Source organism: Pseudonaja textilis, chromosome 2 (genome assembly GCF_049901715.1).
Source record: "Pseudonaja textilis isolate UNSWEBS1 chromosome 2, rPseTex1.2, whole genome shotgun sequence".
Lineage (NCBI taxonomy): Eukaryota > Metazoa > Chordata > Lepidosauria > Squamata > Elapidae > Pseudonaja > Pseudonaja textilis.
This window is the reverse complement of record NC_141991.1, coordinates 4,881,132-5,167,327: the sequence shown is the minus strand read 5'-3', so window position 1 is coordinate 5,167,327 and position 286,196 is coordinate 4,881,132. Positions and strand designations below refer to the sequence as shown.

General features: G+C 45.0%; 7 protein-coding genes and 1 non-coding gene across 18 annotated transcripts in view; 2 read left to right on the top strand and 6 right to left on the bottom strand.

Moving 5' to 3' along the window:
* Positions 1-37,851, bottom strand: part of LOC113450211 (uncharacterized) — a 47,082-nt gene extending 9,231 nt beyond the window's left edge. Inside the window, exons 1-10 of one of the 2 annotated variants that reach the window (XM_087927696.1) lie at positions 37,655-37,851; positions 26,520-27,351; positions 24,740-24,812; positions 22,784-22,872; positions 20,370-20,463; positions 17,921-18,022; positions 13,815-14,486; positions 6,659-7,105; positions 5,232-5,600; positions 2,307-2,981 (exon numbers count right to left, since the gene is read on the bottom strand). In XM_087927696.1, the coding sequence (XP_087783822.1) occupies positions 2,307-2,981; positions 5,232-5,600; positions 6,659-7,105; positions 13,815-14,486; positions 17,921-18,022; positions 20,370-20,463; positions 22,784-22,872; positions 24,740-24,812; positions 26,520-27,209 (3,211 nt within the window). In that variant the 5' untranslated portion in view covers positions 27,210-27,351; positions 37,655-37,851. The remainder of the gene's footprint in view (positions 1-2,306; positions 2,982-5,231; positions 5,601-6,658; positions 7,106-13,814; positions 14,487-17,920; positions 18,023-20,369; positions 20,464-22,783; positions 22,873-24,739; positions 24,813-26,519; positions 27,352-37,654) is intronic. The other variant, XM_087927697.1, reaches the window with a different exon arrangement.
* Positions 37,852-47,756: 9,905 nt separating this feature from the next.
* On the top strand, positions 47,757-207,800 carry LOC113450224 (uncharacterized). Of its 6 annotated transcripts, none has more exons than XM_087928216.1 (4): positions 47,757-47,803; positions 50,398-50,443; positions 51,017-51,241; positions 54,629-57,621. In XM_087928216.1, the coding sequence occupies exons 3-4, from the start codon at positions 51,118-51,120 to the stop codon at positions 56,104-56,106; spliced, it is 1,602 nt and encodes a 533-aa protein (XP_087784342.1). In that variant the 5' UTR covers positions 47,757-47,803; positions 50,398-50,443; positions 51,017-51,117; the 3' UTR covers positions 56,107-57,621. The 6 variants fall into 6 exon arrangements, 4 of the variants coding, with proteins under 4 accessions (XP_087784342.1, XP_087784345.1, XP_087784343.1 ...); XM_087928218.1 differs by having other exon boundaries at positions 47,796-48,247; XR_015742451.1 differs by lacking the exon at positions 47,757-47,803 and adding exons at positions 47,838-48,247; positions 207,524-207,800 and having other exon boundaries at positions 50,398-51,241; positions 54,629-57,554.
* Positions 66,350-66,422, bottom strand: TRNAV-CAC (transfer RNA valine (anticodon CAC)). The gene has a single exon. It is a non-coding gene; the product is annotated as a tRNA-Val (tRNA).
* Positions 72,515-102,654, bottom strand: LOC113450227 (uncharacterized). Of its 3 annotated transcripts, none has more exons than XM_087927973.1 (10): positions 101,887-102,654; positions 93,625-93,705; positions 91,203-91,403; positions 88,965-88,987; positions 87,543-87,658; positions 86,533-86,583; positions 83,251-83,339; positions 79,447-79,570; positions 77,803-77,919; positions 72,515-76,732 (listed from the first exon to the last, which is right to left on the bottom strand). In XM_087927973.1, the coding sequence occupies exons 2-10, from the start codon at positions 93,661-93,663 to the stop codon at positions 75,417-75,419; spliced, it is 2,076 nt and encodes a 691-aa protein (XP_087784099.1). In that variant the 5' UTR covers positions 93,664-93,705; positions 101,887-102,654; the 3' UTR covers positions 72,515-75,416. The 3 variants fall into 3 exon arrangements, with proteins under 3 accessions (XP_087784099.1, XP_087784101.1, XP_087784100.1); XM_087927975.1 differs by having other exon boundaries at positions 87,543-87,655; positions 101,887-102,028; XM_087927974.1 differs by lacking the exon at positions 101,887-102,654 and adding an exon at positions 94,298-94,319.
* On the bottom strand, positions 114,834-127,183 carry LOC148126601 (uncharacterized). Its single transcript, XM_087928126.1, has 4 exons — positions 127,057-127,183; positions 124,681-125,544; positions 122,159-122,276; positions 114,834-119,406 (listed from the first exon to the last, which is right to left on the bottom strand). The coding sequence occupies exons 2-4, from the start codon at positions 125,413-125,415 to the stop codon at positions 118,466-118,468; spliced, it is 1,794 nt and encodes a 597-aa protein (XP_087784252.1). The 5' UTR covers positions 125,416-125,544; positions 127,057-127,183; the 3' UTR covers positions 114,834-118,465.
* Positions 130,423-146,921, bottom strand: LOC113450238 (uncharacterized). Its single transcript, XM_087927641.1, has 6 exons — positions 144,854-146,921; positions 138,622-138,755; positions 137,137-137,194; positions 135,216-135,342; positions 132,888-133,548; positions 130,423-132,558 (listed from the first exon to the last, which is right to left on the bottom strand). Exons 1-6 carry the CDS (start codon positions 145,268-145,270, stop codon positions 132,174-132,176), a joined length of 1,782 nt encoding a protein of 593 aa, XP_087783767.1. The 5' UTR covers positions 145,271-146,921; the 3' UTR covers positions 130,423-132,173.
* Positions 184,018-265,783, top strand: LOC113450239 (alpha-2-macroglobulin-like). Its single transcript, XM_087927695.1, has 36 exons — positions 184,018-184,191; positions 193,607-193,790; positions 194,934-195,099; positions 196,027-196,079; positions 197,459-197,479; positions 203,682-203,850; positions 205,114-205,198; positions 205,621-205,744; positions 208,071-208,185; positions 209,789-209,898; positions 211,610-211,771; positions 215,096-215,320; positions 216,042-216,105; positions 216,993-217,129; positions 218,175-218,324; positions 219,902-220,075; positions 222,257-222,326; positions 223,768-223,915; positions 226,259-226,487; positions 230,287-230,413; positions 233,602-233,723; positions 234,306-234,357; positions 235,403-235,486; positions 237,621-237,797; positions 240,758-240,842; positions 242,106-242,262; positions 244,815-244,889; positions 245,754-245,919; positions 249,416-249,678; positions 252,568-252,786; positions 254,397-254,524; positions 257,682-257,772; positions 260,087-260,155; positions 263,887-263,986; positions 264,165-264,206; positions 265,477-265,783. Exons 1-36 carry the CDS (start codon positions 184,100-184,102, stop codon positions 265,494-265,496), a joined length of 4,455 nt encoding a protein of 1,484 aa, XP_087783821.1. The 5' UTR covers positions 184,018-184,099; the 3' UTR covers positions 265,497-265,783.
* Positions 265,784-268,518: 2,735 nt separating this feature from the next.
* Positions 268,519-284,841, bottom strand: LOC113450220 (uncharacterized). Of its 3 annotated transcripts, none has more exons than XM_087928036.1 (6): positions 284,777-284,841; positions 281,670-282,421; positions 279,250-279,334; positions 277,080-277,162; positions 274,229-274,355; positions 268,519-270,098 (listed from the first exon to the last, which is right to left on the bottom strand). In XM_087928036.1, the coding sequence occupies exons 2-6, from the start codon at positions 282,387-282,389 to the stop codon at positions 269,134-269,136; spliced, it is 1,980 nt and encodes a 659-aa protein (XP_087784162.1). In that variant the 5' UTR covers positions 282,390-282,421; positions 284,777-284,841; the 3' UTR covers positions 268,519-269,133. The 3 variants fall into 3 exon arrangements, with proteins under 3 accessions (XP_087784162.1, XP_087784163.1, XP_087784161.1); XM_087928037.1 differs by having other exon boundaries at positions 284,740-284,803; XM_087928035.1 differs by lacking the exon at positions 284,777-284,841 and having other exon boundaries at positions 281,670-284,050.
* Between the last annotated feature and the right edge of the window lie 1,355 nt (positions 284,842-286,196).

Below are 286,196 nucleotides of genomic sequence, written 5' to 3'. Positions count from 1 at the left end.
AATAATGTTACTTGTAGCATTGTAACATCTGAAAGGGGATGTTTTAAATTTCTATTCAACTTTCAAAAATTATACTATACAGTTCAATATGAAGCTTCTTAAATACATTAAAGGGTAATGGTTCCCCTCGCTCATACGTGCGAGTCGTTTCTGGTTCTAGGGGGCAACATTGCTCATCTCCGTTACAAAGCCAAAGTGCCAGTGCTGTCCGAAGACGTCTCCGTGGTCATGTGGCCGGCATGACTAAACACCAAAGGCGCGTGGAACACTGTTACCTTCCCACCAAAGGGGTCCCTAAGTTTTCTACTTGCGTTTTTAACGTGCTTTCGAACTGCTAGGTTGGCAGAAGCTGGGACAAGTAACGGGAGCTCACTCTATCACGGGGTGCTAGGGATTCGAACTGCTGACCTTTCTGATCGACAAGCTCAGCATCTTAGTCACCGAGCCACTGCGTCCCTTCATTAAGTACATTAGTCCTGTGTGATTAGCCCTGTCTATTCTTCATTTCCACCAGCTGTATTTCATGCAGAATATCTATCTATCTGGTCTCTTAATGACCTGATGGCGTGTACAGGTAGTCCTTGACTTATGACCACAACGCGGACCAAAATCATTAAGTGACTCATGTCCAATTTCACACCATTTGCCACAATTGATCAATCACTTTCATTTCCCCCAAAACCAAATTCAGTAAAGTCAAACACCTGTTTTAAACATCTATTGTTATTCATCTAACCAATCTCTACGGCTGCCCAACTCAAACAAGCGGCTCCTTGCAAATTATTTGTATACAGCTGTTAGTATAATTTTTAAATCTGAATTTTCAATTTAAAACAAGGTGGATTATTTTAGGGAGCTTTTTTCTTGTGAAGAAAATTTCAGGCAGTCCTTGACTTACGACCACAATTGAGCCAAAATTTCTGTGGCTCAGTGAAACATCTGCTAAATGAATTCCCCAACCCCCCATTTTATGACTTTTTTTTTACCACGGTTGCTAAGTGAGTCTGGCTTCCCCATTGACTTTGTGTCAAGCCCCAAATTGACATATGCGTAGCCATCGTATTTAGCTCTATCGTATATTCCTTTTCTTTCTTTCTCTTTGCTAGTTACAGGGGGTGGGGGTGAGTGGGCTTGCCACATTCCTAAGGTGGGAGGAGTGGAGATGGTGAGGGTTGTTTAGGCTAGGTGGTTCTTCTTCCCATGGGAACCAAAACTGACCCTGATGAGACCTGGAGGTGGAGATTGATGACACCAGGAAACGTTGATTTACTTCTATTGGGGAATGTGGCTTTTGGGGGCTGTTTCTAACCTCCAATATTGTGTGGTGTAGTTCCGGGCTGTGTCAGATCCGGAATTACAACAGACTTTGCCAATTTATATATTGACTGTTTCCTAGTATGATTGATTGCTTATTGCACCCTATGACTATCATTAAGTGTTGCACCTGATGATTCTTGACTCTTGACAAATGTATCTTTTCTTTTATGTGCACTGAGAGCATTTGCACCAAGACAAATTCCTTGTGGATCCAATCACACTTGGCCAATAAAGAATTCTATTCTATTCTATTCTATTCTATTCTATTCTATTCTATTCTATTCTATTCTATTCTATTCTATTCTATTCTATTCTATTCTATTCTATTCTATTCTACTTTATTGTCTATCTCTATTTATCCATCCGTCTAATCTACCTTCCTATTATCTATATCTATCCATCCATCTAATCTACCCATCATCTACCTATCTCTATCCTATCCTATCTATCCATCCATCCACCCCTCAAATCTACTTACCTACCTACCCATCCAGCTACCTATCTATTCTCTCTCCCTCCATCCCTATTCTGCACTATTGCTATTAACCTTCTCATCACTCCTTATCACCCATCCCCTCCCACTTATGACTGTATGACTGTAACTTTGTCGCTTGCATCCTTATTGACTGTTTCCTAGTATGATGTGACTGCTTTGAATGGTCACTCCACACAAGTAAAGTACCAGCAAAGGAGGGGGAAAAAACTCCAGAGAGGTTCCTGAGACAGGAAGTCTAGTCCTGCCAAGAATGTAATAAGGGTTAACGGAGAGGCAGTTTCTGTAAGCAACACCAGAATGTTTCCTTCCTGCCTTCCTTACAGGATTAGGCCAGTAATTTCTTCTAACAACCGGTTTTCCAAACTGCTTAGAATGTTAACAACAGGTTCTAGCAAATAGGTGTGAACCTGTAGAATCCCACCCCTGTATATAGCTGAGCGAGAACTACGGGTTTACACTTAAATCAACAAAGGGTTCAAAATCAGGCACTCACTTCTGTTTATCTCCTTATCGTGCGTGAAAGAGGGCCGTCGGATCCTAACCTCTTTGTTGTTAAGTCTGTGGCTTCGCTTATGCCTGGAAAGATTGGAGCTCCACTTGAAATCTTTCCCACACTCGTCACATATGTAAGAGGTCTCCCGTTCTCCCGCGTGGGCTCTCATATGGAGGAGGTGAGTGGACAATTTATAGGTTTTGTGTCCGCATTTGGAGCAGGTGTATTTCCTCTCTCCTTGGGGGGCTTTTAGCCTCTTCATGGGTTTCTTCTCCGGCTTGTGTGTTTTCAGGTGAAGTTTGAGGAAGGAAGGTTGGACGAAGATCTTCTCGCAATCTGGGCACTTGTAAGGCTTCCCGTTTGGGTGAGCCCTTTTGTGACGCATGAGATCCGACAGGTAATAGGTACGGTGCCCGCAATCCAGACACAAGTGTTTCTTCTCGAGACCTTCGTACCGGTTTTTTTTCACCTTCTTTCTCTGAGGGATGGCTTGGCCTTTTCCGTTTCGTTCCCTGGAACGGAAGGGAAGCAAGGAGGCCTCCAATCTGGAAGCCGCAGAACTTGGGGGAGCGGCAGATGGGGAGCGTTTGGATGACCTCTTTGGGCCATTCTGCAAGCCCGCTTCTTGCCGTCCTGGAGGCTTCTTCCCTAAGAAATTGATCAACTCCTCATCATCTGTGGAGGGGGGGGGGAACAGAAATAATTCAGATTGTGGAAAATAGTTTTTTGGGGAAAAGAAAGACAAAACCGAGCCCTGTTCCTACTTCAGATTTAATCATTCGTTAAAGCAGCAGCCAGGGATTTTCACGTTCATCTCTGCGGCCAAAATAACCTTAACAAGGAAAGAAATGTATTTTCTCACTCTGCAGTCAGGTCCAGAGTTTGTATTTTACTCCACTGCCCTTGAACTCAAAACCCTTCCTCTTACTTCCCCGTGCAGGCTGGGTTCTAAACTAAAGTTGGCGGCTTTTCTTCTGAAATTTCTAAGAAACAGAGTGAAGTTTGGCTGGATAGAAACTGCATTAAATGGCTCGGAGGATGATTCTAATGTTGAGTTCCCACTGCACACCGCATCCTTATGTGGATGGACAGTTCCCACCAATCGCACCGGTCACAGCCACACCAAGGTATGAAACTCAGTCTAGCCATACATAAACCAAGAGGAGGATGGGTGGCCACTAGGGCGCCTTTACAATCTGTGGTCTTCAACTCCCAGAATTCCTGAGCCAGTTGTAAAAGGGCTGTTATCCTAAAGCTGCTTTTTCAGGAGGCAATTTTGGACTTTCTGGTTTTTCTTTGAAGATGTTTCGCTTCTCATCCAAGAAGCTTCTTCAGCTCTGAGTGGATGGTGGGGAAGGAAAGGATTTTTATATCCCTTGCAGATAGCTGGTCGTTTGCATCCTTTGAAAGAGTCATTGAGGCCACTTGGGGGTTTGTTAATGTCCCCAAGGTCACCCAATTAGTGCAAATAGGTGGGGAGCCTCCTTGGAATTGTTGAAAGGATTGTGTTGTAGACTGGAGATAGGGGATGTCGCCTGCCTCCACCTCGGTGACCCTGAAGACACAGACAAAGTTCCAAGTGGCCTCAGCCAGGGGTCCCCAACCACCAGGCCGCGGACCGGTACCGGTCCATGGAACATTTCCTACCGGGCCGCCGGTTTGCTGGGCACCGCCATCTTGTTTGACGAGAAAGTGCTTCCGGGTGAGCTTTTCCTGTTAGAAAGTGGTGTTTGGGTCCTGAAGGAATCCTTGCGCCTTAGTTTCATCGAGGGGGGGGGGCTTCAAACGAAACTAAGGCGCGAGGATTGTTTCAGCACCCAAGGCAAGGCGAGCTGAGTGACCATCCCAAAGCGGAGCCCATCGACAAAGGTACAAAGGAGGAGTTGAAGGTGGCGGGGAGAAGCGGGGGACGGCTGGCTGGCCGGTCGCTCGGCTCGCCTTGCCTTGTCATGCGTGCTGATGCCGGTACTGGGCCACAGATCATTTTGCGATGCCGGTACCGGGCCGTGGCACAAAAAAGGTTGGCGACTCTCTAAAAAGAATGCAAATGACCAGCTGCCTACAAGGATAATAAATCCATCCATTCTCCACCATCCAGTCAGAGCTGAAGCTTCTTGGATAAGAAGCGAAACGTTCTCACAAAAAAAAAAAAAAACCCTCACAGATGCTACAAATGGCGGAAATGACTTCCGAAGAGAACTAGCCTCCTGAAAAAAAAAATGTACCTTTGGGACTACCATGACCTGGATGACTGAGAATCTCTATAGACAAAAGGGCCATTAGTTGCACACCCATACCCTATGGCAGTGCTGGCTAACCTTTTTTGGGGGCTCCTGTGCCAAAAATGCCACGGCTTATTTTTTGGGCGGTTTGAGGCTTTTTTCAGCCTCCCAGAGGCTTGAGGAAGGTTTCTGCAGGCCGAATACTAGGTCCGTTTTGTCACTTCCAGTATTTCCGGAAAAACAAGAAGTGATGAAACGGGCTTTGAAGGCCGAAAACTAGGCCCGTTTCATCACTTCTGGTATTTCCAGAAAAAAACAGAAAGTGATGAAACAGGCCTAGTTTTCGGCCTGCAAAGCCTGCAGAAGCCTTCCTCAAGCCTCTGGGAGGCCAAAAAAGGCCTCAAACTGGCCGATAATCAGCTGTGAGGCGCACAAATGCGCAGTGAGATAAGTTTGCCAGCAGCTCGCGTGCTGGCACAAATGGCTCTGCGTACCACCTGAGGCACACGTGCCATAGGTTCGCCATCACGGCCCTATGGCTTCCCTTTCCTGGACAAAGGACCCTTTAGCTGATAACCGTTGGAAACAAAATGGTGACTCTCTAAACCGCTTGGAGAGGGCTGTAAAAGCACTGTGAAGCGGAATGTAAGCCTAAGGGCTACTGCTATATTACGTGTAATACGGACCACCAATTTCTACCTACCACTCAGCGTCACATCACATTCGGCAATAACAACGTTGGGCACCGGCGTTTGCTGATGGGTCTGCTGATGTCTCATGAAGGTTGAGGACCATCCAAAGGAGTTCCCGCAGTCCAAGTATCTGTAAGGTTTTTCCTTGTTATGGACCCTGAAATGCTTCAGAATGTCCGACAATTTTTCAGCTTGGTAGCCGCATTTGGTGCAGGCATGCATTGTCGTGTTGCGATGTTTGGAGGCCTCGTTCGCCATTTGTCCTTCCTCCTGAGAGACTGTCGGAAGAAGTTGATCATCGCAAGGGGGATATGCCCCAGCTTCCTCTTCCAATTTGATGCTCTGCTGGAGGGGACCTGTACTCCTCGGCTCTTCTTCCCCTATAAAGGGACAATTAACAATTTTAAGATAGGCAATGCTGTGAATCTTATCAAGCCTAGCTAAAAGCGGCGGATCGGCTTGCTAGTTCAAATCACAGGGAATGTTAGCGCAATGAAGGGAAGGCCATAACAAACCTGGAAATGAATCCAATCTGGAAGCAGCTTTTTACCAATTGTTGCTCAAGGCGAGAAAGAACAAGCGCTCTTTAATTGGAATCGTAGCTCGGAGAGAGTGCATGGGGACTGTTCTCTAATTTATTAACGACACACACACACAAACCTGCCTTTCAGAATAAGGTCTATCCAGCAATTAAAAAGCCAGGAAAAAAAAAAAGACCTTTTGATCAGAAGAAGGAAAAAGGACTTGGCCTTCGTCTACCTGCTTTTGGGGGGAAGAAAAGATTAAAAAACAATTCAGTAGGAAAATATCAATTGTATGTGTTTTGGGTTTTTTTTTGAAAACATAAAAGTGATTGTACATTTCTCTACCTGTCAATATTTATCGTTAAAAGTGTGAATTTCATATCAAAGGTCTAGTAGACCAGAGGTCTCCAAACTTGGCAACTTTAAGGCTTGCGGACTTCAACTCCCAGAATTCCTGAGCTAACATGACTGGAGGAGGAATTCTGGGAGTTGAAGTCCACAATTCTTAAAGTTGCCAAGTTTGGAGGTCTCTGGTCTAGAATCTAGATCATAGTCACTAAGCCCTGAACCCCCAACACTGCCAGAAGTTAATTTATAATGTATTGCAGAGAGGAAGAAAGTACAAGATGAACAATTCTGCTATATAAAGACCAATGGGTTTTCTCGCCACATAACCAACATTTTTACTGGTAAGCTTTGAATTCATAAAGAGGAAAAGAATAATTAATGTTGGCAACAAGATCCTGAAGAGCTATCTCTCTCTCTCTCTGTTGGTGTGGAATGGTAAGAAAATTGCTCAGGGTAGATAGAAAATGTCAGATTCAGTAAAAAAGGCCAACATAATAAAAGACAGAGAGGAGAGAAAAAAAAAAAGAGAGAGAATGATTCATTATTAGCCAGGTCATCACACCTACCTCGACAGGGAATCTTCTCCTCTGCAAAAATAGACTCGAAAATGGGCCTCTTTTTACGATATGCAGTGCCTTTCTCATGTCGACAAAGATGAGATGGCCTGCTGAAGGCTTTCCCACAATCAGAGCAAGCGTAGGACCTCTCCCCTGTACGGATGGTCCTGCGTTCAATGGTTTTGGAAAGCTCGGTAGCTCTACGGTCACAAACATCGGGGCCCTTGGATTTCCCTTTCTGAGGGCTCGGGAGTTTCTTCAGCATCACCTTTAAGGTTTTCAGCCCATACATTTGAGAGAGCTCCACTTCTTGGGACTTCCTCGGAGGCGGCCTGGAAACGGGGTCAGCCTCGCTGACAGCAATCAGCGAAACCGTAGAGAGCTCTCCCAGCAATTCCAGAGGGGACTTTTGCGCCTGCGTAGAATTGCTTTGGCCCTGATTAGAGTCACTGGCACCTACGGGAACAAATAGTACAACCACCTGCATTAGCAATAAGGAGAAGGGAGAGGGGAGAAAGTAGAGGTAATGGAGGAGGAGGAGGAGGAGGAGGAGGAGGAGAAGAAACGACTTCTGGGGAAGAAATGGAGAGCAGAGAGGAGAAGGGTGGCAGAATCAAGAACCAGTGAGTAGACCAGCTATTTGTCATTCCTCTCCAGGCAAGGAGAGAGCTTGAGATGGCCCTCAAGTGCTCTGGACAGCTGTACCGCATGAGGAGATGATAAGACCAGCGGTCACCAGTAGGATTAAAGCAGTGGGAGACGAGAGGTCCCCATCTTTGTCCAAACCACGGTTGGTGCCGTTAAGAGAGGACTGGGTTTGAATGACATCCTCTTTGAGTCATTTTCAGAAATTCCTTGTTCACTGTTGTTCGGATCGTAGGAACCTTCCAAATGGCAAGACTGACTACCTTGGGTGAGATTTCCTTCAATCCTTAGCGAAAGAAGTTTTAAATACAAATAAAAGGACTTAATACTTTGTTTGCGGGGGGGGGGATAAACAGCCATGGGGTGATTAGAACTTTTGATTTTGGAAAGTTACAAACCGACTAAGTTTCCACATGAATTTGAAAAAAAAAAAAAAAGATTCTCAAACCAATTAAATAAGAATCCTTCCTATGGGAAACGGCTGTTGTTTTGAATACTTTTAAAAAAAGAGAGAGAGACAAAAATGGCATTTTAAAAACCGGACACTAGACGGAATCAAGAAGGAACTGAATAGTACAATTAAAGAAGAAAAACCCTTAAAATTTGACTGATTATTATTACAGAATGGAACAATGCTTTTAAACCCTGGACATATTGAAGGATATTTGTGAACAACGGGCCCAGATTTCTTGAGAAATTCATCTTAAGGGTCTGCTTCTATAGACGGACTATATTTAAAAGAGGTTATTTGAAGAGAAAGAAGTTTTACCTGACAAGGTTAAGGCCATCCTTCCAATCAATGAACTCGGAGAAGTCAGGACTCTGATAGTTGGATTAGGTTCAGAAAGTCCTTTATTGAGTATATCATGTTGGCAATTAGGAAGGTGAAGCTAGCTCTAAATCACTTAGGGATAGTTAAAAGAATACGATATTCCCCTCCTCTGTCTCTTTTAAGTCACATGGGCCAATCAGATCAGCCACAGATTCCCGCTCAGCTCCGACAGGTGTCCGCTGACATAGCCTTGGTCCTGTTAGATGTTTTGACTAGCAGTTGAGGGACCACATTCCTAAGTTCCCTCATTCCCGCCCACCCCGCAACCCGGGAATGGCAACCAAGAAACCAAAAAGAATGAAGCCTGAGAAAGAAGGTTTTGCCGGTTGACAATGAAGACTGATCTGAAAATGGATTTTAAAATAACAGGCTGCAGCAACGATGTGGAGAAAGGAGTTATCCTGGATACACAAATGAAACTGGCTGAAGTGTAACACAAAGGAAAAGAATTTGACCTGCATTAATTTTCTTACGTTGGATTTACAAAAGAGACGTTAGAATTTAGAAAACATTCATGAGGAAAGACAAGCAAAAATGACGGAGGTGGGGAAATCAAGCTCTAGGACATTATTTGAGGGGAGGTAAGCGTCAAGATTATTAAAAGTATAAAGTTAAAGGAAATAAAAAGTTCAAGATTGTTAAAAGGAAGGAATGTAAAATTGTTTTATTTAATCAAGGTTAAAATAAATATGGTGTTATTTCCAGTAACCCTTAGTGGACTTTGGCTGACCAAGACTAAAAAATGAAGCTTTATTTTTTTTTAAAAAAAGATAGATGAGATATGGGAAGAAGAGAACATTTATTCTAGTTTAAGAAAAGGTGAGTTACTAAAACTGTTTATACCTATATTACCCCAAGAAAAGGGATTTTTTTAAAAAAAAAAACCCAAATGAATGAAGACAAACATTAAGAAAGTCATCCGGTAACATTAACTGAACAAGTCATGCTGGCTAAGGAATTCCAGGAGTTGAAATCTACCCATCTTAAAACTTGAAAAATCGTGATTTCAGACTCTTCCGGTTTGAAGGGCTTCGGCGACAGACAGAAACCCGCGGTCGTGCGTGGTTTCTGTCTGGGCTCGCCGCTGGAGCGCCCCGAGCTGCCAGGTTTTGGGACTAAGCCACCACATAGAGTTGGTGAAGAGGGGGGAGACCGCCAGCAGGGTTGAGGAGAGCCGCATCTCTCCTCCTCAGCTGGCCATTCCTCCCTTTCCCAAAGGCGGTTGCAGCGGTGGTCAGAAATGGCCACCACAAAGAAGAACTCGACCAGAAAAGAATGTGCAGGAGGAAGATAAGAAGAGAAAGTTTTGGTTGACCGGGTTAAATTGTAAAGGCAACAACTAAGGTACCCTGGAATTTAAACTTACAAAAAATAACATCGCTCCCAAAGAAGAGTCGGAAGGAGCGAAGGAAACTGACAACTAAGAGACTTAAATAAGAAATCGGAAAAATCCGCTTTGACTTCAATAGGCAATTAAGGTGAAAATAAAACAAAATGTCAAAAGGGATAATAAAGATTTCTGGACATCAAAAACTTTCTTTTTCATAAGCAGGAAGGGAGAGAAAAAGAATAAGGGCAGGATCTGGAAGAGGGAGGAGACTGCCTGGAATTAAAAAGAATCTAAAGTAAAACTTCAACAAGACTTCTAAAAGATACATTTTAATTGAAACTTTGCAACTAAATAGTAACCCCAGGAAGAGAAAGTGAACAAAAAAAGAACAAAAAAGAAACAGCTTGCATGTATTTGGATTATTTGGTGATCTTTGGATTTTTGGTTATTATATTTGAATGACTAAAATCAATCGGGTGGTTGTTTAAAAATTTATACAATGGCACCACTTCTGGATGAATTGAAAATGAAACTTAAAAAGTACAAAGAAGATGCACAAGAAGGGAAGGGTTCTTTTGGCCTCGTTTTTCAATTCTTAGAAATGGAGATTTGGAACTATGAGAAACAACAAGAAACAACTGCAAAACAAGAAGACTGGGACAAAGAAGAAGCCATCTTTAATGAACAAATAATTTTATGTGGGGAAGAAAAAGGAAAGGGGGGAAAGAGAATGGAGAATTTAAGACTTAAAAAAACAACCAAAGAAAAGAAAAATAATTTGAAAAATAAGTATAATACTGGAAAGCAACAGAAAGGGGGAATACAGAAGAGAGAAATAGAGGTAGAGAGACAACGGGGTAAAAAGGGGAGAGAAGAAGAGAGGGAAGAAGGAAAGGAAAAGAAGTTACAAAGGACCGGAGCAAGATATAGAGAAACAGGACCTATTTAGAGACAATGGGTGAAAATCTAACTGAAAAAGGGATTCTGTAAAGGTACATAAGATTGTATTGTTATATTAGTAATAGAAATAACTTTAGAAAATTAGAAACAACGTATGATGTAATTTAGTGAAATGTTTGTGAATAAGTGAAATAAAATAAATGAGAAAATTGAATTAGGAAGGAATGGGAACATTTTAATTAGTTAATGTTTTATAAAATATAAGTGAAGGGGGGGAATTAACTATGGAAAGCTTATAATTGTTCCCATAGAAGTATGATATTTAATTGAAAAGTAATGTTAAAGATGTTAAGACTTTAATGAATATTAATATTAATGATGGAATTGAATTGGAATGGAATGTTGTTTTAATGATATACATTTATAATTTTTTTTCTTTTTTTAAGAATACAATGTATTTTAAGAATGTACCAAGCAGAATCCGAATGGAAGTTATGTATTATATTGAATGTTACAACTTTAGGGAAAAGATATAAAGGCGTCATACTCCAATCAGTAACTACAGGAGAAATTTTGTTTAATGAGAAAAGATAATAGATAGTTGAAACAGGACAGACAAAAAATATAAATACAATGATTTGAACTAAGATAATTAAAATAAAATTGAGAAAATTACAAGAGGGGAGAAGCTGTGCAGAAAATGTAAAAATAGTAATAAGATATGGAATAGAATATAAAAATGAGCATGAACCTGAATTTGTGTCTGTTCGAGGAAATGTAACCCGGGATTATGCTGCTTTCAAAGAAGATGTTTTATTTGTATTTTTTTTCTCTTTGTTGAAAACTCAAATAAAATTTACCCAAAAAAGAAAATAAATCGTGATTTGATGTCTTGTAATCCCCATCCCCCTTTTTCTTTATCCCCAGGAAAGGAGACAGACAGACAGACAGGCAGACAGACACAGACCTCTCTAATTTGGAGTGGCCTTCACTGCTTTCCATGAAGAACCTTCCTGGTTCAATCTTCAGCATCTCCAAGTGGCCTTGGGAGACACGTGAATTAAAACTCAGGGGGAAAAATATCGCAAGGCACCGTTGACATGCCTGAAGTAGGTGCTGTTTTTTTTTTTTTCAGGAGGCAATTGGTCTTTCTGGTTTTTTTTTCTTTTGAAGATGTTTCACTTCTCATCCAGGAAGCTTCTTCCGCTCTGACTGGATGGTGGGGAACGGAAGGATTTATATTCCTTGCAGAGACCTGGTCATTTGCATTCTTTTTAGAGAGTCGCTGAGGGCACTTGGAGGTTTGTCTGTGTCCTCAGAGTCACCTGAGTGGTGCAAATGACTGTGGAGCCTCCTTGGAACGGCTGAAAGGACTGTGTTGTAGACTGGAGGTCGATGTCGTATCCCTCCCCCTCTGTGAACCCGGAGGACACAGATAAACCTCCAAGTGGCCTCAACGACCATCCGTTTTGCCATCTTCTTTGCCATCTCTTTCCTTCCAACTATGGCCGCACCCAGTATTCTCTGGGATCTTCCCTAAAGTACCATAATTCAAAAATATCCATACTCTTTTGCCTATCCTGCTTCTGCTTCTTCAAAATCCCACTTGCAGTTCTATAGCATCACGGGTAAAACCGCTGCCTTGCGGGATTTCTCACCTTTCCAAGGGATTAAAACTATTCCAACGTACTCTGCATGGAAACTGCCTTAAAAGACCCCTGCGATGGGTCCAAAATGCCAGCTTTTGACTGCTACTAGTTGTTATAAAACCTTCTGATGTCCACCTGGAAGATCCTGAATTAGCTACCAGTAACCTTTCAGGTGCAATTCAAAAATGCCAGCAGCTTGGCACCCTGGCCTCTGCATTATTTCTCCAGAACAGAGACTGGCTTTCTCTGTGATGGCCTTCCAGAAGTTTTTAAAGACTGACCACTTCCAGAGAAACTTCAGAGAATGACTGTTCACCATTTTTACCCAGGCCTGATTGAGCAACAATGGAAGACGATGCTTGTAGCTCAAGAATTGACAGGAGGGGTCCTTGATCTCTGAGCTTGGTTGGATTCTTGCAGATGTTTCATTACCAAACTAGGTAGCATCATAAATTCTGTACAATATACATTATTTAGCATTCGCCACTAATTCTACTCTAATATGCTGCCAGAAGCCAAAGGTTTGATGGCAGAAGCAAGCAAGCAAGCAAGCAAGCAAGCAAGGAAGGAAGTGAGGAAGTGAGGAAGGAAGGAAGGAAGGAAGGAAGGAAGGAAGGAAGGAAGGAAGGAAGGAAGGGAGTCTCAGCAATGAGTTTTGGGTGGGGAGGGAGCGAGGGAGCAGTGAACAAATAAGCATGCCCAAAGCTGAAATGCCAAATATCAGGACCATCCTACAGAGGTAGCCTGGCTATACAATCGTGAAATTATTAGTCCTCCCCAAAATTCCCAATCTTAGCAACCTTAAGACATGTGGACCTCAACTCCCAGAAGTCAACAAGGGAAACCACTGCTGGAGAAAACCACCTCTTGTGAATTTGGGAGTTGGAAGTCCACGAATCTTAAAAGTTGCCAAGGTTGGGAAACCGTCATAAAGGAACTAAGCGGGGTGCGTGCGTGCGTGCGTGTGTGTGTGAAGAATGCTTTTTTTAAAGTTTGTTTTGTTCGTTAGCTCTCTTAGAAAGAAAAACGTTACGTTTCCTGGCAGTTCAACATTATTGCTCAGTTCTAACATTTGATCAACTTTTGCTTTACGCTCCACTTATTTCCATATTTCTGAGGGCATATCTTTCATGAGAATATTTAAATACAGGTAGTCCTTGACTTACAACACTTCATTTAGTGACCGTTCAAAGTTACAACGGCACTGAAAAAAAGTGCCTTATGACCGGCTTCCACTGTTATGACCTTTGTAGCATCCCCATGATTGTGGGATCAAAAATTCAGGTACTTGGCCACTGGTTCATACATATGACAGTTGCTGAGTCCCAACATGTGACAGTTGCTGTGTGATCAATGTTTGCAAAGCCAAGGGGGAAGCCAGATTCATTTAACAACCAGGAGACTAAATTATCCAACTGTAGTGAGTCACTGAATTACTGTGGCAAGAAAGGCCGCAAAATGGGGAAAAACATTGTTTTTTTTAAAAAAAGGCAATGGCACTTAGACTTCTATACCCGCTTCACAGAACTTTAAGCAGTTTACAGAGCCAGCATGTTACTGTCCCCCAACAATCGGGGTCCTCATTTTACCGACCTCGGAAGGACAGAAGGCTGAGTCAACCTTGAGCCGGTAAGGATCAAACTGCCAAATTTGCTGGCAGTCAGCAGAAGTAGCCTGCAGTACTGCATTCTAACCACTGTGCCCCCCCACGGCTCTTATGACTCACTTAGCAAGAAACTTTAGGCTCAACCGTGGCCGTAAGCTGAGGACCGCCTGCAAAATGCACCAATCCAAGCGTCCCAGACTCACCTCTGCGCATTAACTGTCGCGAGGAAAACCTCCTGTAGGTGTGGAGTCTCCGGTGCCGAGACAAGTTGGATTGCCACTTGAACAACTTGCCACACTCGGAACATTGGTAAGGTCTCTCATCGGTGTGGACTTTCATGTGTTCGGTGAGTCCTGACTGGCTACTTTTAACGATGCCACATTTAAAGCAGGTGTATTCCTCTTTAGTTTGGCCGCCAGACTTTCGCTTCTTGGCTCTTTTCACGCATCTGTTGGTATCATCCAGCGGGAGGTGAATCTTCAGGTGATTCTCAAAATACGACCTGCCTCGGTATGTTTTCCCACATTCAAGGCACTTGAGCAGCTCTTTCGCCGCATGGGTTTTCATGTGCCTTAGCAGATCTGAGTAGAAGTAACTTTTGTGCCCACACTCAGGACAGCTGTGCTTCTTCTCCGTTGGGTAGTATTTGTTTTTTTTATGAAAGGCTCTCCTCCGACGTCGGGTGCATTTCTTCTTCTGCACCTCTCCCTGCTGCCTTGCGCCCAGCCGTTTCTCGGGATCAAGCGGGGAAGACTCCGAACTCAAGGAAGTGGCGCCCGAGGATTCTTCTCCTTGCAGGGTCTCAAAGTCGTCTTCGGCCTCTGAAATGGCCTGTTGAAAAGTCTCTATTTTGATCTCCCCTATGATTCTTCCACCTGGTGCCGAAGGGCAGGAGAAAACGCGAGAAGTCACTTTCGTACACCAGGGACCCGTACCAATGCGAGTTTTGTTTCAGCCGAACAGTGAGGTGAAATGACGTCAAACAAACTTTGGCCCACAAATTCATTCACACATATGTAGGACAGATGGGGAAGGAAGCGAAGTGTACAAGAACACAAGCGAGCGGTCAGACGAGGAGGCCCCGAACTCATAATCAGTGGTGGGATTCAAATAATTCAACGACCGGTTTCTCTGCCCTAATGACCAGCTAGGTAGGTGTGGCTGGGTGATCATGTGACTAAGTGGACGTGGCCGACTCAACATTACTCATGTCGAGGGGCACTTCGCCTCATCCGGCCTCTCCCTACCGTGCCAACGCTGTAACGGTTGTAAGTATGAAAAAGGGTCATAAGTCACTTTTTTCAGTGCCATTGTTAACTTTGAATGGTCACTAAATGAGCTGTTGTAAGTCAAGGATTACCTGTACAAAAATACAAAAAGCTTCTGGGCTTGCAAAAAGCTGCCCTAAATACCATTCATTTAAGATTAGAAATGGAGGAATACACGCTGAAGATCAGTGACACTGGAAGCTGGAAGGATCCCTAGGGAATACCAGGACCTCACTGAAGTGTTCAGTGAGACTAAGTGCGATGCCTTCCCCCAACCATGCAATGGACCGTGCCATCGAAACCATCCCCGGGGCCAAACTTCCCAAACCCAAATTGTATGCCATGGCACCCCGGGAGATGAAAGAAATGTGCCAATGCATAGACAAAAACCTAGCAAGGGGGTTCATCGAACGGCAAAGCCACAAGTTGCAGCCCCAGTCCTATTCTAAAAAGAGGGACTATGAGATTAGACGTTGACTTTCGTGCAATAAATGGAGTGTGTGCACATAATTTATACCCTCTCCCCCTCATGAAGAGCATGTTGTCCCACTTAGCCAAAGGAAAGGTCTTCATTAAACTAGACCTCAGAGAAGCTTATTACTGGGTCCAAATCAGAGAGGTAGACAAATGGAAAACCACCTTCAACTGCCCCCAGGAAGTTTCCAATTCAAAGTCATGCCTTTCGGGCTGCAGGGGGCCCTGGCAGGGTTTATACAACTGATCAATGAATTGCTGCATGAGCACCTCTAAAGGGAGTCCTCGTCTACCTGAACAACATTCTCATTTTTACCAAGACGTTAGAGGACCACATACCTCTAGTTCGTCAGGTACTTGAAAAGCTTTTGGCGGCTAATCAATATGTCAAGCTGTTAAAATGTGAATTTCACCACTCATGGCTAGACTACCTAGGCTACCAACTGTCAAACGAGGAGATAGAGATGGATCCAGCCAATGTTCAGGCCATCCTAGATTGGCAGCCCCCTCGCGCCCACGGACAGCTACAAAGCTTCCTGGGATTTGCAAACTTCTACAGGCAACTCATCCCCTCCTTTGCGAAAATTGCCAAATCAATGACAGTCCTCCTAAAAACACGGAGCCCCGGGGCAAAGCCCCACCCTTGCCAATCCCTCCAGAGGGACCTCACTTGCCAAGCAGCATTTGGAACACTAAAACAGCTATTTGCAAGAGAACCGGTACTGAAACATCCCGACCGCGAACAACCTTCGTCATCCAAGCCGATGCCATGGTGGGAGCTGTCTTACTCCAAAAAAATTCCCAGAGGAACCTACAGCCCTGTGCCTATACATCCCGTAAACTCACTGACATGGAGACAGTGGGCACTATGGGAAAAGAAGGCTTTTGCAGTGAGATGGGCACTACTAAATTGGTGCCTTCTGGAAGTCTGAACTGATCATAAGAATCTGGGGGCCCTTAGGACACCATGGAAACTATCGCCAAACAGGCCCGCTGGGCTCAATACTTCAACCGATTAAATTTCATGCTAAAACACGAATTTTCAAGGTAGTAAGCGGTATGGACTTTGTCCCACCCAAGAGAACCCCTGCTCCTCAGTCAGTTTGACTGACTGGATGTCAATACTGAAAGCGTCCTGGGAAAACGTCAAGAAAGTGCTAGCTAAGGCGGCTCAGACCTATAAGCAACGGGCGGACAATCACCGTGCCGCAAAACGGCTGTTCCAAGTGGGGGAAAAGATCTACCTTTCCACAAAATATTTAAGGCTAAAGCTTCCCAGCAAGAAGCTGGGACCTAAGTTCATGGGGCCATTCCCCATAGTAAAGATCATCAACCCAGTCACAGTGCAACTGGGGCTGCCCCGGCTACTGGGGAGAATATAATCCGAAGACTGGATTTTTATTGCCAGATGGCTTGAGACCATTAATTGTGTTAAGGCACTGGTCGTAATCCTGATAGCCAAGCTTACATCTTGCCTCTTGGAAGTACACCCAAAAGGACAGTGCCAGGAATCACTAAAGCAGTGTAAAAAGCTTTTAAAAAAAGTCAAGCCCCTAATAAAAGTATCAGCCAAGGGAGAAAAACTCCAGAGAAGCAGCTCTGGCTACTCTGGGCATACTGCCAAGAACCATTAACTGCTGTTTACAGTGTAACAAGGCTTATAACCCAGAGGCAGTTTTGGAAAATTCTTAAAGATAAACAAGATTAGGCTAGAAACAACACAGAAGGCACACCAGAACATCTCCTTCCTGGCTTTCTGACAAGATTAACCCTGTAAAGTGGGAAAAACAAAAGGCTATTGGAAGGAACTGCTCAGAAAGTTAACAAATGGTTCTTCTTAACCGGGGCGAACCAGTTGAATCCAACCACTGAACTCCTCGACAGCCTCACATGGCAATGAACAAGAATACACATTCTATTTTGCAGCTACTAAGATTGTTGGACGAGCAGGCACAAAAACAGCCAGGGAAGTGATTGATGCCTGGGAAATGAGACCCCTCGTCATTCAATTGAGTGCTTATTTACCGTAAGTTTATCAAGTACTTACCAACAATAGCTGGCCATCAACACACCAATCAACAGCTAAAAAGCCCCACGTAACCAGGCACTATATAAATACCACACAGAGAAGAGCCGCACTAGAAAGAAGTTCCCTGTGGATAGGCTCAGAAAGCTTGAAAGACTAAGCCGCTGGTCCCGGTAACCGACCCAGATTGGATCCTGCCATTCATTCATAACCTTAATATTCCCAGGGGTGTATCTGGAATTTATACATTTTTTTTATTGTTTGCAATTTTTTTAACTTGCATCACTGTGGAATAACTCTAGGACAGGACTGCTAAGATCTGGTCCTTGGGGCCGGCCTGGAAATAGCAAAGGATCAGCCAGCGATGCCTCTGCTAGCAAAAACAGGGGGTTGGAGGTTGCTGGTCCAAATTTGGACTGAAGATGGCTGCAGCACCTACAAGATGTTGGCTTGACATCATAAAACAAGACCTTGAGTGATATTTCTCCCACTCTCCATCAAGGTGGTGGTTAAGCAGACATGCACACACATCCACACTTACCAAAGTCAGGAATTTGGTCCCCCTGTACAGGCCTCTCCTGGAAGGTGGCTTGTGGTTGATCAGTTTGAGAGTTGACTTCAGGTGTAGGAACCAGGAGTCCTTCTTGGGTGGCCATATATGAAAAAAAAAACAGACAAAGAGAACAGATGGATAATTGAGAATAATCCGCGTCCCATCTGAAAGGAAATCACTGTCGGCTTTGTAAGCCATATTAAAACCAGACGCTTTCACGTTGGCACATTCTTGAGCCTGGGAAAATGGGAGGGGGGGTTTCTTGGGAGTGTGTGTGGTTAGACATAATAGCATCCTTCTTCTAAGTCAAGGTCATGTTATTTCTGCACCTGGGTGAGAGGACGTCTCAAGTTGGGGCGGATGGTGATTGGGACATGTGATGCGAGGATGGGTGAAGGGGGTGGATTTATAGTTTTTACTTTATTGCAAGGAAACCTGGAACTTTCAGACTCAGAATTTCCCAGATTGCCAGTTTACTATTCAAATAAAACAGAATGTTTGAGAAGATGTCTTGTCTCGGAGTTATTTGTTGGACGTGGAAGTTTTTCTGGAATGCTGACAATCACATTTTCAGACTCCTGGTTTGGGAAAGTACAAGGTAGGTAGGGCTCCTCTAAGTCTCCGGAATGCTAATAGACAACTGATTCTGGAATTAATGACAACAATGGGATTTGGTAGGCGCACCAATCATTGTAAAACACAATACAGGTAGTCCTCGACCTACAATGGTTCGTTTAGTTCATTCAAAATTACAGCACTGAAAAAAGGCACTTATGACCGTTTTTCACAGCTACAACCTTTGCAGCATCCACACGACCATGTGATAAAAATTCAACCGGCTCATATTTACGACTGCTGCTGTGTCCTAAGGTCATATGATCCCCTTTTGCGACCTCCTGACTAGCAAAGTCCATGGGGAAGCCAGATTCACTTGACAAACAAGTTACTATCAATGGCACTGATAGCACTGATAGCGATTTACCTAACTGTGGCTAGCAGGGTCGTAAAATAGGGCAAAACTCACTTCACAAAAATCTCCTTTGATGCTTTGAAACTGGAATGCCCCAAATTCCAAGCTGGCACTAGTTTATCAGAGCCTTTTGATAACGAACAAAGTTGGCTTCCTGCAAAGGCTCATGTCCCTTTGCTCCTTCTTTGTGTCTTATGGGCAGAGCCAATCATCTCCAAGCCTTCCTCCCAAGTTGCCCCTTCTGTCTTAATTGTCCTCGCCTTCTGGCAGCTCTGCGCAAGCGGGCTCCCTCTGTTCCTCTGTCTCACTGATGTCGGATTCTGGAGGCTCCGGAGTCAGCCCATAACTCTCAGATGGCCCTGGCCCCATCTCTGTGTCGGACGCAGACCCCTCGTCCGAGCCTTCCCCAGACTCCAGGACTAGCCCGTGTTCCTCCTGCCAACTCCGCAGGCTGCCGGCAGACCGTAACAGCCAGACGATAATGGTCAGAAAATCTTAAAACCGGGGCCAGAATAAAACGGGACAACTTGCCACGGCCAATTCAGGATAGGACAATCCATTGTGGGACAATTCAACAACTTTAAATAATTTAAAAATTATTTTTAATTTCTATCATTTACATTTCATTTCGTCCCTCCTTTGGCACCCTTTCTTTAATGATTCTATTCCACCATTTCTTCCATATTAGTGTAACCCTTGTCCCCTGTCAAGTTGGCCCACGGCGAGTATGGTTTAATACAGGGGTCCCCAACCACCGGTCCGTGGACCAGTACCGGTCTGTGGAACATTTCCTACCGGGCCGCCGGTTTGATGAGAAAGTGTCTGTTTTGCTGAGAAAGTGCTTCCGGGTGAGCTTTTCCGGTTGGAAAGCGGCGTTTGGGTGCTGAAAGAATCTTGCGCCTTAGTTTCATCGAAGGGGGGGGGGGCTTCGAACGAAACTAAGGCGCAAGGATTCTTTCAGCACCCAAGGCAAGGCTAGCCGAGCGACCGTCCCGAAGCCGTCCCGAAGTGAAGCCCATCAACAAAGGTACAAAGGAGGAGTTGAAGGTGGCGGGGAGAAGCGGGGGATGGCTGGCTGGCCGGTCGCTCGGCTCGCCTTGCCTTGTCATGCGTGCTGATGCCGATACCGGGCCGCGGATCATTTTGTGATACCGGTACTGGGCCGTGGCACAAAAAAGGTTTGGGGCCACTGGTTTAATACACAGTTTCTCAACCACAGTGACTTTAAGAGGGGTGGACTTCAACTCCCAGAAGTCCCCAACTGTGCCTGCTGGGGAATTCTGGGATTCGAAGTCCACACTTCTTAACAGTTACTGAGGTTGAGAAACATTGGCTTAAGGCCACCCCGACACCCTTCGCAACGCATCCAGCCATTTGAAAAAAAAATATATTTGCTCGCTGTCAAGTTGTGTGAAGAAAACAGGAAGAAAACATGGGCTTGCGTATAACAAGATGAGAGATACTCACCCAAAGCAGTGGAGCTGCTCCCACTCCCTCGCATGACTTCCCAGTGAATGGGCTTCTGATCCAGACCTAACTCATCCTTCACATGTACGGGACCCTGGAAAGAGGAATGCCAGGTTCAGTTGTCGTCAAGCTTTTCTTAAAAGACACATTTGGCACAGGATTTTTGTCTTCTGACTAACACGGGACTGACAATTAAGAGAGCAATTTCCATTTCACCCAGAAGCAGAGTCTGTATGTAATACTAATAACAGAGTTGGAAGGGACCTTGGAGATCTGCTAGTCCAACCCCACTGCTCAGGCAGGAAACCTCTACCATTTCAGACAGGTGGTTTGTCCAGTCTCTTCTTAAAAACTACCAGTGTTGGAGCAGGCAAGTCGTTCCACAGATTAATTGTTCTGTCAAGAAAGTTATAGGTTGCTTCGCTCCTTGATTAGTTTCCATCTGTTGCTTCTTGTCCTGTCTTCGGATGCGTTGGAGATCTTTGGGGCAGCCCCTGAGATATTGGACAATTGCTATCTTGTCAACCCTGGTCCTTTTTTTCATTGACCTAGACATACCCAATTTCTGCAACCGTTCTTCATATGTTTTAGCCTCCAGTCCCCTAATCATCCTGGTTGCTCTTCTCTGCACTCTTTCTAGAGTCTCAACATCTTTTTTTATAGTGTGGTGACCAAAACTGGATGTGGTATTCCAAGTGCGGCCTTACCAAGGCATTATAAAGCGGTATTAACACACGTCACGTGATCTTGATACTATCCTTCTTTTAATCCAGCCTAGAACGCTGTTGGCTTTTTTGGCAGCTGCAGCACACTGCTAGCTCATACTTGATTGTCCGCTAGGACGCCAAGATCCCTCTCACAGTTACTACTATTGAGCTGGGTACCACTTATACTATATGTCAGGATTCCAGCAATTGCCCTAATTAAATCATGGTTCTTGAGCCAACCTTCAAAAAACTTCAAAGGATTTATTAGAGGCGACAATAGAGGCGACATTGTCCTGTATGAAGCCGACTCTGGCATATTAATTTACAGTCACCTGTGACCCTGTTCCTCACCCCCACCCCCCAGGTGTCTATCTGTTTTTCTTGGCTAAATGTAGAACCTTACTTTTTTCACCATTGAATTTCATTTTGTTAGAACTTCTAGAACAGGGGTGTCAAACTTGCGTCGTCACAGCGGCATCACGTGTCGCATCGGGACTTTTTTTTTCCTCACTTCACCTCACTTCACTAAACCAGGCATGGGCGTGACACATCTGGCCTGCAAGTTTGACAGGCCTGTTCTAGAATCAGTTTAACATGGCCTTCTTTTTTTAGAGATCCACTTGGCTGCCAGATTGTTTACCAAATGAACTCTAATGAGCTTTAGCAGAACGTGCCAAATGATTTAAAGGTCATTTTCTGCCAGAAAAAGGCACAGCTGGCATATCGAGCAAAACGGACAAGTGATGCTTTTGGTCATTGTTTCAGTCTGGGAGACAAGAGAAATCTGATTTCAGAAGCTTCTTCAAACTTAGTAGCCGCTTTATTTGGAAAGGAGATTACCAAGTTCGGAAGACCTAACCCCTTTCTGCAATGGTGGCTCACCATCGTGAGAACCTCCATTTCATCTGACTTTGTTTTAAGGCAGAGGTGGGGAACGATGGCCCCTGTATGGCTTGTGGACTTCAATTCCCAGAATTCCTGAGCCGGCATGGGGAACGATGGTCCCTTTGACTTGTGGACTTCAATTCCCAGAATTCCTCAGTCGGCATGGGGAACGATGGTCCCTGTATGACTTGTGGACTTCAATTCCCAGAATTCCTGAGCCAATGGCCCCTTTATGAGTTGTGGACTTCAACTCCCAGAATTCCTGAGCCGGCATTGGAAACGATGGCCCCTTTATGACTTGTGGACTAGTTGGCCTCCTGCACCATAGCGGGGTGGGGGGCGTTTTTGCACTCCCCACGCTCTGGAGGCTTTCCTCAAGCCTCTGAGAGGGCGAAAATGGCCTCCCCGGGCTCCAGAGGCTCTCTGGAAGCCAGAAGCGGGCCAGAACTTTCAGGAGGCCCATTTTTCATCTTCCCCAAGCCTTCCGTGTGCACCCTTGCACTCACCTGCATCCAAAATGGGCCTCGTGGGGACTCCTGGGAGTGGCGGGGTGGGGTGAGCCGGGGTAGGATTTGGGGGGCTTCTCCGAACTGCACAGAATCCTGGCTAGGGGCTCTCCCCAAACCCCGGCGAACTCCCAGCAGCCTATCCCTGAGTCTAGGTTCCCTTGTTATTATTAACACTATTAATAATTCTCATTAATTAGCAAATCCATAAATCACCCCTTCAATTTTTTCCAGTTTCAGCCAAAAAGTCCATCTTTTTTTTTTCCCCCAGTCAGTCGATATGGCGGTTGGTCAAATCCATTCTGAGTCTACACACCTCAGGGGTTCCAGTCTCAGCCATTTCCAGTCCAGCGGACGACGATGGGTGGGCTAAGACCGAGTTCCTGGTGGGTGTCATTTCACTGGCTGTGAAACACACAAAAAAAACAGAAGTTGAGAAAGGGATGCAGGATTTAGCTTTGGTTGCCATCTCAGAACGCCAATTCATTAAAACTCTCTGGCTCCTCGGTGCTATCTTAAGAAATTCTAACGTAGGTAAAAGATAAACACTCTAACATATAGGAAAAATTAAATAGGAAAAAAGGATGAAGTGCAAATAACAGGTAAAACAAAATGATATCCAGGTAGGCTTACAACAGTTCATTTCGTGACCGTTCAAAATTACAACGGTGCTGGGGAAAAAAGCGACTTATGATTGTTTTTCACACCTATGACCGTTTCAGCATCCCCATAGTCTCAGGATCAAAATTCAGATGCTTGGCAACTGGTTCATATTTATGACGGTTTCAATGTCCTGGGGGTGGGGGGGTGGGAGGGGTGCGTCACACAATCCCTTTTTACGACCTCCCGACAAGCAAACTCAATGGGGAAAGCCAGATTCCCTTAACAATCAGGTTGCTAACAACTGCAGTGATTCACTTAACAACGCTGGCCAGAAAAGTTGTACGATGCGGCAAAACTCTCTTGACCAGCGTTCCACTTAGCAACATAAATTGCGTGGTCATAACTCAAGGACTGCCTGCAGGGACTTCCAACTCTTTTTTATTGATAGCAGTTACAAACTTCGTATCCCCTCCTCCCTCGTGAAGCTTTTATTTTATTTATTAATTTTTATTCGCCCCTTAATTCACCGTGGGATTGCTCTTGGCTCCCTTCTTCTCCTATCAATACTTTTTAATCAGCAAATCCATAAATCGGCAATTTATTTTTTCCCCCCATTTTCGGATGGATTTGCTCACCGGGATTATCTTCTTTTCAGTCAGTTGGTGTGGGCATATTTTATGTGCAACCGGTTTGTGGTCTGGCCATAAAATCCACCAACAGGCACACCCGCTAGGAAAACAACCCAAGTTGGTAAACAAAGCCACTGACTTTTATGTACGGGTAGCTCTCGACTTAAAATAGTTCATTTAGCAACTGTTCGAAGTTACAACGGCACGGGGGAAAAAAGGGACTTAGGACCATTTTTCAGAGTTACGATTTTCGCAGCATCCTCATGATCACGTGACCCAAATTCAGCTGCTTAGCAACTGTTTCAAACTTATGACCGTTGCTGTGTCCCGGGGTCATGCAATCCCCTTTTGCAATCACCTTCTGAGACAAGCAATGGTTGCCCACTCCCCACTTTGGACAAGCTCAAAACATTCTCAAAGATCCATCTCATCCTGGGCACCCCGTTTTTTGTTCTTTTTGTATTATTACCATCCGGCAGACAGTACAGGATAATAAAAACCAGGACAAAAAGGCTGAAAAACAGCTGCTATCCCAGGGCAGTAGCTCTGTTGAATTCTACTGTATGCTTTAGTTTACTTTATTCTCATTGCACCTTGTACAATGAAATTAAATACCATCTTTAGTGTACATTATGACTGGAGATAAACACCAACACACATCCTTCACAATATTAATTAGTGCAATATTCATGCAATATCAGGGGTTTTCAATTCAACGTATAGAACGTTTGTGTTTATTTTCACAGTCACAATGTACACTGAAGATGGTATTTAACTTCACTGTACAAGGCGCAATGACAATAAAGTAAAGTAAACAAAGTCAAAGTTCACTTAACAACAGTGCTACTCATTTAACAACCATGGGGAGTCATTTAACCACTCTGGCGAGAAAGGTCATAAAATGGGGGCAAAACGCACTGAACAAACATCCTGCTTAGCGAGAGAAATGTCGGGGCCAATTGTGGTCGTAAGTCAAGGACTGCCTGTAATTCCTTCCCTGACCAACCAATTTCCTCCCCTCTCCCCCACTTCCAACTAACCTCCAGGGTGGTAGTGCTGCCTCTGCCTTCCCTCGGGCTCCAAGGAACTAACTGAGGCCTCTGGCAAAGGAACCTAGAAAAGGATAAAGAATAAGCTGTAAAAAACAGGCCCGCCGCATTTTCTGCTTTTTTCAGCAACGGTCAGCAGGGAAAACGTGACATTGGGATTAATATGGACCGGGTGTCAGGATTCCAGCGATCGCCCTAATTAAACAATCATGAGCCTTGAGCCAAACTTCAAAAAGCTTCAAAGAATTCATTAGGAGCGACATCATTGACATGACCTGGATGTAGCCGAGTCTGAGACACGTAATTCACCTGGTTAAGTAATAACCCTGGTTTCCCCCCCACCCCCACCCCGCCTTCTGGGTGTGTCATAATTCATATTCTCCAACGAAACACGTCCATAGCCCAGAGTCATCAATCGGAGTCTCCAATTGGAGTTTTGCTCGGCCAGAAACTCCAGTCGGTTAGTATAATCTTTGCAAGGTACGCATGGAATGTGCTTTCGTTTCCAAACTGCTGCGCTGCTCTTTCAAATTCCTTTCCCCCTCCCCCCCACCCTCGCTTTTATTTTTGTAACGGCAACTATAAAACGTGCATAGAAAATGTTTTATGAGTTGACACCGGGTGCATGCAATGCTTCACTTGGTTACTGAATTAATCTTTGTTCTGTGGGGAGGTCACGCAACGTTACACATGCTAAGCAAGCTTACAGGCTAACGAGACCTAATTTCACTGTGCAAACACAACCAGCCAAGTTCTTCTTCACTCATAAACCTGGATGAAGGTGTGTTCCCGGAGTTTGCGGGTTGGTTTCCAAACGTTTCACTACCAGGCCAGGTAACATCTTCAGCGGATTTTACGGGATGTTAGCGTCTGTTGTCTTCTGCTTATCAGGGCTTTGTGTTGTCAGTAGATCTTGTGATAGGAGGGTCATGTCAGGTGAGGGGGTCTTATGGGTCTAGTGAGGAGTCAGGTACGGGTCACATCAGGTACGGGTCTTTGTGATCATTCAGGTGAGGGTCAGGTGAGGGGTCAGGTGTGCGTTGTGTCAGATGTGGGTCTTGTGAGGGCTCAGGTGTGGGTCACATCAGATGAGGGTTTGGGGAGGGGTCTTGAGGGCTCAGGTATGGGTCACAACAGGTGAGGGTCTTGTGAGATGTCAGGTGTGGGTCGGGTCAGGTGAGGAGTCAGGTGTGTGTTGAGACAGGTGTGGGTCTTGTGAGGGGTCAGGTGTGGGTCATGTCAGGTGAGGGTCTTGGAATGAAGCCTTTTATAAGCAGAAGAACACCAACACTGACAACCTTGTGAGAGCGAACCTCCACCCTCATCCTACACCTGAGCTACAGATATTCCCCACTATCGCATGATTAACTGGGTCCCAGCATATCCTGGGGACCGGCTGCCTCATAAATTTGGCTTATATCTAGAATTCAATCAGTAGAAGAGCCTTCTCCAACTTGGAGAGCCAACCAGATGTGTCCTCCTCCTCCTCCTCCCACCTTCTCTACAGACTGGATGGGAAACGGAAGCATCTACTAGGAGAGGCCTCCAACCGTGGCAGTCTTATGACTGGTGGACTTCAACTCCCAGAATTCCTCAGCCAGGAAGTTGAAGTCCACCAGTCGTAACAGCTGGATGAGGAATTCTGGGAGTTGAAGTGGACCAGTTGCAACACTGCCACAGGTGGACACCCCCTGATCTACAAGCGGCGACTCTTCCTTCTCCCTGCAAAGAGAAACGGAGGGCGCTCAGGTTCCAAATGTCAATTCCTCACCTGCCAGTCGCAGGTCCTGGCTGCGTGACGAGGACCCATCAGGAATTCTTCTGCCAACGCCACCATCTCGACGCAGTCCTTTGGCCCGCATTCCCGCACCCAGTTCTGGGCTTCGGCGGGCAGCATCCCCAGAAGCTGTTCTTGGATGATCATCTCTAGGATCTGCTCCTTGGTGTGGCTCTCGGGTTTCAACCACTGGCGGCAAAGATCCTGGAGTTGACTGTACACCCGGCGGGGGCCTTCCAGCTCCTGGTAGCTGCACTGCCGGAAATGTTGGCGTTTCATTTCCATGCGGAAAGCGTCCGCTCGCAGGATGGCGGCCTTCACCTTCACGTAGTCGGTTCTATCCCGGGCATCCAGTCTGCAGAAGGATTGCTCCATTCCTCCCCGCAAAGCGGGCAGCAGCTGGCGCACCCATTCCTCTCGGGGCCACTGGCAAGCTTCGGCCACTTGTTCGAAGGCCATCAGAAACGCTCGAGCGTCATCCCAGGGTGCCATGTCGGTTAACTGGAGGTTTCCCCAGCCCGTGTGGGCCGGCTGCAGCGTGTTCAGAAATTCCTGCCACTGAGCTTCCCACTGCTGGGTTAAGCCCACTTCTGGTTGTTGGTTCTGCTGCCTTGGCACGCCTTTAAAATACATCACCTGGACAATGCGCGGGACTCTTCCTGGGCCTTCCAAACCCTTTTCCATGGTCTTGCGCCTTGCCCTGAAATGGAAAGGCGGGCTAGGAAGCCCCTGTGCCGTTTTTTTGGAGGTCTTTCGAAGTTTTCAGGGTTTTTCTTTCTTTCTTTCAAAGAACCCCATAAAGGGAAAAGGAGATGTGGAGGAGTTTCTGGAAGACAGATAAGAAAGATAGCCTGTTAGGATGAGAGAAAGAAAGAGGGAGGGAGGGAGGGAGGGAAAGAAAGAGGGTAAGGAGAAAAAGGGAGAGAAGGGGTGTGAGAGAAAGAGGGAGGGAGGGAGAGGAAAGGAGAGAGAAGCGAGGAGGGAAAGATAGGGGGTAAGGGAGAGAGAGGGAGGGAAAGAGAAAAGGGAGAGGGAAGGAGAGAAAGAGGGAGAAAGCAAAGGAGGGAGGGGAGAGGAAGAGGGACGGAGAGGGAGGGGAAGAGAAGGGAGAGGGAAGGAGAGAAAGAGGGAGAAAGCGAGGGAGGGAGAGGGAGAGAGAGGGGAGGAAAGGAGGGAAAGAAAAAGAGGGAGGGAGAGGAAAGGAGAGAAAGGGAGAAAGGGAGGGAGGGAAAAATAGGGGGTAAGAAAAGGGAGAGAGGGAGGGAAAGAAAAAAAGGAGAGGGAAGGAGAGAAAGAGGGAGAAAGTGAGGGAGGGAGGGGAGAGGAAGAGGGAGGGAGAGGGAGGGGAAGAGAAGGGAGAGGGAAGGAGAGAAAGAGGGAGAAAGCAAAGGAGGGAGGGAAGAGGAAAGGAAAGGAGGGAAAGGGAGGGAAAGAGAGAGAGGGAGGGCGAAAAAATTTCTAAAAATAATTTTTTAAACCTTGAGAAAAACAAGAAACTTTTTTATCATGCCTACGTAATGTGACTCCCATTTTCTCAAATCAGTTGAACACATATAACAACTTTAATGTTTAGGTTGTGTGGGAACTGAGATAACCCTATGGTTAGGAAATGGGTAGAGGAAATGGTTAGGGGTGCCTAAGATTCAGAAACTTTTAAAATTCCCTAGGGGGGTGGGGGAGAATATCCATGGAGATTCTCAAGTCATCCAGATCACAGTTGTCCCAAAGGTGCTTTTTTTAAAAAAAGAGGCAACTGGAGTTTTTCTTTGAAGATGTTTCGCTCCTCATCCAAAAAGCTTCTTCAGTTCTGATGGGATTCCATTCCCCACCATCCAGCCAAAGCCGAAGAAGCTTCTTGGATGAGTAGTGAAATGTCTTCAAAGAAAAACAAGAAAGCCCAGTTTCCTCTTTGAAAAAAGCACCTTTGGGACTTTGAATTTCTGCAGCCCGACAATCTCAGTGCCAGAAACACATATAAATTTCCAGCTTTTTTTCATAGTAACAGCAAAGGGAACGCAGCGGTCATCAAACCAACGTGATGGTTAACCAAACCCATTCACTGGAGAGGACGTTTTGTGCTGGTTTTTAAGATTTTAACTGTAGGATTTATGGTATTCAAGAACGCTGTAAAATGTGCAGAACAGCTTATGAGAGGACTGTCTATTTTTAAGAAAGCTGTGATGACCCCGGGCCTGGCACAAAATAGCGAAGTCACAAACGTAGATAAATTCCCTTTAATGTCTCCAACTTGGCCCCCAATGTCGAGTTATCTTCGGCAGGAGATCAAACGCTTTCAAAAAGAAAACAAACCAACACAAATCATGCTGAAGTAATTAACACGACAGACCAGGATAATAACTTGCAACTTCCAAAAAATAATGAGGCACACACAGTTTGGAAGACATCAAAACCCAGATAAGCCTCGACAAAGATTTGCTTCCAGAAAGGTGCTGTGTGCAAATGCCCTTCTTATATCCTGTTCTCCTAGCGGCAACTAATGAAAGGGATCAGGGCCCTTTTCTCTCTTGTAAGCCACGTTGCTCCCTTCTCTGTTCCTCCCTGCGTGCCCTAGGATGAAGAGGGGATGGTCCTGGGTCTTCCTCTGAATGCCCAGCCGGACTGTACCCTTCCTCCGTTTCTTCCACAGCCACCGGAGCCACACTCCCACTCCCTGTCAGCTGCTCAATCTCCTCCTCAGAATCAGACTCCAACAAGGGCATGAGAAAAGCTCTTCTTAGAAGGCAACATTTCTAAGCTACAAAATTTCCCCCTTTCTTTTCTCCTTTTGCCAGACCGCAAGTACAAGTAGCCCTCAACTTACAACAGTTCATTTAGGGATCGTTCAAACTTACAGCGGTGCTGAAAAAAGGGAATTAGGGCCGTTTTTCACACTTACAACTGTGGCAGCATCCCCATGGCCACGTGATTTACATTCAGATGCTTGATAACCGACTCACATGTATGACCGTTGCTGTGTCCCAAGGTCACACAATTCCCTTTTGCGACCTTCCGACAAGCGAAGTCAACGGGGAAGCCAGATTCACTTAACAACCGACATACTCTCTCAAAACTGTAGTGATTCACTTAACAATTGTGACAAGAAAGGTCGTAACACGGGGCAAAACCTGCTGTCTCAGCAAACAAAAATGTTGGTGTCGATTGTGGTTGTTAAGCTGAGGACTACCTTGTATTTTCAGCTTTTCAGCAGTGAGATTTGTTAAAACACAGGCTGTGATGACCCAGGCGTGGCACAAAGGCAACACAGTCAGATAATCAGTAGGAGTCCCCTTTATTAGCTCCAACTTTGTCCCCAATTTCCTGGTTACCTTCTGTCTGGAGAAAAACTCTCCCGTGAACAGCCGTTGGCTGCAGAGAATCAAGTCCAAAACATGGTCAACAAAACTGTAACTATAAGTCCAATCAAGGCAAAATGGGTAATTAGTTCGGCAGGGCAGGAGAAGGAATTCCAGACGTGAAGACATGGCAATAACTCAACACGGTTGGGAAGACGCCAGGAACACAGATAACTAAAGTCAACACAAGATAAACTCATGTTCGCTCCCAGCAGCTGCCACACTCAGCATGCATTTCTTTTAACTCTCCTCCCAGGTGTGACTAATGAAGGGAATCAGGGCCCTTTCTCCTCTGTAAGCCACGCAACCTATGTTGCTTCCTTCTCCGTTCCTCCATGCGTGCCCTAGGATGAAGAAGGGGTGGGTCTGGGTCTTCCTCTAAGCTCCCTCTCTCTTGTTCTACCTCTGCCCAGCCGGACTTTGCCCTTCCCCAGCCTCCTCCACAGCCAACAAGCCACACTCCCACTCCCTGTCAGCTGTTCGTCTTCCTCCTCGGATTCAGACTCCGACAAGAGCCTGACACAGGCCTATCATTTTGTATGTGAATATTTGATACTGAACAAGGACAAAGAGATACAGAGGGCATCCCTGGGGTCTGCCCAAATGACAAGCAACTAAAGATGGAATTATTATATAAAAAATAAAAACTCAAAAAATGACGAGCAACCACTATGTTGCACAAACAAGCAGATCTGCAATGACAACTGTTGTCATCAGCCATTTTTTTTCAGTGCTCACAATGTGCTCTGCAGACATTAACAGGCCAAAAAAGCTTTCAATCCTCATAAGAGATGCATTAGCAATAAACTGACTCGATAGGGCTTCTCTTAACAGACATTATGAATGCTGAGTTGCCATCGACTTATTATTTTTTAAATATGCTTAAGGAGAAAATTTGACTAATCCCTAAAAATATCCAGGCACTGCAGAATATTTGGCCTACTCAGACTGGATACAAGGCTTATGCCCTGTAACCCATGGCAGATACAGAAATTAGTTCCCACAAATAACTCTACTGGTGTGATTCTCAAGTGTAAAAGAAACACATCTTATATAGTGATACTTATAATTTAATGCTAAGTAGACCCCTCAAAAAAACAACTATGGGTAGTCCTTGACGTACAACCAGAATCGAATCAGAACTGTCTTTTCTTTTAAAAAAAATTCACAATTTTATCAAGTAAATCTTTAAAGCCTTGGACATGGTATGGTCGTCCTGATAATCCTGTTTGTCATACATATCATGGCCTAGAATACATGTTTTATATACATTTATACAGTATTTTCTATGTTTAATCATCCATTCTGCCAACCCTACTTTCTTTTGATTCTAGATCCTTCCTTTTTCCCCACCACTGATAGAATTTGTCCCATACTTTATAGTATTCTGTCTCATCTGTCTTTCATTTCTAAAGTTAATTTATCCATCTCAGCGCATGTCCATATCTTTTTTATTACTTCGCTTTCATCAGGAATTTCTTTATCTTTCCACTTTTGAGCAAAGGCTAACCTCGCTGCCTCATAATTACATGTATTATTAAATAGATCTCCTTTTTATTGCATTTTTCAAATCAGAAATCTCTGTTGCTAAGTGAGACATTTCTCAAGTGAGTTTTCCCCCATTTTATGACCTTTCCTTCCACAGCTGCTAAGTGAAACTGGCTTCCTCAGTGACTTTGCTTGTCAGAAAGGTCGCAAAAGGGATCACATGACCACAGGAGATACTGCCACAATCATAAATGTTAGTTGTCAAGCATCTGAACTTTGATCATGTGACCAAGGAGATACTTGCAAGGGTTGAAAATGGTCATAAGTCACTTTTTACGATGTTGTAATTTTGAACAATCACTAAATGTAAGTCGAGGGACTACCTGTACCAGGTGGTATATCTCTTTTCTCCAAGCGGACTACAGGGCCACAGTGACCTGTAATGGTGGTCAGATTTTATCCTGCAACTATGAGAATATAACAGCAAACAATATGCCATAGGGTTGGGTTTTACTAAAAAGTCTCCCTTCTTTTTTTATTTTTTCTTATGTGGATGGTTTCATGTTGTCTTTTGAATTCTTCCCTTATCAATGAAGGAAGAAGGATCTCCTGTCTACAAATTGGTCTAAGGCTGTAAAAAGTCACTTATATATTCCTGTCTTCTATGCATAAAAAGGTAAAGGTTTCCCTGGCACATACGTGCTAGTCATTTCCAGCTCTACAGGGCGCCAGGACTCATCTCCGTTACAAAGCCGAAGAGCCAGCATTGTCCGAAGAGGTCTCTGTGGTCATGTGGCCAGCATGACTAAATGCCGAAGGCGCACAAAGGAACACTGTTACCTTCCCACCAAAGTGGTCCCTATTTTTCTACTTGCATTTTTACGTGCTTTCGAACTGCTAGGCTGGCAGAAGCTGGGACAAGTAACGGGAACTCACTCCATTACGTGGCGCTAGGGATTCGAACCGCTGAACTGCTGACCTTTCTGATCGACAAGCTCAGCGTCTTAGCCACTGAGCCACCGCGTCCCCTTCTTTTAATACTTTCATTTGCAGACACGTCCACCAAAAGTGATGTCCTACTAAATTCTGTAATACAGGTAGTCCTTGACTAATAACAGTTCATTTGTATATACAATGTTTCCCTGAAAATAATAAGACCCTGTCTTATATTTTTTGCCACCAAAAAGGCACCAGATCTTATTTTCGGGGGAATGTCATCCACTGAGTAATCTCACTCGTGCACATTGCCCCGGCCTCCTTTGTGCTGTCAGGAACTTCTGCTTCTGTGGCCGGCAAGGCTTTCCTGAAGGCCTCTGCAGCCGATAACGGAGCTCCGGATCAATAGGGAGCTTTGTTATCAGCTACAGAGGCCTTCAGGAAAACCTTGTCAGCCGCAGAAAAAATAGGCCAGCAAGGCAGGTATCGGAGTGTGCGAGGCCTGGCTACAACTGTCCAAAAATAAGTAATAGGGCAGCTCCAACCCCCCATCCCCACCCTAGCTTAATTTTTAGCCGTGCATTCTGCAGCGAGCGGGATCTTAATTAGAGCTTATTTTGGGGGGGGGGGGGGTAGGGCTTATATTGGGCACCCCTGTAAAAATCAAGCTAGGACTTACTTTCAGGGTAGGTTGTATTTTCAGGGAAACAGGGTACCTGTACTTTTTTTTTCTGGTAAGCATACAGTGCAGTCACCTCTATACATTTCATCTGTACCACAAATACCTTTCTTATTAAATTCCACTCCACTAATATTTCTACCTGGATATCATCTATGACTGAAGCAGCGTGTTAATCAACGGCAGCCATTTGTCAACCCTGGCAACTTTAAGACCTGTGGACTTCAACTCCCAGAATTCTCCTAGCCATCCAAGCTGAAGATACCACAGAGCGATCTTTACATTCTCTATTGTCTCCAGAATGATGATTTATCATTTTTAAAAAATATATCTGTTTATAAAGTATTGTGTAGAAAGCTGAGGACCTCAACCATGTTACTAATTTAATTACTGCAGTAATTCATTTAACAAACATGGGCAAAAAAAAAAAGTCGTAAAATGGGACAAAACTCACTTAACCGGTTTCTCACTTAGCAACATAAATTCTGTGCTCCATTGTGGTCGTAAGTCGAGGACTACTGGTATTAAAGGATGGCCATTGCTTTGACATGATAAAAAAACCCACTGAGATAAAGAATAAAAGCAGCAAGAATACCAAGAATAGTAATAATATGCTGCTTTACCTCAATGAATGCATATTTTATTTATAAAACAAATCCCAACATTTAAGAGTTAAGTACAGTACAAACAATAGAATGACAAAGTACGAACAAGGTTGTATTCAAACTGAAATTGGCTAAAATAAAGACGTCAAAAGAACCTGCAAATACAAGTGGTCCTTCACTAACAACCACAGGTGAGCCCAACATTTCTGTGGTTAAGTGAGACATTTAAGTGACTTTTCTTGCCTCAATTGTTAAGTGAATCGCTGTGGTTGATAACATAGTAACTTGGTCAAGTGTCGCTTTTTTCAGTGCCATTGTTAACTTTGAACAGTCACTAAATAGAATAGAATTGGAGGTCTTCTAGTCTAACCTCCCCCCCTATTCAGGCAGGAAACCCTGTACTATTTCAGACAGATGGCTGTCCCGTCTCTTCTTAAAAGCCTCCACAACTTTTGGAGGCAAGTCGTTCCACTGATCAATTGTTCTCACTGTCAGGAAATTTCCCTTAATTCTAAGTTGCTTCTCTCCTTGATTAGTTTCCATCCATTGCTTCTTGTCCTGCCCTCAGGGGGCTTTGGAGAATAACTTTGATTCCCTCTTCTTCATGGCAACCCTACAGTTATTGGAAGACTGCTATCATGTCACCAACTGGATGCAGTATTCCAAATGTGCTTTTACCAAAGCTAATATAAAGTGGTGTTTGTTTTAAGTTGAGGATTTTACCTGTGGAAGAACAACTGTGGCAAAAGAAGGCAAAAACAGTACCAGTGGTGATAGGCAAAGCACTTTGGGTGCAGTCCCAAAACAACTGGGACTGAACTGGATGCAATGTCGAACGAAACTACTTGGCTACTGTAAGCCCTTGACAAAATCCCAACTGGTCAATTGCCAAAGGCAGCTTAAGTTAGAACAGTTTACATCTTGTGAAGGTACTTTTAACGCCATCAAGCAACAACATCAACCTCTCCCAAGATCTTGGGAAGGACTCAATCGTTGGATAAAAACGCCAACTCCAGACTAAACATCTGGCTGACTGCGCAATCGACAATATGCTGCTTTGTCTAAATCCATGCCTATTTCATTCACAAGCAGTTCGACAGGAGGTAAATACAACTTTGACCCTGGCTTTATACTTCAGTTTAGGCATTTATTCAAACAACTGAAACTCTCTCATACATATAACTCAAAACTCAGCCTTAAGCTTCTCCATCGTTGCTCAGTTTCTTCTGCTGAATTCAAAGGGGTTGACTTCCAAATTTGATTCTAGAGTCACCTTTATCAGTTGTTTGGCTACATAAATTTGAGATAGGCCTGTGGAGATTCTCAGTCATCCAGGTCGTGTTTGTCCCCAAAGTGCCTTTTTTTTTCCAAAAGGAAACTGGACTTTGTTTTTTCCTTGAAGACCTTTCGCTTCTCATCCAAGAAGCTTCTTCAGCTCTGACTGAATAGTGGAGGATGGAAAGATTTATATTGTTTGCAGTCATCTGGATGTTGGCATTTTTTCTTAAGAGTTGTTCAAGCCACTTAGGGGTTTATCTGTGCTCTCGGGGTCACCGAAATCAGGGTGCCAAAGGACTGTGTTGCATATAAATCCTTCCATCTTCCGTTCAGTCAGAACCAAAGAAGCAAAATGTCTTCAAGGAAAAACAAAGAAAGCCCGGTTGCCCTTTTTAAAAAAGCACTTTTGGGATAAATTTGGCAAATATACAGCTATCAAAGACCTTCACCATCTGATTAAATAAATCAACACTGCAGTCAACCTTGACCAAATGACTGGTCCAACCGGTTGCTTAATTGGAGCTTAAAGATTTTGAAGCATTCGCTTTCAAACTTTTTGCTCTCAAACCCTTTCCTGCTTTTAAAACCAACAAGGATCCCCAAAAGGGCTTTGGTTTGTATATGGGTTATCGTGTTCAATGTTTATATTACAAAATTAAAACTGATGCATTCGCCATCACTACGCCTGTCAGATGGGATTTTAATCTATCTTCTCTATCTGTATAAAAGCGAAATACCACTCACACATCATCACAAAATATCCCGAACCGGAAAGCCTACAAACTTGAAATTTGGCATGTATGTTCCTTTTGGCTTCTAGGTGCTCACTAAGAAAGGATTTTTCCAAATGACCATCAGAGCATTAGTACTTCCTATATTATTATTAACATGCTCTGATGCTGAGGAATTCCACACTCAGTCCCCCACCTGAAAAGAAATCTGTTCCAAATGCAAAACACATTTTAGTTTCACAGCACCAAGGAGCTTTAGTACAGAACAGTTGAGCTAAGCCACCTACAGGCTCCTTGCTGTCACCTTCTTGCTCACACACCAAGTACTGTTTCAGTTTCCAAACAGCCCTCAACCCTCTCTGGCCCACTGAAAGGACACTAGGCAGATGAATACCGATGGATGCTGGTAGGCAAAGGCAGAATCTTTTCCCTTTATTTTCCTCCCCCAAAACTAAACCTGGGCATAGTTTCGCAGCGAAACACGGATATCCAGCTTATATATGTTTTTCAACATAAACGGATTTGATGGGATCCAGAGACGGCCTTGGGGGGACCTCCAGGAATCTTAAGTGCACGCTTTGAGAAATACAGCTGGTCCTCGACTTACGGCCACCCTTGAACCCCCAAATTTCTGTGGCTTAAGTGACACATTTGTCAAGTTGAGTTTGGTCCCGTTGAACAACCTCTCTTGCCACCGTGGAAGTGAATCCCCGTCGTCGTTAAATCAGCAGCACGCTTTGTGAAATGAATCCCACTGACTTTTGTGCGGTGGCAAAAGACTGCGACCGTCACCAACGTTGAGTTCATGGGCAAGGATGTTGAATTGGGATCACCTGACCCACGGCAGGGGGGGAGGGGAGAGATATGGGTGGGGGGGAAATGCTGCAACAACGGTCGTTAAGTGTGAAAAAAAGGAAACAAACAGGTGTTTAAGTCCCCTATTTTTCTGTCCTTTGGGAAAACGGTCCCTTAAATGACTTGTCCCTTTTTGAATTCCCGAAATGATATTTAAGCCCAGGTCCAATGGAGGAGCTCAACCCTCGTTTTTTTTTCCTACAGGCAAATTCCTCGACTTACACAACAACTTCGCTTAGTGACCGCTCCGTGGGACAACGGCCCTGAGAAGGAAAAAAATAAATAAAAAAAAGCGAGCCAGGACTGGGGTTTTTTTCACACTTATAACGGCCACTTTCGGTATCCGCCCCCCCCCCCGCCTCACGGTCACGCGACTTCCATTCCAACCGACTCCCATTTATGACCGTTTGAGGCGTCCCGGGGTCACATACACAAACACACAAACACAAACAAACACACACACACACAGCCTCTTTCAGGCCACCTTCCGCCAAGCAAAGTCCAAGAGGGAAAAGGGGGAACCCGATTCGCTTCACAAACCGGGTTGCCCAATTTAACCACCTTGGGGGTGGGTGGGGGGGGGAAGGTGGTTTGATTCGCTGAACAAACCTCGGCGAGGGGGAAAAAAAAAAAAAAGGCCCGCCCGACGCCGCCCTTCACACGACCGACCGTCCCGCTTAGGCACGGAACTGGCGGGGCGCGGGGTGGGGTGGTCGAGGGCGGTCGTAAGTCGAAGCCCCACCCGGCCTCCGAGGTTTTTTTTTAAAACCATCCGGTCCCACAAGGCATTAAAAACCCAGCCAGGAAAGATGGAAGCTCGGCCTCGCCTCCCCTTGAAAAGAAAAACGAGGCGGCCTTAAAAAAAAAAAAAAGAAAGAAAGAAAAAGAAAAGAAAAAGCACGTTTTGGCGCCCCCGCTTCAAAATGGCTGGAAAGACGCCTTGGAAAAGGGATGTCCAAGGCCTCGGGGAGGGGAGGGGAGGGGGGAAACGGAGGCGGCGGCGGCGGAAACCGAAATAATAAATAATTAAAATATTTTTAAAAAAAAAACCTACAGGCACGACTCTTCCAATGGCGGGAAAGACCCTGCCGTGGCGGGGAAGTGGGGGGAGGGAGCGGAGGAAGGAAGATGGATACCTTCCCGGCCTCGCCGGCCCTGCAAGGACCGTGCGTGAGTGTGTGCATGTGTAAAAGCCCGCTCTCACCTTTGCTTTCCTCAAGGTTGCACCCGGCGGCGGAGAGGAAAGCGCTCCCCGGGCTGCTCGCCCCACGGAGCAGCCGAGCCCAAGGGCCTCACTTCTTGCAATGGGAGCATCCAATTCAGCAGGCGACGTCCATAGGGCGCGCACCGGCCTTTCTCTCTCTCTCTCTCTCTCTCTGTGTCTCGTCGCTTCCTTCGCCCAGAGCATGCCGGGAACTGTAGTTTTAGTCAGCGCTCGGCTACGGGAAGACGGAAGGGACAAAAAAAATTTGAAGTCCAGCCCTGCTATTATGTCCTGGAGGGTCATGAATTAATCCCATCACCCTGGAGCTGGAGGTCTTTTGTCTTGTAGATAGGCTGGCTCAGTCCTTCTTTAATGGTCACCAAATATCTTCTGCGGGGACAGGGAGCTGCTTTCTGTCTTTAAAAACATCTTTCTCCTTTTCTCATCCAGGGAAATATAATATTCTGCCTTTTTAATATTTCTCAAAAGGATTTATCATTAAGGATTTAAAAAAAAAGAGGTCTTACAAACTGTTGAAGATGAGAATGTTTTTAATTGTTTTCTATTTTTTCTTTCTATTTTCTATTTCTTTCTATTTTCTTCTGCCTTTTTTCTTTTCTTTTTTTCATTTGTGTATGTGTTGTCGGTTTGTTTTAATTATAAAAGCAATAAAATTATATATATATATATATATATATATATATATATATATATATATATATATATATATATTTGTTTTCTGAGGTTCTCATGGTATTTATGTGTGGATCTTTGGTTGTTCGGGTTTTCTCCCGCGTAAGATTCGAAGTATCTAGGCAACGTTTCGATGAAGTCTCATTCATCATCTTCAGGCTTCTGTCTCCGGCTCTGTGCTTCTCAGAGTGATGTGAGATTGCAGCTGCTTTTTCCTTTTAACTGCTAGTGGGTTTTAACTTTTAACTGCTAGTGCTAGTTTAACTATCGCCAAAACCAAACACTTCAACAGCAGAATAATCAGAGAAGCCATAGAGATAGAAAAACGCCCACACAGCATGAACAAACGAGATGACACCTCCCGCCTTCCAGCCATTTGGAAACCCGCCCTCATGAACAGATGAGTACCTAACATGAAGAAGGACACCAGACCCACACCCATGAGAGCCACACAAGATGCCACCACCACACTTCCATGTAGAAAACAGACTCACACCCACTCAGAAGATGAGACACGACCATGGACCAGAAGCTGCACTGCAGCTGCATCACTACCCACTTCAAACCCCTCCGAGCCATACATGAAGCAAACCGACACCCACTATGAAGATGCAGCACGACCACGAACTCGAAGCCAAAGAGCAAGATCACAGCTCACCAACTCAAATCCCCCAGCAACTAAGACTAACCTGAGCACAACCAAGCCCCCACCTGAACAGAACACACCTCCAACCAATCAGAACACGGCTAACCCCCCAACCAATCAGAACACAGCCAAACCCCCTACCAATGAGAACACACCCCCACCCAATCAGAACACAGCCAAGCCCCCACCCAATCAAGTCCCACCCCACTAGCAGTTAAAGGAAGAAGCAGCTGCAATCTCACATCACTCTGAGAAGCACAGAGCCGGAGACAGAAGCCTGAAGATGATGAATGAGACTTCATCGAAACGTTGCCTAGATACTTGAATCTTACGCGGAGAAAACCCGAACAACCAAAGATCCATATATATATATATATATATATATATATATATATATATATATATATATATATATATATATATATCAAAATATTTCATTCTCCTAGGAGAGGGGTTGGTGCTAACTTTCTATACCATGGTTAATGCATTTACAAATAGCCTGCAGGACAAAACTCAGATCTTAAGGAAGGAGGAACATGAACCTTTACCAAATTTTAAATAATAATGCAAAAACCAACCTCACCTATTAGAGCTTTATTTCGATACGATGCAGAGACAACACAAATTAAAAACTGTTTGATCAAACGGACGCACAATTTTAAAAACAACACCTTAGTGGGAAGAATTAATAGACTTGAGTCTCATAGGACTCACAACAACTCACACCTGAAAGGAAAATTTGTACAAAATGTGGCCCTGGAAAAAACAGTTTGATCCGTGCTAAATTGGAACCGGGGATGACTCGACCTTCTGGGGGTTGGAAGAAGAGACATTCTGAGGGCTTGGTAGGACTTCTAGATTTTTTTATGGGGTGGGGGGGTGACAGTGGGGGTTGGGCCAGGGGTGGAGTTCAAAAATACCAGCAACTGGTTTGCTGCCCAGTTGCTGGGTGGGCGTGGCCATGGTGGGCGTGGCCTACCATAACTTCTGGGAGGGCTGTTTTTCACCTTCCCAAGGGTCCGGAGGCTTCTCTCGAGCCTCTGGGAAGGCGAAAACGGCCTCCCCCGGGCTCTTGAGGGCCTCCAGAAGCCGAAAACAGGTCCGTTTCTGGACTTCTGGAAGGCCTGTTTTTCCACCTCCCAGAGCCTCCATGCCGACCCCACACTTACTGGCATCAAAAATGGGTTGTGTGGAGACTCCTGGGAGGGGAGGGGAAGGATGAGCAGGGCCAGCCAGTCAGTTCAAATACTGGTTCGGCAAACTACATGCAACTTTAACATCCAGTTTGCCTGAACTGATCCAAGCCAGTCGAATCTCACCCCGGTGGTAACAATTTTTGAAACACGCCACTGCCAGACACCCCGCAAGGGGTTATGAGGTCGTTAAAAGATTATTGCAGCCGAAATAAACCTAAACCAAAGTAATCCCCACATCAGGCAGGGAATATGGGAAGTTGTAGCTCGAGGGCAAATGGAAGAGACCCCCTTGGATAAATTACTTGAGGCCTGGGACGAAAGGCAAGTGTCTGTCCTGACTGGAATGCATAAAAAAGAAGCGAAAAGAATTTGCAAAAAGTGGGCTTTATTGCGAGATGACACGTGTAGACAAATTTGGCCTGATAGCGGTACTTTAGATTATAAAACCCTGAAAGCACTTAGAACACGCATTAAACCCAGCCAAATACCCTATTGGTACTGATGGGCTGAGATGGCTAGGACCAAAGACCTGACCGAGGGAAAAACCTGAAACCCATTCCCTGGAAGGAAAGACTGAGGCGCGGATTATGGCTCCCCTTTTAAGCAAACCAGTGCCAGGCAGAAATAGGGGACAATTAGAATACGTTTTAACCCACACTCCCTTCTCTGCCTCTGACTTGGTCATCTGGAAAAAGGATACCCCAGCTTTCAGGGCTGATCCTCCAACAGTAATTCAAACCCTGAAATCTATCATAGACAGCCATAATCCATCCTGGGGTGATATGACCCAGCTGCTACAAGTCTTTCTAACTAAAGATGAACTATTAAAAACATTTGAAAAAAACAGACCAAATAGCTAAACTACCAACTATCCCTGGACAGGCAGCCCCAGCCGGCATCGCATGGTCAGTACATCGCCCTGACTGGGACTACAATGATACCAATCACTGGGGTGAATACACAAGAGCAAAAAATAACTTACTAGAAGCTTTAGAGGAAATAGGTAAAAAGCCTTTAAACTGGTTAGAATTTCAAAAAACAACACAAAGAGAAAAGGAAAACCCTGATGCCTTTTGGGTCCGCCTGTCAGAAGCAGCTATTGCATATGCCCATCTGGACCTGCCTGAAGGACCAAAGGATTTTAGCTTCAGCCTTCGTGGACCAGTCCACCGTGAATATCAAAGAGCATTTCCACCGCTTTGTCTCTAAACTGGCCAACCTTAGAAATAGCAGAGTTGCGCAGGATCGCTAACTTTGTCTACGATCAAAGAGACAAACTGAAAGAGGAAGAGAAAGATAGGAAAAGGAGGATAGAAAAACATGAGGACTTAAAAATGTTTGCTGTAATGCAACATGATGCCAGACAAACGCCAGGTAAAACCCCCTATAATTCAAGGAAATGCTGGCATTGTGATAAAGCAGGATGGCCGCAAGGCAAATGCTAGCATTGCTATAGGTGCGGACAGGAAGGGCATTTCAGCAGGCAATGTTGGCAACATGCCTCCTGCAACCGGTATCACCCACCACCTAGGAACATGAGGCCAGGCAATAATCCAGTCCATTACACTGAACAACAAAGCTTTAATCATCATGCACCACCCAGCGCTCCTTTTCCTCAAATAAATCATAACAATGGACCTCAATGGGAGCAAAGAAGGGAAAATGACCTACCCCTTTCCTGACTAGAACATGAGAATGAAAACACTGAATTCATGGCTACCTTTAACGGGCTGGCTATTTCCCTAAAAAAAAAAAAAAAAAAAGGCCCTGAAGGGGAACCCATTGTCACCATTCTTATAGGAGGAAAAAAATACAATTGCTTAGTTGACACTGGAGCCACCTCCTCATTAATTACTGAACCACCATATAAAGCTTCAGTGGCTGAAGGGGCTTGGGAGGGGGAGTTGGTGGGGTGGGGGGAGTGTGTGTGTGTGTGTGTGTGGGGGGAAATAATCCCTGTAGAATTTGCCCACAACGTAACAGTAGAACTAGGACCTTTCACAGTAGCTCAAGGGGCTGTCCCCTGCTTAAGAGCCGTGGCAGCTACAGTCAAACTTGTGAAACGATCTAAGGATTTAGGACTAGGACATCCACTATTGCTGAAAGTCCCCCATGAAGTTCTTTGCGATTCTCTTAAAGGCTTGAATTCGACCTCCCATGCCCTGGATGCCCTTAACAGAGAACTGAGGGTGGTCAGAGAAGCCACCCTGGGGAATAAGGCAGCAATAGACTTCCTCCTCTTGAAGCATAATTATGGCTGCGAAACAAGTAAGTACGTTGGTGAGAGTGTGTAGTTCGGTTTTTTGGTGTTGTTCATCGGCTACACCCCAAAATACAATTCACCATGGAAACAGAAGCCAACAATCAACTTCCCTTCCTAGATGTCTTGGTATACAAAAGATCCAATGGCTCCCTAGGACACACCATCTACCAGAAGAAAACACATACAAACCGCTATCTACATGCACTCTCACACCACCACCCAGCACAGATCAATTCCGTAGCCAATGCACTCATCTCCAGAACAAAATGCTTAGCCGATGAACAACACCAAAAAACCGAACTACACACTCTCACCAACGTACTTACAGCCAATGGATTCCAAAGAAAGAAGATTACCCACCTAATCCAAAAAGAAACCCCAACCAAAATCCAAGACAGAGAACAAGAAAAGCAGCAAAGCCCTCCTCCCATATATAAAAGGCACTACAGACAAAATCAGCAAGATCCTCCAAAAACACAACATCAAAACAGCATTCTGCACAAACAGAAAAATATCCACCATCCTAAGAAACCCCAAAGACAAAATCGAATTAGAAAACCAAGGAGTATACGAAATCCCCTGCACTGCCTGCCCTACCACATACATTGGACAAACTAACAGAAGAATAAGTGCACGCATTGAAGAACATAAGAACTCAATCAAAAAAGAAGAAATGACCTCTTCCCTGGTCCAACACCTCAAAGCCACAGGACATGAAATTGATTTTAAAAATACCAGAACTATCGCCAAAACCGAACACTTCAACAGCAGAATAATCAGAGAAGCCATAGAGATAGAAAAACGCCCACACAGCATGAACAAACAAGATGACACCTCCCGCCTTCCAGCCATTTGGAAACCCGCCCTCATGAACAGACGAGTACCTAACATGAAGAAGGACACCAGACCCACACCCATGAGAGCCACACAAGATGCCACCACCACACTTCCATGTAGAAAACAAACTCCACCCACTCAGAAGATGAGACACGACCATGGACCAGAAGCTGCACGGCAGCTGCATCACTACCCACTTCAAACCCCTCCGAGCCATACATGAAGCAAACCGACACCCACTATGAAGATGCAGAAGGACCACGAACTCGAAGCCAAACAGCAAGATCACAACTCACCAGCTCAAATCCCCAGCAACTAAGACTAACCTGAGCACAACCAAGCCCCCACCTGAACAGAACACGCCTCCAACCAATCAGAACACGGCTAACCCCCAACCAATCAGAACACAGCCAAACCCCTACCAATGAGAACACACCCCCACCCAATCAGAACACAGCCAAGCCCCCACCCAATCAAGTCCCACCCCCACTGGCAGTTAAAAGGAGGAAACAGCTGCAATCTCACATTACTCTGAGAAGCACAGAGCCGGAGACAGAAGCCTGAAGATGATGAATGAGACTTCATCGAAACGTTGCCTAGATACTTGAATCTTACGCGGGAGAAAACCCGAACAACCAAAGATCCATATATATATATATATATATATATATATATATATATATATATATATATATATTATATATTCTTATATATAATTTGCTGCATTTTATAATGGGCCCTTTATAATGGCCTTTTATAAAATTGGTTCGGCACTCGAACGCAGATCTGATTTTCCATGTGGCCCCTGACATAAATTAATTGCCCACCCCTGTTTTACAGTATCCTGCCCTTGCCACCCACACCAAGCCACGCCATGCCCACCAAGCCACATCCACAGAACCAGTAGTAAAAAAAATTGAATTCCCACCACTGGTTGTCACACTATAAAAAAAGTTGCTGAGACTCTACAAAGAGTATAGAGAAGAGCAACAAAGATGATTAGGAGACTGAAGGCTAAAACATGAAGAACAGTTGCAGGAACTGGGTATGTCTAGTCTAGTGAAAAGAAGGGCTAAGGATGACATGATAGCAGTGTCCCAATATCTCAGGGGCTGCCCCAAAGAAAAGGGAGTCAAGCTATTCCCCAAAGCACCTGAAGGCCGGACAAGGAGCAACTGAGGGAAACTAATCAAGGAGAGAAACAACCTAGAATTAAGGAGAAATTTCCTGACAGAAAAATTAATCAATGCAACCATTTGCCTCCAGAAGGTTTTGAATGCTCCAACACTGGAGGTTTGTAAAGAAGACATTGGACAACCATTTGCCTGAAAATGGTATAGGGTATGTAGGAAGTTAGCACCCACCCCTCTCCTAGAAAATTGAAATAGCCTAGGAAATATTAAAAAGGCAGAATATTTCCTCTAAAAAGAGTAGAAATTCAGAAGCGAAACTCGCCCCAGAAGCAGAATCTCACCCCCACCTCTGTTAATGGGTGGGCCAGAATACTTTACATAACAAGGAACTCCAGGTAAAGCTATAGCAATTGCCAAAAGCCCTTTTAAGGGCATAATCATCAGGCTAGACTGGAACTCAGGACAGCCTACAGAGTTGCCCCTGGGAGTCTGACAACCAATTAGAAAACAAGCTCCAATTCAAATCCCAACGGAGGGTATAAAACCCAGGCACTCTATGCACCTCAAGCCCTTTTTTTCTTGATCTCTTCTCACCTTGAAGCATGTATTCACCCTTCTCTGGAGCTCCAGGCCATGTGATCCTGTCCACCATTAAACCATCTTTCCAAACAGCCTCCATGTTTCCAGTGTCTTTTTCCTCACTTGGAACTGAACCCAGAAGGATATTTCTTTCAACCGGTATATGCCTGAGAAGGGGATTGAACTAGAAGGCCTCCAACTCTGTTATTCTGTTCCTTCATTCTAATTAGCAGGACTCATCCTGCTCTCTTTCATTGCTTTTGAACCAAGCTGTAGCTGGTGGATTTTGGGGGACTCTGGAATAAACCAGGACATCCTCCAGAATTGAGGTGTGGAAAGGGAACTTCATGAGGACAGTGGTGACACCCAAGCAGGAAAAGCCCAAAGGGAACATCAGGCCAGCCATAAAACGAACTTGCATAGGAAAAGAGATTTAATAAAAGGTATTGGAAGAAGCCCCCTAGACAAAAGTCAAGTAAAGAAAGCTAGGGAAACAAGAAAAAGAAATCCCTTACAAACAAAAGGTCATGCCAAATCAGCAAAACAAATAGACAAAAGACACAAAATAAATTCCATAGCAGACAGGAGATTGCCACAAAACAAATATAAGAAAACATTAGGACGAAACTGATAATCCAATCAAACCACCCTGCGGAGTTTACCCTCCGGTGGAAATGAAGACAACCCCCGACAGGATTTAAAACATTAAGAAATACAAACACAAGCACGCACACACAAAAGGAGAAAAAGGTATAAAAATCAGGGGTTTATTATACAAAGATGGCTAGCCCCAGGAACGCAGACTTCTTGCTATCTCTTGCCTTCCTGAAAAATAAACCAGCTTCCAAGCAGTTGTCTGTGTCCTTGCACCGAAGTTCTCCCAGCAGGAAAATCGAGCCCTCAGAAGAAAGGCATTTTCAAGCCTTTCAACAAAACAAACAAAAAAACACTTATAGTTTAACATATATGGTATTCAGCTTTGTTTGGGTATTTTCCCACGTCATTATAGTTGTGCTTTTAAAGTTGTAGCAACGTTTTGGCAGAATCTCATCTGCCATCATCAGGCTTCTGTACTGTGTTCGTCTGTGAGTGAGACTTTTACAGTTGTTTCAGTTTTAAATTTGGGGCTAGCCTACCGCTGTGCCAGAATGTTTTTTTCTTCATCCTGATTTGTTGGGAGTCTTGGTCTGTGTTTATTGGTCTTGGAGTTTGCTGTGTTCTGCTTGATTGGTGTTTCTAATATCTTCTGTCTGTTTTGTGGCTTTTTTTGTGTCTTGATTGGCTGGCAACATTGTGTTCCTGTATTGGAGGCTTTTAGTGCAGCTTGGCTCCTAGTAAATGGACGGCTATCATTTGTTAGGAAGCTAGGTTTCATCTGGGTGCCTGGTTGGGGTGTTTTTGAGCTGGAGATATCAGGGGGGATCTGTTTGTGCCCAGGTGTTTGCCTCCGGCTCAAACACACCCCAACCAGGCACCCAGATAAAACCTAGTTTCCTAACAAATGATAGCCATCCATCTACATATATATATATACATATATGTTCTGTCTCACCTTTCTTCTTTCTCAAAAGATGAAAGAGTACAAACTCACACAAACAGGCAGGCAAGCGGACTCGGGCTTCACAGAGTTAATTCTTTTGAACTGATAATGTCCTTGGCATTCCAACATGCTCTGCCTGCCAAGTCCGAATTGATAACAAGTAAAAAGCTACTCACAGAGAATTACAAGGCAAACTACAAGAATCATTCACAACGAAAAACCTGAAGTAAGATTAAACTTTGTCTCGTACAAAGTTCTAGCCGACAACACACCCACTTTTATCCCCTGTGGGGTGTGGCTCAATGACTCAGCTCACTCTCTGACCCTCCCACGCCTCCTATGTTGCTGCTCACTTTTCTCCCTAGGACGGTGCCTAGGATCAAGCTAACACTCTTCCTCTTTACTCCCTGTCAGTGGCTGCTCCGATATGCCTTCCTCCTGATTAATCTCAGGCTGTTCCTCTCGGTTGTCTGATGGAACCTGAGGCATTATCAGGGAGGAAGGCATTCCCAGTTCCTCCTCCTCATCTTCCAAGTCCTCTTCCTCTAACAGCACAGGCTCGGGAATCGGAGCCACAACATACATACATACATACATACATACATACATACATACATACATGTTATTCAGCTTTGTTCGGGTATTTTCCCATGTCATTGTAGTTGTGCTTTTAAAGTTGTAGAAACATTTCGGCAGAATCTGATCTGCCATCATCAGGCCTCTGTATTGTATTAATAATATAATAAAATAATATAATGTATTGTGATGAACACAATACAGAAGCCTGATGATGGCAGATGAGATTCTGCCAAACGCTACAACTTTAAAAGCACAACTACAATGATGTGGGAAAATACCGAACAAAGCTGAATAACATACATGTAAGTACCCGCGAAAACTTAAGAAAACACACACACACACACACACACACACACACACACACATACACATGCATACATATATACATGTGTATGCATATATATGTATACATGTGTGTGTATGTATACATGTATGTGTATATATGTGTGTGTACATATGTTTGTATATGTGTGTGGTGTGTGTGTGTACACACAATTTAGTTTGTTTGCTGGGGACTTTTTTCTAACATATAGTCACCCTTAAGGGTTAAAGTCACAGAGCGTCGTTTCCTAGAGGGGCATCAGCATTTGAGCGGAACCGGCGGAATCGAAAGAAGGTGGCGGCTTCTGCCTCTTCCGGCTTTTCCCGGGGGGGCGTGGCCAAGCTGCCTGTCGGGGAGGAAGGTGAGCGGAGCCTCCTTCGCCTTTGCACAAAGGGAAAGGTGGAGCCCGCGGGAGGGAAAGAGAGCGAGAGCGAGAGAGAGAGAAGGCGGAGGGGAGAAGCGGCTGGGAAGGCCAAGCCGGGGGTGGTGTGGGGAGGCGTGCGTGGGTCAGAAAGAGTGAGACAGAGCCTAAGATTGGCCAAGGGAGGTGATGGGAGTTGTAGTCCCCCTGGGTTTGGAGGCTTCACACGATCTGGCTGAAGGAATTGCAGCTGGGAAGCGCAGGGAAGGATGTGTGCCTGACACTCTGGGGAACAGGGATGCTCAAACCCTTGGCTGAAGGTGACCCGGGCAAAGAGGATCATGGGAACGGTTCGCCTGGTTCGGAAGCATCCTGGAGATGTTGGTTTGAACATCCCCACGATCTTCCCCCTCTAAACTATGAAAGCAGCTTTTTCCCAAAAGGGTAAGGAACTTGGGACAGCTGAGAGTAGCTGGGTTCACAATAGAATAAGAAAAAAATAGAATTAGAATTAGGGTAGAGTAGAGTAGAGGAGTGTAGAGTATTAGGGTAGAGTAGAAGAGTATTAGGGTAGGATAGTATATTAGGGGTGAGTTGAAGAGTATTAGGGCAGGATAGAGTATTAGGGTTGAGTTGAAGAGAAGAGTATTAGGGTAGGATAGAATATTAGGGTTGAGTTGAGTATTAGGGTAGAATAGAGTATTAGGGTAGAGTAGAAGAGAAGAGTATTAGGGTAGGATAGAATATTAGGGTAGAATAGAAGAGTAGAGTATTAGGGTAGGATAGAGTATTAGGGTAGGATAGAGTATTAGGGTAGAATAGAAGAGTAGGGTAGGATAGAGTATTAGGGTAGAATAGAATAGAGTAATAGAGTAGAGGTAGGAGAAGTGCGAATAGAGTAGCAATAGAATAGAAGATTGGAAGGGACCTTGGAGGTCTTCTAGTCCAACCCCCTGCCCAGGCAGGAAACCCTACACCATTTCAGACAAATGATTGTCCAGTCTCTGCTTAAAAACTTCCAGTGTTGGAGCATTTCCAGCTTCTGGAGGCAAGTTGTCCCTCTGATTAATTCTTCTAACAGTCAGGAAATTTATCCTTAGTTCTAGGTTGCTTCTCTCCTTGATTAGTTTTCACCCATGGCTTCTTGTCCTGCCTTCGGGTGCGTTGGAGAATAGCTTGACTCCCTCTTCTTTGTGGCAGCCCCTGAGATACTGGATCACTGATGTCATGTCACTCCCTAGTCCTTCTTTTCATTAAACTAGACATACCCAATTCCATCAACTTTTCATAGCTCACCATAATATCCTTGGTATGTTTTGCTGTAACTTACTCTGTGTTTGTGGTTGGGTCTACATCAGCCTTGTGAGGGAGTCCAGATAAGAAGCACACCCAGATGACCTAATACTACTTTACAGGTAGTCCTCGACTTACAACAGTTCTTTTCGTGACCAAATTTACAATGGCAGTGAAAAAAGTGATTATGACCATTTTGCACACATGACAGTGCAGCATCCCCATAGTCATGTGATCAAAATTCAAATGCTTGGCAACTAATTCATATTTATGACGGTTGCAGTATCATAGCGACCTTCTGACAAGCAAAGTCAGATTCACTAAACAACTGTGTTGCTAACTTCACAAGTGCCATGATTCACTTAACAACTATGGCAAGAAAAGGTCGTAAAATCGGGCAAAACTCACTTAACAAATGTCTCAGAAATGTTGGACTCCGTTGTGATTCTAAGTTGAGGACTACCTGTATTGTGAAGCTAAATTAACAGATTCTTGCAAGAAAGAAAGTATTTCTCTCTTCAGTTTTTACTCTCCGTAAAACAAATCATTGCCCTGTGTTCCCTCATCTGGAGCCTGAGCTGCCTTTTTGGAGAACATTGCCAGGGCACTGGGTATTTCTCCTGTTCTCCCAGGGCCATTCCCACATATCATAATAAATAAAACTATAAAAAAGATGTTGAGACTCTAGAAAAAGTACAGAGAAGAGAAACCAGGATGATTAGGGGACTGGAGACTAAAACATACAACGAACGGTTACAGGAACTGGGTTTGGCTAGTCTAGGGAAGAGAAGGACCAGGGGAGACATGATAGCGGTCTTCCAATATTTGAGGGGCTGCCACGGAGAGGAAGGGGATCAAGCTATTTTCCAAGGCAACTGTAGGCCAGACAAGGAATAATGGATGGAAACTGAACAAGGAGAGATTTAACCTGGAAACAAGGAGAAACTTTCTGACAGAACAATCAACCTATGGAAGAGAAGTTGCCCTCAGAATTTGTGGGAGCGCCTTCACTTGAGACTTTCAGGAAGAGATTGGACTGCCATTTGTCAGAAATGGTGTAGGGTCTCCCGCTTGGGCAGGGGGTTGGACTAGATGACCTACAAGGTCCCTTCCGACTCTGATTATCTGTTATCTGTTATTTCATTACAGTCCATGTCTTGACATATTGTGAATCCAATCATTACTGATTCATTCCACTCATTGTCATATTTATCCCTCCCTTTTAAAATAATTTATTTTATGTGTATGTTTTCAGTAGCAAACATACCTGATCTTTCTGCTTCCTTGTTTTCACACCACAGCCTGCGAGGTGGATTAAGCTGAGAAAGAACGACTGGCGTGCCTGAGGTGGGACTAGAATTCACCATCTCCTGGTTTTCTGGCCTCAACCACTGCGCCACACTGGTCCTATATCTCCATTAAACTATCCTGTCTCTTGGAGCGTGAATCTAGGCCCTTGTCTTCAAAAATTCAATAACCTTGGAAGAGAAGAGTTTTGAGGGAGATGGGCGGTTCAAAAAATGTGAAAAACAAAATGAAAGACAGGATGTTGATATTGCTCGATATTTAAGCCGTGATTGCTCATTTCAGAAACATTGAACCCAAGAGAGGGAGAGAGAATGGGGACCCATTTGAAAGAGTCTTATATAGCTTCTCTTAACCTGCTTTCTTCAGATATTTGGAGAAAGAACCCCAACTCCCAGAATTCCCAGACAATATGGTGGATGAAATAAGGCTGTGCCTCCACCAATTTCAGCTAACCATCCCTCTTGCAGTTTGTTGTGATTATAACTCCCATTATTCCAACAGTACCGTTATTCCTGCTTTTATCAACCTCCTTTTGGTGAGGGGCAAAGCTTGAGGTGATACTTCTCTCATTATGCCTCTCGTTGATTAGAAATTTTGCCTCTCGTTGATTAGGAAGCCATGCGTGGGAATACAGTCTTCCCAAAGAAGATGAGAACAGGCTGGATAAAAAACTGGTGACCTCTTCCCAAAGAATTTTTCATGAAGATGTCCCGATGTCCAGGATGAGTCAAAAGGAAGATCTGCAGAAGTTGCAGGCCAGCACCCTTCTTTTTGACCCAGATGGCATTAAAAAGGAAGAGGAAGCCGTCCCTTTTGACCAGACACAAGATAATGAAGGTGAGGAAAATTCCATAGTGGATCTTAAGTTAGAGAAGCAAGCAGTGGTTTTTACATTTTCTGTCTTTCTGTTTATTCGTTCAATTTATGCGGCCATCCATTTCAAATACATGACTCTGGGTGGCCTTATATTTTTAGAAAGGTTTCGTTGAATAGTAATAAAAATAACAACCACGACATCATCATGCAGCAAACGGATTAGATGAATAGACCACGGAAATGCAGAGAAGTGCAACTAGGATGATTAAAGGCCTGGAAACTAAAACATATGAACAACGGTTGCAGGAACTGGGCATGGCCAGTCTAGTGAAGAGAAGGACCAGGGGAGACATGATAGCAGTTTTCGAATAGCTCAGGGGCTGCCCCAAAGAAGAGGGAGTCAAGCTATTCTCCCAAGCACCAGAGGGCAGGACAAAAAACAATGGATGGAAACTAATCAAGGAGAGAAGCAACTTAGAACTAAGGAGGAATTTCCTGACAGTGAGGACAATGAACCAGTCGAACAGCTTGCCTCCAGAAATTCTGGGAATCTCGGTGCTTCCTCACTGGAGATTTTTAAGAAGACACTGGACAGCCACATGTCTGAAATGGTATAGGGCCATGATGGTGAACCTATGGCATACATGCCACAGGTAGCACACAGAGTCATTTGTGCCAGCATGCAAGCTGCAGGCAAACTTACCTCACTGCGCATGCTCACGCCTCACAGCTGATTTTGGCTGGTTTGAGGCCTTTTTCGGCCTCCCGGAGGCTTTAGGGAGGCTTCTGCAGGCTTTTCAGACTGAAAACTAGGCCCATTTCATCACTTCCTGTTTTTCCAGAAATACCGGAAGTGACGAAATGGCTGCAGAAGCCTTCTGAAAGCCTCTGGGAGGCCAAAAGGCCGCCAAACTGGCTGAAAATCAGCTGTGAGGCGCACCGCAGATAAGGGGGCAGTGGGGGTGGGTGGGAATTGCACACGCATGCGTAGGGGCGTGGGGTGCGCATCGCCTTCTGGGTGCTGGCATTCAGGCGTGCGCACAATTTTTGGCACAGGAGCCCAAAAAGTGGTATAGGGTGGTATAGGGTCTCCTGGTTGAATAGGGAGTTGGATTAGAAGATCTTCAAGGTTCCTTCCAGCTCTATTATGAAGGAAGGAAGGAAGGAAGGAAGGAAGGAAGGAAGGAAGGAAGGAAGGAAGGAAGGAAGGAAGGAAGGAAGGAAGGAAGGAAGGAAGGAAAGGAAAGGAAAGGAAAGGAAAGGAAAGGAAGAAAAAGAAAGAAAGAAAGAAAGAAAGAAAGAAAGAAAGAAAGAAAGAAAGAAAGAAAGAAAGAAAGAAAGAAAGGAAGGAAGGGAAGGAAGAAAGGGAAGGAAGGAAGGAAGGAAGGAAGGAAGGAAGGAAGGAAGGAAGGAAAGAAAGAAAAAGAAAGAAAGAAAGAAAGAAAGAAAGAAAGAAAGAAAGAAAGAAAGAGAAGGAAGAAAGGGAAGGAAAGAAGGAAGGAAGGAAGGAAGGAAGGAAGGAAGGAAGGAAGGAAAGGAAAGGAAAGGAAAGGAAAGGAAAGGAAAGGAAGAAAAAAGAAAGAAAGAAAGAAAGAAAGAAAGAAAGAAAGGGAAGGAAGAAAGGGAAGGAAGGAAGGAAGGAAGGAAGGAAGGAAGGAAGGAAGGAAGGAAAGGAAAGGAAGGAAGGAAGGAAAGGAAAGGAAAGGAAAGGAAGAAAGAAAGAAAGAAAGAAAGAAAGAAAGAAAGAAAGAAAGAAAGAAAGAAAGAAAGAAAGAAAGAAAGGAAGGAAGAAAGGGAAGGAAGGAAGGAAGGAAAGGAAGGAAGGAAGGAAGGAAGGAAGGAAGGAAAGAAAGAAAAAAAAGAAAGAAAGAAAGAAAGAAAGAAAGAAAGAAAGAAAGAAAGGGAAGGAAGAAAGGAAGGAAAGAAGGAAGGAAGGAAGGAAAGAAGGAAAGGAAGGAAGGAAGGAAGGAAGGAAGGAAGGAAGGAAAGGAAGGAAGGAAGGAAAGGAAAGGAAAGGAAAGGAAAGGAAAGGAAGAAAGAAAAAGAAAGAAAGAAAGAAAGAAAGAAAGGGAAGGAAGAAAGGAAGGAAGGAAGGAAGGAAGGAAGGAAGGAAGGAAAGGAAGGAAGGAAGGAAAGGAAAGGAAAGGAAAGGAAAGGAAAGGAAAGGAAAGGAAAGGAAGAAAAAGAAAGAAAGAAAGAAAGAAAGAAAGAAAGAAAGAAAGAAAGGGAAGGAAGAAAGGGAAGGAAAGAAGGAAGGAAGGAAGGAAGGAAGGAAGGAAGGAAGGAAGGAAGGAAGGAAGGAAGGAAGGGAAGGAAGGAAGGAAAGAAAGAAAAAGAAAGAAAGAAAGAAAGAAAGAAAGAAAGAAAGAAAGGAAGGAAGAAGGAAGGAAGGAAGGAAGGAAGGAAGGAAAGGAAGGAAGGAAGGAAGGAAGGAAGGAAAGGAAAGGAAAGGAAAGGAAAGGAAGAAAAAGAAAGAAAGAAAGAAAGAAAGAAAGAAAGAAAGGGAAGGAAGAAAGGAAGGAAGGAAGGAAGGAAGGAAAGGAAAGGAAGGAAGGAAGGAAAGGAAAGGAAAGGAAAGGAAGAAAAAAGAAAGAAAGAAAGAAAGAAAGAAAGAAAGAAAGGGAAGGAAGGAAGGAAGGAAGGAAGGAAGGAAGGAAGGAAGGAAAGAAAAAGAAAGAAAGAAAGAAAGAAAGAAAGAAAGAAAGGGAAGGAAAGAAGGAAGGAAGGAAGGAAGGAAGGAAGGAAGGAAGGAAGGAAAGAAAGGAAAGGAAAGGAAAGGAAGAAAAAAGAAAGAAAGAAAGAAAGAAAGAAAGAAAGAAAGAAAGAAAGAAAGAAAGAAAGAAAGAAAGAAAGGGAAGGAAGAAAGGGAAGGAAAGAAGGAAGGAATATTGCAGATAGGGTATACTGAGATATCCGTAACGCATTTGATGAAGTTGACCATAGCCATTTCCTTGACAAAATGGAACCATTTGGGATAGTGAATCTAACTGCCAGAGGCATTTGCAGCTGGCTGAGCAACCACATCCATTGTGTGGTTCTTCGTAATGCTAAGACATCTTACGTCAACGTAGGTATGGGGTGCAGGTAGACCTCGACATAAAACCACAATTGCTAAGCAAGGCATCATTGTTAAGTGAATCACACCATCGTTAACCATTGACTTTGCTTGTCGGAAGCCAGCTGGGAAGGTAACAAATGGCGATCACACAGTCCCAGGACAGGACAACAGTCATAAATACCTGCCAGGTGCCAAGGGCCTGAGTTTTGATCACGTGACCATGGGGATGCTGCAGTGGTCGTAAGAGTGAAAAAAGATAATAAGTCATTCCAGTCCCAATTGCTATTGTAAGTTGAGGACCACCTGTATTTTTTTTTAATGGTTTTTTAAATCTCTGCTTATTCTTTCAGGCAAAAGTTATGTGTCTGAGGTAAAAAATGAGGACCGTCAGTGGAAATCTGAGGAAGAGGAAGCGCACAAAGGAGCAGCCGAAGAGAATGTTGTGCGCAGAGAACCCGGGAAAGGTGCCCAAGAACTGTGGAGACATGGCGGGAACTCTCTGGAAAGAAAGATTGCAGCGAACCGCATTTCCTCCTGGGGAAATGAAATCCCCAGCCAGGAGGGACTCCGCAAACGCAAACAGGACAAGAGTCCGCTCCGCGGCTCAGTTCAAGACGAGCCGGCCGTGTACCAGTGCTTGTACTGTAAGAAGTCCTTCAACGCCCACTTTAAATTGATTAGACACCACCGGATCCACACGGGGGAGAAACCGTACAAGTGTTTGGATTGCGGCAAGAGCTTTGACCAAAAGGGCAACCTGATTGCCCACGCGAGAATCCACACGGGGGAAAAACCATTCGGGTGCCCCGATTGCGGGAAAAACTTCAGCCACAAAGGAAGCCTAGTTTTGCACGTCAGAACTCACACGGGAGAGAAACCATACAAATGCCCGGATTGTGGGAAAAGATTCAGCCGTTCTGGGTCCCTGAAAGAACACGAGAAAACCCACACAGGCGAGAGACCGTACACTTGCTTGGATTGCGGGAGGAGTTTCCGAAAGAACTCTGAGCTGGCTATCCATTACAGGTTTCACACGGGCGAGAAGCCGTATAAATGTTCAGGCTGTGAGAAATCCTTCAGCACCAGTTCTAACCTTATTGCCCATCAAAGGACGCACACGGGGGAGAAACCGTACAGATGCTGTGACTGTGGGAAAGGGTTCAGCCAGGCCGGAAACCTGAAGGAACACGAGAGGACTCACACCGGAGAGAAGCCGTATAAATGTCCAGACTGTGGCAAACGCTTCCGGCAAATGTCGTACTTTATGAAGCATCACCAGACTCACCTTCCAGAAGGGAAAATGCCAATGGAGGAGAAACCCTATAAATGCTCGGACTGCGGGAAAGGTTTCGGTGAGAAAGCAAGCCTTGGGAGACACGAAAGAATCCACACTGGAGAGAAACCGTTTAAATGCTCCGATTGCGGGAAAAGCTTCTGCCTCAAATCAAACCTGGTGGTCCACGTGAGAATCCACACCAGAGAGAAACCATACAAATGTTCAGAGTGTGAGAAGAGCTTCAACCAGACGTCAAGTCTTCATAATCACGAGAGGACCCACAAGGGCGAGGAACCGTACAAATGTTCAGAGTGTGGGAAAAGCTTCAACAGGCCGTCGCAGCTGAAGACCCACGAGAGAATCCACACCGGAGAGAAACCCTTTACGTGCTCAGAATGTGGGAAAGGCTTTGTTTACAGTCACCATCTTGTTAGACACCAGAGGAATCACACGGAAGAGAAACCTTACCTATGCTGCCAGTGTGGAAAGGGGTTTAGCCACAAATCCACCCTTATTAGGCATCAGGGCATCCATAAAGAAGGGAAAAAATAGATACGTTTTAGGCTTTGCGTCTGGCGCATGTGTGAAAACTCGTGCAGAAGTCAGAATACAGCCATAAAGAGATCCAGGAGAGCAGTGGCACTTAGATATATATACTGCTGCACAATACTTTACAGCCCTCTCTAAGCGGTTTACAGAGTCGGCCTATTGCTGTCAACAATCTGGGTCCTCGTTTTATCGACTTCAGAAGGATGGAAGGCCGAGTCAACCTTGAGCCGGTCAGAATCGAACTCCTGACACTTGGCAGAATTAGCCTGCAATACTGCAATTCTAACCACTGTGAAACAAGGGCTCATCAAATGGAATGCGCAAAATTTGTTCATGAATTGAAGTGTTAGGGTTCCGGCGATAGCCCTTATGACATCATGAGCCTCGAGCCAAGCTTCAAAAAAAACTCAAAAGATTTATTAGGAGCAACATGCTGGCATTAACCTAAATGAAGCCAACTCTGGCATACGTAATTTACAGTCACCCGTGACCCTGTTTCCCCCCTCCCCCTTGGGTGTATCATAAATCAGATTCTCCAATGACGTTTGTTCATGGGCTGGGTGTCATCAATTACGTTCTCCAATTAAGAAATTTGCAGGCAGACGATTCGGTAGCTTATTTACAATCTTTTTAAGATAATGGTGGAATGTACTTCTGGTTTTAAACTTCCACCCTACCCTACTCCTTCAGATTTCCTTCCCACCCCCCCTTCCTTTGTTTATGGCAGCTCTAAAACAGGCGTAGGAGTTGACGTGAAGGACATTGAAAAAATTTGGGGATCGAACTGCTGAGTTGCTGGCAGCTGGCAGTCAGTGGAAGTAGCCTGCAGTACTGCATTCCAACCACTGTGCCACCACGGCTCTCGGAATGCAGAAAACAACTTTTCTGCACTGACCAGAGAACTGAACTAGACAGATATTTTGTCAGGTCCGAGGTGACCCTTCATAATATTCTTCATCACAGTGGTTAATGATTAAGCTTTGGAGAACTCGAAGGAGCCACCTCAAAAGCCTCCTATGTCCAGCATTTATGCTCAGACACCTCCAAGAGGTGTTTTTCAAAAGACAACTGGACTTTCTTGGGATGGTTCCCCCTTGAAAACATTTCACTTCGCATCCAAGAACCTTTTTCAGTTCTGACTGAATGGCAGAGAACGGAAGGATTTCTATTCTTCGCAGTCATCTGGTCGCTAGCGCTCGGAAGGTTGTACTTTTGAAACCACCGTGACTTGGATGATCAATCCATAGACGTTCAAGCTCGGAGTATCTGAAGGTGCAGATAAAGGTAGCACCACCTAGGTGGAAGGAGGAAGAGGTTAATCTTGGGAGAAGATAACTGAAGAAGTAGAGGAATCTCCTTGGAGAGGAGATCATTGGACAATCCTCACCCTCCCGAAATAGCTGAATGGGAACTAAGCATATTTGGTGATTATTGAAGATGCTAGTGGGAGGGTGTAGACTAGAGAACCGAGCACAGAGAGACAATAAAATGAAGGAAAAACACTGATCAGCATAACTGCTTCAGGTCCCACAGTTTGGTTTTTTATTTCCGATCTTGTTTCTTGAATTTCTCTTCACCAATATGCTTACATATTCCGTGTTTCTGAGCTCCGTTCAGGAAACCTCCGTTCACAAACCACGGTTCTAACTCTGTACTTGACGGTGGATGATGGTTTCAACCCTAACCCTAACCCTCCTGACGGCTCAACCATGGCTGAGCATGATGGGCCCAGAAAACGCTCACCTTTAGAAGGTGCCAAGATTGGGGACGACTGATTTGCAGTTCATTCAGAAGGTTCGGTAGGACGATCGGAACAAAAGAGCCCTTTAAAAGAGAAGAAGTTGCAATAACCGAAGTGTTCCTACGGGAGGGGTCTCCAACCTTGGTAACTATAAGACTTGTGGACTTCAACTCCTAGAATTCCTCAGCCAACTTTGGGATTCCGGGAGTTGAAGTCCACAAGTCTTATAGTTACCAAGGTTGGAGGGCCTCCGTTCTAGAGGGTACCACAGTTGAGCCCAACATTTTGGTTACTAAGCAAGAGAGTTGTTCCATTGAGTTTTGCCTCATTTTACAACCTTTCTGGCCACAGTTGTTGAGTGAGTCACTGCAGTCACTACGTTAGTAACACAGAATCTGGCTTCCCCGTTGACGTTGCCGGTGGGAAGGTCACAAAAGTTGATCACGTGACCCCCGCACATAAATAGGATGAATCAGGTGCCGAGCATCCAAATTTCGATGACCTGACTATGGGGATGCGGCAAAGGTTGTATGTGTGGAAAACGGTCGTAAGTCACTTTTTTTCAGTGCCATTGTAACTTCTAATGGTCATTAAACGAACGGTTATAAGCAAAAAAAAATTTAGCAACGGGTTCTCTGCCTGGTTGCTGGGTGGGCGTGGCCATGGTAAGTGTGGCCTAGTTGGCCTCCTGCACTATGGTGGGGAGGGTGGTGGTTTTGCCCTCCCGGGCTCCGGAGGCTTTCCTTGAGTCTCCAGGAGGGCGAAAACAGACTCCCCAGACTCCCGAGGCTCCCTGGAAGCCGGAAACGGGCCCATTTCTGGCCATCCCGAACTTCCGGGAGGCCCATTTTTCTCCCTCCCCGAGCCTCCACGCACGCCCTAAAGTTACCTGCATCCAAAACTGGCCACATGGGGACTCATGGAAGGGGAGGGGTGGGATGGGCGGAGCCAGCCAGGAGTGGGATTTGGGGGTTCTCCAAACTGCACAGAATCTTACCTAGGGGCTCTCCTGAACCCCTGCGAACTCCCCAGCAACCCACCCTTGGTTGTAAGTCGAGGATTACCTTCAGTGCGGTGCATTCTGACTTAGGGCAGCTTTTCAAGAGACTGGACAATGTCTTAATTATTTTGGTGTCGCTTTTTTCTCGGTGGGCCTATTTGTGTAGTGTGCCTAAGCTTTTGTCGGTCTATTATCTACATGCTTCAGGGGGGTTGTCATCTTTTGTGCATGCTTCTTAACGTGTGAGGCGTGTGTGCATATGCTTCTCTGCACGTGCCTAGTTGTGTGTGTGTGTGTGTGTTAGCATTTTCCAGAGTGCAAATTAAACTGCATATTAAACTAAAATAAAGATTGTGTCATGACCCTGTCGGAATCTGATTTGGAGGGGGAGGCCGAGCAGCTGACAGGGAGCGGGAGTGTGACTCCGTTGGCTGTGGAAGAAACTGGGGAAGGGCAGGGAAGAGGTAGAGCAAGGGAGAGGGAATTCAGAGGAAGACGCAGGCCCACCCCCTCTTCATCCTAGGGCACACAGGGAGGAACGGAGAAGGGAGCAACGTGAGTTGTGTGGCTTACAGGGAAGGAAAAGGCCCTGATTCCCTTCATTAGCTGCAGATGGGAACAGAGTGTATAAAAGAGGAAGGTGCACACAGCAAGTTGTTGGGAGCAAATTGTGAATTATCTGGTATTGTCGAGGCTTATCTGGGTTCCTGGAGTCTTCCCAACTGTGTGAGTTTTGCCGGGCTTTCAAGTCTGCAATTCCTTCTCCTACCCTGTCAAGTTAGTTACTGCAGTGTGGTTTGTTTGGATTTTTAGTTGTACTTTGTATGTACCTTGTTTTCAGACTGAATTTCCTCCACTTAAAGGCTGTTCTTGGGAGAGTTTTTCTCCAGCCGAAGGTAACTGGACATTGAGGGCAAAGTTGGAGGTATTAAAGGGACTTTTCTTATTTATGTGACTGTTGCCTTTGTGCCACGCCCCGGGTCATCACACTGTGTATGATCATCTTTTGGGCATGCTTCTTAACTTTGTGTTTGGGGTGTGCGTCCATATGCTCCTTTGCACGTGCATAGTTGTATGTTGTGTGTGTGTTATCATTTTCCAGAGCGCATATTAAAGCGCATATTAAACTGAAATAAAAATTGTGTTAAATTATGGATCTAAGCCTCTGGGTAATCCAGAAGGCGGTCAAAAATCGATAGCCAAACCAAACTTGTACTTTGTCTATAAGAAGACAGGTAATCCTTGACTTACGACCACAATTGGGCCCCAGATTTATAGTGAGATGTTTGTTAAGTAAGTTTTGCCCCATTTTATGACCTTTCTTGCCACTGTTGTTAAGTGAATCACTGCAGTTGACAAGTTAGGAACCCCGCTCTTAAGCGAATCTGGCTTCCCTCATTGACTTTGCTTGTCAGAAGGTCGTAAAAGGGGATCCCGTGACCCCAGGACACTGCGACCGTCATAAGTATGAACCAATTGTGCCAAACGTCTGAATTTGCCAGATATCACGTGATCATGGGGATGCTACAAAAGTTGGAAGTGTGAAAAATGGTCATCGGTCGCTTTTTTCAGTGCCGTTGTAACTTTGAATGGTCACCAAATGAGCTTTTGTAAGTCGAGGACTACCTGCATACAAATATACTGTGGACTGTTGGTGCTATTTTATCTCTGAATTTCCTGTCTAAGCTCACTATAGTGTCGGATTCTGGCCGTTAACCCCCATTTAAATCATGAGCGTCGAGCCAAACTTCCAAAACCTCGAAAGTATTTATTGGGACTTAACATGCCAGCACTACCTGAGTGGAGCCGACTCTTGAGATATATAATACATTGTCACCCTTGACCCTGGTTTTCCCTCACCCCCTGGGTGTATCATAATTCGTATTCTCCAATGAGACACATCCCTAGCCCAGAGTCATCAATCATGCTCTCCAATTAGAATTTTGCACGGCAGAAACTTCAGTCACCTAGTTACTATCTTTGAAAACCTAACTAGTCTAACCCTAACCCTAACCCTTTCTGTTGGCAACTCTACAGAGAAATATTTTACGAGTTGACACAGGGACTCATTTTGATGGTCTGGAAAGAAGTACAGTACCGTGTGGCAATTCCGCTCTGCAAAGTAACGGCAAGATTTCTGGGATCAGCGCTGATCCAAAACCAGCTACATGGAACTCTCTTTATCTTATTGTATCTCCATTTTGCACAAAGGTCCTTATTAAACCAGTGGGAGGTACTTCTGTAAAAAATATTAGGTCATGCATCAGTTCCAACTTCTCTCCCGCATGCCCCAAACTTTGTAAATACCCCAAAGGGAGGGACTTTGGAGTCCTAGTGGGTGATCGCTTGAGCTAACAGTGGGCGGCAGCAGCCCGCAAAAAATCTAATATAATCTTCGGTTTATCTAAAAGCATAGAATCGAAATCACACAAAGTACTACCCTGTTTCTCCAACAATACGGCCTCCCCCAATAGGAAGTCCCAGCATGTTTTATAGGCATGAAATAAAATTAAGCCCCTCCCCCCAAATTAAGGCCTATATTAAAACATGTGAAATGGGGGGGAATGGTGGGTGGGCTTGCCATTAGGAAGTACTTTTGTTTTAAAAAAAACACCCACCGGTTTTATGATTTACCACAAAAAAAAACATTCATAAACCGATAATCTTGCTTGTGCCTTACAGGCGATAACTATTGCTTTATATCACACTTATGTTTGTCCCATTTCCATATAAAGGCGAATTCCTTTACCCACCATTGTTTCTCCAAGGTCAATCATATTCCCTTAGTCAGCATCAACTTTTTTTTTCCTCTGGCTTGTTTATATATCCCAGTCTCTTAAGATGCAAGGGGAATTAACTCAACACAAACAACTTCTGAAAAGACAGCCTAGCCCTTTTTTTGGGCTCAATTGTATTCACCTTATCAAATATACCTATCCAATTTTTTTACCATTTAAATAATAAGAGCCCCCGTTGCCACTTATTCTTATTATATTTGTAGAAACCACGGTAATGGGACCACCCGAGGTCTTCGCCGCCCTTAAGATCCTTTATAAATCCCCCCCCCCCCCCCCTTAACCCCCGAAAAACACCACCTTTTGGGCTGAAAGACCACACCTAGAATATTGCATCCAAATTTTGCTCATCACATTACAGAAGTTGAGACTTTGTGGGCAGGAGGGGGGAAAAGTGCAAAGAAGAGTAACTAAGATGATTAAAGGCCCGGAGACACAAACTTGAAGAACAGTTGCAGGAAGAGGTTATGGCTAGTCTAGAGATAAGAAAGACTAGAGGGGACGTGTTAGCAATATTCCAGTATTTGAGAGGTGGCCACAAAGAAGAAAATAAGGTTGCCACTTATTTTTCCAAAGCACCAGAAGGCAAGACAAGAAGCAATGAATGGAAACTAATCAAGGAGAGAAGCAACCTGGAATTGAGAAACTTCGTAACTGGGAGGACAATTAACCAGTGGAACTGCTTGCCTCTACAAGTTGTGGGTGCTTCATCACAGGGTGTTTTTAAGAAAAGACCTGTCTGAAACGGTATAGGGCTGTGATGGCAAACCTATGGTACACGTGCCACAGGTGGCACACAAGAGCCATTTGGGCGGGCATGTGAGCCCCAGCCAAACTTAACCTGCACTGCGCATACGCGCACCTCCCAGCTGATTTTCGGCCTGTTTGAGGCGGTTTTTGTCCTCCTGGAGGCTTGAGGGAAGACTCTGCAGCCTCAGGAGGCCGAAATATGGGCCTTCTGGAAGTGCTGAAAAGGGCCTGTTTTCAGCCTCCTGAGGCTGCAGAGGCTTCCCTCGAGCCTCCAGGAGGGTGAAAACAGCCTCCCCCCCAGGCTCCAGAGGCCCTCCAGAGGCTGAAAACAGGCACTTCCTGTATTTCCGGAAGGCCCATTTTTCGGCCTCCCAAGGCTGCAGAGGCCTTCTTCAAGCCTCCAGGAGGGCCAAAATGGCCTCAGACGGGCTAAAAATCAGCTGGGAGGCACACACATGCGCAGTGCAGGTAAGGAGACAAGGTGGGGGTGTTGTGTGCGCATGCACAGGGGGTGGGGTGCATTGTATTGTGGGTGCCGGCACACACGCATGCACTATCGCACGCACTTTCAGCACACCACAACAAAAACGTCCGCCATCACTCGTATAGGGTCCCCTGCTTGAGAAGAGGGCTAGACTAGAAGCCCTCCAAAGTCCCTTCCAGCTCTATTCTGATGCTCTGATTTTCTAATATCCCAAACATTGGATTGGGCTGAGGCAGATGGCCAATAAATTTAAATGTTGGTGCCAAGAGAAGTGCCTATTTTGAGGCACCAGAACTTTTGTGAGTAGATTTTTAAATGGTTTTCTTTCTGCAAGTCACCTATAGTACAACAAAGTGAGTGGCTGTGTGAACTTTAAATAAATAAAGGAATTCTTCACTTTCTGCAGTCGTTCTCTTTCCTCAGAATTTTCCTGGTCTTCCCTGCGTTTTCTCACCCTGCCTTCTTTTGTTGGCGTTCCTGGTCTTGTGGGTTATCTTGGCATTTTTGTACAATGGGAAAGGTGTGGTGTGAGGGGTAGACAGAAAATTGTGAGCTTGCTCTGGTAGTTTTGTGTTGCCAAGAGCCAAGACCTCCTCCTAATCTCTGAAGTTAACACAGCAAAAGTTGATTTTCCGTTAATTGTGGAGGACATTAAAAAGGGATAATCTGGATCAGGGGTCGCCAACCTTTTGGACCTCAGAGACCACCAAACTCATAATTTTAAATCCCGTGAACCAGAGACCCTGGGAAAATCCCCCAAAACATCTGCAGGAAAATCCCCCACCCCGTTTTCCTACTGATCGATCATTCTTTATTTGGGATCGCAGGATACCGTCTCCAGCTCCGTTCTCAGGGGGAGAGAGAGACTTTTGGCTTCATGCAAGGAAAGCAGCAGAAGCAGCAGAAGTCTTTCTTTCTCTCCCCCAAACTCTGCCAGAAATGAGTCTTTGTGAGACTTGTTGCGCCGGCGCAGCCTCTTGGAGCAGGAGGTTTAGATGGCTGCTAAATAAGACAAGAAGCAACAGATGGAAACTAATCAAGGAGGGAATCAACATAGAACTAAGGAGAAATTTCCTGATGCTTAGAACAATTAATCAGTGGAACAACTTGCCTCCAGGAGTTGGAAATGCTCCAACACTGGAAGTTTTTAAGAAGATGTTGAGTAACCATTTGTCTGAAGTGGTGTAGGGTTTCCTGCCTAGGCAGGGGGGTTGGACTAGAAGACCTCCCAAGGTCCCTTCCAACTCTTGTTATTCTACTCCATTCGTCTAATCAGAATTGCTTGCTTACAAGTCATTCAGGTACCCTGAAGGTTGGAGGCAAACTATCCAGGTGATCTACTTTCTGTGACTTTTGAGCTTGGTCTACCACAGGTGTCAGCAATCCGCAGCTCTGGAGCCACATGCGGCTCTTTGGGCCCTCTGCTGTGGCTCCCTGTTGGGTGATCCCACCACTGGGTGGCCAAGCCCCTCCCCCTCCCGGTCACTCCTCACCAAGCCTGAGGAGGTAAACACAAAAAACCAGAAATGAGAGGGAGGAAGGGAGAGAAAATGTGTGTGTGTGAGAGAGAGAGACCCATTTCCCACAGAAAACACCGGGAACCGCAAAAGCTGGATTGGCGTGTGTGAGTCATGTGACTGGATGGGAGTGACATTGAGTTGGCCACGCCCACCCAGGTTTTGAGGCTCCTGGTGTTTTCTTTTTGATGGGAAACGAGTCCAAATGGCTCTTTGGGTGTTTAAGATTGCAGACCCCTGGTCTACCATTTCCTTCACTTTTTGCCCAATCAGGACCCCCAGAGTTTTGTGTTTGAATAGGTAAGGACCAGGAGTGGTATTCAGCAGGTTCTGCCCAGTTCTGGAGAACCGGTAGTGGACATTTTTAGTTCAGAGAACCTGCAAATACCACCTTTGACTGGAGATTTTACAGTATCCTTCCCCTGCCACGTCCACCATGCGCACAGAACCGGTAGTTTAAAAAATATATATGAATCCCATCACTGGTAAGGACCATGCACTGGAACAAAACAGATTTTATAAACCGGTCAAATCAAATCAGGTCGAACAGTCTCCTCCAGCCTTAGAACTTCTGGAGATTTATTTTTATTTTTATTTGTCAATCGCTTACAAGATAATAGGTATAAGTATATACATAGTTAAGAATACATGAAATGGGTACATATAAGAAAAATAAAAGAAAGAATAGGACAGGGACGGTAGGCATGTTGGTGCGCTTATGCACGCCCCCTACAGGCCTCTTAGGAAAGGGGTGAGGTCAATAGTAGACAGTCTAAGGTTAAAGTTTTTGGGGTTTGGGGAAGAAACCACAGGTAGAGTATTCCAGACATTGACCACTCTGTTGCTGAAGTCCTATTTCCTGCAATCAAGTTTGGTGCAGTTTACCTTGAGTTTGTATTTATTGTATGCTCTTGTATTGTTATGGTTGAAGCTGAAGTCTTCATTGACAGGTAGGACATTGCAATGTATGATTTTATATACCATACTAAGATCAGACCGAAGACGGCGTAGTTCTGGGTTTTGCAGGTCTAGACTTTCAAGTCTGGTGGCATAAGGTATTCTACAATGAGTAGAGGAGTGGAGAACTCTTCTTGTGAAATATTGCTATTATTTCAACCTTTAAAATCTGTTTCTATTGTTAGAAATGGGTCTGAAGCACAGCTGATAGAATCCAAACCTTTATTTATTTGTTTCGTTTTTCCACCATCAGAGAAGACAACAGTAAATGCCAGATGTTTTGTTTTTCCAGACCCAAATGGAGAGAAGGGGAAGCCAGTGGCGCGTCTCAAATTCCTTGGGGCTCAGAAAGTGGTAGATAAAAAGGAAGGCACCCAGAAAGCACCGGATTCTTCTTCTTGGGTCTTCGGCTGTCTGTTTTCTGCCTCTTGTTTTCTCATCAGGGGAAGCAGCAGTGGGATTGACTGAGATGGTGGAGGGCAAAGAAAAGAAAAAAGAGGAAAGAGAAAGGAAAGGAAAAAAGAAAAAGGAACAAAGGAAAGGGAACAAAGGGAAAAGAAGAGAAGAGAAGAGAAATAAAAGGAAAGGAAAAGAAGAGAAAAAGGAAAGGAAAGGAAAGGAAGGAAAGAGAAAAAGGAAAAGGAAGGGAAAGAGAAAAAGGAAAAAGGGGAAAAGGGAAGAAAAAAGAAAAGAGAAAAATGAAAGGGAAAGGAAAAGAAGGGAGGAGAAAAAGAAAAGGAAAGGAAAAATGAAGGGAAGGGAGGAAAAGAGAAAATGAAAGTAAAAGAAGGGAGGAGAAAAGAGAAAAGGAAAGGAAAAAGAAGGGAGGAGAAAGGGAAGGGAAAGGAAAGAAAGGGAAAAGGGAGAGAAGGGAAAAGAGGAAAGGAAAGAAAAAACTGAAAGCAAAGGAAAAAAGGAAAAAGGGAAGGAAAAAGAGAGAAGAAAAGAAGAGAAAGGAAAAGGAAAGAAAAAAATATTTAAGAAAAAAAAAAATTCAAGGACTGTTTCTGCCCGGTTTCGAACCGGGGACCTTTCGCGTGTGAGGCGAACGTGATAACCACTACACTACAGAAACGCCGGCGCGACTGCTGCCTTCCTTTCGGGCTTCCCATTCCTGCGGCTGCGCGCTGATACAGTCGCCGCGGCAGCCGAGATCAGCCTGGGAATTGCCCGGAAACTTTGGGACTCGGGTTCCTCCGCTGAAACGGAAAATCTCCGGCTGCCTTTTGGAACAATCCTCCGGGGAGGAAGTGCTGGGTTAGGTTGCCGTGCGCAGGGGACCACCACCCCCCGCCCGACCTTAAAAAAATAAGTTGCAAGAAGATGCAAAGGATGCAGGTTTGCTGGGCGGGCGGCGGGGTGGGGGTGGGGTGTTGCAGGGAGGTCGCGAGACGTTTGGACCACCAGTTGTGCAAGATGGAACGAGGCTTCCTTGCCTTGGACGGGGGGGTTGGACTAGACGACCTCCAAAGGTCCCTTCCTGCCCTGTGGTTCTCTAACGAGGGGGAGCGGCTGCTGGACCTCGGAATGCCGCGCCAGGACCATCCAAGAAAAGGATGGGTTGCATGGACGTATTTATTCACCATGCATTAAGTTGACATACTTATTTATAAAAATAAAATAAAATGTATTTATATTCATACAATTCATATTGATTTATGTTTGTCACTTGAGACTTTCAAGAAGAGATTGGACTGCCGTTTGTCAGAACTGGTGTAGGGTCTCCTGCTTAGGTGGGAGTGGGTTGGACTAGATGACCTACACGGTCCCTTCCAACTCTTGATTATCTGTAAATATTATTTACATATTTTAATTGATTTATACCAATACATTTCGTTTACATTTTAGATAATTTCTACTGATGTAGATGCAATACGTTTATTCCATTTCTATGTTTTATTATTTATTTATGCAAGCTATCTATTTGCATTTTTATAAGTGAAATTCATATTTTATGAAAGGTTATGCTCATATATAAAGGATGGGTAGGAAAAGTTGGGTTCCCCTTTCCACACCACATTTTGTGTCCTCTAAGTAAGTGGTCCCCAACCACCGGGCCCCGGACCGGTACCGGTCCGTGGATCATTTTGTACCGGGCCACCTACTTTGCTTGGGCGCCGCCATCTTGTTTTGACGGCGCTTGAGAAAGTGCTTCTGGGTGAGCTTGTCGGTCGTTGGTTGGATGGAAAGCAGCGTTTGGGTGCTGAAGGAATCCTCCCGCCTTAGTGTCGTCGAAGTGGGGGGTTTGAACGAAGAGCCGTCCCGATGGCGGTGGAGTCTCGCGTTACTCAGGAGGAGATTAAGAAAGAGCCCGAAAAGCCCATCGACCGCGAGAAGGTACAAAGGAGGAGTTGAAGGTGGCGGGAAGAAGCCGGGGAGGGCTGGCTGGCCGGTCACTCGGCTCGCCTTGCCTTGGTCGTGCGTGCTGATGCCGGTACCGGTCCGTGGATCATTTTGTGATGCCGGGCCGTGGTACAAAAAAGGTTGGGGGCCACTGCTCTAAGTAAAGCATTCTGCCCTAGATCTCTTAACATTTAATTCTGTCACTAGAGAAGGCAAAAGGGAGACAGAATGGTATGCTTTTGTAACAGAAGGAAGGGACCTTAAAGGTCATCTAGTCCAGGGGTTGCCAGCCTTTTGGACCTCAGGGACCACCAAACTCATCATTTTAAATCCCGCGGACCAGACTCTGGGAAAATCCAAAAAAAAGTCTGCAGGAAAATTCCCCACCCCGTTTTCCTACCCATTGATCATTCTTTATTTGGGATTGCAGGATACCGTCTCCAGCTCCGTTCTCAGGGGGAGGGGGAGAGAGAGAGAGACTTTTGGCTTCATGCAAGGAAAGCAGCAAAAGCAGCAGAAGTCTTTCTTTCTCTCCCCCAAACTCTGCCAGAAATGAGTCTTTGTGAGACTTGTCGTACCGGCACAGCCCCTTGGAGCAGGAGGCCTTGCAGGGTCCCAAAGATTCATTTGTGGCGGAGTTTGGGAGAGAGAAAAAAAGACTTTTGCTGCTTTCCTTGCCTGCAGCCAAAAACAGAAGCGGAAAGAAGCAGCCGGTGGCCAGGCGAGGCGCCTGGGGTGAGTGGGGCAAGCTCCCCCTTCCAGCCTTTCCTCCCTCCCCTCACTACCTCGTGTTGTTTGCAATGCAAGCGACGCAAGCCTTGTGTTCCCACGCAGCCTGGATTAATTGCTTTGGGGGATCCTTTGGGGGTGACATTTCTCTGCAGACCACCAACATTTTTTCATGGACCACCAACGGTCCCCGGCCCACTGGTTGGTGACCACTGTTCTAGTCAAACCCCCTTCCCAAACAGGAGAGTCTATACCATTCAGAATAAATGGACGTCCAGTCTCTTCTTAAAAGCCTCCAGTGATGAAGTGACCACCACTTCTAAAGGAAATCTGATCCGCTGGTTAATTGTTCCCACCGTTAGGAAATTTATCCTAATTTTTAGGTTGGATCTCTCCTTGATTAGTTTCCTTCCATTGCTTCTTGTCATGCTTGCAGGTGCTTTGGAGCAGTTGGTCCCCAACCTTTTTTGTACCACAGCCCGGTACAAATGATCCACGGACCGGTACCGGCATCAGCACGCACGACCAAGGCAAGGTGAGCCGAGCGACCGGCCAGCCAGCCGTCCCCCGCTTCACCCTGCCACCTTCAACTCCTCCTTTGTACCTTCTCGTGGTCGATGGGCTTTTCGGGCTCTTTCTTAATCTCCTCCTGAGTAACACGAGACTCCACCGCCATCGGGACGGCTCTTAGTTCGAAACCGCGCCCCCCCTCTTCGACGACACTAAGGTGCGAGGATTCCTTCAGCACCCAAACGCTGCTTTCCAACCGATGACAAGCTCACCCGGAAGCACTCTCTCAAGCGCCATCGAAACAAGATGGCGGCGCCCAAGCAAAATAGGCGGCCCGGTACAAAATGATCCACAGACCGGTACTGGTCCAGGGCCCAGTGGTTGGGGACCCCTGCTTTGGAGAATAGCTTGACTCTCTCCTTTGTGGCAGCCCCTCAGATATTGGAACACGGCCATCCTGTCATTTCTAGTCCTTTTCATTAAACTAGACATACTCCATCTGAATGGTTCTTTCCCTTAACAGAATTGGGAGGATCATTCTTCTAGTCCAACCCCTTCCCAAAACATGAGATCTTCTATCATTCAGAATAAATGCCTCGTGTTGCAGCACCCACAAGTTCTGGACTGGAGAAAAGTTGCTCCGCTGGTGAATTGTTCCCGCCGTTAGGAAATTTATCCTGAATTTCAGGTTACTTCTTTCCTTGATTAGTTCCCACCCATTGCTTTTTGGCTTGCCTTCTGGGGCTTTGGAGAATAGGCTGACTCCCCCTATTTGAAGCGCTGTCCCAAGGGAAAAAAAGGACGGGTTTATTTTTGGGAATGACCCAGAATAGAACAAGAACCAACCGGTGGAAGCTTTGCAGGAGGATATCCAAACTCAAAATAAGGAGGAATTTCCCGACTGTGAAACAGTGGACCAATCTGTCTCCTGAATTTATGGGATCTCCATCCGGGGAGATTTTCAAGCAAAGGTTGGGCAGCCATTTCTCTGAAATACTGGAGGATGCCTGACCTGGACAAGAGGTTAGTCTAGGAGACCTCCGAGATGCCTTCCAACCCTAGGAGTCTATGGTTTTCAGTCCATTTCTCCAACCAACCAATCAGAAGTGTGGTAGAAAGGACCTTGGAGGACTTCTAGTCCAGGGGTCGCCAACCTTTTGGACCTCAGGGACCACCAAACTCATCATTTTAAATCCTGCAGACCAGAGACCCTGGGAAAATCCTCCAAAAACTCTGCAAGATAATTCCCCACCCCATTTTCCTACCAATCAATCATTCTTTATTTGGGATCGCAGGATATCGTCACCAGCTTGGGGCGGGGGGGAAAGAGACTTTTGGCTTCATGCAAGGAAAACAGCAGAAGCAGCAGAAGTCTTTCTTTCTCTCTCCCCCAAACTCCGCCAGAAATGAGTCTTTGTGAGATTGTCACACCAGCACAGCCCCTTGGAGCAGGATGCCTCTCAGGGTCCCAAACACTCATTTCTGGCGGAGTTTGGGGGAGAGAAAGAAAGACTTTTGCTGCTTTCCTTGCGTGCAGCCAAAAGCAGAAGTAGAAGGCAGCAGCTGGTGGCCAGGCGAGGCACATGGGGCAAGTTCTCCCCCTCCGCCCTTTCCCCCCTCCCCTCACTACCTCATGTTGTTCACAATGCAAGTGACGCAAGCCTTGTGTTCCCGCGGGCCATGTGGGCGGCGCAGCCTTGTGTTCCCACACAGCCTGGATTAATTGCTTTGGGGGGGTGACATTTCTCTGCGGACCACCAAAATTTTCTTGCGGACCATCAGTGGTCCCCGGCCCACCGGTTGGCGACCACTGTTCTAGTCCAATCCCCTGCTCAAGTAGGAGGCCCTGGCCTATACTATATCAGGCAAGGGACTGTCCCGTTTCTTCTTCAAAACCTCCAGCGATGAAGCACCCACAAGGCAAGCTGTTGCACTGGTTAACTGTCCTCATTGTTAGGAAGCTTTCAATTCCAGGTTGCTTCTCTCGATTAGTTTCCACCCATTGTTTCTTGAGTTGCCTACTTCGCTTTGGTAAACTGACACCTCCCTCTTCTTTGTGGCAGCCCCTCAAATATTGGTATACTGCTATCATATCCCCCCCTAGTCCTTTTCTCTAGACTTAGACATACCCAATTCCTGAAACTGTTCTTCATGTGTTTTAGTTTCCAGGCCCTTTGATGTATGCTTATTAGTGTACATTTAACGTGAAGATGAAGTTTTTATTCTATTCTAGATAAAACACAAGTTTTTAAGAGGATTTGGAATTAGCCCTTTGCCATCACTGGCTGAATTGGTGGAGAGTTGGTATAGTGATACTGAATGCTTTATATTTTTAGTTTTTCTTTGTATCTTTATATTTTTATTTTCTATTGTACTTCTGTTGTCTTTGTGAGCTGCAGAGACGCTTCTAAATTGCAGTGGAGTAAAACTCTTAACAAATAAATCCAATAAAAACCCAACTACGGGAGAAGGTCCAACTTCCTTTTGAAGTACCTAGCTTTCGGAAATTCATTCTTTTTGGTTGAAGGGGAAAAGTCCGGTACTTACACTTTATGAACTGTGGCCTTCTGGCAGAAGATGCGGAACAATTTAAACTTGGACCACACTGTTTTCTGAACAGTTTTTAGCCCGGAACTATAATTGCACTTAAACAATGCACTTAAGGACCACCATCAGTGAGCTCCTGAACAGTATTACTGTGTCTGTTGTGTGGATGCCTGTGTTTTTAGGGGGCGGGGAATTTTGGCAGGTGGGGAGGTGTTTGGGGATTATCATGTGTGTTTGCATGTTGAGTCTGGTCTCTGGGTGTTGTTTGAATTTCGTTGTGTATAGACGTACAATGACAATAAAGTATTCAAATTCAAATTACAACCGGTTTGGCGAGCGTGCATGCTCACGTTTCAAAAACAGTTTTTCAGCTCTAAAACTTACCTTCTGCTGTAGTCCTGGTGAATAAATGAGCTGCGGCAGGGCAACCCGCCCTGCCGCGCCAATCAGCTGAGCTGAAAACCCCGGAAATAAAGGACAGAATAGGACAAGGATGGGTGGATGGGGCCAAATAGTCGCTGTAACTACCAGTACTCCTGAACTGGGCCGAAATGGTAGAATCCCACCCCTGCACGAAAGGCATTTTTTGGAGCTCAACAAAGCACCTTTGACATATGAGCAGAGATGGGTATTCAGCAGGTTCTGACCAGTTCTGGGGAACCGGAAGCGGAAATTTTGAGTAGTTCAGAGAACTGGCAAATCCCACCTCTGACTGGCCCGGCCCCCATCTATTCTCTGCCTCTTGAGTCCCAGCTGATCGGCTGGGTCTTCTTTGGTTGCCCTGCATAGGAGAACAGAGCTGGAAAGCAGGTTAGTGGGGTGGGGAGTTATTTGGTGGAGTGGAGGTTTTCTGGAGTGCTGACAAGTATCCTTCTCCTACCACACCCACCAAGCCATGCCCACAGAACCAGTAGTAAAAAAAAAAGGGAATCCCACCACTGCGTATGAGAGGTGCCTAAGGGGTCTAATTGTTATTCTAATATGATGCTGTATTTAGCTGAGAAAGGAAACGCAAGGAAATAAAAGCAGTACACACCCTTGAATCTACTGCCTTGGATCAAGGCGTAAACTCATTTATTTACCAACAGACAACTAACTGGTCTCCTAAACAAGGATCCCATACAGACAAGATTCTCCTAGAGAAATACAGTACAATTAAAAACATTACTGCACACAACACCTGTAACAAAACAAGTATAGGGTACTATAACTAATTCAAGCTACAGTATATTCTGATTCCCCACAGGGAATAGCCGCATCCAAGAACAGCTGTACCCATTGAGAGCTAGATTTATAAATGACATTTTAATAAAATCTCCAACCCTGAGCAGTAAATCCCTTAGTTTTGCTTCGTGTCAGCCAACTTTAGACCTAATACGCAGTCTCTCGATTATTATTTCTTCCTTCCCTCCCTCCCTCCATCTCTGATCCTTGTCAATCACCCAATGGATCAATCATTCAGAGATAATTTGTGCGTACAAATCAACCCGAGATCCTTCAAAACAGATTGGAAGGGACTTCCGGTTTGCAGGCCTTTGGCGGCGGCAGGAATCCATGATTGTGCGCGGTTTCTGCTGCGCTCGCCGCTGGAGTGCCACGATCCAGCAGGATTTGGGGCTATAGTTACCCCGTAGAGGTAACTGAAGATAGGGGAGATACGGCAGGGGTCGTGGGGGATCGCAACCCCCCCTCCTCAGCTGGCTTAACTCCCTTTTCCAAAAGTGGTCGAGGGGCAGTCAATAATGGCCGCCACAAAGAAGCTCTCATCCGGATAAGAATGTGCAGGAGGAAGCTGAGAAAGTAAAAGTGTTGGCTGACCGGGATAACAAGTAACATCTAAAATAACCTGGAATTTAAATTTCATCAAAGATACATCGCTCCCAAAGAAGATCTGGAATAAGCGGCAAATGAAAGTTGAAAGGGAAAGCTCTTTTTTTGTTTTTCACTCTCCTTCCTAACGTTGACAGTGAACAGAAACGAATGAGAAATCGGAAAAACCCGCCTTGGCATCAATAGGTAACTAAACTGGATAACTAAATGTCAAGGGGATAATAAGGATTTCTGAACATTTAAAAAAAAATTTTTTGCTGTAAGTGGGAAGGGAGAGGAAAATAATTCGAGCAGGATTTGGAAGGAAGGAGGAGACTGCCTAGAATTTGAAAGAATTATTAAATACCAACAAGACTTCTAAAAGATACATTTTAACTGGAATTTTGTAACTAAACAGCAACCCCAGGAAAAGAAAGTGAAGAAAGAAGAAAGTCTTAAAAGAAACAGCTTATTTGGACTGTTTGATGACTTGGGCACTTTTGGAAATTATATTTGAAGGACTAAAAACACTTGGGTGGTTGTTTGGAAAAAAAACTTCTTTCTACAATGGCTTCACTTGTGGATGAATTGAAAATTGAATTTAAAAAATACAAAGAAGAGGAACAAGAAGGGAAAGGCTCTTTTGGCTCTCTTTTTCAATTCTTAGAAATGGCGATTTGTACCTATGAGAAACTGAATGTGCAACAAGATGATTGGGACAAAGAAGAAGCCATCTTTGATGAACAAGTAACTTTATTTGGGGAAGAAAGGGGAAAGGAAGAAAAGAAAATGGAGACTTTAAGATCTAAAAGAACAACCAAAAAGGGAAAAAATAAGGTGAAAAGTGGGTATGTTAGAAAACAACAGAAAGGGGGAATACAGAACAGAGAAATGGAGGTAGATAGACAAGGGGGTAAAAAGGACAGGGAGAAGAAGCAAGGGAGGAAGGAAGGGATGAGAAATTTCAATGGTGTGGAGCAAGATGTAAAGAATCAGGATTTATTTAGAGATAATGGGTAAAAACTTAATTAAAAAAGGGATTCTGCAAAGGTACATAAGATTGTATTGTTATATTTGTATTAGAAATAATGTTAGAAAATTATGATAGGTTTGAATTGGTATGGATTGTTTTAATTATATTACATATTTATAATTTTTTCTTTTTTTAAAATATAGTGTGTAACTCTAGAATGTACTAAGCACAATCCAAATGGAAGTTATGTATTATACTGTTATAATTTAAGGGAAAGAGATAAAGGCGTCATACTTCAATTAGTGTTCAGGAGAAATTTTGTTTAAAGAGAAAAGATAATAGATAGCTGGAAACAGGACAGACAAAGAATAATAAGTATAATGATTTGAACTGAGATGAGATAAATAAAATAAAACTAAGAAAGTTAAAAGAGGGGAGAAGCTATATAGAAAATGTAAAATGGCAATAAGATATGGAATGGTATATAAAATGAGTATGAATTTGAATCTGTGTCTGTATGAAGAGATGTAACCTGGGATCAAGCTTCTTTCAGAAAAGATGTTTTATGTTTTTATGTTTTATGTTTTGTTTGTTTATTGTCTTTAAAAATCAATAAAATTTGTTAAAAAAAAAACAACAGATTGGAAGAGACATCTAACCCATTCCCCGCAAACTCATTTCTCTGATTTAAATCCTACAAAGCCAGTAGATTTGCGGTGGTGGTGGGGGAAATGGCAGGAGGACACGTGTTCCTGGACTTTTCTCAGCATGCATCTCTGTGTAGTTTGGCAGGAAAGAAGTACCATTTGGATCAGTAGTGGGATCCTACCTTAGTCGCTACCAGTTCGCTCTAGGTCTCAGATGATTGGAGGCCTTTTTTTAATTACCAGTTAGGCTGAACTGGTAGTGATTTTTACTACCGGTTCAGGTGAACCGGGCCGAACCGCTAACATATCACCACTGATTTGGATCCAGGAAATGACCCAGGAGAGAAGAAGGGTTAACGCTTCCCTTCCTCTACCATGGCTTTTCCAAACGCTGCTTGATGTCTTTCACCGTTCCTCTTAAGTTTCCCAATATTAACTGGGAAATCCCGTCGCAAGATATTCCCAGTTCAGACCCGCTGCTCTTCTTTCCTTCTTTTTGCTAAGATGGGGTTTAAGCCGCTGCTTTTCCAAGTCTTCCCATGGTTCTCAATTTGGACCTCCAGCTGGGTCTTTGAGTGGGGGAAGCGCTGAGGGGAAGCGAAGCGCTGAGGGGAAGCGTGGACGGGGAAATGTTGAGAGGAAGCGGAGGCTCCGCGCTTTTCTCTTCATGTCTTTTCTCGTGTTTCACGCGGGTGGAGTTGCGTTTGAAGCTTTTGCCGCAGCTGTGGCAGCGGAAGGGTTTTTCTCCAGTGTGGGACCTCTGGTGTGAAATCAGGTGCACCTTTTGGACGAAGCCAGCGGCACAAAGCAAGCATTTGAAGGGCCTGTCCTTCGTGTGGGTTCTCTTGTGCACAGTGAGGTGGGTCCTCTGGCAGAAACTCTTCGGGCAGTGGGAGCACTTGTACGGCTTGTCCCCCGTGTGGGTTCTTTCGTGCTTGATGAGAGAGGAGTACAAGCCAAAGCTCTTCCCGCAGTCGAAACACTGATGCGATTTCTCTCCCGTGTGGGATTTCTGGTGCCTCCGAAGGTCAGGCATCCGGGTGTAACTTTTCCCGCAATCCGAACACTTGAAAGGTTTGATCCCTCGGTGGGTCCGTTGGTGGGAGTAGAAATGGGAGCTCCGATGGAACGTCTTCCCGCAATCAGGGCAGCTGAACCGTTTCTCCTTTTTGTGCGCTTTCTTGTGTTTGATAAGATGGGCATGCTGGCTAAAGACCTTCCCGCAGTCTGAACACTGGTAGGGCGTGGTCCTTTGGTGCATCTGCTTATGTTTCAAGAGGAGGAGACTCTGATTAAATTCCTTCCCGCATTTGGGACACTGTTTTGGTTTCCTTCCTTTGCTGATATTTTGACGGTCCACTGGAAAAAGAATTGATTTCTCTTCTCTGGTCTTTTGTCCAGCTTCGCTCTGTCTTTTAGATTTGCGTCGAGGACAAGTTGTGGGCTCCTCTGGGCAAAGCCCTGTGTCTTTTATCACGGCACTTTTTATAATTTCAACATTTGCTGGATGGGGATTGTTTTCCTTCTCTTTCTCCTTCTCCATTTTCTCTTTCTCTTTCTCCATCTTCTCCTCCTCTGTCTGCCTCTTCTCCTTTTGTTTCTCTTTCTCCTTCTCCATTTTCTCCTTCTGTTCCTTCTTTTTCTCCTTCTCCATCTCCTTCTTCTCCATCTCTTTCTCCTTCTCTGATTTTTCCATCTTCTCCTTTTCTTTCTCCATCTTCTCCTTCTCTTTCTCAGTCTTCTTTTTCTCCATCTTCTCCTTCTCTTTCTCAGTCTTCTTTTTCTCCATCTTCTCCTTCTCCTTGCTTTTTTCTTGCTCCTGGGATGCTACCATAAAACAATGGAAAAACAACTCAGTGAATAAGTGAAGTTCTCCAGCAATCAATTGACACCCAAATCTCATATAGGAGCTGAAAGCGATTAGCTCATTCACATCATGCTATCAGAGCTTATCGGTTAACCAGCTATTTCTTAAGGTTATGCAAAGTGTTTTAAATTCAAATCACTTTTAAATCAGTCTGGAAGTTGAGTCATGGCAACTGGACTTTGGCAATGCCTAGGTAAGACCACACTTAGAATACTGCATCCAATTTTTGGTCATCATTGATAAAAAAGATGTAGAGACTTGGAACACATGCTTTATTAGCTGTTGAGTTCCATAGCTGATCCTCACCATTTCACATTCAAACACTCGCAGACACAGCCTTTGAACAGATCAAAGGGACAGTGACAGGGACAGTGTCAGGATTCCGGAAGTTACCCCAATTAAATCATGAGTCTCGAGCCAAACTTCCCAAAGTAAACAGAATTTATTGGGAGTTAACATGTCCAGCACTGCCTGGGTGTAGCTGACTCTGAGACACGTAATCCATTGTCACCCTTGACCCTGGTTTTCCCCCAACCCCCTGGGTGTATCATAATTCATATTCTCCAATCAGACACATCCATAGCCCAGAGTCATCAATCATGTTCTCCAGTTAGATTTTTTGCGCAAGGCAGAAACTTCAGTCACCTAGTGACAATCTCTGAAAAGCTATGCATGGAATGCACTTTCGATTCCAAGCTGCCGTACTGCTCTTTCAAGCCCCTTTCCCGCACTCCCCTTGTAGTAGCCTGAACACTCCGCCAGTGAAAATGGGCTTCCAAGCTCCGTTTTCGGCTCTGACAGCTTTCTGCAACCCTCTGCAAGTAAAAATGGAGCTTGGGAGGACCACACACGGCCCTCCCAAGCTCCGTCTTTGCTGGAGGAGGCCTAGCGGACCACTCCTTCGCGATTTCGGGGGTGACCCTGCGGGCCAGATCGAAGCAACCTGTGGGCCATTTCCGGCCCCCGGGCCTTGAGTTTGACACCCCTGCCATAGATGTTGCTAACATGACCCATACTTCATTTTCCCCACCTGCCATGCGGACATCTTGATTGTCCCCTTTCTCAGAAAGTTGAGAGTGCAGACCCAAAACGGCCTCATCTTCTTCCTCCATCCACGAGTTTGGACCCAAACCGGTGAGCGAGAGAACTAGTACAAAAATAAAATCCAAGAAAATAAAATCTAGGTTACGTCATTGAACCATCCTTCTGTATGTCTCAGCACAAAACGAACAACAGCAAGGGAACAGCAACGTGAGTGTAGAATAAAAACAGTATTAAATGTCTCTGTCAGCTGCCACCGTCTGCTTCCATGCAGTAACAGTCTGCCATGAACTCTGGGGAGGGTGGATGGGAGGGGAAAGGCTTGTGGGGAAATGAAAGTAACGGCTGTATCTCCCCGAGATGCTGCTTCAAGGTCACCCGGCTGGGAAAAGAAGGCAGCTGCATACCAACCTACACTTGTGTGATGCTGCGTGGCGTGGCACAAAAGCAACCAAGTCACAAAAGTAGGTAAAGTCCCTTTAACACCTCCAACTTGGCCCCCAATGTCTAGTTATCATTGGCTGGAGAAAAAAACTCTCCCAAGAACAGTTTTTAAAGGGGAATAAATTCAATCTGAACCCAAAGTACATATAATTTATAAATAAGAACCAACACAAGCCACTCTGCAGCAATTAATGAGACAGGGCAGGGTAAGGAATTGCAGACTTCAAAAGATAATGAAACACACATAGTTGTGAGGATGCCAGAACCCAGATATGGCTTGACAAAGATAATGCACGCTTTGCTTCCAGCAAGGTTCTGTGCGTAATCACCCTCTTTATCCTGTTTTCCCAGCTGCAGCTAATGAAGGCAACCAGGGCCCTTTTCTCCCCCGTAACTCACATTGCTCCCTTCTCTGTTCCTCCCTGCATGCCCTAGGATGAAGAAGGGGGTGGCCCTGAGTTTTCCTCTGAATGCCCAGCTGGACTGTGCCCTTCCCCAGTTTCCTCCACAGCCACCGGAGCCACACTCCCACTTCCTGTCAGGTGCTCAATCTCCCCCTCGGAATCAGATTCCAACAGGGGCATGACAGCTTGAATGACCGTCCCTAAAACACCTTGCTTGAACCTGATTGGTCAGGGGGAGATCAGCATGAGAGACAGTAATGGGAGGGAAAAGTTGAATTTAGGGATCTTGGTGCGCGATTCTCAGTTATGGCTATGGATTACTTCAATACACTTGGACTATTTAGCATGGAGAGAACAAGCATGGCAAGGACTCCCTGTAAATCTGATGAAGAATGGCTGAAAACATTAGGCGGGTTTAAGGGAAGAAGGCTGGGGTTAATTCTCCACAGCGCCCAAAGACGAGACAGGCTAAAGGGTTGGTTAAAGGGTTGGACTGGAAGGCCTTCAAAGGGTCTTCCAACCCTATGAAGAAGATTCTATGATTCAGCCAAGCAACTTCCAGGACATTCCATCATCCCCAGTCGATCATCGGATGGCTGTGAAAAGAGTGGCAACCCAACGTATCTTGAAGATTTGAGTAGAGGTCTCCAAACTTGGCAACTTTAAGACTTGTGGACTTCCAACTCCCAGAATTCTGGGAGTTGGAAGTCCACAAAATTCTTAAAGTTGCCAAGTTTGGGGACCCCTGTTTTAGTAGAAGAAAAACAAAACCCAGATATTCTTACCGAGAGACGTCACATTTTCGTAATTCTCCTGCATCACTTCCTTGTACAAGACTCTCTGACTGGGGCCCAAGAGAGACCATTCTCCCTGGGAGAAGCTCACAGCGACCTCCTCGAAGGAAACGGGCTAGAAGGAAACAAGCAGACGCTTATTCAACAGGGAAGAAACCAGGCAAATACGAGCCGTTCAAAACAAAAGGAGCACCTGTTCTATGTAATGGATTGGGAGAGGTGGTCAATTAGACACAAGCAAGCTTTTTGACCTTCTGACAAGCAAAATCCAGGGATTCGCTTAAGAATCGTGTGACAATAAAACCAAGGAGCTTATAGTGGGCTTTAGAAGGAACAGGTCAGACATCCAGCCCTTGCTTATCAATGGAGACCGAGTGGAGCAAGTGGCCAGTTTTAAGTTTCTGGGTGTTACCCTAAAAGAGGACCTGACCTGAGGCGCTCACATTGCAGCCCTGATCAAAAGGGCCCAGCAGAGGTTATACTACCTGAGACTCCTCAGAAAACAACAACTGAATGAAAAACTGCTGGGGACCTTCTACCGCTGCACCATGGAGAGTATCTTAACTTACTGCACTTCTGTATGGTTTGCCAATTGCACAGTGGCAGATAGGAAAGCGCTCCAGAGGGTTAATGTCATTGCCCAGAGGATTATTGGTTGACCTCTCCCCTCTTTGGAAGAGCTTTATAGCTCCCGCTGCCTTAAGAAAGCTCAAAACATTCTCAAAGATCCATCTCATCCTGGGAACCCTTTTTTTGAACTATTACCATCTGGCAGACGGGACAGGAGAATAAAAACAAGGACAAACAGGCTGAAAAAGAGCTTCTATCCCAGGGCAGTTGCTCTGTTGAATTCTACTGCATTGTGCAATATTAATGCAATATCAGGGATTTTCAATTCAACTGCACAGAATGTGAAGGATGTACATTTTTGTTTTATTTTTTATGTATACTGTACACTGAAGATGGCATTTAATTTCGTTGTACCAGGTGCAATAACAATGAAGTAAACTAACTCAACCACTGCAGTGATTCCCTTAACAACTGTGGCAAAAAAAGGTAAAATGGAGCAAAACTCACTTAACAACTGTCTTGTTTAGCAACAGACATTTTGGGCTCAATTGTGGTCATAAGCTGAGGACTACCTGTATTGGGATCTTCCAAAACTCAAGACTCAAGCATCTGCAAGATCCCTTGTTTTTCTTTTCACAACTGATAACTATAAAACAATTGTATTTCTTTCAAAATACAGCATTCTTTTCCGTCACAAAACACTGCTAAGATATCGACCGTTATTATCTGGACTCCAAAATCAGTGTCGTATTATTGATTCTTCTTGGGGAGGGAGAATCTTTTTCCACAGGGGTTAATTCTTCTAGAACAGGGTTTCTTATGACTTTTTTTTTCCTCTCGGGACCCTTCCTCCATTTTAGAACATTATGGAGAATTCCAAAAGAGCTTTTGTTTGTAAGGCTATTGCATTGTATTAAAACTTAGAATTGACACATTCACTGCCACGACTGCTTCTTGGGATTACTTGATGGGATTATAATACATATCTATTTCTTACAAACAATTCCAAAAATACGAGTTCCAGGTATACTCATAAGAAAAGAAACAGACATCTTGCCATCTCCAAAACTAAAATTATATTTATTATACTTACTAAGTATTGTCAGCCTCTGCTGACATCGGCAGAGGATTAAACTACCATTAGAGAGATCTATGCCTTTATATATCATTAATCAAGTTAGCCCTTGCACATGTAATAGGCCCTTCCAACTGCCTCCCACCTGTGGTTAACTTTGTTGTTTTTGCCTCAGTTGATAGATAGATAGATAGATAGATAGATAGATAGATAGATAGATAGATAGATAGAAAGAAATATAGATAGATAGATAGATAGATAGATAGATAGATAGATAGATAGATAGATAGATAGATAGATATAGGAAGATAGATAGATAGAAATATAGATAGAAAGATAGATAGATAGATAGATAGAAAGATAGATAGATAGATAGATAGATAGAAAGATAGAAGGATAGATGGATAGATAGATAGATAGATAGATAGAAATATAGATAGCTAGATAGAAAGATAGATAGATAGATAGATAGATAGATAGATAGATAGATAGATAGGCAGGCAGGCAGGCAGGCAGGCAGGCAGGCAGGCAAATACAGGAAGTCCTCGAGTTACAACCACAACTGACCCCCAAATTTATGTTGCTAAGCCAAAAATTTTCAGACTTTTCTTGCCTCAGCTGTTAAGTGAATCACTGAGGTTGTTAAGTTAATCACACGGTTGTTAAGTGAACCTGGCTGCCCCACTGACTCTGCTTGTGAGAAGGTTGCAAAAGCTGATCACGTGACCCTGGGACACTGCAACTGTCATAAGTATGAGTTAGCTGCCAAGCATCCAAATTCTTTTTTTAAAAGGTTTTTTTAATTTATTTTATCAACAAACATTGACAAATACAAACATAAAACATAAAACAAAACCATCTTTCCATTCCATCCAAATTCGGATCATGTGACCCTGGGGAGGGTGCAACAGTCCTGTGGGCGTTAAGTCACTTTTTTCATTCAGCGCCGTTGTAACTTCGAGCGGTCACGAAATTGAATCGAAACAAACCTTTATTGTCAACGCGCAACATGTGTACCATGAAATTGAATGAGCCTCCCTTGGTGCAGCCCCTCCCAAAACACAAAATATAATAAATGAAAGAAATAGAAATCCCTAAACCCAAATAAGTAATAACTAACACACATTCCCATACACCTATATGTGTTGTGGTCCGCCAGCAGCCTACGGAGATGGCAGCAGAGTTGGACAGTGGGGAGGAATAAGGGCCAGTCCTGGAGTCTGGGGAGGACTTGGATGAGGGTCCTGCGTCCGATACAGAGATGGGGCCAGGGCCATCTGGGAGTTATGTGCTGACTCCGGAGCCTGAAGAATCTGGCAGCAGCGAGGCAGAGGAACAAGGGGAGCCTGTTCCCAGTGCGCGCATGTGCAGAGCTGCCAGAAGGCAAGAGCAGTTAAGACAAAAGGGGCAACTCGGGAGTAAGGCTTGGAGGTGATTGGCCCCTCCCATAAGACATAAAGGAGGAACAAAGGGACGGAAACCTTTGCAGGAAGCAACTTTGTTCGTACTTGTCGGTTTGAAACCTGAAGCTCTGTGTTGAATTGGTGCTCCGGTTGGCCTTGTATAACTAATTGGAAATTTAGCCGTTGGCAGCATTTCAAGGAAGATAAAGAAAGGTGAGTGCTTCTCAGACTTATCCTGAAGGACTTTGGCAGGCTTCCATGGGATTATTTACAAACTGTTGGAGACTCATTACGGGCTGTGAATGACTAAAATTCACAGCCGTTGAAATACAGAAAAAAGGGTTTTGGGACTAACGTGTTTGGTTAGTGTCTCAATAAGCCTTGGTCAGAACAATATGTAACATTATATTATATTACCCCGGTATGAACATGCTGCACGTTGCACTGGCCCTGCAAGTCTATCATATTAAACCTAATTGTGGTGTTATATTGCATTCAGAAGTCTGACAGCCCACATATAAAAGCTATTTTTCAGCCTATTTGTTCGGCTGGCTGTGCTTCTATATCTCCTACCCGATGGTAGGAAAGTAAAGAAGTGTTGACCTAAATGAATTGTTGTGAGTCAAAGACCACCTGTAATTTTGATTTTGCACAACCCTGAGAAAGTCACCCCTCTAGAAGATCTGCCAGCCACCCCAATATTCCTTCTTCGCAATCCTCCCCTTTCTCACCTGGAATGTCCCTCACCTGAGCCTGCTGGGTCAAAGCCAGGTCCCTTCCAGTCCTTCTGCAGGATTGGAGAAAGCGGAAGTACCCTGTGGATTTTTTTTGGGCTCCTGAGGGAAAAGCAGAAAATATTCTTCAGAAATTCGGGCCATTTATCTGTCAGTTCACTCGTCGACTCATCCATCCAGGAGCATCCCATTGCAACGCAGGGATAGGAAAGACCCCCACCACCAAAAAGGTCAGAAACTCTCAAATTTTGGGGGGGTGGGGCTGGGGTAAAGTATTAACAATCACAAAAAAAAACAGCCCAGGCGAAAAAGAATGATATAACGGGAAATGAACGCAGGGGTGAGCTTCAAAATTTTTAGCAACGGGGTTCTCTGCACGGTTGCTGGGTGGACGTGGTCATGGTGGACATGGTCTAGTCGTCCTCCTGCATCACCGGGAGGGGGGCGTTTTTGCCCTCCCCTGGGTGCGGAGGCTTTGCTCGCACCTCCGGACGGGAAAAAAAGAACCTCCCTGGGCTCCGGAGGTCGGAAATGGGCCCATTTCCGGCCTTCCCAAACTTCCGGGAGGCCCGTTTTTCACCCTCCCCAAACCTCTGTGTGCACCCTTCACTTACCTGAACCCAAAACAGGCCGCGTGGGGACTCCTGGGAGGGACGGGGTGGGGTGGGCGGGGACAGCCGGGAGTGGGATTTGGGGGTTCTCTGAACTGCAACAGAATCTTAACTGGGGCTCTTCCTAAACCCCTGTGAACCCCCAGTAGCCCAGTCCTGAGTGAAAGTACCACCCTCAATATTCCACCTAAACCAGTATTTCTCAACCTAGCTGTTTTTAAGATGGGTGGACTTCAACTCCCAGAATTCCCCAGCCAGCTGGCTGGGGAATTCTGGGAGTTGAAGTCCACCCGTCTTGAAGTTGCCAAGATTGAAAAACAAGGATCTAAACAAAATTTCACAACTTTTATTTTTCATTACCCTCTGGTTGAAATGTACCCTTTCATTTGAGTAAGGTATGTAGGCAATGAAGAGGTTAAGGGCTTCCGGTCTCCCCCACAAAAAGTTAACTTCAATAAATCTCATTGTCTAGAATTATTACACATTAAAAAGGGTATTGTTTTCTTACGGAATTAATTGATTCACAGATCCCTTAAAACAGTGGCCCCCAACCTTTTTTGTGCCACGGCCTGGTACTGGCATCACAAAATGATCCGCGGCCCGGTACCAGCATCAGCACGCATGACAAGGCAAGGCGAGCCGAGCGACCGGCCAGCCAGCCATCCCCCGCTTTTCCCCACCACCTTCAACTCCTCCTTTGTACCTTTGTCGATGGGCTTCGCTTCGGGATGGCTTCAGGACGGTCGCTTGGCTTGCCTTACCTTGGGTGCTGAAAGAATCCTTGCGCCTTAGTTTAGTTCGAAGCCCCTCCCTTCTATGAAACTAAGGCGCGAGAATTCCTTCAGGACCCAAACGCCACTTTCCAACCGGAAAAGCTCACCCGGAAGCACTTTCTCATCAAACAAGATGGTGGCATCCAGCAAACCGGCGGCCCGGTAGGAAATGTTCCACGGACCAGTGCCGGTCCACAGACCGGTGGTTGGGGACCCCTGCCTTAAAACACATACTTCCAATATTTAAATACGTTGGTAACTGGATTTGAGCAGAATTGGTCTCCTTTCTAACACAATGTATACCTTGTCGTCTAGAATTATTACACTTAATACATGGTTTTGTGCAGGCCTCAGTGTGCACATGTATATCACCTCTCCTGTGGGAGCTGCTTTGGTTGCCGATTTGTTTCCGGGTACAATTCAAAGTGCTGGTTGTCACCTTTAAAGCCCTTCATGGCTTGGGACTGGGTTATCTGAGGGACTGTCTCTTGCCGTCACATCTCCCCAACCTACCAGAGCGGGGAGGCAATGTCATGCCGCTGTTGGAGTCTGAATCCGAGGAGAAAGACAAACAGATGACCGGGAGTGGGAGTGTGGCTCCATTGGTTGTGGAGGAAACTAGGGAAGGGCCAAGTCCGGCTGGGCAGAGCAGGGGAGAGGGGTAGATGAAGGGAATCAGGGCCCTTTCCTTCCCCGTAAGCCACGCAACCCACGTTGCTCTCTTCTCCGTTCCTCCCTGGGTGCCCTAGGATGAAGAGAGGGTGGGCCTGGGTCTTCCTCTCAATTCCCTCTCCCTTGTTCTACCTCTACCCTGCTCTGCCCAGCCAGTTTCCTCTACAGCCAATGTCAGCTTTTCGTCTTCCTCCTCGGATTCAGACTCTGACGGTGGCATGATAGGCAGGGAATGTTCCGGGTCGCATCCCCGAAGGAGATACACCTGGTGGGACCCAGAAGAAGGGTCTTGTCCGTGGTGGCTTCCTCTCTCTGGTACATCATCCCCTCAGAGATTAGAATGGCCTCCACTCTAACACTCTTCCGGAAAGTGCTGAAGACCTGGTTCTGCCAGCGGGCCAAGGGAACGAAGAGGGGGATGAAGCCCATTAAGTGGCTCATGTGATCTGTTGCCGCCGGGGGAGGGTGTGTGTCTGTGTTATTTTATTATATTATGATATTATTCTCTTTTATTAGTTTTATTCTTTTATATATGAGGTTTTAATATTCCTGTAAGCCGCCTTGAGTGGCCATGTGCAAACAGGCGGCAATATACACTTCCTAAAATAAATAAATAAATACAATATCTGTGCATTTTACTTTATGCCTTTTAAATAGATTTCCTCTGAGGAGGGGGCCTCACATTTCAGCAGATTCTCCAGACGATTCCTGGCACAGAAACAGCCATAGCAATAAGCACTTAGACTTATATACCGCTTTACAGTGCTTCACAGCCCTCTCTAAGCGGTTTACAGAGTCAGCCTCTTGTCCCCAACAATCCGGGTCCTCATTTTACCCACCTTGGAAGGAAGGATGGAAGCCTGAGTCAACTTGAGCCTGGTGAGATTTGAAGTGCCAACTGCAGGCAGCCGGCAGGCAGCAGAAGTAGCCTGCAGTATTGCATTCTAACCACTGCGCCACCATGGCTCTTATAAAGAAAGGTCTATAAATGCTCCATTGAAGCCAAGCTGTATCTGGAATAGCATAAGTAATTTCAGGTTCTAGAAGGGTTTGATTACCCCAAAAGAAAGAGATGGCTCTGAAATATCCAGCCTTGAACATTTTGGGTGCGTGTGTGGGGGATTTTTCTCGAACTCTTCACCTGGCACTTTTCATGTTCTGACTTAGTTATAGCAGCACAACCAAGACAAGAAAGAAAAATATATTTTTTAAAAGTAGTTTAATATACTGTAGTTTTACCTGGTAAAACATATTCATCTGCCTCTTCCTCCATTTCCAGCTTCAGCAATTCTGAAAGGGGAGAAAGATAAGAGGAGAGAAATAAGAACCGTGGCCCTCCATTTTAAGCCCACCAGGGATTATAGGTAATCCTTGACTTACAACAGTTCATTTAGTGACCGTCCATGCAGCAACCGGGCAGAGAACCCGTTGCTAAAATTTTTGAAGCCCACCCCTGGGCGGACAACTACTCATCTTTCGGCTGGACGGACTTGTTAGCCTGCAAGAAAAACTTTCTGTCGGCGCTGCCGGTATTCCTAATAAAGGAATCTTTTGATTTTACCTCAGAGGGTTTGTGGTATTTGGGGATCAGGGACAGAACAGGCTTAGATGAGGGAAGTAGACCTAATCCTGTCTGCAGCTTCAATGGCTGAGGGGGGAACCAAAACCTGGGTCTCCCCACTCTTACTCCAACCCCCTTCCTCTCTCCCCAACCCTGAATTTTGGACTGAAAGGGTGGGGCTAGCCCCCAATTTCTCCCGGGGTTTCTGTGGCTGCGAAGGGACCCAACCAGGATCTTTTTGCTCCGAGACTTGTGATGGCCAACCTATGACATGCATCCCACAGGTGGCACACAGAGCCATTTGTGTTGGCACGCGAACGGCAGGCAAACTTACCTCACTGTGCATGCGCGCGCCTCTCAGCTGATTTTTGGCCTGTTTGAGGCCTTTCTCGGCCTCCCAGAGGCTCGAGGAAAGCCTTTGCAGGCCGAAAAATAGGCCAGTTTTGTCACTTCCTGTATTTCCAGAGACAAAACAGGCCTATTTTTCGGCCTGCAAAGGCTTTTCTCAAGCCTCTGGGAGGCCGAAAAAGGCCTCAAACAGGCCGAAAATCCGCTGGGAGACGCAGTGCAGGTAAGGGGGCAGCGACGGTGGTGGGGGGAATTGCGCGCGTAATTTTGGGCACTGGAGCCCCAAAAGGTTAGCCACCACTCTCCTAGACCAACATCTCCATTGACGGTCTGAACTCACCTTTAAATGTACATAAAACTTCTCTTAGTTCAATCCTCTTTCTCAAAAAGCGGTTGAACCTGCACTCCACCTCCATGAAGTCTCTCTGACATTTAGAAAATACCTCATTCTTCCTGCTGATTAAAAAGGGGGGGGAAAAGGGGGGGGGGAGAAATAAGAGCCTTTTCGGATTTAAACAACGGTCTTTATACCCGATTTCAATCTAGGACCGATTTCCTAGTTGTCATTTCTTGTCTATTTTGATACTTTCTCTTGTCATAAGCTGAAATCAGCCCTCCTATACAGGTGGTACTCAACTTACAACCTCAACAGAGTCCCAAACTTCTTGTTCTGACATAGGTTTCCCAAGATCATGAAGATCTTCCTCCTCGTCCCAATAAAACCCCTTTTATTTAGGTTATACAGGGAATTCCTCTCCAGGAGGAAGAGTCCCGGCAAACAGTCTTTCATAAGATTTCACAACTACAGACCTTTTAGCAGGCTTGGAGAGTTGCCAGGCTGTTATCTTCCAAATGCCATGCTGTAGCAGCAATTACTTGGCAAGAAGTCAGGAACAGATTTTCACTCTAATGAATTAAACTAATTGTCTCCTGCAAACACCACTCCCCTTTCGCTCCTCTTTATTCCCTATGGGAGAGGCCATTCATTGTCTACCTGAGCCTTTACTCCTGAGTCGACCTTTGTTCTTTAACTGTTCCCTTCTCCTGGCAGCTCTGCACATGAGCACATTGGGAACAGGCTCCAGCTGCTCTTCTGCCTCACTGATCTCCAATTCCGAAGGCAGCTGATAACTGTCGGACGGCCCTGGCCCCATCTCTGCCCTGACTCAGGGCACTCGTCTGAGCCTTCCTCAGACTCCAGGACTGGCCCATGTTCCTCCCCAACTGGGATGACCCGGAGTGTAACACAAACGTAACAAAATCCAAAACGTAAATAAATGTCCTTTAATGCCTCCAATTTGGCCCCACTGTCAAACTATTTACAAAGTCTGCATTACTATTACTATAAATCTTCTCATCACCCATCCCCCCTCCCACTTGTGACTGTATGACTGTAACTTTGTCACTTGTATCCTTACGATTTATACTGACTGTTTCCTAGTATGATTTGATTGCTTATTGTACCCTATAACTATTATTAAGTGTTGTACCTTATGATTCTTGACTCATAATGAATGTATCTTTTCTTTTATGTACACTGAGAGCATTCGCACCAAGAGAAATGATTTGTGTGTCTAATCACACTTGGCCAATAAAGAATTCTATTCTATTTCTATTTCTATTTCTATTTCTATTTCTATTTCTATTCCATTCCATTCCATTCCATTCAATGAATACAACCCACTGACACAATTATATAAACATTAATGTACATTTAAAGTGACAATAAAATTAGTTCTAAATTCTAATTATATAAACATACCCTTTGGTTGCCCTTCTGAGATTCTGCAGCAAAAAGAAAGGAAGGAAGGAAGAAAACAGAAAGAAAAATGTATCAGGCATGATAAGACTTCTGGGAATAATTCAGATTCTTTTCTTCTGTAACCGTTTCCTCATAAAAAAATTACTAAACAGCATTAATCATTTTCCTCTTTAAGTGCAAGTGAACACTTGATGCAAACATAGAAATGGTTTTAATTAAAGTGACCACAGATGCAGCGTGATTAGTTATTCACATCATTAATGAATTAAATCCAATAATTTTCAAAATATTTTCCCGACAATGTTCCACTCAACTCATTTTGATTAGTAGACATATACAGGTAGTCCTCGACTTACGACCACAATAGGGCCTTACCACCTCTCTTGCCACAGTTGTTCAGTGAATCACTGCAGTTGTTAAGTGAGTGTCAACTCATAAAACATTCCTATGCCTGTTTTAGTAGTTGCCATAGGGAAGGGGGGGAGGGGAGGAAGGAAATCGGAAGAGCAGTTTGAAAGCGAAAGTACATTCCAACTCTTATCTTTAAAAGACTTCAAATAAAATACCAGAGTTTGTGCCCACGAATATATTTCATTGGAGAACGTGAATGATGACACCCAGCCCGTGAGCGTCCTCAATTGGAGAATCTGGGTTTATGAGACAAAACAGTCACTAAATGAAGGTGTTAACTCATAAAATATTTCTGTGGTCTGTTTAGAGTTGCCAACAGAAAGGGAGGGAGAAGCCGTGGGTAGCTTGCAATCCATAAATGTTTTCAAAGATAGTTTCTAAGTGATCGAGGTTTCTGCCATGCAAAAATCTAACTGGAGAGCATGATTGATGACTCTTGGCTATGGATGTGTCCCATTGGAGAATATGAACTATGATGTACCCAGGGGGAGTGGGGAAACAGGGTCACAGGCTGTAAATTACGTATGCCAGAGTTGGCTTCCTACGGGGCAGTGCCAGTATGTTGCCTCTAATGAATCTTTTGAAGTTTGGCTTGAGAATCACGATTTAATTAGAGAGATTGTTGGAATCCTGACAGTGAGTAACATAGTTAAGTGAACCTGGCTTCCCCATTGACTTTGCTGGTCTGAAGGTTGCACAAGGGGCAACCGTCATAAATATGAGTCAATGGCCAAGCGTTTGAATTTTGATCACGTGACCATCGGGATGCTGCAACGGTCATAAGTGTGAAAAAATGGTCGTAAGTCATTTTTTTCGCTGCTGTTGTAACTTCGAACGGCCACTAAATGAACTGTTTGTAAGTCGAGGACTGCCTGTCAGCTTGACTCTACTTTAGGTCTCTGAAGTCAGACATAGTTGGCTAAATGCTGTCTCTTAAGGATTATTTTGAAGGAGCCATTTTTATAAGCAGCCCAGAGGTGCTTAACTTACAACCCTTCTGTCAGGGCTCCGGTAGTTACCTCCATTTAAATCATGAGTCTCTAGCCAGATTTTCAAACATAAAGATTTATTAGGAGTAAACATGCCGGCGCTGCCTGAATGTAGCCGACTCTGAGACACATCATTCACTCTCACTCTTGACCTGGTTTCCCCCCACTTCCTAGGTACATCATAATTCATATTCTCCAATGGGACACATCCATAGCCCAGAGTCATCAATCATGCTCTCCAGTTAGAATTTTGCACGGGAAAAACTTCTGTCACCTAGAAACTATTCTTGAAAACATTTATGGAATGCAAGCCGTCACTGCTTCCCCCTCCCTTTCTGTTGGCAACTCTAAAAGACCACAGAAATATTTTATGAGTTAACACCTTCATTTAGCGACCGTTTTGAAGTTACAACAGCACTGAAAAGAGGGACTTATGACCATTTTTCACACTTATGACCGCTGCGGCATCGTAGTCACATGACCATACTTTGGACACTTTGCACCTGGTTCACATTTATGACGGTCGAAGGGTCCCGCACGGTCGTGCGATCCGTTTCTGCGACCCTCTGACAAGCAAAGCTAACGGCGAAGCCGGATTCCCTGAGCCGCTGTGTGACTCACTTCACCACTGCAGCGATTCGTTTAACAACAGTGGCAGGAAAAGGTCGTAAAATGGAGCAAAACTCAGCTGAACAACTGTCTCGCTTAGCCAAAGAAATGTTGAACTCAACTGCCCGTATACATTGAGAAGCAGCAGGTGGCTCTTTCCAAGTCAAAATCCAAGAAGGCCAAAAAAAAAATCACATTTCATTTTGGGAAGCGGGTTTTAATTGACCACCTTTGACAAAGGCTCCTTTTCTCCTTTCCTCCGGCTGGCTCTGCCACGGTCATTTCTGGAAAGGTGCTTGTCTCGCCTGGTGATGATGTCCTTCTCTAGTTCTTCCAACTGCCTTAACAAGAGCTCTTCTTGATCTCGGAGAAACCTTTGTAGCTCTTTCCATTCCCAGACAATATTCTCCCGCTCCGATTCCGTTTTTCTCTGCAAGGGCAAAATGGCAGAACAATGTGTTACCCTATTCCAGTCATGGCGAAACTTTTTGTTGTGGTGTGCCGAAAGCATGCGCGTGTCGGCACCCACAATGCAATGGTGCCCTGCCACCCCCGTGCAACCTTGCCCCCTTACCTGCACTGCACATGCCTCCCAGATGATTTTCGGCCCGTGTAAGGCCATTTTGGCCCTCCTGGAGGCTTGAGGGAAGCTTCTGCAGCCTCGGGAGGCTGAAAAACAGGCCTTCCGGAAATACCGGAAGTGCCTGTTTTCAGCCTCTGGAGCCTGGGGGAGGCCGTTTTCGCCCTTCTGGAGGCTGGAGGGAAGGTTCTGCAGAAGAAAATGGGCCCTTCTGGTATTTCCAGAAGGACCATTTTTCAGCCTCCTGAGGTTGCAAAGGCTTCCCTCCACCCTCTGGGAGGACAAAAACAGCCTCAAACAGGCCGAAAATCAGTTGGGAGTCACGTGCATGCGCAGGGCGGGTTAAGTTTGGCTGGGGCCTGCGTGACCGCACAAATGACTCCGCGTGCTGCCTGTGACAAACGTGCCATAGGTTCGCCATCACGGCCCTATTCCAACATCTAAAAAGGCTGGTCCGGATTCAAAATCTTAGCCAGGCTTCCTAGGCCAAGGAAGGGAGATAAAATAAGTTGAGGGGCTGAGCCCACCTTAGCGAAGGTGAGCGCTCATTTAAAGGGGGTAAAAACACAAATCATGATCGTGTGAACATGGGATGCTTCAAAATGCTGAGCATTCAAAATGTGGTCAACCAATTCGGTGGGCAACCAATTAAACAGGAGCCAAGAGTGTGCAGCCACCGCCAAAAAAGCTAATGCAATTCTAAGTTGCATTAACAGAGGTATACAATCGAGATCAAGTGAGGTACTAATACCACTCTATAAAGCCTTAGCAAGACCACACCTAGAGTACTGCATCCAGTTTTGGTCACCACACTATAAAAAAGATGTTGAGACTCTCGAAAGAATGCAGAGAAGAGCAACCAGGATGTTTAGGGGACTGGAGAGTAAAACCTATGATGGTTACAGAAACTGGATATTGCTAGTCTAGTGAAAAGAAGGACCAGGGGAGACATGATAGCAGTCTTCCAATATTTGAGGAGGGGGTCAACCTATTTTCCAAAGCACCTGAAGGCCACCTGAAGGAATACTGGATGGAAACTGAGAGATTCAACCTGGAAATAAGGAGGAATTTTCTGACAGTGAAAGCAATCAACTGATGGAAGAGAAGATGCCTTCAGAAGTTGTGGTAGCTTCATCATTGGAAGCTTTCAAGAAGAGACTGGACGGCCATCTGCCAGAAATGGTGTAGGCAGAGTCTCCTGCTTGGGCGGTGGGGGTTGACTAGATGACCTACAAGGACCCTTCCAACTCTGTTATTCTGTTCTGGTCACGTGACCAGGCTGTGGAGCTATAAGAACTTTGGAACTGGGTTGTAAGTAACTTTTCAGGTGTGGGGAGAGGCGGCGGGTTCTGCTGTAATTTCAAATGGTTGCTAAGCAACCAGTCATAAGCCAAAGATTACCTCAATAGAGCTATGTAAACAAAGGTGTATAACACACACTGAATTTGGGCCTAACAAAGGTGGCACGGAATCAATTGGAGTTGTAGTTGTAGTGGTTGTAGGCAGATGCTAGATTTCTGCCTTCACAGGTTCCAAAACTTTTCTGGGTTTGATTCTGAAATGCTGAAGCCCCCTCCGACAAGGGCCTTATATCAGAAGAAGGGCCAACTGATACCGGGTAAATCCCCGACTTACAACCCTTCGTTTAGTGATTATTCAAAAAATATTTTTGTAAACGAAGACCCGTCTTTCTAACAAATCTGCAGGCTTGATGTACAATTTAAGGGAAACCAACTCAATTATAACATTATTGCATCCTAAATATTTGGTTGTCTGTTCTGAGGCCTACACTGGATAGAACACACAATGTTGATGCTTTTATTTGTATCTTGGAAAAACCACCTAGATTTGACCAGCCACTTGCAGTTACGGACAGTGCAGCTCTCCTGGCACCTCCAGAGCCCATCTTTTGAACTCAGCTCTTGCAGGATCTCCAAGTTGCTTTTTGTCCACCTGGTAGCAAATTTTGGACCAAGAGGCACTTCGCAAGGGTAGCCTTGCAAACAAGAAGGTTGTAAAAATTCAAAGAAAAAAAAGATCGAAACTCACACACGGCTACAATAGATCTTACCAGCAAATCCTCACTTTTCCATAGATAAGGGAGTTTCATGTCTCCGCTCTTTTTTCACATTATCTTGCAGCACTCGAGTATCTAGGATGAAATGCCAAAAAGGTTAAAAAGATGTTTTGCACACTCCCAACTGAATGAGGGGACTGGAGACTAAAACATATGAAGAACGGTTAGGGGAACTTCAGGCATGATATTCCCCTCTGAAAAAAAATATATATCTGAAAAGTAGCCAGGGGTGCAGGGGTTGCCTAAGCACCCGCTAAGCATCCGATCAGCTCCCCGCCCTGACCTCAACTAACCCCCCCCCTTTCTCTCTTTCCTCTCCCCCCCCAGGTCTTCCCCAGAGGTCCCCTCCCTGCACGGAAGCCTCAGCTGGTGCTTTTGGGCTCTTCCTCGCCCCCCGACCTGCATGAGATCCTCCGAGCTGTGGGCTAAAGGCGGCAGGGCTCCTCTGGGCTGATGGCGCAGGCACCTGGTGGGGTGGAGAGGCAGGAGAAGAGACCCGGGGCGTGACGTGGGTCCACTTTCCTCCCCACGGAGAACTTTTTTTGCATCCAGCACGGGTAATTGGGCGAGAGGCAGGCAGCTCTATAACCCCAAAGGCAGCTCTCGCCTGGCATCAGTGCGCGGGCACGCCCCCACACACAAAACACCCACTAAACACACAGCTCACTATCCCCACAGCGCGAGAATAACAGGAATAATAGTCTTCTTCTGCCCCCCACTCCACCCGCCACTAGTCTTGAGGTTGCGACTTGTGTCCCCGCTCCTTGGCTCGGTTTTTCCTGCAACTGACTTTCCGCCTCACACTTTTTTGAAAGAGCGACAGCGGCCCAGGGAGTCGTTGAAGCGCGCCCCGTTGGGGGGTGTGGGGGTAGGGGGAAGAGAGAAAGACGTATTATTACATGAGCCTTTTAAACTTGTGAGAATGGGCTTCCCGGGCAAAAAAACATTTATTGACATCTGGGTGCCCAGGAATCATTTGCAAAACCGCTTCGCCTTCACCGGTCCTCTTTGCAAAGCGCCGCCGCGGCTCTTCCCTTTTTTGCCTTTCCCTTCCCGAGGCAACGCGGGACTGGAGCCGCGTCGGGCAGCAGCAACCCGACTCAGGGAGCCTCCGAGGGGAAGGGAAGGAGGAGAAGAAAGGGGGGGGCTGATTCCCCCCCAAAATCAGAATTCCTATTTTAATCGGAAGAATATCATGTCTGAAAACTGGGCTTGGCCAGTCTAGTGAAGAGAAGGACCAGGGGAGACAGGATAGCGGTCCTCCAGTATTTGAGGGGCTGCCACAGAGGGGAGGAAGGGGTCAAGCTATTTTCTAAAGTACCCGAAGGGCAGACAAGAAATAATGGATGGAAACTGAACAAGGAGAGATTCGACCTGGAAATAAGGAGAAACTTTCTGACAGAACAATCAACCAGTGGAATAGCTTTGCCCTTGGAAGTTGTGGGAACGTCATAATTTGAGACCTTCAAAAAGAGATTGGACTGCCATTTGTCAGAAATGGTGTAGGGTCTCCTGCTTGGGGGGGTTGGACTAGATGACCTCCAAGGTTCCTTCCAACTCTGATTATCTGTTAATTATCTTCTTAAAAAAAACTATTTTAAAAGGAAACCCTGAATCTTCTGAAAAATTAAATATGAAGCTGCAGAATCCTTAATCAGTATGTATAGAACATATTAAAATGTCCAGGTTTTGTTCGTTGGTGAGGATAATATCCCTAACTCAACAAGCCATCTTGGGTTTGAAAACTGTGTTTTGTTTTGTTGCTGGCAGCTAATATGCAATGTGTTCCAGCAAACTATTTTTGTTTTGCCATGTCCCTGTAACAGAATAACAGAGTTGGGAGGGACCTTAGAGATCTTCTAGTCCAACCCCCTGCACAGGCAGAAAACCCTATATCATTCCAGACAAATGGCTGTCCAATCTCTTCTTAAAATCTTCCACTGATGAAGCGTCCACAAGTTCTGAAGGCAAGTCGTTGCACTGAGCGATTCTAACTTCAGGACATTTCTCCTTATTTCTACATTGCTTCTTTTCTTGATTCGTTTCCATCCATTGGGTTTTGTCCTGTCTTCAGGTACTTTGGAGCAGTGGGTGCCAAGCAGTGGGCCGGTGCTTTTTCAGGAGGCAACTGGACTTTCCTGTTTTTTTCTTTTGAAGGCGTTTCGCTTCTTATCCAAGAAGCTTCTTCCGCTCTGACTTGATAGTGGGGAATGGAAGGATTTATACTCAGGGTTGGGCTGCAAAAATTTTAGCAACCGGTTCTCTGCCCAGTTCCTGGGTGGGCATGGCTATGGTGGGTGTGGCTTAATCACCTCCTGCACCATGTTAGCGGGGGATGTCTTCATCCTCCCTTGGCTCCGGAGGCTTTCCTCGAATGTCTGGGAGGCTGAAAATGGCCTCCCCGGCTTCCGGAGGCCCTCTGGAGGCTGGAAACAGACCCATTTCTGCCCTTCCGGGACTTCCAGGAGGCCCATTTTTCGCCCTCCCTGGGCTACAGAGGCTTTCTTCAAGCCTCTGGGAGGGCGAAAACGGCCTCCCCAGGCTCGAGGCCCTCTGGAGGCTGGAAACAGGCCCATTTCCAGTCTCCCAGAGCCTCTGGGAGGCCTGTTTTTCGCCCTCCCCAAGCCTCCGTGCAGGCCCTGTACTTACCTGGCATCCAAAATGGGCCACGTGGAGACTCCTGGGAAGCGGGATGGAGTAGGCGTGGCCAGCCAGGGGTCGGATTTACCGGTTCGCCAAACCAGTAATTAAAAAGGATAAAATTAGCTACCTGTTTGCCTGAACCGGGACAAACCAGTAGCAGCCCACCCGTTTATACTCCTTGCAGACAGCTGGTAATTTGCACCCTTTGAGAGGATCCTTGAAGCACTTGGAGGTTTACCTGTGTCTTCAGGGTCACCTGAGTGGTGCAAACGGTTCCTGTAGTCTGTAATTTTTCCTCAGGAAATCCATTCCTACTCCCACACCATTCAAAGGGTGTTCATCCCAAATTGTATAGCTAAACGTCTGTGGAGTATAGAGCCGTTGTGGCGAACCTGTGCCACAGGTGGCACGCAGAGCCATTTGTGCTGGCACACAAGCTGCAGGCAAACTTACCTCACTGCGCATGCGCGCACCTTCCAGCTGATTTTTGCTCTGTTTGAAGCCTTTTTTAGCTCCCAGAGGCTTGAGGAAAGCCTTGGCGGGCTGAAAAATAGGCCCGTTTGGTCACTTCCTGTATTTCCAGAAATACCAAAAGTGACAAAACAGGCCCGTTTTTGGGCCTGCAAAGGCTGCAGAAGCTTTCCTCAAGCCTCTGGGAGGCCAAAAAAGGCCTCAAATGAGCTGAAAATCAACTGGGAGGTGCAGTGCGGGTAAGGGGGTGGCGGGGGAGAGATTGCACACGCATGTGCAGGGGACATGGGTGTGTGTGTCCACATTGCCTTCTAGGTGCTGGCACACAAGCGCTCGCACACAATTTTTGCCACAGGAGCCCAGAAACGTTAGGCACTACTGGTATAGAGAATATAAATCCTTCCATTCCCCACTATCCTGTCAGAGTTGAAGAAGGAAGAGAAGCGAAATGTCTTCAAAGGAAAACAAAAAACAAGAAAGTCCAGTTGCCTCCTGAAAAAGCACCTTTGAGTACCTACCGATCGATTTAAATAGGGGCCGCAGCTCATTCCTTCTGCTCTGGTGCCTTAGATAATACACTCCCTAGCTATTTTGCTTGAAGAATGGAAAACACAGACAACCGAGTGGCGATTTGGCCTCCCTTAAAAAAGTGGGTTTAGGATTTTACATTTGGAAGTTTCCCAAGGAATCTCATGAAGCTACTCCACCCCCGGCAGCCCAATTTTTGTTTTCTCCACTGGATCACTTTTCCCCCTCAGAGTCACAGTGCTATGAAATCTCCTGTAGAGGAGATGAAGTTATGGAGATCAAGAGCCGTAAAATGCCAGAGGTGAAGTTGAGAAGTTCAAGAAAAGGCAAATAACCACTGTTTGAAAAAACAAACAAAAAAAAACCCAAAGTAAATCTATACAAGTCTCAGGATAATCTTGCAGGATCCAATCTGAGTTGGTTATCCGGACCAAAAGTTTATTCTTCCAAGCTTTGGGAATTGTTCTGGAGCACATCATGAGGGAACTTCGGTCTTTCCAGAATATGTACACTTTCTGCACATTGTATTTATATAATTCCTGGTTGTGTGTAGCTTTCAGTTATCGATTAGGGTATAAAACAACGGTGATAATAGTCCAATGCACACATTCTGGAGAGGGAGAGGGAGAGACGGAGAGGGAGGGAGAAAGAGAGAGAAATTCTCCAATGTTGGGCTCCAGCATGAACCCGAAAGCGTGGAAGAATAAACCTTTGGTGACCGATTCAGATTAGATCTTGCAGAAAAAAAGAAAGCGGGATTAGTTTATCCACATTTAATAGGGATTCTTCTTATGTCCTTAAATCACCAAATAGACGAGGTCCTGGCTTTTTCTTTTATAAATGTTGCCTCAGAAAGCTGGGTGCGCACCTGGCATGCCACGCCCAGTGAAACACACACCAAGGTAGTGATTGCAAAGAGTTTATCCTGTGCGGAAAAAGGACACCAAGGGATCGATCCCTATAGGCCTAGTGCCAAAGCCATTCCTTTAACAATACAGCTTTTATAGTTAATTCTCCGTAAGCCCACCTTAAACCAACCCCCTCTAGGGCATCCTATGACCTTATCCATGTTGCCCGAGTTCAGCCACTGTTACTTAGCTAGGATCAGCAATACAGGTAGTCTTCGAAATACAACCACAATCAAGCCCAACACTTCTATTGCTAAGTGAGATTTGTTACTTATTGCCAAGCGAGTCTTGCCCCGTTTTACGGCCTTTCTTGCCACAGTTGTTAAGTGAGTCACTGCAATTGTTGAGTTAGTTAAGTGAATCCGGCTTCCAACCTGCCAATTCCAATTACTACCAACCTGCCTTCCACTGAGGAACTATATACTCCACGAGTCAAAAAGAGGGCTGTGAAAATATTTACAGACCCCTCACATCCCGGACATAAACTGTTTCAACTCCTTCCCTCAAAACGACACTATAGAGCATTGCACACCAGAACAACTAGACACAAGGATAGTTTTTTCCCAAACACCATCATTCAGCTAAACAACTAACTCCCAAAACACTGTCAAATTACTTAGTAATACTGTATTATTATTCTCATCCTTCCTGTAATTTTGTCGCTTGTATCCTTACGATTTATGTTGACCGTTTCTTAATATGATTTGATTGCTTAGTGTACCCTATGACTAGTATTAAATGTTGTACCTTATGATTCTTGACGAATCTATCTTTTATTTTATGTACACTGAGAGCATTTGCACCAAGACAAATTCCTTGTGTGTCCAATCACACTTGGCCAATAAAGAATTCTTTCTTTCTTTCTTTCTTTCTTTCTTTCTTTCTTTCTTTCTTTCTTTCTTTCTTTCTTTCTTTCTTTCTTTCTTTCTTTCTTTCTTTCTTTCTTTCTTTCTTTCTTTCTTTCCATGTTCTTTGCATGTCAGAAGATGACTGCAAGACATGGGAACTGTCGTAAATATGAGTCAGTTGCCAAACGTCTGAATTTAGATCATGCGACCCTGAGGATGCTGCAATGCAATGGTCACAAGTGTGAAAAATGATCATAAGTCACATTTTTCACTGCTATTGTAACTTTCAAACGGCCACTAAATAAACTAAGTCGAGGACTACCGATATCTAGCATCAATCAGCACATTTGTCCCAGGAACAATTAGCATATTATACCATATTTAGTACATTGTCCCCAAGTTCCTCTCTTCCTCAACTGTTGCACTGTCCTATGGTATGTTCAGGGTTCCACTTGAACAAGCATTTTTGATCACTTTTGCTTTGGGAAGCATTCTTGATCATTCCTGCATGCTAGCACATTACTAAGTATCAAGACCTAAATTCTAAATTTTAACTTCTCCCCTTTACATAGAGGCTCTACAAATAATTATAAGCTTTCCCATTCCTATTTAACAAAAAACCAAAACAAAACACCACCTATATTAAACAAACAAATATTCCAGGTGTGGGGGTTTCTATCTAATATTCAAATCGACACAATCATAATATGTACAAATGTTTTTATTTTATAAAAGAGCAGTCAATAGGTTAGGCTAAACATTATATTTATCTTCAAATCTCTCTGTTAACCATCTGTTATTGTACTTAACACGTAGAAAGTCCACAAATGGCTTCCAGATTCTTATAAAATTGTCTAGTTTTATTATTTCTCTCCCTTTTTTTCAGCATCCAGCCAGCGTAGGTTCTATTTATTTAATCTTAAATTTGTTTGATACTTGATACTCAATTTTTCCTTTTTTTTTGTACACCAATTTGTTTCTTCATTGTTAGTGATGGATGTATATTAAACAAATATTCCAGGTGTGGGGGTTTCTACTTAATACTCAAATGACCCAAGATCTAATCATAATATATACAAATATCTTTTTTTTTAAAAACAGTCAATAAGTTAGGCTAAACACTTTATCTTCAAATCCCTCTGTTAACCATCTGTTATTGTACTTAACACGTAGAAAGTCCACAAACGGCTTCTAGACTCTTATAAAATTGTCTGGTTTTATTGTTTTTCTCCCTTTTTTTCAGCATCCAGCCAGGGTGGATTCTATATATTTAATCTTAAATTTGTCTGATACTTGATATTACATTTTTCTTTTTCTGTACTCCAATTTGTTTCTTTTTCGTTGTTAGTGATGGATGTATTTTTTTGTTTTATTTTTTATGATAAACAAAATAAATACATTTAATACATTTTAACGTGTTAATATAAAGATATTAGAGGAGGGGGCTTTTAGTTCTTCCTTCACAAACACTGAAAATATTTGGCAACCAAATCTTCCTTTTCCTTCTGTTCCCAGGAGATTGCTGTTGTTGCTCTGACTGGATGCCTCCAGATCAGTCTTGTCAATCTTGATGCAAGAATTGCATCAGGAGCTAGAACAGCTGACAAAGGTTTTCCCCTGCTGGGAAATAAGTCTTACCAATAATTCGCATTTCAGTTATCACTCCGATTGATGATCCATTTCTCCTTTGTTTTAATGGCGTCAACTTATTTTGATGAGGGTTAGATGATTTCTATAAAGGACTCTAGAAATGCTGTTATAGCATAGAAATTGTTATTACTCTGCAACAGATTCTGGGCTATAATAAAATAAGATCCCTTTATGGAAATCATCTAATTTTTCCCTCTTTTCATAACTGCTAAATTATAATAGCAAATGCACAAAATATTTGCCAGAGAGATGGCTAATACATTTTCACACGTTTTGTGGAAGAAGGAAAAGTGGAGAACAATTTAAAAAAATATTTAGAGGAAAGAAAAAAACCCGCAATTAGAGTAGAAATTATGTATAGCTGTTAGCATTTTGTAAAACATTGCTTCGGTATAATGAAGATATTCTTGCACTATTAATCTGATTAATACACATGGGCTACAGCAGGAATTATCATAGTTTATTGCATAAACCACAACCAGCTACACGTACACAGTTCACTAAACTTAACTTAAAATGATGGACTAGTACAATATATGAACAGAACAGAATAGAATTCTTTATTGGCCAAGTGTGATTGGACAGACAAGGAATTTGTCTTGGTGCAAATGCTCTCAGTGTACATAAAAGAAAAGATACATTTGTCAAGAATCACAAGGTACAACACTTAATGATAGTCATAGGGTACAATAAGCAATCAAATCATACTAGGAAACAGTCAATACAAACAATATAAATATGAACTGACCTGTAATATAAAAAGACTTGGACTGTGCTTTCTTTAACAGAAATACCATTCAATCTCCTTTTCTGTTTGTTTGGTAAAACCAATTTAGCCACAAATATATTTATGTAAAACACAAAGAGCTTTTTCCTTGGCAAGCAATCAACTCTCAACTCTACAACCTGAGGATATCCATCCCCAGGAGACAGCCCCGTTTATCAGACCAAGAGCCATCTTAAGGACTGCAAACTTTAAAAAATAAAAATAAAAAAAGAGGGATCATGCTTTGATTCCCATCCTTCGAATTAAAAAGCAAGATATCTTTCTAAGAGCCGTTCAAATGCTCAAATTGCATCACCTTCAATTTTCTGATCAGGAATGATTCTTGAAATAATGCTGCAACCCTGTTTAGGGGGAGCCATAGCCCGTGAAAAGAAAAGAAAAGAAAAAAAAAGAGGCGAGGCTTCAAAAAGAAAGGAAATACCTTTTTGGGGTTCCTTCCGTCCACGATGGGATGCAGCAGCAGCAAAAGCCGTTGCTCGCTTTCACAATGGAAACAAGTAACTGGCAGCAAACACCGGGTGCAATTTGCAAACTCCTTGCGAAACTGGCGTGCATCCTAGCAGAGGCACCATAGAGGAGTGGGAGACAGAGAGGACCAAACAATAATGTGTGTGGTTTTTTTTATTCCGCCACCTGGAGGCCGGAGGGAAAGCTCAACCGATATCCCAAATGTGCTTTTTTTTCAAGAGGCAATTGGACTTTCTGGGTTTTTTATTTTCCGTTGAAGACGTTTCGCTTCTCATCCAAGATGAACTCTGACTAGATGGTGGGGAATGGAAGGATTTATACTCCCTGCAGACAGCTGGTCGTTTGCATCCTTTTAGGGGGTCATTTAAGGCCATCTGCAGGTTTATCTGTGTCTCCAGAGTCACCTGAGTTGTGCAAATGGGTGTGGTGCTTTAGAATAGAGTAGAATGGAATAGAATAGAATAGAATAGAATAGAATAGAAATAGGAAGTTGAAAGAGTCCAAACACAGGCAGGCAAGCTGACTCAGTCTTTACAGAGTTAATCCTTTATACTGATAATGTCCTTGGCATTCTAACACACTCTGCCTTCCAAGTCCGAAAAGATAACACGAAAAATAACTCACTAAAGATTCCAAAGCAGACCACAAGAAACAGTCACAACAAAACCTGGAAGAGAAGTAAAACTTTATCCCGTACAAAGTTTCCGGAGAAAACACACCCACTTTTATCCCCTGTGGGGTGTGTCTCAATGACTCAGATCACTCTCTGACCCTCCCACACCTCCTACGTTGCAGCTCACATTTCTTCCTACAACGCTGCCTAGGATCAAGCCAACATTCGTCTACGTGACTCCCTGTCAGGGGCTGCTCCGATATGCCCTCCTCCTCCTGATTAATCTCAGGCTGTTCCTCTCGGTTGTCTGCTGAAACCTGAGGCATTATCAGGGAGGAAGGCATTGCCAGAGAGGAAGGTCCTGGGGAGGAAGGCATTCCCAATTCCTCTTCCTCCTCCTCTTCCTCTAACAGCACAGGCTCGGGAATCGGAGCCACAACACGAAGTTATCACCCACCCCTCTCCTAAAAAAATGAAATATTCTAGGAAATATTAAAAAGTCAAAATTTCCCCCCCCCAAAAAAGAGTAGAAACTCAGAAACAGAAACCCCCACACCTTCGCTAATGGGCATGACTCTGGCCTAGGCCAGCCTATTTTACATAACAAAGATCTCCAGGTAGAACTGTAATAGGAATTGCCCAAAGCCCTTTCATTACATCAACATCCAGCAAGGCTCAACCAAGCCTGGGACTCAGGACAGCCTACAGAGTTGCCCCTGCATGGCCCCATGGGAGTCTCACCACCAATCAGAATCCAAGCTCAAATTCAAATCTCAACAGAGGGTATAAAACCAGGTATTTTCAGCACCTCAGCCCTTCCTTCTTTGGAGCTCCAAGCCACGTGGTCCTGTCCGCCATTAAACCATCTTTCCAAACAGCCTCCATGTTTCCAATGTTTTTTTCCCCACTTGGAACTGAACCCAGAAGGATAATTCTTCCAACAATAGAATAGAATAGAGTAGAGTAGAGTAGAGTAGAGTAGAGGAATAGGAATAGGAATAGGAATAGGAATAGGAATAGGAATAGGAATAGGATAACAGAGTTGGAAGGAACCTTAAAGGTCTTATAGTCCAACCCCCTGCCCAGGCAGGCAACCCTGCACAACATCAGACAAATGGTTGTCCAATCTCTTCTTTAAAAATCCCAGTGTTGGAGCATCCACAACTTCTGGAGGCAAGTTGTTCCACTGATTCATTGTCCTTACTATCAGGAAATTTCCTCTTTAGTTCTAAGTTGCTTCTCTCTTTGATTAGTTTCCACCCGTGGCTTCTTGTCCTGCCCTTTTTTGGAACTGCTGAAAGGACCATGTTGTGGATTGGAGGTAGACGATGCCGCAGTATCCCTCCCGGTCCGTAGAGAGAAGTCTGTTCGGTTTTGACACAGATGGCCTCTTCGACCCCTCTTTCAAACCAGCGGTCCTCTCCATCCAAAATGTGGACTTTGCTGCTTTCAAAAGAATGACCCCTGCCTTTTAAAGGCATGAAAAACTCAAGTACTCATGGATGCTCTAAACAGGTAGTCCTCGACTTGTAACAGTTCATTCACTAACCATTCAAAGTTACAACGGCACTGAAAAAAGCGACTTATGACCATTTTTCACATTTTACAACCATTCTAGCATCCCGGTGGTCTGGTGATCGAAATTCAGACGCTTGGCAACTGGTTCGTATTTATGACGGTTGCTGTATCCCAGGGTCACGTGATTAGCTTTTCTGTCCTTCTGACAAGCAGACAACAGATAATCAGAGTTGGAAGGGATCTTGTAGGTCATTTAGTCTAGTTCTACAGAGGAATTATTGAGTCTGAAATCTGCACCTCTATAACTGTCTGGTTTGGCTCTGCAACCCAACAGGACAGACACAGACTTCAGAGGATAATTAGAACCTCAGAAAAAACAATTACTACCAACCTCCCTTCCATTGAGGACCTGTATACGGCATGAGTCAAAAAGAGGGCTGTGAAAATATTTACAGACCCCTCACATCCCGGACATAAACTGTTTCAACTCCTTCCCTCAAAACGACGCTATAGAACACTGCACACCAGAACAACTAGACACAAGGACAGTTTTTTCCCCAAATGCCATCACTCCGCTAAACAAATAATTCCCTCAACACTGTCCAACTATTTACAAAGTCTGCACTACTTCTATTAATCTTCTCATCACTTCTTATCACCCATCCCCTCCCACTTGTGACTGTATGACTGTAACTTTGTTGCTTGTATCCTTACAATTTATATTGACTGTTTCCTAGTATGATTTGATTGTTTATTGTACCCTAGGACTATCATTGTTATACCTTATGATTCTTGATTCTTGATGAATGTATCTTTTCTTTTATGTACACTGAGAGCATTTGCACCAAGACAAATACCTTGTGTGTCCAATCACACTTGGCCAATAAAGAATTCTTTCTTTCTTTCTTTCTTTCTTTCTTTCTTTCTTTCTTTCTTTCTTTCTTTCTTTCTTTCTTTCTTTCTTTCTCTCTCTCTCTCTCTCTCTCTCTGTCTCTGTCTCTCTCTCTCTTTCTTTTTTCTTTTTCTTTTTCTATCTATCTATCTATCTATCTATCTATCTATCTATCTATCTATCTATCTATCTATTTATCTATCTATCTATCTATCTAGTCCTATCCCCGGCCGCCCCACCCAAAGTCAATGGATTCAATGAATACCCGTCTTACAATTTTAACAATTGCAGTGATTCAAATAACTGTGGCAAAAAAAGTTGTTAAAATGGAGCAAAACTCTCTTCCCCACCACCTCGTTTACCAACAGAAATAACAGGCTTTTTTTTTTAGTTCGTAAGTTGAGGACTTCCTGAAGAAGATCATGGAACATGGCATCTCAATACACAAAGCAATACATCTCAACTTCGATACTGTTAGCCCACAACTTACGACCGCAATGGAGCCCAAAATTTCTGTTGCTGAATGAGGCAGTTGTTAATTTGAGTTGTGCCATATTTTAGGAACGTTTTTTTGCCCCAGTTTTTAAGTGAACCATTGCACATTAAATGAATCATACAGTCTTTAAGTGAAACAAGCTCCCCCGTGGAGTTTGCTTGTTGGAAACTGCCTGGGAAGGTTACCAACGGTGATCATGGATGCAGCAGCTGTCATGGCCTTGGTAGAGTGGGACTCTGAGGGAGAGGAGGAACAGCTGACAGGGAGTGGTGGTTTGGCTCCGGAGGTTGTGGAGGAGGCTGGGGAAGGGCAGAGGCTGGCTGGGCAGTCAGAGGAAGACCCAGGCCCATCCCCTCTTCATCCTAGGACATGCAGGGAGGAAGGGAGAAGGAAACAACTTGGCTTACGAGAGAGGAAGCGGCCATGATCCCCCTCATTGGTTGCAGCTGGGGAGAATAGTATATAAGACAGACGGTTAAAACACAGCGTTGCCAGAAGCAAAGCGTGTTTTATTTTGGGCTGAAGTTATCTTGGTTGGCATCCTTCCAACACACTGTGCCTTGTTATCTCCTTGAAGTTGGTAATTACTTATCCTGGTCCGTTGTGGAAATTCCTTCATTGTAGTTTGTTTTGGGTTTTTTATTTCACCTCTATCTGTTCATTAAGTTTGGACTATATTGCTTTCTTTTGAAGACCATTTTTGAATAAGTTTTATCTCCAACTGAGGATTATTGAACAGCGGGGCCAAGTTGGAGGCATTAAAGGACATTTATTTACGTTTTGGATTTTGTTACGTTTGTGTTACACTCTGGGTCATCACAGCAACGGTCATAAATACACGTCAGTTGCCAAGCACTCAAATTTTGACCATGTAACCATAAGGATGATGCAACAGTCGTAAGGGTGAAAACTGACCATAGTTGTGTTTTTTTTCAGTACAGTTGTAACTTTGAATGTTGTAAACTGAGGACTATTTGGAGTAGCCTTCATGCCCTGCTAGTGAACATTCAGGGATCTATAGTCAGTCACTCTTTGGAGGTAGAATACTGAGGTTGATGTCCCACAGGTTGACAGTTTATTTATCCTGAAATATACTTATCAGCTCGGCTCCTAATTTCATTGGGTTTCTGCACGTGCCTTAACACAATGCACGATTTACCTTTATGGGAGTTTAACACTCACCATAGGACTCTGGGATGGACAATATTACACAGAGCAACAGAGCTTTTAACAAATGTCTTTAAAAGATAACAGATAATCAGTTGGAACGGACCTTCTAGGTCATCTAGTCCAACCCCCCCACCCAAGCGGGAGACCCTACACCATTTCTGATAAATGGCAGTCCAATCTCTTCTTGAAAGTCTCAAGTGATGACGCTCCCACAACTTCTGAAGTCAAGCTGTTCCATTGGTTGACTGTTCTCACTGTCAGAAAAGTTTTTCCTTATTTCCAGGTTAAATCTCTCCTTGTTCAGTTTCCATCCATTGTTTCGGGTGCTTTAGAAAATAGCTTGACCCTTTCGGTCTCCGTGGCAGCCCCTCAAATATTGGAAGACTGCTATCCTGTCTCCCCTGGTCCTTCTCTTCACTAGACTAGCCAGGCCCAGTTCCTGCAACCGTTCTTCATATGTTTTACTCTTCATATGTTTTAGCCTTTGCCAAACACAAGGCTGCAGGTTCTTCATATGAAATGTGAAAGAAAGAAAAAGAAAGAAGGAAGGAAGGAAAGAAAGAAATTGGAAGGAAGGAAGGAAAAACAAAGGAAAGAAAGAAAAGAAAAAAGAAAGGAAGAAGAAAGAAAGTAATGAAAAAAGAAAAAGAAAGAAAGAAAGAAAGAAAGAAAGAAAGAAAGAAAGAAAGAAGAAAGAAAGCCTCCCCTAACATTCAATCTTTCGTTCCACTTCATTTAAATCTCCCCATCGTTTCCAGCTCAAAGAGGGTAAGAATTAAATGTGAAATAAAGGGAACAAACTTGACAAAAAAGGATTGGAATTGGCCAAACAGTGCCAGCCTATTCAGGTGAATATTCCATTCAGGGTGATGGAGTTTCCACCCATTAAACAACAAAAGATAATCGCTTCTATTTTATATTCTAATTACACAGGAAATAAGTGGGACAAACTACACCTGGCCAGAACGTTGGTCCCTAGAGTGTTGCCTTTTTAAACAACCAGTCAATTACATTTTCTAAGAATACTTAAATTTCACGGGCTTTCAAAGAACAAAGAAATTAAAAAATAAATCACCAAAGGAAATTTGACTCAAGGGGCCATCTCAGATAACTAATCCGGCACTTTGCCTGTACTGCGCTCTCTTAAATAACGTTCTCTTCTGCTTCGAGCAACTGCTTTTATCTGGCATTCTTTCAAATAAACCCGCCTTGGAAACGGATATGATTTTTTTCTTCCAACCTGAGGGCCAAACCTTGAATTCAGCCAAATGCTGAATTTGATTTTCTCTCGTGGGGAGTAGCCAATTATCACACAAGGCAGGAAACCGCAACCTGTTTATTCTGCGCAGCACAAAGAAGTGGGATTATGTCACAAACTGAGATCTCCCAATACACAGCATAGCTTTTATACACTTTGGGGAAACAAAGGCCCCTGATTATTAACAGCAATAGGCAAGGAGAAATAAAATATTCACAGAGGATGGTTCACCTCCCAGAAGGTGGTTCATTTCTAAAATATTACAGTCCTGGCCTTCTGTCCTTAAATTGTAAGGCTGATAATTAAGTATACAAACCAGAAGTGGTATTCAGCAGGTTCTGACCAGTTCTGGAGAACCAGTAGCAGAAACTCTGAATAGTTCAGAAAACCAGCCAATCCCACCTCTGACTGGCTCTGCCCCATCTATTCTCTGGCTCCCAAGTCCCAGCTGATTGGCTGGCTCTTCCTTGGTTGCCCCGCACAGGAGAACGGAGCTGGAAAGCAGGTTAGTGGGGTGGGGAGGGAATGGGGATTTTGCAGTATCCTTCCCCTAAGAGAGGGGAGGAAATGGGGATTTTACAATATCCTTCCCCTGTCATGAAGCTATGCCCACCAAGCCATGCCACACCTACCAACCCACACTCACAGAACCGGTAGTAAAAAAATTTGATACAAACCTTTCTAGCTAATTTATCTGCAACAGGAAAGAAGAAGTTTGCACTTATTGGAAGAAAAATCCAGTCCAGTTTCAAGCCAGGAGGAAAAACAAACCTCTGGAAATAAAATGGAGGCTGGCTGCAAGGAAAAGAGGTGTCTGTTTATTTGGTTTTCCAGAAATTTCAGTGACAGCAGCATGTTTCTGGGGTGGCTGACAAAATGGCTGAGTGAGTGGATGGATTTTTATAAGGTCTGGGATTTGGTGATTGAGATGGTCCAGGGGGTTGTGAACTGTAGTGAACCTTGTGTCTTTTGCTAGTTCAGTGGTGGTGGGTTGATCCCATTGTGTCCTGTCCTTAGAATTTGGGTGGGTGGGATGTAAATTCTTCATCCGGTCAACTCCAGCCTGGGGGAGCTGTGGCTGAAGGTGTTTTGTTTGTGAATAGGTTGGCTGGATTTCTGTAAATGGATATTAAATGGAATACTCCAGTTTTCTCAATAGATATAGAAGTAATGTCATTCATAAAGCTTAACTGTTGGAGGAACTGCCTGGAGGGGACTGGAGGCTAAAACATACAATGAACGGTTGCAGGAACTGGGCCTGGCTAGTCTAGTGAAGAGAAGGACCAGGGGAGACATGATAGCGGTCTTCCAATATTTGAGGAGCTGCCACAGAGAGGAAGGGGTCAAGCTATTTTCTAAAGCAGGGGTCCCCAACCACCAGTCCTTGGACCGCTACCGGTCCGTGGATCATTTCTTACCGGGCCTCAAAGCTTGTTTTGACAGCGCTTCCAGGTTTTCAGTTGGAAAGCAGCGTTTGGGTGCTCGCGCCTTAGTTTCGTCGAAGTGGGGAAGGCTTCGAACGAAGAGCTGTCCCGATGACGGTGGAGTCTCACGTTACTCAGGTACCGGTCTGTGGAAGAATAAATAATTGTGAAACCGGTCCCTGGTTCGAAAAAGGTTGGGGGCCACTGTTCTAAAGCACCTGTAGGCCAGACAAGGAACAAAGGATGGAAAGTGAACAAGGAGAGGTTTAACCTGGAAATAAGGAGAAGCTTTCTGACAGTGAGAACAACCAATGGAACACCTTGCCCTCAGAAGTTGTGGGAGCGCCATCACTTGAGACCTTCAAGAAGAGAATCGACTGCCATTTGTCAGAAATAGTGTAGGCTCTCCTGCTTGGGTGGAGGGGTTGGACTAGATGACCTACAAGGTCCCTTCCAACTCTGATTATCTGTTAAAATCTCTCAAATCTGTTAAAATCTGTTAAATCTGTTAATTCTGAATGTTTTCCTGGTAGTGGGGAGAAGTGAACAATTTGATCCTAGGAAAGCCTTCTCTCTGTGGGTGGACAAAAAATACCCCCTATCTATTAAAGCCTCTACCAGTGATGGCTACCCTTTTCTGCCTTGCCTGACGAAAATGCGCTCTGTGCCTGCACCCATGATGTAATGTGCGTGCGCCTCCCCCCGCCTCCCTGTGCATGCATGTGCAACCCCTTGCACGTGCACCACACATTCTGCACATGCCTGTGACCCCCCTACACCGCACACCTCTGTGCATGCAACCCCTATGCATGGCAGATACCTGACAATCAGCTGGCTGGCGGGGGATGCACACGCATGCGCAGTGGGACTCTTCCAGGTGACCTCTCCCATGTTGGCAGAAGTGGCTCTGCGTGCCACCTCCGGCATGCGTGCCATAGGATCGCCATCACTTTCCTGTTTAGTGGCTGTGCCAAACCAGATAGTTATTGGGTACAAATGACAGACTCAATAATTCCACCATAGAACTATATCAGCAGATCCTCAGGCAATCTGAGCCTTCTGAGTTGACATCGGAAGAACATTCTTTGTTGTGCTTTTTTTAAAATGACGGTTCTAATGATTACGGTAGAACCTCTGGTCATGACCGTAACCCGTTCCATGACTTTGGTCACAACCCGATTTGGTCGTGACGGGAAGCAAGACAAACTGCACATGCGCGTATCAAAAAAAAAAATGGCTCGGAAGGGAAAATCGCCACAGAAGGGGAGATTGCCGTGGCTGTTTGATCACCATCCATGTATTTGTTCGTGACCAGATGCAAACATTTGGTGAAATTTTTGGTTGTCACCTGATTTAGTCGTGGTCAGAAGCATTCGTGACGAGAGGTTCTACTGTATTCGGTTCCAGTGGTAGGGAACATTCGTCTTGGGGTTTGAGGTGTTTTTTTCCCCCAGTAAAATAACCCCCTTTTTATAACAGGGCAGTAACAGTCTTTTATTCACAGGGATAAATGAAAAATCAAATGGGATTAGTCCCAACAAACCTAGGTTTATTCAAGATATCTGAATTGTTTGCTGTTATACTAGAAATGAATGGTTGTCTGTGATAACCAGCTACTCCCAAACTCCTCCTATATTTTTCTCAGCCACGGGAAGCGCTGGTTATCGCTTGCATATGCTTTTCCCTGAGATCCGGCTTATTGCTTTCCTTTGCTCTCCTCTCCTCTCTATGCATATGCACATCTGGGATGGGCCCCAACTGTTCCTCCCCCTCACTCATCTCAGGCCCTGAAGACAGCTGCCTCTCAACCTGGGAGAGGACGGAAGGCCCCAGCTCTGTCTCTGATGCCGTTTCCCTATCTGAGTCTTCCAAAGGCTCCGAAGCGCCTCCTCATCTGACTCTGCAGCTAGCTCTGCTGGCAGCTGACAGGCCACGAGACAGTGACTCCTAACAGATATGGCAAACTCCCCCGGTTGATTGTCTCTGCACACAAGAGGTAGAATCAAGACATGTTTTTGTTTACATCACAGGTTTTATACGATGTTACATCAAAATCTTGTTTCACCACTTCTAGCAGCAACCCCTGGAGATTCGGACAGTTTCTGTATTGATTTCTGCTTGTTTTATGTAATCTATGACGTTATCATGAACAACATAGAATAACAGAGTTGGCAGGGATTTCGGAGGCCTTCTAGTGCAAATCCCTGCTCAAGCTGGAAACTATAGAATAGAATGGAATGGAATGGAATGGAATGAAATAGAATAGAATAGAATAGAATTCTTTATTGGCCAAGTGTGATTGGACACACAAGGAATTTGTCTTGGTGTAAATACTCTCAGTATACATAAAGAAAAGGTACATTCGTTAAGAATCAAGAATCATCAGGTACAACACTTAATGATAGTCATAGGTTATAATCAACAATCAAATCATACTAGGAAACAGTCAACATAAATCGTAAGGATACAAGCAACAAAATTATAGTCCTCCATCACAAGTGGGAGGGCATGGGTGATAAGGAGTGATGAGATTAACAGTAATAGTAGTGTACACTCTGTAAATAGTTGAACAGTGTTGAGGGTATTATTTGTTTAGCAGAGTGATGGCTTATACCAGTGATGGTAGGAGCGAAAAGGCACCGAGTGTCAAAACGGTGGTGCATACATGCACCACGGAAACTGGAAGAGCAGCTCCCAGGTTGTGCATGCACACTGGCCACCTGATCTTCTGGTTTCTAATGCACACGCGCACGCAAAAACCAGTGGCTGGCCAGTTTCTAACAAGCATGCGCACCGGCTGCTTGGTCTTTGCGTGAGCTTGCGTGTTAGAAACCGGAAGACTAGGTGGCTGGCCAGCGCATGCAAGAGCAACAGGCAACGGCTGGTGTGTACAGAGAGGTGGCTCTGCACGCCACTCCCGGCACATGTGCCATAGGTTCGCCATCATGGCCTTATACCATTTCAGACAATCTCTTCTTAAAAACTTCATCTTGGCGCACTCACAAGTTTTTTTTTTTTAATAAAGTTTTATTTGGGTTTTCACACATACAAAATACAAGTAAAACATCTCTTTTTGAAAATAGCATGGTCCCGGGTTGAACTTCTTTATACAGACACAAAACTCAATTTCATGCTCCTTTTTGTATTCTATTCCATAGCACTCACAACTTCTTCCCTTTTTTTTGTAAATTTTTTATTGATTTTTAAAGACAAACATAAACAAACAAAACACAAAAACATCAACCTTTCTTCCATGAGTATACAAGCAGTGTGCCGGTTGGTTTACAAATTTTTTGTGCATCCATTTCACAGTCATCAATTACAGTTACATTGCATAATAACTCATATTCTCAATCAGAAATTAAGTACCCTAATATCATTATTAATCAATCACTTGACAATAATTTTATTCATTCATATTTTGCAAGATAACTATAATTTACTTAGTATTATTTTATAACAATTCATATAATCTTCCCAAATCTATGCTAAAAAAATTTTATATAGTAAAAAAGAAAAAAAATACATCTTTATATATTCATTATTTTCTAAGATTCTACATATTTCATTATTGTATTTTATTATCTAACCATTGATAGAAAAGATCCCAAATTTTATAAAGTTGTTTATCCTCTTGCTCTCTAATTTTAAATGTCAACCTACTCATTTCAGCACATTCCAATATTTTCTTAATAATTTCCTCCTGCGATGGTATTTTCTCATTTTTCCAGTTTTTAGCAAATACAATCCTAGCCGCTGTTAATACATTTACAATCAGGTATTTCTTTGCTATATGTATCAGGTAAAATTCCCAATAAAAATATCTCTGGTTTCAAATCTATGTTTTTTTGTCATTTTTTCCAACCACTTCTGGATTCTGGTCCAGTATTTTCTAGCATCCGCTCAAGTCCACCACATATGGTAATATGAGCCAGGTATCTGATGACATTTCCAGCATTTTTCGGATTTGTTCTTGAACATTCTTGCTATTCTTGTCGGAGGGAAATGCCACCTGTAAAACATCTTATACAAATTTTCTTTATATGCTGTTGACATTGTCATTTTATAATTTTGAGACCACAATTTTTGCCATTTCTCTAAATCAATCCCATATCCAAAATTCTTCCCCCAAGCAATCATAGTTTCTTTAACTTGTTCTTCTTCTAGTTTAGTTTCTAATAAATAACCATACAGATTTTTAATCACCTTTTCATCAGTACCTGTCAAAATCTTATCTAAGTCAGTCAATTTGTCATAGAATCCTTCTGCTTTGAGATCTTTATCATACCTTGAATGTATTTGCACATATGAAAACCAATTCATCTTTATACCTTGTTCCTCTAGGTTTTGCATTGATTTAAGCTTACCCTTTTCATTCTGGTTATCGACTATAGAAGCATTTTCTTATCCTATAATATATAAGAAGGAACAAACAGTTAGATATGGGGAAATATAGCACTCACAACTTCTGAGCATAAGCCGTTCCACTGGTTAATTGTTAATTGTGATGGCGAACCTATGGCACCCGTGCCACAGGTGGCACGCAGTCATTTGTGCCAGCATGCGAGCTGCAGGCAAACTTACCTCACTGTGCATGTGTGCGCCTCACAGGTGGTTTTTGGCTGGTTTGAGGCCTTTTTCGGCCTCCCAGAGACTTTAGGAAGGCTTCTGCAGGCTTTCCAGGCCGAAAACTAGGCCCGTTTTATCACTTCCTGTTTTTCCAGAAATACTGGAAATGATGAAACGGGCCTAGTTTTTGGCCTGAAAAGCCTGCAGAAGCCTTCCTAAAGTCCTCTGGGAGGCCGAAAAAGGCCTCAAACTGGCTGTGAGGCGCAGTGCAGGTAAGGGGGAGACGGGGGGTGGGTGGGGATTGTGCGCACATGAATAGGGGGTGTGGGGGGGCATATATTGCCTTCTGGGTGCTGGCACACGAGCGTGCAAGTACACACACCATTTTTGGCACAGGAACCCCAAAAGGTTAGCCATCACTGTTCTAACTATTAGGATATTTCTTAGTTCTAGTTTGAGTCTCTCCTTGATTGCTTTCCATCCGTTGCTTCTTGTCCTGCCCTCAGGTGCTTTGAGCAATAGCTTGACTCCCTCTTCTTTGGGGCAGCCCCTGAGATATTGGAAGACTGCTATCCTGTCTCCCGTGGTCCTTCTCTTCACTAGACTAGACATACCCAATTCCAGCAACCATTCTTTGTATGTTTTAGCATCCAGTTCCCTGATCACCCTGTTGTTCTTTTCTGTTCTCTTTCCAAGTGCCAACGTTGCAAAGTTTTGTTTTAGAGGATGCATGGTAAGATTTACAATGGATTGTTCTACTGTATAGGTTTATCTCTTTTTCTTTATTTTGACTCTGTCTTTTCCTTTTATTGCAGTTTTATTTATGGCTAAAGGCTGTAGGAAATAGCATTGAATATTTCTTCTTTTCCCTGTACTTTGGATAATGTCCCTAACCACTAAAGTGAACAAAGTGATTAGTATCTATGTGCGCACTAAAAGAAAGAAAGACAAGACATCAGGGTAATTACAAAATTATCTGATATTTAGTATATAATAAAAAAGCAATTTTTCAATGAGGGAAAAGCATAAATCTAAATAGATCATCAGAAATAACTACTGTATAACTTTGATTTGGGAACCAACATACTAGGAAAATGCTTCAACCAAACGGGTAGCAGTCAGCCTGGAGCACAGTCTTATCTGGGTTTTGTTTCAAGGCAGGCTGGCACCAACGTTCACTTTTGCACAACCGAGTTTTCTCGCTTTGAAATAACATCATCATCATCAATCACGATTATCACGTTATTTAAAAATACAGACTTTGTCCAGGGAATTTCAAGGACCTATTAAAATTAAATTTTATTGCAATATAAAAGTTATTATCTTTCTCCAGGAAATATAACCGGGAGTCAAGTCTGACTTGAAGAGACACACATACACAATGTCCTTAGAAAGAGATGCTTCAGAATGCAGTAAAACAGTGCCCCCCCCCCCAAAAAAAAACTTTCAGGTTGGAGGCCCAGCCATGTGTGGGCGGCAAGGCATGTGAGCGGCAGGTGTGTGCATGCGCACAGAGCTCCATTTGGGTGAACGGTGCGCATGCCCATTATGTGCAAATGGAGCTTCGTGTGCAAGCAGAAGGGGCTTGAATGGAGGGCGGTTGTGCTCGCGTGCAAAGCTTGCATGGAGGTCACTCATGCTTGAAGCTCCATTCACGTGAGTGGAGCTTTGTGCGTGACAGCAAGCACCCTCTGCTTACACAAGTGGCGCTCCGTATACGTGTGCTTGCCCAATTTTCCTGTGGCCCAGTTTTGAACAGGCCGCAGCCCGGGAGTCATGCCCCTGTTGGAATCTTATTCCGAGGGAGAGGTGGAACATCTGACAGGGAGTGGGAGTGTGGCTCCCGTGGCTGTGGAGGAAACGGGGGAAGGGCACACTCTGGCTGGGCATTCAGAACAAGACCCAGGCCCACCCTCTCTTCATCCTAGGGCACGCAGAGACGAATGGATAAGGGAGCAACGTGAGTTGCGTAGTTTACGGGGAGGAAAGGGCCCTGATCCCCTTCATCAGCTGCAGCTGGGAAAACTGTTTAAAAAGGCAAACCATGCACAGCAAAGTTGCTGGAAGCAAAGCATGAATTATTTTGGTTTCTCATCTGAGTTCTGGCGTCCTCCCAACTGCATGTGTTTCGTTATCTTTTGAAGTCTTCAATTCCTTATCCTGCCCTATCTTGTTAATTGCTACAGCGTGGTTTGTGATGGTTTTTATTTATAATTTATATGTACTTTGGGTTCGGACAGAATTTCTTCCCTTTAAAAACTGTTCTTGGGAGAGTTTTTTCTCCAGCCAACGATAACTGGACATTGGGGGCCAAGTTGAAGGTATTAAAGGAACTTTACCTCCTTTTGTGACTTTGTTACTTTTGTGCCACGCCCCGGGCCATTACACCAAGGCTGGGGACCTCTGCACTAAAATGTCTTTTTAAAGGCAACCACAAATTTCTCCTAGCTTTGCCCAAAGCTGCTTTGGAAGCTGCTCCCAGATGTCTCCACAACGGAAGTTAAACTTCCATTTACAGAGAAAAAAGGTGCTGCTGTGATGACCCAGGAGAACGCACAAAAGTCACCCAGCCAGCTGAGCATTCAAACTCCCCCTTTAACGCTCCAAATTTACCCTCAAACGCTCCCACATTCTTGGCAAGTCCCAGGGCAAAGCACACTCACATACTCACACATGACAGCCTCTGACTGCGCCCAGTCCAGCAAAGGAACATGGAAATGAGTCCACAAAACAAGGAACAAACAAGGGCCCACGAAGTCAAGAAGAAAACAAGGAGTCCACAAGTCAGGAAGAAGCAAACAGTCCTGCAAACTCCAAATGTCTGTATCGGCACGCCAAGCTCTACCAATTCAGCATTTGTACCTGACAAATGCCCCTTCCCCACACAGCAGTCTCCTTAAATCTCTGTCCCCAGGTGTGCATAGTGAAGAGGGGCAGTGCGCTCTCCTCCCGAGTCGTCAGGTTGGCCTGTGCTGTTCCAGCCTTCTCTCTACTCTCCGTGCTCAGGGATCAGGAGTGGGCTGTCCTTGCTCATCGCCTGAGCTCTGTTGCTCCTCCTATCCATTGCTTGCCCTCTCTCGATCATCTTGCCCCCGTTCCTCCCTGCTAACAATCCATCCCAATCCTGAGGGGTGCTGGGCTGCCTCGGCCTGCTCCTCCTCACAATTCCTCTGAAGCCAATGAAGTCACTCATCTCCATCAGCTCCGGCTCATCCTTCTCCGCAGATTCAGGCTCCGAGCTCAGGCTCCGACCGGGGCATGACAGCTAAACTGTCTAAGCTTCTAAGGCAGTATATCTCAACCGTAGCAACTTTTAAGATATCTGGTATGGGAATAAAAAATAGACTATCGGTCTATCAGATTCAACAAGGCCTTTGGATGATAACAGACCCCAGAATAAAAGAGACATGAACCAAAGTTTTAGACAGGACGATTTCAAAATGCACCAGAACTATTTGCAATCCTGCTGAGCTGCTTTGTGGATTGTGATTTTGCAAAGCACGTAGTTTTGAAAACCGTGAGAAATAGGGAACAGAAAGTAGCCAATGGATAGAGGCTTGAGATGTTCACAGATATATGTGGAGACTGTCTGTCAGGAAGAAAGAACAGAGAAGTTAAGTTGTAAAATGCGTGCAGAAAAGTATAAAAATAATGTCTTGGGATATGTTCAGGGCCACTGGCCACGGCTACTCCTTGCCGGACTCAACCATGTCAGGAGACCTCACTGCAATGAGTTATTTGATATAATTTGTGTTATGATGGCTGTTGATGTTCCAAATTGCTCATGAAATAAAACCTCTGATCTCAAAGTAGAATTTATTGCTTGTGGTTTGTCTGTGTTCCTCTTTTACCGAAATAGTTTTATGACACTGGACATCAACTCTTAATCATTTTTAGCAGTGGCCATGCCAGCTGGGGAATTGACCAAGCATCTTAAAAGTTTCCATGGTTGAGAAACACAGGTTTGGAATTACACTTTCCTAGCTATCTCGCTGCAATTCTGAAGGTGATGCAAGGCTTGTGATTTTCCTCTAAAACTGTTGTGATTAGCCGGCAGCGGGTGCAGATGGCTGAGGAGAGTGAGGACTCAGATGAGGGGCCAGGACCTTTAGGGAGTGGACTGCTGCCTTCAGGGATTTGGGGGGGGGCTGGCAGCAGTGATGAAGGGGGTTCCCGAGGAGCCTGTGCCAAGTGCGCGCAGGACTCCTTGGAGGAAAGAACAGTTACAACAGCACAGGCGACTCGGGAGTAAGGCCGCAAGGTAATGGCCTCTCCTTCAAGAAGATAAAAGCCAGCTGTGAAACGAACATACTTTGCAGAAGGCAAAGACGTTTTGAAACTCCAGCCTTGTGGACATTCCAGTATCCTGAGTTTGTATTTGAAGATTTTTGTATTGCAAATTATTTATTGTCTATTAACTTTTGGCAAGTCTCACACAATTTGGCAAGGCTTGTGCTTATCACAGCTAATTATTTTTGTAAAAGCATTACAAGGTTTCTGTTCCTTTTGGATTTGTGTTTGATTTATCGGAAAAGGACGTGGATCAGAAAAACAGGTTTCATCCATGCAAGGAACCAGCCAAGCGGCCTGTATCAAAATGTCCTTTTCAGGCCTACATGGGTTTTCTCGTGGGCGCTGAGGCCTGCCTTTTGGCTGAACCGCCTCTCACAAAGCGCACATTTGTACGGTTTCTCTCCCGTGTGCAGCCTCATGTGGGTCATGAGGTTCCCCTTCTGGTTGAAGCCCTTCCCGCACTCAGAGCAAAGGAAAGGATTCTCGCCCGTGTGGATCCGCTCGTGGATGAGAAGCCGGGATCTCTCCGGAAAGCTTTTCCCGCAGTGAACGCATTGGTAGGGTTTCTCTCCGCTGTGCAGCCTCTCGTGGATGGTCAAGTAATGCTTCTGGTTGAAACGCTTTCCGCAGTCCGGGCATCGGTACGGCCTCTCTGCCGCGTGCGCTCGGAGATGCTCCCGTAAGACTGAACAGGACCCAAAGTTTCTTCCGCAATAACAGCAGTTCAATGAAGACCCTCCACTATGGATGCTCAAATGCTCCTTGAACCTTGAAGCAGAGTTGAAGCGTTGATCACAGTGGGAGCATTTCATGCTTCCCGGAGCCGCGTAAACTCCCGACTGGGTTATAAAGGCCTGGCTCGATATCACGCTTTTGCCACCCTGTGAAGATGGATACGATTTCCCAGCCGTATCTGTACTTTGACGCGGAAGAAGATCCGAGGTTTGTCCAAAGGTCTCTCTGGGAATCTCCAGTTTGGGGTGCTGCCCCTGGTCACCCAGGAATTTCTGCTGTTCTGAAGCACTGCTCGGATCATGAATGCACAACATAGGCAGGTCCACCCCCTTCTCAAGACCCGTTGCTGGCACGTTCCCCTTTTCTCTTGGACTTTCCAACATCGCACCATTCTTACAGTAGGGGAAATCCTTGTTTGTTTCCAGAGAAACATCCTTGGGAGCCCTCTCTTCTTGTCCTTTGGGATGAATGGAGGGCACCTCTTTCCCCCATACCTGCTCATCACCTGCAGAAAGGAAACAAGACATTCTCATCCAGGATCTAGAACAGTGGTCGCCAACCAGTGGGACGGGGACCACTGCTGGTCCGCAAGAACATTTTGGTGGTCCGTAGAGAAATGTCATCCCCAAAGCACCTCCCAAAGAAATTAATCCAGGCTGCGTGGGAACACGAGTGTGTTGTGTCGCTTGCATTGTGAACAACACGAGGTAGTGAGGGGAGGGAGGAAAGGGCAGAGGGGGGAACTTGTCCCACTGATCCCACGCACCTCGTCTGGCCACTGGACTGCTTATTTCCACTGCTTTCTTCTTCTGCTTTTGGCTGCAGGCAAGGAAAGCAGCAAAAGTCTTTCTTTCTCTCCCCCAAACTCCGCCAGAAATGAGTCTTTGGGACCCTGCAAGGCCTCCTGCTCCAAGAGGCTGCGCTGGTGCAACAACTCTTGCAAAGACTCATTTCTGGAGGAGTTTGGAGAAGAGAAAGAAAGACTTCTGCTGCTTCTGCTGCTTTCCTTGCATGAAGCCAAAAGTCTCTCTCTCTCTGCCCCTCCCCCTGAGAATGGAGCTGGAGACGGTATCCCGCGATCCCAAATAAAGAATGATCGATCGGTAGGAAAACGGAGTGGGGAATTTTCCTGCAGACTTTTGGGGGGGATTTTCCCAGGGTCTCTGGTCCGCAGGATTTAAAACGATGAGTTTGGTGGTCCCTGAGGTCCAAAAGGTTGGCGACCCCTGATCTAGAAGGCAAAAATCACAAAACTGCATATTAATTATTTTGGCTACATCATGCAGAGGAATTTACCGGAGAAAGCAATTATGTTTGGAAGTGTTAGCGGTAAAAGACAACCAGCCCGTCAAAGAACGTGGTAGCGGGATACCATCAACACTTACACCAGCCAGAGCATAAAACAACTCAGAGAAGCAGTGGGTCAGCTTCCAACTTATGCTGGCTTATGTGCTACTATGTGGTGACAATCTGCCATGAACTCTGGGGAGGGTGGATGGGAGGGCAAAGGCTTGGGGGAAAGTGAAAGTAGCTGCTCTATCTCCCCGAGAAGCTGCTTCAAGGTCACCCGGTTGGGAGAAGAACGCAGCTGCATACCAACCTATGGATGAGGTGAATATTCCTAAAACATCTTGCTTAAATCTGATTGGTCACGGAGGGGGTCAGCCACGGGAGACAGTGCTGTTGTAACTTGGAACAGTCACTAAATGAAGTGTTGTAAGTCCAGGACTACATGCAAGATTCTGCTAATGTAGCCTTACAATAAAGTAGAGCATGTTTTAAAAGCCTCTATGTACTGTACTTGTTAGGAATAACATAGGTTACCTAACGTAGTTTGGGTAAAATAATATATATAAACTATGATAGTAAGTTTAAGTGTGTGTCACTTTAAACTGCAAAGCATGTAATTTTCGGTGTGGTGTGAAACTGCCATAAGAGGGAGCAAGAGAACCTGCTGAATTGCTGACGATTCGCTGACGATTGCTGTTTTGATGGATTGATGGTTTGCTAACTGCGAGTTCCCTACTGCTGAGTTGCTGAAGGAAGAAAGGAGGTGTGACTTCTTCATATCTCTACTGCAAGGAGATATATTACTGGACTGATATTTGTAAGTTTACTGACCTCTTTTTTCGACACTGGAATTTGCAACTGAATAATCCCCGGAGGGACTGAACTAGTGAATGATATATGGACTGTTTGACTATGCTAAAACTCTTACTGGAATAAACTATTTAACTAGCACAGTGTATCTGTTTTACTGAGTGTAAGCTACAAAAAACATTTATCTCACATGTTTTGCCTGCCTGCCTGCCTGCCGTGCAGATTCTGCTAGGGTGTATCCCTAACAGTACTCTTCATCTAAAAGCAGCTTGCGTCTTTTAAAATGATCTTTGGATGTTTAAAAGTTTTGTTTGAAGAGAGCGCCTCTCCTTTACTTCAGAAGCCCCAAATACGGTTTTAAAAACAGACCAAAGTCAACAGACTTGGCAGTTAGATATTTAAGAGCAAAAGATCACCACCACACTGGTGGCATTTGAAGAAGGCCTTAGTCCAAAATGTTTGTGTCTCAGCTGCAACAAAAGAAACGAAACTGAAACTGACCCTTCCAAGAAACACAGAACGTTACTGTCATGCCCCTGTTCGAATATGACTCCGAAGGAGAGGAGGAACAGCCAACAGGGAGTGGGAGTGTGGCTCTGCAGGTTGTGGAGGAAACTGGGGAAGGGCACAGACCAGCTGGGCAGTCAGAGGAAGACCCAGGCCCATCCCCTCTTCATCCTAGGGCATGCAGGGAGGAGAGGATAAGGGAGAAACATGAATGGTGTGGTCTACAGGGGAGGAAGGGGCCCTGATCCCCTTCCTGGGCTGCAGCTGTGAGGACTGTTTATAAGGACAAACTGTATGGCCAAGTGCTGGAAGCAAAGCATGTTTTATTCTTGTCGGAGCTTATCTGTGTTTTTGCCTTCCTCCCAACTGGGGTGGCTGCATTATCCGGTAGAAGTCTACAATTAATCATCCGTGCCTTGCCATAGTAATTTCTTCAGTGTGGTTTGTGTCTGATTTTTTTTTATTTTGAATTAACTTTACTTTGGGTGCAGACTGCATTTACTCCCTTCGTAAACTCTTTTCTTTAAGATTTTGATTTCCCGCCACGAGGATAATCTGACATTGGGGCCAAGTTGGAGGCATTAAAGGAACTTTATTCTATTTTTGTGACTTGGTTATTTTTGTATCATGCCCCGGGTCATCACACTTACACAGCCATGTTGCCTCTTTGCTCTCGCCTTCCTTGGTCTCTCTGCTGAGCTGGGCAGCCCAGCAATCCAGAGCTTGTCCTGTCTCAGAAGGTTCCACAGACTCCTCTGTAGGTGGCACCTAAAAGAGCATCCAAGAGAGAATTAATTGAGAAGGTAGGGGCTTGAACGCAGGGAAAGAGCCGATGCCCAGAGACCAGTGAGATTTTTTTTCCCCCATTGAGCATGAATGAAAAGAACTTGTCTAGGAATCCTCAGTTTCTACAGGTAGTCCTCGACTTACGACCAGTTGCTGCTTAGCAACCGTTTGAAGTTACGATGGACCTACCTTGGAGCTACTTACGACCCAGGTGTGAAGGTCCAATGGTCGCTCACCCCTGGAGTCACATGACTAAACCTGTAGGGCTGTTTGCAGTGTCCCACAGTCATGTGGCTGCGTTTTATGACGGTTCTGCCGAAAAAAAGGTACATACTTCCAATTTTGGGCAGATCTCCACTGATAGTGAATCATTGGGTTCACGCAACGACTGCGGTGTTTGCTTAACGACTGCAAACAAGGTAATAAAATCAGATAACAGATAATCAGAGTTGGAAGGGACCTTGAAGGTCATCTAGTCCAACCCCCCCCCCGCCCAAGCGGAAGACTCTTCACCAGTGATGGCTAACCTATGACACGCGTGTCACTCGTGACACGCTGAGGCACTTTGACACGCCTGTTGGTGTGGGGAAAACCAGCACATTTAGAGGCTGCCTGTGCTCTGCTCCAATCCCTGCTCCCTGCTTGTTGCGTGGAGGCGTGGTGTCACCGCTGCCGCAAGATCTTTGCAGCAGAGAACCAGTTTTAACCGCCATAAACTGAGGCTTGTCAGTTTCATTACCTCAGGAACGCTACAGGAGGAAAGGAGATCCATGAGGTTCACAGCCCTGCAAGGTGGCCTTCCGATCCCCACATCCTGCACCTGCAGCCCTGAGACCAGGGAGACCAGTTTCACAGCCCTGTGTGATCACCCCAGCCCAGTCCGTCATAAACCAAATTATTGATATTTCTTGAAGTGACACACGACCCGAGGAAAGCTACACTTTTTACCGATTTTCGACACACCAAGCTGAAAAGGTTAGCCATCACTGCCCTACACCATTTCTGGCAGATGGGAGTCCAATCCCTTCCTGAAAGTCTCAAGTGATGAAACTCCCACAACTTTTGAAGGCAACTTCTGTTCCATGGGTTGACTGTTCTCACTGTCAGAAAAGTTTCTCCTTATTTCCAGGTTGAATCTCTCCTTGATCAGTTTCCACCATTAGACTTATGACTGCAACGGACGGACTCCATACAGTCATAAGTCAAGGACTACTGAGACACAGAGGGTTTGGTCAAAACTGACCAGATGGTGGACCCTGAGATGTCAAAGTGTTAACGTTGCCAAAGCTGATACAGGTAGTCCACAACTTAAGACCCAAATTTATGTTGCCAAGTAAGAAATGTGTTCGCTGAATTTTGTTCCATTTTTATGACTTTTCTCGCCACCTTTATTAAGCGGATCACTGCAGCTGTTTTCCCCACCGACTTTGCTTGTCAGAAGGTCGCAAAAGGGGGAATCATGTGACCTCGGGACACTGCAACTGTCATAAAAGTGAGTCAAGCATCCAAGCATAAGTCACGTGGCCGCAGGGAAGCTCCAATGGTCATAAATGTGCAAAATGGTCATCGGTCACTCTTTTCAGAGCCGCTGCAACCTTGAATGGTGACTAAGCAAACCGTTGTAAGTCGAGGACCTCCTGTGTAAAGAGCGGATGGTTGCAACTCCCCTTGGCCTCTTTTAACACGTCCAACATCCCCTCTCCCTGTGTCATGCCCCTGTTGGAATCTGATTCGGAGGGGGAGGCTGAGCAGCTGACAGGGAGCGGGAGTGTGGCTCTGTTGGCTGTGGAAGAAACTGGGGAAGGGCAAAGTCCAGCTGGGCAGAATAGGGGAGAGGTAGAGCAGGAAAGAAGGAATTCAGAGGAAGACCCAGGCCCACCCCCTCTTCATCCTAGGACACACAGGGAGGAATGGAGAAAGGAGCAATGTGGATTGTGTGGCTTACGGGGGAGGAAAGGGCCCTGATTCCCTTCATTAGCTGCAGCTGGGAACACAGTGTTTAAAAAGGGAAGCTGCATACAGCAAAGTTGTTGGGAGCAAATCATGAATTTATCTGGTATTGGCGAGGCTTATCTGGGTTCCTGGCGTCTTCCCAACTGTGTGTGTTTTGCTGGCCTTTCAAGTCTGCAATTCCTTCTCCTGCCCTGTCAAGTTAATTACTGCAGTGTGGTTTGTGTGGATTTTTATTTACAGTTGTAATGTACTTTGTTTTCAGACTGAATTTCCTCTACTCTTGGGAGTGTTTTTTCTCCTGCCAAAGGTAACCTGGACATTGGGGGCAAAGTTGGAGGTACTAAAGGGACTCTTCTTACTTATGTGACCGTGTTGCCTTTGTGCCACGCCCCGGTCATCAACCCTGTTTTAGGGGGTCCTAAAATCCTCCCACCTTCGTTTCCAATTTTGCGGCCTCTTTCTGCTTCGACAGGAAGTCCTCAGCCAAGGCCACTGCCTGGGTGCAGCTGCCGGGCTTACGTTTCCTGACCCAAATTTGCATCTCCACCGGCAGGATACTGAGGAACTGCTCCAGGATCAGCAGTTCCAAAATCTCGTCTTTTGTGCGCCTCTCGACTTTCAGCCACCCACAGCCGAGTGCCCGCAGTTGCCCACAAACGCCTCTTGGGCCTTCCGTGTCCCGGTAGCGGAGCTGCCGGAAGTGCTGGCGTTGCCTCTCCCTGGCGGCAGCCTCTTCTTCCAAGATGGCGGCCTTCACCGTCTCGTAGTCTGCTCTCTCTGGAACACGGAGGAGGCTGAAGGCTTGCTTGCCCTCTCCACTCAGGGCTGGCTGGAGAAAGGTCACCCACTTATCCCGAGGCCATCGGCAAGCGGTTGCGACTTGTTCAAAGGAGGCCAGGAAGCTTCTGGCATCGTCCCAAGGAGCGAGCCGATCAGACATCTGTGGAGTCCCCCACTCCAAGTCTGGTGCCTTCAAGGTCTTGAGGAACTCCTGCCACTGGTTCTCCCAGGGATCTTGCAAACCCTCGGCGGGTTCCTCCTTCACGTGATGTGGTGGTGCCTCCATCAGAAGCTCTTCAGAGCTGTTCATCTGTGCAACCAGCGGAGCTTTGGAAAGATGCTCCATTCTTTCCCAAGCACTAAGTCCTGCGGCCACCTGCTCATCCATCGAGTGGGGGTGGAAATGGGACGATGTCTTTTTTTCTTCCAACTGTCTTGTCTTCTAGTCTCTCAGCACTTCTTCTGAAGGTGGCCCAGATCAGCTAGCTGGTGAGTGACAGGAACTTCTCTAATGAACCTGCATGGGGAAGAAGAGATATTTTCAGTCATGGAGGCTACAGAGAATCCTGGCTTACCCATGGCTCGTTTTATGACCAGTCCCTACCGTCACATGATCACGGTTCGGGCACTCGGACCTCAGCACGCATTGATGATAGTTACAACATCCTGCGGTCATGTGATCGCTATTCGTGACCTTCCCCATTGGCTTCGACAAGTCAGTGGTGATGGGAGCATAATTGGAAGGCCTGAACAATCTATCGATCCATAGATTTAGCTATTTATTTATTTATTTATTTATTTATTTATTTCGACAAGTCAATGGTGATGGGAGCATAATTGGAAGGCCTGAACAATCTATCGATCCATAGATTTAGCTATTTATTTATTTATTTAGACAAGTCAATGGTGATGGGAAGATAATTGGAAGGCCTGAACAATCTATCGATCCATAGATTTATCTATTTATTTATCTATTTATTTATTATTTATCTATAGATCTATCTAGGGATATCATATGTCCTTTATTATAAAGGATAATCCATTATTTCAGAAAGCTATCCCTTAGATTTGGTTTTTTTTTCCCCTGGTTTTGTTCTTGAATTTTCCTCTGCACAACAAACTTGTAAACATAAACGCTTATTTAAAAAAAACACCTTTATGAATCTCTGTTAGATTGGTCTCCTGTTCAGAATTGTTCTTTCATTTTTTTCCAAGAAAAGACAGTCACTGTAGAAGAACAGGATGGTGAAAAATCTAGCTATGTGTCGCTAGGAGACTTTATAGCAATAGCACTTAAGACTTATATACCTCTTGATAGTGCTTTACAGCCCTCTCTAAGCGGTTTAACAGAGTCAGCCTATTGTCCCCAACAATTTAGGTCCTCATCTTACCCACCTGGGCAGGATGGAAAGCTGAGTCAACCTTGAGCCTGGTGGGATTTGAACTGCCAAATTGTAGGCAGCTGGCTGCAGAAGTAGCTTGCAGGACTGCACGCTAACCACTGCGCCACAGAGACTCATAATGGCACACATCAATCCAAAAAAAAAAAAATGCAAATATTATTATGGTACCCAACTCAGAGACTGGCTACAATAGGACCAATCAACACGCCTGTAAAATGAAAGGCAGCTGTCCTATCACCATCTCCTAAATCAGGGGTCTTCAAAACTTGGCAGCTTTAAGACTTTGTGGACTTCAACTCCCAGAATTCCCCCTCCAGTCATATTAGCTCAGGAATTCTGGGAGTTGAAGTCCACAAAGTCTTAAAGCTGCCAAGTTTGGGGGATCCCTGCCCTAAATTAAAAGAACCTCCAGATCCAGCTGCAGACTACCATAAAGTTTCTGATGCAAAAAATGCATAACTTTTCTAGATCGCCTCCCACCCCCTCCCTGGAATGCCTCTTCCCGGTCCACCCCCGCAGCAACATTTTCTCTCCAGTCGCCTCTGTTTTTCTTTTATAGCCTCTCTCCTCTGGAATATTTCTTGCTCTCCTTCCAGCCAAAACATCCCCCGTTTCCATCAACTCACTTCTCCCTGCAATGCAATGCAATGCCTTTCCGCCCTCTGAGCCAGAGGAGACGCTTCCCACAGGCGCGGAGGGCCGCCCAAGCTAAGAAGATCCAGAGCTTGTATTCAAAAATGAGATTTCCCACCAGGAAGGGGTGGGGAAAAAGGGCACCGGAAGTGGCTTCACCCCTTTCTTCTGCACGGCACTTCCGGTAGTTTTCTCCAAGCGAGGTGGAGGGCTCTCCTTTGCTTCCCCCCGCCTCTAGGAGCGTTCAACTCGATGAATTTAACCCGTTCCGGGTGTCTCTGTGATAATATGGTACTTCAAGGGTTTTCAAACTTGGCAACTTGAAGACTTGTGGACTTCAACTCCCAGAATTCCTGAGCTAACATGACTGGAGGAGGGATTCTGGGAGTTGAAGTCCACAAGTCTTAGAAGCCGTCAAGTATGAAGACCCCTGTGGTACTTGGTGCTTTTTTAAAAAAAAAATCCTCCCAAATGAAACCCATCTCAAGAAATGAACAAAATCTAGGTAGTCCTTGCCTTATTAAACCTCATTGGTGACCGTTCGAAGTTACGACAGCAGGCCCTGAAAAACGTGACTTTTCACTGTGTTTCACCGTTATGACCTTTTGCCACATCCCTAGGGTCACGTGATTAAAATTCAGAGGTTTGGCAACCGGTTCATACTTATGGCCGTTGCTGTGTCCCAGGATCGGGTGATCCCCTTTTGCGACCTCACAAGCAAAGTTGGCAGGGAAGCCCGATTCGCTGAACGGCCGACTTACTGACTGATCAACGGCAGCAATTCACTTAACGTCTGAGGCAAGTGAGGTTGTAAAATGGGACAAAACCCTTTTAGCAAATGTCTCCCTTGGCAACAGAAATTTTGGGCTCAATTGTGTTCGTAAATTGAGGACAATGGGAATTCTAAGTAGAGTTAAGCCAGGGCCCCCCCAACCTTTTTTGTACCATGGACCGGTACCGGCATCACAAAATGATCCACGGACCGGTACCAGCATCAGCACGCACGACCAAGGCAAGGCGAGCCGAGTGACCGGCCAGCCAGCCGTCCCCCGCTTCTCCCCGCCACCTTCAACTCCTCCTTTGTACCTTTGTCGATGGGCTTTTCGGGCTCTTTCTTAATCTCCTCCTGAGTAACGCGAGACTCCACCGCAATTGGGACAGCGTTCGAAGCCGCCCCCCCTCGACAAAACTAAGGCGCGAGGATTCCTTCAGCACCCAAACGCCGCTTTCCAACTGACGACCGGCAAGCTCACCCGGAAGCACTTTCACAAGCGCCGTCGAAACAAGATGGCGGTGCCCAAGCAAAATAGGCAGCCCGGTACAAAATGATCCACGGACCGGTACTGGTCCAGGGCCCGGTGGTTGTGGACCACTGAGTTAAGCTATTATGGAGTGAAAAGGGAGAGAAATATTCTGAGTTGACACAACCAGGACCTGGGTGATTGAGAATTCAGCAACAGAATGGTCAATGTCTGGAATACACTACCTGACTCTGTGGTTTCTTCCCCAAACCCCTAAAACTTTAACCTTAGACTGTCTATTGTTGACCTCACCCCTTTCCTAAGAGGTCTGTAGGGGGCGGGCATAAGTGCACCAACGTGCCTACCGTCCCTGTCCTAATGTTCCTTTTTATTCTGTACAATTAGCACAGGGGACTCCCAAGGCTGTGTGCTATCTCCACTTCTCTTCTCCCTATATACCAATGACTGCATCTCAAACGATCCATCTGTTGAAATACTGTAGTTTGCTGATGACACAACAGCGATTGGTCTAATTCGAGACAACAACGAATCCGCATACAGACAGGAGGTTGTACAGCTTGCCTCGTGGTGTAACTGGAACAGTCTGGAACTGAACACCTTCAAAACCGTAGAAATGGTGGTAGACTTTAGAAGAAACCCTCCCATACTACCACCTCTTACAATACTAGACAACACAGTATCAACAGTAGAGACCTTCAAATTTCTAGGTTCTACTATATCACATGACCTAAAATGGACACCTAACATCAAAAACGTCATCAAAAAAAGCACAACAAAGAATGTTCTTTCTGCGCCAACTCACAAAGCTCAAAGGAGCTGCTGATCCAGTTCTATAGGGGAATTACTGAGTTTGTCATCCTCACCTCTATAACTGTCTGGTTTGGTTCTGCAACCCAACAAGACAGACACAGACTCCAGAGAGTAATTAGGACTGCAGAAAAAACAATGGCTACCAACCTGCCTTCCATCGAGGACCTGTATACTGCACGAGTCAAAAAAAGGGCTGTGAAAATATCTACGGACACCTCACATCCTGGACATAAACTGTTTCAATCCCTTCCCTCCAAACGACACAAGGACAATTTTTCCCTAAAAGCCATCGCTCTGCTAAACAAATAATTCCCTCAACACTTTTCAACTATTTACAAAGTCTGCACTACTATTACTATTAATCTTCTAATCACTCGTCACGCATCCCCTCCCGCTTGTGACTGTATGACTGTAACTTTGTCATTTGTACCCTTACGATCTATATTGACTGTTTCCTAGTATGATTTGATTGCTTATTGTACCCTATGATTATTATTAAGTGTTGTACCTGATGATTCTTGACGAATTTCTTTTATGTATACTGAGAGTATTTGCACTAAAGACAAATTCCTTGTGTGTCCAATCACACTTGGCCAATAAAGAATTCTATTCTGTTCTATTGTATTGGTAGCCATTTTGTGTATTCATAATCATGTTTATACTTCTGTTATCTAATACTTGCTTGACAAATAAAATAAAATAAATAAATAAAAAACCCCAAGAAAGTCCAGTTGCCATTTGAAAAAGCACTTTTGGGGCGTAGATTCAGTTGAACTTCAAACTTGAGTCTCTCACTGAATTGAAGAGAATGTGGCACGGGACAGTACAAGGATGGACTATCCAAAAGTGCATTAACTCAGTTCTTCGAAGTACCACAACCACCCACAAATTTGACTTTGCTCACTATGATCCAGGGAGGACTTTCGAAAGTTGCAGATTTCAGTGTAAAATTTGACTTTTGTTAGGCCTGCCTCAGCTTGAACCTCTAAGAACAATCCTCAACTCCATTTGTTGAGAAAGGCATAGTTTCCTAGAAGTCAAGTGCACTACTGCAATTCACTTGACTTCTAGGAAACGCTACCTTTCTCAGCGAATGGAATTAAGGATCATTATTACTTAGAGGTTCGAGATGAGGCAGGTCTGACAACTTTCTTTTTACAAGGCTTAGGGAAAATATCCCACGTCTGGATTTTTTACCTTCAAATGTCTCCATCAGCCAGCATTCAGCTATTCTTACCAAAACCCTTCTTGGATATTTATTTTCTCAGAATCAAGTAAAAGGAAAAAAAAAGTCTGAAACATATTTATTATTTAAAATGACCTATGTTCCCCTTCATTCTTTTGGGGGACATTAGGGCGGTCTACAACCAACTTCGTCACATACAAATACAATAGAAAAGAGCACCATACAAATATATACAGTATATATCAAAGTACAGAAGCCTGATGATGGCAGATGAGATTCTGCCGAAACGTTGCTACAACTTTAAAAGCACAACTATAATGATGTGGGAAAATACCCGAACAAAGCTGAATACCATACATGCAAGTACCCGCAAAAACATAAGAAAACATATATATCAAAATATATATACTTTAAAACAAGTGACAATTAAATTGACCAGTGATTTAAAACGTTTGCTGCATATCAGAAATAGGATAATGTGAGGACCAAAATTGTTCTAAAGAACAGAAGTGAGATGGAAAGTAATGAAAGATTATGGATGCGATAAGAAGTTCTAATGAAAATATCATAAACTGCAATAACACATGTCAACTATTGTCAAGGTTGTAGATGTGTATATTTGTGCGTATGGGTATATGTGCTTCATTGAAATGTAAATTTTTCTAAAAAAATTATTGTAAACGTTTTTTTCAACAGTTTAAATCAGATTTCCAGTGAAGGACCATTTGACAGAGATAATCTGTTCTCTTCCACATTCTTCTAAAGATACACATCAAGGTATCGAGGAATGTGTGCATTTTACACACATACACAAACACACACACACGTTCCTAAAAGGCCTACTATCCTCATTGTCTCAATTCTTCATTCTGTGTATTCATAATACTTTAATTGGTTTTAAAAACTTGATTGCTTTGTAGATTTCTATAGCACCTTTTTTCAAATGCCTTCCTCCTTTAAAATTACCTGGGGACAAAAAGTCAGAATACTTAACAATGTTAGGATGGATGAACTTCAACTCCCAGAATTCCCCAGCCATCTAGGGAATTCTGGGAGTTGAAGTCCACACGTCTTTGAAGGTTAAAAAAGAGGTTTAGGAAGTAGACAGGCAACTGAGAATATTACAGGGACGTGGAGAAAACGAAAACTGAGATCTTTTTTCTGGAATCCAAGATAATCACAGGGCATTCTTAGTCTCTGTTGAAAGTATAGAATCTGTTATCGAAAGATGTTAATTATCCTTACACGAATGGCAGCTTGTAAAAACGTGGACCAGAGGTGGGATTCAAAATTATTTACTACTGGTTCTGTGGGTGTGGCTTGGTGGATGTGTCATGGCTTGATAGGTGTGGCTTGGTGGGTGTGGCAGGGGAAGGATACTGTAAAATCCCCATTCCCTTCCCACCCCACTAACCTGCTTTCCAGCTCCGTTCTCCTGTGCAAGGCAACAAAAGAAGACCCAGCCGATCAGCTGGGACTCGGGAGGCAGAGAATAGATGTAGGTGGGGCCAGTCAGAGGTGGTATTCCAAACTACTCAAAATTTCCAGTACTGGTTCTCCAGAACTGGTCAGAACCTGCTGAATACCAGCTCTGATGTGGACAAATGAATGAACAACAAGACAATTAAAATTAACAATACCAAAACACAATAAAAATCAAGACCGGTATGAGAGATGACCAATTGCTGTGGGATTCTTCCCATGATTGCACGCTTCTTCCTCTAATTTTTGCCTGAGAATCAAAATTTAATTTGAACAAATTCCAAACAAATCATTTATATGGGTTTCTCCGCCATGTAAATTGATTGATGAGCTATTTTCTTTCCTACCAACGTTCATTGACCCTCACCTGTCATTTATAATATCTCTCCCTTGTGTACATTTTTTGATGTCTGATCAGGTTTTTCTTATGACAGAAACTTTTCCCACATTCTAAGCAGGTGTGAATGCTCTGATGCTGGAAAAGGTTGGTACGCTGGCTGAAACTCTTCCTACACTCCAAACATTCATATGGTTTCTCTCCGGTGTGAATCCGTTGATGTTTGGTGAGGTCTACTTTCTGACCAAAACACTTCCCACAGTCTGAGCACCGGTATGGTTTCTCTCCTGTGTAGATTCGGTGGTGCCTCAAGAGGTTTTTCTTGTGGTTAAAGCTTCTGCCACATTCCAGACACTTGTACGGTTTCTCCCCAGTGTGGATCCTTTCGTGACAACTGAGGATGAGTTTGTGACCGAAGCTTTTTCCGCAGACCGAGCAAAAGCGCACTCCTTCCCGCCTTCGTGAATGAGCCGGTGATTCCGGAGCCCCGTGCTCCGACTAAAAGTTTTCCCGCACTGCGGACACTGATGCGGTTTTGGGTGTTTGAAGATGCCTTGGTGCGCAGCGAGATACATGGCTGGATTGTCACATTCCAAATAAGAGAACCCCTTCTCTTCCGAATGAGTCCTATAATGCTTCACAAGAATGATTTTCTGAGTGAAGCTCTTTCCGCATTCGAAGCATTTAAATGGCTTCCCCTAGGTGTGGGTCCTTTCGTGGTAAGTCAGACCAGTCCAGGAACTTAACCTCTTCCCGCACACCAAACACAGGTAGGGCTTCTCCCCTGTGTGAATTCTTTGGTGAGCGGTGAGATTCGTTTTATGACCAAATGTCTTGCCACATTCTAAGCACTTAAAAGGTTTGTCGCCCGTGTGAGTCCTTTGATGTTTCGTCAGGCCCGCCTTCTGGCTAAAACTCTTCCCACACTCCTGACATTGATAGGGTTTCTCTCCGGTGTGAATTCTCCGGTGAGAAAGGAGACTGATTTTGTGACTGAAAGTCTTCCCGCATTCCGAGCACTCGTACGGCTTCTCCCCGGTGTGAATTCTCTGATGAGATGTGAGATTGATCTTCTTCACGAAGCTCCGGCTGCACACTAAGCAGGCGTAGGGTTTCTCACCCGTGTGAATTTGTTTGTGATTGGTGAGGCTCGAACTCTGGCTGAAGCGCTTTCCGCACTCAAGGCACGCATAGGGTTTCTCGCCCGTGTGAATTCGTTTGTGCTTAAGCAGGCTGGAACTCCGGTTGAAGCATTTTCCGCACGCCAGGCATTTGTAGGGTTTTTCTCCCGTGTGAATTCTTTGATGAGAGGTAAGGTGGGTTTTATAACCAAAACTTTTTCCGCACTCCAAGCACATATATGGTTTTGTCCCCGTCAAGTGTTCTTTTGTTTTATATCGGTCACGTCCTGGAACAAAGAGAAGACATTTAGAGATCGATTGGATGACCTATTGAGAAGAATTTGAGGAATTTACTGAGCCGTTTTTTTTTATTAGAGTTTCATTGTACCTTTATTACTTTATAAGTAACTCAAGGCAGCAAACATATCTAATACTCCTTCCTTCTCCTATTTTCTCCACAACAACAACCCTGTGAGGTGAGTTGGGCTGAGTCACTGGCTCAAAGTCACACAGCTGGCTTTCATAGTTAAAGTGGGATTAGAGCTCACAGTCTCCAGGTTTCTAAGCCAGCATCTTTCATTACTACATCAAACTGGCTGTCATGTCCTTGTTAGAGTCGGATTCTGAGGGAGAGAAGGAGCAGCCGACAGGGAGTGGAGGTGTGGCTTCAGAAGTTGTGCAGGAGGCTGGGTAAGGGCAGAGGCCGGCTGGGCAGTCAGAGGAAGAACCAGGCCCATCCCCTCTTGCAGGGAGGAACGGAGAAAAAAACAACTTGGCTTACGAGAGAGGAAGCGGCCATGATCCCTCTCATTGGTTGCAACTGGGGAAAATAGTATATAAGAGAGACGGTTAAAACACAGTGTTGCCGGAAGCAAAACCTGTGTTATTTTGGGCAGAAATTATCTTGGTTGGCATCCTTCCAACAGACTGTGCCTTGTTATCTCCTTGAAGTTGGTAATTACTTACTGGTCCATTGTGGAATTTCCTTCATTGTAGTTTGTTTTGGTTTTTTATTTCACCTCTATCTGCTCAAGTTTGGACTGTATTGCTTTCTTTTGAAGACTATTTTTGAATAAGTTTTATCTCCAACTGAGAATTACTAAACAGTGGGGCCAAGTTGGAGGCATTAAAGAACATTTATTTACGTTTTGAATTTTGTTACGTTTGTGTTACACTCTGTGTCATCACACTGACTTTAATTATACATGGCTTTATGTAGGGTTGTCAATGACTTTTGGCCTGGAAACATTCACCGACACAGGACGAGGCACTTGGCAATTGTGTAGACCTGTGAGAATGTACACATATTACAGAAATGGCTGGCTGAGGAATTCTGGGAATTGAAGTTCCACAAGTCTTAAAAGTGGCCAAGTTTGGAGAACTTTGTGCTAGACCAGTGTTGTTTGATCTGATGTAGTGCACCATATATATATATATATATATATATATATATATATATATATATATATATATATATTTTATATATATATATATTTCGTATTACATGTATGGCATTCAGCTTTGTTCGGTATTTTCCCACGTCATTGTAGTTGTGCTTTTAAAGTTGTAGCAGCGCTTTGGCAGAATCTCATCTGCCATCATCAGGCTTCTGTATAGATGATGATGATGGCAGATGAGGTTCTGCCGAAACGTTGCTACAACTTTAAAAGCACAACTACAATGACGTGGGAAAATACCCGAACAAAGCTGAATGCCATACATATCTATATCTATATATCTATATATCTATATCTGTATCTGTATCTATATCTATACCTATATCTATGGATCTTTGGTTATTCGGGTTTTCTCCCACGTAAAATTGGAAGTATCTTGGCCAAGATATAATATGTATATTATATTATATTACATATATATATGTTGCCTCGCAGGAACTGGTCCTAAAATGCTAACTTGATGATTATCCATCAATGAAGAAAAGAGGGACCCTTACTGAGAGAAGTCACAATTTCAGAATTCTCTTCCATGATTTGCTTATAGAGAGCTTTCTGGTTGGGATCCAACAGAATCCACTCTTCCTCAGTGAAATACACAGACAGCTCTTCGATAGTGGCCAGATCCTGATTGGAAAAGAAAAAAAACCATCATCATAATATGCACAGTGCATGGAATCACACTAAATGTGTGGTTTCATCTGACATCTGTTTTCTTACTGCGCAAATAATCAATAGCCAAAGGTAGTTAGCTTTAATTACGGGAAGTCCTCAAGTTACAACTATTCATTTAGTGACTCTGAAGTTACAAGGGCACTGAAAACGTGACAAATGACTGGTCCTTGCATTTATGAGCAATGCAGCACTCCCCACTGTCCCATGACCAACACTGGGGCACTTGCCAACCGGCATGTATTTACAAAAGTTGTGATATCTCCCTTGGATGACTCCTCTGAGTCTTCCTCGGAGGTTGGCTCGAGGGAGGATGAGGATGAGCTCATTCATGGCACATCAGGAACTGGGTTAATTCATGACTCTGAACTGCCGGCTGAAAGATATTTATAGGAGGCTTCAGCTGGGGACAGTTTGCAAGTCAGTGACGTGGAGGAGCTGCCTTCCATGATGGATCCAAGAGCACACAGGGCAGAGAAAAGACAAGAGCAAAGGAGATCTGCCAGATTACTCAGGAAAAAGTCCCACCTTAACAAATAACAGATAATCAGAGTTGGAAGGGACCTTGTAGGTCATCTAGTCCAACTCCCTGCCCAAGCAGGAGATCCTACACCATTACTGACAGATGGGAGTCCAGTCTCTTCTTGAAAGTCTCAAGTGATGACCCTCCCACAACTTCTGAGGGCAACTTCTGTTCCATTGGTGGATTGTTCTCCCTGTCAGAAAAGTTTCTCCTTATTTCCAGGTTAAATCTCTCCTTGTTCAGATTCCATCCATTATTCTTTGTTTGGCCTTCAGGTGCTTTAGAAAGTAGCTTGATCCCTTTTTCTCTATGACAGCCCCTCAAATATTGGAAGGCTGCTATCCTGTCTCCCCTGGTCCTTCTCTTCTCTAGATTAGCCATGCCCACTTCCTGTAACCTTTCTTCATATGCCTTAGTCTCCAGTCCCCTAATCATCCTGGTTGCTCTTCTCTGCACTTTTTCTAGAGTCTCAACATCTTTTTTATATATGTGATGACCAAAACTGGATGCAGTACTCTAGATGTGATCTTACTAAGGCTTTATAGAGTGGTATTAGTACCTCACTTGATCATGATTTTATCCCTCTGTTAATGCAATTTAGGATTGCATCGAAAAGCTATTTATCATGGCAGGCAGAGGGAGGAGTTGCTGGGAACGATGTGTTGGGTTTTTGGCTGTGTGTTTGTTCATGCTTCCTGCTTGATTTGGGGCCTTGGAGTGTCTGAACTTCTCTTGCCAAGGGAGCTCTCGCGAATGTACTTTCAGTTTTGCCTGGTGGATTTAGGTTTGTTTGGTGGACTTACTGGTTGGAGGAACTGTCTATTGTTTTATGGACTATTGGCCATTGCCTTGTCCACTAATCTTGGCTTGCTTGTGGCTGGATTTATTTGGGACAGTTCTGAGGTTGGGTGAAGAAAAACTGCTGGGGAACATTAATAAACTCTCCAAAAACACACGTCTGTCTGAGTGAGTGAGGCAGCACAACACTTGCCGTGTCCTGGAGTCATAGGATTGTGATTTTATGATATCTCCAACTGGCTTCAGAGAAGCAAAATCAATGGGTGAAGCTAGATTCACTTAACGGCTGCATGCTTTGCTTAACAGCTGCAGTGATTTCTTTAACGGCCATGACAAAAAAAGATGGTAAACTGGGCACCTGAATCATCTAAATAAATCATAGAAACGAACAAACGAACAAGCAAAACAAATAATATCCTTGCCTCTACCTGATCTGGGTCAACCACGGTTTCTATTCCACTGGAGAGGAAAACAGGAGACTCTGTACTGTTGCAATTTTGCTTCAAGTTCCAATAATTCAAACTCCCCATACAAAGGTAGACAAGATCGGTGGAAAGAACGACAAGCTATCTTGCTAGTCTCAAGTTATGGCGCTAAACATCTTTACAGAGAAGTCAATCCCTAAGGGACATTAGAGCATTTATTCCTGAGTTACCTAAACACTTTCAAAAGTCCCTTGGTTTATCCTGAGTAACAATAAATAATTTCCGGCGCAATGGAGGCAAACCAAATCCCCGTAGATATAACACACCGTTCATTTAAACATTAGAAAAACTTCTAAAGATACCCAAAGGTGGACTGGACTTTCTGGGGTCTTTCTTTTTTGAAGACGTTTCTCTTCTCATCCAAGAAGCTTCTTCAGCTCTGACAGGATGGTGAAGAATGGAAGGATTTATACTCCTTGCAGACAGCTGGTCCTTCCATTCCTCACCATTCAATTAGAACTTGAAGCAGCTTCTTGGATGAGAAGCAAAACGTACTCAAAGAAAAAACCAAAAAGTCCAGTTGCCTTTTGAAAAAAACAACAACTTTGAGACAATCATGAGCTGGATGAGTAAGAATCTCCATAGACACTCTAAAGATACCAGTCTGAAAAGAGTTAAAAATTAAAACTGTGTGGAAAAGGTGTTGGAATCCCGTTTCCCGTCCCCTCAACCTCTTTCCCCTCAAATCAATTAATTTGATAACAATATTAATCATCTTTAACATAAGAGCATTTGAGAACAAGGGAAAGGAAGCTTGTTTTTCTATCCCAAAGATCCATGGAGCAAAAAAGTAGCCCAGCATTTCTGACATGGGCCGGGAAGACAGATGTAACAGATCAGCAGAGTTGGAAGGGACCTTGTAGGTCATCTAGTCCAACCCCCCCGCCCAAGCAGGAGAGCCTACACCATTTCTGACAAATGGCAGTCCAATCTCTTCTTGAAAGTCTCAAGTGATGATGCTCCCACAACTTCTGAGGGCAACTTCTGTTCCATTGGTGGATTGTTCTCCCTGTCAGAAAGTTTCTCTTTATTTCCAGGTTAAATCTCTCCTTGTTCAGATTCCATCCATTATTCTTTGTTTGGCCTTCAGGTGCTTTAGAAAGTAGCTTGATCCCTTTCTCTCTATGGCAGCCCCTCAAATATTGGAAGACTGCTATCCTGTCTCCCCTGGTCCTTCTCTTCACTAGACTAGCCAAGCCCAGTTCCTGCAACCGTTCGTTATATGTTTTAGCCTCCAGTTCCCTAATCATCCTGGTTGCTCTTCTCTGTACTTTTTCTAGAGTATCAACAACTTTTTTATAGTGTGGTGACCAAAACTGGATGCAGTACTCCAGGTGTGGCCTTACCAAGGCTTTATAGAGTGGTATCCATACCTCACTTGGTATTAATGATCTTGAAAGACCAAGCTGAAATACATAACAGTGTCACGAATTCTTACCTTGCAACGCGATTCCTCTGGCATCTTCTTGCAGAATCCCTGTTTGCAAAGGATTCCTTACTACAGTGTCCAGCAGGGGAGCCTCTGGGAAATCGTATCCCGTTTTTATAAAGAAGTGATTTCTCTGAAATGGCAACAAAGATCCGTGACTTAGAAACGGGAGCAGGATTGGAAAAGAAGAACCAGACGGACAAATACAGATCATTCTCGACTTACAGCAGGTTTTCTAAAGGACCCTTCAAAGTTACTGTCACAGCCACACCATATAGCTTTATAGACTCTTGTTGTCCTCTAGCCCCATCTATTGGCTGGAGAGACAAATATGCCCCAAGGATATTGTTTTGAAGCTGACCCAACTCATTTTATCCCTCAGCGCACACTCTCAAACCAAGTGCATGTTGGGAAGCCAGATTTCATTTCCTTTAGCATTTGGAGAAGGCAGAAACACCTGGTCATCCAAGGGCAAACCCACATCCCACACGGAGCATCATCGCTGGTGAGATTTCAATTGCTTGTATTTATTAATGGTTACGTTCAGCTCAATACTGCCTGTCTTACATTTGGTTCTCATTGTAGGTATCCCTATTTTCCCCAGTTTCACCATATCCTGTTCTTTCAATAAAGCATCCGCATCTACGCACATGGTCTGTTTTATTAGAGGATAGGTGGGCTTAGCTGCATGTCGAGCGGCACACAGACTAATGTGTAGTGGGGACAGAACAGTTACCACGGCACTGGGGAAAAATGACTTATGGCTCTTTTTCATACTTATGACCATGGCCGCATCCATATGATCACATGATCAAAATTCAGATGCTTGGTAACTGACTCATAGTTATGACGGTTGCAGCGTCCCGGGGGTCATGTGATCCACGTTTACGACCTTCTGACAAGCAAAGTCCATGGGGAAGCGAGATTTACTTCACAACCGTGTTATAACTTAACAACTCGGCAGTAATTCATTTTGAACAACTGCGGTAAGGGAGGTGGTCAAATTGGGCCAAAACTCACTTAACAACCTAACTTCCTTAACAACTTAACTCACTTAAAAATGGAAAAAAATGGATAAGAGAAATTACAAGGTATGATATTGAATTTAAGCCAGAAGCTATTTAACCGGGGATGATTAAAGGAAACCCGAAGAAACATATCCAATACATCGTACAACACATATTAACAGTGGCAAGAATTGCTTATGCCCAAATCTGGAAAATAGATGATGTATCTTCAGAAAATATCGTAATAAATAAAATGCTTGACTGTGTCGAGATGGACAGACTAAAAGGTAAAGAGGAGCCTGAGTTTTACGAGGTTTGGGAAATGTTATATACATGGTTAGGTAAGAGAAATAAGGTTTGATATGGAGAAAAAAGGTCAATATTGTATTTAAGTATATAAGTAACGCTTGACACAGAATTGTTCAAATGTAAATCTTATATATGTGTTTTGAAAATAAATAAAATTAAAATAAAAACACAATTTAACTAACTTAACAACTGTCTCACTCAGCAACAGACATTTGGGGATCAAAAATTGTGGACATAAGCCACGGACTCCCTGTAGTTTCGTTCAGCAGGGGTGGGATCCTACTGGTTCAGACTGGTTCAGGCGAACCGGATGTTAAAGTTACAGCTGGCTTGCCAAACTGGTATTTCAACCAACCGGTTGGCCCCTCTCCTCCCAGGAGTCTCCATGTGGCCCATGGTCAATGGAGGTAAGTGCAGGGCCGCCTGGAGCAGAGGTGGGATTCAAATTTTTTTACTACCAGTTCTGTGGACGTGGCTTGGTGGGCGTGGCAGGGGGGAAGGATATTGTAAAATCTCCAGAGGTGGGATTTGCCAGTTCTCCAGAACTGATTTTCCACTACTGGTTCTCCGGAACTGGTTCTCCACTACCGGTTCTCCAGAACTGGTTCTCCAGAACTGGTTCTCCACTACCGGCTCTCCAGAACTGGTTCTCTACTACCGGTTCTCCAGAACTGGTTCTCCACTACCAGTTCTCCACTACCAGTTCTCCACTACCGGTTCTCCAGAACTGGTTTTCCACTACTGGTTCTCCGGAACTGGTTCTCCACTACCGGTTCTCCAGAACTGGTTCTCCACTACACTGTTCTCCAGAACTGGTTCTCTACTACCGGTTCTCCAGAACTGGTTCTCCACTACTGGTTCTCCACTACCAGTTCTCCACTACCGGTTCTCCACTACCGGTTCTCCAGAACTGGTTCTCCACCACTGGTTCTCCAGAACTGGTTCTCTACTACCGGCTCTCCAGAACTGGTTCTCCACTACCGGTTCTCCACTACAGTTCTCCAGAACTGGTTCTCACTACCCGGTTCTCCAGAACTGGTTCTCACTACAGTTCTCCAGAACCGGTTCTCCTACCGGTTCTCCAGAACTGGTTCTCCACTACCGGTTCTCCAGAACTGGTTCTCTACTACCGGCTCTCCAGAACTGGTTCTCCACTACCAGTTCTCCACTACCGGTTCTCCAGAACTGGTTCTCCACTACCCGGTTCTCCACTACCGGTTCTCCAGAACTGGTTCTCCACTACCGGTTCTCCAGAACTGGTTCTCCACTACCGTTCTCCAGAACCGGTTCTCCTACCGGTTCTCCAGAACTGGTTCTCCACTACCGGTTCTCCAGAACTGGTTCTCTACTACCGGCTCTCCAGAACTGGTTCTCCACTACCGGTTCTCCACCACCGGTTCTCCAGAACTGGTTCTCCACTACCGGTTCTCCAGAACTGGTTCTCCACTACCGGTTCTCCAGAACCGGTTCTCCACTACTGGTTCTCCAGAACCGGTTCTCCACTACCGGTTCTCCAGAACTGGTTCTCCCATCACTACCGGTTCTCCAGAACCGGTTCTCCACTACCGGTTCTCCAGAACTGGTTCTCTACTACCGGCTCTCCAGAACTGGTTCTCCACTACCAGTTCTCCACTACCGGATTCTCCACTACCGGTTCTCCAGAACTGGTTCTCCACTACCGGTTCTCCAGAACTGGTTCTCTACTACCGGCTCTCCAGAACTGGTTCTCCACTACCAGTTCTCCACTACCGGTTCTCCACTACCGGTTCTCCAGAACTGGTTCTCTACTCACCGGCTCTCCAGAACTGGTTCTCCACTACCGGTTCTCCACTACCGCGGTTCTCCAGAACTGGTTCTCCACTACAGTTCTCCAGAACCGGTTCCCCACTACCGGCTCTCCAGAACCGGTTCTCCACTACCGTTCTCCAGAACCGGTTCTCCACTACCGGTTCTCCAGAACCGGTTCCCCCTACTGGCTCTCCAGAACCGGTTCTCCACTACCGGTTCTCCAGAACTGGTTCTCCACTACCGGTTCTCCAGAACCGGCAGTTCTCCTACAAGTTCTCCAGAACCGGTTCTCCACTACCGGTTCTCCAGAACTGGTTCTCTACTACCGGCTCTCCAGAACTGGTTCTCCACTACCGGTTCTCCACTACCGGTTCTCCAGAACCGGTTCTCCACTACAGTTCTCCAGAACCGGTTCTCCACTACGGTTCTCCAGAACCGGTTCTCCACTACCGGTTCTCCAGAACTGGTTCTCTACTACCGCTCTCCAGAATTGGTTCTCCACTACCGGTTCTCCACTACCGGTTCTCCAGAACCGGTTCTCCACTACCGGGTTCTCCAGAACCGGTTCTCCTACCGGTTCTCCAGAACTGGTTCTCTACTACCGGCTCTCCAGAACTGGTTCTCCACTACCGGTTCTCCACTACCGGTTCTCCAGAACCGGTTCTCCACTACCGGTTCTCCAGAACTGGTTCCCCACTACCGGCTCTCCAGAACTGGTTCTCCACTACCGGTTCTCCAGAACCGGTTCTCCACTACCGGTTCTCCAGAACTGGTTCTCTACTACCGGCTCTCCAGAACCGGTTCTCCACTACCGGTTCTCCAGAACTGGTTCTCCACTACCGTTCTCCAGAACTGGTTCTCCACTACGGTTCTCCAGAACCGGTTCTCCTACTACCGGTTCTCCACTGCCGGTTCTCCAGAACTGGTTCTCCACTACCGGTTCTCCAGAACTGGTTCTCCACTACCGGTTCTCCAGAACCGGTTCTCCACTACTGGTTCTCCAGAACCGGTTCTCCACTACCGGTTCTCCAGAACTGGTTCTCCACTACGGTTCTCCAGAACCGGTTCTCCACTACCGTTCTCCAGAACTGGTTCTCTACTACCGGCTCTCCAGAACTGGTTCTCCACTACCAGTTCTCCTGCAGTTCTCCACTACCGGTTCTCCAGAACCGGTTCTCCACTACCAGTTCTCACTACCGGTTCTCCAGAACCGGTTCTCCACTACCGGTTCTCCAGAACTGGTTCCCCACTACCGGCTCTCCAGAACTGGTTCTCCACTACCGGTTCTCCAGAACTGGTTCTCCACTACCGGTTCTCCAGAACCGGTTCTCCACTACCGGTTCTCCAGAACTGGTTCTCCACTACCGGTTCTCCAGAACTGGTTCTCTACTACCGGCTCTCCAGAACTGGTTCTCCACTACCAGTTCTCCACTACCGGTTCTCCACTACCGGTTCTCCAGAACTGGTTCTCCACTACCGGTTCTCCAGAACAGTTCCCCCCTACCGGCTCTCCAGAACCGGTTCTCCACTACCGGTTCTCCAGAACCGGTTCTCCACTACCGGTTCTCCAGAACCGGTTCCCCACTCACCGGCTCTCCAGAACTGGTTCTCCACTACCGGTTCTCCAGAACTGGTTCTCCACTACCGGTTCTCCAGAACCGGTTCTCCACTACCGGTTCTCCAGAACCGGTTCTCCACTACCGGTTCTCCAGAACTGGTTCTCTACTACCGGCTCTCCAGAACTGGTTCTCCACTACCGGTTCTCCACTCACGGTTCTCCAGAACCGGTTCTCCACTACCGTTCTCCAGAACCGTTCTCCTACTACAGTTCTCCAGAACCGGTTCTCCACTACCGTTCTCCAGAACTGGTTCTCTACTACCGGCTCTCCAGAATTGGTTCTCCACTACCGGTTCTCCACTACCGGTTCTCCAGAACAGGTTCTCCACTACTGTTCTCCAGAACCGGTTCTCCATACCGGTTCTCCAGAACTGGTTCTCTACTACCGGCTCTCCAGAACTGGTTCTCCACTACCGGTTCTCCACTACCGTTCTCCAGAACCGGTTCTCCACTACCGGTTCTCCAGAACTGGTTCCCCACTACCGGCTCTCCAGAACTGGTTCTCCACTACCAGTTCTCCAGAACCGGTTCTCCACTACCGGTTCTCCAGAACTGGTTCTCTACTACCGGCTCTCCAGAACTGGTTCTCCACTACCGGTTCTCCACTACCGGTTCTCCAGAACTGGTTCTCCACTACCGGTTCTCCAGAACTGGTTCTCCACTACCGGTTCTCCAGAACCGGTTCTCCACTACCGGTTCTCCAGAACTGGTTCTCCACTACCGGTTCTCCAGAACTGGTTCTCTACTACCGGCTCTCCAGAACTGGTTCTCCACTACCGGTTCTCCACTACCGTTCTCCAGAACTGGTTCTCCACTACCGGTTCTCCACTACCGGTTCTCCAGAACTGGTTCTCCACTACCGGTTCTCCAGAACTGGTTCTCCACTGCCAGTTCTCCACTACCGGTTCTCCACTACCGGTTCTCCAGAACTGGTTCTCCACTACCGGTTCTCCAGAACTGGTTCTCTACTACCGCTCTCCAGAACTGGTTCTCCACTACCGGTTCTCCACTACCGGTTCTCCACTACCGGTTCTCCAGAACTGGTTCTCCACTACTGTTCTCCAGAACCGGTTCTCCACTACCGGTTCTCCAGAACTGATTCCCCACTACCGGCTCTCCAGAACTGGTTCTCCACTACCGGTTCTCCAGAACTGGTCAGAACCTGCTGAATACCCGCCTCTGGAGCAGAGGCTCTGGGAGGGGGAAAAAACGGGCCTTCCGGAAGTCGAGAAACGGGCCTGTTTCCGGCTTCCGGAAGGGCTCCAGAGGCCAGGGGAGGGCATTTTTGCCCTCCCAGAGACCCAGGAGAGGCCTCTGGACCCTTGAGAGGGCAAAAACAGCCTCTCGCAAGCCCGGAAGCTTCCACCGGAAGCAGGAAACAGGAAGTTGAGGGCCCGCCCACCCAGCAACCGGGCAGTGAACCGGTTACCTGGATTTTTAAAATCCCACTTCCACCCTACGGGATGAATACGTGGCCCTTTGAAGGCGTCCTGGGGGTTGGGATTTCACCTGCTGCTGCCGCTCCTCCTCCTCCGGCTCCTTCCACTCCGTCTGACCCAGGAGGAAGCCTTCGGCCAGGGCCACCGCTTGCGAGCTGCTCTCTGCTCCGCACTCCCTCACCCAGCTGGACATCTCCTCGGGCAGGATGGCCAGCAGCTGCTCCAGGATCACCAGATCCAGCATCTGACTCTTGGTGCGTCTCTCCGGTTGCAGCCACTGACGGGAAAGATGGTGGAGGCGGCTGCAAACCTCCCGGGGACCTCCCGCCTCCTGGTAGCAGACGTCCCTGAAACGCCGGCGATGGACCTCCGGATCCTTCTCCAAAATCTCCCACGCGATTCTTTTCCGACACGCTTCACTGCTCTTGGACAGGGTGGGATGGTGGCCTCCTTTTCCTTCAGAGCCAGCTGAGCCTTGTTCCTCCATCTCTCTCTAGCAAGTCCAGAGGAACTCTCTATGCCTTCCCAATTTGGCCCTTAACAGAGTGCAACGCCACAGGCGTGTAGTGTTCAGGCTGAAAGACATCAATCAATCAGTCAGTCAGAACAGAGCTGGAAGGGACCTGGGAGGTCATCTAGTCCAACCCCTGCTTAAGCAGGAGACCCTATACCATTTCAGATAGGTGGCTGTTCCAGTCTTGACCTAAAAACCTCTCCAGAAATGAAATTCTGCAGGCTGACAGGCAACAAGCAGACTTGGTTTTGTCTTTGAATTGAAAGGTTTGGGTGCCCAGCCAAAGATGGCAACAGGAGGCCCAAACAGAATGGAATAGGAATAGGAATAGGAATAAGAATGGAATGGAATGGAATGGAATAGAATAGAACAGAACAGAACGGAATGGAACGGAATGGAATAGGAATGGAATAGAAATGGAATAGAAATGGAATGGAATGGAATGGAATGGAATGGAATGGAATGGAATAGAATAGAATAGAATAGGAATAGGAATAGAAATAGAAATGGAATGGAATCAGAATAGGGTGTAATCGAATAGAATGGAATATAATAGAATGGAATAGGAATAGGGTAGAATGGAATGGAATAGAATAGAATAGAATAGAATAGAATAGAATAGAATAGAATAGAATAGAATAGAATAGAATAATATGGAATAGAATAAGGAATAGAGTAGAGTAGAGTAGAGTAGAGTGGAGTGGAGGGAGTGGAGTGGAGTGGAGTGGAGTGGAATGGAATGGAATGGAATAGAATAGAATAGAATAGAATAGAATAGAATGGAATGGAATGGAATGGAATGGAATAGGAATGGGAATGGAATAGAAATGGAATAGAAATGGAATAGGAGGAATAGGATGGAATGGAATGGAATAGAATAGAATAGGAATAGGAATAGAAATAGAAATGGAATGGAATCGGAATGAGGTGTAATCGAATAGAATGGAATATAATAGAATGGAATAGGAATAGGGTAGAATGGAATTTAATGGAATGGAATGGAATGGAATGGAATGGAATAAAATAGAATAGAATAGAATAGAATAGAATAGAATAGAATAGAATAGAATAGAATAGAATAGAATAGAATAGAATGCTTTATCGGCCAATTGTGATTGGACACACAAGGAATTTGTCTTGGTGTAAATCTAACCCATAGATCTTTTTAGGAAGTAAAGTTCCTTAGCATTCAACAGCACAACTAATCCTTCCTTGTCTCTTTAGAACGTGCTGATCTCGCTCTCTCCGCCTGCCATCTCCCTTTGCCTAACCATAGTTTTCCCCCCACACCCCAACCTCTGGCCGGCTGGCTTTCTGTTCAACCGTCTATCCAGAAAGAGACAAGGCAAACGTTGCAAGAAATCAAAAAATATTCTTGCAGACTTACGTTATCGGGGTGGAAATGCAGCAACAAGGATTGAAGAGCCCCCCTTTTTGTTTCTTCGTAATGCTGGAAGCTCAGCCCAGCTCTCACCGATTCTCAGTAAGCCCCCTCCCACCAGACCCCAAGTGTCAAACCTGCCAGGACAGTCAGTCAGGGGAATAATTATACTGAAAGGACTGAAAATCCATGAAAACTACAAAAGGGCTTGTTGCTTTCATCATCATCATCGAGTTTGAATGGACCTTGAATCAATTGAATCTTCCGGCAGGAAGTCTGTTCCACTGAGAAAGGTGCTACGCCTTCTCCTCCACCGACTTCCGGCCTTTCTAGGCAGTGGCTCATCTTCCTTTAACCCTTTGAAGGGCGGACTGCAAACGGAGCCGAGGGGCGCATCCCTTGCACTCATTCAATACAGCTAGTCCTCGAGTGACGACCACACCGGAGCCCAACATTGATGTGGCTAGGGGAAACATAACTTTATCTTCTTGCTAAACATAAATTTATGTTGCTAAGTGAGACAAGGGTTATGTTGCTTAAGTAAGTTTGCTCTGTTTTACGATTTTTCCTGCCAGAGTTAAGTGAATGGAATAGCCATCTATCTGAAAGGGTATAGGGTAACAGATAACAGATAATCAGAGTTGGAAGGGACCTTGTAGGTCATCTAGTCCAAACCCCCCACCCCAAGCAGGAGAGCCTACACCATTTCTGACAAATGGCAGTCCAATCTCTTCTTGCAAGTCTCAAATGATGAAGCTCCCACAACTTCTGAAGGCAAAGCTCTTCCATGGGTGGATTGTTCTCACTGTCAGAAAGTTTCTCCTTATTTCCAGGTTGAATCTCTCCTTGTTCGGTTTCCATCCATTATTTCTTGTCTGGCCTTTGGGTGCTTTGGGAAATAACTTCACTCCTTCCTCTCTGTGGCAGCCCCTCAAATATTGGAAGACTGCTATCCTGTCTCCCCTGGTCCTTCTCTTCACTAGACTAGCCAAGCCCAGTTCCTGCAACGGTTCATTGTATGTTTTAGCCTCCAGTCCCCTAATCATCCTGGTTGCTCTTCTCTGTACTTTTTCTAGACTCTCAACATCGTTTTTATAATGTGGTGATCAAAACTGGATGCAGTACTCTAGGTATGGTCTTACTAAGGCTTTATAGAGTGGTATTAGTACCTCACTTGATCTTGATTGTATGATCCCTCTGTTAATGCAACTTAGGGATGCACTGGCTTTTTTTGGCTGCTGCTGCTGCACACTGCTGGCTCCTATTTAGCTGGTTGTCCACTAAGACTCCAAGATCCCTCTCCCAGTTACTGCTATTGAGCCTGGTTTCACCCAGTCTATATGTGTACTTTTGGTTTTTCTTGCCTAAGTGTAGGATTTTACTTTTCTCTACAATGAATTTCATTTTGTTAGATACGGCCCAGTGTTCTAGTCTGTCAAGATCCATCTGGATCTTGAGCCTATCTTCTTGGGTGTTAAGTTATTCCTGCCAGCTTAGTATCATCTGCAAATTTGGTAAATTCCCCTTCTATTCCCTCATCTAAATCATTAATGAAGAATACTGGGCCTCAGACGGAACTGTAAAGTTCGGCTATAACTTAAGATCACGCTGTGCCAAAAATTAACTTAAGCAGAGGCTTTGAAGAACAAAATCTAACTTTTATTGATCAATAAAAGGGTAAGAGCTCTTCTCTCATACACACAGATATGTGAGGAAAGTTACAAAGCACACAGACGAAAGTAACTCTTCTTATACCTTAAGATTCTTTTAGAAGTAGAATAACTGCATTGTAAAATTTAGATTTAGATTTAAACCAGACGGATTCAGGTGGGATAACCATGTGTCTTCATAGGAGAGAGATATAACTAATTGCAGGCTAGTTTTACAACACGTGAAAGGTTAGAGAAATATTTTCCACAACAGGATAAGATAAGAAATGCCCATAGAGATAAATACTGTACTTCTATATATACATAGGAAAACAGCTGCCTAACATCAAGATAAAATATGCCTATAACTCTCTACTCTCTCTATAATATTTTTTTTATTTCTTTCTTTTATTTATTACCCTAACAGAACGTTGTGGCACCCCACTGCTTACTTCCTGCTTGAGCAGGGGGTTGGACTAGATGACCTCCAAGGTCCCTTTCCAAGTCTATTCTGATTGGTTGATTGGTAGCAACACGGTGGTGACGTGATTCTGACTTTGCTCGTCGGAAGGTCACAAAAGATCCCTCACATGACCCCCGGGACACTGCAACCGTCATAAATATGAACCAGTGGCCAAGCCTCTGAATTTTAATCACGTGGCCGTGGGGAATGCTGCAAAAACGGTTCTAAGTCCCTTTTTTCGGTGCCGTCGCAACTTTGAATGGCCACTAAACGAACTGTTGTATGTCTAGGATCACCTGCCATGCAATAAGATGATTCTGCAGAGAATCCTTTAGGGATAGTGACTGAATCGCAAAGCAAGGCGATTGTGTTTTTTTAACCTGTTTTGTTGATGTTGATGCCCTGAATTTGTAGGATTATTCCCTTATGACTGGGGTCTCCAAACTTTATTTATTTAATTTATTTATTTTTATTTTGTCAAGCGATTATAAGATAACAGGTATAAGTATAAACATAGTTATGAATACATGGATACATATAAGAAGAATAAAAGAAACAATAGGACAGGGACGGTAGGCACATTGGCGCTTATGCACAGACCTACAGACCTCTTAGGAAAGGGGTGAGGTCAATAGTGACAGTCTAAGGTTAAAGTTTTTGCGGGTTTGTGAAAGAAACCACAGAGTCAGGTAGAGTATTCCAGACATTGACCACTCTGTTGCTGAAGTCCTATTTCCTGCAATCAAGTTTGGTGAGGTTTACTTTGAGTTTGTATCTATTGTGTGCTCTTGTATTGTTGTGGTTAAAGCTGAAGTATTCGTTGACAAGTAGGACCTTGCAATATATAATTTTATATACTATACTTAGATCAGACCCAAGGCGGAGTAGTCCTAGGTTTTCTAGGTCTAGAATTTCAAGTCTGGTGGAATAAGGTATTCTGCTACGAGTAGAGGAGTGGAGAGCTCTTCTGTTGAAATATTTCTGGACTTTCTCCACTGTACTAATATCAGATACTTAGCAACTATTAAAAGACTCGTGGACTTCAATTTCAACCAGCCTGGCTTGCTGAGGAATTCTGGGTGTTGAAGTCCACAAGTCTGAAAGTTGCCAAATTTGAAGACCCCTGCCCTGACCTGTCAGAATTCATTCTTAGTAGCATGGAACTGCAGGAGAGGCAGAGGTGGTAATTCAGCAGGTTCTGACCAGTTCTGGAGAACCTGTAGCGGACATTTTGAGTAGTTCGGAGAACCGGCAAATCCCACCTCTGACTGGCTCCGCCCCCATCTATTCTCTGCCTCCCGAGTCCCAGCTGATCGGCTGGGTCTTCTTTGGTTGCCCTGCACAGGAGAATGGAGCTGGAAAGCAGGTTAATGGGGTGGGAAGGGAATGGGGATTTTGCAGTAACTTTTCCCCAGGGAAAAGTTGGGAATGGATATTTTACAGTATCCTTCCCCTGCCACGCCCACCAAGCCGGGCCCACAGAACCGGCAGTTAAAAAAAAAATTGAATCCCATCCCAGTGGGGAGGTGTGTGCAAAATTAATGAACATTACTCTGTGTGACTAAAGTGGCAATAACTCTTTTATTGTTTCTATAAGGTTCTGTAGCAGCCCCTTTGAATGTTGCTGCTAGAGAAGGCTTTTAAAGATCTCACAAGAAAACCAGGAAAACAAATAATGGATCACTGTTGTTGTTGTTAGTTGCGAAGTCCTGTCGGACCCATCGTGACCCTATGGACAATGTTCCTCCAGGCCTTCCTTTCCTCTACCCTCTTCTGGAGTCCATGCCGACAATTTCACTGACTCCATCCAGCCACCTCATTCTCTGGTTGCCCGTTCTTCTTTTTTTTTTTTGTGGTTCTTCGGCAGCCGGTGCAGATGGCAGAGGTATCGGACAGTGAGGACGAAAGGGAAGTCCGGCAAGGACGTGGACGAGGGTCCTGCATGTGATGCAGGGATGGGGCCAGGACCACCTGGGAGTGAGGTGCTGCCTTTGGAGCCTTTGGAGCCTGGTAGCAGCGAAGTAGAGGACCCCAGGGAGCCTGTTCCCAGTGCGTGTGTGCGCAGAACTGCTAGGAGAAAGCAGCTGAAGCAGCAGAGACGACTCGGGAGTAAGGCTGGGAGGTGATTGCCCCTCCCATAAGGGATAAAGTACAGGCAAAGATGATAAAATCTTTGCAGGAAGCAAAGAAGTTCATTAGATTCTGATTCCTCACTGCAGCCCTGCGAACTCTGGTTTGTCTTTGCTGGAACTTTCTGTCGGTTTATCTGCTAATTAAGTGAACATCTGTTTCTTGCCAGACTATTACAACCCTGAAAGGCGTGCTCTTATCTCAGACAATTGTGTTTAATAAGTTTTGGCTGGGAATGCAAATAATTCCCAGTGTTGCCCTAAAGAAGGTTTGCTTTTACACACAGCGTGTGTTTTCTTAATTTGAACAAAGCTTTGGTCAGAACACTTTTGCCCTCAATTGTTCAATGGATCACTAGGACCCATTGAACCCAAATTGCGATTTGAAGCATTAAGGACCATCAGGCCGGCATATTTCTGTCATTGTATGGAAACTCGATTTCTTTGAGAAGTCCATAATACTTGGAAAAATGGAAGGAAAAAGGGAAAGATGAGGTCCCTGGATTTCATTAGGCTAGCAATGAAGACAACACCATTGGAAATCATGCTGAAGAGTGTCGCTAAACTTTGGAAGCCATATTAGCTTCCACGTTGCCACATTCTTGAGCCTGGGAAAATGGGAGGGGGGCATTTTGTGGAAGTATGTGGTTAGACATAACAGCATTCTTCTTCAAAGTCAAGGTCATGTTATTTCTGCACCTGGGTGAGGAGTGGTTGAGGAGACATCTCAAGTCGGGACGGATGGTGATTGGGGCATGTGATGAATGATGGGTGCAAGGAGTGGATTTGTAATTTTTTGACTTATTGGAGGGAAACCTGGAACTTTCAGATTCGGGATTTCCCAAGTGTGCCAGTTTACTACTCTAATAAAAGGAAACTTTTGAGAAAATTTCTGTCTCGGAGTTATTTATTGGAGTTGAGGTTTTCCGGAATGCCTAACACTGACTCGATGCTACTTAATCATTTAATGAAAGTTAAATACAAAACCCAGTTGTGTCGTGTGCCTCTATAAATCAGGGCACTGTTTCTACTTTTATTTCACCTAATATACACAGCAGTTTCTTCTGTGGGTTAAGTGCTTTAGTGTAATTAAAAATAATAATCCTCTTTGTGTAAGAAAATGTAAATATTTATGTTGATACTACATAAAGATTAAAAGAGAGATAATGCATGAAAAAAAATGTATTTTGTTCAGCCCAAAGCTTATGGCTTGCCAACAGTGGAGGACATGTCAATATTATTTCCAGAGAGGCAGAAATGAGAAATAACTGGGACTCAAGCAAACAGCTTTTCATCTGAAGGGTAATAAATAAATAAATGTAGTGGAATATATTATAGCATTAAGTAGAGAGTTACTCTATAGGCCTTTGTTATCTTGCTGTTAGGCATTTGTTTTCTTGCGTATGTAGAAGTATTTCTGTTCAGCATTTATCACTCTCTATCGGCATTTCTTATCTTGCTGTTATAGAAAAGGTTTCCTTAACCTTTCATTTGTTATAAAACAATTATAATACATGCCTGCAATCAGTTACATCTCTCTCCCGTTAAGGCACATGATTGTCCTATCTAAATCAATCTCAAGCCATCTGTTTCCCTGGATTGATATGTTTCACCCCAACATCACCCCCTGGGAAGGTAATGTACCCCTCTGGGAATGTAACTGCCTCCATCCGGAGGAATCCACACCTTTGAAGTATGCTGTTAATAGCCTCCTTAAGTGGTCAATTGTGATCAATTAGCAGGACAATAGGAGAAAGGATAAAGAAAGGTAAACAATGCCAGAAGGACATTTGTCTTTTGCAGGAAAGATGTAAATCTAAGTAAGAGAGTTAGAGTGTGTATGTGAGAAGCGGAAGTTACTCTACTTCTAAAGGATCTTAAAGGTATAAGAAGATTCTACTTGCTCTATATGCTTTGTAGCCTTCCTCACATCTTGTGTGTATGCAGTGGTGGGATTCAATTTTTTTAACAACCGGTTCTGTGGGCGTGGCTTAGTTGATGGACATGGCTTGGTGGTCATGTTACTGGCTGGGCGTGGCCAACTCAACATCACTCACATAGAGGCATGCATCTCCTTGCCTGGCCTCTCGTGAGTGTGGGGATGCTGCAACAGTCACAAGTGTAAAAAACGGTCATAAGTCACTTTTTTCAATGGTCACCCCACACAAGCAAAGTACCAGCAAAGGAAGGGAAAAAAACTCCAGAGATGTTCCTGAGACAGGAAGTCTAGTCCTGCCAAGAATGTAATAAGGGTTAACGGAGAGGCAGTTTCTGTAAGCAACACCAGAATGTTTCCTTCCTGCGTTCCTTACAGGATTAGACCAGTAATTTCTTCTAACAACCGATTCTCCGAACTGCTTAGAACGTTAACAACCGGTTCTAGCGAATAGGTGCGAACTGGTAGAATCCCACCCCTATGTGTATGTGAGGATAGGTCTTACCCTAATGTTATTGATCAATTAAAGTTAGATTTTGTTCTTCAAAGCCTCTGCTTAAGTTCATTTTTGGCACATTGTGATCTTAAATTAAAGCCAGACTTTCCAGATCTTTCCAGATTTTATATCTATTCAGACAGTTGGGAAAGCCTTTTGTCAGGTATACAGCTTTCCTTTTACAAATGTTGCAAATTTTGGGATATGAACCCTACTGTAAAACACCAAAACAGATTTGGATCATTCCAGATTACATATTTAAAAGTCAATCTGTTTATCCATTAATCCAAAAAGGGAAAGTTATGCCTTCAACTGACTACTGATCTTCAAAATCCTCTGTATCAAAGTATGTATTTGAAATCATTTTTAGCATTTTTACATGTCCACTAAGCCTGATGATGTCTATCTATATTTTCCTTCTGAAGAGCTTTTCATCTTTAGAGCTTTTCTTAGCTTAGGGAAAAAAAGAAAAATGTTTGAAAATGACGTATAAACCTGAACAAAGTTGAGAAAGAGGATTTGAAAGGTGTTCCTCCTGACGAATTATACAATTCCAAATCTACCAAACAAAACTCAATGCTATTGTAGGAAGCCACGCCCTCCTAGAAGAATGAAATATTTTGAGGAATTAAAAAAAAATAAATTAAGGAATTTTTTTAAAAAGAGCAGATTATTATATTTCCCAAAAGGAGAAATGGAAAAACATGCTCTTAAAAGACAGGAAGCAGACTCAATCTCCCTGCCTCCAGCAGATACCGAGGGCAGCTTTTAGAAACGCAGATTTGGCAATCCTTTCAAGACAGGATATTTTGAGACAAAGGCAGAATGGTAGGATTAGCTGTCACTCAAGATCTGACAAAGGGCAAAGCCATTAAGCCACAATAGGAGTTGCCCAACACCCTTTCAAAACAAAAACCCCTTCATTGCATCATCTCAGAACACTCCAAACATCAACCAAACCTGGGAGCTTAGACAAACACCTAGGATTTGCACTTTGCCTATAGAGCCAGCTATAACCCCTATGGCCCCATGGGAGTCTGACAACAGCCAACAGAATACACGTTCTTGCACAGGAACAGGAAGTTCAAGTGCAAAGCCCAAGAGAAGGTATAAAAACCCCTCACTCTGAACTCCATTTTGCCATCTGCACCAGAACCAGGTGCTTGATGGTTCTGTTCATCAATAAATGGATTAGTGGTGGGATTCAATTTTTTTTTACTACTGTTCTGTGGGCGTGGCTTGGTGGACGTGGCAAGGGAAGGATACTGTAAAGTCTCCAGTCAGAGATGGTATTTGCCGGTTCTCCGAATTACTCAAAATTTCCGCTACCTGTTCTCTAGATCTGGTCAGAACCTGCCGAATACCCACCTGTGAAATGGACCCTCTTTCCAAATAGGTCTTCAAAATCCATTTTGTCTCCAGGGCCTTTCTCCCGGCTCGGAATGGAACCAGATGGATATTTCTTCCCACACTTGGAAACTCCAGTTGAGAAATAAAAGAAGCAATTCTCCAGCTACAAAAATTCACTTGGCAATTTGTTATCAGAAAATATCTGGGGGGGAAAAAATCAAATATCTTAGAAAATATCTAAGGAAAAAAAAAATCAGAAAATAAGTGTTTGGGCCTCTAATGTCCTTTCAGAAGAGAAAGAGAGAAATCGTGATGGTGTGAGATGTAAGAACCGAATCATTCAATACTCACAACACAGGAACAGGTCTGGTTCACAATTCAAAGGTTGATTAAGGAAAATAAGCATTTGCAAACGGGCCTTCAAGTCCCTTCCAAAGTGGATTGGGTACAAGAAGAGCAAGCTTCCATATTCAGACAACGCATTTTATACCCCTGCACACAACACGCCATGCCTAAGAAGCCCTCCCTGCACACCCATTATTCTCTATATCCTAAAATGAGATAAACTATAAGCTGGAGAGTCAGCATGACATTGTTTTCTGTGTTTCAGTGTCTTATCTTGTTTTACAGCTGGGCTTTTACCTGGGGAGGATGTCCCTCATAACAACGAGCTCACTGTAACAGCATTGCCAAAAAGGCATTAAGAGTTGTAAATCTAATCTTACGAAGCTTCTCCTCTAGAAATATTGAATTGCTAACTAGGGCATACAAAACCTTTGCTAGACCAATACTCGAATACCGCTCATCTGTCTGGAATCTGCACTGTATATCAGACATTAATACAATTGAGTGAGTCCAGAAGTATTTCACAAGAAGAGTACTACACTCCTCTGCTCGCAACAGAATACCCTACATCGCCAGACTTGAAATTTTGGGCTTGGACAATCTTGAACTACGCCGCCAACAGTTGGACTTAAGCGTAGTACACAAAATTATCTGCTACCACGTCCTACCAGTCAATGACTACTTCAGCTTCAATCGCAATAATATAAGAGCACACAACAGATACAAACTCAATGTAAACCACTCCAAACTTGATTGCAGAAAGTACGACTTCAGCAACAGAGTGATCAATGCCTGGCACGTACTACCTGACTCTGTAGTTACATCCTCAAACCCGCACTTCTTTAACCTCAAACTATCCACTACTGACCTCACCCCATTCCTAAGAGGTCTGTAAGGGGTGTGCATAAGTGCACAATCATGCCTGCCGTCCCTGTCCTATTGTCCCGTACCTATTTTCTGTATTCTTACTCATGTTTATACAGTACTTATACCTATTATTTTCTAAGCGATTAACACATCAAATAAATAATATAAATAAAAATGAATAAATAAAATGTATGATGTACTTGTACTGAATACACTTTAGGTTTTAGGGTGGACGTTTTATACAGCAAAAAGAAAAAGCTAACAGAAAAGCATCAGAAAGAGCAAAGAAGAATCTTCTAGTCTAACTACATAAAAATTCCATTATAAAAGAGTAACTTGTAATTCTTTTCTCTCAATGGTTTTATATATATACGTAGGTAATATGATATTCTATCATAGATGCTTGGGAAACTGATCAGATACTGCTGGAATTTTGATTGCTCTGGGGTCATGACTCAGGAAGTGTATTCACCATGTATTGCCTTGTGTGTTCATTTCTGGATTTCCCACCAAAGAAAACATCAGCGATGCTAACAAAATCCCCCTCTCTCCTATCCAATTCCATTTCAAGGCAACAGAGAAACCGCAATACAAAACAAAAAACAAAAAAAACCCACTTTCATTGAAAAATCATGCTATCATTAGCAAGAAGAGCTTTTTCTGGAAATAAAAGCAAGTGGATTCAAAGGCTTGGAGAAATAAGGATCGTTCAAACAAGCAGGGGGGTTGGACTAGATGACCTCCAAGGTGCCTTCCAACTCTTGTTATTCTATGATAACTTGCACAGCTCAATTTACCTTCCACTCTTTGAGAAGTGTCAGGTCATAACTAACTCCCTTGGGGACACATAACCAAGTAGGGACAGTTACTTCTCAAAGTTAGGTATTTAATTCAATATCCAAGCTGGATTATTCAAAGAAATTCATTTAGGTATAACATGTAACACTCAGAAGAACCCATAGCTACTTATTTATTATATCTTTATGCTGTTCATCTATAAAGGTCTGAACAGCTCTTGGAGGTCTTTTAGTCTAGTACATTAAGCAGGAGACCTTATACCAGGGGTCTTCAAACTTGACAGCTTTCAGACTTGTGGACTTCAACTCCCAGAATTCCTCCTCCAGTCATGTTAGCTCAGGAAATCTGGGAGTTGAAGTCCCCAAGTCTTAAACTTGACAAGTTTGAAGACCCTTGACCTACACCATTTCAGACATGTGGCTATCCAGTCTTTTCTTTAAAATCATTGGAGGTTTTTAAGAAGAGACTGGACAGCCACTTGTCTGAAATGGTATAGGGCAGTGGTGGCTAACCTTTTGGGGCTCCTGTTGCAAAAACTGTGCGCACGCTTGCACGATCACATGCCAGCACCCGTAACGCAATGCGTGCCACCCCATGCCCACTACTCATGCATGCGCAATCCCCACCTACCCACCCCTGCCACTGCTCCCTTACCTGCAGCGTGCCTCACAGCTGATTTTCAGCCGGTTTGGGGCCTTTTTCGGCCTCCCAGAGGCTTTAGGAAGGCTTCTGCAGGCTTCTGCAAGCTTTGCAGGCCAAAAACTAGCCCCATTTCATCACTTCCGGTATTTTCAGAAAAACAGGAAATGACGAAACGGGGCTAGTTTTCGGCCTGCAAAACCGGCAGAAGCCTGCAGAAGCCTTCCTCAAGCCTTTGGGAGGCCAAAAAAGGCCTCAAACTGGCCAAAAATCAGCTGTGAGGCACATGCATACGCAGTGAGGTAAATTTGCCTGAAGCTCACATGCCGGTACAAATGGCTCTGCGTGCCACCTGTGGCATGCGTGCCATAGGTTCGCCATCATGGGTATAGAGTCACCTGCTTGAGCAGGGGGTTAGACTAGAAGACCTTCAAGGTTCTTCCAGCTCTATTCTGATTAAATTGTGAGCTCCCCTTCAGAAATGTCATAAAAGCCCTCAATAAAATTAAACCCATTGAAAACAACAAAAATCTCAGCATCGTAAGCAGTTTATTTAAAAAAAAAAATCAAAGTGCCCACCAATACATTCTAACATTCTAAACATAACTTCCTCCTAGGTTATATAAAAATGCTGCAATTTTTACTGTTGTCTTAAAACCCAGGAAGGAGGAAGTAGAATTGTAGCAGGGTTTTTTTTTTAAAAGCTACTTTATTTCTGAGTAAAATGCAAATCCATTGTACTCTGGAGTTGCCTTACTGGAAAATATTAGCAAGAACCAGGAAAAGGGATTTCAAACAATTTGTTCACATTTTTCTAACAATATTAACATAGCATCCAGCTTATATCCAACTATATATTTTAAGATTATTTTAAATTTTCTGTGTTTTTTAAAATTTACACCAGTATTAAGTTTGACACCAGTATAAAAATAAGAAGGGTTTCTTTGCTAAATGCAACATGGGAGAAAGGGGGAAGCAACAGATTATAACTGTTAATTGATATGCATTGATAGCTTTAATGACAATTTTCTTCCAGAAATCAAAAGACCCTGCTAGAAAGGGGGGTGGGGAGGAAAATGGAAAAAAGGAGAGGAAACAGAAATGAATGGAGGGAAGTTTCAACGTTGTTCATACTAAATTGGATATTGTAGTGTATGCTCAGATAGATAGATAGATAGATAGATAGATAGATAGATAGATAGATAGACAGACAGACAGACAGACAGATGCATGCATAAGTGCACCAACGTGCCTACCGTCCCTGTCCTTTTATTCTTTTATTTTTGTTTATTTTTATTTTTATTTCTGTTCTTTTATTTTTCTTATATGTACCCATTTCATGTATTCATAATTATGTATATACTTATACCTATTACCTTGTAAACTATTGACAATCAAATCAAATAAATAAATAAAAAATAGATAGATATAGGCAGATAATAGATGACAGAAAGATAGACAGATAATAGATGATAGAGATATAGACAGATTATATATGAGAGAGAGAGAGAGAGAGAGAGAGAGAGAGAGAGAGAGAGAGAGCAGGCAGGCAGGCAGACAGACAGACAGACAGATAGACGGATAAACCTCTTTTACTATTCCCAAAAATATTTCATTATCTAGGTGGGGCTTCCTACACAAAACAAAAAACAATCAAAACATTTTTAAAAAGGTGTATAAGAAACCCCATACATTATCCCCACTAGCTGAATACTGATTAATCTATTGCTACATTAGTGAGGTGTTTTATCTTTGAAATAGGGAAGCCATTTCAGCCAGTGTTAACTCCAGAAAACAGAGTTAAATGTAACTATATATACTAGCTCTTATCCCCGTGCTTCGCTATAAAACTGTGTGATTGGGCTTAGTTTGGGGGGAGGAAAATAAGAGGGAAAAAATTCTGCCTCTGCCTACCAGCATCCATCAGTATTCATCTGGCTAGTGTCTTGTCAGTGTGAGAGAGTTGAGGGCTGTTTGGAAACTGAAACAGTATTTGCTGTGCAAGCAAGGAGACAGGATGGAGCCTGGGCGTGGCTTAGCTCAACTGTTCTGTACTAAAGCTGCTTGGTGCTGTAAAACGGAAACTGAAACTCCTCTGCTCTGCTTGTGTTTTGCATTTGAAACAGGTTTCTTTTCAGGTGGGACGGGGGAGTAGAACTCCTTAGCATCAGAGTGTGTTAATAATATATGAAATATTAATGCTCTGATGGTCATTTTGAAAAATCCTTTCTTAGTGAGCACCTAGAACCCAAGAGGAACGTATGTGCCAAATTTCAAGTTTGTAGGCTTTTATGGTTCTGGAGATTTTGTGATGATGCGTGAGTGGTATTTCGCTTTTCTTTAGAGATTGATTATTATCCCTTCTAGTTGAATACAGATTAATATATTGCTACAACATTAGTGAGGTGTTTTATCTTTGAAATAGGTAAGCCATTTCGGCCAATGTTAACCTCCACAAAACAAGACCTAAATGTAACTTTATATAAATAAAAACGTCGCTGGGCGGGACAGGACCAAATCGTCTGTGTCTCCTTATGGTCCCTTTGAGCTTTCCAGCTCCCTCTGCCCAGCATCCCTTCGCCTTAATCTTGATGTGCCCTTCCCCTCCTCCTGCAGCCTCGGGAACCCACCCTATGGGGCCAGGCAGTGAGGCTCAGCAGTCCTTCCAAAAAAAGGGGAGCAATCAATGCAAGGCAGAGGCGAGGAAGCAGGAACCCACTTTCGCGCAAGAGGGAGAGGGGGGGAAAGTCATTGATGGGGAAGCGTATTTCCTGCGGAGGCTTTCCCGCTTCCTTCCCAATCCCATCTCCTCTAGGGAATCATCTGCTCGGTGGTTTTAACCCTCAGGAAGCCAAGCAGCGTCAGCATGGGGGGGGGGGCGGGGGAGAAAGCAAAATTCCCAATTGGATAGATAGAAGTGAAGCAAACAAAGGACGATGCAGTGGCTTTTGGGAGAAAAGGAAGAAGAAATCAGGGAGGAAAAAAAGGGCGGAAAGCGTGATGAAATAGCTCAGGATTCTGGTTGCCCGCAAAGCCAGGACTTTTCCTTTTAGGATTGATGGATAAACGGGGGGGAAAAACCCATGGAAGATTATTTCAACATATGATTACTGCTATGAGTTTGCTGTATGCACAGAGGTGGAAAGATTTGACAATATCTACTATGGGGAAATGACTGATGTTTTTGCCGAAATGGATAAATTAATTTCTTTGACTAGAGAAGCACAATATATTTATTGGTGATTGGACACCATTTATGGATGTTTTGGGTAAAAATGAAAAGAAAAAAAACTTGTGATTTATGGTTTTGACCATTAGGCAGCTAAATTGTAGAAAGGAGGAGAGAAAGAGGGAGAAAGAGAGATTAAAATATATTTGTTCTGTAACTTCTGTGAATAATACGATTTTTATACCTTAATATCTTTCTTTATGTATTTCTCTTTTACTATTTTTTTTCTATTTTTCTTATTGCACTTTTTCTATTATTTCTTTCATTTTTTTTCTGCTTGAATTTGGTTTGTATTTGGAGGGAGTTGAAACTGCAGGAACCTTGGGTGAGAGTGATAGTGTCATACTAGAATTCAATATAACACAAACACAAGCAACAGAACATAATGACACCAGAGTCTTGGATTTTAAAAGATCTGATTTCAATAAACTCAGAGAGAACTTGGGAAAGATTCCATGGATGAAAATCCTAAAGGGGAAAACAACTCAAGAATCTCGGGAAACTCTAAAAAGTATGATCATAGAAGCCCAGACCAGCACAAATACCACTGAGAAAGAAAAACAAGAAATCCAAGAAGAAACCAGCATGGCTACACAAAGATCTCTTTGGCAAATTGAAAGAAAAAAAGGACAAGTACAAAAAATGGAAAGAAGGACATACAACTAAGGCAGAATATCAGCAGATAGCCAGAACCTGCAAAGACGAAGTCAGGATAGCAAAGGCTCCGAACGAACAAAGACTTGCAACAAAAGTCAAAGATAGTAAAAAAAAGTTTCTTCCAACATATAAATAACAAGAAAAAAATCAAGGAGTCGGTCCACTAAAGAGAGAAGATGGCAAGGAAGTAACAGGCAACAGAGAGAAAGCAGAACTGCTTAACTCATTCTTTGCCTCTGTCTTCACACAAAAAGAAACTATAGCTCAACCCATCAAAAACAACTGTAAAAGACAGAACAGAAATAAAAGTTAAAATAAGCAAAAAAATAGTAAGAGAACACCTGTCTGATCTTGATGAAAACAAATCACCGGGGCCTGATGGATTACATCCCAGAGTTTTAAAGGAGATGGCAGAGGTCATCTCAGAACCACTGCACCATATCTTTCAAAAATCCTGGAGCACCAGGGAACTACCAGAGGACTGGAAAAGAGCTGATGTGGTTCCCATCTTCAAAAAAAGAAAAAAAACAAACCCAGTCTATAATCAGCCTAACATCAGTACCCGGGAAAATACTGGAAAAGATAATAAAAAAAACAGATCTGCCAACATCTAGAAACAAGTAATAACTAGCAGTCAGCACGGGTTTGTTAAAAACAGATCATGCCAAACTAATCTTATTTCATTCTTCAACATAGTGACTATATTAGTAGACAGCGAAATACTGTGGACATAATATATTTAGATTTCAGCAAGGCATTCGATAAAGTAGACCACAACCTACTTCTTAGTAAGCTAGAAAAAGGTGGAATAGATAGCACCACCACTAGATGGATTCACAACTGGCTGGCAAACTGTACTCAAGGAGTAGTCTTTCATGGGTCTAAGTCTACATGGAGGGAAGTAAGCAGTGAGGTGCCACAAGGTGCCCTCTTAGGCCCAGTACTCTTCAATATCTTCATTAATGACTTAGATGAGGGAATAGAAGGGGAACTTACCAAATTTGCAGATGATACTAAGCTGGCAGGAATAACTTAACACCCAAGAAGATAGGCTCAAGTTCCAGATGGATCTTGACAGACTAGAACACTGGGCCATATCTAATAAAATGAAATTCAATATAGAGAAAAGTAAAGTCCTACACTTAGGCAAGAAAAACCAAAAGTACACATATAGACTGGGTGAAACCAGGCTCAATAGCAGGAACTGTGAGAGGGATCTTGGAGTCTTAGTGGACAACCAGCTATATAGGAGCCAGCAGTGTGCAGCAGCCGCCAAAAAAGCTAATGCAGTCCTAAGTTGCATTAACAGAGAGATACAGTCAAGATCAAGGGAAGTACTAATATCACTCTATAAAGCCTTACACCTAGAGTACTGCATCCAGTTTTGGTCACCACATTATAAAAAAGATGTTGAGACTAGAAAAAGTACAGAGAAGAGCAACCAGGATGATTAGGGGACTGGAGGCAAAAACATACGAAGAACAGTTGCAGGAACTGGGCTTGGCTGGTCTAGAGAAGAGAAGGACCAGGGAAGACATGATAGCAGTCTTCCAATATTTGAGGGGCTGCCACAGAGAGGAAGGAGTGAAGCTATTTCCCAAAGCACCCAAAGGCCAGACAAGAAATAATGGATGGAAACTGAACAAGGAGAGATTCAACCTGGAAATAAGGAGAAACTTTCTGACAGTGAGAACAATCAACCCATGGAACAGCTTTGCCTTCAGAAGTTGTGGGAGCTTCATCACTTGAGATTTGCAAGAAGAGATTGGACTGCCATTTGTCAGAAATGGTGTAGGGTCTCCCGCTTGGGTGTGGGGTTTGGACTAGATGACCTACAAGTTCCCTTCCAACTCTGATTATCTGTATCTGAATCTGTATTTAGATAACAGATAATCAGAGTTGGAAGGGACCTTGTAGGTCATCTAGTCCAGCCCAAGCAGGAGACCCTACACCATTTTTGACATATGGGAGTCCAATTTCTTCTTGAAAGTTTCAAGTGATGGCCCTCCCACAACTGCCGAGGGGAAGCTGATTGTTCTCCCTGTCAGAAAGTTTCTCCTTATTTCTATGTTAAATCTCTCCTTGTTCATTTTCCATCCATTATTCCTTGTCTGGCCTACAGGTGCTTTAGAAAATAGCTTGACCCCTTCCTCCTCTCTGTGGCAGCCCCTCAAATATTGAAAGACTGCTATCATGTCTCTCCTGGTCCTTCTCTTCACTAGACTAGCCATGCCCAGTTCCTGTAACCGTTCTTCATGTGTTGGCTTATGGTTAATCAAACCCATGCAAGACTAAATTAACTCATCTCCAAACTCACGGATCAGTGCAAACAATGACACAACCAACCTGGAACTGATTTTCATATAGCTGAGCCAATGGCTTGCCAACCGAATGTCTGCTGATTGATGGGAACTACACTGAAGATAAGAAACATGATTACCAGGGTCAATGTTTTTATCTACTGTGATGTTCAGAGGGTCAGTGTACTGCTTGGATGCACAAACAGTCAAAACAGAGAAAATTGATTGCAGGACAAAATACTAGTGGTCCCTCAAGCCTGCCTTTTTTCAAAATTATTTTACATTTTTGTCAGATGATGGACATGTGTTTATCCCACACATGCTTAAACTCAGTTATTATGATTGACCCATTATTTCTGCTAGAAGTTGGTTGCAACCTTCCACTACTCTTTCTGTGAAGTAATACTTTCTAACATTACTTTTGAGTTTCCCTCCTTTCAGTATTGTTAGAAATAAGTAAATTCAAAAATAAAAGGGTATATAAGATGGTTAAAGGTTTCACAAATAGAGGGTTGGACTGGATGACCTTGCAGGGTCCCTTCCAATTCTATTAATCTGTTATCAAATGAAATATATCTCCCTGTATATACATGCTTTGCTTTTATACTTTTGGCATGCTCCATTGTTAAGCCTTTTTATATTTTTTATCTTATGTATGCATGCCTTTTATGTTATTATTATGTTTGGTGGGGTTGTTATAATCTCTTTGGAAAAGTGCTAGTATATGATGAGCTTAGAAAGAGGCCCTGATGAGGGGATGCTACATTCCTTAAAGATGCCATGTGGGCAGCCAAAGTAAGATGTATGGAGCGGTACGGATGAGAACAGAAGGAAAGGAGGCAATTTTCCTTGGAGACATCCTGGGATTAGCTGCAACACCTGAGGGAAAATCCAATGAGCTTGAATTCGGGAGGGAATGAATTTCAAGGAGGGAACTTGGGTGACGAGATGAAACTGTATATAAAGTATGTTTTGGAATTTAAAGGTGTGGCTTTTGATTTGAACCTGCTTGTTGAGGTTCCGAAACCACCGGCGCTTTGCAAACGGTTTAATATTTCTTTTTAATAAATCCTCTTTGTTTTCAATGATCCAATTTTGTGGTTGTTGTTGTTGGCTTTGAATTATTTCCAACAGTATGAAGTTATGCCCTTGTGCTCTTGATCTTTGTTTAATATTGAAAATACTGCCTTCTAGAACCGTGATGGCGAAACAATGGCGTGCGTGCCAAAGGTGGCATGGACAGCCCTCTCTGCGGGCACTTGAGCCATCGCCCCAGCTCAGCTCCACCGTGCATATGCGCACACCTCCCACCGGCCAGCTGATTTTCAGGTCTTTGCCACGCATGTGCAGGCTGCAGGGCGCATGCAGGAGACGTTTCCCGCGTCCTGTTTTTACTCCCAGGAGGCTGCAGGGAGGCCTACCAGGCCCCAAATGGGGCATGGGATGGTGCGGCATGGCCCCCCCTGCCGCCCGTTTTGCTCCCAGGAGGCTGCAGGGAGGCCTACTAGGCCCAAATACATGCGTGGGGGGGGAATCGCACACGCATGTATGGGGGGGAGCAGAGGGGTGTCGCACACATACTATGTGTGATGACCCGAGGCGTGGCACAAAAATAACAAAGTCCCAAAAGTAGATAAATTCCCTTTAATACTTCCAACTTGGCTCCCAATGTCCAGCTATCCTCAGCTGGAGATCAAATTCTTCCAAAAACAAAGAAAGGAAACAAAGGAAAGAAATGCAGTCTGAACCCAAAGTACAGATAAATTAGAAATAAAACAACAACACAAACCAGTAATTAACACGACAGGCCAGGATAGTAAATTGCAGACTTCCAAAAGCACACGAAGTCCAGAGGATGCCCAAACCCAGATAAGCCTCGACAAAGATAATGCACGCTTTGCTCCCAAAAAGGTGCTGTGTGCAAACGCCCTTCTTATATCCTGTTCTCCCAGCTGCAACTAATGAAAGGGATCAGGGCCCTTTTTTCTCCCATAAGCCAAGTTGCTCCCTTTTCCGTTCCTCCCTGCATGCTCTAGGATGAAGAGGGGGTGGGCCTGGGTCTTCCTCTGAATGGCCAGCCAGACTGTACCCTTCCCGTTTGTTTCACAGCCGCCGGAGCCACACTCGCACTCTCTGTCAGTTGCTCCCTCTCCCCCTCGGCATGACATGGATGCATTGCATTATGGGTGCAGGCACGCGTGTGTGTGCTGTTCCATGCACACTTGTGCACTTTCGGCACATGACGACAAAAAGGTTAGCCATCATCACCGTTGTAGAACCTGATTTCACACCCTTAATATATTCAAAGGTTTCAATCATTTCCCTCTTTTCCCCTCAGGCAGTACATATTCAGCTTCTTCAGTTCTCTTGACAACGTTTTGTCCCTCACGCCTTGCATTGTATTTGTTGCCATCTCTGATCTTGTTCAATCTTATCAATGTCCTTTTTTTAGAGATCTCCAGAACTGGAACCAGTGTGTCAAATGGGGTCTGACTAAAGGCCTACATGGCGGGACTTAGGACCTCCTTTTTCCTGAGGATGAGAGTTTTAAGATTTACATTGGAGCTTTTTTTGGTTGTGCGGGGGGAACACACAATTGAAAATAAAGCAGGTGGAAATTTCCAATTTCAGATATCTTTAAGTGCACTAGATTACAGGGAAGACTGAGTCAACTATTTCTCTAGAAATGATCTCAGCTCAATCTCTGAGTAAATACAGTGTATATACAAGGATTGCACCAGAGGTGGTATTCAGCAGGTTCTGACCAGTTCTGGAGAACCCGTAGCGGAAATTTTTAGTAGTTTGGAGAACCAGCAAATACCACCTCTGACTGGAGATTTTACAATAACCTTCCCCTGCCATGCCTGCCAAGCCACACCCATAGAACCGGTAGTAAAATTTTTTGAATCCCACCACTGGACTGCACTGCAAATGACAGCAAATTGGAAGTTAAGTAGAGAAGTAAAAAAGCAATCTGCATCAGCTCTCTGAGATGAAAAATAACGAGATTATTTGATACCAAAGAGATGGGGAAAACCTCCCTGGTGAATTTTGCACACCAAAAATGTCATCAAATTGTATATATTGTTGGATTCATACTGCGCCATTGTATCTGATTTATAAAGATACTTGCTATACTAAAAAGGAAAAGTTAAACCACACTAACCTAAACTAAATGAATCTGGAAGAGTAGACATATAAAACTTAAACTAAAACCAATCTAAATGCAGCCAAGAGTCTGACAAAATTAAGAGAATTTTAGAGAAAATGAATGAACAGTGAAGAGCTGGGTGAAAGAAACCAACTTCCTAAAATACCTAAGCACCTTGTCTGTGCTCTGTTAAATTATTTAAAAACATGTTAAGCAGGCTATATAATCTATATGGTGGTCGCTAAGAATTTGGTTGATGACATTGTTGGAAGTTAAAACCCTCCCCTCTCCTAGGAAAATGAAATATTTTAGGATATACTAAAAAGGCAGAATATTTCCTCTAAAAAGAAAAGTAGAAACTCAGAGAGGCAGCAACTCAGCCCCCATTTTTGCTAATAGGCCCTTGCTCTGGCCTGGGCCAGTCTATTTTACATAACAAAGATCTACTCCAGGTAGAGCCATAATAGGAATTGCCCAAAGCCTTTTCATTACATCATCATCCAGCAAGGCTCAACCAAGCCTGGGACTCAGGACAGCCTACAGAGTTGGCCCTGTATGGCTCCATGGGAGTCTCACAACCAATCAGAATACAAGCTCAAATTCAAATCCCAACAGAGGGTATAAAAACCTAGGGACTCTCAGCATCTTACTTCTTTTTTCCCCCTTCACACATCATCTTGAAAGCATGCGATCGTCCTTTTCACTTTGGAGCTCCAAGCCATGTGGTCCTGTCCACCATTAAACCATCTTTCCAAGCAGCCTCCATGTTTTCAGGATATTTTCTTCCAACAACACATAACTTAATTCATATATTTATGAGATGGACAAAGAAACGAAGACATTCATAGACATTCCACAGCTGTCTGTGGAGTACAAGTGTTTCATTTTCTCTGTGTTGCCCAGTTTGTAGAGTGGTGGTTTTCTGGTCTGGTTTAACTCAAAGGGCTGAGAATACAGGTAGTTCTCCTCTTACATCCGTTCGTTTAGTGACCAAAGTTACAAAGGCACTGGAAAAATGGACTCATGATAATTTTTCACAAGACTTTTGTAGCATCCTGTGGTCACGTACTCAAAATTCAGATGCTTGCCAATTGGCATGTATTTATGACAAGTTGCAATATTGGACATCCCGGGGTTACTTTTTGCAACCTTCTGACAAACAAAGTCAATGGGAAAATCCAGATTTGCTTAATAAGCTGTTTTACTGACTACTAACCTAACACTTCACTTAAGAAGTCCCCGAATAGTTGGAAATGTCACCAAACACTAGGTTCTTATTATCACATGTGGTGGCTATGTCCAAAGGCAAAAAAAAATTAGCTAAATAATAATAATAATAATGATTAGAAGAAATGATAAAACAACTGTTGCAAGAAAATATCCTTCTGGGTTCAGTTCCAAGTGGGGAAGAAAGACACTGGAAACATGGTGACTGCTTGGAAAGATGGTTTAATGGTGGACAAGATCACATGCCTTGGATGAAGAAAGAAGGAAGGAGATGCTGACATTATCTGGGTTTTATACCCTTTCTGGCTTTGAACTTCCAGGGGCACAGGAAGAGTATTCCGATTTGGTTGCTGTCAGAGGTCATATCTAGCTTTCTAGGTTGTCTGCATGCTAAGTTTGGTTGAAACTTGGTGAGTGGTGCAATGAAGGGCAATTGAATGGCTCTGCCTGAAGGAGGTAGAACTTTGTTATGTAGAATAGACTGGCCAGGGCCTTAATGGCCCATTAACAAAGGTGGGGGGAGGCTGAGTTTCTGCCTCTCTACTTCTCTTTTAGGGGAAATATTCTGCCTTTTTAATATATCCTAAAATACTTCATTTTTCTAGGAGAGGGATGGGTTTTAACTTTAGAGATCTAAAATCAGAAACATCCCTGTTGGGGATTTTACCAGAGAAATATTGTACAATAAAGGAAATATATATTTAATTTTGCATGCAGTAACAGCAGCAAGAATTGTATTTGCACAACATTGGAAAAATGCAGACGTACCTGAAGAAGAAAATGTAATAAAGAAAATACTAGAATGTGCAGAAATAGGTAGATTAACAATGAAAATTAAAGATAAGGAGGAATCGGGATATTATTTGACTTGGGAGATATTTTACCAACGGTTAGAGACTGGAAGCAGAAGTTAGAAGTTCAGAAATGTGAAAGAAATTGAAGTTGAATGTTGAGGTAAACTTAGAAATATTGAATTAATTTTTTTTGGAAATATGAGTAATAGTGTTTGAAGATAATAGTTACAAATAGATGCATATCAAGGCCAAGAATTAGTATTTAAAGTGGTTTACAGTTAAAAAGGAAAAGGCTATTTGATTAGATGATGGGAAAAAAACATAAAAATGAAGATGTAAAGAGTATGATAAAAAGAATTGTTGGAAGAATTATTCTTCTGGGTTCAGTTCCAAGTGGAGAAAAAGACATTGTAAACACGGAGGCTGTTTGGAAAGATGGTTTAATGGTGGAACAGGACCACATGGCTTGGAGCTCCAAAGTGAAATGGACGATCACATGCTTTCAAGATGTTGGGTGAAGCAAAAGAAGGAAAAGGGCCAAGATGCTGAGAGACCGTTAGTTTTATACTCTCTGTTGGGCCCCATTTTAGTGTTTCCTGTTCCTGTGTAAGAAATGTATCCCATTGGCTATCAGACTCTCAGGGGTGGAGGTCTTAGCTAACTTTGTAGGCTTTGTCTGGACCATATGGCTTCACCTGAGTACTGGCTGATGCAATCTTCCCAGGCCAGGTGGTGAGATGGATAGAGGGCTTTGTTATGTAGAATACTCTCTCTCTTGATGGCCCGCCCATTAACAAAGATGGGGGCGAGCTTCTGCTTCTGAGGTAAGTTTCTACTTCTGAGTTTCTGCTTCTCTTTTTAGGGGAAATATTCTGCCTTTTCAATATTTCCTAGGATATTTCATTTTCTAGGAGAGGGGTGAGTGCTAACTTCCTACAGAATGTAGAAATGGAATAATTATTATCCTGATAAGGTTTATTATATGTAACTCAAAATGAAGGTGCCCAGGCAGTACACTTTTATTATAAATATTATTTTTTTAATAGAAAATGTATAATAAAAATATATACCCCCCAAAAAAAGAAGTGTGTCTAGAATGATCAGAAATGGGGCAAAATTCACTTAACAGCTATCTTATTTAGCAATGGAAATTCGGGATTCAATTCTGTGTTGTAAGTAAAGGACTGCTTGCACTTCAACTTTTGAAGGCAGTCCAGGCTATATATGTTGCTGACTGACACCCGAAATGGATTGACAACTCGGTTTGCCCAAAAATGGGTCTTCCTCATAGATTGTTTGCTTTGGAATTAGCAGAGCAAGAACAGCTTGTGAAAACAAACATGACTTACACAACACATAATAAACCCCCTTTGACCAAATAATTGTAACACAATCACTGCAAGAACACAAAGGGATTTCTATAGCCAGGGACAGACCAGGAAGCAACATCTGTGCTTCTGTGTTGCAAACCAGGAAAAGAAATTATCAGCCCATCAGCCTTTCTACAGTATTAACTTCGATTTCTGTGCCAGGAATGCCAGTTTTGTAATACATTCCCGTTCTTTGTGGAGGACAAATTGAGGCTATCCAGGACCCTTGAACCTGTTCGGGTCCGTTTGACCTTGGCACCTGCCCATACTGCCAAAAGCACAAAAACTTGGTTCAATGACAGTGGGATTACTGTGCTTGTTATGTAGAATATTCTGGGGGGAATTTCTTGGGAGTGTGTGTGGTTAGACATAACAGCATTCTTCTTTCTAACTCAAGGTCATGTTATTTCTGCACCTGGGTGAGAGGACGTCTCAAGTTGGAACAGATGGTGATTGGGGCATGTGATGCGATGATGGGTGCAGGGGGTGGATTTGTAATTTTTTACTTATTGCAAGGAAACCCAGAACTTTCAGGTTCAGAACTTCCCAGATGTGCCAGTTTACTATCCAAATAAAACAGAACGTTTGAGAAGGTGTTTGTCTCGGAGTTATTTGTTAAAGTGGAGGTTTTCTGGAACGCTGACACCCACATCTTCTGAAGGCAAAGCTGTTACACTGAATAATTGTCCTCTCTGTCAGGAAGTTTCTTCTCAGTTCCAGGTTGGTTTTCTTCTTGATTAGTTTCCATCCATTGTTTCTTGTCCTGCCCTCAGGTGCTTTGGAGAATAGCTTGACTCCCTCTTCTTTGTGGTAGCCCCTCAAATACTGGAAGACTGCTATCATGTCGCCCCTAGTCCTTCTCATCTCTAGACTGGTCCCACCCAAATCCTGCAACCGTTCTTTTCATATTTTAGTCTCCAGGCCTTTAATCATCTTAGATCACTATGCTGGCTCTTATTGGGGGACTGGGGGTGGACTGGGGGACAATGTGTGGCCCTATGTCAGGGGTCTGCAACCTTAAACACTCAAAGAGCCATTGTCATGCCCCTGATGGAGACTGACTCTGAGGGGGAGGAGGAACAGCCGACAGGGAGCGGAAGTGTGGCTCCGGAGGTTGTGAAGGAGGCTGGGGAAGGGCAGTCAGAGGATGACCCAGGCCCATCCCCCCTCCATCCTAGGGCGTGCAGGGAGGAGAGGATAAGGGAGACACTGGTCTTTTTCATAATGAGGTGATCAAAACTGGATGCAGTATTCCAGGTGTGGCCTACTAAGGTTTCTGACTAAGCCAATTCCGGAGCGTTGAATCTACACGAGCATTGAATCTACACTTCTTAAGGTGACTGTGGTTGAGAACCTGGGGTCTGCAGATCCCGGGGGAGGCCTGCAAATATTGTCACAAGGACAGAGGTCTGTGAATATTTGATGGAGTCTACTGTTTTAAATCTTGAGTTAGGTCTCAGCACTTAGTGGCCACAATCCATGGCCACAAAAGATATTTAAAGGAGGTCCCAGGTGAAGAAAAGGTTGAGAATCGTTGTTAGATGACAACAACAAAAAAGGAGCGCAAAGCCCATGCTGGGGAGAAAAGTTCACTATTTTGTGGTCACTTATTGGAATAAACTAAGCTGGAATGGACTGCGTTAGACTAGATTAGAATAACAGAGTTGGAAGGGAGTTTGGAGGTCTTCTACTCCTGCTCAAGAAGGGACCCTCTAACATTTCAGACATTAAATGGTTGTCCAGTCTCTTCTTAGAAAACTTTCAGTGTTGGAGCATCCACAACTTCGAGAAGCAATTCATCCCACTGATTAATTGTTCTAACTCTCAGGAAATTTCTCCTTAGTTCCAGGTTGGTTCTCTCCTTGATTAGTTTCCACCAGGGGTGGGATTCTACCGATTTGCACTGGTTCAGGCATACCGGAGGTTAAAGTTACAGCTGCTTCGCCAAACTGGTATTTCAACCAACTGGCTGCCCCTGCCCCTCCCTCCCCTCCTAGGAGTCTCCATGTGGCCCATTTTTGATGGAGGTAGGGGCAGGGTCCACTCGGAGGTGCTGGGAGGGGGAAAACCGGGCCTTCTGGAAGTCCGGAAACAGGCCTGTTTCTGGCTTCTGGAGGGTCTCCAGAGCCCAGGGGAGGCCGTTTTCGTCTTCCCAGAGGCTCAAGAGAAGCCTCTGGACCCTTGGGAGGGTGAACAACGGCCTTCCCGGAAAAACCGGAAATGGCAAAACGGGCCTGTTTCCGGCTTCCAGTGGGCCTCCAGAGGCTGGGGGAGGCTGTTTTCGCCCTCCCAGAGGCCCTTGGCTTCCGGTGGGCCTCCAGAGGCCGGGGGAGGCTGTTTTCGCCCCCCCAGAGGCCCTTGGCTTCCGGTGGGCCTCCAGAGGCTGGGGGAGGCTGTTTTCGCCCTCCCAGAGGCCCTTGGGAGCGTGAAAACAGCTTCCCCCGGGCTCCGGAGGCCCATTGGAAGCCGAAAACAGGAAGTTCCAGTCGGCCCGGGCAGTGATTTTTTTAATCCCAGCAATTTATTTATTTATTTACTTATTTCATTTTATTTGTCAAGTGATTATAAGATAACAGGTATAAGTATAAACATAGTTATGAATACATGAAATGGATACATATAAGAAAAATAAAAAAGAAACAATCGGACAGGGACGGGAGGCACGTTGGTGCGCTTATGCACGGCCCCCTACAGGCCTCTTAGGAAAGGGGTGAGGTCAATAGTTAACACAAGTCACATGATCTTAATTCTATGTTTACGCCGCCTAGAACAACGTTGGCTTTTTTTAGCAGCTGGGTTGATCCTATTATGTCTTAAAAGGTCATGTTCTTAATCCATTGCTTCTTCTCCTGCCCTGAGGTGCTTTGGGGAATAGTTTGACTCCCTCTTCTTTGTGGAAGTCCCTGAGGTACTGGAAGGCTGCCTAGAACTGTGTTGGCTTTTATGGCATCTGGGTTGAGCCTATTATGTCTTAAAAGGTTATGCCTTGTCCTTCTTAATCCCATCACCCTGGAGCTGACAATGTTTTGTTTCTGAATAGATTGGCTCAGATTTCTTAATGGGCCCAAAACGCTTTATCGCTTTCTGCTGGAAGCTGTTCTACTATGCAGGAAATGCCACAGAGAGGAAGGGGGTCAAGCTATTTTCCAAAGCACCCGAAAGCCAGACAAGGAATAATGGATGGAAACTGATCAAGGAGAGATTCAACCTGGAAATAAGGAGAAATTTTCTGACAGTGAGAACAATCAACCTATGGAACAGAAGTTGCTCTCAGAAGTTGTGGGAGCGCCATCACTTGAGACCTTCAAGAAGAGATTGGACTGCCATTTGTCAGAAATGGTGTAGGGTCTCCCGCTTGGGCGGGGGCTTGGACTAGATGACCTACAAGGTCCCTTCCAACTCTGATTATCTGATTATTATTCTCCATTTCTTCTTTGGGGGAATACAATATACTGCCTCTTTTAATATTCCCCAAAATATTTCATTCTTCAGGTGGAGGGGGAGTTCCCCACCATATCTGAGAGTACAAAAGCTCAAAGTTCTGAAAAACTCTCGAAATATAGGTAGTCCTCAACTTACAACAGTTCACTTAGGGACCGTTCAAATTTACAACCGAAAAAAGGGACCAATGACCATTTTTCAGGCTTATGACCATTGCAAGCATCCCCACAGTCCCGTGAGGGACGCTGCATTCGGATGCTTGACAACTGACTCACATTTATGCTGGTTACAGTGTTCCTGCGTCATGTCAAACCTTTTTATAACCTTCTGACAAGCAAAATTCAACGGGAAAGCCAGATTCGCTTAACAACGGTGGCAAGAAACGCCGTACAACGTAGTGCCCAAAGTGCTTTTTTCGAGAGGCAATTAGACTTTCGTGTTTTTTTTTTTCCCTTTGAAGACGTTTCGCTTCTCATCCAAGAAGCTTCTTTGGAGCTAAATTCTGGGAATCCAGATCGCGTTCTGTGGAAACTTCAAAGTTGGATGCCACCTAGAGAGGAAGCACGTTCCTGACCTTTATGCATTAAGTGCAGCCAGATTTGCTAAGTGTCTTTCTGCAAAGCCCTTCAGCCCAGTTGCGTTGCCCAGAATAATTATTTGTTAATATTGCTTAAGGATAAAGGAGGAGGCCTGGCGGGGAATCATGTTAAGTCCTGGGTCAATAAGAGAAAAAAGTCCATTATGAGACACTTAAGAATGAGGTAAAAATTCATCCCAAAGCAAACAAGCTATACAAATCAGTGGCGTATGTGCTTCTCAGTTCTTCTTCCACAGCTCCAACAGGGCTTGGTAGGCCTTTGAGGAGGGAGACTCTCGTTTGCTTGTCTTACTTGGCTGATGGTTCCAAAAGAGCTTTTTCAAGAGGCAACTGGTCTAGGATAGAATGACAGAGTTGGAAGGGACCTTGGAGGTCTTCTAGTCCAACCCCCTGCTAGGCAGGAAACCCTACACCACTTCAGACAAATGGATATCCAGTCTCTTCTTAAACACTTCCAGTGTTGGAGCATTCACAATTTCTGGTGGCAAGTTGTTCCATTGATTAATTGTTACGACTATCAGGAAATGTCTCCTTGGTTCTAAATTGCTTCTTTCCTGGATTAGTTTCCACCCATGGCTTCTTAATCCTGCCCTCAGGTGCTTTGGAGAATAGCTTGGCTCCCTCTTCTTTGCAGCAGCCGCTGAGATATTGGAAAACTGCTATCATTTCTCCCCTGGTCCTTCTTTTCATTAGACTAGATATACCCATTTTCTGCAACCATTCTTCATACGCTTTAGCCTTCAGTCCCCTAATCATCTTTGTTGCTTTTCTCTGCACTCTTTCTAGGGTCTCGACATCTTTTTTACATCCTGGCGACCAAAGCAGTATTCCAAGTGTGGCCTTACAAAGGCATTATAAAGTGGTATTAACACGTCACATGGCTTTTTTGGCAGCTGCTGCACACTGCTGGCTCATATTTAAATGATTGTCCACTAGGACTCCAAGATCCTTCTCACAGTCTGGAACCCACATTACGTATCCGATATTAACACAGTTGAGAAAGTCCAGAAATATTTCACAAGAAGAGTTCTCTACTCCTCTACTCGTTGCAGAATACCTTATGCCACCAGACTTGAAATTCTAGACCTAGAAAGCCTTGAATTACGCCATCTTTGGTCTGATCTAAGTATGGTATATAAAATCAATACATTGTAATGACTTACCTGTCGATGAATACTTCAGCTTCAGCCATAACAACACAAGAGCAAACAATAGATACAAACTCAAGGTAAACTGCACCAAACTTGATTGCAGGAAATACGACTTCAGCAACAGAGTGGTCAATGTCTGGAATACTCTACCTGATTCTGTTGTTTCTTCCCCAAACCCCAAAAAATTTAACCTTAGACTGTCTACTATTGACCTCACCCCTTTCCTAAGAGGTCCGTAGGGGGCGTGCATAAGTGCACCAAAGTGCCTACTGTCCCTGCCCTATTCTTTCTTTTATTTTTCTTATATGTACCCATTTCTTGTATTCATAACTATGTTTATCCTTATACCTATTATCTTGTAAGCTATTGACAAATCAAACAAATAAAAATAAATAAATAAAGTAAGTAACTAAACTAAGTAAATAAATACTGAGCTTTCAATCTTTTTCTCACTGGTCCCAAAGATGCTTTTTTTTCAAGAGGCAGCTGGATTTTTTTGGTGGGGGGAAGACATTTCTCTTCTCAATCTCATCCATTCTTCAGCTCCGAATGAGAAGCGAAACGTCTTCAAGGAAAAAACAGAAAGTCCAGTTGCCTCCTGAAAAAAACATCTTTGGGACAACTTTGACCTCGATGACTGAGAATCTCCATAGACACTGTTCTTCACCGGCATGTGGTTACATGCTATTCAGGATCCGAAGTAGGGAGTGTTCCATCAGAGATACTGGTTAGACAGCTTGTTCTTCAACCTTTGCCACTAGAATGCATCAAGGGCATGCCTTATGCATGCCTCCATGAAGTCATTCAAGAAACCTTTGTTGTGGATGACCGTGACTGACGCATAAGGGTCAGCGATCTACAATTGAGGCCGAACAAGTTCTCAGGCATTGCTTTGCTGTATGAGCTGACTATCAGCCAGGGGTGGCCTTCAACAATTTTAGCAAAGGGGAAATGCAAAAAAAAAAAGGGGGAACTTTCTTCCATATGTGGTGGTCTTGTACAGAAGCTCAAAAATGTTGGCAGAAACTTAGAAATGGGCTGTAGGAAATGACAAGAGAACAGATCGAATTTAAACCAGAGTCCTTTCTATTAGGGATCTTTGCTAAACAATTACCAAAAAAAAAATGAGATATATAATAATACATATTTTGACAGCGGTCGGATTGGCTTTTGCGCAATGTTGGAAACAGCCTCATGTTCCATCAGAGGAGATGATTATTCAAAAAAATTTTAAGTTGTGCAGAAATGGACAAATTAACCTTGGCATTAAAAGATAAAGACACTTCAATATATTACAACAGCTGGAACTGCTGGTACAAATGGATAGACCAAAGATAGATTTCACACTAAAAGGCAAAAGAAGATATGATAAAATCGTAGTAGTGATATACAGAGATATGTAAGGATTAATTGTGTATATGGCATAAAATAAGGATAAAAAGGAGGTCTCACAAACTGTGGAAGATGAAAATGTTTTTAATTGTTTTCTATCTTTTTCTTTCTATTCTTTTTTTTCTCTTATTTTCTTTTTCTCTCTTACATTTATGTATGTGTTGTTGGTCTATTCTAATTGTAAAATCAATAAAGTATATTAAAAAAAAATTAGCAAAGGGTTCTCTACCCAGTTTCCGGGTGGCCATGACCATAGTGGGTGTGGCCTAGTCAGCCTCCTGCACCACGGCCGGGGGTGGGGTGGGGTGTAGGGTTTTCTGGAGCCTCCGGGAGGGTGAAAATGTCCCAAAGGTAGTTTTCTTTTTTTTCCACGAGGCAACTGGACTTGCTCATTTTTTCTTTGAAGGCATTTCGCATCTCATCCAAGAAGCCTGTGATGACCCAGGGTGGGATACCAAATAAACACAGTCACAAAAAGCTGGTGAAGCCCCTTTTATTCCTTCACTTTGCTTCCAAGCTCCAAATATCCTTGACTGGAGACAAAAAAGTTCCACACAAGCAGTTACAAGAAGGAGGGAAAAAGACAACATAAACCAGACAAGATAAGGGTTGGAAGACGTCCACAGATAACAGAACACACACTGGGAAGGACGCCAAACTCAGAGAGGAACCATAAACTAGAGATATTTCCACACTTTGTTTCCAGCACTCGCCCATATACATGTCCGTCCTCTTATCCAGTTGTCGCAGCTGCAGCCCATGAAGAGGATCAAGGCCCTCTCCTTCCAAGTAGATCACATCTCTCCCTTATCCTCTCCTCCCTGCGTGCCCTAGGATGGAGAGGGGATGGGCCTGGGTCCTCCTCTGACTTCCCAGCCGGCCTCTGGCCTTCCCCAGCCTCCTCCACAACCTCCGGAGCCACACTTCCATTCTCTGTCGGCTGTTCCTCCTCTCCCTCAGAGTCAGTCTCCACCAGGAGCATGACAAAACCTCTTCAGTTCTGATGGACTTTCCGGAAAAAATTGCAGATTACAGGAACCATTTGCATTTCAATTTGAGATGCAATCAACACAGACTCATCCCCAACAGCCCACGCCCATCTTCAACAAGAAAGAGACACAGGGCAGAAAACACCCTGCAGCCAAGAAGGCTCCACACCCATTTGCATTACTCTGGTAACCCTGGAGACATAGACAAACCTCCAAGTGGCCTCAATGACTGTTAAAAAGGAGTGCAAACGACCAGCTGTCTGGAAGGAGTGTAAGTCCTTACATTCCCCACCATCCAGTCAGAGTTGAAGAAGCTTCTTGGATGAGAAATGAATGTCTTCAAAGAAAAAATAAGAAAGTCCACTTGCCTCCTGAAAAAAAACAAAACACCTTTGCAACAACCATGACGTGGATGACTGAAAATCTCCACAGACTTTTCTTTAAGAGGTTGCACATTACTTTAATAATATTTTGCAAGTGAGGTATTGTGATAACTCCTTAACAAACATCAAGCTCCTCTTACGTTACCTGATAGCAGTCTTGCAATATTTGAGGGGTTGTCACTGAGAGGAGGGGTGTGTGTGTGTGTCAAGTTATTTTCTAAAGCACCTGAAGGCCAGACAAGGAACAATGGATGGAAACTGAACAAGGAGAGATTCAACCTGGAAATAAGGAGAAACTTTCTGACAGTGAGAACAATCAACCAATGGGACAGAAGTTGCCCTCGGAAGTTGTGGGAGCTTCATCACTTGAGACCTTCAAGAAGAGATTGGACAGGCACCCCCAAAGCACCCCCCCCAAAGCAATTAATCCAGGCTTCATGGGAACACAAAGCTGTGCCACATGGCCCATGGGAACACAAGGCTTGCGTCGCTTGCTTTATGAACAACACGAGGTAGTGAGGGGAAGAGGGATAGGGCAGAGGGGGGGAGCTTGCCCCACTCACCCCAGCTTCTCACTTGGCCACTGGGCTGCTTCTTTCTACTTCTTTCTTCTGCTTTTGGCTCCATGCAAGGAAAGCAGCAAAAGTCTTTCTTTCTCTCCTCCAAACTAGACCAGAAATGAGTCTTTAGGACACTTCAAGGCATCTTGCTCCAAGAGGCTGCGCCGGCTCATTTCTGGCAGAGTTTGGGAGAGAGAAAGGAAGACTTCTGCTGTTTTCCTTGCAGGAAGCCAAAAGTCTCTCTCTCTCTCTCTCTCTCTCTCTTCCTGAGAACAAAGCTGGAGACAGTTTTCTGTGATCCCAAATAAAGAATAATCGATCGGTAGGAAAATGGGGTGGAGAATTTTCCTGCAGACTTTTGGGGTTTTTTTCCCAGGGTGTCTGGTCCGCGGGATTTAAAATTATCAGTTTGGTGGTCCCTGCGGTCCAAAAGGTTGGTGACCCCTGGTGTAGGGTCTCCTGCTTGGTTGGGGGTTTGGACTAGATGACCTACAAGATCCCTTCCAACTCTGATTATCTGTTTAAACTGTCATCTCCATTTCTGATTCAAACCCTTGACTAATGTTGACCTCTAAAGCCCTGGAGAATTTGACTCTGACCAGAGATGACCAGGCCAAATGGATGTTTTTCTTTATGTATACTGAGAGTATTTACACCAAGACGAATTCCTTGTGTGTCCGATCACACTTGGCCAATAAAGTATTCTATTCTATAAAGTATTCTGTGTTCCAGGAGTAGCTGGCAGTGGCAGCAGAAGTGAGTGTGTGTGTGTGTGTGTGTGTGTGTGTGTGGGCAAAGGAGGATTGTGCCTCTTTTTTGTCAGGTATAGTGGGCCGGGGTGGGGTCGGGGGGATATAGCCAGTTGAGTTCTGGAACTGCTCTGGTTCTGTTTTCACACCAACAGAGATACACTAATCCAGCAAATAGATTTCATCATTTTATCAAAGGAACAATAGGTCCTGAACTCTTCGACATCCGCACGAGGTTTCAGAAAACTTTACTTTGGATTCAGTCAGAGCAGGGGATAGGTTCCTTCCAACTCTGTTATAATACTGTCTTATAATTTTTCTTTGTATTTTATACATTGGTAAAACAATAAAAAATACCAAAAAGGAAATAGCGTGCTTCTGTCTCCTTATTTAATTATTGATCTACAGTTTATCACAATAACTGCAAAAAGATTATAAATAGTCTATTATTGATAGTCTATCTATAAATATATATCAGATAATATATTTGTTTTTATATAATTAAAATTAGAATGCGCATAAACATTACACTGGTCAGAAATTAGGAAATTACTGCAAGCCACTGATACCACAAAGACTACCTATGCTTTTCACTGAGCTTTCAATTAAATCCTTCCTAAAGAGAAATAAAAAATAATCAGAAAAAATATATAAACTCCAGGGATCTTATATCCTTTATTATAAAAGTTAGATTTCCTTATTTTTCAAAAACTCACTCTTATCCTTTATTTTGGTCATTTAACTTTTACCATATAAATGGTGCCACTTAACGCACAATCTTTCACTTACATGTGAAAAATATGGCAACTGAATTAAAAAAAAAAACTTTATAGATACCGTTTGACTTTAGATGCTTTTACTAGAATATGAATTTTGGTGAGGTTTTTCTTGGTTTTGCTCTTGAATTTTCCTTGGTAATGCAAAAGTAACACCAAAAGCAATTACTTTGTTGTAACCTTATGACCCTCTGTCAGGTCATTTGCCTGTTTTTCAGGTTTCTCCTTTATTCCAACAAAAAGAAAAGGAGCTTGTTGTATTTAGGCGGGGTTTTTCAATTTTGGCAACTTACAGGTGTGTAAGACTTCAAAGTCCAGAATTTTCCAGCCGGCATTGATCGGCTAGGGCAGGGGTCTTCAAACTTGACAGCTTTAAGACTTGTGGACTTCAACTCCCAGAATTCTTCTTCCAGTCATGTTAGCTGATGAATTCTGGGAGTTGAAGTCCACAAGTCTTAAACTTGCCAAGTTTGAAGAGCCTTGGGCTAGGGAATTCTGGGAGTTGAAGTACAAACATTTTAAAGTTGTCAGGGCTGAGAAACCCTGGATCAAGTTACCAGGCTGAAAACCAGGTGTTGGAAGAAAATATCCTTTTGGGTTCAGTTCCAAGTGGGGAAAAAGACACTGGAAACACGGAGGCTGTTTGGAAAGATGGTTTAATGGTGGACGGGACCACATGGCTTGGAGTTCCAAAAGGAAAAGGACGATCACATACTTCAAGATGTTGGGTGAAGGAAAAGAACGAAAAGGGCCAAGATGCTGGGAGTCCCTGGGTTTTATACCCTCTGTTGGGATTTGAATTTGAGCTTGTATTCTGATTGGTTGTCAGACTCCCATGGGGCCATGCAGGGGCAACTCTGTAGGCTGTCCTGAGTCCCAGGCTTGGTTGGGCCTTGCTGGGTGATGATGTAATGCAAGGGCTTTGGGCAATTCCTATTATGGCTCTACCTGGAGTAGATCTTTGTTATGTAGACTAGCTCAAGCCTTAATGGCCCATTGACAAAGGTGGGAGGGGGCTGAGTTTCTGCCCTTCTGAGTTTCTAGTTCTGTTTTAGGGAAAATATTCTTTTTTTGTATATCCGAAAATATTTCATTTTCCTAGGAGTGGAGAGGGTTTTTTCAGTGGATTCTAGTCCTGCCTTAGGCCTGCTGGGTGTTTTGGGGTCAGTCACTCTCTCTCTTTCTCAGCCCAACCTTCCTCACAGGGTTGTTGTTCTGGGGAAAATACGAGGAGGAAGGAAGGGGGTATTAGGTAATTAAACATCTGCAAGAAAACCATCAAACTTGGAAAGCAACAAGAACATCACAGTTGAATCCAGAACTACAAATATTATCTTCAGTTAATATGAGGTAACAATGGATGGAAACTGAACAAGGAGAGATTTAACCTGGAAATAAGGAGAAACTTTTCTGACAGTGAGAACAATTAACCAATGGAACAGAAGTTGCCCTCGGAAGTTTTGGGAGCACCATCATTTGAGACTTTCAAGAAGAGATTGGACTCCCATCTGTCAGAAATGGCGTAGGGTCTCCTACTTGGGGGGGGGGTTGGACTAGATGACCTACAAGGTCCCTTCCAACTCTGATTATCTGTTTATCAGCATCCTTTTCATAGATGGCAACTATGAGGCCTAGCTTTAGTTGCCCTATCTGGGCCATACAGGTACAGAGAGTCCACAATCGAGCCCAAAATGTATGTCGAAACATTGGCTAAGTGAGTTTTGGCCCATTTTACGACTTTTCTTGCTGCCGCAGTTTTTAATTGGTAACATGGTTGTTAAGTGAATCCGGATTTCCCCACTGACACTGCAACTGTCATAAATAGGAGTCAAGTTGTCAAGCATCTGAACGTAACTCAATGACCGTGGGGATTGCTGCAACGGTTGTTAAGTGTGAAAAACAAACACAAGTCATTTTTTTTTCAGGGCCATTGTTAACTTTATAACGGTCACTAAATGGCCTGTTGTCAGCCGAGGACTACCCGTGGTCCTCCACTTATAACCATTCATTTACTGACCATCTGAAGTTCCAAGAGCACTGAAAGAAGTGACTTAGGACTAGTTTTAACAGTTATGACCGTTGCAGCATCCTCTATGTTCATGTGATCAAAATTTGATCGCTTGGCAACTGGCTCCTATTTACGATGGGTAAGGTGTGCCGGGATCACGTGATCCCCTTTTGCAAAGGATTCGGACAAGCAAAGAGGAAGCCAGATTCCCTTAAACAAGCGTGTGACTAACTCAACAACTGCACTGAGATTCATTTAACACAGAGGTTCCCCACAGTGGTGAGATTCAAATTTTTTTTTACTACCAGGTCTGTGGGCATGGCTTGGTGGGGTGGGGTGTGGCTTGGTGGGTGTGACGTGGCTTAGTGAACGTGGCAGGGGAAGGATACTGCAAAATCCCCATGCCCTCCCCACCCCACTAACCTGCTTTCCAGCTCTGTTCTCCTGTGCAGGGCAACAAAAGAAAACCCAGCCAATCAGTTGGGACTCAGGAGGCAGAGAATAGATGGGGGCGGGGCCAGTCAGAGGTGGTATTTGCCGGTTCTCCGAACCACTCAAAATGTCTGCTACCGGTTCTCCAGAACTGGTCAGAACCTGCTGAACACCCACCTCTGGTTCCCCACCTTTTCTATACACTGCCCCGTTCTATGTGATATATTCTCGCACCCCTTAATAAAACAAATAATCACATGCATAGGATTTGCATAGAATTACGCAATGGACACTATAAAATTAGAACATTTCTAAACCCACGTTTTTGCACCCACTGGGATATATCGTCTTGCACACCTACGTTGGGAGCCCCTGATTTAATAGCTGTGGCAAGAGCGGTCATAAAATGTTTTATTTTATTTTTATGTATGTATTTATTTATTTATTTTGTCAAGCAAGTGTTAGATAACACGTATAAGTATAAACATGATGATGGATACATGAAACGGATATGAATAAAAAGGAACATTAGGACAGGGACGGTAGGCACGTTGGTGCACTTATGCACGCCAAACTCACAAGCATCTTTGTGCAAAACTCACAAGCAACACTCTCATTTTTATGGGTGCAAAACTCACAAGCAAAACCTCATTTTTAATGGGTGCAAACTCTCATTTTTATGGGTAAAATGCAAAATCACTTTTTATGCAAAACTCACCAAAACTCATTTTTATGGTGCAAACTCACATTTTTATGGGTGCAAAACTCACAAGCAAAACTCTTTTTTTTAAAGGTATGAAAATCACAAGCAAAACTCACTTTTTTTTAAAATGGGTGCAAAGCTCACAAGCAAAACTCACTTTTTTAATGGGTATGAAAATCACAAGCAAAACTCCCATATTTTTTTTAAGGGTGCAAAACTCACAAGCAAAACTCCCATTTTTTTTATGGGTGCAAAACTCCCATTTTTTATGGGTGCAAAACTCACAAGCAAAATTCACTTTTCTTTTTCTTTTGGTGGGTTCAAAACTCACAAGCACCTTGCTCAGCGCCAGAAATGCTGGCCTCAGTTGTGATTGTATATCGAGGCCTACTTGTACGATATACAGATCTTGAGAAACGGATTGACCGCAGAGATGGGAGTAGTAGACTAGCAAACCTTCTATTTGCACACAGAGTTCCGTCCGGTGTATTGCTCAAACCACGTCCTTATTTTCTGACCTTGGCGTGATGCCTAATACAACATTACAACGATGGTCTCTCTCTCTCTCTCTCTCTCTCTCAAACACACACAAACAGCCAGGCAGGCATCTTACCTGTGCAAACAGACAGCGAGCCAAAGCGATAACCACCGCGGGCGGAGAGGAAGGTGCGGGTCTGGGTGTGGGTGTGGCTGCGGCTTTGCTTCCTCCCGGTTCGCAGGGAGCGAGTATAAAAGGGCCGGCTGCTTAGCGAAAGACGGAGCAGGTGAGGTGGAGAGCCCAATTCCGTCTCCTCTGTCCCACCAGCTTTGACGCCTCTCCCAGCTGACCTCCCAACGCTATGGGGAAGAGCCGGATACTTGTAGGGCCCTGCCTTTTTCTCCTGGGCCTTTTCCTCCTTCCTGGGGGGACTTCAGAATCTCCCCCAAAACCGTAAGTAGTTTTCTGCTTCGTTTCCCCACCCCACCCCAAAAGATCTTGAATCTGGGTTTGTTTGTTTTTTTCAGTATTTCTGCATCCAGTTTTGTTCACCACGTTATAAAAAAAGATGTTGAGACTCTAGAAAAAGTGCAGAGAAGAGCAACCAGGATGATGAGGGCACTGGAGACTAAAACATACGAAGAACCGGTTGCAGGAACTGGGCTTGGCTGGTCTAGGGAAGAGAAGGACCAGGGGAGACGGGATAGCAATGGTCCAAATACTTGAAGGGCTGCCACAGAGAGGAGGAAGGGGGTCAAGCTATTCTCCAAAGCGCCCTTAGGCCAGATAAGGAATAGCGGATGGAAACTGAACAAGGAGAGATTTAACCTGGAAATAAGGAGAAACTTTCCGACAGGGAGAACAGTCAACCCATGCAACAGCTTTGCCTTCGGAAGTTGTGGGAGCCACCATCACTTGAGACCTTGAAGAAGAGATTGGACTGCCATCTGTCAGAAATGGTGTAGGGTCTCCCGCTTGGGTGGGGTGGGGGGTTGGACTAGATGACCTATAAGGTCTCTTTCAACTCTGGTTAATCTGTTCTTTATTTTTCTCCGCCTTCCCTGCCGAAGCTCAAGGCAGCCCGCATCGCCCTCCTGTTTCGTATTTGGTCCTCACAACAACCCTGTGAGGGAGGGTAGGTTAAGCAACTGGCTACCTAACGGTGGAAAAGGGTGGTTTTGAGCCTTTTTTGTCAAACTCTATACCAGTCTGACTTTTTTTTTTTTTGCAAGGCTGACTAATATAGGTAGTCCTCATCTTACAACTGCAATGGAGGCCAAAATTTATGTTGCTAAGTGAGTTTGGCAAAATGAAGACAGGTAATCCTCAACTTATGACCACCTACCCCTCCACCGAGCCCAACATTTATGTGCCTAAGTGAATTTTGCAAAACTGACTGACACAGGTGCTCCTCAATTTATGACCCCCAATCTAAGCCAAACTTGATGTGGCTAAGCCTAAGTGTTGCAAAACGGATGACCGCAGGGAATCCTAGACCTTACGACGGACAACCGAGCCCCTCAAATTTAGGCTGCTCTGTGAAGAGATCGGTTAAATGACTTTTGGCTCTGTTTTACGACCTTTCTTTCCCATATTTGTTAAGTGAATCCCTGCAGTTGATACAACTTGCCTCCAAAAGTCGTGAATGCACCAACACTGGAAGTTTTTTTTTTTTTTTTAAAGATGTTGGATAACCATTTGTCTGAAGTGGTGTTGGGTTTCCTGCTTCTAGGAAGCGGGATAGTCTAGAACAGCGGTCGGCAACCTTTTGGACCTCAGGGACCACCAAACTCATCATTTTAAATCCCGCGGACCAGAGATCCTGGGAAAATCCCCCCAAAAAGGCTGCAGGAAAATTCCCCACCCCGTTTTCCTACCCATCGATCATTCTTTATTTGGGATCGCAGGATACGGTCGTCTCCTCCATTCTCAGAGGGAGAGAGAGAGAGAGACTTTTGGCTTCATGCAAGGAAAGCAGCAGAAGCAGCAGAAGTCTTTCTTTCTCTCCCCTAAACTCCGCCAGAAATGAGTCTTTGTGAGATTTGTTGTCCCAGCACAGCCTCTTGGAGCAGGATGCCTTGCAGGGTCCCAAAGACTCATTTCTGGCCTAGTTTGGGGGAGAAAAAGAAAGACTTTTGCTGCTTTCCTTGCATGCAGCCAAAAGCAGAAGCAGAAAGAAGCAGAAAGTAGCAGCCTGGTGGCCAAGCGAGGAGTGTGGGGCGAGTGGGGCATGTTCCCCCCCTCCGCCCTTTCCCCCCTCCCCTCACTACCTCATGTTGTTCGTAATGCAAGGGACGCAAGCCTTGTGTTCCTGCGGGCCATGTGGGCGGCGCGGCCTTGTGTTCCCGCGCAGCCTGGATTAATTGCTTTTGAGTGACATTTCTCTGTGGACCATCAAAATTTTCTTGCGGACCACCAGTGATCCCAGACCACCAGTTGGCGACCACTTGACTAGATGACCTCCAAGGTCCCTTCCAACTCTATCATTCTATCATATTCTGATAAGTTAGTAACTTGGTTGTTGAGTGAATCTGGCTTCTCCATTGACTTTGCTTGTCAGAAGGTCACAAAATGGGATCACATGACCCCCCCCGGGACACTGCAACCGTCGTAAATATGAAACCAGTTGCCCACCCTCTGAATTTTGATCACGTGGCCACGGGGGAATGCCGCAACGGTTGTTAAGTATGGGGGGGAAAAGTCATAAGCCCCCTTTTATTCCAGTGCTTTTTTTTTGTAACCACTAAACGAACGATTGCAGGTCGAGGACTATCTGCAAATAAATGCATAAAAGGCATCCGCCGGGTTGGGGTGGTGGCTAAAGGCAACAGTTGGCTGGCAATCGGGGAATGCAAATGCGAATCCTGCCAAGCTGGTTTGAACTTGGGCCGGTCCCTCTCTTGTTGTCTCTGGAAGAAGGAAGAGATGAGGAGGGCAAGTCCCTTCTGAACAAAAGGAGGAATTTCGCCACAGTGAGAACGATGAATCAGTGGAACACCTTGCCTCCAGGAGGTGGGAATGCTCCAACACTGGAAGCTTTTAAGAAGAGATTGGATAACCATTTGTCTGAAGTGGTGTAGGGCTTCCTGACTAAGCAGGGGGTTGGACTAGAGGACCTCTGAGGTCCCTCCCAACTCTTGTTATTCTATTCTATTCTATTCTATTCTATTCTTATTCTATTCTATTCTTTTCCTATTCTTATTCCATTATTTTCTATTCCATTTCCATTCTATTATTTCTATTCTTATTCTATTCTTATTTTCTTCCTATTATTCTTATTCCATTCCATTCCTATTCTATTGTTCTGTCCTGTCTGTTCTATTCCATTCCATTCCTATTCCATTATTCTATTCTTTCTATTCTTTATTTCTATTCTTATTCATTTCTATTCTATTCTATTCTATTCTATTCTATTCTATTATTTCTAGTTATTATTTCTAGTTTCTATTCCTGTTCTGTTTCTATTCTATTGCTATTCCTATTCTATTCTATTCTATTATTTCTATCTCTATTTCTATTCTTATTCTATTCTATTCTATTCTATTCTATTATTTCTATTCTATTATTTCTATTCTTATTCTATTCTATTCCTATTCTATTATTTCTATTCTATTATTTCTATTCTTATTCTATTCCTATTCTTATTCTATTCTATTCTTATTCTATTCTATTCTTATTCCTATTCCTGCTCTATTCTTATTCTATTCTACTTCTGTTTCTATTTTTATTATTCCTATTCCTATTTTTATTTCTATTCATTTGTCTGAAATGGTTTAGGGCAGACAGGAATGTCAAACTCAAGGTCCGGAGACCGGATCCATCCTGTGGGGTTTCTTCAATCTGGCCCACGGGCGGGCTGCAAGAATTTTAGCAACGGGTTCTCTGCCCATTTGCTGGGTGGGTGTGAGCCATGGTGGGCGTGGCCTAGTCAGCCTCCTGCGCCATGGTAGTGGGGGCGCGTTTTCGCCCTTCCCAGGCTCCGCAGGCTTCCCTCAAGCTTCTGGGAGGTCGAAAACAGCCTCCCTGGGCTCCGGGGCTTTCTGGAAGCCAGAAAAGGGCCGTTTTCTGGCCTTCCTGAACTTCCAGAAGGCCTGTTTTTTGCCCTACCTGAGCCTCTGCGAGTGTCCTGAAAATGGGCCCTGTGGGGACTCCTGGGAGGGGAGGGGCAGGGTGGGCGGGGCCAGCCAGGATTGGGATTTGGGGGTTCCCCCAATTGCACAGAATCTTAGCTAGGGGTTCTCCCAAACCCCTGTCAACCCCCAGCAGCTCACTCCTGTACGGGCCCGGCCTGCAAATATCAAAGGACCAGCCCACGGTGCCCCTGCAGGCCAAAACAAGCTATGTGTGTGTGAGTGTGTGTGTGTGTGTGTGGCCACCTGCGGTCTGTTTTCAGCCTCTACGGCTTCCTGCAGCACTCTGCCCTGCTGTGACCACACACCCCCCACCGGCCAGCGCCACCCCACCAGCCCTCCGAGATCAAACACAAGCCTGAAGCGGTCCTCAACGAAGTCGAGTTTGACATCCCTGGTATAGGGTTTCTTGCCTAAGCAATTACTGGCCTAATCCTGTAAGGAAGGCAGGAAGGAAACATTCTGGTGTTGCTTACAGAAACTGCCTCTCCGTTAACCCTTATTACATTCTTGGCAGGACTAGACTTCCTGTCTCAGGAGCTTCTCTGGAGTTTTTTTCCCCTCCTTTGCTTGTGTGGAGTGACCATTCAAAGTTACAGTGGCACTGAAAAAAGTGTCTTATGACCATTTTTCACACTTACGACTGTTGCAGCATCCCCACAGTCATGAGAGGCCAGGCGAGGAGATGCGTGCCTCGATGTGAGTGACATTGAGTTGCCACGCCCAGCCAATAACATGCCCACCAAGCCATGTCCACCCAGTCACATGACCACCAAGCCACACCCACCACCTAAGCCACGCCCACAGAACCAGTTGTTAAAAAATTTGAATCCCACCCCTGGGTTGGACTAGAAGACCTCCAAGGTCCCTTCCAACTCTTGTTATTCTATATTCTGTCTAATGAAGAAAACTACAAGGACTGGTCCAGGCTTGTTTAGTGACTGCCTTCTATATAGTGACCGTTTGCAGCAGTGGTGGGATTGGAAAATTTTTACTGCCGGTTCTGTGGGTGTGGCTTGGAGGGCATGACCTGGCTTGATGGGCGTGGCTTGGGAGGCGTAGCAGGGGGATGGATCCTGCAAAATCCCCATTCCCCCCCCACCTCACTAACCTGCTTTCCAGCTCCATTCTCCTGTGCGGGGAAACCAAAGAAGACCCTGCTGATCAGCTGGGACTCGGGAGGCAGAGAACAGATGGAGATGGGGCCAGTCAGAGGTGGTATTTACCGATTCTCCAAATTACTCAAAATTTCCACTACAGGTTCTCCAGAACCTGTCAGAACCAGCTGAATACCACCTCTGCTTTGCAGGTCTCTAAACCCAAGGAAAGCTGAAATGACAACGTTGCTGTCCAGTTGCCTTATTGGAGAGATGCATAGCATATAAATTAACAAATGTTTCACTTAGCAACCAGTTCACTTAACAACCAAGTGGCCTGTCTTAATTGTAGTCGCTATACGAGGACTACCGGCAGCTGAATTTCATGTACTGGGCATGCTCACCAATGTGAGGCTGACAGCCCTTAGAGGAGACTGCACGCCTAATAGCTAAGATGGCTGCTCACCTCCATCGTCGAATTTGTGAACTTCCTCCTCAAAATACAAGTAGGCCTTTGAGTTGCAATAACTCATTTAGGGAACCGTTCGAAGTCACAGCGGCACTGAAGAAAAAAAAAGAGCTATGATCACTTTCCACCCTTAACAACAGATAACAGATAACCCGAGTTGGAAGGGACCTTGCAGGTCATCGAGTCCAGGTGTCTCCAACCTTAGCAACTGTTAAGATTTGTGGACTTCAACTCCCAGAATTCCTCACCCAGTGAAGTTGGCAAGGAATTCTGGGAGCTGAAGTCCACAAGACTTAAAGTTGCCAAGGCTGGAGACCCCTGATCTAGTCCAACCCCCTGCCCCAAGCACCATAGGGGCATCCCCATGGTCATGTGATCAAAATTTGGAGGCTTGCCTTGCCTCATATTTCTATCAATCAGAATAGATGTGGAAGGGACCTTGAAGGTCTTCTAGTCCAACCCCCTGCTTAAGCAGGAGACCCTGTCCCATGTCAGATAGGTGGCTGTTATGACAGTTACTATGTGTGATGACCCGGGGCATGACACAAAAATAACACAGTCACAAAAGTAGAATAAATTCCCTTTAATGCCTCCAACTTGGGCCCCAACATCCAATTATCCTCGGCTCGATATCAAACTCTTCCAAAAATAGAGTCTACGAAGAGAGTAAATGCAGTCTGAATCAAAAGTAAAGATAATTAGAAATAAAAACAACAACAACACAAACCACACTGGAGTCATTAACATGACAGGCCTGGATGATAAATTGCAGACTTCCACAAGATAACGCAGCAACCACAGTCGGAAAGACGCCAAAACCCAGATAAGCCTCAACCAAGATAAAGCACGCTTTGCTTCCAGCAAAGAGCTATTTAAAATTCCCCACTTATATCCTGTTCTCCCAGCTGTAGCCCATGAAGGGGATCAGGGCCCTTTCCTCTCCCATAAGACAAGTTGGTCCCTTCTCGGTTCCTCCCTGCATGCCCTAGGATGAAGAGGGGATGGCCCTGCGTCTTCCTCTGAATGCCCAGCAGGACTGTGCTCTTCCCCGTTTCTTCCACAGCCACCGGAGCCACACCCCAACTCCGTTAGCTGCTCAATCTCCTCCTCAGAATCAGATTCCAACAGCTGCCATGACAGTTACCATGTCCCAAAGTCCTGTGCTTCCCCTTTGGTAACCTTCCGACAAGGAAAATCAGTGGGAAAACTAGATTTCCCATGTGACTAACCTAACAACAGCAGTGTGATTCCCTTAACAACCGTGGCAAGAAAGGTGGTAAAATGAGGGCAAAAATCCACTTAACAAATGTCTCGCCTGGCAACCAAAATTTGGAGCTCAGTTGCGGTCATATTTCAAGGACTGCCTTATTAGGTCAGCTCTTGGTGAATGCTACCTAGACAGATCTTTGGTTCAACACAGTGGGGCTGTTGTGAGGTGTGTTGCAAGCTCAGAAAAATGGTTTTTGCAACTGGGGATGAGGGTTCAAAGTCTGTGATGTGTCAAGCCAGGAATAGCTTGGAAAGGAATCTGTCTTCCAGGTGAAGAGGCTGAATTAGGCCTTTAACCCTTTCATTAAAAGAAAATAAGTTGCTTGCTGACTGGAGGGTTCTGGGAGTTGAAGTCCATGCATCTTAATATGGCCGACCTTGAGAATAATGTTTTAAGTCTTTGAGGTTTGCTTTCAATACAGAAACGAATGTTGTTTCCCTCCTCGCAAAGAGCACAAGCAGTGCTCAGTTTACATCCAAAATGGGGCCTCCCATTAAGAGTCAGAAGTTGTGACAGTCATATGACCGACCCAATATTATGACCCTTTTGGCAGCGGCCACAGTCATTAAATGAACCTATGGTTTTGCTATAGGCTAATTTTGCTGAAAACCAGAAATAAACGTTGGGTTTTTTTTTTGGCAAAATGATTGTTAAAGCATGGACATGTGATTGCAAAGGCAATCCAGTTAGCAGATAACAGGTAATCAGAGTTGGAAGGGACCTTGTAGGTCATCTAGTCCAACCCCCCTGCCTAAGGAGGAAGCCCTCCATCATTTCTGAGATTGGGAGTCCAATCTCTTCTTGAAAAGTGATAAAACTCCCACAACTTCCGACGGCAACTTCTGTTCCATTGGTGGATTGTTCTCCCTGTCAGAAAGTTTCTCCTTATTTCCAGGTTGAATCTCTCCTTGTTCAGTTTCCATCCATTATTCCTTGTCTGGCCTTCGGGTGCTTTAGAAAATAGCTTGACCCCCTTCCTCTCTGTGGCAGCCCCTCAAATATTGGAAGGCTGCTATCCTGTCTCCCCTGGTCCTTCTCTTCACTAGCCAGGCCCAGTTCTTGCAACCGTTCATCGTATGTTTTAGTCTCCAGGCCCCTAATCATCCTGGTTGCTCTTCTCTATGGTTGGTGCCAAATGCCCAGAGCGAAGTCATATGACTGCAGAAGGAACGCTAATGTCAGAACTTCAAACCTGGGTCATAAGTCTGTGGTAACTGCTACCAATTGCTAAGCAACCGGTCGTAAGTCAAGAACTACCTGTGTGAGCACGCCCAAGGGATTGATAGGAAAGAGGATTTTTGGACCGAGCAATGTTGGATACACGGGAGTATTTCTAGTAGAACTCGATCACCACAGATTATTTTAGTGACTTTGCTAAACCAACAAGGACAGTTATATGGGTGTCCTTCAATTTACAACCACAACTGAACCCCAGATGACTGTTGTTAAGTGAGTTTTGCCCCATGCCTCGACTTTTCTTGCCAGAGTGAATCTGTTCGGTGAATCCGGTTTCCCCGATGGCTTTTCTTGTCAGAACCTCGCAAAAGGGGAATCCCACAACCCCTTGTGACAATGCAACCGTTGTATCTATGAGTCGGTTGCAAAGTTTTTCAACGACGCTTTTTTGGGGGGTTGTTGTAAATTGGAACACTCCCTAAACAAATGGTTGTAAGTCAAAGACTACCCGGGTTAGCTTTTTAAGTCACAAGCAACGTGATTTGATGAAAAGTCAGATGAGCAAATTTTCCCCTTTTAGCATGATAAACTTTCAGGAGCAAATACATGATTATCTGCCAGTTAATTGCCTTCAACCACTATAACCCCCCCTCCCTCCTTCCCTCCCTCTCTTCCCTCTTTTCCTTCCTTTCCTTCTTTCCTCCCTCCCCTTTTCCTCCCTCCCTCTTTTCCTTCCTTCCTTCCTCCCTCCCTCCTTTCCTCCCTCCCCTCCCTCCTTCCCTCCTCCCTCTTTCCTTCCTTCTTTCCTCCCTCCCCCTTCCTCCTCCCTCCTCTTCCCTCTCTCCCTCTTTTCCTTCCTTCCTTCCTCCCTCCCCCTTTCCTCCCTCCCTCCTTCCCTCCCTCCCTCTTTTCCTTCCTTCTTTCCTCCCTCCCCTTTCCTCCCTCCCTCCTTTCCTCCCTCCCTCCCTTTGCTTCCTCCCTCTTCTTTTCCTTCCTTTCCTCCCTCCCTTCCCCTTTTCTCCCTCCTCCCTTCCTTCTTTCCTTCTTCCCTCCCTCCCTCTTTTCCTCCTTCCCTCCCTCCTTCCTCCCTTTGCTTCCTCCCTCCCTCTTTTCCTTCCTCCTTTCCTCCCTCCCTCCCTTTGCTTCCTCCCCTCTTCTTTTCCTTCCTTTCCTCCCTCCCTTCCCCCTTTTCCTCCTCCTCCCTTTCCTTCTTTCCTTCTTCCCTCCCTCCCTCTTTTCCTCCTTCCCTCCCTCCCCTCCCTTTGCTTCCTCCCTCCCTCTTTTCCTTCCTCCTTTCCTCCCTCCCTCCTTTGCTTCCTCCCCTTTCTTTCCTTCCTTTCCTCCCTCCCCTTCCCCTTTTCTCCCTCCTCCCTTTCCTTCTTTCCTTCTTCCTCCCTCCCTCTTTTCCTCCTTCCCTCCCTCCCTCCCTTTGCTTCCTCCCTCCCTCTTTTCCTTCCTCCTTTCCTCCCTCCCTCCCTTTGCTTCCTCCCCTCTTCTTTTCCTTCCTTTCCTCCCTCCCTTCCCCCTTTTCTCCCTCCTCCCTTTCCTTCTTCCCTCTTTCCCCTCCTTTCCTCCCTCCCTCCTTCCCTCTCTTCTTTGCTTCCTCCCCCCAATATATTATAAAACTAAATTTACTTTAACCCGGATGGTTCTTTTTAGCAACCACCATCGGGATGCCCACCTTCGTTCTCCGGCCCCCTGACTAACCCTGTTCTGCTCTTCCCAGGCAATACCTGGTCTTGGTGCCTGTGGTCGTCCCCACGGAAACCCCCAGGAAGATCTGCGTCCAGCTGACCCACCTGAACGAGTCCGTGACCCTGAGCATCACCGTGGAGTACGGCTTGCAGAACCAGAGCCTCCTGAGGGAAGAGGTCACCCAGAAAGACCTCTTCAAGTGCACCGAGTTCCAGGTGAGGAGACCCCCCCGCCCCCCCCACCCTTCGGACTCTGAGCCCGGCGGCGGACAGGATGGTGCCCGCGTAACAGCACAGCGGGAAGAGAGTCGCCGCATTAAAAATGGCTTGGACAAACCTTTTTGGTGCAGGGGAAGAGGAATGTTTCCACACCGCCCCCAGCCCCCATTATGGTTTTATGACATGGCTAGGATGGTGGTGCTCCTCTGTGGACAGCAACATCAGTGATGCATGGAGGAATCATTGAGGCAGCAGTTGCAGATCGAATGTTTATTTGGATCTTTGGCAGTTGAATTCACCAAGTTGTGTGAATAGATCTCTTCTCTCCTCTCCTCCCCTCCCCTCCCCTGCCTTTTCCCCCTTCCCCTCCCCTCCTTCTCTCTTCTCCTCCCCTCTCATCCACTTCCCTCCCCTCCCCTGCCTTTTCCCCTCTCTCTTCTCCTCCCTCTCCTCCCCTCCCCTGCCTTTTCCCCTCTTTCTTCCCCTCCCCTCGCCCTCTCTTCTCCCTCCCTCTCCCCTCTTCCCCTCCCCTCCTCCTCCTCTCTCTCCTCTCTTCTCCCCCTCTCCTCCCCCCCTGTCTTTCCCCCTCTTCTTCTTCCCCCTCCCCTCCCCCCTCTTCTCCTCCCCTCTCCTGCCTTTTCCCCTCTCTCTCCCCTCCCTCCTCCTCCTCTCTTCTCCTTCTCTCTCTTCTCCTCCCCTCCCTCCCCTCCCTGCCTTTTCCCCTCTTTCTTCCCCTCCCCTCGCCCTCTCTTCTCCTCCCCTCTCCTGCCTTTCCCCCTCCCTCCCCTCCCCTCCTCCTCCTCTCTCTCTCCTCTCTCTCCTCCCTCCCTCCTCCCCTGTCTTTTCCCCTCTTTCTTCCCCTCCTCCTCCTCCTCCTCTCTCCTCTCCTCCCCTCTTCCCCTCTCTCCTCCTCCTCTTCCCTCCCCTCCCTCCTCTCTTCTCCTCCCCTCTCCTCCACTTCCCTCCCCTCCCCTGCCTGCCTTTTCCCCCTCCTCTCTCTTCCCCTCCCCTCCTCTCTTTTCTTCTCTCCTCCTCTCCTCTCCTCTCCTCTCCTCTACCTTTTGGCTTGGCCAATCAACAGCCGTGGTATTCCTCTCTAGGAAAAAAAACCCTAAAGTGCCTCCTTTCTCCCGTCTCCAGCTCCCCAAATGGGAAAGGTCCTTCAAGTCCCACGTGGCGCTTTTCACAGTGGAGGTAACTGGAGCAACCCTGAGGTACTTCGATCGGAAAAGAGTGTACATCGACAATCTGGATAGCCTCTTCTTCGTTCAGACCGACAAACCTATCTACAAGCCAGGACAGAAAAGTAAGAGCATAGTCCTGGGGAAGGGATCAAGTCTCTGCGATTTGTGAAGGATGATCTCCGTTTAAGAGTTTGTGCTTCTTGGGTAGCTAACGTGGGTTCTGCTTTTAGCTGCTTTTATGGGGGTGCATCAATGCATAGCCCCACACAGCCCCTGGTCCCACCTTACCGGCCTTGATGTCCTTTTTGTGGGGCTGGATCTCAGCCCTAATGAGCCAACCAAGTTTATTTATATATTAATTAAACGACGCTTAGCCTGTCATAACTGAGGCACAACTGAAGCAGCCAATAACCCTCAGCAAATAAATAAATGGGTGGGTGGATGGATGGATGGATCAACAGTTGATTTTTTTTAAAAATTGGGGACCTTCAATCACACAAATAATGTTCAGCAGGATTCATAGTTTAAAAAGAAAAAGAAAAACAATTCATGCAGCAGTAAACACAAAACACGTTCCTGGTTATTTACCCCCTGAACCTGGAAATAAAAATAATATGACAATAATTTTTTAAAGTTGTATGGTGCTCAAGGCTGAATGACTCTGGGCAGCTCACAACTATTTAATTTAGGATTTACACAACAGCCCTGGAGGTTTTCCATCTCAGAGACAAGAGTAATTGTGCCACTGATTTTGGACAATTCTGACTGGTGTGTGTGTGTGTGTGCAAACTAGTGGATTTGGGAAGACATCTGTCTAGTAGAGGAAGAGTGGCATAAAAATATAACATGATTCAATATAATACTTTTTTATGTCTAGAGAGATTCTCAACCACCCAAATCATGGTTTGTTTGCAAAGATGCTTTTTCCAAAAGGCTTTCTTGTTTTGTTTTTTTCCCCTTTGAAAACCTTTCATTTCTCCTCCAGGAAGCTTCTTCAATTCTGAAGATCTTTTATCCCTATTAAAATGGATTTCTTCTTGCTTTCTCAGTTCAGTTTCGTGTTGTCTCTCTGAATAAAGAATTCATTCCGGTAAACAAGCAGGTAGGTTCCACCATGCAGCAATTTTTTTTTTAAGATAGTTGTTCAGTTCGTGGGAATATTTGGGGATTATGTAAATGGAGGCACTTCCCTGGAAAGTTTGTCAATCGGTAAGCTCCGTGTTAAAGGTCTGTTAATACAGTGGGGGCCTCGGTTTCTCCAGTGAAACTGGACCTTTGAATCATTTGAGGCAACTTGTGTCTATCTCAGCCTCCCTTACTTTGATTCCTTCCAGATGAGACGGGAGTACGTTTCCCAGGACTTCCAAAAACTATTCTATTCTAGGATTATAATCCTGGAATTTTGGAAAGTAGCAGATTTGAGGGCACTTCCACTTAGGTCAGGGGTAAAGAATTATGGCCCTAAGACCTGTGGACTTCAACTCCCAGAATTCCTGAGCCAGAATGGGGAACAATGGTCCCTATATGAGTTGTGGACTTCAACTCCCAGAATTCCTGAGCCAGCATGGGGAACCATGACCTCTGTATGACTTGTGGACTTCAACTCCCAGAATTCCTGAGCCAGCATGGGGAACCATGACCTCTGTATGACTTGTGGACTTCAACTCCCAGAATTCCTGAGCCAACATGGGGAACGATGGTCCCTTTATGACTTGTGGACTTCAACTCCCAGAATTCCTGAGTCAGCATGGGGAACCATGACCCCTTTATGACTTGTGGACTTCAACTCCCAGAATTCCTGAGCCAACATGGGGAACAATGCCCCCTTTATGACTTGTGGATTTCAATTCCCAGAATTGCGACTTTTCACGTGTGCCAATGATGCATGTAAAAAGGGCAGTGCAATCACAACTACAACACAACATTGATTTTTCTGATTTTCCCTGCCCACCCTGGGAATGCAGGCAGAGCAACTGATGGAAGCTGCTGTCTTGCAGGTTCTAAAGGAGACCTCCTATCACGGATGGTCCTCGAGGAGCATGTATAGATAACCGATATTTCCAAATGTATGTGGGATGAGATTGTGTTACTGTGGATGCAGCCATCTGTGGTTGGGAAGAGAAAGGATCCATTGTCCCTTATGGACCTTGGGAGTCTGTCCCCGAGGCCTGCTTAGTAGCCATGGACGCACCTTCCTTGGTGGTGTGAGGTCATGTCACCGAGAAGTTAAGGAAAGGGTCAAGATTTGTCTTCAAGTAAGCTCTAACTCTGTGTTTCCAGACTTTGTGGACTTCAATTCCCAGGATGCTTAGCCATGGCCATCCATGGCTGGGGAATTCTGGGAGTTGAGGTTCACTCAGCTGGAACTTCACTGATATGCAAATCGGCGTTGTGATTGACTAAGCGGTGGCCAGGTTGAAAAAATTCCCCTCTAATTCATTCCTGTTTCTGACTTGGTTTTAAATGTGTTTCCTCCCACAGGTCCCCTTGATCTACATCGAGGTAAGTTGCGAAGTCGTATCCTTCCCACGTAATTGTTAACAGATTAATCAATAACAGCCAGGTCCCTTTTCCAATGACCAGAACTTTTAACTCCCTTATTACTCCCGCGGGGTTATCAAGGTCACGATGACACCCATGCCTGTGCAAATGAAGCCCCGCCCCCTTTTCCTGTGCTTTATTTGCACAAATCAATAAACCATCTTGCTGCATTGTAAGAGGAGAAATGAAATGAGCGTAGCTCTCTTTATACACCCCCATAAAGCTCTAGCAGCATATATGGCAATAGCCCTTAGATTTATATATTGCTTCATAGTGCTTTACAACCCTCTGTAAGTAGAGAATAGAACAGAACAGAACAGAACAGAATTCTTTATTGGCCAAGTATGATTGGACACACAAGGGATTTGTCTTTGGTGCATAAGCTCTCAGTGTACATAAAATATATATATATACATTAATCAAGAATCATAAGATACAACACTTAATAATAGTCCTAGGGTGCAATAAGCGATCAAGTCATACTAGCAAACAGTCAATAGACTCAGCATATTGTCCCTAACAATCTGGGTCCTCATTTTACCGACCTTGGAAGGATGGAAGGTTGAGTCAACCTTGAGCTGGTGAGGATCGAACTGTTGGCAGTCGGCAGAATTAGCCTGCAATACTGCATTTTAACCACTGTGCCAACACAGCTCTTAGAAATATTATCAGCAATTAGATTCCTGTCCAGGACTTTCCCAATCTTGGCAACTTTAATATGCATGGACTCTTAATTCCCAGAATTCCCCAAGCCAGCAGGGAGGAATTCTGGAGATTGAAGACCACGCTGTCAGGATTCCAGCAGTTACCCCAATTAAATCATGAGTCTCGAGCCAAACTTCGAAAACTTCCAAAAGGATTTATTGGGAGTTAAACATGTCCGGCATTGCGACACATAATTCATTGTCACCCTTGACCCTGGTTTTCCCTCACCCCCTGGGTGTATCATAATTCATATTCTCCAATGGGACAATCCATAGCCCAGAGTCATCGATCATGTTCTCCATATCTCTGTGGTTTTTTTAGAGTTGCCACATGCATCTTAAAGTTGCCACGGTTATTTGGCCTTCAGAGCAACATCTCTGATTGCCTCTGATTGCGGGGAGGCAACCAATTTGGTGGAGGATTACAATGAAAGCATGCAAAACACTTCAAAGCACTTGACGGCAGGACAAGAAGTGACTTGTTGTGGTCCGACAGCGGCCAGCGGAGCTTGCACAGCAGACTTGGACAGTGAGGAGGCTGGGGAAGAACACGGGCCAGTCCTGGAGTCTGGGGAAGGCTCTGACGAGTGCTCTGCATTGGAGGCCGACATGAGTCCAGGGCCGCCTGACAGTTACCAGTGGAGTCGGACATCAGTGAGGCAGAAGAACAGCTGGAGCCTGTTCCCAGTGTGTAATGCACAGAGTTGCCAGATGAAGGGAACAGCTGAGGAGCAAGGGCCGACTTGGGAGGAAAGCCACAGGTGGATGGTGAATGGCCCCTTCCTGTAGGGAATAAAAGAGGAGCAAAATGGGAGTGGGGTTTTGCAGGAGACAGTTGGTTCCTTCTGGCATGCTTGCCAAGTATTGCAGTGTCTGAAAGATATCGGCCTGGCCTGATAAAGATTTGTAACTGTGAACTATTTTGAAAGACTGTTAGCCGGAACTTTGGAAAGTAAAACAAATAAAAGGGGTTTATCAGGACGAGGACTCGGCCTCGTGCTGTTGGGGTCAGAACAGTGACAGAGGAAAGCTTATCAAACAGTAATCTAACCTCCTGACCCGATAGCCGTCTTCCAAAATTTGAGGGGCTGCCCCAGAGAGGAAGGGGTCAAGCTATTTTCCAAGGCACCTGAAGGCCAGACAAGGAACAATGGATGGAAACTGAACAAGGAGAGATTTAACCTGGAAATAAGGAGAAACTTTCTGACAGGGAGACCAGTTAACCAATGGAACAGCTTTGCCCTTAGATGTTGTGGGAGCGTCATCACTTGAGACTTGCAAGAAGAGACTGGAGTCCTATCTGTCAGAAATGGTGTAGCGTCTTGTGCTGGGGCAGGGGGTTGGACTAGATGACCTACAAGGTCCCTTCCAACTTGGTTAATTTGTTAAAGCAGAACAAGATCAATCTATTCTCCAAAACACCTGAAGGCAGAACAAAAAGCAATGGATAGAAATTAAGGAGAGAAGCAAGCTAGAAATAAGGAGAAATTTCCTAATAGCTAAACAATGAACCAGTGGAACGGCTTGCCCTCAGAAGTTGTGGGTGCTCCAACACTGGAGGTTTTTAAGAAGAGACTGGACAACCAATTTGTCTGAAATGGCATAGGGTATCCTGCTCGAACAGGGGGTTGGACTAGAAGATCTCCAAGGTCCCTCACGACCCTGTTCTGTTCTCGTTGAGCAGCAGGTTGAAGTAGATGAAGACCTACAAGGCCATCTCTGATATTCTATATTTTGTATTCTGCTGGCTTAAATTACTTGGGAAATTCTTCCAAGAGTCCCATCGGGTCTCTCTGTTAATCATAACAGATAATCAGAGTTTGAAGGGACTTTGTAGGTCATCTAGTCCAACCCCTTGCCTTTTGGGGCTCCTGTGCCGAAAATTGTGCGCGCGCTTGTGCACGAGCACTCACATGCCAGGCAATGTGTGCGCCCCCCCCACACACACACCCTGCACATGCACGTGAAATCCCTCTCCGCCCTCTTACCTGCACTTCGCCTCCCAGATGATTTTGGGCCCATTTCAGGCCTTTTTTGGCCTCCCGGAGGCTTGAGGAAAGCTTCTGCAGCCTTTGCAGGCCGAAAAATGAGCCCGTTTAATCACTTCCGGTATTTCCGGAAATACAGAAAGTGACAAAACGGGCCTATTTTTCGGCCTGCTAAGGCTTTCCTCAAGCCTCCAGGAGGCTGAAAAAGGCCTCAAAAGGCCAAAAATCAGCTGGGAAACACGCACATGTGCCGTGAGGTAAGCTTGCCTGTGGCTTGCGTGCCGGCACAAATGGCTCTGCGTGCCACCTTGTGGCACGCCTGCCATAGGTTCCCCATCACGGCCCTACACCATTTCTGACAGATAACTGTAAACTATATTGAGGGAGAAGTGCCTTTGACGGATGGATTCTATAGAAATTCTGTAGAAAACCGAGGGAGCCCAAGTGGCTGAATCCATCTAAAACCCACCAGTTCTATGAGCTGCTCTAAGGAGGCTTTCATTTTTGAAAGAGATGTCACTCATTAACTTGGGGGAACTATACTCAAAAGTCCCAGGTGGATAACTATGGCCTCTTTTTGACCTGTGGACTTCAATTCCCAGAATTCCTGAGCCAGCCATTCTTGGTCCAAGGGCTTTTTTAAAGAGGCTCTAGTAAAATTGTCCACCCCTGCTCAAAGTTCATCTTTGTTTTATTGCAATCATCAAGCCACCAAGGCCTTGAACCACTGGCAACAGGCTCCCCAAGTTGGATATTGTCCAGGAGCATTACATTTTCCATTTTCCTGGACTCTAATCTGCTCGGGGTGGATTCTTTAAAGGGAGAAGGAAATTTGGAGAAGATTCACTTGTGCCAGAGGTGGGGAACGATGGCCCCTTTAAGATTTGTGGATCTCAACTGGCCCCCAAACTTGGCAACTTTGAGACTTGTGGATGAATAGAATAGAACAGAACAGAGCAGAATAGAATAGAATTCTTTTATTGGCCAAGTGTGATTGGACACACAAGTAATTTGTCTTGAAGCAAATGCTCTCCGTGTACATAAAAAGAAAAAAATACAGTCATCAAAAATCATAAGATACAACAGTGATAGTCATAGATCACTAAATAAGCAATCAAATCACACCAGGAAACAAAACAATATAAATAAACCAATAGCAACAGCAATAGAAGAGTTGGAAGAGACCTTGGAGGCTTCTCGTCCAACTCGCTGCTTAGACGGGAAAACCTACACCACTTCAGACAAATCGTTGTCCAATTTCTCCTTAAAAACTTCCAGTGTTGGACCATCCACCACTTCTGGAAGCAAGTTGTTCAATTGGCTAATTGTTCTGCCAGGAAATTCCTCCTTAGTTCTAGGTTGCTTCTCTCCTTGATTAATTTCCATCCGTTGCTTCTTGTCCTTCAGGTGCTTTGGAGAATAGCTTGACTCCCTCTTCTTTGGGGCAGCCCTTGAGATACTGGAGCACTGCTATCATGTCTCCCCTGGTCCTTCTCTTCATCAGACTAGACGTACCCAGTTCCTGCAACCGTTCTTCATAGGTTTTAGCCTCCAGTCTCCTAATCATCTTTGTCGCTTTTCTCCGCACTCTTTCTCGAGTCTCGCCTTTTTTTTTTTAACATCGTTGGATGTAATAGGTTTGCCAGACATACAATTCAGAGACTTGAATTGTAATTTGAATTTGAAAATGACAAAGGGTGTAGATCAGGAGGTCCCCAAACTTGGCAACTTTAAGACTTGTGGACTTCAGTTCCCAGAATTCTCCAGCCAGCTATGCTTGGCTGGAGAATTCCGGACGCTGAAGTCCACAAGTCTTCAAGTCGCCAAGTTTGGGGACCTCTGGTGCAGATTGCTCAAGATTGTAGAAACCCAGCTAAGCCAGCTAAGAATATTGGTATGTCATTTCAAAATGTGAGCACTGGCTCACAGAAATGAGCTTTTAAAAGGCTAGTTGCAAAATTGTTTAGTCAGCTTTTCGTTCACTAAATTGTTTGAAAGGATTTCTGCAATATTTGATCCGCTGCTGTATCCGGCATACCCTATTTTAACTGCCGGATGGTACCTCAGATAACTTATCTGTGGGCTATCTTGAGCAAAGAGACTTTTTTTTTTTATGCTGAGAATAAACAGAAAAGCAAAATGGCATTAAAGATTAACCCTAGAGGCCACACTGAACAGTTACTTGGCAGAGAAATTCTCTTTTACTAAGTTGTGGACATTGATGCCAAAGGGCCAAATTCAACATCTGGAGGCATAGACAAGATCTAAATCTAAAGTGATGATGCAAAATAGGCTGAGGTGGTCCCGTCCCCCCCGCCTTGTTCTTAATTCTAGGTTTGATCTCTGTTTGATAAGTTTCCCTTTTTTGTTACTTTTGGTCCGGGTCTCAGGAGCTGAATTGTTTTGTCAGAAAATTTCTCCTTGTATCGAGGTTGCTTCTCTCCTTGATTAGTTTCCAACCATTGCTTCTTGTCCTGCCCTCAGAAGCTTTGGAGAATAGCTTGACTCCCTCTTCTTTGGGGCAGCCCTTCAAATATTGGAAGACTGGTACCATGTCACCCCTAGTCCTTCTTTTCATTAAACTAGCTTTGAACGAAACTTTGATTAACTTTGAACAAATGGGCAAAATGCCCTGCAGAAAGTACAGAGAAGAGCAACCAGGGTGATTAGGGGACCGGAGATTAAAACATAATCTGTGGTGATCGAGTTCTACTAGAAATACTCCCGTGTATCCAACATTGCTCGGTCCAAAAATCCTCTTTCCTATCAATCCCTTGGGCGTGCTCACACAGGTAGTTCTTGACTTACGACCGGTTGCTTAGCAATTGGTAGCAGTTACCACAGACTTATGACCCAGGTTTGAAGTTCTGACATTAGCGTTCCCTCTGCAGTCATATGACTTCGCTCTGGGCATTTGGCACCAACCATAGAGAAGAGCAACCAGGATGATTAGGGGCCTGGAGACTAAAACATACGATGAACGGTTGCAAGAACTGGGCCTGGCTAGTGAAGAGAAGGACCAGGGGAGACAGGATAGCAGCTTTCCAATATTTGAGGGGCTGCCACAGGGAGGAGGAAGGGGGTCACGCTATTTTCTAAAGCACCCGAAGGACAGACAAGGAATAATGGATGGAAACTGAACAAGGAGAAATAAGGAGAAACTTTTCTGACAGAGAGAACAATCCACCAATGGAACAGAAGTTGTCCTCGGAAGTTGTGGGAGCATCATCACTTGAGACTTTCAAGAAGAGATTGGACTCCCATCTGTCAGAAATGGCGTAAGGTCTCCCGCTTGGGCAGAGGGTTGGACTAGATGACCCACAAGGTCTCTTCCAACTCTGATTGTCTGTTATCTGTTAAAGGAGAGCACCCAGAAAGGGTTACAGGTTTTGGAATCTGGATTGTTTGAAATTAACAAGAGCAAAACTTGCTTCCTTACATTTTATGTCCCTGCTTCCTCGGCACTTACAGGACCCCAAGAGAAACCGGTTGTTCCAATGGAGAGATGTGGATCTGAAGGGGGGCCTGGTCCAGCTGGAATTTCCCTTGGCTTCCGAGCCTGCCTTAGGCACCTACAAAGTGGTGGTTCAGAAGGATTCTGAAAGTAACGTTCAACATTCTTTTACGGTGGAGGAATACGGTAAGATGAAGTCAGTGTCTTGGCACCCGACTTGTCCACACCCAAATGAGATGGAACGGTGGTTGTTGGGTTATATCTTTTACGGGACTGATTTTGGGGGGTGGGGTGGGGGAAGACGTATTGTAAATGATGGACAGGTTAGGAGTGGGGATTTGAGCTGTTTACTTAGATCAGGGGTCTCCAAACTTTGTGGACTTTAACTCTCAGAATTCCCCAGCCAGGCTCCCTTCCTTCCTTCCTTCCTTCCTTCCTTCCTTCCTTCCTTCCTTCCTTCCTTCCTTCCTTCCTTCCTTCCTTCCTTCCTTCCTTCCCTCCCTCCCTCCCTCCCTCCCTCCTTCCTTTCTCCCTTCCTCCCTTCTTCCTTTTTCCTTCCTTCCTTCCTTCCTTCCTTCCCTCCCTCCCTCCTTCTTTTCTCCCTTCCTCCCTTCTTCCTTTTCCTTCCTTCCTTCCTTCTTTCCCTCCCTCCCTCCTCTTTCCTTCCTTCCTTCCTTCCTTCCTTCCTTCCTTCCTTCCTTCCTTCCTTCCTTCCTTCCTTCCTTCTCCAAAACTCATTGCTGAAACTAATTCATTCCTTCCTTCCTTCCCAAGACTTATTGCTGAAACTAATTCCTTCCTTCCTCCCTCCCTCCCTCCTTTCTTTCCTTCCATCCCTCCTTCCTTCCTTCCCTCCCCCTTCCTTCCTTCCTTCCTTCCTTCCTTCCTTCCTTCCTTCCTTCCTAAAACTCATTGCTGAAACTAATTCCTTCCTTCCTTCCTTCCTTCCTTCCTTCCTTCCTTCCTTCCTTCCTTCCTTCCTTCCTTCCCAAAACTCATTGCTGAAACTAATTCATTCCTTCCTTCCTTCCCAAAACTTATTGCTGAAACTAATTCCTTCCTTCCTTCCTCCCTCCCTCCTTTCTTTCCTTCCATCCCTCCTTCCTTCCTTCCTTCCTTCCTTCCTTCCTTCCTTCCTTCCTTCCTTCCTTCCCAAAACTCATTGCTGAAACTAATTCCTTCCTTCCTTCCTTCCTTCCTTCCTTCCTTTCTCCCTCCCTCCCTCCCTCCCTCCCTCCCTTCTTTTCGTTAGCTGCCCATCTCAGTCAATAACTCTGGACATCTTACAATCCCAAAACTAAGCTGCATCTTGACTCCATGGCTGTGGGAAGGAGGTCATAATGAAGCAGAGACAAGAGTGCATTCTGGCTTTCCCACCCACCCCCCACTTCTCTTTTTTTCCTTTTTAAAAATTCTGATTTTATCCTGGTACTTCATTCTTCCTTGTAGTGTTGCCCAAGTTTGAAGTTGTCGTCAAGACCGCCCCAGTCATAACAATTCTGGACAAGGAACTGAAAGTCACCGCCTGCGGCAAGTAAGTGGCAGCGATCTGACTTTCTTTTCTTCTTATTCAAAACCAGGATTATTATTATTTTTCTGACAGACATTCTTCACATTGGCGATTTCCCTTACCCCCGTCTCCTTCTGTGCCAGCCGTGGTCTTGTGACCATGAATTATGATGTTTATTTGATAGAAACCAACATTTATTTCTGGCTTCCAGCAAAAAAAAAGGCCCACTGAAGTCAATAGATTCATTTACTGATCACCCCCAACAAAGATTTAACAAATGTCTCACTTAGCAACAGAAATTTTGGGCTCAATGGTGGTTGTAAGTCGAGGACTACCTGTTGTAATTGGCTTCCCTTTCCTCCCACCCTTTTCCTCTTTAGCCAGGGTGCTGCTTGTTCCAATCATCTCATTTTTTTTCCTAATCTTTTGGTTGTTTCTGGTCACAGGTACACCTATGGGAAGCCAGTTCCTGGTTTAGTCAGAATCAGGGTTTGCCGGAAATTTTCCCACTTCAGAAGCTCGTGTTATGGCGAAGAGTCCAAAGCTGTCTGTGAGGAATTCAGTGGAGAGGTGAGTCCCAAAAGTTATAGCAGAGACCTTTTGAACAGGGCTTGTGAAGATTCCTCAACCGCTGGAGTCCCCATGGGGTTCACACAATCAGGGACAACATTTGTCTCAAGGGAATGCATGGAGCAGCATTGTTCAACCTCCGCAACGTGAAGATGTGTGAACTTCAACTCCCAGAATTCCCAGCAACTTGGTCAGATGGTTGAAGTCCACCCATTTTAAACCAAGCTTCCTGGCGAATTCTGGGAATTGAAGTCCACACATCTTCAAGTACCAACAGAAGAGAATAATTGCAGCTCTCAGGGTGGAACTGCCCGTTTAATCCTGTGCCCTCTTAGCTCTGATGATGTCACCCAGTTTGGTAGTGAAATGTCTGAACAATGGAAACTGAACAAGGAGAGATCTAACCTGTAAATAAGGAGAAACTTTCTGACGGTGAGAACAATCAACCAATGGAACAAAAGTTGCTGTCAGAAATTGTGGGAGTTTCATCACTTGAGACTTTCAAGAAGAGACTGAACTGCCATCTGTCAGAAATGATGTAGGGTCTCCTGTTTGGGTGGGGGGTTGGACTAGATGACCTACAAGGTCCCTTCCAACTCTGTTAATCTGTTTGCAAAAAAGCAACCAGACTCAGAGAGCATCAAGGACCACAGATCTTCATGTTACTGGGGTTAAGAAATACTGGTATGGAGGAACAAAGACATGATATTGAAGAAGACATTCCACAGCCGTTCTACAAACACCGGCATGTTTGCACATTTATTTATTTAAAATGTATATACGGCTTATATGGCCACCCATTTCACAATTGGGACTTTAGGCTGTGAAAGAAGATTAAAATCAGATTTTAGGCTTGGAAGGGAGGAGACAGTGAGGAAGAAACTCAAGCTTGCCCAACTCTGATTTTCTTTAGTATAAAGGAGGAGGGAAGGAAAAACTCGGTCGTATTTTCAAGAGTCTGCTTTAAAAACACATTTCCACAATAACATAAAAATAGTCGGAAGGGACTGTGGAGCAGTGGTGAAATGCTATTGGTTTGGCCTGGTTCAGGCGACCTGGTAGCAAAAATTACGATCGCTTTGGCCGAACCTGTAGCTTGACGATCAGCGAAAGAAGAGAAAAAGCGTAGGATCCCACCCGCCCCAGCGCTTTTCTGTTCTTTATCCCCTCAGCTGATGGGCGCGCGGCAGAGCCTCAGCTGGTGTTTGGAGAGCTGCGCACGCGGGTTAGGAGCGTGTGCGTGCGCCCGCACAAAGCGTGCGATCACCGACGGTGGGGAAACTGGTGGAATCCCGCCACTGCCTTGGAGGTCTTCTAATTCAGCCTTCTGCTCCAATAGGAAACCCGATAAACATTTCAGACAGAGGGAAAGTCCAATTTCTTGTTCAATGTTGGTGCTCTCTCCACTTTTGGAAGCAAACCATGCCACGATTTGTATCGTGATAATTGTTCTCTCTCTGACGAAATTTCTCTTCAGTTCCAGGTTGCTTCTCTCCTGGATGAGTTTCCATTTGTTGCTTCTTGTCCTGCCTTCAGGGGCTTAAGCAAGGGGCTGGACTAAAGGACCTCCAAGGTTCCTTCCAGCTCTATTCCAATTCTGATTCTGAAATAAAAAGTGAACATACCCTTGTTAACCTGGATGGTCAAAATGGTTTCTCGGTTATAGTCTGAAATGTTAAGTCGAAGTTGAGCCCCAAAGTTTTCCAGCAGTTTTTTTAGTAGATCGTCTGGGCCAAGTTGCAGGCCGCGAATGATCCCTCCAGGAGACAGTCTGAGAAGGTTTACCTTAGGACAGTGGCCCCCAACCTTTTTTGTGCCACGGCCCGGTACCGGCATCACAAAATGATCCGCGGCCCAGTACTGGCATCAGCACGCATGGCAAGGCGAGCCGAGCAACCGGCCAGCCAGCCGCCCCCCGCTTCTCCCCGCCACCTTTAACTCCTCCTTTGTACCTTTGTCAATGGGCTTCGGGACGGCTTCGGGACGGTCGCTCGGCTCGCCTTGCCTTGGGTGCTGAAAGAATCCTCGTGCCTTAGTTTTGTTCGAAGCCGCCACCCCAACCCTTCGATGAAACTAAGGCGTGAGGATTCCTTCAGGACCCAAACGCCGCTTTCCAACCGGAAAAGCCCACCAGAAGCACTGTCTCGTCAAAACAAGATGGCGGCGCGTAGCAAACTGGCGGCCCGGTAGAAAATGTTCCATGGACCGGTACCGGTCTGGGGCCCGGTGGTTGGGGACCCCTGCCTTAGGAAGATTCTCGAGGAAAACAGGAAGAATAAAGAGAATTAGCCACGGCAACTTGCTCCTCTCTGATTTCCCATGCCAGGCGGACATTCACGGCTGCTTCTCTCACGTGGTGGATCTGAAAATATTCCAATTGAAGAGAAGTGGATTTCAGAATGAGATCAACGCGGAGGGCACAATCACAGAGGAGGGGACAGGTAAATAGATCATTTGAGGAAGGTGGAGGATACCTTGGTTGAGGGGCAGCGCAGCTTGCTTTGTGTAGTGAGACCTGCAGCTTCAATCTTCAGCTTTTCCTCGAAAACAGGGTTTGTTTTTTTTTTTTTTTTACAAATTGGTGAATTTACAAATGGGTACATTTTAACTCCCAGAATTCCCCAGCGGTTCACCCCAAATCCACACACCTTAAAGTCACCAAGTCTGAAAGACAATTCCTGTGGAAGACAAACCAGAGTTTGTAAAGAACTTGGCCGGAACCTGGCTTTTGTGGCCCAGAATATAGGTCAACGCTTCCGTCGCTAAGTGAGACAATTGCTTAGTGAGCTTTGCCCCCTTTTGCAATCTTTCTTGCCATGGTTGTTAAGTAAATCACTGCACTTGCTAAGCGAACAATGTGATGGTTGAGTGAATTGGGCTTCCTCGGGGACTTTGCTTGTCAGAAGGTCACAAAAAAAGGATCCCCTGAACTTGGGACACTGCAAATGTCCTAAATATGAACCAATTGCCAAGAAGCCAAATTCTGATCACGTGACCATGCTATAATGATCATAAGTGTCAAAAAGAAGAATAGAATGGGATGGGATGGGATGGGATGGGATGGAATGGAATGGAATGGAATAGAATGGAATAGAATAGAATAGAATAGAATAGAATAGAATAGAATAGAATAGAATAGAATAGAAAGGGATGGGATGGGATGGAATAGAATAGAATAGAATAGAATAGAATAGAATAGAATAGAATAGAATAGAAAGGATGGGATAGAATAGAATAGAATGGGGTGGGGTGGGGTGGAGTAGAGTAGAGTAGAGTAGAGTAGAGTAGAGTAGAGTAGACTAGTGTAGAATAGAATAGAAAGGGATGGGATGGATGGAACGGAACGGAACAGAACAGAACAGAACAGAAAGGACAATGGGAATGGGAATGGGAATAGAATAGGAATAAGAATAGAATAGAAAAACAGAAAAAAAATACTACCAACCTGCCTTCCATTGAGGACCTGCATGAATCAAAAAGAGGGCTGTGAAAAATATTTACAAGACCCCTCACATCCCGGACATAAACTGTTTCAACTCCTTCCCTCAAAACAACGGTATAGAGCACTGCACACCAGAACAACTAGACACAAGAATATTTTTTTTCCCCGAAAGCCATCACTCTGCTAAACAAATAATTCCCTCAACACTGTCCAACTATTTACTAAGTCTGCACTACTATTACTATGTACAGGTCGTCAGTTGAAGGCAGGTTGGTAGCAATTGTTTTTTTTTTGTTGTTGTTCTAATGATCCTTTGAAGTCACGTTTTTTTTGTGCCATTGTAACCTTGAATGGTTACTAAGCAAACATTTCTAAGACAATGTCTACTGGATGTGAAAGGGTTCAATTGAATGATACAATTGTTAACAAGAAAACTATGAATCTTTCCCACCCCCCCTTAATTTTATTTCTAATTTCAAAAGTAATTCCTGGTTACTGATATTGACCTCATTTTTAAACATCTTCACATTCATTTCAGTCAGCAAAAGGTGCTATTGTGTTGTTCCTAAGCTTTACATGTGTCGTTGGTTCCTTTTCGGCAGAGGTTGTGCTAACAGGCTCAGGTACCACGGAGATAACTTCGGTGAACAGCACCGTTTCCTTTGAAAATGTGGACAATTACTACAAACCTGGACTTCCTCTCTCTGGGGAGGTAAGGCAAACTGGTTGATGACCACCCTCGTTAAATATTTTATTTGAACCATGTATTGAATCAGTGGGTGAGTAGGACTGTCCAAGAAGCCCTTCCTATTCTTTGGATGCAACCCACTCTTAAGTCTCAGAGACGGGTGGGATTCGACCGGTTCAGACTGGTTTGAGTGTACTGGATGTTAAATTTGCATCTGGTTTGTCGAAATGGTATTTGAACCAACCGGCTGGCTCCGCCCACCCCTCCCCACTCCACGCGACTCATTTGCAATGCAGGTGAGTGCAGGGTTCGCGCAGAGTCTCTGGGAGGGGGGAAAACAGGCCTTCCGGAAGTCTGGAAACGGGCCTATATCTGCCTTCCGGAGGGCCTCCAGAGTCCAGGGAGGCCATTTTCCCCCTCCCAGAGACCCGAGGCAAGCTTCTAGACCCTTGGGAAGGTGAAAAACGGCCGTCCTGGAAGTTCCGGTAGGCCAACCCCACCATGGCCACACCCACCCAGCAACTGGGTAGCGAACTGGTTGCTGGGATTTATTTATTTTTTTGTAAATTTTATTAGTTTTTAAAAACAAACATAAACAAACAAAACATAAAAACATAAAAATCTCTTCCATAAGTGTACAGTGTGCCGGTTGGTTTACAAATTATTTTGTGCCTCCATTTTGTAGTCTTCAATTACAGTTACATTACATAAAAGCTCATATTATCAATCAAAGATTAAATATCCTAGTATGATTATTAATCAATCATTTGACTATAGTTTTATTCATTCATATTTTACAAGATAACCATAATTTAGTTAATTTATTTTATAACAGTTCATATTATCATCCCAAATCAATCCTAGAAACATTTTGTAGATATAATAAAAAAAGAAGTACATCTTTATATATTTATTATTTTCTAAAAATCTACGTTTCATTACTGTATTTTATTATCTAACCATTGATAGAAAAGGTCCCAAATTTTATAAAATTGTTTATCCTCTTGCTCTCTGATTTCAAATGTCAATCTACTCATTTCAGCACATTCCAATATTTTCTTAATGATTTCCTCCTGCAATGGTATTTTCTCATTTTTCCAGTTTTTAGCAAATACAATCCTAGCCGCTGTTAATACATTTACAATCAGATATTTCAAATCTTTACTATATGTTTCAGGTAAAATTCGCAATAAAAATATCTCTGGTTTCAAGTCTATATGGTTTTTTTTTTGTCATTTTTTCCAACCACTTCTGGATTTTAGTCCAGTATTTTTTAGAGATTGCTGGGATTTTTGAATCCTACTTCTGCTTAGAGATATTGCTCCTGAAGTCCTGAAGGTCCTTTTTCAAGAGGCAGCTGGACTTCCCTTGTTTTTCTTCTCATCCGAGAAGCTTCTTCGAGTTCTAATTGAATGGTGAGGAATGGAAGGATTAATGACCAGCTGTCTGCAAGGAATATAAATCCTTCCATTCCCCACCATCCAGTCAGAACTGAAGAAGCTTCTTGGATGAAAAGTGAAATGTCTTTGAAGTAAAACAAGAAAGCCCAGTTGACCCTTGGGTGGGGAAAAAAGGCTCTTTGGGACTTAGATAAGTGGTTCCTCTTCCCCTCTGACCCAACTCCTGTTCACACAGCTACCCTGTGTGAAGGGTACCCTGATTGACGTACGCTAGACTTCAATCTAGCACAGCAATTGGATCCGTTCCTAAGCTTGTGTTTGCTTTGTAACTTTAGCTTAAGCTTGAGGATGGCAGAAGAAACCCAATAACCAACAAGACCATTAAGATTCGAATATCAGGAGTACAGAACAGTTCCTACTTCACGACGGATGAAAATGGAAAAGCCCACTTTTCCATAGAGACTTCCGGCTTCACAAGCGATAACGTGCAGCTCACTGTGAGTATTCTTAGTGATGGAGTTGTTAACTGTAATTTACGGCAAGGTTCTTAGCTTGGTGTATCCTTTGCCAAATAGGATCCGAGGTAGAAAGGTACTTTTTACTTATGAATAAGATGGGGTGCAATGGCTGAGTGGTTGAAGACTCTGAGCTTGTCAGTGTTTGAGACCTGAGTCCTGCGTTATGGCATGAGCTCCTGTTACTTGCTCCAGCTCCTGCAAAATGCGAGTAGATAAATAGGTACCATTTTGGTGGGAAGGTAACGGCGTACCATGTGGCTTTACATATAGTCCCACTGGCCACATGACTATGGAAATGTCTTCGGGCAATTCTGGCTCTCTTGGCTAAGAAACGGACATAAACACTGTCCCGTAGAATTGGACACAACGGAACGAGGGAAAGCTTTACCTTATCAGAATTCCCACTTTTACATTTTGTGATTTTTCTCCAGTTCCTTTTCTCCTATTCTGCTCCTGCCACATCCATTATCCAGACATTTTTTTGTCTTTCTTACCGACAGTTGGTAAATCTGGGCTTTTATGTGGCAGGTGCTCGCCTTGGGGGCCTCTCAGGCATCCTGCCATAAAAAGAAGAAGTGGGGAAGAAGGGGAAAGGATGAAAGGGCAACAAAGCTTTGTGCGTATGTGATAGGAAATCAGGAGGGGGTAAATGACAGGTGAGAAGGACCGGATCCAGGGGTGGGTTTCTGGGGGTTCGCAGAGTTCGGGAGATCCTCTAGCTAAGATTCTGTGCAGTTTGGAGAACCTCCAAATCCCACTCCTGGCTGGCCCTCCCCGCCCCGCCTTTCCCAGGAGTCCCCACATGGGGTGGGCACATAAGTGCAGGGCGCAGAGGCCCAGGGAGGCTGAAAAACAGGCCTCCCAGAAGTTCAGGAAGGCCGGAAATGGGCCCTTTCTCAGCTTCCAAAGAGCCTCCGGAGCCTGGGGAGGCTGTTTTCACACTCCTGGAGGCTCGAGAAACGTCTAAGGAGCCCGGAGACGACAAAAACGTTCCCCTCCCCTGCCGTCGTGTAGGAGGCCAATTACCCCGTAACCGGGAAGAGAACTCATTGCTAAAATTTTTGAAGCCTACCCCTGACCAGAGATCCTGTTTATACCAGCATCCCACAGCCAGGCACCCTGAGAAATATGCGGATTACACCCGCCCCCCAAAAAACACCTCAGAGTTCTCAAAACATCTTGGTGAGGTCTCGCTTGGCTGGAAACGGACTGGTAACGGCGGGTTGTGTGTGTGAGGGGTGTTGAGGTAATTCCCCGTTAGGAGAATGAGCGCATACAGGGAGACCTATTTGAGAGGAGTGTTTGAATAATACACATACAGCACACAGATACACTGTACAGTAAATGTAGGTTTTTACTTCCAGAAACGTTAAGCAAAGTTCAAAATAAGCAATCCAAAGTCATTCACAGGTAAAATCAGTCAGTTTTCATCCAGGGATAATCCAAATATCAAAGTCCGGTGTCCAAAAACAGTTCAGTATCAGACTTACATTAAATCCAGGAATATCAGTCAATTAGAAGAAATGGAGCAACGGCAATACTTCCCAACAGAAGGAAACAGAGACTGACTCACACTCTCTTCTGAGACTAAGACTAAGACAATCCAAGTTTCTGGCTCCATCTTATGGCTGTTTGAAAAACCACACCCAATTGCAGTTTTTGCAATCTCTTTAAAGACATAATACTAAAATGTTTATCCTGGTTTATATATTTCTAACCCAAATACCTGTTAGGTGACTTATATTCCTAACAAGGGGGAAGGGAATGGCTGGGGGCAAACTTACACCTCATGTTTGTATCTAGCGAGCGCGGGAGATTTCAGAGCTGGCTTGACTTTGCTGCAGCCAACATCCTTAGTAAAAGAACCCTTTGCTTTAACCAAATGGAGCCGAAGGCTTTTCTTTCCCAACGGATCGGATTGGGGCAGGTCTGACAGTTTGTCTGGCTGAATTCTAAAAAGTCTTGGAGCACTTTGGCTTCTTCCTTTCCTATGACTTTGTCTATTTTCTAGATCCTGCCCGTTTTTGCTCTTGCAGATCTTCCAATGCACCACTGTTGCCACTTTGTCATGCTTGTAGTCAGTCTGGATCTGGGTGGATCTTCTTGCAGCAGCTAGCGAGGTGGTTCACGGTTTCTTCAGCTCCTTTGCAGAATCGACATCTGCTGTGTGTTAAACGCCAATGGAGATTGTCAATCGTCCAGTTCATGGTTGTGTCAGATCCCTAAAATGATACTGCCCTTCAACTAGGGAAAGGGGGAGGGGAGTATATTTCTTTATTCCTACTTCTGACAACTGTTGTTTTATAACCTTTATCCTGGTGCCTAAGCACCCTGAGGTTTTCTCACCTTTGGGGGAATGTATAAGGGGGGAGGACCATGTGGGTTGTTTCACTCTGAAAGCCGGCAGAAGATGACCCTGGGGATGCCTGTGTCAGGGCTCCAGTAGTCACCTCCATTTAAATTATGAGTCTCTAGCTGGTTCTTTCAGACAGCTTACAGAACACAAGGCTTGCATCGCTCGCATTGCGAACAACACAAGGTAATGTGGAAGGCGGGGAACTTGCCCCATGCGCCTCACTTGGCCACCGGGCTGTTTTTTTCCACTTCTTTCTTCTTCTGCTTTTGGCTGCACCCAAGGAAAGCAGCAACGGTCTTTCTTTCCCTCCCCCAAACTCCACCAGAAATGAGTCTTTGGGACTCTGCAAGGCCTCCTGCTCCAAGGGGCTGTGCCATTCTGGCGGAGTTTGGGGGAGAGAAAGAAAGATTTCTGCTGTTTTCCTTGCATGAAGCCAAAAGTCTCTCTCTCTCTCTCTCTTCCCCTGAGAACGGAGCTGGAGACGGTATCCTGTGATCCCAAATAAAGAATGATCGATCGGTAGGAAAACAGAGTGGGGAATTTTCCTGCAGACTTTTTGGGGGATTTTCCCAGAGTCTCTGGTCCGCGAGATTTAAAATTATGAGTTTGGGCTCCCCGAGGTCCAAAAGGTTGGCGACCCCTGCTCTATAGCGTCATTTTGAGGGAAGGAATTGAAACAGTTTATGTCCGGGATGTGAGGGGTCTGTAAATATTTTCACAGTCCTCTTTTTGATTCCTGCAGTATACAGGTCCTCAATGGAAGGCAGGTTGGTGGCAATTGTTTTTTCTGCAGTCCTAATTACTCTCTGGGGTCTGTGCCTGTCGTGTTGGGTTGCAGAACCAATTCCTCTGTAGAATATTCCCCCAGTGCATTTTTTCCTTCAACTGTCCAGTGTATATGATGATGATGATGATGATAATTGGTTATCCTTCCTCTTCTTTGCCAGGCAAGTTATGCAGAAGTACCGCACTGTTACGATTCAAACTGGGTCTTCCCTGAACATCGGTCTGCCTACGTCACAGTATCACGTTTCCATTCTCCAAGTCAAAGCTACCTCAACATTCAAAAGCTTCCTGGCAAACTAAAATGCGGGCAAGATGCGGTGATCCCGGTCCATTACATTCTCAATTCAGAGGTCATAAAGGACAAAGAAGTTTTCTTTCACTACTTGGTAAGTAGGAACAAAGTGGCCTTTATTTCACTCACAAGGGCCGAAGCAGGAAGAGGAATGGAGGGGAGGGAGTATCTAAGGAGTAAAGGTGTAGTACAAGAGACATGTGGAGCAGTAGTGAGATTCAATTTTTTTTTTTACCACTGGTTCAGTTGGCGTGGCTTGGTTATTTAAGCACTATAAAAAAGATGTTGAGACTCTAGAAAAAGGGCAGAGAAGAGCAACCAGGATGATGAGGGGACTGGAGACTAAAACATATGAAGAACGGTTACAGGAACTGGACATGGCTAGTCTAGTGAAGAGAAGGACCAGGGGAGACATGACAGCGGTCTTCCAATATTTGAAGGGCTGCCACAGAGAGGAAGAGGGTCAAGCTATTTCCCAAAGCACCCGAAGGCCAGAGAAGGAATAATGGATGGAAAGTGAACAAGGAGAGATTTAACCTGGAAATAAGGAGAAACTTTCTGACAGGGAGAACAATCAACCAATGGAACAGAAGTTGCCCTCAGAAGTTGTGGGAGCGCCATCAGTTGAGACTTTCGAGAAGAGATTGGATTCCCATCTGTCAGAAATGGTGTAGGGACTCCTGTTGGACTAGATGACCTACAAGGTCCCTTCCAACTCTGATTATCTGTTATCTGTTGAGCAGTTTTTCTTTCTTAGATCCCACCCAACTACAGAGATCTCGACAATAAATCTTTTTGTTTTTTTTTCCTCAAAGGTGGTGTCCAGAGGGGATATTGTGAAGTCAGGTACACATCCCTTGAAAGAAAAGCATAATAAAGGTAAAAAACTGTTTTTCCTTCTCTTTCCACTTTCCTTCCACCCATTTTCCTTTGGGAATGAATGAACCGATGAAAGAGTCGGTCTCTTATTCCATTTTTTGCCCGAAATGCTAATAAAATCTCATCTCCAAAGTATGGCCACATTAATTGGAAGAGCGCATTCCAAAATATGTTGATGGCCGTTATGTCAATGGAAGATAATTTCACACAGGCAGGTTCTGTGAATTTTTATTAATCAATACCTCACCTGCACCAGTATTACACCGAAATATATATAGATCGCATTTGAAGAGATCCTTACCGTGTGTGTGACATGCAGACATTATCTATATAAAAGCGAAATACCACTCACGCGTCATCACAAAATCTCCAGAACCATAAAGCCTACAAACTTTGAAATTTGGCATGTATGCTCCTCTTGGCTTCTAGGTACTCACTAAGAAAGGATTTTTCCAAATGACCATCAGAGCATTAGTATTTCCTATGTGATTATTAACACGCTCTGATGCTAAGGAGTTCTACTCCCCCTCCCCACCTGAAAAGAAAACTGTTTCAAGTGCAAAACACAAGCAGAGGATGGCGGGGAGAAGAGGGGATGGCTCCATGTGAGCGGTGGAAATTTGCACTTGTGCACACAATTCCATGAAGGCCCGCCACTTACACAAGTGGAGCTGCATACACAGCACAATCGCCCACCACTTGTGCGGCCCGGTTCTGAATGGGCCACAGCCCGGGGGGAGTGGGGTTTGTGGACCCCTTTTCTCAGGTCATTGTTAGACTTTGCTCTAGTGTTACCTCAGGGAACGGAACTCTTTCCAATGGATCGCCCTGGCCTTAATTCTTTGCGGTTTCTCGGCCTCCCTGAAAAATGTCTGTTCTTTAACCAGGAACGTTCAACTTGGACCTCCCTGTGGATATCACGATCGCTCCTCTGGCCCGCTTGCTCGTGTACACAATTTTGGATAACGGAGAACTCGTGGTGCACTCTGCCGATTTCCCCGTGGAGCCCTGTTTCGCAAATAAGGTAGGGTGCCAACAAATGCCTCCCGGTGTGGATTCTTCCAGCCGGGAAACAACGCTTGGAAGAATAAATGGAATAACGAAGCAAAGCTGCCGGAAAGGGGTCTTTTAATGGCAAGAACAGTGGTGGGGCTCATTTCCGGCGGGATGAGTCTGCCTATCGAGATGAGGTGGACTGGTCGCTTTTGTGATGTGGAGACAATAACTTGGTCCTTAACAGCAATAAGACCAAGGAGCTTATAGTGGATTGTCGAAGGAACAGATCAGACATCCAGCCCCTTGCTTATCAATAGAGACCGAGTGGAGCAAGGGGCCAGTTTTAAGTTTCTGGGTGTTACCATAAAAGAGGACCTGACCTGGGGTGCCCACATTGCAACCCTGGTCAAAAGGGCCCAGCAGAGGCTTCTCAGAAAACAATAATTCAGTGAAAACCTTCTGGTGACCTTCTACCGCTGCATCATAGAGAGTATCTTAACTTACTGCACCTCTGTATGGTTTGCACAGTGGCAGATAGGAAAGCACTCCAGAGGGTTAAGGTCATTGCCCAGAAGATCACGGGTTGCCCTCTCCCCTCTTTGGAAGAGGTTTATAGCTCCCACTGCCTTAAGAAAGTTCAAAACCTTCTCAAAGATCCATCTGATCCTGGACACCCTTTTTTTTTGAATTATTACCATCTGGCAGACGATACAAGAAAATAAAAACAAGGACAAATAGGCTGAAAAGCGGCTACAAAAGAAAAACAGGACAGTAGCTCTGTTGAATTCTACTGTATAGTGCAGTGTTGGTGCGACGTCGGGGGTTTTCAGTTCAGTGTGTGGAGGGTGAAGGATGTGTGTTTGTGTTTATTTTCATGCTCATGATGTGCACTGAAGGTGGTGTTTGATTTCGTTGTACGAGCTCAATTAAAACTAAGAAACCAAGATGGGTGACATTCAGCAAAGTTTCTTGGCTTGGTTGATGTCTAAGGCTCTGTGTGTTGTGTTTGGCTCCTGGATTGCCTCATAATAGTAGTCACACTGCAAACGCTCGTGACGTTTCCTGTCGCTTAGGTGAGCCTGCGATTTGCTGACCGCGAAGGCCTGCCCGGCAGCAGCATCAACCTCCATCTTGCCGCTGCCCAGAACTCCCTCTGTGCCATCCACACGGTTGACGAGAGCGTCTTCCTTCTGAAGCCTGAAGCTGAACTTTCCCCTCAAACGGTGAGGCCAAATTGCCAGCCCGGTCTTGGCGGGCTGCGAATCCCTGAGCCCTTTTGAGATGACCCTATAATAATGGAGTTGGAATGGGACCTTGGAGGTCTTCTTGTCTGCCCCCCCCTCCCCCCCTCCTCCCGCTGAAGCAGGAGGCCTTGTACCATTCCGGATAAATAGCTGCCGGTCCGGTCGCTTCTTAAAAACCTCCACAACTTCTGGAGGCAAGCTGTTCCATGGGTTAATTGCTCTCAGGATTTCTGAGCTGAGCTGCCGGCCACCCTCCATTGGAGCCGGGGGAGCCTCCCCTGAGGTTCCCCTCGAACAATATGGCTGCTGTGCTGTAAAAGCAAAGGAGCCGCCACAGAGAGTCCACAGGCATTTTGGGGGCAACAAAGGGAAGGCAGTGCCGGCTTTCCAATCATTTGCAGCCAATATGCTGTCTGGAGAAAAAAAGGGGAAAAAAATGAGTCAATTTGATTGGCTTAGGGATCTGTAGGGTCCATGGTTCTGGAAGGTTCATCAGAAATGGAAGGGAAGGAAGGAAGGAATAAGAGGGAGGGAGGGAGGGAGGGAGGGAGGAAAGAAGGAAGGGAAAGAAAGAAGGGAGAAGAAAGGGAGGGAGGGAAGGAAGGAAGGAGAGAGAGGAAGGAAGGAAAGAGGGAGGGAGGAAGGATAGGGAGGGAGGGAGGGAGGGAAAGAAGGAGAGGGGAGGGAGGAAGGAAGGAAAGAAGGGAGGGAGGAAGGAAGGAATTAGTTTCAGCAATGAATTTTGGGAAGGAAGGAAGGAAAGAAAAGGAAGGAAGGGGAGAGAGGGGAGGGGAGAAAGGGAAGGGAGGAAGGAAGGAGGGAAGGAAGGAAAGAGGGAGGGAGGGAGGAAGGAAGGAATTAATTTCAGCAATGAATTTTGGGAAGGAAGGAAGGAAAGAAAAGAAGGAAGGAAGGGGAGAGAGAGGGAGGGGAGAAAGGGAAGGGAGGAAGGAAGGAGGGAAGGAAGGAAAGACGGAGGGAGGGAGGGAGGAAGGAATTAGTTTCAGCAATGAGTTTTGGAAAGGAAGGAAGGAAAAGAAGGAAGAAAAAGAAGGAAGGAAGGGGAGAGAGAGGGGTGGGAGAAGGGGAAGGTAGGAAGGAAGGAATTAGTTTCAGCAATGAGTTTTGAGAAGGAAAGAAGGAAGGAAGAGAAGAGGGAGGAAGTAGAGAAGGAGGGATAGGAAGGAAGGAAGGAAAAGAAGGTAGAGAAAGAAGGAAGGAAGGGGAGATGAAGGGAGGGAAGGAAGGGAGGAGGGAGGGAGGAAGAAAGGAAATAATTAGTTTCAATGAGCTTTGGGAAGGAAGGAAGGAAGGAAGGAAAAGAAGGTGGGAAAAGAAGGAAGGAATGGGAGAGAGAGGGAGGGGAGGGAAGGAAGAAAGGAAGGAAGGAAGGATCTCGTGATTCCAATTTGGGTGCTTGGCAACTGGCTTCAGTTTACAGCATCACAGCGTCCCCCAGTTGTGCAATCCCCACTTGAGACCTTCAAAGTCCAGGGGGAAGTGGGTCGCAAGTCGAGGGCTACCTGCACTGAACTGGGGGTCTCCATTCTTTTCAGGTTTACGATCTGCTGCCTTTGACAGACATCAGGGGCTACTACTACAGCGGTGAGAACTTGGAAGACCCAGACGCAAACCCCTGCGTGCCTCCCAAAAAGATCATTGTGGATGGAATTCGCTACCAGACCGACACCTATTCTTACGAGGAAGGCGATGCCTATACAATTCTCAAGGCAAGCCCCCCCACCCCCCCCCCCAAAAAAACGCTTGCCAGAATTTCACTCGTTAGAGAAGTCAATCGTTTTAGGCTGAACCGTTCCATCCCGAGAGCAACGAGGCGGTGTTTTTTTTTAATCTTCTTTAAATTGCACTTAATCAACCAAAGGTGAAAACGAGTGAAAATAAGGGGTTATTTTTAAGGGGAAAAAAAAAATACACCGATCGAACATTCTGAGGTAATTCCCACCCCTCCTCTCTGAGGCGGCATGTCGTTGAACTGTGGCGGCAGTGAGCGATGAGCATGAGGGGAGATTCCACCAGGACATCGCAAGCATGGAGAAAAGATACCAAGGGAAATGGAGTCCATCCATGCTTGCCGATTACTGCCGGAATCTCCTCAGGGATGATCCCAACTGCAGTTCACGAGAGAAAAGCCAAAAGGTTCCGTTTAGATACCGAATTAAGATGGAACTTTGTCGTTTAATTTGATGTTAGAGCTTTGTAGAATAGAATAGAATAGAATAGAATAGAATAGAATAGAATAGAATAGAACAGAAAATAAGAATAGAAAATAGGATAGCAGAGCATAGCATAGGAATAGAATAAAAAGAGTTGGAAGGGACCTTGGAGGTCTTCTAGTCCAACCCCCTGTCTAGAGGCAGGAAACCCTACACCACTTCAGACAAATGGTTATCCAACATCTTTTAAAAAACCTCCAGTGTTGGAGCATTCACAACTTCTGGAGAAAAGTTGTCCCACTGATCAATTGTTCTGTCAGGAAATTTCTCCTTAGTTCTAAGTTTCTTCTCTCCTTGCCAGTTTTTCATGCAAAAAGCATGAAAAACCAATAAATGAATGGAAAGTTATGTGGATAGGATAGGATAGGATAGGATAGGATAGGATAGGATAGGACAGGACAGGACAGGACAGGACAGGACAGGACAGGACAAGGATAGAATTCTTTATTGGCCAAGTATGATTGGACACACAAGGAATTTGTCTTCGGTGCATAAGCTCTCATTGTACATAAAAACTATAAGTGATAAATCATGATCATAGTAATCATAAAATACATTATTCATAAATCATAAGATACAACACTTAGTGATAGAAATAGAATCAACATAAATTGTTCTAGGAAACTACATAAAGCAATATAAATCGTAAAGATACAAGCGAAGAAGTTACAGCCATAAGTAGAAAAGGAGATAAGTAATAGGAAAGATGAGAAGAAGAATAGTGATACAATCTTAGTAAATACAGTAGTTTGACAGTGTTGTGGGAGTTGTTTAGCAGAGTGATGGCATGGGGGGAAACCTGTCCTTGTGTCTAATGGTATCAATAGAAAGATAAATTTATAATGATTGGTGTGGTACCATTCTCACTGCTGTATCACATTTTGCAGAAAATTTATGGAGTATAATCATACACCACCCTCTCATAATTTTGAATTATTTTGATGCAATTTCAACCTGAAGCTGTATCTTGGAAACTGGAGCCAATTAACATTCAGGACTTAATTTTCCTTTATTAGTGACCCAACTCTGGTAAAATTAAGCTTCAGTTCTTTGGGTGGATTTTGCAAATCTGTTTCCGTAGAAAACATTGGCAGATTTCCTTTGTATCTGTCGTATTTTTTTCCCCTCTGATGTTGGAGATCAACCTCATGCTAGATTTTCATTTTGGTAAGCTGAGTCCCAAGTCTTGGTGTCATACTTTTCATAACATATTGTAGGTTGAGCTGCCATGAGGGCCTACTGATAAAGATGCTTGCCTCTCACTTGGAAGGTTGAGAGTTCAAACCTAGGTAGTGGCAGATACTTCTCTCCCAGGGCGCAAAGAAAAAAATATCTGATGTGAATTTAAGCATGGTGTCAGGAAGGGTATCCGGCCAGTCAATGCTCAGCTCCATCCAGTGGCCCCAATTCTACCCCGAATAAAGGAGTTATAAGGTCATGAAAAAGGGGAGTGTTGTTGTGTTTTTGACACATCCTCAAAATAAAAAGGGTGCATTGTCACATCCATCTTTATTTTCTAACCAGTTTAAGACAGCACACTAGGTGGATTATAGATGGATAATAGATGGACAGATTGATGGATTGAGGGGGAGAAAAAGAGAGAAATGGGGTGTGTGGGTGTGTTTCTTTTCCACACTTTCTGTAATATTTCATAGTGAATTTCTGCTCATTTTACAGGACATTGGCTTCAAACCGTTTACAAGCACCCAGATATACAAGCCCAATATTTGCCACACCCGGGATTACTGTAAGAATCTGAAGTGAACTGATAAGGGTGGAAGGGGGAAGCTCCTCTACTTATTTATCGATTGCATTTGAAGGTCAAAAAAGTCAAGATGGTGGCTACAACTGCCCCATTAAAGCCCCGTCTCTTCTTTATGTCCGTAAGATGAGGCAGGAAAGGAAAATTCTTGACACCTTTGGACTCTGGTGTTGGATGAGGCTCCTGGGGGCAGAGTGGACAGCTAAAAAGACAAACCAAGGAGTCATTGAACACAGCAACTCCCAAGTTCTCACTTGGGCACGAAGGTTCAGGCTCAAACTATCATATTATGTAAAAACCTGGCTTTCTTGAGAAGACTCCCGTGACAGAAAAGATGGTGGAAGGAACGAGAAGAACCGGACAACAAGTAGCAAGGGAAATGGACTCTCTTACAGGGGTTGATGGAGGGGCTGTTAGTAAAGATGGAGGACCCAGTTAGGGACCAATTATGCAGAATATCTATGTCAGGGGTGCCCAGCCCATGGATCGGCACCAGTTTGTGGCATGCCAGCAACCAGGCCACGCAACCCACAAGATGCAGGCAGCAGGCGAAAAAATGCCTCCTCCGGTCTGTCAGGAAAACCTTTCTCCATGGAACCGGTCCCTGGCCCGCTGAACTTGGTACTGAGTAAGAATCAACAAAGCACGATGACTCAGCGGCTTAACAACTCTGGAGACGGTCTGTGCTCCAGGGGTTTGAGTCCTAGCACTGTGTGATGGTGTGAGCTCCCGTCACTCCGCCTCAGCTTCTGTCCACCTCACAATTCGAAAGCATGTTTCTATGCGAGCAGATAATTAGGTAGCATTTTGGTGGACAGACGGGTTGGTGCTCCGTGTGGGCAGTCAGATTCCTGCTGGCTCTGAACCTACCCAGTTGCAGCACCCGTTTGCAAGGCAGCTCCGAGGAAGTGAGGGGAGACCTTGGGTGATGCTGTAGGAAGAGCCACTCATGGGTTTTTTTTGGGGGGGGGGTATGAAATGAGCTCACCTTCTTGTGGCACATCTTGGGAAGTGTGCAAGTGTGTCCTATAACAGAGGTGGTAAATTGGCAAGCCAAAGTACAACTCTGCAATAGCGTTGTGATCTTCTGGCTAATGTAAAAATGAGGATAAGGGTGAGGATATGGATGATAAGAATAAGAATCAAATTGATGAGATATAACCACCAATCAAAGACTGTTTGTCTTGGTTGGTTGCTTAGCTGCAGCTACCCTCTTGACTTTTGTTGGAGAAAGTGTCCCTCACACTTTCTTTCCTGCACTTCCTTCTCTTCGTTTAACACTCCTGAGTGCTTGTGGCTCTCAGAGACATGGTAATGATTATCTTTTAAATGTTCGTGAGGGTGATGGGTGTTGCTTTGGAGAATTCATCTTGAAGGACAGCTTGGAGATGCTAAAATACAAAATGCACGCTTTTTCTCTTGGCAGATCCAATGGCAGGAGGCGTCCACGTGGGACGTCTGGCATCAACAGAAGTTGCAGAATTCAAAATGGAGGACGCAATCGCAAATGCTGTGGAAACAACCATCCGGAGCTACTTCCCAGAAACCTGGATATGGTCCTTAAAACAGCTTGGGTAATCCAAAGGATTCTATGTTTGGTGGAATCGGTAGCTCTTCAGGGAGAAATTTTTAAGACCTTATAGCCAGGGTTCAAAACTTTTAACAAAGGGTTCTCTGCCTGGTTGCTGGGTGGGTGTGGCGCCCATTTCCGGCCTTCCCGAACTTCCGGGAGGCCCGTTTTTCGCCTCGAGCCTCTGGAAGGGCAAAAATGGCCTCTCCCGGGCTCCGGGCCCATTTCCGGCCTTCCTGAACTTCCGGGAGGCCCGTTTTTCGCCTCAAGCCTCTGGAAGGGCAAAAATGGCCTCTCCCGGGCTCCGGGCCCATTTCTGGCCTTCCCGAACTTCCGGGAGCCCGTTTGCCTTGAGCCTCTGGAAGGAAAATGGCCTCCCGGCCCGGCCCATTTCCAGCCTTCCCGAACATCCGGGAGGCTCGCTTTTCTCCTCGAGCCTCTGGAAGGGCAAAATGGCCTCTCCGGCTCCGGGCCCATTTCCAGCCTTCCCGAACTTCCGGGAGCCCGCTTTTCCCTCGAGCCTCTGGAAGGGCAAAATGGCCTCTCCGGGCTCCGGGCCCATTTCCAGCCTTCCCGAACATCCGGGAGGCTCGTTTTTCTCCTCGAGCCTCTGGAAGGGCAAAAATGGCCTCTCCTGGGTTCTGGGCCCATTTCTGGCCTTCCCGAACTTCCGGGAGGCCCGTTTTTCGCCTTGAGCCTCTGGAAGGGCAAAAATGGCCTCTCCCGGGTTCCGGGCCCATTTCTGGCCTTCCCAAACTTCCGGGAGGCTCGTTTTTCACTTTCCCCGAGCCTCCGTGCACGCCCTGCAGTTACATGCATCCAAAACAGGCTGCGTGGGGACTTTTGGGAGGGGAGGGGTGGGGTAGGAGGGGCCAGCCAGGAGTGGGATTTGGAGGTTCTCCGCACAGAATCTTAGCTAGGGGCTCTCCCCGAATCCCTGAGAACACCCCCATCAGCTGACCCCTGCTTATAGCTGCTAGTAGATACTGTATACATTTGTAGATGTACTCATAGATAAGAGCCTCTCCTCAGTGGTGGTCGTTAAGTCGAGGACTTAATTTATTTATTTATTTATTTATTTATATGTCACAATTCTGAACTTCCCATCTCAACTTCATGACCACAACTGAGTGTCAGGATTCCGGCAGTTCACCCCGTCATTTAAATCATGAGTCTTGAGCCAAACTTCGAAAACTTTCAAAATCATTTATTGGGAGTTAATAGGCCAGCACTGCCTGGATGTAACCGACTCTGTGACCCATAACTCATGGTCACCCTTCACCCTGGTCTTCCCCCATCCCCTGGGTGTATCATCATTCATATTCTCCAATGGGACACATCCATAGTCCGGAGTCACCAATCATACTCTCCGGTTAGAATTTTGCTCGGCAGAAGTTTCAGTCACCTAGTTACTAACCATTTATGGAATGCAAGCTGCTCCCCCCTCTTCTGTTGGCGACTCTAAAAAAGACCGCAGAAGTGGTTTATGAGTTGACACCGAGTCCAAAATTGATGCCGCTAAGCAAGACAGTCGTTAAGGGAGTTGTGCCCCATTTTTACGACCTTTCTTGCCACGGTTAAGTGAATCACTGCGGTGGTTCAAGCTAGTAACCCGGTTGCTAAGTGAATCTGGCTTCCCCTCCTCCCTTACTCTGCTTGTCAGTGGGTCACACAAGGCGATCACAAGACCCCTGGACACGGCCACCGTCATAAATACGAGTCAGTTGCTTAAATATCCAGATTTTGACCTCCGGGATACTGCAACCGTTGTAAGTGTGAAAAATGGTCACCAGTTTCCTTTTTTCCAGTCCTGTTGTAACTTTGAATGGTCATTAAACAAACGGTTATAAGTTGATGGTTTTCTCACTTTGTCAGGCCAGGAAAATGCAGGTGGTCCTTGACTTACAACAGTTCAGTTAAGGACCGTTCAGTGTTACACCATCACTGAAAAAAAAAGCGACTTATGACCATTTTTCACACTTGCGACCGTTGCAGTATTCCCCAGGATGGTGCGATCAAAATTCGGATGCTTGGCAACTGCTTCTTATTTATGATGGTTGCTGTGTCCCAGGTGGTCACTTGATCCCCTTTTGCAACCTTCTGACAAGCCAAGTCGACGGGGAAGCCGGACTCACTTAACGACCCTGTCGCTCAGTGAATCACCTCAGTGATTCACTTGAGCCCCACGTGGCAAGGAAAGTCGCAAAGCGGGAACAAGCTCGCTTAACAAATTTCTCGCTTAGCGACAAACCCTTTGGGCTACAAAACAATGGTGGTCGTACGTTGAGGACTACCTGTATTGCTTGGGGAAATTCATCGCCCCCTCTGTTTCTCTTGCCTCCCTCAGCAGTGAGACCGAGCTCACCGTGCCCGTCACCATTCCCGACACCATCACAGATTGGAGAGCGGGAGCCTTCTGCTTGTCCCCCGCCGTGGGCTTCGGCCTGGCCCAAACCACCTACCTCAAGGCCATCCAGCCGTTCTTCGTTGAGGTCACCCAGCCATACAGCGTAATACGGGAAGAAATCTTTGCCCTGAAGGCCACCATCTTCAGTTATCTGAAACACCCTATGCAGGTGAGGAACCCTTCCATCTTTGCCGCCTCCATTCTCTTTCTGTCTGCATCGATTTCTCTCTGGAGGCATGGCCTGTTGTGGTCCGCCGGTGGCCTACGGAGATGGCAGCAAAGTGGAGAGGAACACGGGCCAGTCCTGGAGTCTGGGGAGGGCTTGGACCAAGGGATCTGCGTCCAACCCAGAGATGGGGCCAGGACCATCTGGGAGTTACGTGTTGACTCCAGAGCCTCCAGAATCTGACATCAGCGAGGCAGAGGAACAGGGGAAGCCTGTTCCCAGTGCGCGCTTGCTCAGAGCTGCCAGAAGGCAAGAGCAGTTAAGACAAAAGTGTAAGGCTACTCGAGAGTAAGGCTTGGAGATGATAGGCCCCCTCCCATACGACATAAAGGAGGAGCAAAGGGACATGAGCCTTTGCAGGAAGCAACTTTGTTCGTTCTGATCGGTTTAAACTCTGAAGCTCCGTATTGACTGTGTGCTCCATTTGGCCTCGTAGAGCTCATTGGCAATTTAGTCGGCAGCATTTCAAGGGAGATAAAGGTGGGTGCTTATCAGCCTTATCTCGAAACACTGTGGCAGACGTCTGTTGGACTCTTCACACAATGTTTGGGACTCATTACGGGCTGTGAATGCATATAATTCACAGCCGTTGAAATTTCTGACCCATTCTGGAGAACCGGTAGCGGAAATTTTGAGTAGTTCAGAGAACTGGCAAATACCACCTCTAATTGGCCCTGCCCCCATCTAGTCTCTGCCTCTCCAATCCCAGCTGATCAGCTGGGTCTTCTTTCGCTGCCCTGCAAAGGAGAATGGAGCTGGAAAGCAGGTTAGTGGGGTGGAAACGGAATGGAGATTTTATAGTATCCTTCCCCTGCCATGCCCACCAAGCCACACCACGCCCACCAAGCAACGCCCACAGAACTGGTAGTAAAAAAAATTTGAATCCCACTATTGCCGTGTATACAGGTAGTTCCCAGTTCATTTAGTGGACTGTTGGCACCAATAAAAGGGATCTATGACCGTTTTTCACATTTATGACCCCATGGTCATGTGATCAAAATCTAGACACTTGATAACTGGCATGCACTGATCACGGTTAGGGTCTCCCACGGTCACACGCACCCCATGCTTACTAACCGCAGTGATTTATTTCACTGCCGGTATTGAGAAAGGTCATAAAATGGGTGGGGGGGAACCCTCACTTAATAACTTGTCTTGCTTAACGACAGACATTTCAGGGGGGGGGGGATTGTGGTCGTAAGATCAAGGGCTACCTGTATTTAAGGCAAAGTTTGTTTGAAGCATGGTTTCCCGAAAGCAAGAATATGGGGAGTGAAAGTAACCGTGGTTGGTTTTTCAGTTTGGGCCCCTTTCTTCCTTCCTTTTCACTGCTTTTTTCTTTTCTCTTTGATGGGGTGGTTTGAGACGGAGAAAAATAAACCAGGAAAAAAAACCAGAAAAGTATCAATTATGTGTGTTCTTTCACCCATCACAGTCACAACCAGGAAGTCAATACCGAACTGGGGTTCAAACTATGCCTTAAAGCAGAGGTCTCCAAACTTGGCAACTTTAAGACTTGTGGACTTCAACTCCCAGAATTCCTCAGCCAGCATGAGGAATTCTGGGATTTGAAGTCCACAAGTCTTAAAGTTGCCAAGTTTGAGGACCTCTGCCTTAAAGCAAACCACGCTTTGTTCACTGAACCCGTTTGCATATCAGGCAAACTCTCTCACAAACCAACTTTTCCTTGTGTGTTCTTGAATAACCCAGATTTAACCATAGAGCAGCATTTCCCTTCCTCTTTGCAGCTCGTCTTGTGATCGGGAAATTAGCGGGATGTGAGATGCTTTCAAAATGCTCATTCCAAAAAAGTACAGAAGAGAAATGATAAAAGAAAGCATGATTTTGATGCATTGTAAAATTCATCTTCCAGACCACAGAATTTAGAAAGGGTCCGTGCTCTCTCTCTCTCTCTCTCTCACACACACACACGGCTAAAAACAGAATAAATACATCTGTAAATATTTTGTAAAGCATTGGTCAGAGACGGGACTGACCGGTTTTTTTTTTCCTTTGAAGATGTTTCGATTCTCATCCAAGAAGCTTCATTCTGTCAGCTTCTTCTTCCACTATCCTGTCAGAGCTGAAGAAGCTTCTTGGATGAGAAGCGAAATGTCTTCAGAGGAAAAAAAAAAAAAAAAAGAACGGGAAAGTCCAGTTGTCAGCTTTGGAATCCGTATTCATCGCTGCCACATAGCTTGAGAAAGTGGGACGGGGGTGATTTTTACTGCGTAGCTCTAAGTAGACAAAATAGAATTGTTTTGTTCGTTCCAGGTCATAGAGTGTGACGCAGAAGAAAAACGGAATTTACTCTGGGATTGGTTCATGTGATGTGAAGATGAGGGGGAAAAGGGGATGGTTTGTAGTTTTGGGACATTGTGGGGAGTCCGGGAAACTTTTAGTATCGAAATTCCACAGATGTGCCAGGTGCTCTTCTAATAAAGGTACTTCTGAGATTATGCTCATCTCGGAATGACTGATTGGAATGGAGGTTCCTTGGAACGCTGACACCAATTGCCTCCTGAAAAAGCACCTTTGGGAAAAACTGGTTGTAGTAACTGTATTCTAAGTGTAGATTCAGTATGGCATTAAGGGGTGGGCTTCGAAAATTTCAGCAACCGGTTCTTTGCCCAGTTGCTGGGTGTGTGTGGCCATGGTGGGCATGGCGTAGTCGGCCTCCTGCAGCACGGCGGGGCAGGGGCGGCGTTTTCCCAGGCTCCGGAGGCTTTCCTCAAACCTCTGGGAGAGTGAAAATGGCCTCCCTTGGGCTCTGGAGGCCAGAAACAGGCCCGTTTCTGGCCTTCTGGAGCCTCCGGGAGGCCCTGTACTTACCTCACATCCAAAATGGGCCATGTGGAGACTCCTGCGAGGGCCGGGGCAAGGTAGGAGGGGTAGGATTTGGTGGCTCACCGAACCGGACATAACATTAGTTACGGCCCACCCCTGACAGCATTATTAAGTGGTAGCAACCCTTCTCATGGACTTGATTCTATCCCTGTGTTCATGCAACCTAGAATTGATATTGTTGAACTACAGCTCTCGGCCTCCCTCAGAGTTAACTGCTACCCAGCGCAGCTGGGGGATGTAGTCCAGCGAGATTTTGGAAGGGCTCAGATTCTCCACATCTGCTGGAGGCCCATCTGACATTTGGGGTGGCGTTCATCTCCTCTTCCTCCTTGTTCTGTGAGCCTGTGAGGTGTTAGAAATTGATAGTCACCTAACAGTTGGGTTGGAAATATATAAACCAGGGTAGACCTTTAATACTGTCTCTTTAAGGGAATGCTAAAATTGTAATTGGGTGTGGTTCCTCAAACGGCCATAAGATGGAACCAGAAACCTGGGTTGTTTAATCCTGTTGTTGATAGTTGCTAGTTGGTCGATGTTCTGATGTTCGTTGTTTTGGGTTCCTGAATGTTGCTGATCGTTGTTCTTCTTGGATTGCTGTAAGTCTGGTGCTGAACTGTTTATGATACTGGACTTTGATATTTGGATTATCCCTGGACTGAAAAACTGACTGCTTTAACCGTGTATGACTTGGACTGCTTGTTGGACTTTGCTTAACCGTTTAGTGAAAGTAAAAACCTACATTTTACTATACAGTGTATCTGTGTGCTGGTTGTGTATTATTCCTCACCACTCTCACTACGTCTCCCTGTGTGCACTCATTCTCCTAACGGGGAATTACCTCAACATGAGGCAACGGTGATCTTCTTCCATCTAACTCCTTTCTGGCCATCGACAGGTCAGCATATCGCTATTGCTTTCTCCCGACTTCGATGCTTCCCCTGTGGACAAGGAACAGGCTTCCTATTGTCTTCCCGTGGATGGAAGGAAAACAGTCTCATGGAAAGTTACTCCCAAAACTCTGGGTAAGTGCTGAAGGTTAAACATGGCTTCTTAGGCTCATGCCTCAGCATGCATATATTCCATATACTTTTTTTTATTGGGTTACAAGCAGGGGTGAGATTCAGCCGGTACAGACCGGTTCGGGCAAACTGGTAGTTCCGGCGATGAAGTGGCCCCGCCCACCTGCCCCTGCGTTAGTCTGCGAAGCGCGCTCTCACCAAACCGGTTGTTACACCAGTTGAATCCCAGCACTGGTTATAAGATAAGATACAAAATAGACAAATAAATAGGAAAACGGTGGGGAGGAAGAAGGGGAAGAAAAGTGAGGAAGGATAAGAAAAAAGAACCATTGACTTCCGACTCTCTCTGTGGCAGTAAAGATCAAGTGAGGTAGTAATACCACTCTATAAAGCTTTAGTAAGACCACACCTAGAATAATGCATCCAATTTTGGTTACCATATTATAAAAGAGATGTTGAGACTCTAGAAAAAGTACAGAGACGAGCAACCAGGAAGATTAGGGGACTAAAACATATGAAGAACGGTTACAGGAACTGGGCGTGGCCAGTCTAGGGAAGAGAAGGACCAGGGGAGACATGATAGCAGTCTTCCAATATTTGAGGGGCTGCCACAGAGAGGAAGGGGCAAGGTATTTTCTAAAGCACCTGTAGGCTAGACAAGGAATAATGGATGGAAACTGAACAAGGAGAGATTTAACCTGGAAATAAGGGAAAACTTTCTGACAGAACAATCAACCAATGGAACAGCTTGTCCTCAGAAGTTGTGGGAGCGCCATCACTTGAGACCTTCAAGAAGAGATGGGACTGCCATTTGTCAGAAATGGTGTAGGGTCTCCCGCTTGGGCAGTGGGGTTGGACTAGATGACCTGTATGGTCACTTCCAACTCTGATTATCTGTTATCTGTTAAGTAAAATAAGGCATTAACGTCAAATCACAACTTTTGGGTTTTTTTTTTCATAATAATATGAACAAGCCGGTGGTGGGTGGGCCCAGCAGCTAATCCTCGGAGCTACCTGTTCAGCCGAACCAGGCCAAACCGGTAGAATACCACCAAGTATTGGAACAAGCCACTTCTATAAAGATCTATCCATCTCATCTGTAAAACCCCAAATCAAGGTTTAATTCCTTTCTACTTCAAGCACAAAGTTCGGAAGCCATCTGAAGAGGGGGAGGGAGAGAGAGAGAGAGAGACAGAGAGTTTGATGACTGCTTATGTCTATAAGTATAACCACACTGAAACCCCTGCACAGGTAGTCCTTGACTTACAACAGTGACTATTCAAAGTTACAAGGGCACTGAAAAAAAATGACCATTGTGACCATTTTTTCACACAACCTTCACCGCATCCCCCACGGTCTCACGATCGAAATGCGGACACTTGGCAAACGGTTCGTATTTACGGCGGTTGCACTGTCCCAGAGCCACCCAGGTCTCCTATTGCAACCTTTTGACCAGGAAAGTCAATGGGGAAGCAGGACCCCCTTCTTAACAACTCGGCGTGACTAACTTAACAACGGCAGCAATTTCCCTTAACAACCGCAGCTGGAAAGGTCGTAAAATGGGGCAAAACTCACGTAACGACTGTCTCGCTTAGTCTGTGATTCTTATCGCCCAGACCCAGCTCAAGGTCCCTGGGGTTCCGCTGGCTGTTTGTCCTTACCCAGACCCAAAAAAAACAAGAAATAAAGGAAAAAAGTATAGCTATAGCAGTAACACTTAGATTTATATACAGGGTGGGCTGCTGGGGTTCTCAGGGGTTCAGGAGAGCCCCTAGCTAATAAGATTCTTGGCAGTTCTGAGGACCCCCAAATCCCACTCCTGGCTGGCCCCGCCCACCCTTCCCCGCCCCTCCCAGGAGTCCCACGCGCAGCTCGATTTGGATGCAGATAAGGGCAGGCCGCACACGGAGGGTGAAAAACGGGCCTCCCAGAAGTTCGGGAAGGCAAAAAATGAGCCCGTTGATGGGTGGGTGTGGCCTACTCGATCTCCTGCACCATGGCTGGGGTGTTTTTGCCCTGCCCGGGCTCCGGAGGCTTTCCTCGAGTCTCCAGGAGGGAGAAAATGGCTTCCCTGGGCTCCTGAGGCTTTCCCTGAGTCTCCAGGATGGAGAAAATGGCTTCCCTGGGCTCCTGAGGCTTTCCCCAAGTCTTCAGGAGGGAGAAAATGGCTTCCCTGGGCTCCGGAGGCTTTCCCTGAGTCTCCAGGAGGGAGAAAATGGCTTCCCTGGGCTCCGGAGGCTTTCCCCAAGCCTCCAGGTGGGAGAAAATGGCTTCCCTGGGCTCCTGAGGCTTTCCCGAACCTCCAGGAGGGAGAAAATGGCTTCCCTGGGCTCCTGAGGCTTTCCCGAGCCTCCAGGAGGGAGAAAATGGCTTCCTGGGCTCTGGAGGCTTTCCTTGAGCCTCCAGGAGGGAGAAAATGGCTTCCCTGGGCTCCTGAGGCTTTCCCTGAGTCTCCAGGAGGGAGAAAATGGCTTCCCTGGGTTCCAGAGGCTTTCCTCGAGCCTCCAGGAGGGAGAAAATGGCTTCCCTGGGCTCCGGAGGCTTTCCCTGAGTCTCCAGGAGGGAGAAAATGGCTTCCCTGGGCTCCTGAGGCTTTCCCTGAGTCTCTAGGAGGGAGAAAATGGCTTCCCTGGGCTCCTGAGGCTTTCCCTGAGTCTCCAGGAGAGAGAAAATGGCTTCCCTGGGCTCTGGAGGCTTTTCTTGAATCTCCAGGTGGGAGAAAATGGCTTCCCCGGGCTCTGGAGGCTCTCTGGAAACTAGGGAAGCCATTTTCTCCCTCCTGGAGGCTCGAGGAAAGCCTCCGGAGCCCGAGCAGGGCAAAAACACCCCAGCCGTGGTGCAGGAGGTCGAGTAGGCCACACCCACCCAGCAACCCAGGCCAAGAACCCATTGCTAAAATGTTTGAAGCCCACCCCTGCTTAATTACCGTTTCGCTGTGCCTTTACAGACCCCTCAAGGCCTTTATAGAATCAGCCTATCGCCCTCAACAATCTGAGTCCTCCTTTTGTTGACCTGGGAAGGATGAAAGGCTGAATCAACTTTTGAGTCTCTCACCCTCGGACCGCTGGCAGCCTGCGGCAGTCAGCAGAAACAGCCTGCAGTACTGCATTCTAACCATTGAGCCCCCACGGTTCACAGATGCTCAAGCAATCTGGGGATACACCTGACTGAGTGTCCCTTTTTGGTTCTAGGGGAAGTCAACTTTACAATAACAGCAGAGGCCCTGAAGTCCACCCAGCTCTGTGGGAACGAAATTGCGGAAGTGCCTGCCAAAGGACAGAGGGACATCGTGATCAAAACCCTGCTAGTCGAGGTACGTACAGGCTGCTCTCGTCCGTGGTGAGGGCAAGGATGGAGTTGAGAGTAATGATATATTAAAGTAAGAGTCATGTTTCCTAGTAAATTAAGTTTTCTTGATGACAGCGTGAAAGGGTTTGGGTTTTTTCCCCCAGTTGTTGGAAGAAATATCCATCTGGTTCAGTTCCAAGTGGGGAGAAGGACACTGAAAACATGGAGGCTGATTGGAAAGATAGTTTATTGGTGAATCAGAAAGATGGGGTGGTTCTGGGCAGCTGACCACATGGGCCTGAGAGTTGAGTGGCTTTTATACCCTCTCTTGAGCTTTGCCCTTGAGCTTCCTGTTCCTGTGGCAAGAGCATGTATTCTTTTGGCTGTAGTCAGAGGCCATAGATAACTTTGCAGGTTATCTGAGTCAAGCTTGGTTAAAACTTGGGCTGATGCAATGCAGTTCCTATTGTGGCTGAATGGCTTTGCCCTTTACCCAGCTTTCATCGTCATAGGAGATTTTTTAAAAAATTCAGAAAATAAGTTAGGAATTTTAAGAAATATCTAACATTCATTTTCACTTTTTCCCTCTTCTTCTCTTTTCATAAAGCCTGAAGGAATCGAGACGGAAGTGGTCATCAACAAGTTGCTATGTGGAGCCAGTAAGTATCAACCAGCAGCCACCCACTTTCTTCTTGCCAAATTTGAGAAACACGGCTCTACAGTATGATCCTTTCATGTATATGTATAAACAAGCCTCTTTAAGCAGACTCCTTTTGGTAGAGATAGAGAACTATATGGCTCCTATAGCATAGGGGTGAGTAAACATGTAGCCATAGAGCCCTGGTGGCGCAGTGGTGAGAATGCAGTATTGCAGTCTAATTCTGCTGACTGCCAGCAGTTTGATTTTCACTGGTTCCAAGATTGACTCAGCCTTCCATCCTTCTGAGGTTGGTAAAACGAGGACCCGGATTGTTGGGAGAAGTAGGCTGACACTGTAAACCCCTTAGGGCTGTAAAGCACTGTGAAATGGTTTATATTGTAAATCTAAGTGCTACTGCTATCGCCCAGAGGGCGATAGCGAATCTATAGCACGCAGAGCCATTTGTGCCGGCACGCGAGCCGCAGGCGAACTTACCTCACTGTGCATGTGTGCACCACACAGCTGATTTTTTTTTTGGCTGGTTTGAGGCCTTTTTCGGCCTCCCAGAGGCTTGAAAAAAGCCTCTGCAGGGCTTTGCAGGACGGATAATAGGCCCGTTTCATCATTTCCTATAATACCAGAAGTGACGAAACGGGCCTATTATTCGCCCTGCAAAGCCTGCAGAGGCTTTTTTCAAGATTTTGAGGAGGCCGAAAATCAGCTGGGAGGTGCAGTGCAGGTAAGGGTGGGGGGATTGTGCACGCATGCGCAGGGGGACATGAGGGGGTGCGCATTGCCTTCTGGATGCTGGCACATGAGTGCGCAAGCTCAAGCACGCACACGATTTTTGGCACAGGAGCCCCAAAAGGTTAGCCGCCACTGGCCTAGAGCTACAGATGAGTCCAAGAACTTGTGAAATCTAAAGGAGACGCCAATTCTTAAATGTCCCTAGCCATTGGATTAAATAATGGGTACTAGAGATAGCCGGAAATGAGAAAATTAGCAATAAAAGAACAAAGAGGCTCAATCCAGACTGTCTTTTTTTTTTTCCTCCTTGCTTGCAGAAAACAACCAACCCACAACTATTCCCTTAAAGGTCCCAGAGAACATCGTGGAGAAATCTGCCAGGGCTACCTTCTGTGTGTTGGGTAAGTGATGCACTATGGCAAGAATACGTGTACAGGCTGCCATTCCTTCTCCCGTCTGGTTATGTCCAACTCTAGGGGGCACTGCTCGTTTCTGTTTTTTAGCCAAGGGAGAAAGTGTTGTCCATAGATGCTTCCGTGATCATGGCTATATGTTGAGGCGATATGTTGAGGCACACGATTAACCTTCCCTCCTAAGTGGTGTCAATTTATCTAACTTGCGCTTGCATGCTTTCAAACTCCTCGATGGGCAGGAGCTGGGGCAGGAGCTCATCCCATCCCGCAGCACTTGGGTCTCAAACCTGGGTTGTCACTTTTCTAACTAATAAGCTGAGTGTCTTTAACCGCCTTAAAATGTTCCAAGGGGTCTTTTAGGACAGTGGCCCACAACCTTTTTTGAACCAGGGACCGGTTTCACAATTATTTATTCTTCCACGGACCGGTACCTGAGTAACGTGAGACTCCACCACCACTGGGACGGCTCTTCGTTCAAATCCACCACCCTTCGACAAAACTAAGGCGCGAGCACCCAAACGCTGCTTTCCAACTGAAAAACCGGAAGCACTTTCCAACCAAAAACCCAGAAGCAACCAAAAACCCGGAAGCGCTGTCGAAACAAGATGGCAGCGCCCAAGCTTTGCGGCCCAGTAAAAAATGATCCACGGACTGGTACTGGTCCGGGGACCGGTGGTTGGGGACCCCTGTTTTAGGAGGAGGTTTGCTTGGAAAGCTGTGTGTTTGGTGATGAAATACAGCCAATATACAAACACTAATAAACATATTTACAGACCCCCCCTCACATCCTGGACATAAACTGTTTCAACTCCTACCCTCAAAACGAGCACTGCACACCAGAACAACTAGACACAAGGACAGTTATTTCCTGAAAGCCATCACTCTGCTAAACAAATAATTCCCTCAACACTGTCCAACTATTTACAAAGTCTGCACTGCTATTACTAGTAATCTTCTCATCACTCCTTATCACCCACCCCCTCCCACTTGTGACTGTACGACTGTAGCTTTGTCACTTGTATTCTTACGGTTTATACTGACTGTTTCCTAGTATGATTTGATTGCTTATTTGTACTCTATATCGTGAAGTGTTGCACCTGATGAATCTTGATGAATGTATCTTTTCTTTTAAAATATTTTAAAGCTTATTTTAAATAGTTACATTGACTTATTGAATTGTCCTGTGGCGAGTTGATCTGCAGCTCTTGCAAGAGGCAGGAACTTTATGTAATCATGTAAAGTGAGTTGACTATGGCAAGTTGGCCATGGTGAATTGGCCGTGGAGAGTTGGCCATGGAGAGTTGTCCCACAGTGACTTGGCCATGGTGAGATGGCCTTGATGAGTTGGCTATGGTGAGTTGGCCATGGTGAGTTGGCCGTGGAGAGTTGGCCGTGGAGAGTTGTCCCACGGCGACTTGGCCGTGGCAAGTTGGCCATGGTGAGATGGCCTTGATGAGTTGGCTATGGTGAGTTGGCCATGGTGAGCTGCCCCATTCCAGCTGTGCCAGTAGAATACGTTACATTAAATGATTAAGAATCAAAAGATGTTCCCTCCATTTTGAAAACTTGAAATTGTCTTAGAGGAAGGGGCTGGTCTTCTTTTCAAATAAAGCTCCTTAATTCCCAGAGAGATTGGAAGGGTTGCCCCAGAGGCCTTGCAACCTTGGGCTTTTCATGTTTGAAACTAGCTTTCTTTTTCTGTTTTTTTTTCCCCCCATTATTTCTATTCTTACCCTCCTTCCTTGGGGTCATTCTCTCTGCTGGTGCTCTGTCCCTCCTGCTCTTTTGCCCCCTTGACCAAATCTGCCTCTCCTTGACTTCCTGGGACTCCCCGTTTCACTCACGTTGAAATATCTTCTCGCTCCCCCAAAGGGTTTATTTATGTCATTTATTGATTTGATTTGATTTGTCAATCGCTTACAAGATAATAGAGGTAAGTATAAACATGAGTAAGAATACAGGAAAGAGGTACGAATAAATGGGGACAATAGGACAGGGATGGTAGGCACGATGGTGCAACTTAGGCACGCCCCTTAACAGACCTCTTAGGAATGGGGTGAGGTCAATAGCGGATAGTGGATTCTCAACTCTTGACGTCTTTCATATCTCTTCCCTGTCACAGGTGACATCTTAGGCTCTGCCATCCAGAACGTGCATCAGCTTCTCCAGTTGCCTTCTGGCTGTGGGGAACAAAACATCGCCCTTTTGGCCCCCAATATTTACATCTTGGACTACCTGAACAAGACTGACCAGCTGACCGAGGAAACGAAGTCAAAGGCAATTGGATACTTAGTGGCTGGTAAGAAGATTCCACAGAATTATGCCAAAGGGGCCCCTGTACCTGTTTCTCCTTTGGGGGGGGGAGGCAGAACAAGAGGAATTCATTAATTCATTGTTTGATGCTCATCTTGCCACATAGGGACTCTCAAGGAATTGTCTCTGATTGACAAGATTAATCATCAGGGTCTAATAGAAAGGATCAGTACGTATATCCGTCCAAAATGGTGTAGGGCAGTGATGGCGAACCTTTTTGTTGTGGTGTGCTGAAAGCACATGCACGCGCACGTGCCAGCAGCCACAATGCAATGTGTCCCCCCCCCGCGTATGTGCGCGCAACACCCTGTTAGGCATCCAGAAATTGTCCATGGTAATCAAATCACTCCGAGACAAGTATAATCTTCAATTGATTTATTAGGAACAGCTCTGGTACATCTACGGCAATTTCCAAAACTGAAACTCATTTCCAACGCATCTCCCAAATTCCCCCCTATCTCCTCCCACTTACTATACTTCATAAATCACGAGAACCAGTTAACTGCAGCTGGAATTTTTTAATGCGACATACTAAATAACCTTGGCTGTTCAACTCCCTCCCCCTCCCCCTTGCATTACATTTTTCACATTCTTGCGGCAGCTGAACTAAGAGCTGACACCCCCTGCCTCTCCCCCTTACCGGCACTGCCGGAAGTGCCCATTTCAGCCTCCGGAGGGCCTCTGGAACCCAGGGGAGGCCATTTTCGCCCTCCTGGAGGCTCAAGAGAAGCCTCTGGAGCCTTGGGAGGCTGAAATTTCGGCACTTCCAGTATTTCCGGAAAGCCCATTTTTCAGCCTCCTGCAGAGGCTTCCTTCGAGTCTTCTGGAGAGCGAAAACAGCCTCATAGGGGCTGAAAATCAGCTGGGAGACACAGGCATGCACTGTGCAGGTAAGTTTGGCTGAGGCTCGCATGCCCGCACAAATGTCTTTGTGCCACCTGTGGCAGGCGTGCCATAGGTTCGCCATCACGGCTGTAGGGTCTCCTGCTTGGGTGGCAGTGGGGAGGGGGTTGGACTAGTCACTAGATGACCTAAAAAAATCCCTTCCAACTTTGTTAATCTGTATCTGTATCTGTATTCCTGCCCGTTTTGCAGGAAATGTGACCTTAGCTGAATTATCAGCAAACCATCGGCCTAATGATGAATTAAATTAATTTATAGTGGTCAATTTTGATAATTAATAGCTGCACGTCCAGGATACGTTTTGCTTATCTTTTGACCCTATTTTCCATTTGGTTACAAAATGGAAAATGAAAATGAAAATAATAATAATAATAATAATAATAATAATAATAATAATAATAATAATAATAATGGAAGAGGGGGGAAGAGGGATATTTCCATTTATTTAATATTATTTTATTTTACTACGCAAAGGGCATCTCTGATATAATTAGTGAATGTTCTTCTCCTTTAATTGTAACCTTTAATTCAATTCCCTCTAGCCTCCAATTTTTAAAGTCTAGGGGAAGAATTCTTTATAACTCATTCCAAAATCATGCATCAAATTTATCTCAACTTTGAGTTCATTTATAACTTTCTAAAATCCAAGTTTTAATTAAAATTTCTTTCACTAAGAATTAAAAGAAACTTACCTGGCATTTTCAGACTTGCTGATCCAAAGGTTCTGAATAAGCTAAAAATTAGTTAACAAGCAACTTCTGGGAGTAACAAGAAAAGGGAAGTAAATTATAGGAGCCCAGTATCCTTAAAGATGCTGATCAGGGTTTGAGCATTCCCTCATCTCCCAGGCCTCTAAATTGAATGGAGACCACTCCCTTGTGGTCTCTTTGAAAGGAGCCGCTGTCTGGAGCACTTGTGGGTAATCTCAAGTCTTCTCCTTGCTGGAGAGGAATTATCAAAGAGCGGTCTATTTTCAGTTTGCTTATTGGCTCTGCCTTTTTGGGGAGCTATCTTCAGGGGTGGGGATCCTACCGGTTCGGGTCGGTCATATAGAACTGGTAGCTCCAAAGAGCAGCTGACACCGAACTGGTTCACCGCCTGCCCGGGCTCTAGGTTGTCCTTTAGCGGCTGCGTTTTCCTCCTCAGCTGCTTTGCGTGGCACAGCTGCGTGTCAGCTGGAAAAGGTAAATGCTTGCTGGAGCTGGTAGTGCGCATGTGCATGTAGCACATGTTTAACACGCATGTGTGCGCTCCTCAAACCAGTTGTTATCCCGGTCAGATTCCCACCTCTGGCCATCTTCAATCGGCCATTTCTTCCTCAGAAATCACTGTTGAGGTATTTCCCCGTTAGGAGAATGAGCGCATACAGGGAGACGTATAGAGAGTAGTGTAGGAATAATACACACAGAGCACACAGATACACTGTACAGTAAATGTAGGTTTTTACTTCCAGAAACGCTAAGCAAAGTCCAAACAAGCAATCCAAAGTCATTCACAAGTTAAATCAGTCAGTTTTCAATCCAGGGATAATCCAAATATCAAAGTCCAGTGTCAAAAAACAGTTCAGTATCAGACTTACATTAAATCCAGGAATATCAGTCAATTAGAAGAAATGGAGGAACGGCAATACTTTCCAAGAGAAGGAAACAGAGATACACTCACACTCTCTTCTGAGACTCAGACTAAAACAATCCAGGCTCCTGGCTCCATCTTATGGCTGTTTGAAAAACCACACCCAATTGCAGTTTTTGCAATCTCTTAAAGACATAGTACGAAAATGTTTATCCTGGTTTATATATTTCTAACCCAAATTGCTGTTAAGTGAGTTATATTCCTAACAGCCACCATTTGTATAGGAGACTACCCAAAAAGTCCCCAGTTTCTATTTAGACTGGGAGGTCAGAAAACTATTATAGTCCGTTTCTGTAATGTAAAAACACAAACACGGATGTATCTTCAAAGTCAACAAGCCCTGAGCTTGACTCAAGGAAGGCTTCGCTGTTTATTGAATACATACAAACTAACATTCACCCTCTATTGCAGGCTACCAGAGACAGTTGAACTACAAGCATGCCGACGGTTCCTACAGCACCTTTGGGCAAAGTAGCAACCAGCCTGGAAATACCTGGTAAGATTCACGGCATTAGGCTCTGAGGTTGTCTCTGCAGGTTTGCGTGGGTGCATGCAAAAATGTACTTCCCATCTTTGCTAGTATCCTTGGCAAGGTAAATATTTTTTTGCTTACAGGGGAAGCTTGTTAGGAGCATGAAAATGCTGATCTGGGGTATGTCTAGTCTAGAGAAAAGAAGGACCAGGGGTGATGTGATGACAGTGTTCTAGTAGCCTGTGCCCAGTGTGTGGGCGCGCAGAGCTGCTTGAAGGAAAGAGCAGCTGCAGCAGCACGGGCGACTCAAGAGTAAGGCTGCAAGGTAATGGCCCCTCCCCTAAGAGATAAAAGCCAGCTGAGAAACTGGAGTGCTTTGCAGGAAGCAAAGAAGTTTTTGCACTCAAGCCTTGTGGACGTTCGGACTCTCTTAGTTTGTGTTTGGAGACTCTTTATGTCTGAAATATTTCTTGGCAACTTTATCTAGTGTTCTTGGCAGCCTTGCACAACCTTGGCAAGGCTCGTTCTTATCAGAGACAATTAGTCTGAAATAGCCTTTTAACCGGGAAGGAACGGAATTCGTAAAGAATCATTTAAAAAGTTTTGCTGTTACCTCCATTTTGTTTTGGTTTCCTTCAAGGGTGGGATTCAAATTTTTTAACAACCGGTTCTGTGGGCATGGTAGAGTTGGTGGGTGTGGCTTGGTGGTCATGTGACTGGGTGGGCATGGCTTGGTGGGCATGTTATTGCCTGGGTATGGCCAACTCAATATCACTCACATCAAGGCACACATCTCCTTGGCTGGCCTCTCATGACTTGTGGGGATGCTGCAACAGTTGTAAGTGTGAAAAAAGGTCATAGGTCATTTTTTTCAGTGCCATTGTAACTTTGAATGGTCCCTCCATACAAGCAAAGTACCAGCAAAGGAGGGGAAAAAAACTCCAGAGACGTTCCTGAAACAGGAAGTCTAGTCCTGCCAAGAATGTAATAAGGGTTAGTGGAGAGGCAGTTTCTGTAAGCAACACCAGAATGTTTCCTTCCTGCCTTCCTTACAGGATTAGGCCAGTAATTTCTTCTAACAACCAGTTCTCCAAACTGCTTAGAATGTTAACAACCAGTTCAAGCGAATAGGTGTGGACTGGTAGAATCCCACCCTTGGTTTCCTTGGAACAAGTTTGGGTCAGAACAGTGCCCCACAAAGTGGGGGGTGGGGTCACTGCTTTTAAAGGGTGCACAGAGGTTACAAATGAAAAACAAAATTAATGGGGTTGCGCTCTGTTCTTGCAGGCTGACCGCTTTTGTGTTGAAGTGCTTTTCTCAAATGAAGAGACACATCCTTGTGGAGGAACGACACCTGAGCGACGCTGAGACCTTTCTGGCCTTAAAGCAGAAAGCAAATGGCTGCTTCCAAGCCAGCGGGACCCTCCTGAACAATGCGCTACAGGTACAGAGAAAGCAGTGGTGGGTGTTAGGGATACACCCTAGCAAGATCTGCAGGGCAGGCAGGCAGGCAGGCAAAATATGTGAGATAAGTGTTGTGTAGCTTACACTCAGTAAAAGCAGATACAGTGCCAATTAAAGTAGTTTTATTCCAGCAAGAGTTAAAGCATAGTCAAAACAGTCCATATATCATACACTTATTTTAGTCCGTCCAGGGAGTATTCATTTGCAAAATTCCAATGTCAAAAATGGTCAGTACACTTACAAAATAACAATCCGGTGATTTATCTCTTCGCAGTAGAGAGAGATATGCACAAACTCAGAAACTCCTCTCTTCCGTTTGCAACTCCAGTAATTGCCAGCAAAGCGTCAGGGAATCGTCAGGGAAATCGTCAGCATCTCTTGCTAGCTCTTATGGTGTTTTCACACCACACCCAAATTACATGCTTTGCATTTAAAGTAACACATACTCTAAACTAAGAATCATAGCTTATATATTATTTTATCTTACCCAAACTAGTTAGGTGACCAATGTTATACCTAACAGTGGGATTCAAAAAAGTTTTTATAACTGGTTCTGTGGGTGTGGCTTGGTGGCTGTGACATGGCATCGTGGGCGTGGCAGGGGAAGGTAACTGCAAAATCTCCATTCCCACTCCACTAACCTGCTTTCCAGCTCCGTTTTCCTGTGCAGGGCAACCAAAGAAGACCCAGCCGATCAGCTGGGACTCAGGAGGCAGAGAATAGATGGGGGAGGGGGCAGTCAGAGGCGGTATTTGCCGGTTCTCCAAACTACTCAACATTTCTGCTACTGGTTCTCCAGAACTGGGTCAGAACCGGCTGAATACCCACCTCTGGATAGCGTGATTTTTTTCTCTCTCCTGTGGTTTCTAGCAGGACAGCAGGCAGTAGAAAGATTTTTTTCCCCCCAATTTAGATCAGTGTTTCCCAACCTTGGGGATTTTGATATGTGGGAAGTTCAGTTTCCCGGACTTCCTCAGCCAGCATGATTTTTAACGTGTGAAACCCCTGCGGAAGTTGCTGGGAATTCTGGGAATGGAGAATTCCCAAGGTTATGAAACACTGGTTTAGACGGCTGCTAAGTCATCGGGAGTAGCTTGCTTACAGGTCCTTGGGTAACCTCCAAGGTGGAGGAAACTTACTCAGACGATCTACTTTCTGTGACCATTTGCGCGTCAATCAATTTGAGTAATAAAGGTGCTTTTTTCTGAAAGAAAACTGGATTTTCTTGGGGTTTTTTTTTCTCTCCTGAAAACATTTTGCTTCTCATCCAAGAGGCTCCTTCAGTTCTGAAAAAAAACTGAAGAAGCTTCTTGGATGAGAAGCAAAATGTTTTCAAAGGGGACCCCCCCCCAAATAATAATAATAATAATAATAATAATAATAATAATAATAATAATAATAATAATATTATTATTATTATTATTATTATTATTATTATTATTATTATTATTATTATTATTATTATTATTATTATTATTATTATTATTATTTCAGTTGCTTTTTGGAAAAAGCACCTGTGGGACAACCAGAACCCTGAATGATTTGAGAATCTCCATAGGTAACCTGAGTGACACTTCTCCCGGTTTTGTGCATTATATGGTCCTGAGGGGAACACCAAGTGGTGATCTCATCTTCACCAACCTGAGGCACCTCTGAAATAGAATAGGATAGGATAGGGTAGGAATAGGAAATAAGAATAGAATAGAAATATGAATAGAATAGAAATAGAATAGAATAATAGAATAGAATAAGAATAAAATAGAATAGAATAGGAATAGAACAGAATAGGAATAGAAAATAAGAATAAGAATAGAACAGAACAGAACAGAACAGAACAGAACAGGAATAGAAAATAAGAACAAGAATAGAATGGAATAATACAATATAATAGACTAAGAATAAAATAGAATGGAAATAGAATATAAAAGAATAGAATAGAATAGGAATAGAAAATAAGAATTACAGTAGAATAGAATAGAATAGAATAGAATAGAATAGAATAGAATAGAATAGAATAGAATAGAATAGAACAGAATAAGAATAGAAAATAAGAACAAGAATAGAATGGAATAATAGAATATAATCGACTAAGAATAAAATAGAATGGAAATAGAATAGAATAGAATAGGAATAGAAAATAAGAATTAGAATAGAATAGAATTTGAATAGAATAGAATAGAATAGAATAGAATAGAATAGAATAACAGAGTTGGAAGGGACCTTGGAGGTCTTCTAGTCCACTCCCTTGCCTAGGCAGGAAACCCTACACCACTTCAGACCAATGGTTACCCAACACCTTTTTAAACGCTGGAAGTTTTTAAAAAGATGTTGGATAACCATTGGTCTGAAGTGGTGTAGGGTTTCCTGCCTAGGAATAGGTTGACTACAGATCCCAGAATTCCCACATCAGGGAGAATTCTGGGATTGGAAAGTCCGCGTATCGGGAGGTTGGAAAAGCTATCTGGGGACATGGGAGCTCCCCTTCTGGGATTCTGTGATGGTTATGGCTGCATCCCATTTTCTTCCTTACAGGGCGGAGTTGACAGTGAGATCACTTTGTCAGCCTACATCACCATCAGTTTGCTGGAGATTCCCTTGCCTGTCACGGTAAGAAGCCGTCTTTCACCTTCCACAGACTCCAATTTAGCCACTGATCGCTCAAGAAAGCTTCCCCTGAAAGCTGATTGGCCTCTGAGCATAATAAAAGTCAAGATGCTCTCAGTTGAGTTTCCTTGACTGGATCCAAGTGTCAGTTCCACGATCGCCATTTTTTTAAACCACATTCCATTTGTTTTTTTCCCATCTTTGCCTAAAACATGAATGGTCATTGACACAATTACCACAGAATTTATCTACCACGCTATGTTACACAAAGCCTACTTATACAGGTAGTCCTTGACTTACAACCACAACTGAGTCTAACATTTGTGTGCCGCCAGGGCTCACAGCAGTCCAAATCTCACCAACCCCACACAAATAGCCGAGATAGCAACAGATACAGATATACCGCTTCACACTGCTTTACAGCCCTCTCTAAGGGGTGTACAGAGCCAGCCTATTGCCCCACAACCATCTGGGTCCTCATTTTACGGACCTCAGAAGGATGGAAGCCCGAGTCAACCTTGAGCCGGGTGAGAATTGAACTGCTGAACCGCTGGCGGTAAAATTAGCCTGCAATACTGCATTCTAACCACTGCGCCACCACGGCTCTAGACCAGGAGTTCTCAAATCCCGGGTGGCAGACCAGAACTGGGCCATGGCACGTCAGAAACTGGGCCACACACATGAGCGAAGCCCCATCCGCGCCCACGCAAGGTGCAGGTGGCGCACAAAACCACGCCCCCATTTGGTCGATGGGAAAAACTCTCTCCACGGAATGGGCTCCTGGGCGGGGGGGGGGGGGGGCAAGTGTTTTTTTGGGTGGGGGTAGTTGGTGCTGCTCTAGACGAATGTCGTCCTTTCTCCCTGCAGCATTCTGTCGTGCGAAATGCTTTGTTTTGCCTGGAGACGGTGTCCCAGCAGAAAGACCTGCCTGTCTACACTCTGGCCTTGTTGGGGTACGCTTTCGCTTTGGCACACAAAGAGGACCAAGTGGCAACAGTACTGCAGAGCCTTCAGGAAAAGGCCGTGAAAGGAGGTGAGGGAAACACCGGTGGGAGAAGTGAGTGGTTTTACTGCGAGGACCACCAGCCCGAGAGGTGGTCCAAGAGGAACGTTTGTCCAGGAATGGGCTTCCAAAATTTTAGCCCAGTGGCTGGGTGGGTGTGGCCAGGGCGGGCGTGGCTTAGTCGGCCTCCTGCACAGGGGTGGAACTCAACACATTTTTACTACCAGTTCTGTGGGCGCGGATTGTTGGGCATGACAGGGGAAGGATACCGCAAAATCTCCATTCCCGCCTCACGCCTCACGCCTAACCTGCTTTCCAGCTCCGTTCTCCTGCGCAGAGCAACCAAAGAACACTCAGCCAATCAGCTGGGACTTGGTAGGCCGAGAATAGATGGGGGCGGGGCCAATCAAAGGTGGGATTTGCCGGTTCTCCGAACTACTCAACATTTCCACTATCGGTTCTCTAGAACCAGTCAGAACCTGCTGAATACTACCTCTGCTCCTGCACCACGGTGGGGAGGGGGCTCTGTGCCTCCAGAGGCTTTCTTCGAGCATGAAGGGAGGACAAAAACGGGAGGACGAAAATGGCCTCCAGGAGGACGAAAATGGCCTCCAGGAGGACGAAAACGGCCTCCGCGGGCTCCAGAGGCTCTCTGGAAGCCGGAAACAGGCCCATTTCTGGCCTTCCTAAACTTGCGAGAGGCCCGTTTTTCACCCTCCCCGAACCTCCACGTGCGCCCTGCACTTACCTGCATCTAAAATAGGCCGCGTGGGGACTCCGGGAAGGGGAGGGGAGGGGAGGAGTGGGTGGGGCCGGCCAGGAGTGGGATTTGAGGGTTCTCCAAACTGCACAGGATCTTAGCTAGGGGCTCTCCCGAACCCCTGGGAACCCTCAGCAGCCCACTCCTGAGGCTGCGTCCATCTATGCAATGGCAGATAATTTTGGGGTTTTTTTATAGGTGGTCCTTGACTTACGACCGCAACTGAGCCCCACATTTCTGTTACCAAGTGAAACACGTCCCATTGTGTGACCATTTCCTGACACAGCTTATTTTATCTATTTTGTTTTAGAACGTTTATATTGCCGCCCTACGTTCACAGGGTGACTCAAGGCGGCTTACGGAAGTATAAAAATATCATATAAAAGAAATAATAAAAATAATAAAATAATAACCCTCCACACACCCTGGCGATACATTGTTGAGTGAATTGCTGCAGCTGTTAAGTTAGTCACACGTTTGTTAAGTGAATCTGGCTTCCCCCGTTGATTTTGCTTGTCGAAAGGTCGCAAAAGAGAATCGCATGCCCCAGGGGACACCGCAACCGTCGTAAATAGGAGTCTGTGCCCAGCGCCCTGTGAGAAAAATCACAAAACACAACTGGAGACAGTAAACAAGAGCTTTATTATGAAGCTTTAGCAAAAGGGAATTCTACTCATAGCAGAAGACGTCTTTCCCAGGAAGGCTGGGGGAATATATATATATATATACAGGTTCAAATTTACAGTCTCTGCTCCTTTCCTGGGTTCACAATCTATCCAACTAGGTAATTCCCTACGCCACACCCATGGCGTACCACCTGTTTCCTTTTCTTTGGAAACCACCCTTGTTCTCATGGCATCTTCCTGTTATGTTCTTCCAAACACAATAAGTCATTAACAAACTTCCGTTAATGTCAGGACAACCTAGTATTCCTTACCTGAAATCTCAAGCCAAATACAAACTCCCACTCCAGGCAAGGACGTAATATTTATTAACTTTGCAGAATAACAAGTTATAAAAACATGATCTGCTTATATAAGCGTTCAGATATTTTTCTAGAAGGTCACTTTACCAACAAAAATGGAATCTCTTTGGTTCTCTACTTTCGTAGGTGTAACAGGTAAATATATATTAAATATATATGTCATTTCCACATAGAACGTGCCCGAATTTTGATCACGTGACCATGGGGATGCTGCTGCAACAATGGTCATACGAGTGGGAAACGGTCATCAGCCACTTTATTTCGAGGCTGTTGTAACTTCAAATGCTCACTAAACAAAGGGTTGTAATGTGAGGACCACCTGTGTTATTTTTATACCTCTTGATGCATGCCATTGTTTCAGTAACAGAGGTCTTTATGCAGCTAGTCCTCAAACTTTACAACCACAACTCAGCCCCAGATTCGATGTTGCTCAGAGAGAAATTGGCTATGTGAGTTTTGTCCCATGTCACGACTTTCTTTGCCGCAGTTGTTAAGTGAATCAGTGCCTTAAATGAGCAACCCGGTCGTTGACAGAATCCGGTTTCCCCGGTTGACTTTGCTTACCGGAAGGTTGCCAAAAAGGGGAACCCGTCACCCCAAGCGGGCACGGCAACCCATCATAAATAGGAGTCCATTGGCAAAGCATCTGAATTTTGATCACTGTCAGGATTCCGGCAATTACCCCCCATTTAAATCATGAGTCTCGAGCCGAACTTCCAAAACTTAAAGATGATTTATTAGGAGTAAACATGTCCGGCACTGCCTGGGTGTAGCCGACTCTGAGACACATAATTCATTGTCACCCTTGACCCTGGTTTCCCCCCACCCTCTGGGTGTATCATAATTCATATTCTCCAATGGGACACATCCATAGCTCAGAGTCATCAATCGTGCTCTCCAGTTAGATTTTTGCACAGCAGAAACTTCGGTCACCTAGATAGAAACTATCTTTGAAAACATTTATGGAATGCAAGCTGCCCACTGCTCCCCCTCCCTTTTTTTCTTTTTTTTTAAACAAATTTTATTAATTTTTGAAATCAATACACAAACAAACAAAGCATAGAATATAAGAACATAAGAGATCTTTTCTGGAAAAACAAATAAGGCGTCTTATTTAAAAACAATAATTCCAAATTATCATATTTCCATACAAACACAATTTAATATGTATATTTATCTTATCTGTTCAACTTCATATCTTTTCCCAACTTCTCTTTATTTCTCCCTTTCCTTCTATTCAATTATATTTCTTTTACCTTGAATTATATTTATTCCTTATTTACAATTTCATTATTCTCTTCCAATGTTCTTTTAGGGTTTTAATTCAAACATAGACAGACATAACACAAAAAATAAATACATAAAGCTTCTTTTTGGAAAGCAGCTTACGGGTTACATCTTTTTGTACAGACATAAATCAAATTCATGCTCACAGAGATACCATTTCATATCTTATTTAACATTCTATATTTTCTATATATTTTCTCTCTTCTATTCACTCTTTTAATTCAATTTTATTTATTTCCCCTCCCTTTCTGTTGACAACTCTAAACAGACCATAGAAATAATTTAAGAGGCCTGGGATATTTCTCACGGCCTGGGATGCTGCAACAGTCGTAAATATGGAAAACAGTCCTCCGCGGCTGTTTTCAGTGCTGTTGCAACTTCGGACGGCCACTAAGGGAACTGTTGCAAGTCGAGGACTTCCTGTAACTGTCTTTGGATGGAGAATCAGAATCCAAAGATTTAATGTTTCTTTCTTTTTTTGCCCCGCTCCGAAGACGATGGCTCCATTCACTGGGAGAGGCCCGTGAAGCCAGAGGCAAGCCAGCCTTTCTACTACCCGCCTCGTGCTCCTTCCGCCGAGGTGGAAACGGCCTCCTACGTACTCCTGACTTACCTGACCAGACGTCCCGCGCTACCAGATGCAGCCTCCGCTAACAGAGCTCCGGCACCATCCCAGGATGATCTGGCGGAGGCCACCAGGATTGTGACCTGGCTTATCAAACAACAGAATTCTTACGGAGGATTCTCCTCCACGCAGGTTGGTGCCTTCCCATCCGTGCATTCGATACGTTGGAAGCTGGGAGCGTTTTGGGTTAGGAGAAAAGAAGACTTTCTGTCAGAGAGGTAGGGTGTTGAGCTGATAACAGAATACAGAAAATCAGAGTTGGAAGGGACCTTGTAGGTCATCTAGTCCAACCCCACCAGCCCAAGCGGGAGACCCTGCACCATTTCTGACAGATGGCAGTCCAATCTCTTCTTGAAAGTCTCAAGTGATGGCGCTCCCACAACTTCCGAGGGCAACTTCTGTTCCATCGGTTGATTGTTCTCACTGTCAGAAAATTTCTCCTTATTTTCAGGTTAAATCTCTCCTTGGTCAGTTCCCATCCATTATTCCTTGTCTGGCCTTCAGGTGTTTTAGAAAATAGCTTGACCCCTTCCTCCTCTCTGTAGCAGCCCCTCAAATATTGGAAGACCGCTATCCTGTCTCCCCTGGTCCTTCTCTTCCCTAGACTAGCCATGCCCACTTCCTGTAACCGGTCTTCCTATGTTTTAGTCTCCAGTCCCCTCATCATCATGGTTGCTCTTCTCTGCACTTTTTCTAGGGTCTCAACCTCTTGTTTACAGTGTGGTGACCAAAACTGGGATGGAGTACTCCAGGTGTTGTTTTGGGTTGGGAGAAAGAAAGATTTTCTGTCAAGAGAGGTCGGGTTTTTGTGCTGGGTTGGAAAACGCACCAGTAGAGGGGAGCCCTGGACCCTACGACCGCAACCGAGCTCACAATTTCTGTTGCTAAGTGAGAAGTGCGTTTTGCGCCCCCTTTCACGGCTTTTCTAGCCACATGGGTTCAGTGGATTAAAATGAGTCGCGCCCCAGTTGCGAAGCGAATTTGGCCCCCCATGGACTTGTCTTGTCGGGAGGTCGCTTAAGGAGAATCGCGCGATCCAAAGGACACTGCATCCGTCATAAATGTAAGCCTGACTCCTGGCTGGCCCCCCACCCCACCCTGAGCCTCCCCGAGACTCCGTGCACGCCCTGCACTTTACCTGTAGCCAAAACTGGCTGTGTGGGGACTCCTATGACAGGTGGGGTGAGCAGGGTGGGGCCAGCCAGGAGTGGGATGTTTTTTTGGGCGGGTTTCTCTGACCTGCACAGGATCTTAGTTAGGGGGCTCTCCCGAACTGCTGCGAACCCCTAGCGGCCCAGTTGCCCCTTAGAAAGTTTAATCTAGCATCAAAACCTGCACCAGTCCTCCCATAGTCGGGTTCCAATATTTGAAGGGTATTGGAACACACAAGGAAGAGGTGTGTCAACCTGCTTGCCTTCAGAAATTGGGGGTGCCTGATCGCTGGAGGATTTTTATTTTTTTTTAAGAAGAGGTTTTTCAGGCAGCCACTTGTCTGAATTCCTAACAGCGAAACAATTAACCAGTGGAACGATTTGCCTCCGGAAATTGTAGGGGCTTTATCATTGGAGTTTTTTTTAAGAAGAGCCTGGACAGCCATTTTGTCTCCCGCTTGAGCCGAGGGTTGGACTAGAAGACCTCCAAGGACCCTTCCAGCTCTATTCCCATTGATCTTTTGTGTTCAATATGGACTTCTGAATTTCTTTCATGCGCAACTCAAAGTAATAAGGTGGTTAATACAGACAATAGTTCTTTGATGCTTAAGTAAGACCACACCTAGAGTACTGCATCCAGTTTTTCTCACCACATTATAAAAAAGATGTTGAGGTTCTAGAAAAAGTACAGAGAAGAGCAACCAGGATGATGAGGGGACTGGAGACTAAAACATAGGAAGACCGGTTACAGTCAAAAGAGACTGGACAGCTATTTGTGCGAAATGGTATAAGGTCTCCTTTTTGAGTAGGGGGGTTGGACTAGAACAGGGGTCACCAACCTTTTGGACCTCAGGGACCATCAAACTCATGATTTTAAATATGGGAAAATCCCCCAAAAAGTCTGCAGGAAAATTCCCCAGTCTGTTTTCCTATCGATCGATCATTCTTTATTTGGGATTGCAGGATACCGTCTCCAGCTCCGTTCTCAGGGGGAGGGGGAGAGAAAGAGAGACTTTTGGCTTCATGCAAGGAAAGCAGCAGAAGCAGCAGAAGTCTTTCTTTCTCTCCCCCAAACTCCGGCAGAAATGAGTCTTTGTGAGACTTGTCACGCCGGCGCAGCCTCTTGGAGCAGGATGCCTTGCAGGGTCCCAAAGACTCATTTCTGGCAGAATTTGTGAGAGAGAAAGACTTTTGCTGCTTTCCTTGCGTGCAGCCAAAAGCAGAAGAAAGAAGCAGCTCGGTGGCCAGGCCTGGCGCGTGGGGCAAGTTCCCTCCCTCTGCTCTTCCCTCACCCTCCCCTCACTACCTTATGTTGTTCACAGTGCAGGTGAGGCAAGCGTTGTGTTCCCATGGGCCATGTGGGCGGTGCAACCTTAGGTTCCCACGCAGCCTGGATTAATTGCTTGTGGGATGGATGCTTTGGGAGTGACATGTCTCTGTGGACCACCAAAAATTTTTTCACAGACCATCAGTGGTCCCCGGCCCACTGGTGGATGACCACTGGACTAGACGACCTCCGAAGTCCCTTCCAGCTCAGTTACTCTTTTCTCATCCTCTCATGAACTCTTGATGTGAAGAAAACATTGAAAACATTTGTGTTCTTAGGGGAAGAAATCACCCTCACATCCAGTGGTGGGATTCAATTTTTTTTTTTTTACTGCTGGTTCTGTGGGTATGGCTTGGTGAGCGTGGCTTGTTGGGCGTGGCAGGGGAAGGATACTGCAAAATCTCCATTCTCACCCCACTCCTGGGAGGAGGTTACCACTGGTTCTCCAAACTACTCAAAATGTCCGCTACCAGTTCTCCAGACCTGGTCAGAACCTGCTGAATACCCACCTCTGCTCACCTCCATCTCACCTTCTCCTCACAGGACACCGTGGTGGCCCTCCAGGGCCTGGCCTTGTATGCGGGTTTCACTTTTGCCAAGAACGCAGCCGGCAGCACAGTGAACTTGAAGTCAGGTGGGAACAACGTGAGGGAATTCCATGTGGACAACTCCAACAGGCTTCTGCTTCAGTGCCAGGCCCTGCCCAGTGTGCCTGGGGAGTATACAACAGTTGTAACTGGGGAAAGTTGCATCTACCTGCAGGTGAGGTTCTCGGGGACTCCTTGGGAGAGAAAAGGCAGTGACGGGATGCAGGAGTCTACTGTTGTGGGTCAATTTAATATATATTTCAATATGCTTATTCGACCCTATGACTATCATTAAGCGTTGTACCTTATGATTCTTGATGAATGTATCTTTTCTTTTATGCACACTGAGAGCATTTGCACCAAGACAAATTCCTTGTGTGTCCAACAACACTTGGCCAATAAAAAGAACTCCTATTCTATGCTATGCTATGCTATGCTATGCTATGCTATGCTATGCTATTCTTATGATTCTTGATGAATGCATCTTTTCTTTTATGCACACTGAGAGCATTTGCACTAGGACAAATTCCTTGTGTGTCCAACAACACTTGGCCATTAGAAAGAACTCCTATTCTATTCTGTTCTGTTCTGTTCTGTTCTATTCTTATGATTCTTGACTCTTGACGAATGTATCTTTTCTTTTATGTACACTGAGAGCATTTGCACCAAGACAAATTCCTTGTGCGTCCAATCACACTTGTCCAATAAAGAATTCTATTCTATTCTATTCTATTCTATTCTATTCTATTCTATTCTATTCTATTCTATTCTATTCTATTCCATTCCATTCCATTCCATTCCATTCCATTCCATTCTATGATTCTTGATGAATGCATCTTTTCTTTTATGTACACTAAGAGTATTTGCACCAAGACAAATTCCTTGTGTGTCCAATCACACTTGTCCAATAAAGAATTCTATTCTATTCTATTCTATTCTATTCTATTCTATTCTATTCTATTCTATTCTATTCTATTCTATTCTATTCCATTCCATTCCATTCCATTCCATTCCGTTCCAACCTTATGATTCTTGACGAATGTATCTTTTCTTTTATGCACGCTGAGAGCATTTGCACCAAGACAAATTCCTTGTGTGTCCAACAACACTTGGCCAATAAAGAATTCTAGAATTCTATGTTGCTTATGAGCCTGGCTTCCAGGCTTCTTCATGGAAATAAAATAGAGTTGGGGACTTATCGGGGTGGGTTGCTGGGGGCTCGCAGGGGCTTGGGAGATCCCCTAGCTATGACTCTGCGGGGCTCAGAGATTCCCTCAATTACCTCAGAAGACAAGCAGCAAGGGAAAGCTCTTAATAGGCTTAATTGAATTTCTGGGCATTCAGCCAAGAGCATTTCACACCTCGTCAAAGTGTTGCAAGCTAGATAAACAATCCACTCAGCACTTGAAGGGAGAGCCATTGAGAAAATCAGATAACATAGCCATTAGCCTCTGAGGGGATTAATTCCCAAATAATAAGACTCACATAACTCACCAGAAACTCCACTTAAAGACTCCCTCTCACAGTCACTGCTATTAAGCCTAGTTTCAGCCAGACTATTATTTTAAGTGTTAAATGCACGAAAAAATAAGCAACTTTTTGGTATATTATCAGACCGGAAAAGGCTGAGCAACATGGATCTAGGGAACAATTCCACCCCGCACCCTTGAGTCTAGATGGGCCGAGGGGTCCTAGATTTCCTTGAGACCAGCGGAAAATCTGCATTGCCTGGACTGGCTAATTCCCCAGTAAAGATGACCCATTAACAAAATATTCCCTCCTCAGACTACCTTGAGGTACAATGTGCTCCCACACCCGGAGGAAGCTCCATTCGCGCTGACTGTCAGCACGATTCCCGAGACGTGTGTTGGGGTCAAGGCCCACAAGGAATTCGACATTGCAGTAAATGTCAGGTAATTCTCTCTTCCATTGGTCACAGCCGAAGGGGAACTGGCTGTCAATCCAGGGATGCCATGATCCCTATAACTTGCTTGCTAATCTAATCTAAAACAAATGTGATTTGTTCGGGGTCCCCATACATCATGGGGAACCTAATACAGGTAGTCCTCGACTTACCATAGCTCATTTAGTGACCGTTGAACGTTGCAATGGCAATGACAAAAAAATGACTTATGATCATGGTCCACAGTTACAACCTTTGTAGCATCTGATCACAGGATCCAAATTCAGGTGCTTGGCCACTGGTTCACACTTATGACCGTTGCTGTGTCCCGGGGTCATGCGATCACCTTTTTGTGACTGTATGACGAGCGAAATCAATGGAGAGTCCAGATTCACTCAACAACTGCATTACGAACCTATCGGTTGCAGTGATTCCCTTAATAACTGTAGCAGAGAAATGGGGCCAAACTCACTTAACAAATGTCTCCCTTCACAACAGAAAATTTTGCACTCAGTTGTGGTTGTAGGTGGAGGACTACCTGTAATGCCTTAGCATAGTGGTGGCTAACCTTTTTGGGCTCCTGTGCCAAAAATCGTGTGCGTGCTTGCACTCACACGCTTGCCTGCCAGCACCCAGAAGGCAATGTACACCCCCAACGTCCCCTGCGCATGCACACGCAACCTCCCCTCCCCCCGGCCATCGCTCCCTTAGCTGCACTGCGCCTCACAGCTGATTTTCAGCCTCCCAGAGGCTTGAAAAAAACCTCTGCAGGCTTTGCAGGCCGAATAATAGGCCCGTTTCATCACTTCCAGTATTACAGGAAGTGACGAAACGGACCTATTATTCGTCCCGCAGCTTTTTTTTCAAGCCTCTGGGAGGCTGAAAAAGGCCTCGGACCAGCGGAAAATCAGCTGTGAGGCGCGCACATGGGCAGTGAGGTAAGTTTGTCTGCAGCTCGCATGCCAGCAGAAATGGCTCTGCGTGCCACCTAGGTTCGCCATCGCAGCCTTAGCAAGTTGTCTGAACTATTAAGCTGTGATACGGCTTATTTATTTGGATATAGCGGTGGCCCCCAACCTTTTGGGCACCAGTTCTGTGGAGAAAGGTTTTTCCGCGGACTGGAATGGGGTGGTGGTTTTGTGTGCTGTTACATCCCACAGACGGGGCTTCACTTCTTTGTGTGGTCCGGTTGCTGTCATGCTGCAGCCTGGTGTCAGTCCTCAAACCGGGAGTTGGGGACCACTAGGTCAATGACGGCGAACCTTTGGCATGCGTTCCAGAGGTGGCATGCAGAGGTTTCTCTGTGGGCATGCGAGCCGTTGCGCCAGCTCAGTCTGCCGTGCATGTATGCACCTCCCATCGGTGCACTGGTTTTTGGGTCTGCCGTGCATGCCCGGGGGACAGGGCGCATGCGTGGGGGATGTTTGCATATGCACAGGGTGTGGGGTGCATGTGCAGGGACCCCTGTAGATGTGGGGGGGGGGTAGGTGCATGTGCGGGGGACACACGTGGATTGCATTTTTGGGATGCATGCATGCTTTGGGGACTCGGTGCCGAAAAGGTTAGCCATCACGGCCCTAGGGCCATGATGGCGAAGCTGTGGCACACATTCCACAGGTGGCACGCAGAGCCATTTGTGCTGGCACACAAGCTGCAGGCAAATTTACCTCAGTGCGCATGCCTGCTCCTCACAACTCTTTTTTTTTGTGGGGGGGTGGTGGTTTGAGGCCTTTTCCGGCCTTTCTTTGGAAAAAGCCTCTGCGAGGCTTCTCAGGACGAATTATAGGCCCGTTTCATCACTTTCAGTAATACCGGATGTGACGAAATGGGCCTATAATCCATCCTGAAAAGCCTTGCAGAGGCTTTTTCCAAGCCTCCAGGAGGCCGAAAAAGGCCTCAAACCAGCTGAAGAATCAGCTGTGAGGCGCAGTGCAGGTAAGGGGGTGGGGATTGCACATGCATGCGTAGGGGGCGCAATGCATTCTGGGTGCTGGCTCGTGAATGCAGGCGCACCGGCGTGCATGCCATTTTTGGCACAGGAGCCCAAAAAGGTTAGCCATCACTGCCCTAGGTTATAGTTTGTGATACACACAAAACAAATGTTTTTTCTTAATGGTGTGGTTGTGTGAATCCAGCCACCTTATGTGCGAAATGCTTAACTGGGTGAAAGAAGGCTTTAGTCAACTCACTCACTCATCTAGACATTTACTGTAATTCGCAGGGGAGTTAATTCTAGTTTAAAAACACCTTCAGCAGTGCTTGGAGTTAAACACACAGAATGAACTACCTCACAAAAACAGCTGAAAGGTTAACCGTCCATCCTTCTTTCTGAGGTAAAGTTGAAGTCCCAGGTGGCAGTCCTAGGTGGCTCCATGAAACCAGGGCTTCTCTAGGCACCTTACTTTTATGCCTTATCTCCCGTATCTTCCTACGAAGAGTGAAGTAGGAACAGCAGTAAGAAAGTCTATCCACGTTGTCTACCGTTGCCGCAATCATAATTGCGCCACTGCAGATATTTTGAGTGTTTCAGAAAACAAGAAGTTCCCCATGAAGATGGTGAGGACTCAGAAAGCAATGTGTGATTCTGTGTTGCCGGCACCCAGGGCTAAGTCAAGTGTCTGGGAGGAACCGATAGTGATAGTGATGCCATTTGAACATTGTCACAGCAACCTCATCTGGATAGACCTGCTCTCCAAGCCCTAATCAACCTTTCAATGCAGAGAGGACAACCTTTGGATGGGCAAATATAGGCTAAGTGGTGGAATCACATCAGATCACTGACATTCAGACATCCACAGACACACAGAGATAAATCTTGTTTACATACCATTTAAAAGATACAATTCAAAGTCTAGGAGACATCAAAGAGGAAGACACATTCCCACCAAGACTGACAAGACTGACTACCACACAGAGACAACCAGCATCCTTCCCTCCCCTCTGCACTGTTGATGTTGCCTAGTATGGTCATGAAATGTCAGCAGAAAAAACATCAAATTCAAAGAGTGCAACAAACATAACTGAACAAATTTCACGTTCCAACCAGAGACTAGAACTGGATTGTCTTGGTAGAAACCCAAATGGGTGAATGTAGGATCAGGAATTAAAAACTTCACGCCCATCTTAACTGGGGCTGACATTGTTTCTTTTCCTTCTCGTTTGTCCAGTTACGTCGGGAAGCGTTTGGCCTCTAACATGGCGATTGTTAAAGTCAAGATAGTCTCTGGATTTGCACCAAATAAGCCCTCTGTAAGAAAGGTAACGGACAATTTTTATATTAATCTCTTCTTCTTCTTCAAAAAAAAGCATTGATCTCCCCTGACTAAAGTACACCAAATAATTAGCTGTGGTGTAGAGTTGTAATTGCAGGAATGTTCTTGGATGGCAAACCTCAGATAAAGAATGTTTACAAGCAATCACAACTCAGGCAAACAAAGTCACTAATCTAAAGGAGGATTAGAGAGAGGAAGTAAACATGTGTTAGACTTTAACTAGAGATAATTAATCGTGTTCTTTACTATGCTAAACAGTAACGAAAGTTAAGCAGTGACCAAAGTTAACCAATGATTGAGGAGAGCTAATAATGTGAATAAATGCAAGACTAGACTCCAATAAAGCTCATCATGATTCAGTTGATCATGATCAAGCAACTCGACTGCCTCGTCATTACAACACTGTGGATAGAAGTTGGCCACAGAAACCACCCTCCAAGATTCATAGCTGAGATGTTGAAATAGAATCTCTTGTGTGTGTGTGTGGGGAGAGGAAGGAACGGGGAATGGAAATGTGCCCTGCGTTGTTTGATGATGGCCCATGCTCTCCATGGCAGTGTCATCCCTCCCAACTTGGTCAGTTAAAAAATAAAGATCTCTTGGATCCACAATTAGCCAAAAGTAAGAGTAAAGGTACAGGTTCCCCTCGCACATCCGTGCTAATCGTTTCCGGCTCTAGGGGGCGCCGGTGCTCATCTCCGTTACAAAGCCGAAGAGCCAGCGCTGTCCCAAGACGTCTCCGTGGTCATGTGGCTGGCATGATTAAATGCCAAAGGCTCATGGAACGCTGTTACTTTCCCAACGAAAGGTGGCCCCTGTTTTTCTACTTGCATTTTTTTAGGTGCTTTCGAACTGCTAGGTCGGCAGAAGCTGGGACGAGTAATGGGAGTCAAAAAGAGGGCTGTGAAAATATTTACAGATCTCTCAAGTCCTGGATATAAATTGTTTCAACTTCTACCCTCAAAATGACGCTATAGGGCACTGCACGCCTGAACAACTAGACACAAGGACAGCTTCCCCCCTCCTCATGCCATCACTCTCTAAACAACCAATTCCCACAAAACTGTCAAAACTACTTAGTAAGGCTATATTAGTATTACTCTTCTCATTCCTTCCTATTACTGATCTCTTCCCACTTATGACTATAACCGTGTTGCTTGTATCTTTACAATTTCTATTGTTTTATTTGTTCCCTAGTATGATTTGATTGCTTATTAGTAACCTATGACTATCACTAAGTGTTGTATCTTATGATTCTTGATGTATGTATTTTTATTTTTATTATGTACACTGAGTGCTTATGCGCCGAAGACAAATTCCTTGTGTGACACTTGGCCAATAAATTATTCTCTTCTCTTCTCTTCTCTTCTCCATTACTCTACTCTACTCTACTCTTCTCTATTCTTATTTTCTCTTCTCTTCTACTTTTCTCTTCTCTTCTACTCTTCTCTTCTCTTTTCTCTTCTCTTCTACCTTCCTCTACTCTACTCTACTCTACTCTTCTTTATTCTATTCTTATTTTCTCTTCTCTTCTACTCTTCTCTTCTCTTTTTTTCTCTTCTCTTTCTCTTCACTTCTCCTCTTCTCTTCTCCGTTCCTCTACTCTACTCTACTCTTCTCTATTCTATTCTTATTTTCTCTTCTCTTCTCTTCTCTTCTTCTCTTCTTCATTCCTCTACTCTACTCCTCTATTCTATTCTTATTTTCTCTTCTCTTCTACTCTTCTCTTCTCTTCTCTTCTCCATTCTCTACTCTACTCTACTCTACTCTACTCTACTCTACTCTTCTCTATTCTATTCTTATTTTCTCTTCTCTTCTACTATTCTCTTCTCTTCTCTTCTCCATTCCTCTACTCTACTCTTCTCTATTCTATTCTTATTTTCTCTTCTCTTCTCCTCTTCTCCATTACTCTACTCTACTCTACTCTACTCTACTCTGCTCTTCTCTATTCTATTCTTATTTTCTCTTCTCTTCTACTATTCTCTTCTCTTCTCTTCTCTTCTCTTCTCTTCTCTTCTCTTCTCTTCTCTTCTTCTATTCTATTCTATTCTGTTCTGTTCTGTTCTATTCTTATTTTCTATTCCATTCTATTCTATTGTCGCGAAGGCTCCTGGATCGGGGCTGAAAGGCAAAAGCGGAAGCAGTGTGCTCCGTCCCATAATTGAGTAGACCAGGTTGCCCTGACGAAACAACACTTCCTCCTTCTAAGGTTTTAGCTGACAGTGGCTGATGCCGGATTGGTGGCCCTGATCCCTAATCATGAAGAAATCTCTGTTTTGTTTTGTTTTCGTTTTCTGCAGCTGAAAAATCAGGGTCCGATTCAGCGGGTGGATGTAACAGCCAATAGCGTGGATCTGTATTTGGAGAAGGTGAGTCCAGAAACCACAACGAAGGAACGGACGAGCTAGAGGGACGCCAATAAAGAGAGGAAGGGAGTGATGGGTTTTTTGCCCTCCAAATCTTCCCGTGGTTCAGGAAAACGTTAATATTTCACATGAAGGCAGAGTCATCAACAAAGGGAATTATAGGCAGGCCTTGACTTACAACCAGGGGTGGGATTCTCCCGGTTTGGACCGGTTCGGGCGAACCTCCTAGCTGCGATGAGCAGCTGGCTACGAACCGGTTCAATCCAACCATCATGTGGGCCATGCGCTGTGCTCACCTATACCCGCTCAGCTGATTCGCGCGGCAGAGCGGATGGCTGCTCCTCAGCTGTGTTACTTCCCCAAAGCAACATTAAAGGTCAGTAATTGTGATAGCTACGCGCAGGAAGCACACAGGCACGCGCGGAGCACGCGATTAGCGAACTGGTTGTTACGCCGGGAGAATCCCGGCCCTGCTTACAACAGCTCACATAGTGTCCAAAGTTACAATGGCACTGAAAAAAAGGGACTTTTTTCACACTTACTTTTCCAGCATCCCTGCAGTCCCATGATCAAAATTCAGGCGCTTGGCAACCAATTCATATTTACAATGGTGGTTGCAGTGTCCTGGTGCGTGTGTGTGTGTCCCCTTTTGTGACTTTCTGACAAGCAATGTCAATGGAGAAGCCAGAGTCACTTAACCACCGTGTTACCCGTTTAATAACAGCAGTGAATTACTTACCAAAGGGGGCGAGAAAAGTCATAAAACGGGACAAAGCCCACTTAACAAATTTCTCACTTAGCAACATAGACCTCGGGCTCAATTGTGGTCGTACGTTGAGGACTACCAGTGCTTCCCTGAAATATTTGTGGAAAAAGTAGAATAATAGAGAAAGGCATCGGGGGCTGTCCAGATATTTTGGACTTCATTCCACATCTCACGTGGTCAGGTTGTGTGGAGCAAGTTCAAAACTTCTCAGCCCATCCCTGGGTGCTTGGTGGGCTTCAGTATTTCAGATAACAGATAATCAGAGTTGGAAGGGACCTTGTAGGTCATCTAGTCCAACCCCCCGCGGGACACCCTGCACCGTTTCTGACAGATGGGAGTCCAATCTCTTCTTGAAAGCCTCAAGTGATGGCGCTCCCACAACTTCCGAGGGCAACTTCTGTTCCATTGGTTGATTGTTCTCACTTTCAACCTTCTAAGCCAGGGGTGTCAAACTCAATTACATTAAGGGCCTCATCAGGGCTACAGTTGACCTCAGGAAGGCTGGGGGGCAGGCATGGCCGACTGGGTGGGCGTGGCCAACTTGACACTGCTCCCTAAACTGCTGGCATGTTTCCTCTTTGTATTAAGTAGGCCAGGCCGAAGCAATGTGGGCCAGCCTGTTATATTTTCCAGGATGGCCCCGTGGATCGGATCTGACCACATGTCTCAGCCAGTCCTTGAGTATTGAAGATTTGTCCTAAAATGAATACAAACTCCAGCTCCTTTGTAGTGCAATGGTGGTTTATTCATTAGCTCAACAAACCACAAATACTCTTCTCTTGACAAGAAAGGCTCAAAGCCAGGCAAGGTTAGAGTTGGGTTTGAGTTTGCTCCCTTTCCTTTTATTACCATTATCATGAGACACACCCCACCACACCCAGGCCTATAAGCAGTTCTAGTTTTGACCACGCCTAACCCATTTTCCCTAAATGCTATTAGCCCTATAACGTGTCTACTTCCCTACCCTATTCCGACCCTCACTAACCGATCCCCACCTGACGCCACCTTCACCATGTTTTAACCCAAGTCTTAATGACCACGTATATGGGCCCCACCCCCCTTTTAACAATATGCACCACATCAATACATGAAAAGAGCCATTTCCAGCAGCCCCGCAGTTGTTTCAGAATCCATCCTGCAGCCCCGCAGTTGCTTCAGAATCCATCCTCAGCTCTGCTGAGTCATTCCAAAGGCATTGGCCAGCACACAAGCAGAAATACAGATCCGACAGCAGCTGACTAAGGGGACATAGCCAGCTGACTTGCCGCGAGGCATATTCGAAGCTTGGAGCCCGACATTGAGTTTGACACTCCTGTTCTAAGCGGCACAGGCAATCCTCATCTTACAACAGTTCGTTTAGTGACTAATGTTGCAATAGCACTGAAAAAAAGTGGCCGTTTTTCACACTCAACGACCGTTGCGGCCATCTGTGTGGTCACGTGATCCAAATGCGGACGCTTGGCAACTGGCACGTACCCTATCCTCTTTTGCGACTTTGACAAGCAGAGTCAATGGGGAAGCCAGATTCCTTTAACCATCAGGCTGTTCGCTTCACAAGTGCAGTGATTCACTTATCAAGGGTGGCAGGGAAAGTTGTAAAAAATGGGACAAGGCTCGCTTAACAATGGTCTCATTTAGCGCCATAAATTTGGGGCTCCATTGTGGTTGTATGTGAGGCTGTTTTGCCGGTAGCCACGCATGCAAGATGCGAAGCTGGATTTAAAATGAAGAGAAAGGAAAGAACCATCTGGCAAAACTTGGGGCAATGCCAATACAACTGTACACGAACTTACAACTCACAACTGTAATTGAGCCCAGAATTATGGTTTTAAGTCCTGTAGTCATTAAGCAATTCACCGGATCCGACTTTACAGTGTTTTGTGTAAGCAAATGCCATAGTGCTTCTGCAAATCTATTTTCCCCAATGGGCATTTTTTTTGCGGAAAACCAGAAATAAAAATTGAAAACCAGCAAAAATTGAAAACCTGGTGCAGTCATGGCGAGCTGGTTAGCAAATGCCCCAAATGCAATCACATGATTGGGGGTGGCTGGGGCAGGAACTCAGGCATAATTTTGAAAAGGAGTCCTAAGTCACTCTGAGGAAAGGCCAGTCATCAGTCTACTTGTAAATGCCATCACATTTCTTCACTTGCGACAGTCTTTCTGTAGCTGCTGAGGGACGTAAAATACCTCCTCTAAGTCATATACATGTAGGGGTGAGATTCAAAACTCCCAGCAACCGGTTCGCTGCCCAGTTGCTGGGTGGGTGTGGCCTACCGGAACTTCCGGGAGGGCTGTTTTTTGCCTTCCGCAGGGTCTGGAGGCTTCTCTTGGGCCTCTGGGAGGGTGAAAACGGGCTCCGCAGGCCCACCGGAAGCTGGAAACAGCCCCGTTTCCGAATTTCCGGACCTTCCGGGATGGCCATTTTTTGCCTTCCCCAGAATCTGGAGGCTTCCCTCAGGCCTCTGGGAGGGTGAAAACGGCCTTCCCGGGGCTCCGCAGGCCCACCAGAAGCCAGGAAAAGACTCGTTTCCGGACTTCCAGAACTTCTGGTTTGGCCATTTTTCGCCTTCCCCCGTCTGGGAAGGAGAAAATGGCCTCCCCAGGGCTTCTGAGGGCCTCCGGAAGCCGGAAAGAGGCCCATTTTCAGACTTCCAGAACGTCCGGTTTGGCCCATTTGTCATCCTCCCAGAGCCTCCAAGTGGACCCTGCACTTATCTGCATCCAATTTAGGCTGCATGGAGACTCCCGGGAAGGGCAGGGCAGCATGGCCAGGCCAGCCAGTCGGTTGAACTACCGGTTTGGCGAACCGGATGTAAATTTAACATCTGGTTTACCCAAACCGGCCCAAACTGGTAGAATCTCACCCCTGTATATATGTGGCAAAGGGGACAAAGGAGCAAATACGTTGAAAATGTACAGATTGATTTTACCTGAACATCAACTAATCTGAACTTCTTGCCTGCAGCTGACCAACACCACTGTGCAGTTCTCTTTCACGGTGGAACGAAGCGTTGAGATCCAGAATCAGCGTCCAGCCTTTGTGAAGGTGTACGACTATTACGATGGTGAGTGCAGAATACGCGGCTGTTGGTTCTGAATCCAATTCTGCACCACAGCCAACCTATCCCCACAAGGACTCCAAAGCCAAATCTTGAAAGATGGTGAAAGAACAGCTCACATCGCTTTGGGATGTAGCGGAAAGCGCAATTGGGTGTTAACCATAGTTTCCTTCGTTTTTTTCAGATGAATCGGCAGTGGTTCCGTATCACGCCCCCTGCAGTTCAGGTATAGTATGAACTCCTTTTGGATTCTACTACTCTCTTCCACCTTCTTCTTTTTTTTTTTTTCCGATGAGTGGAAAAGTCTAAACATGGCCAATTTCAATTTTTATTCTCTTGGATGGAATACTATTCCCCCAAATCTGTCTCTTGAGTTTAGGCCAGAGGCCTCCAAATGTGGAAACTATACAACTTGTAGACTTCATCTCACAGAATTCCTCCAGCCCCCCTCAACCTCAACAACAAACCCATTTGCCTCAAAAGGTGTCCAGATAAATATGCAGAAGTGAGGTTGACTTCACCTAGTCCAGTGGTGGCTAACCTTTTTGGGCGCCCATGCCAAAAACTGTGCAGGTGCTTGCACGCTCGTGCTCGCGTGCCAGCACCCAGAAGGCAATGCGCCCCTACGCATACATGCACAATCTCCCACCCCTTAGCTGCACCAATTTTTGGCTGGTTTGAGGCCTTTTTCGGCCTCACAAAGGCTTGAGGAAGGCTTCTGCAAGCTTTGCAGGCTGAAAATTAGCCCCTTTTAGTCACTTCCTGTTTTTCCAAACATACCGGAAGTGACAAAACCGGGCTAGTTTTTGGCCTTCAAAGCTTGCAGAAGCCTTCCTCAAGCCTTTGGGAGGCTGAAAAAGGCCTCAAACCAGCCAAAAATCAGCTGTGAGGCGCGCACATGCGCAGTGAGGTAACTTTGCCTGCAGCTTGCATGCCAGCACAAATGGCTCTGCGCTATAGGTTCGCCATCAAATGTGATTACTTTGAAGATGGTTCAAAGTTTATAAGTGATACACTTTTTATAAGTTAGATAAGTTTTACATAACTTTGTTTCATAAGTTATTGTTCATAATTGACATTCCTATGTGAAGCTGGCCTGCCATTTATTCAAGAACTAAACTTAAATCATCAGGCCCTTGTGCAATGCATCATCTCAAAAATTAGAAGGGAAAAGGCTAATTTGGCGCTTTTCTGCAATTGTTAACAACTGGCAAGTGTTCAGATATGTTGGACTTCAATTTCTTTTGCGTGCTAGCTGAGCATGACCATTTTTGTCCGATGTATTTAGAGAGGACAGGTTTCAATTATAGCCAACTCCCATCCAATTTCTGTTTAACTGGTCCAGCAAGAAGAATGCGAAATTCATCTTAAATGATAAATCATCTTAAAAGGAGAAGCCTGTTTGGCTTGGAGAAGTCCAACACCCAAATTTCTTTGTCCATCTTTGGTTGAATGCTTGGCTTGTTGACATTTTGATGGCCATTTCTCTCCCATAGCTAATGTTGGGAATGCATGAAGAACAGAATAGCTCTCCACCATCTCAGTCAATCCCATTGCTGCTTCCCCTGATGAGAAAACAAGAGGCAGAAAACAGACAGCCAAAGACCCAAGAAGAAGAATCCGGTGCTTTCTGGGTGCCTTACTTTTTATCTACCACTTTCTGAGCCCCAAGGAATTCGAGACGCGCCACTGGCTTCACCTTCTCTCCATTTGGGTCTGGAAAAAAACCAAACATCTGGCATTTACTGTTGTCTTCTCTGATGGTGGAAAGAACGAAACAAATAAATAAATGTTTGGATTCTATCAGCTGTGCTTCAAATCCATGTCTAATGATAGAAACAGGCTCGCTGCAGATTTTTAAGGTTGAAAATGCAACATCTCCAGAAGTTCTAAGGCTGGAGGAGATTGACCCGATTTGATTTGACTGGTTGGGTTAAAATCTACTTTGTTCCAGTGATGGTCCTTACCTATTCAAACCCCAAACTCTAAGGGTCCTCATTTGGCAAAAGTGGAGGAAATGGTAAACCGAGTCAAGAGTCACAGAAAGTAGATCGCCTGAGTAAGTTTCCTCCACCTTGGAGGTTACCCAAGGACCTGTAAGCAAGCTACTCCCGATGACTTAGCAGCCGTCTTAAACCAGTGTTTCCTAACCTTGGGAATCTTCAATTCCCAGAATTCTCCAGCCAGCAACTTCATCAGAGGTTTCACACATGTTAAAAAGCATGCTGGCTGAGGAAGTCTGGGAAATTGAAGTTCCCGCATATCAAAATTCCCAAGGTTGGGAAACACTGATCTAAATTGCGAAAAAAAAAGATCTTTTTTTCTACTGCCTGCTGTCCTGCTAGATACCACAGGAGGGAGAAAAAAAAGGAGGTGGTATATTCAGCAGTTTCTGACCACTTCTGGAGAACCAGTTGCGGAAATTTTGAGTAGTTCGGAGAACTGGCAAGGACCGCCAGTTCTTGGCCCCGCCCCCATCAATTCTCTGCCTCCCCAAGTCCCAGCTGATTGGCTGGGTCTTCTTTGGTTGCCCTGCACAGGAGAACAGAGCTGGAAAGCAGGTTAGTGGGCTCAGGAGAGAATGGGGACTTTGCAGTATTCTTCCCGCCGCGCCCACCAAGCCACTCCCACAGAACCAGTAGTAGAAAAATTGAATCCCACCACTGACGCCATCTCTGTTTCAATAAGTTTAAGCAATTTAGTACCTTACATTTTCAAGTCCCTTCCTGCCTGCCCACCAATGGGCATCTATGTGGGGGTGTGGTGTGGGGAGTATGAGAACTGACACCCAAAACCTCTGAGGGGCAACCGGTTCATTGTCCCGCTCTTTCAAATGACCCTTTTTAATGTACTGCAGAGTCACGAACTGCTTTCATAGAAAAAGCAAATCGAAGGTTGCTTATTCATTTCAAAAATGAAGAGATCTGGCTCTTGGTGACACAAAACCTGCCACTAAACTCACCATATTCTACCTCAGGGGGGTGGTCTTCAAACTTGACAGCTTTAAGACTTGTGGACTTCAAAACTTCAAAGAATTCCCCCTCCAGTCATGTTAGCTCAGGAATTCTGGGAGTTAAAAATCCACAAGTCTTAAACTTGCCAAGTCTGGAGACCCTTGGACTCCCTGTTCCCTTCACCTCACCTTTCCCGTTGTACAAAAGCACCAGCAACCTCAAGATCAGAAATTCAAACAAAGGCGGACAGCAAAAAAAAACAACACAGGGAACACCAGGAATATTCTGAGGACAGAGGGTCACTCTAGAAAATTTATTTATTTAAAGGACACGCAGTTACATATGCCCTCCCCCCCTCCCAAAAAAAATAACGAAAAAAACAAACTCTACTCACAAAAGTTCTGATATCCCAAAATATACTCTTCCAGGCATGAACACCTAGATTACTGGGCTTGAGCCGCTCCCTGAGCAAGCCTCACCCTTACCCAACACTTAAGGTATTTGAGAATCAGAGGAAGTAGAAGTTATTTTAACTTGTATTTCAGTTCAGTTCAAACCTTTATTGTCAACGCATAACATGTGTACAATGAGATTGGCTGAGCCTCCCTCAGTGCACCCCTCCCCCAGGAGTGGGCTTCCAAAATTTTTAGCAACAGGCTCTCTGCCCGGTTGCTGGGTGGGCGTGGCCATGGTGACCGGGGACCACTCGTGGTCCGTTAGAAAATTTTGGTGGTCCGCAGAAAAATGGTACCCCCAAAGCACACACACCCCTAAAGCAATTAATCCAGGTTGCGTGGGAACACAAGGCTGCGCCGTCCACATGGCCCGCGGGAACACAAGGCTTGCATCGCCAATAACATGAGGTAGTGAAGGGAGCGGGGAAATGGGGAGAGGAAGGGAACTTGCCCCACTCGCCCCATGTGCCTTACCTGGCTACCGGGCTGCTTCTTTCTTCTTCTGCTTTTGGCTGCACACAAGGAAAGCAGCAAAAGTCTTTCTTTCTCTCCCCCAGAAATGAGTCTTTGGGACCCTGCAAAGCATCCTGCTCCAAGAGGCTCCAAGAGGTATTACAGGAAGTGACCAAACGGGCCTATAATTCGGCCTGAAAAACCTCGCAGAGGCTTTTTCCAAGCCTCTGAGAGGCCGAAAAAGGCCTCAAACCAGCTGGAAAAAAAAAACAGCTGTGAGGCACGCGCATACATAGTGAGGTAACTTTGCCTGCGGCTTGCATGCCAGCACAAATAGCTCTGCGTGCCGTTTATGGCACGTATGCCGTAAGTTCGCCATCATGGGTCTAGAATCTCTACACAGTCACAAACAAAGTCCAAACCCCTTTTGAATTCTATTGACCCTTATCTACTGCTAAAATAATATTGTTAATTGAGTAGATTCCTGTGCATAGGCACGAACAATAAATCAGTTTAATTGGTCCTGGTTTTTTACCCCTGACATTACCCTTCATCTTGAGACAAACCCCCCTAAAAACAAGAAAACCTGGGATTAAAATTGACACATGAAACATTGTCATTTCATAACTAAGTCAATCATCAAGGCAGACAAATAAACAAGAATATCTAAAGACTATTTTTCGAGACAGGTTTATTTACTTTGATATCCTAAGATAAAGGAAGGCTGACACTCCGAGTTACTTACCGTACATTTTTAGCCAAACTTCTCAACTTTGATAGCTTGAAGACGTGTGCACTTCAAACTCCCATAATATGTGCTGGCTGGGGAATTCTGGGAGTTGACATGTGGATGTCTTATAAAGGTATTGAGATTTACAAATACTGCTTTAGGGTTACAAGCATCTAACTGCAGCTGGAGCTGGGGGTCACTTGTGAGTACAATCTATTTAAAGAAAAATACTTTTTAAATAATTCAGTGTTTTCAGGTATTATTATTATTATTTATAAATTTTCAAACGTTCTCTGGATGCAAGGATTCTTGGTCTGATAACTATTCTCATATTCTTTACACCGGGGTTCTTCAACCGTGGCAACTTTAAGACTTGTGGCCTTCAGCTCCCAGAATTCCTCAGCCAGCAAGCATTCTGGGAGTTGAAGTCCATACATGTTCAAGCTGTCAAAATAACATGGCCGGCAGAGGAATTCTGGGAGTTGAAGTCCACAAGTTTCTTAAAATTGCCAAGATCCCCGCTTTACACCATTCATGCTTTTTATGCACTGACCACTTTTATCATCTCTCCCCCATGTGAATGGTCTGGTGCTTCTTCAAGTTTCCCATCTGGCTGAAGTCTTTCCCACACAGAGAACACTTATACGGCCTCTCGCCCGTGTGAATCCTCTGGTGCTTTTTTAAGTCTCCTCCCAGGTTGAAACTTTTCCCGCACTGAGAGCATTTGTAGGGTCTCTCCCCCGTGTGGGTCCTTTGATGGTTCTTCAAAAGGACCGCCTGGATAAAGCACTTCCCGCACTGCAAACATTTGTAGGGCTTCTCTCCGGTATGAATCCTCTGGTGGGTCTTCAAGTTTCCTTTCTGGTTGAAGCATTTTCCGCAGAAAGAGCACTCGTACGGTTGCTCGCCGGTGTGAATGCGTTGGTGATTCTTAAGATCCCCCTTCTGAGCGAAGCACTTCCCACACTGAAAGCATTTATTGATCCTCACTTCGGTTCCCAAGTCTTGTCTTCTATTCAGCGGCTGCGTGCAACTAACATTCTTCCCGCTTTCGGCACCGCTATTCGGCTTCCAATCCGCACGGAGGCTCGGAAAGATCTTCAAACCACTCCCGTTCCCGCGTCCGGAGGCTTCGTAGCTTCGATTTGCGGTTAGAATTTTTCCCAGTTTATAAAAAGATGAATTAGGCAGCAGGTTTTCCTCTGACAAAAGGTGTGTTTTGTATTCCTCCCCGGAAGGTTGCATTCCAAGGTCAAATCTGTAGCGGTATTTTCTGCCGTAACAGGAGAACGGTGGCATTTTATCCCAAGTGGGGTTTGTAGTATTTTCGAGTGTGGCAACCGTACAACTCCCAGTACGCCGAACGCATTCGTTCCTGGTTTGGGATTCGCTTCTTCCCTCCAGTCTTTCCACGACTGGTGTGACATCCCCCAAATTCAGCAGTGAAAGGGCCCCATGTGCCTCTCCTGGCTTCTTTTCTCCATCCTGAAGAGTCTCCACTTTCACCAAACTTCTCTTTCCATCCCCTACAGAGAGAAAGAAAATATTTTTCTTCCTGATCTGCTGACTCTTTTCAAGATTCCTATTCTGCCAAGTCACAGGCTTCTTTCTCGCAAATTTGAATTTGTTAAATTCAGCCTACCTCAGGGTATCTGGGCCAGCCCTTTCTCCTCAAGCTTCCAAACAGCTATATAGGTAAAGGTAAAAGTTCCCCTCGCACATACATTGTAGTCATTCCCGACTCTAGGGGGCGGTGCTCAGCTCCGCTACAAAGCCGAAGAGCCAGCGCTGTCCAAAGATGTCTCCGTGGTCATGTGGCCGGCATGACTAAACGCTGAAGGCGCACAAAGTAACACTGTTACCTTCCCACCAAAATGGCCCCTATTTTTCTACTTACATTTTTACATGTTTTCGAACGGCTAGGCTGGCAGAAGCTGAGATGAGTAACAGGAGTTCACTCCGTTACGTGGCGCTAGGGATTCGAACTGCTGAACTGCTGACTTTTCTGATCGACAAGCTCAGCATCTTAGCCACTGAGCCACCGCATCCCCTAAACCAGGGGTCCCCAGGTACTAGTCCGTGGAACATTTCCTACCGGGCTTCCAGTTTGCTGGGCACCGCCATCTTGTTTGACGAGAAAGTGCTTCCGGGTGAGCTTTTCCGGTTGGAAAGCGGTGTTTGGGTGCTGAAAGAATCCTTGCGCCTTAGTTTCATCGAAGGGGGGGGGGTCTTTGAACGAAACTAAGGTGCGAGGATTCTTTCAGCACCCAAGGCAAGACAAGCCGAGCGACCGTCCTGAAGCCATCCTGAAGCCCATCGACAAAGGTACAAAGGAGGAGTTGAAGGTGGCGGGGAGAAGCGGGGGCCGGCTGGCTGGCCGGTCGCTCAGCTCGCCTTGCCTTGTCATGCATGCTGATGCTGGTACCGGACCGCGGATCATTTTGTGATGCCGCTACCGGGCCGTGGCACAAAAAAGGTTGGTGGCCACTGCCCTAAACAACTATATATGTACCAATAAAAGAGAATATTTGTAGCTCAGGTTTGAAGTAAGTAGATGAAACTTTGCAAAAGTTTCATCACCCAACTAGGTAACATCATCCGTACTAGTAGGGAGTGGGATTTGCTGTCAGTTTATATTCTGGTGTCTTGCCCATCTGTCTGGGTGTGGGCAGCCTTAGGGATTCTTTGGTTGGATTATTAACTGATGGCTCTTTGGTATTTCTTGATTGGGGTATTGCTTACTTGATTGTTGGTCTGAAGGTAACCTTGGAGTTAATCTGTGCTAATCTGGGTGCCGATTGCTGGTGGACAGGTGCTGTCACTTACATATTACCTAGTTAGGGTAATGAAATGCTTGCAAAAAGACATACAAGCCCAGAGAACACCAAGGACCCCTCAACTATATGGGTATAGCTTGTCAGGAACTGGGGAAATAAAGAGATTCTGGCAGTTCAAATGAGTATAAAAATGTATCGCAAGCTTAAGCTCTCTACAAAAATCTGAGCTACTAACGGTCAAGGGAATCGTGCAGGAATTAAGAGGCATTCAAGGTGGGCTGGACTTAGATCTCTCGTGACTGATGACATGTTTGACCCCATCCTCAAATTCAGCCTGGTCATCTCTGACATCTGTTGTGGCTCCGGGCTTGGATTCAGCTCCTGTGACTGATATGAGTTCAAGTGAGGAGGTCATGGCAGAAAAATATGAGCCGGCATGGCTTAGTGATTGGACTGATAACCAGGATGAGGAGATGGACGTGACAAAGGACGACAGACCTGATGTATTAGAATTGTCAGGACCTTTGACCTCCTCTGGTTCCTTATCTGATCAACAGCCGGGAATGGCTGACAGGGAAGTTTTGAGAGAGTCTTCTAGTGGAGATGAGAACTTGGAAAATTTGTGATTAAATGTAAGGAACAGAAGACGGTTGAGAAGGCAAAATCAGCTGGAGCGAATGAGGAGAGCGAGTCAGTAAATTAGCATGTTGCCTCAATGAGTATAAAAGGACACAGCTGGGCTGGTACATTTTGCCAGGAACAAAATGACTATTTGAGTGAGGACGTTACAGCAAGAAGCTCTGAGACTGGAGATTTATTGCCAGGACTGGTTTCCGGACAGAGTAAAAATTTATGCTGTGGTTTCTGCCAGCTGTTATCTTGTAAGACTTCTTTCCGTTTGATTTAATTGTGAAACGGCTGCTTTCTGTTTTGTTCGTTTGAATTTTGAAGGGGAGTCATAACAGACATCGCTCCTGGGAAGAGCAGTTGGGGACAGGTGAAGCCCATACTACCCCGAGTAGAGGCACACGGGACCAGTTGATAGTGGAGTCTGTCTGTTATTCTTTTCAATACAGGTAGTCCTCGACTACTGGGGACGCGGTGGCTCAGTAGCTAAGACGCTGAGCTTGTCGATCAGGAAAGTCGGCAGTTCAGTGGTTCAAATCCTTAGCGCTGCGTATGGCAGCATGAAATATGGCTTCCAAAGCCCGAAAACTTTTAGATTCGGGATAATGTCAGCGTTCCAGCAAACCTCCATTCCAATCAGTAAACTCTGAGACAAATGTATCTCAAAAGTACCTTTATTAGAATAGCTCACCTGGCACACCTGTGGAATCCTGAATCTAAAGATTTTGGGGTTTTTCCACACATTCCCAAACTACAAATCCATCCCCCCTTGGCCATCATCACATCACATGGCCCAATCACGATCCCTCCAAAAGTAAGATCCTTATTTCATCCTGTGCTATATTCAATGACCTTGAACTAACAAAAGAATTTTATTTCGTCTACTTAGAGGTACTTAATTAAAATCACTTAATTAAAATCACTTAATTAGAATCACTTAATTAAAATCACTTAATTAAAGGCAGCATGGAACGTGGCTTCCAAAGCTGACAGCGTAACAGAGTGAGCTCCCGTTACTCGTCCCAGCTTCTGCCAACCTAGCAGTTTGAAAGCACGTAAAAATGCGAGTAGAAAAATAGGGACCCCTTTGGTGGGAAGGTAACAGCGTTCCTTTGTGCACCTTTGGGAGTTTAATCATGGCGGCCACATGACCACGGAGACGTCTTCGGACAGTGCTGGCTCTTCGGCTTTGTAACAGAGATGAGCACTGGCGCCCCCTAGAGCCAGAAAGGACTAACATGTATGTGCGAGGGGAACCTGTACCTTTACCTTACAGTTACAATTGAGCCCAAATTTTCAGTTGCTAAGGGAGACAGTTGTTAAGTGAGCTTTGCCTCATTTTACGACCTTTCTTGCCACAGTGGTTAAGTGAATCACTGCAGCTGTTAAGATAGTAACATGGTTGTTAAGTGAATCTGGTTTCCCTATTGACTTGGCTTGTCAGAAAGTCGCAAACGGGGATCACAGGACCCCCACCCGGGATGCTGCAACCATCATAAATAAATTCCAGTTGGCAAGTGTTTGATTTTTTTTGACCGCATGACCACGGGGATGCTGCAAGAGTGGTGTGGAAACCGGCCATAAATAGCTTCGGGTGAAGCTGATACGATTTTCTGACCCTGAGTGTTGCGGTCTGCCGGCAGCCTGCGGAGACGGCAGCAGAGTCGGAAGGTGGGAAGAAACATGGGCCAGTCCTGGAGTCTGGGAGACTCGGACATTGGTCCCACGTCTGATACAGAGATGGGGCCAGGGCCATCTGGGAGTTATGTGCTGACTCTGGAGCCTCCAGAATCTGACATCAGTGAGGCAGAGAATCAAAGGGAACCTGCTCCCAATGTGCGCATGGGCAGAGCTGCCAGAAGGCAAAAACAATTTAAGACAAAAGGAGCGACTCGCGAGTTAGGCTTGGAGATGATTGGCCCCTCCCATAAGAGATAAAGGAGGAGCAAAGGGACATGAGCCTTTGCAGGAAGCAACTTTGTCCACTCTGTTTGGATTAAACCTTGAAGCTCTGTGCGGACGTTGTACTCCATTTGGCTTTTTACAGTTAATTTGGCACTCTAGTTCTTGGCAGCAATTCAAAGGAGATAAAGGTGGATGCTTATCTTGAGAGACTGTTTGAGACTCATTACAGGCAGGGAATGAACATAATTCCCATCCATTGTATTAAAAAGTGGGTTGTTTGGACTAAGCGTGTGATTAATTACAGTCTCAGGAAGCCTTGGTCAGAACACTGAGAAGAAAATTCTTACCCGAGCTGCCAGCGTTCCCACAATTGTCTTGGAGGACTTTCCAAGCGAAGGTTTCTTGGCTTGGCCGGGAGAGCGGCCGCTTGACGACTGGCAAAGACGCAACCATCTGGGGTTGTTCTGTACAACTCTGCAACAGAAAAAGATACAGGTCCAGGTAGTCCTCCAACTTACAACAGTTCACTTAGTGACCATTCAAAGTTACGAACATCACTGAAAAAAGGGACTTATGACTATTTTTCACACTTATGACCATTGTCGTGTCCCTCTGGTCACATGATTTACATTTGGATGTTTGGCAAGTGGTTCGTATTTATGACGGTTGCAGTGTCCTGGGCGGCCCTGTTGCGACTTTCTAACAAGGGAAGTCAATGGGGAAGCCAGATTTACTTCACAACCATCTTACTCATTTAATAACTTCACTTAGCAAACGAGGCAAGGAAAGTCATAAATGTAAAGCTTCCCCTTGCACATACGTGCTAGTCGTTTCCAGCTCTAGGGGGCGCCAGTGCTCATCTCCGTTACAAAGCCGAAGAGCCAGCGCTGTCCAAAGATGTCTCCGTGGTCATGTGGCCAGCATGACTAAATGTGCATGAACCGCTGTTGCCTTCCCACCAAAGGGGTCCCTATTTTTCTACTTACATTTTTTACATGCTTTCGAACTGCTGGGCAGAAGCTGGGGCGAGTAACGGGAACTCACTCCATTACGTGGCGCTAGGGATTTGAACCGCTGAACTGCCAACCTTTCTGATTGACAAGTTGAGCATCTTAGCCACTGAGTCACTGAGCCACCGCCTCCCTCACGAAAGTCATAAAACGGGGCAAAACTCATATTTCTTACTTAGCAACATACATTTTGGGCTCAATTGTGACTCTAAGTGGAGCATTATCTATAATCCTCGAGTTATGATCGTAACCTTGAGTTGCAAGTCACAACCGTCATAAAACAGATCAGTCACATGACTGACCTGATTTTCACGTTTTGTTTGCAGGGGTCATTAAGCAAACCGGTGGCTCTTAAACTGTTCACTAAGATACCGTTTTGCCAAGCACCCAAGGTATGATCATGTGACTACGGGTATGATCATGTGATTGTTCGTATGATCATGTGATTGTGTGTATGATCATGTGATTGTGCGTATGATCATGTGACTGCGGGCCAAGGGGAGGGGCGACCAGTGGATCTTTGGATCCCGATCCTAAGTCACCTATTTCAGGTAGGTCACAACTTTAAACAGTCGTTAAGCGGCCCATCATAAATCAAGGACTATCTGTAATTTTTTTTTTACCTGCACAATCCAAGAAGCAAGATTCACAGTTGTCAACTCATAAAATATTTCTCTGGTCTTTTAGAGTTGCCAGCAGAAAGGGAGCAGTGTAGCAGTTTGCAAAACCGAAACTGCATTCCATGGATGTTTTCGGAAAAACAGGAAGTGACGAAACGGGGCTAGATTTTGGCCTACAAAGTATGTAGAAGCCTGCAGAAGCCTTCCTCAAGCCTTTGGGAGGCCGAAAAAGGCCTCAAACCAGCCAAAAATCAGCTGTGAGGCGCAGTGCAAGTAAGTGGGTGGCAGAGTGGGGACTGGGGGGGTGGGCTTGCTCACACATGTGTAGGGGATATGGGGGACACGCATTGCCTTCTGGGTGCTGGCAGGAGAGTGAGAGCATGCAAGCACGCACAGAAATTTTTGGCACAGGGGCCCAAAAAGGTTTGCCACCACTGCTATAGAGCGCTGCACACCAGGACAACTAGACACAAGAACAGTTTGTTCCTGAACGCCATCACTCTGCTAAAAAAATAATTCCCTCAACACTGTCCAACTATTTACAAAGTCTGCCCTACTATTATACTATCACCACTCCTTATCACCCATCCCCTCCCACTTGTGACTGTATGACTGTATCTTTGTCACTTGTATCCTTACAATCTTTACTGACTGTTTCCTAGTATGATTTGATTGCTTATTGTACCCTATGACTATTATTAAGTGTTGTACCTTACGATTCTTGACTCTTGACGAATGTATCTTTTCTTTTATGTACACTGAGAACATTTGCACCAAGACAAATTCTTTGGGTGTCCAATCACACTTGGCCAATAAAGAATTCTATTCTATTCTATTCTATTCTATTCTATTCTATTCTATTCTATTCTATTCTATTCTATTCTATTCTATTCTATTCTATTCTATTTTATTCTATTCTATTCTATTCTATTCTATTCTAGTCTCTAGTCTAGTCTAGTCTAGTCTAACCTTATGATTCTTGACGAATGTATCTTTTCTTTTATGTTCACTGAGAACATTTGCACCAAGACAAATTCTTTGGGTGTCCAATCACACTTGGCCAATAAAGAATTCTATCCTATTCTATTCTATTCTATTCTATTCTATTCTATTCTATTCTATTCTATTCTATCCTATCCTATCCTATCCTATCCTATCCTATCCTATCTACTAAGCGAGCTGTTCTTAAGTCGAAGGCTACCTGTACTAACTTAACTTCAGTAATTCACTTAACAACTGTGGTCAAAATGGAGGCAACCTCAATTTTGGGCTGAATTGTGATGATAAATCGAGGACTACCTGTATAGAATTTTGGACAACCAATAAGCAAGACCTCAAATCCTCATTGATGAGTGAACTGGTGATTCAAGAATCTCTCCAAATAGCTGAACTTTTTTCCTCTGAGTTCACTTCACTTTTTCCTCAGAGAAGACGACTGAAATATTGAGGTGCTCTTAATTTTCAGAGAGATGCAGCTGCTTTAATGAGCCGCAGGTTGATAGTTCACAGCCATTTCTTACAGTCACAAATGGAATAATACAAATGGTTTAAGTAGGCATGTTCATTACCTTTCTCTCACCATTTGAGGCCCTGCCTTCTTCTTCTGAAAAAAGAGTCGAATTAGCTTCATTTGGAGATTGGATTCCAAGGCCTGCAAGTAATGGAAAACAGAATTTAGAAGGTGAGATGGCCCTTTCAATTTTGTTCAAAAGGAACAGACACAAAATATGTCAATGACCGACCACTCATACACAGCTAGAAAACAAGGGATTTTTTTTTCAAAGGAAGACCAGTGATTTGAATGAAAAAAATGGGCTTTTCTGAAAATTTAAATTCTTGAAATGTAACTTCTCTGTAGTTTTGTCTTCCTCCCTGCCAAAATAGAACCTAACTAATAATTCTCTCAGTATTTAATTTTGATCCTTTCTTGGTGATATCTTCTCATCACTCCTTATCACCCATCCCCTCCCACTTATGACTGTAAGTCTGTCGCTTGTACCCTTACGATTTATATTGACTGTTTCTTAGTATGATTTGGTTGCTTATTGTGCTCTATGATTAGCATTAAGTGTTGTACCATTAAGTGTTGTACCATCAAGATACACTCTTGATGAATGTATCTTTTATGTATACTGAGAGCATTTGCACCAAGACAAAGTCCTTGTGTGTCCAAAAACACTTGGCCAATAAAGCCCTCAGATGGAGAGTCAACAGCCCCCAGGTCTGGAGTTTGGCTGATGAGGAAGAACAGCTGGGTCCATGCCTGACGTGTGGATGCCCAGACGGCAGAGGAGAGGAGAGCAGTGGAATTCTATGGGCCAGTCCTCGGGACAGAAGAGCCACTGCTGCCAGTCAGACCCTACTGTGGCTTTGAGGAAAAAAAAGGCAGAGGGCGGAAATAAACAGGTGTGGCAGACAACTATACATCTTCCAGAAGGACGGACTTGTTAGTCTGCAAGATATACTTTTTGCCGGGACTGCCGGCATTCCTAATATAAAGGAATATTTTGAGTTCAATTCAGAGTTTGTAGTGTTTGGGGAGGTGGAGCAGAGGAGTATGTATAGCAACAGCGTTTATGCTTATATACTGCCCCATAGTGCTTTACAGCAGTCTCTCGACAGTTTACAATATAAGCATTATTTGCATATTAGACCCAACAATATGGGTCCTCATTTTACTGACCTTGGAAGGACGGAAGGACGAGTCAACTTTAAGCTAGTCAGGATTGAACTCCAGACTGTGGGCAGAATCAGCCTGCAATCCTGCATTCTAACACTGTGCTACCACTATAATTAGAAGAATTGTTTTGAGGAGGTTTTGTCTATCAGCTCACATCTCACATGCTGTGATGACCTGGGGCGTGGCACGAAGGCAACAGTCAGATAAGCAATAAGAGTCTATTACCTCCAACTTTACCTCCAATGTCCAGGTTACCTTCTGGCTGGAGAAAAACTCTCCCAGGAACAGCCTTTGACTGTAGAAAATTAAGTCCAAAACACGGTCAACACAAACTGTATCTTAAGTCCAAACAAGCCAAACTAAAGTGATTAGTTTGGCAGGGCAGGAGCAAGAATTTCAGACTTGAAGGCACAGCAAAACTATCACAGTTGGGAAGATGCTAGGAACACAGATAAGCCACGACAACACAGGATAAAGTCATGTTTGCTCCCAGCAGCCTGCTGCACGCAGCCTGGCTTTCTTATCAACTGTCTTCCCAGCTGTGGCTAATGAAGGGAATCAGGGCCCTTTCCTCCCCCGTAAGCCACACAACCCACGTTGCTCCCTTCTCTGTTCCTCCCTGCGTGCCCTAGGATGAAGAGGAGGTGGGCCTGGTTCGTCCTCTGGACTCCTCCCTTGTTCTACCTCTCCCCTGCTCTGCCCAGACGGACTTTGCCCTTCCCCAGTTTCTTACACAGCCAACGGAGCCACATTCCCACTCCCTGTCAGCTGTTCATCTTCCTCCTCAGATTCAGACTCCGACAGGGGCATGAAACATGCTTTGTCCTAGGAGAAATAGGTCAATGGAAAATAAAAACAGAACACCTGACCCAATTCTGACCTGAGTGTGATGCAGAATGTGAGACCTTGCAAAAAAAAGTAATAACCAACATTTCCACTACTGCAAAAACAGATGCAGATTTAGGAAGTCAGGTTGCTTTTCAAGAGATCAATAAGAAACGACACGCTCATCCAATCTGCAGTGACTTCTGAGGCAGCCATTTTGCACTTCACGTCACCTCTTTGGCAGCAATCTTCAAAGCTTCTCCTCTCGGCCTCTTCACGTAGCTCCAAGAAATCCCTGCGATCCTCCTTTAATGGCCTCTGAAAGAGTGACAACGGCCCAGTTCAGAACCCAAGGACATGGCAGGGAAAAGGGAGTCCTGCGGGGAGAGACATTTACGGATCCCTTCAACCTGTTCTCGTCAGTGAAACAATTTCGATACGAAATGAAAAGATCAGTAGCCACATGAAAGCCTGTTCTAATACAGCTAGTCCTTGGCTTATGACTGAAATGGAACTGGCCAGTGGTGGGATGCAAATTTTTTTTACTACTGGTTCTGTGCGCATCGCCACAGGTGGGTGTGACCAGGTGGTCATGTGATGGGGGGGTGTCAAAAGTCTTTCTTTCGCAGCCCCCCCCCCGCACCCCGTTTTTGGCCTAGTGGGCCTCAGGGAAACCTCCTGGGCGTTGAAAAAACGAAGTATTTTGAAAGCCTTCCAAGGTAAATACAGCAGCAAGGGGAGGGGATCAGCTAGAAGCTGGAAAGCAAGAAATCTGACGACGTCCTGCTTTCTAGCTAATATAAATCACGCAGCACAGCCGATCGTCGGAAATACTAGTTCGCCCGAACTAGCATTCAGCGAGCCGGGCCGAACCGGCAGCGTTTCACCTCTGGAACTGGACCATTATGGTCATGTACTGTTATAGTTGTAAACTGGATCATCATGTGATGGATCTGATCTTAAGATATCAAGTCAGAAACCAGGAGACTGTGACTTCTCGTCCCATCAACCTTCCTTTTCTTCCTTCCTCTTTCTTTTCCTTCCCTTCCTTCCTTTTCCTTTCCTTTTTCTTTCTTTCTTTTCCTTCCTTCATTTTCTCTCTCTTTTTTTTCTTTCTTTCTTGCTTCCTTTCTTTTCCTCCCTCCCTTTCTTTTTCTCTTCCTTTCCTTTTTTTCTTTCTTTTCCTTCCTTCATTCTCTCTTTTTCTTTCTCTTCCTTCCTCTTTCTTTTCCTCCCTCCTTTCCTTTTCCTTTCTTTTCTTTCCTTTCTTTTCCTTCCTTCATTTTCTCTTTTCTCTTTCTTGCTTCCTTTCTTTTCCTCCCTCCCTTTCTTTTTCTCTTCCTTTCCTTTTTCTTTCTTTCCTTCCTTCATTTTCTCTCTCTTTTTTTTCTTTCTTGCTTCCTTTCTTTTCCTCCCTCCCTTTCTTTCTCTTCCTTTCCTTTTTTTCTTTCTTTTCCTTCCTTCATTCTCTTTTTCTTTCTCTTCCTTCCTTTTCTTTTCCTCCCTCCTTTCCTTTTCCTTTCCTTTTCCTTTCCTTTCTCTTTTCCTTCCTTCATTTTCTCTCTTTCTTTTTCCTTTCTTGCTTCCTTTCTTTTCCTCCCTCCCTTTCTTTTCTCTTCCTTTCCTTTCTTCTCTTTCCTTCCTTCATTTTCTCTCTCTTTTTTCTTTCTTTCTTGCTTCCTTTCTTTTCCTCCCTCCCTTTCTTTTTCTCTTCCTTTCCTTTTTTCTTTCTTTCCTTCCTTCCTTCTCTCTTTTCTTTCTCTTCCTTCCTCTTTCTTTTCCTCCCTCCTTTCCTTTTCCTTTCCTTTCCTTTCTTTTCCTTCCTTCATTTTCTCTCTTTCTTTTCCTTTCTTGCTTCCTTTCTTTTCCTCCCTCCCTTTCTTTTTCTCTTCCTTTCCTTTTTCTTTCTCTTTTCCTTCCTTCATTTTCTCTCTCTTTTTCTTTCTTTCTTGCTTCCTTTCTTTTCCTCCCTCCCTTTCTTTTCTCTTCCTTTCCTTTTTCTTTCTTTTCCTTCCTTCATTCTCTTTTTCTTTCTCTTCCTTCCTTTTTCTTTTCCTCCCTCCTTTCCTTTTCCTTTCCTTTCCTTTTTCTTTCTCTTTTCCTTCCTTCATTTTCTCTCTTTCTTTTTCTTCCTTTCTTGCTTCCTTTCTTTTCCTCCCTCCCTTTCCTTTTCTCTTCCTTTCCTTTTTTCTTTCTTTTCCTTCCTTCCTTCTCTCTTTTTCTTTTTCTTCCTTCCTTCCTTTCCTTCCTTCCTTCCTCTTTTCCTCCTCCCTCCCTCCCTTTCTTTTCTTCCTTTCCTTTCTTTTTCTCTCTTTCTCTTCCTTTCTCCCCTCCCCTCCCTCCCTCCCTCCTCCTTCCTTCCTTCCGTTTTATTTATTAAATTTTAATGAAACCCACCTGCCCTACAAGGGGATTCTGGGCAGCCTTAGGCACAAAGCCAGCTGGCTGACTTTGGGCCAGTCCCTTTCTATCAGCCCTAGGAAGGAGGCCAATGGCAAATCACTTCTGGAGCACCTTCCAAAGTAAACTGCAGGGACTTATCCAGGCAGTCTCTGAGAATTGGAAAAGACTGAATGGGGGAAAAAAAAGGGCAAGGGCTATATCTTAATTTCAGGCAGTAGGAACAATTTTTCATATAAATTAATAACATCACCTGCCACCTGCCTGGCTTGGGGTCTTGCTGGCTCCTCAGGAAGTCCTCGACCAGAGCCACCGCTTGGGAACACGTCTCTGGTCCTCCTGCCCGGATCCAGCTCTGGAGGTCCGATGGGAGGCTGGTCAGGAACTGCTCCAGGATCAGCAGCTCCAGGATCTGCTCCTTGGTGCGTCTCTCCGGCCTCAACCATTGGCGACAAAGCTCCTGGAGTTGGCTATGGATCCTCCGGGGATCTGCCACCTCCTGGCAGCAGAACTGCCGAAAATGCTGGCGTTGCATCTCCATCCTCAGGGCTTCCCCTCGCAAGATGGCCGCCTTGACTTTCCCATAATCCTCTTGGTCTCGGTCTTCCAGGGTTTGGAAGGCCTCTTCCGCTCCTCCGCTCAGAGCTGGCCGGAGACGGGCCGTCCATTCTCCTCCGGGCCACCGGCAGGCTGTGGCCACCTGCTCAAAGGAGGCCAGGAAGGCCTTGGGGTCTTCCCAGGGGGAGGCCTCTGACATCATCACGGGGTTTCCACCTCTTCCGGGATGGAACGTCCTCAGGAACTCCTGCCACTGGGCCTCCCAGCGCTCTTCCGTCCCCCTCAGAGGCTCCATTTTGATTTTTTGTGACGCTCCACATGTTGGCAGTTCCGTCATATACAGAGGCTGAACCAGACTGGTTGGCTTTCTTGCTCCTTCTTCCGTTTCTGCTCCTGCAAAATATTGTACCTTCATCGCCGTTTCCCCTGATTCTTTGCTCCGATGCTCTATAGAAAGAGTTTCCAGGGTTGATCAGTTCCATCAGAGATGAAAACATCGCAACGTTTCAGAGATTGCACAGAGTTGGGAAAAAAAAAGACCCTGGTTATTAACTAAGAATCTTTCTCAACCTTTCTCTAACTAAAATGATTAGACTCTTAAAAAAAAACAGTTCTTCTCACCCAAAGATTCATCTCCTACCTAATTGCAGGATCATTAGATAACAATAGACGAGAATGTCCATCACTCACAGTCAAACTGGAGAGTACTTGGTGCTAACAGGGGCTTAGTTGTTTGCTTGAAGACGTCTCACCACCCAACTAGGTAACATCATCAGTGTGTGGGAAGGTAGGGCTTTCTCCCTATTTAAACGCAGTTAAGTTGCTCTGCAAGTTTTGATGGGATTTTTTTGCTTAGTAATTCCTTAATTAGGGTATAATTTTCTGCTTGATCGTTGTCTGGTGTGAAGCGGGTATTAACACCAGACAAACCATCAAGCAAAAAACAATATCCTGAATGACAGAGCCAAAATACTGTAAGGGTTGTTGAACTGCCCCCAACCAGAGTGGCTGAGCTCCAACTTTTTAAGGAGCACAACACTCCTTCTTGGTTAGTTTTATCTGCAAGTCAATAATAACTGAGCAATCATAGAATTCTAGGGCTGGAAGGGAACTCGAGAGGTCATTTAGTCCAACCCCCTGCCCAGGGCAGGATTCCTCCAACCACAGTTGCCAAATATTATGCTATAATATATAATGCTAACTAGAGCATACAAAACTTTTGCCAGACCAATACTCGAATACAACTCATCAGTCTGGAATCCGCACTGCATAACAGGCATTAATACAATCGAGAGAGTCCAGAAGTATTTCACGAGAAGAGTACTACACTCCTCTGCTCACAACAGAATACCCTACACCACCAGGCTTGAGATTTTGGGCTTGGACAACCTAGAACTACACCGCCTACGGTTAGACTTCAATGTAGCACACAAAATTATCTGCTACCATGTCCTACCAGTCAATGACTACTTCAGCTTCAACCACAACAACCCAAGAGCACACAACAGATAACAAACTCAATGTAAACCGCTTCAAACTTGATTGCACAAAATATGACTTCAGCAACAGAGTGGCCAATGCCTGGAATGCACTACCTGACTCTGTTCTTACATCCTCTAACCCCCACTCCTTTAACCTCAAACTAACCACTATTGAACTCACCCCATTCCTAAGAGGTCTGCAAGGGGCGTACATAAGTGCACCGTCGTGCCTACCGTCCGTATCCTATTGTCCCCATTTATTGGTACCTATTTCCTGTAGCTTTACTCATCTTTATACTTATATCTATTATCTTGTAAGCGACTGACAAATCAAATAAATAAATAAAATAAATATTTGCTTAAAATCCCCCAGGAAAAAAAGCTGCCCCATGATTCAGAGAAACTGTTTGTTCCACTTCTGTACTTAAAAGCACTCACAATCAAACATCTACCTCCTTCTTTTAACTTTGGAAGAAGTGCCCCACAGGCTGGAAGTGCGAGTGAAGTACCCAACACAACGCAACCCAAAGCACTCCATGCCATGCCATGCAGATACAGTGACAGATTAACAGTTGATAGGGACCTTGTAGGTCATCTAGTCCACCCTCGCCCGCCCAAACAGGAGACCCCCACATCATTTCTGACAGATGGGGAGTCCAATCTCTTCTTGAAAACCTCCAGTGATGAAGCTCCCACAACTTCTGAAGGCTGTTCCATGGGTTGATTGTTCTCCCTGTCAGGAAGTTGAATCTGTCCTTGATCAGTTTCCATCTATTATTATTGGTCTGGCTTTCAGGTGCTTTGGAAAACAGGTTGCTCACCCCCTCCCTCCTCAGATATTGCAAGACTGCTATCATGTCTCCCCCTAGTCCTTCTCTTCACTAGACTGGCCATGCCCAGTTCCTGTGACCGTTTTAGCCTTCAGTCCCCTAATCCGTTGCTCTTCTCTGCAAATCTTTCTAGAGTCTCCACAGCTTTTTCATAGTTTGGTGACCAAACCTGGATGCAAGTATACAACGCAATGCAATGCAATGCAATGCAACGCAATGCAATGCAAAAACTATTCAGTTCAAAGCAACTCAATTCAATTGCCATGCCATCCTATGCAACGCACGCCGACTAGATAAGATTAGAGCCGGAGGAAGGAGAGCGGGCAGCCGGGGCAAAAGGCCGGAGGATGCGACGCGCGCGACCTTCTTGCAACAAGCCACCGCCTTCCCCCGAGCCGGATTGCAAGCCAGAGGACGCCGCCCTTCTCCAACCATCCCAAACCTTGGGGTTTACCTTGCGAGGAGAGCGTAGGATCCCCACACCCTCTTACCTGGGCCCGAGAGGTGCGGAGCTGCGCCCTTCCCTGCTTTGCGACTGCAGCAACAGAAGCCGGTCTCAAAATGAGATCGCCCCCTCCCGGGACGGCGCCAACATTGCAACGTTTACAGTGCAATGTTTACAGTGCAACGCGGCGCCGAGTAAAAGGCGGGCTGGATCCCGGAGTCAGACTCGAGCTGGAAGGGACCTTCAAGCTCTTCTAATCCGCGTTCAGGATCCTTCCTCAAGTGTGTGTGTCGTGGGGGAAAGACCCCGCCAGGGAGCGGGGGGGTGGAGTCTCCTGCTGAGGTTTCTCCTGCCTTGCATGGCTGAGAATATGGCACGTTGGGTTAAAAAAAGAGGCAATTCCGGACGACCACTAGGCGGCACTAGAGTGTGGGTCTTATTGTAATGCTGTGTTTCTCGACTCTTGGAAACTTTTTGCCGGGGTGGAGCAGCCAGAGGACGGTGATGCAATCACCCATACTGTATTTGCTTAAAAATGCTGCTGTAGGCCATGTAAATAAAGGCCATAGAGGCTGGGACTCTGCTTTGCAGCTCGCTAAGTTTTGATTAAATCTTATTTATTTCTTAACATTCAAATCAGGGATGGCATACTCTCTGGTGTGTGTCTATAGCACTCGGGTTATCAATCTTTAAGTCTGAAAGGCAGATAAATTCTAGGATGAAAAATGTTAAGAAGAACTCTGCTGTTTATTGAGCGTTTGTTTTTGTTTTTTTGAAGTTGAAAATAGCAATACTTGAGCTTGCATTCTAAATGAAGCCTCTTGTGATGATTGCACGTTTTATTTATACAATTATGACCTCATATGACCTCCCAAGGTATGCATAAACCCCTCAAGAAAAGCAATTCTGAACAAAGTGAGGCCTTTTCCCAGACGCTGCATTCAAAACTGTTTTGGTTTGAGCCTGTTGTGTTGTGGTATGGATGGTAGTCTTTAGATAGGAAAACAGATAACACAGTTGGAAGGGACCTTGGAGGTCTTCTAGTCCAGCCCCCTGGACTAGAAACCTATATTTCAGACAAATGACCGACCAATCTCTTCTTTAAAAATCCCCCAGTGATGTAGCGCCCACAATTTCTGAAGGCAAAGCTGTTCCCCTGGTTAATTGTCCTGTTAGGAAGTTTCTCAATTCCAGGTTGCTTCTATCCTTGATTAGTTTCCATCGTTTCTTGTCCTGCCCTGAGGTACTTTTGACCCCCCCTTCTTTGTCAGCCCCTCAAATACTGGGATACTGCTATGTCACCCCTAATTCTTCTTTGCCTCAGACTAGTCAAATCCAAATCCTGCAGCCATTCAATCATTGGTTTAGTCTCCAGGCCTTTGATGATCTTCTCTGAACATCTGTTTTGAAGTATGGTAACCGAAATCGGTTGCGGTATTCCAGGTGTGTGGTCTTAGCTAGGGTTT

Coding starts and splice junctions, on each gene's coding strand:
- LOC113450224 (XM_087928216.1), top strand. CDS start 51,118: ATGTCCAGGATGAGTCAAAAGGAAGATCTGCAGAAGTTGCAGGCCAGC. Junction 51,242..54,628: donor CCAGACACAAGATAATGAAG/GTGAGGAAAATT, acceptor TTATTCTTTCAG/GCAAAAGTTATGTGTCTGAG.
- LOC113450227 (XM_087927973.1), bottom strand. CDS start 93,663: ATGAAACTCCCTTATCTATGGAAAAGTGAGGATTTGCTG. Junction 91,404..93,624: donor GGAAAAGTGAGGATTTGCTG/GTAAGATCTATT, acceptor TTGCCCTTGCAG/AGAAAAACGGAATCGGAGCG. Junction 87,659..88,964: donor CTCAGAAGGGCAACCAAAGG/GTATGTTTATAT, acceptor CTTTTTAATCAG/CAGGAAGAATGAGGTATTTT.
- LOC148126601 (XM_087928126.1), bottom strand. CDS start 125,415: ATGGATGAGCAGGTGGCCGCAGGACTTAGTGCTTGGGAAAGAATGGAG. Junction 122,277..124,680: donor CCGCAAAATTGGAAACGAAG/GTGGGAGGATTT, acceptor ATGCTCTTTTAG/GTGCCACCTACAGAGGAGTC. Junction 119,407..122,158: donor CAAAGAGGCAACATGGCTGT/GTAAGTGTGATG, acceptor TCCTTTCTGCAG/GTGATGAGCAGGTATGGGGG.
- LOC113450238 (XM_087927641.1), bottom strand. CDS start 145,270: ATGGAGGAACAAGGCTCAGCTGGCTCTGAAGGAAAAGGAGGCCACCAT. Junction 135,343..137,136: donor CCGTGGTTGACCCAGATCAG/GTAGAGGCAAGG, acceptor TTTTCCAATCAG/GATCTGGCCACTATCGAAGA. Junction 133,549..135,215: donor TGAAATTGTGACTTCTCTCA/GTAAGGGTCCCT, acceptor TCTTTGTTCCAG/GACGTGACCGATATAAAACA.
- LOC113450239 (XM_087927695.1), top strand. CDS start 184,100: ATGGGGAAGAGCCGGATACTTGTAGGGCCCTGCCTTTTTCTCCTGGGC. Junction 245,920..249,415: donor GGAAAAGGCCGTGAAAGGAG/GTGAGGGAAACA, acceptor CCCGCTCCGAAG/ACGATGGCTCCATTCACTGG. Junction 264,207..265,476: donor TCACGCCCCCTGCAGTTCAG/GTATAGTATGAA, acceptor TCTCTCCCATAG/CTAATGTTGGGAATGCATGA.
- LOC113450220 (XM_087928036.1), bottom strand. CDS start 282,389: ATGAAGGTACAATATTTTGCAGGAGCAGAAACGGAAGAAGGAGCAAGA. Junction 277,163..279,249: donor TGAAGATTGCTGCCAAAGAG/GTGACGTGAAGT, acceptor CATTACTTGCAG/GCCTTGGAATCCAATCTCCA. Junction 274,356..277,079: donor CCTCAAATGGTGAGAGAAAG/GTAATGAACATG, acceptor TTTCTGTTGCAG/AGTTGTACAGAACAACCCCA.